This window comes from Bombina bombina, chromosome 2, assembly GCF_027579735.1.
Source record: "Bombina bombina isolate aBomBom1 chromosome 2, aBomBom1.pri, whole genome shotgun sequence".
Classification (NCBI taxonomy): Eukaryota; Metazoa; Chordata; class Amphibia; order Anura; family Bombinatoridae; genus Bombina; species Bombina bombina.
Window position 1 is genome coordinate 432,773,833 of NC_069500.1, and position 288,358 is coordinate 433,062,190.

General features: G+C 39.9%; 3 protein-coding genes across 7 annotated transcripts; 1 reads left to right on the forward strand and 2 right to left on the reverse strand.

Annotated features, from left to right (window-relative positions):
* Nucleotides 1-3,408: 3,408 nt before the first annotated feature.
* RNF185 (ring finger protein 185) lies at nucleotides 3,409-13,114 on the reverse strand. Of its 2 annotated transcripts, none has more exons than XM_053702032.1 (7): nucleotides 13,071-13,114; nucleotides 11,203-11,403; nucleotides 11,024-11,042; nucleotides 10,185-10,297; nucleotides 5,544-5,598; nucleotides 5,092-5,209; nucleotides 3,409-4,373 (listed from the first exon to the last, which is right to left on the reverse strand). In XM_053702032.1, the coding sequence occupies exons 2-7, from the start codon at nucleotides 11,370-11,372 to the stop codon at nucleotides 4,276-4,278; spliced, it is 573 nt and encodes a 190-aa protein (XP_053558007.1). In that variant the 5' UTR covers nucleotides 11,373-11,403; nucleotides 13,071-13,114; the 3' UTR covers nucleotides 3,409-4,275. The 2 variants fall into 2 exon arrangements, with proteins under 2 accessions (XP_053558007.1, XP_053558005.1); XM_053702030.1 differs by having other exon boundaries at nucleotides 12,976-13,091.
* A 70-nt stretch (nucleotides 13,115-13,184) lies between these two features.
* C2H12orf43 (chromosome 2 C12orf43 homolog) lies at nucleotides 13,185-43,415 on the forward strand. Of its 2 annotated transcripts, none has more exons than XM_053702036.1 (6): nucleotides 13,185-13,288; nucleotides 19,920-19,974; nucleotides 20,049-20,147; nucleotides 41,172-41,239; nucleotides 41,630-41,723; nucleotides 42,500-43,415. In XM_053702036.1, the coding sequence occupies exons 1-6, from the start codon at nucleotides 13,192-13,194 to the stop codon at nucleotides 42,798-42,800; spliced, it is 714 nt and encodes a 237-aa protein (XP_053558011.1). In that variant the 5' UTR covers nucleotides 13,185-13,191; the 3' UTR covers nucleotides 42,801-43,415. The 2 variants fall into 2 exon arrangements, with proteins under 2 accessions (XP_053558011.1, XP_053558012.1); XM_053702037.1 differs by having other exon boundaries at nucleotides 41,633-41,723.
* On the reverse strand, nucleotides 43,146-221,139 carry HNF1A (HNF1 homeobox A). Of its 3 annotated transcripts, none has more exons than XM_053702034.1 (9): nucleotides 219,843-221,139; nucleotides 155,359-155,558; nucleotides 154,853-155,039; nucleotides 133,864-134,072; nucleotides 133,453-133,764; nucleotides 115,387-115,575; nucleotides 115,184-115,305; nucleotides 89,594-89,687; nucleotides 43,146-43,273 (listed from the first exon to the last, which is right to left on the reverse strand). In XM_053702034.1, the coding sequence occupies exons 1-9, from the start codon at nucleotides 220,175-220,177 to the stop codon at nucleotides 43,146-43,148; spliced, it is 1,776 nt and encodes a 591-aa protein (XP_053558009.1). In that variant the 5' UTR covers nucleotides 220,178-221,139. The 3 variants fall into 3 exon arrangements, with proteins under 3 accessions (XP_053558009.1, XP_053558008.1, XP_053558010.1); XM_053702033.1 differs by having other exon boundaries at nucleotides 89,561-89,687; XM_053702035.1 differs by lacking the exons at nucleotides 43,146-43,273; nucleotides 89,594-89,687 and adding an exon at nucleotides 90,927-91,625.
* Nucleotides 221,140-288,358: the final 67,219 nt, after the last annotated feature.

Genomic DNA, 288,358 nt, shown 5'->3' on the forward strand with positions numbered 1-288,358 from the left:
ATTTCTCATTTTAATCCTAGTATCTGTCCATGTTTGTGAGGTGTATTCTTATGAGAATTGAAATTAGTTCATATCTGCAGCGCTGCAGTCCTAGTTTGGCTACTCTTAGTATTACAGTGTTTATACAGACCGTTCTACCTGATGACGTGTGTGCGTGCGCATATATAGCTTAAGGGGACACTGCTTTTATGTGTTTTAAAGTATCTGTTTTTCTTATCCCTCCCAACACTCCTGGGGACTTTTTGGGATGGGGGAGTTAAAGAGACAGTATACTCAAATGTTCTTGTCTTTAATGTGATCCTAATGACCCACTTTATCCGCTGGAGTGTATTAAATTGTTAACAAGTAGCTACTTTACTTTTATTTTGTCATTTTAAATTGTGAATGTTGCCTGTTGCACCCCCACCTATACTGAATATTTAAATACTTAAAGGGACATGACACCCACATTTTTTCTTTCATGATTTAGAAAGAGAATGCAATTTTAAACATCTTTCTAATTTACTTATATTATCGAATTTGTTTTAATCTCTTGATATTCTTTGCTGAAAAGCATATCTAGATATGCTCAGCAGCTGCTGATTGGTTGATGCACATAGAAGCCTCGTGTGATTGGCTCACCATGTGCATTGCTTTTTCTTCAACTAAGGATATCTAAAAAATGAAGCAAAATAAATAATAGAAGTAAATTGTAATATTGTTTAAATTTCTATTCTCTATCTGAACCATGAAAGAAAGATTTTGGGTTTAGTGGCCCTTTAAGTATTGCCTATTAACAAGTTATGTAAACACAACCAGCAGAATAAATTACACTCCCAGTGGGGTGTGGGAGAGAGAATGTTCTAAAATGTTAATTTTCAATTGTTTTTTTCTCAGTATTGTATAGAGACAGAGATATGAAAGAGAAACATTTGAGTGATAAGGATGCCTAATCTCTCTGCAAACTTAACCTATTTGATGGGGCAGTGGTTTCAAAGAGCAAATTCAGCTATTTAATTTACAAAAATAAATATAAAGGATCAAGTTATCATACAATTTATACTCTGGAGCTGGTCATTGGGAACACATTAAAGGAAAAACAATTTTAGAGTGCACTGTCCGTTTAAGTAACTTGTGGGTGGTGCTGTGATATGAGGGACAGATGTGTGTGGTTAGGTGTGTCACATTTGGAAAAGAGCATGTTATGGTCAGAGCAGAGGAAGTTTAAAAAAAAAAAAGTGACAATCACAACCTGTGACAACTGCGCATGATGTGGGACGGTTGAGAGATAGGATTTTACCTGCTGGAGTGTATTATACTGTTTACAAATATCTAATTTACCTTTATTTTGTCATATAAAATATAATTTTTTTTGCAGTTTAAGCCACCACCTACCCTGAAAAATATGGATACTGCAGTATTCTTAATAGCAAAACTATGATAATGAGAGGCAGCAACAGAAATCAACCTCCTAGTAGGAGATTAGAGGAGCATAACCAGGCCCATTTGAAAGGGTATATTCTTATCTGCTTTCCTGAGTATATTGTCCCTGTAAGTAGCTAGGAAAGTTGTTTTTTTGTAATTAGGTATGCATACACTAATCTTTTTTTAAATAAAACGTCTGTTTATAAACACTTTAATCTTATTTCTGTAACTGAACGAGTATTTTACAAAAAAAAAAAATATTTAAAAAAAAAACAAAAACTTTTTAAAAAACAAAACAAAAAAAAACCTCTCCACCAATCAACAACCTTAAAGGGACATTCTGGTCAAAATTTATAAGCACATCATAGATTAATTACATCTTTGAATAGAAACCTATTTGCAATATACATATATTGGCATAAAATATTCTAGTAAAAGTTATCACTGATTTAGTGTTAACATTTTTCTTTGCACATGCATGTGAAGTATAACTTGATATTCTCAGTGCACCAGCATTTGAAATGCCGCTGCTGCTCAGAGCACCAGTGGGGATTGTATCATGTCAGCAATTAACAAATTAAGTCATTGCCAGATGGTACAAGCTGTGTTTATATTGCTGGTGCACGGTGCATACTTAAATACACTTTTGAAACAGCTATAGCATTTATAAGAAGCATTTTTGCTAATACAAGTATATTACAAATATTCTTCTATTCAAAACTGAAATACATCCATGTGGATAACAATTCTGTCTGGAATGTCCCTTAAACTACAACAGAGTAATTACAATAGAACATGATTTTAGTTTGAATGGTAGCAAATTTGCAAAAGAAGTATCTATGGGAAAAGGCAGTTGCTGTATGTAATGGAATCGTCTACCACCATAGAGGGTGGGGGAAAAAAGTAAATGAATGTAGGAATACCAAAAATGTCAGGGATGATTTTAGAGCCATTATCTGGAGAGTAACACTGGCAGACAAGCTGGGTCATGTTCTGCCATCAAAATATACAAGAGGAAACTACAGAAATGTTATAGTGTATAGAATTTATAAGTATAGTTTTTTATGCAAATATATTTTGGCAGGTCAACTGGAGATATGCAGTAAAAGAGCCCATTAAAGGGTTTCCCAATGATCCATTTTACCTGTTGGAGTGTATCAAATAGTGTTGTTACCCTTTACCTTCTTAACTGAAATAACTATTTGAATGTTGAAACCACTACCCATACTGAGAATGTAAATTCTGCTAAATTTGCTGTAGAAAAGCTAGGTAAACAAAAGGCAACAGCATCAGAAATTAACCTCACAATTGGGAGAAAACAAGAGACACTTTAAAGTGATCCTTTAGCAGCTTTGAATACAGTTAAGTATTACCGGCTTTTTGCTAGAATAGTCAATTTAAAAGGGACAGTAAACACCTTGAAATTTAAAAATGTATATAAAATGTTTAGTTCTGCAACATATTTTCATTATTTATTTTGCTCAATTTTCATGTAGTTTAGTACTAAAAATGTACCAATTTCTAAATCTCAGAGCATAAAATATACCCCACTAAATTCTCAAGACTAACTCTGATACATATCTGTTCCTAGTTGGCTTTATCAGATAGCAACTGCAAAACAATTCATTTTATACTAACTTTTGGACACTGGCTTCTCCAAATAAGGCAAATGGTTGGAGGAGTTTGGCTATTGAAATATAATTGCAGTAAAAAGGGTGTTAAAGGGACAGTCTAGTCAAAAATAAACGTTTTCACCTCTTAGCCAATAGCCGCGCGGTAAATCCGGCTTGGCGCCCATGGGAATAGTAAAAGTAATTTCAATCTCTAGAAAATCAAATAATAAAAATGGCAATTATCCACTAGATTTATAATTAAAAGGCAAGGGCATTGAAAATTTGTATTAGACGCCTACTGCTAAAAGTAAAATGACACTCTAGAAGTCACATGGAAAAAGAATGATATACACACACTCTTCATAACTCTGAAGCTTGGACTGAGACCAAATTAGACTTATTAAAAGTAATATTTAATTATCTCAATATAATTAATAAAATCTCATAAAATAGAGGAATCATTTTTCTGCTACCCCTCCATTCCAATCCAGCCCTTTACCCACAGTAATACACGGGTTATACCCATGATGCACTGGATACACCACTCCCAAGTAAACAAACACTCGGGCTTAAGAGTCTGGAAAGTCACTGTTTGTAGTGTATACTGGACTGAAGCTCCAGGTAGTAATAATTACAAAATCTTCAATATGTATTTATATGCAGATATCCATTTTTCAGCTGAATCTTGTAGATTACACAGCCCCATGTTCCTGTATTTTTCCATTCCAATGCTTACAAGGCCTCCTCCACATAACACAATGAGATACAGACAAGCACCACCCCCACTGTGTTGTACCCTGTATTCTGCTTTGTTCTTCCCACAAGTTATTTTGTCTTTCTAGTCTTTATCTCCGCACCCCCCTCCCTTTCTGTGGTCTCTGGTGCTTCGTCTTTCAGTTTTCCCATTGCCTACCCATATATTCTAATTGATGTAGCTCCCCTCAAATTTAACTCTTACAGTGCACAATATATTAGTTTCCCATCAGTGTACTGTACTGCTGCTCTGCTCATTTAGTACTCATGGCTGCCCCCTATCCTGCGTTTATACTTATGCTTGGCATTAATACTTCTGGCTAGTATTTCACACTCCCATAGGGGACAACCTCTTAGCTTTTAACACACCTTTATGTGTGTGTAAAAAAAAAAGCATTTAAGAGAAAGGGCGTAGGGGGCAGAGACAGGATGAGATGAGGACGTAGGGCAAAGATTACAATCTGAACGATATCCAGTCCTTTGTGTCACCCACTGGGAGGCCAAGTCACGCAATCAGCAGCCAAAACATAATAACCAAGGCAACGAAAAGAAAGAGTCGAGACAGGAACTGCTCATCCACATATGGAGGGGTACCTGGAACAGCTGCAATTAAAATACATAAAATTAGGAGAGAATGTAAAACTATATTATAATAAAACAAGAAAAGTTCAGCATGAAAAATAGAATTTCTGAGTGACAGTACAATGCTGTCAAACACTTAAAGTGATAGTAAATCCTAGCGTTTGTGAAACGCTAGGATTTACTAGTGGAACAAATAAAAGGGACTTTCAGTCATGAATCATAAAATACTTCATGCTGAAAGTTCTTTTATTTGTCTGAAGCAAATTGCCATGCTGAGCACCTCAGGCCGCCCACAGCAGAATGCTATTTATAAGTGAGGTGACGTTTCCACCTCTTAGCAAATAACAGTGCGGGCCAGCTGGCATTATGCCGGATAGCTAGCACAATATTGGCCAAGATCACCTCACTGCAAAATAGCCTTATGCCATGGGCTGCCTGAGGCGATCAGTGCGGCGAACGCTGCAGACAAATAAAGGAACTTTCAGCATTAAGCATTTTATACTTCATGACTGAAAATCCCCTTTATTTGTTGCACTGGTAAATCCTAGCGTTTCAAAAACGCTAGGATTTACTATCACTTTAAGTGTCTGTAGCATGGTGAAATACTTAGAGCCTCCTGTAAGTCTGGGATAGAGACTGAGATTGGTCTATTATAAAAAAAGTAATGTATTTCTACTTATTTGGTTATTGTTATACACAGGAAATCCTTTAGACTAGATGAAGATGGTGGAAGTCCTACCTGGTGGAGGGCGACCATCGTTGATATTAAATGCTGTTGCAAAGATTCCAAAAGGAAATGCTCCGATACCAAAAGACATCTGAAAGCCCCCATCTCCAAAGCCAAAGCCTTGAAAACCCTGCACAGGAGAGAACAAACTCAAATCAGAATGTACAATTCTATGCTACCATGCAAAGTGACCACTGCAAAATTACAAAGAATGCTTGCGATCTCTCATTACAGTAGAAAGGGTTAAATTGTGTATTGCTAATCACAAACTGAATGTGAGGAAATGCTGTGTGGCCTACAACATCTTGTTAACATTAATTAGCAGTTCCCATGGGAAGCTTGTTATGTGACAGGCTAAAATCCCCAAGGGTTCATGCAGAATTACAGCTCAGAGGCAATAATTTCATCATGTGACTAATACACTGCAATTCTCCACGTCCGCTCTCATTCTCTCCTGTACTCACCCCTCGGTTTTCTGGTTCTGGTCTCTGTCCCTGGGGCCGTGGAGGTGTTTTCTCTCTGGCAAGGAAATGATACAGCATATAAATTATATACAGAACTGTAAATTTTTACTAGTCCACAATAAGCAAGAAATTGTAGAGGACAAGTAAAACATTTTGCCTTTTTCTCCATCTTTAGAGGGACAGTCTACTCCAAAAATTTTTTTTTTTTTATAAAGATAGATAACGCCTTTACTATCCATTCCCCAGCTTTTTACAACCAACATTGTTATAAATAATATACTTTAAAACATTGAAACCTCTACATTTTTTCCCCGTTTCTAAACCACTACAAATGGCTGCTTAACTCATACATGCTTTTAGCTTAACACATCTGCTATAAAGATAACACTGTGCTCACTCCCGTGGAGGTGTGCAGGAACCAGCACTGATTGGCTAAAATGCACAGTCTGTAACTAGCCCTGGGATAAGGAGGCTATCTACAGAGGCTTAGATACAGGGTAGTCACAGAGGTAAAAAATACATTTAAATAACCGTGTTGGTTGTGCAAAACTGGTGAATTGGTAATATAGGGATTATTTTTCTTTATAAAAAATAGACTGCCCCTTTAACACTAAAGGACAAGTAACTTTCCCCCCTGACTAGTACACTATATTTCTAATGCTCGCTCCGTCTGTAACAAGCTTACAACTGTTCACGACCTGTTTGTTTCCAATGCTTTCAACTTCTTAGCTATTACTGAAACCTGGCTATCTTCCTCTGACACTGCTTCCATTGCTGCTCTCACACATGGTGGTCTTCACTTTAGCCACACACCTAGGCCAGGTGAGAGACACGGTGGCGGTGTTGGCATCTTACTCTCCCCCTCCTGCTCCTATCAGTACCTATCCCCATTTCCATCTCTCTCCTTTTCTTCCTTTGAAGTGCACTGCATTCGCCTGTTCTCCCCTCTCTCTCTCAGAGTGGCAGTTATCTATCGCCACCCTGGACCAACTTCCCAATTCCTTGACAACTTTGCTGCCTGGCTTCCTTCCTTTCTCTCCACAAATACACCTGCTCTAATTCTAGTGGACTTCAACATCCCCATTGACAACCCATCTGCCCCTGCTGCCTCTAAACTTCTCTCACTCACTAACTCCTTCAGCCTGTCACAATCCACCCTATTCCCTACCCACCGCGAAGGACACTCAATTGATCTGGTATTCTCCTATCTCTGCTCTCTCTCTAATGTTGCATGTCGCCCATTTCCCATCTCAGACCACCATCTGCTCACCTTTAATCCTAATATAGATACTAAACCTACTTCCCCCTCTCGCCCCCGCACCAGCAGAAATCTGCACACTGTGGACGCTCCCCAACTCTCCAATCTTATTCAACTACGCCTCCCCCACACTTCCACGATATCCTGCCCTGACCTTGCTATAACCCACTATAACAATACTCTCTCTGCTGCACTTGACACTCTCGCTCCACCCCAACCTCGCAAAGCCCCACGTCGTCAGCTCCAACCCTGGCACTCCCAACAAACGCGTCACCTACAAAAATGCTCCCGCACTGCTGAGCGTGCCTGGAGGAAATCCTGCTCTGAACATGATTTCATGCACTATAAGTTCATTCTCTACTCTTACACCTCTGCCCTTCGCTTAGCTAAGCAAACCTACTTCTCCTCTCTTATATCCACTCACTCCTCAAACCCTAAAAGACTCTTCTCTATTTTCAACTCTCTCCTCTACCAACCTGCACCACCCCCCTCATCTGCATTCAGTGCTCAAGACCTCGCTGACTATTTTCTCAATAAAACACTTGCAATCCGAGGAAACATCCCAACACAAACCTGCAATCTCCCAACTCCGCTCCCAGTCACCCCCTCTGCCACTCTCTGCACCCTCCTCCCAACCACCGAGTGTGAAGTGGCTTCCCTTTTGTCTTCCTCACACCTCACTACCTGCCCACTTGACCCTATTCCTTCACATCTAATTCCTCCTCTGTCTACCACCCTCACTCCGGCTCTTACTCACATATTTAACCTATCCCTTTCTACCGGCTCATTCCCTGCCTCCTTCAAACATGCGAAGGTCACCCCCATCCTCAAAAAACCCTCCCTCGACCCTAACTCCCCTGCAAACTACCGCCCCATATCACTGCTCCCACTAGCTTCAAAACTCCTCGAAAAAATAGTTTTCAATCGTCTAACCCACTTCCTGTCGTCCAACTCATTGCTTGACCCCCTGCAATCTGGCTTCCGTCCCCAACACTCAACTGAAACTGCTCTCACCAAGGTTACTAACGATCTCCTTTCTGCTAAAAACAAAGGCTACTACTCTATACTCATCTTACTTGACCTATCTGCTGCCTTTGACACTGTTGACCATCCCCTTCTCCTACAGTCTCTCAGTTCTCTTGGTCTCTGTGACACTGCCCTCTCCTGGATTCACTCTTATCTCTCTAACAGATCCTTCTCAGTCTCTTTTGCTGGTGACTCCTCCTCTCTATTGCCCCTGTCTGTTGGAGTACCTCAAGGCTCTGTCCTGGGTCCTCTACTCTTCTCTATTTACACTTCTTCACTGGGTAAACTTGTCAACAGCTATGGCTTCAGCTATCACCTCTATGCTGATGATACCCAGATCTACCTTTCCACCCCTGCACTCTCTCCTCCTGTCAACTCTCACATCAGCGACTGCTTATCTGGCATTTCTTCCTGGATGGCCTCTCACCACCTAAAAATAAATATGTCCAAGACCGAACTACTTCTAATTCCCCCCTCTAGCTCCACTCCCGTCTTTAATTTCTCTATCACTGTTGGCGGCACCACTATCTCCCCATCACCCCAAGTCCGCTGCCTCGGAGTCACGCTTGACTCAAATCTGTTCTTCATTCCCCACATCCAACTGCTCTCTTCATCCTGCCGCAACCACCTACGCAATATCTCCAAAATTCGTCCATTTCGGAGTGCTGAAACTACCAAACAGCTCATCCACTCCCTGGTAATTTCCCGACTTGACTACTGTAACAACTTACTAACTGGCCTCCCTCTCTCCCGCCTCTCTCCCCTCCAATCCGTCCTAAATGCATCCGCCAGACTAATCCACCTCTCTCGACGCTCTGTTTCTGCTGCGCCTCTCTGTGAGTCCCTTCACTGGCTCCCCATTCACAACAGAGTTAAATTCAAAATTCTCACCCTGACCTACAAAGCCCTCACACCAATGCTGCCCCACCCTACCTGTCCTCACTCATCAACAAATATACTCCTGCCCGTCCCCTAAGATCCAACAACGACCTGCTTCTTGCATCCTCTTCCATCACCTCCTCTCATTCTAAACTACAGGACTTCTCTCGTGCGGCACCAACCCTCTGGAACGCACTTCCTCGAGATGTCAGACTTGCCCCTAACCTCTCGTCCTTTAAACGTTCCCTAAAGACCTTTCTGTTCAGGGAAGCTTATCACCCGACTTATTAACAAACTAACCAACTAACTAACAGTTGCCCTCTATCTCCTCACTAATATCATTCTCACCTCTGCAGTCCCCACCTTCTGTTTCCAATCCTCCTACCCATCTAGATTGTAAGTTCCCACGGGAACAGGGCCCTCAACTCCCCCTGTATTTGTCTGTAAAATTTTGTGTCTTATCGTATTGTTTCTCCACTGTACTGTTATCCTTGTACCCATGGGCAGCGCTGCGGAATCTGTTGGCGCTTTATAAATAAAGAATAATAATAATGTGTGTGTTGTGTGTGTGTGTGTACACACATACATATATATATATATATATATATATATATATATATATACACACACATATATCAGTATATACATTGTTTTGTCACCATACATATTACTCGGTATAAACATTTCAATGCGAGTCCTGTGTATAAGTGTTACACACAGTCTCGGAATGGTGGTTTAACACGCTGCAATACAAACAAACAGCTCTAACAAGGTATGAAAAAACTACCGTTATTGATATGCTACATGAGCAATTTGCAATGAAATGTTTATACCGAGTATTATATATGGTGACAAAACAATGTATATAATGATATTTAGAAATAGAAGTGAAATAACCAAACACCTGATATGATGATGTTTTCACCTATTGACATGAATAGAGTGGATTATGCTTTTTTAATGAGGAGTTTTATGGGCACTATGTTAAGATGTAACATACACGTTTGATACTAAACACACAATGTTATATTTGTATTTTAGATGGTCTTGACAAAGGCTTAACATATAAGCCAAAACATCGACTCACCTTCGGATGAATATTGTTTATTAAATAAACACTGCTTGAATTAAAAATAAGACCTGTGAGTGCCCTCATACTTTGACGATTCTATTTATATGACTGGAGGAGACACCCGGCTAATATATACACACAACGGCTAGGAGTGAGTGCATGGAGAAAATTATATATATATATATATATATATATATATATATATATATATATATATATATATATATATATATATATATATACACATATATATATATATATATACACACATACATATACACACATATATATATATACACATATATATACACATATATAAAGACTAATTCAAGTGACAATATAGATGTAAAGTGCATAAAAACTTATTTAAAGAGATAGAACCAATCCATTTATATGAAATTCTTACCTGGGATCTTCCTGACCAGTGCTTCCCCTCCCATATAGGGGAATGACTTTCTCCCGACTTATCCCTGCTTTGCAAACTGGACACACCTGACGATTTGGCCTTGTTTCTAACCACTAAAAAAAAAAAAAAAAAAAAAAAAAAGGAGAGAGAGATGTTTATATGGGTCATATTCCTAGACTAGTTTTATCAAACCTTAAATGAAGACATTTCACTAACATAGTTTAGACATTTTCTTTATAGAAAGACTAGTCCCATTCAACCAATGACATTCTTTATAAAGACCAAGTCTACAGCACTTCATAAAAAGTTTGAGATTATAAAGTCTATAGCTAGCCCCCTAAAAGCAACAGTAAACACCTTGTAATTACAAGAGATGGCTGTTGTCTTTCTTAAAACAATTTAACATCTTGTTTTCAGTAATTGTTTTTCAATAGCCAAACTCACACTCACAACTTTATCTTTTTGAAGAGCATATCTGGGTTTAAGTCTGTAGAACACAAGGCTAGCTATGGTCATTATGTTAGTATAAAGTGCATTGTTTTGCAGTTGCTATCAACTAAATTAAATTAGAGAAAGATATGTAGCAGGCTAGCCTTGCAAAGTCTGCAGTGTGCATTTTCCCATCTGAGAATGAGGAAATCCACAATTTTTTAGAACTACATGAAACGAAGGCAGAATAAAATAATGAAATATTGCAAAGTTGTTAAGTTGTTTTATTACACATAACTAAACGTATTTAGTAATATATATTTAAAGGTGGTTACTTTTAAAGCAAACATCAAATAACAAAAAAAACAAACAATAAAAAAGGATATTCCTGTGAAGGGTGCAAAGCTTACCTGGTGTAAACATGGCCAGCTGAAGATAAGAAAGAAAAAAAAAAGAAAGGATTTAACTTTTAAAAGGTTTTAAAATAATCAGTGTAATACAGAATTAAATGATTATATTAGGAGCAATTACTTATAATAAACATTTAAAACCATAACATCCCCTGTTAATGCTCATTGCCTTTCCATACCAGAAGAGGTGACCACAGAGGCTGATTACTGCATCCTTGGCTGTATCCAAACAAATATTGCACTCAAATGTGCTGTCCTGGTTGCTGCCTTCCCCATTGCTGCTTCCACTTGTTCCTCCGGTGCTTGAGTTCTCTGTAGATGTAGAAGATGTTGGAGCCGCACTTGCCATTGTTACCACAAGATATATCGACACTCAAGTCCTGCCAGATAAAGGAGCTATGTAAGAGTACACTTCACGTATAAAAATTTAGCTAGAAAATAAATTATAACTACATATAATAAATTATTTTGGCGGTAAAGACACATAACTTGACTTCTATAGATTAGTAAAAAATGACCTGCCTTTTATAGACATATATAAATATAGTGCCTTTCAATCCCTCATGGTGAATAAATAAAATATATGTGAGAATGACCATCAGACTCACCTACTGATATTCAGCCAGCTTTTATGTCTAGTAATAATGAATCTACTGTATGGAACTACCAGTAATGATGATTAAGATGCTGATGCTGCAATATATGTATGTCTACTTTTTCACGCTGTTACATCATGTCCCTATAGAGCAGAGCTTTGTGTGACGCATGGAAGGCCATACAACACAAGGGTTAAGACAAAATCTATGACTGATTCTCAGAAATAATTAGTGAAAAACAGAAACCTGAGCAGAGCAAGTATTGATGCTATACAGACAAGCTGTCCCTGTTGTCTCAATAATCTCAGCTAGAGCACTAATCTGTCACCTGTCTGGAACGCCCCACAGTGCCTAAAGATTACCTGCCTGATCCCTTCTATGGAGACCACCCTATAACAGATGTCACGTCTGCTCAATGCCAGGTTTAGAGAATGTAACGTGTTTGGGACGAAAAAAGGGACAAGAGTGCATGTGCAGAGCTCATCTCTGAAGTCAGCTCACTTAGGCTATACCATCTGTCACAATTATGAAAAAACACCAACCAAACTAACCAGTATAACAATATCTCCCTAGGCAGCCATAACACACTATGACAAATGCTAGGGTGAAATAACAAATGCTTAGGGACTCTGACCTAAAAGAAACGAGACACAGACCATATGTTACACACAGGAGACCAAACCATTATAAATGACAAACTGATTAAGTTAAAACTCTATTAACTGTAATACATAATAACCAATGCTCTCATTTTGTTTCAGAACAGATCCCAGTATACAGGGTAATACACTGCTATACAGAGAGTCCGACCAAACTTTACAGCCAAATACAGGAAACTGCCAATATTACGCACAATGCACAATAAAGGGGTTTGACCCAAAACCACAAAATTCAGCATATAAAGGGCACACTCTTATATGCATACAAAATACACGTTTTACAAATAATACATGAACCTGCTGCTGAGATCGCAAACTTGAAGGTCTGACACAAAACAGGACATACGGACACCTGAGTAGAAGTGAGGTGGTCACGATCACTTGTATCACAAGGGCTGTCAGGGTTTACATCTTGAACTTTGCGGCCCATAGAATTAATACTGAGCATCTTTGCTGACTCGATGATGGATACAGAACAGATCTATCTATATACACACACCGTGACACACCGGAGAACACATCTACACACAGAGCACTCTAGTTACGTAAAGACCCGTCTGTAAACAAGAGTTGCCAAACAACTCAGATAAATAGGGCGCGCTATACAAAGACCTCACTGTATACAGGGTCAGACTTAAAAACAAGCACTAATAAAGTGTTGACTGTGTATTAGAACCCGTAAGACAAAAACAATTACCTTTACAGTTATAGCCAGGCATTCCTTCGAAACCGTGTCTCTAGACTTGATTATCTCACTCCCCAAACCCCCGAATCCAATCCCTCTCACCTTACCCGCTTCCTGCTCTAGTCAGCTTACTATTTCTCTCTGACGTCACTACCGGCGCCTTACCGTAGTAGAAACTACACACCCCATCATACATTGTGGTTGAAACGCGTGACGTAACTAGTCAACATGGCTGCGCCCAAGAAGACCACGGTGAATTCCGATTCAGACTCTGACAGCAGCGACAATCGAGAGCGCTTCCGAGAAGCTGCCTGGAATCCTCCGGGTTAGAGATTGCACATCCAGTTTGCAATTTGTTGTTGTTCGAAAATTTCTTCGTATCAGGCAATGAGAACAGCAAACGTCTTTTTTTTCTTTTAGACACTATTTGTGTATTTACATAGATATTAGTGTCGCCTCTGTTCTTTAAGTTATGCTGATAAAAAGACAGTAAGAGGGAGAAAAGAAAATGAATATAAATTAGTTTGTAATGCATGGATGTGCAGCTAGGCCAGGGATTTGTTATTCAGTATGTTTGTGCAGAAATAGGTCAGTAGTAAATCTGATCAGGAGAGCAATGTACCCAGATTGTTGAGTATAACATTTATTAACAATTCTTCCCCCCCCCCCCCATGTTTATAAAAAAAAAAAACTACCAGTAGTTTGTCATTGGACTGTCTCATGCTCTTGCACTCTGCATCCCATGTTCAGGTTAGGTGGACAGTGTCTGATTTATTTAGTGGGCATAGTCAACTCAAGAATACTTTATTAGCATGATGTTATTACATGTATTGCCAAAGTAATATTTTACAGTAAAACAGATAAATAACAATTTATAAAATAGTATACAAGGGTAAATAAGATGTTTATTTAATCTGATTGAGGGTTCTGGACTGGTCATGTGACAGTCTGTTACATATTTTGCTACTATCCTGGTACTCTGGGGGGGGGGGGGGTTCTGCTAAGAGTACACATAGTCTTTCTTGTTCAGACATCTATGGTAGGTCTGTTATTTCTTTTGTTATTTCTAGAAAGTATTTATCCCTTAGGAACAGTACATGTAAAAAAAATGTTACATAACTCTGCACATAGTGCAGAATTATGTGACATTATCTTAGCAACAGCTTTAAAAATCAAAAGATTTGATAGATTTTAGCCCGCAAAGTTGCACTTACCTGGTCTCCTCTCCAGGCTCTTCTGATCATGTCTTTTTTAAAAGCGGTTCGCGGGCTATTGAACTGAATGTAGTGTGCTCCCACTCTGGTCTTGTAGCTGGAGCGTGCTACATTCAGTTCAATAGCGCGATCAATATGTGCAGAATTATGTAACATTATTTTTTACATTTACTGTCCTTTTTAAGAGCTTGTATTTTTTACAGTTCAAGAGATAGTGCACTTCAGTCTCTATGTCCCCGCTGTTACATTGCACGCATTGTCTGGCTGCCCTGGGCCTCCATTTTGATTGATATTTGCCAGTTTCTATTTCCAGCTTAGGTTCAGAGATTTTGTATTTAGTGAGTATTTGTCTGTGTTGGTGACACTTGTGAGATACTCAGCTAGTTTTTACTCTTTTTGTATAGATCTGTAACACTCCAGCTTGTTCTGCTGCCCTATCTGTTCCTTCCAGTGTACCTATCCCACACTATGGCAAATATAAAAATAGATCAAAATATTTAATTTTTAAAATAAAAATGCCTTAAATCTTGATTACGGCAGACTGTCAAGTCTGCTAGTACCTAAGATGGGGGTGACCAGTGGGAGTGAGGTAGGGAAAAGAGCTGTTTGGAAGGGATCAGAGGTGGGAGGTGTCGGGTGGGAGGGTTATCTCTACACTAAAGCTAAAATTAACCTTACAAGCTACCTGATTAACCCCTTCACTACCTTCTAATTACTAAAAAGCATTCACAAAGCCATACATGTCTGCTATTTCTGAACATAGGGGATCCAAGTGAAGCATTTACAACCATTTGTGCCATGATTGCACAAGCATTATGTAAATAATTTCAGTGAGAAACCCAAAGTTTGTAAAAAAGTTAACAATCCTTTTTTATATGATCGCATTTGGCGGTGAAATGGTGGCATGAAATATACCAAAATGGGCCTATTTCAATACCTTGTGTTGTCTACTTAAAAATTATATATAGTTTTGACAGGTAAATAAAAAATAAAACATTGTTCTATTTCTGTTTAAATGGATTGATAGTAAAAATTCTCCAGTATTTTGGCCAAGTTTTTCTCTGAAAGACCTTGAAGTGAACCCCTTAAGGACCACAGCACTTTTCCATTTTCTGACCGTTTGGGGCCAGGGCTATTTTTTTACATTTCTGCAGTGTTTGTGTTTAGCTGTAATTTCCCTCTTACTCATTTACTGTACCCACACATATTATATACCGTTTTTCTCGCCATTAAATTGACTTTCTAAATATACCATTATTTTCATCATATCTTATAATTTACTATAAAAATATTATATGAGGAAAAAATGGAAAAAAACACACTTTTTCTAACTTTGACCCCCAAAATCTGTTACACATCTACAACCACCAAAAAACATCCATGCTAAATAGTTTCTAAATTTTGTCCTGAGTTTAGAAATACCCAATGTTCTTTGCTTTTTTTGAAAGTTATAGGGCAATAAATACAAGTAGCACTTTGCTATTTCAAAACCACTTTTTTTTCAAAATTAGCGATAGTTACATTGGAACACTGATATCTGTCAGGAATCCCTGAATATCCCTTGACATGTATATTTTTTTTTTTTGGAAGACAACCCAAAGTATTGATCTAGGCCCATTTTGGTATATTTCATGCCACCATTTCACCGCCAAATACAATCAAATTAAAAAAAAAAAAATTGTTCACTTTTTCACAAACTTTAGTTTTCTCACTGAAATTAGTTACAAACAGCTTGTGCAATTATGGCACAAATGGTTGTAAATGCTTCTCTGGGACCCCCTTTGTTCAGAAATAGCAGACTTATATGGCTTTGGCGTTGCTTTTTGGTAATTAGAAGGCCGCTAAATGCTGCTGCGCACCACACGTGTATTATGCCCAGCAGTGAAGGGGCTAATTAGAGAGCTTGTAGGGTTAATTTTAGCTTTAGTGTATTGTAGCAGACAACCCTAAGTATTGATCTAAGCCCATTTTGGTATATTTCATGCCACCATTTCACCGCCAAATGCGATCAAATAAAAAAAATTGTTCATTTTTTTACAAACTTTTCCACAAATTTTAAGTTTCTCAATGAAATTATTTACAAACAGCTTGTGTAATTATGGCACAAATGGTTGTAAATGCTTCTCTGGGATCCCCTTTGTTCAGAAATAGCAGACATATATGGCTTTGGCATTGCTTATTGGAAATTAGAAGCCTGCTAAATGCCGCTGCGCAACACACATATATTATGCCCAGCAGTGAAGGGGTTAATTAGGTAGCTTGTAGGGAGCTTGCAAGGTTGATTCTATCTTTAGTCTAGAGATCATCCTCCCATCTGACACATCACACTCCCTGATCCCCCCCCAAACAGCTCTCTTCCCTCCCCCACGCCACAATTGTCCCCACCATCTTAAGTACTGGCAGAAAGTCTGCCAGTACTAAAATAAGTGTTTTGTTTTTAAAATGTATTCTGCTGTGTAGGATCCCCCCTTAGCCCCCAACCTCCCAGATCCCCCCCCCCCAAACAGCTCTCTACCCTCCCCCTCTTCCTTATTGGGAGCCATCTTGGCTCCCAGTTTGCCTAAAAATACCTTTTTATTTTAATAAATTTAAACATTTCTGTATTGTAGCTGCCCCCCCTCAATATCAAACCCCCCATCACCCTTAGCCAAAAATTCCCACCCTCCACAGTCCTTTCCCACACCGTTTGGCATACATGTATTGTTTCATTGTGTTCCCACCCGCCCCCGTGCACGTACGTGCGCCCATGCACACCCCCGGCGGCCCCGCACGCTATCCCGCCCCCCTCTGGCACGTACACTACCATTGATGGCCCCGCCCCACCCACCCGCCTCCCACACCGGCTCCCACCCACCAACGATCGTGGCCATCGATGGCCGATGCAGAGAGGGCCACAGAGTGGCTAAGCACTGTTATTGCAGGATGCCTCGACATCGAGGCATCACTGCAATAACATGGAAGCGATCAGGATCGCTTTCAAACACCAACGACGTACAGGGTACGTCCTTAGTCGTTTAGGACCTTTTTTTGTAGGACGTACCCTGTATGTCGTTGGTCCTTAAGGGGTTAAGGGATATGAAGCCCAAATTTTTTTCTTCCACAATTCAGATAGAGCATGCAATTTTAAGCAACTTTCTAATTTACTCCTTTTATTGATTTTTATTAGTTCTCTTGGTATCTTTATTTGAAAAAGCAAGAATGTAAGCTTAGGAACCGGCCCATTTTTGGTTCAGCATCCTGGGTAGCACTTGCTGATTGGTGGCTACATTTAGCCACCAATCAGCAAGCGCTACCCAGGTTCTGAACCAAACATGGTCTGGCTCCTAACCGATTGTGCTCCGGTTCCATATGCAGGCAGATGCCTGGAGCTCAGGAACTCCAGCTCTAGACTGCTGGAAATTCTTGCATCTCCGATGTGTATATAAACGTCATGCGTTAACGATAGACAAAGTACTGCATGATGTGTATATATGTCCTTGGGTTAAGGGGTTAATCCCTATGTTCAGTACTCTCAGCCTCTCTTTCTTTCACATTCTCCTGTTTTCTGATGTTTGTTTTATGGCTAGATTTATAGTATTTTAGCACTCAGCTTCTTGTGCCCAGTTTCAGTAGTCTATTTTCTTTTCATATATAATATAGGCTTTGGCTGTTAATTTTCTGCACAATTGCGTTTTTGAAAAGCTATGATTTACCAGTACTACAAATAAAAGGGGACTTTTTGTCTGCAGCGTATGCCGCGCTGAACGCCTCAAGCCGCCCACGGCAGAATGTTGTTATTTAGTGAAGTGATCTTAGCTAATAGCGTGCTAGCTATCCTGCATAATGTCAGCTAGGCCGCACAGCTATTGGCTAAGAGGTGGAAACGTCACCTCATTGAAAGAAATTGCGTTCTGCTGCGGGTTCAGCGTGGCATACACTACAGACAAATAAAGGAACTTTCAGCATGAAGTATTTTATACTTTATGACTGAAAGTCCCCTTTATTTGTTGCACTGGTAAATCCTAGTATTTCAAAAACGGTAGGATTTACCATTACTTTAAGATACATTATAATCTAAAAGTTATTCATCCTGAAAAATAGATTTGTCTTTAATTATATAGCATGATGCTGTAATGTTTAATTGTTTTAAGATTATCTTAAAGATATAACATATTGGTTTTGTAGTTCTCAAAACTGTGAATTTGGGTCTGCAGAAATAACATTCTCCTACTTCACAGCAAAACTGTGACAACAAAAAAAGGACATACTTGAAAATGAGAGAAAAGTATTTTTTTATCTGGTAAAACATTTTATAAATAAATAAAATAAACATACAGAGTTGAGGATTAGACCTAATCATGAAAGAAAACTTTTGGGTTTCAGATAGAGCATACAATTTTCAGATTTATTTCTATTCTCATATTTGCTTCATTCACTTGGTATCCTTTATTGAAGGAGAGAAATGCTCTACCAAGGCCTAGCTGAACACGTTGGGTGAGACAGTGACAAGCAAATAGCTCACAGTAGTGCATTGCTTCTGAGCCTACTTATGTATGCTTTTCAACAATGGTTACCAAGAGAACAAAGCAAATTAGGTAAGAGAAGTAAATTGGATTTTTTTTTAAAAATTGCATGTTCTTTCTGAATCATGAAAGTTGAATTTCGACTTTACTGCCCCTTTAATGCCATTGCTCCTCTGCAAATCTATGTACACAGAAGTTTCAAGAAGCAAAATTAGTAGAAGAATAAAGTGGAAAAGATCTGCACAATGACCTAAGTATGAGGAGAGAGGGGCAATCATTAATAATGAAATGTTATTGTTTTAGGTAAATATTATTGTTAATATTTAAATTATTGGAAGGAGAAAAATAATAAATAACAAAGTATAGCTGAAAAGTTGATCAGATATAAATGATTAAACTATTAAACTGGAGATAATTCACCTCCCAATAATTTAATTAAAGGGACAGTCTACACCAGAATTTTTATTGTTTTAAAAGATAGATAATCCCTTTATTACCCATTCCCCAGTTTTGCATAACCAACACAGTTATAACAATATACTTTTAACCTCTGTGATTATCTTGTATCTAAGCCTCTGCAAACTGCCCCTTTATTTCAGTTCTTTTGACAGACTTGCAGTCTAGAAAATCAGTGCCTGCTCCCAGATAACTTCACATGCACGAGCACAGTGTTATCTATATGAAATACGTGAACTAACACCCTCTAGTGGTGAAAAACTGTTAAAATGCATTCTGAAAAGAGGTGGCCTTCAAGGTCTAAGAAATTAGCATATGAACCTCCTAGGTTAAGCTTTCAACTAAGAATACCAAGAGAACATAGAAAAATTGGTGCTAAAAGTAAAATGGAAAATTGTTTAAAATTACATGCTCTATCTGAATCATGAAAGTTTATTTTGGCCTAGACTGTCGCTTTCATTTCAATGATCTATCTATGCATATGTAAGGATATATAACCAAATCCGTAATGGTCTGAAATAACCCGAAAAATAATCTGAAAAGTTATTTTTCTAAAAATGAAAACCATGATTTAAATTGATTTAAATCAGTTTTTCTGAAATCCACCCTGATGCTAAGCATTCCCTGTGATCTTATCCTTTGTAAATATAAATACATCATTAGAGGTTGCTGCTCAGTAGTTTTTTCAATTTGAGGCATAACCTTCAAAAATGTGTTTCTTTCCTTTATTACTTTTGTCTGTTAGGTGATTGCTCACTAGTTTAATATTGTGTGTTTATTGCAGGTGTAACAGCCCTAAATAAGCAAGCTGAAATATCCCCAGCTGTCTCAAGTTCCCGGTATGTTTATAGTGTGTGGGTAAAACAAAGCACTGATATTATATTTCTACTTTATAAATAATTTTCTACTGCAGGGTTAGGCCTGATTGCCATGAACATGATGGGAATGAATTACAGACAACTCCAGAATTCCGCTCACATGTTGCTAAGAAACTTGCTGCCATGTTGGACAGGTAATTCCCTTTGAGTACTATGGTGCATTTCCTGAGTGTAATGTTCTTTATTTGTCACCAGCAGGTTCTGAGAATTCTGCTTTGTTGGCTAGAATCCAGTTCCCTCCAGGTGTACATACCTACTGTTACCTTCATACCTAGGTGGTAGGGTCAGACGACAGGCTCTGAGTGCATCTCCCAAAAGTACCCTAGAAATCCTAATTCTTTGTTCTTGCTCTCACATTCTTGTAGACCAGTTTTCAGTATTGGTAGGTATATAGCACTGTGACCTCGTGGAGTAAGTAGAACCGTCTCTCACATTGCTATATTGTGATACATTGGTAGATATTATGACATTGGGAGCTAAAGGGATACTTAACCCATTTTCTTTCATGATTTAGATAGAGCATGCCATTTTAAGGAACTTTCTAATTTTCTCCTATTATCAAATTTTCTTCGTTTTCCTGCCGTCTTTATTTTAAAATGCAGGAATGTAAAGCTTAGGAGCTAGCCCATTTTAGGTTCAGCACCCTGTATACATTTACATTTACCCACCAATCAGCAAGTGCTACCCAGGAGCTGAACCAAAAATGGGCCGGCTCTTAAGCTTTACATTCCTGCTTTTCAAATAAAGATTGCAGGAGAATGAAGAAAAAAAAATAATACTAGGAGTAAATTAGAAAGTTGCCTAACATTGCATGCTTTATTTGAATCATTAAAGGGACAGTAAACACCAGAATTTTTGTTGTTTAAAAAGGTAGATAATCCCTTTATTACCCATTCCCCAATTTTGCATAACCAACACAGTTATAATAATATATTTTTTACCTCTGTGATTACCTTATATCTATGGCTCTGCAAACTGACCCCTTATTTCAGTTCTTTTGACAGACTTGCATTTTTAGCCAATCAGTGCTTGCTCCTAGGAGCTTCATGTGCCTGAGCTCAAAGTTATCTATATGAAACACATGAACTAATGCCCTCTAGTGGTTAAAACTGTCAAAATGCTTTCAGATTAGAGGTGGCCTTCAAGGTCTAAGAAATTAGCATATGAACCTCCTAGGTTTAGCTTTCAACTAAGTATACCAAGAGAATAAAGCAAAATTGTTAATAAAAGTAAATTGGAAAGTTGTTTAAAATTACATGCCCTATTTAAATCATGAAAGTTTTTTTTTTTTACTTGACTGTCCCTTTAAATATTTAGTATCCCTTTTAACATTTTTTTTTATTTAGTGTCACAGCCATGGCTTAAAGGGACATCATTTTAATGCTAAATAACTTGAAAGTGATACAGCATAACTGTAAAAAACATAATTTATGCTTACCTGATAAATTCCTTTCTCCTGTAGTGTAGTCAGTCCACGGGTCATCATTAACTCCTCCCCAACAGGAAGTGCAAGAGGATCACCCAAGCAGAGCTGCTATATAGCTCCTCCCCTCTACGTCACACCCAGTCATTCGACCGAGAACCAAACGAGAAAGGAGAAACTATAGGGTGCAGTGGTGACTGGAGTATAATTAAAAAATTTAGACCTGCCTTAAAAAACAGGGCGGGCCGTGGACTGACTACACTACAGGAGAAAGGAATTTATCAGGTAAGCATAAATTATGTTTTCTCCTGTTAAGTGTAGTCAGTCCATGGGTCATCATTACTTATGGGATACCAATACCAAAGCTAAGTACACGGATGACGGGAGGGACAGGCAGGATCTCTATACGGAAGGAACCACTGCCTGAAGAACCTTTCTCCCAAAAACAGCCTCCGAAGAAGCAAAAGTGTCAAATTTGTAAAATTTGGAAAAAGTATGAAGAGAAGACCAAGTTGCAGCCTTGCAAATCTGTTCAACAGAGGCCTCGTTCTTAAAGGCCCAAGTGGAAGCCACAGCTCTAGTAGAATGAGCTGTAATCCTTTCAGGAGGTTGCTGTCCGGCAGTCTCATAGGCTAAGCGTATTATGCTACGAAGCCAAAAGGATAGAGAGGTAGCAGATGCTTTTTGACCTCTCCTCTGTCCAGAATAAACGACAAACAGGGAAGAAGTTTGTCGAAAATCTTTAGTTGCCTGTAAATAAAATTTCAGGGCACGGACTACATCTAGATTGTGCAGAAGTCGTTCCTTCTTTGAAGAAGGGTTAGGACACAATGATGGAACAACAATCTCTTGATTGATATTCTTGTTAGTGACTACCTTAGGTAAGAACCCAGGTTTAGTACGCAGAACTACCTTATCAGAATGAAAAATCAGATACGGAGAATCACAATGTAAGGCTGATAATTCAGAGACTCTACGAGCCGAGGAAATAGCCATTAAAAACAGAACTTTCCAAGATAACAGCTTGATATCAATGGAGTGAAGGGGTTCAAACGGAACACCCTGTAAAACGTTAAGAACTAAGTTTAAGCTCCACGGCGGAGCAACAGATTTAAACACAGGCTTAATCCTGGCCAAAGCCTGACAAAAAGCCTGAACGTCTGGAACTTCTGACAGACGCTTGTGTAAAAGGATGGACAGAGCTGAGATCTGTCCCTTTAACGAACTAGCAGATAAACCCTTTTCTAAACCTTCTTGTAGAAAAGACAATATCCTAGGAATCCTAACCTTACTCCATGAGTAACCCTTGGATTCGCACCAGTGTAAGTATTTACGCCATATCTTATGGTAAATTTTCCTGGTAACAGGTTTCCTAGCCTGTATTAAGGTATCAATTACTGGCTCCGAAAATCCACGCTTTGATAAAATTAAGCGTTCAATTTCCATGCAGTCAGCTTCAGAGAAATTAGATTTTGATGTTTGAAAGGACCCTGAATTAGAAGGTCCTGTCTCAGAGGCAGAGACCAAGGTGGACAGGATGACATGTCCACTAGATCTGCATACCAGGTCCTGCGAGGCCACGCAGGCGCTATTAGAATCACCGATGCTTTCTCCTGTTTGATCCTGGCAATCAAACGAGGAAGCATCGGGAAGGGTGGAAACACATAAGCCATCCTGAAGGTCCAAGGTGCTGTCAAGGCATCTATCAGGACCGCTCCCGGGTCCCTGGACCTGGACCCGTAACAAGGAAGCTTGGCGTTCCGGCGAGACGCCATGAGATCCATATCTGGTTTGCCCCAACGTCAAAGTATTTGGGCAAAGACCTCCGGATGAAGTTCCCACTCCCCCGGATGAAAAGTCTGGCGACTTAGGAAATCCGCCTCCCAGTTCTCCACGCCTGGGATGTGGATCGCTGACAGGTGGCAAGAGTGAGACTCTGCCCAGCGAATTATCTTTGATACTTCCATCATCGCTAGGGAACTCCTTGTCCCTCCCTGATGGTTGATGTAAGCCACAGTCGTGATGTTGTCCGACTGAAACCTGATGAACCTCAGAGTTGCTAACTGAGGCCAAGCCAGAAGGGCATTGAGAACTGCTCTCAATTCCAGAATGTTTATTGGAAGGAGACTCTCCTCTTGAGTCCATGATCCCTGAGCCTTCAGGGAATTCCAGACAGCGCCCCAACCTAGAAGGCTGGCGTCTGTAGTTACAATTGTCCAGTCTGGCCTGCTGAAGGGCATCCCCCTGGACAGATGTGGCCGAGAAAGCCACCATAGAAGAGAATCTCTGGTCTCTTGATCCAGATTCAGCGTAGGGGGACAAATCTGAGTAATCCCCATTCCACTGACTTAGCATGCACAATTGCAGCGGTCTGAGGTGCAGGCGTGCAAAAGGAACTATGTCCATTGCCGCTACCATTAAGCCGATTACCTCCATGCATTGAGCCACTGACGGGTGTTGAATGGAATGAAGGGCACGGCAAGCATTTAGAAGCTTTGTTAACCTGTCCTCTGTCAGGTAAATTTTCATTTCTACAGAATCTATAAGAGTCCCCAAGAAGGGAACTCTTGTGAGTGGTAAGAGAGAACTCTTCTCCTCGTTTACTTTCCACCCATGTGATCTTAGAAATGCCAGTACTAACTCTGTATGAGACTTGGCAGTTTGAAAGCTTGACGCTTGTATCAGAATGTCGTCTAGGTACGGGGCTACCGAAATTCCTCGTGGTCTTAGTACCGCCAGAAGAGAGCCCAGAACTTTTGTAAAGATTCTTGGAGCCGTAGCCAACCCGAAGGGAAGAGCTACAAACTGGTAATGCTTGTCTAGGAAGGCAAACCTTAGATACCGGTAATGTTCTCTGTGAATCGGTATGTGAAGGTAAGCATCCTTTAAATCCACTGTGGTCATGTACTGACCTCTTTGGATCATGGGTAAGATTGTCCGAATAGTTTCCATCTTGAATGATGGAACTCTTAGGAATTTGTTTAGGATCTTTAAATCCAATATTGGTCTGAAGGTTCCCTCTTTTTTGGGAACCACAAACAGATTTGAGTAAAACCCCTGTCCGTGTTCCAACCGCGGAACTGGGTGGATCACTCCCATTAGTAAAAGGTCTTGTACACAGCGTAGAAACGCCTCTTTCTTTATCTGGTTTGTTGACAACCTTGAAAGGTGAAATCTCCCTTGTGGAGGAGAAGCTTTGAAGTCCAGAAGATATCCCTGAGATATGATCTCCAACGCCCAGGGATCCTGGACATCTCTTGCCCAAGCCTGGGCGAAGAGAGAGAGTCTGCCCCCCACCAGATCCGTTACCGGATCGGGGGCCCTCACTTCATGCTGTCTTAGGGGCAGCAGCAGGCTTTCTGGCCTGCTTGCCCTTGTTCCAGGCCTGGTTAGGTTTCCAGCCTTGTCTGTAGCGAGCAACAGCTCCTTCCTGTTTTGGAGCAGAGGAAGTTGAAGCTGCTCCTGCCTTGAAATGACGAAAGGCACGAAAATTAGATTGTCTAGCCCTGGGTTTGGCTCTGTCTTGAGGCAGGACATGGCCTTTACCTCCCGTAATATCAGCGATAATTTCTTTCAAACCAAAATGCTGCCGCAGCCGTGACAGGCGCAATGCATGCAAGGGGTTGTAATATAAAACCTTGTTGAACAAACATTTTCTTAAGGTAACCCTCTAACTTTTTATCAATTGGATCTGAAAAGGCACAGCTATCCTCCACCGGGATAGTGGTACGCTTAGCTAAAGTAGAAACTGCTCCCTCCACCTTAGGGACCATTTGCCATAAGTCCCGTGTGGTGGCGTCTATTGGAAACATTTTTCTGAATATAGGAGGGGGTGAGAAAGGCACACCGGGTCTGTCCCACTCCTTAGTAATAATTTCAGTAAGTCTCTTAGGTATAGGAAAAACGTCAGTACTCGTCGGTACCGCAAAATATTTATCCAACCTACACATTTTCTCTGGGATTGCAACTGTGTTACAATCATTCAGAGCCGCTAACACCTCCCCTAGCAATACACGGAGGTTTTCCAGCTTAAACTTAAAATTTGAAATGTCTGAATCCAATTTAATTGGATCAGATCCGTCACCCGCAGAATGAAGCTCTCCGTCCTCATGCTCTGCATATTGTGACGCAGTATCAGACATGGCCCTAGCATTATCAGTATACTCTGTTCTCATCCCAGAGTGATCTCGTTTACCTCTAAGTTCTGGCAATTTAGACAAAACTTCAGTCATAACATTAGCCATGTCTTGTAAAGTGATTTGTAATGGCCGCCCTGATGTACTTGGCGTTACAATATCACGCACCTCCTGAGCGTGAGATGCAGGTACTGACACGTGAGGCAAGTTAGTCGGCATAACCAGGGCCGCCATCAGGGGGTGACAGGGGTGACTCCTGTCAGGGGCCCAATGGGCTAGGGGGGGCCCATGAGGCAAGAACTAAAAAAAAAAAAAAAATTTTTTTTTTTTTGAAATTTTGGCAGCCACCAGTGGGTACTACAGCAGAGTGCTAGTTGAGCATGGGAAACGTTATTACAAGGAGTAAAGTATTAGCATTTGAGAGGATTTCTGAGTGTGCACTAAACCACTATGCACAGCGTGAGACAGACTTGGCACTTTGTTTGTACAGTGTGTGCCTGAGTCAGACGGCTGATCACTTTCATTTGCAGAGGAGGTAGGAATTACTTAGCAAATGTTTTTTATTTCTTTGTGCAATTTAAGATTGTAACTTCAGTGTGGTAGTAGTTGTATGGTGGGGCCAGGTGTCCATAAAAACACATTTTTTTTAGCAGCAGTGTATTTATGATTATTTGACAATGCTGTAGAAATTCTATATTTAAAACCATGCAGAAATGTTTCCTCCTCAATACACAAATGATATATATATTACATTCCAGTTTACTGCCCCTTTATGCAAGGACTTTCCAGATACAAGGAGGCATGTTATACTCTCAGACTAAGATTGCTCAGTGTTGGAAATGAGACAGGTTAACTTAAAACTGTTCAGTTTACACTACAGCTGACTTAATTTTGAAATGCATACCAACAAGCTTAAATCCTGCATTTAACCAGATCTAATGGTATGAGTACCACAGCTTATGGTTCCACCAAGAGTACAGCATTTTCAAAATCCACAAGTACAGCTGACAGATGGGAACATTTGTACACTATATTTGAAGTGATGCTCTTAATGTACAATTTTGAATTCACAGAATTATTTTTGTTTGCACATTTACAAATAAGATTCTTTAAAAAGTGATCTCTTAATTTCTGCATTTTTTTTTATCATGCATGTCACACACTGTTGATTTAGGGGATGCAAGGTGCATAAATGTTTCCTCCTGTGAGTGTTTCTGTGGGTGTCTGTGTTTATGTCTTTGTGCTTTGGTTTGTGTCTCTATGAGTGTGTATGTATTTTGTTTCTGTTGGTATCTCTGTGAGGGTGGGTGTGTATGTCTTTGTGCATTTTCTGTGGATGTCTGTGAGGGTGTGTGCATATGTCTTTGAGCTTTTTCTATGGGTGTCTCTGTGAGGGTGGGCGTGTGTTTGTCTTTGTGTATTTTGTCTGGATGCCTCTGTGAGGGTGGGTGTGTATGTCTGTGTTTTCTGTGGATGTCTCTGTGAGGGTGTGTGTGTGTGTGTATGTATGTCTGTGTTTTCTGTGGATGTCTCTGTGAGGGTGTGTATTTTCTGTGGGTGTCTCTGTGAGGGTGTGTGTATGTCTTTGTGTGTTTTCTGTGGATGTCTCAGTGAGGGTGTGTTTATGTATGTCTTTCTGTGTTTTATGTGGTTGTCTCTCTGTGTGTGTATGTCTTTGTGTGTTTTCTGTGGGTGTCTCTGTGTGTGTGTATGTCTTTGTGTGTTTTCTGAGGCTGTCTCTGTTGGTGTTTCCTTGGGTGTATGTGCAAGTTTGAGTTTGTGTGTGTGTCCATTATCTGTTCCTTTTTAGTACATTTTGACCTTACTACTGATTATTCACATCTTTCTACAGACTTTGAGACTAATGAGACCTTTCCGGAAGTCACCAATCTACCATTTAACCTTTAAATTATTGTTTAGGCAGTTCAGGGCCCTTCCTTTCAGCCACTGCATGCTGGTGTCATCATTTAGTTGGCATCTTCCTTTACAAAAAGATAATCAGAAATCCATATTTTGTTTTCTAAATCTCCTTTTTTTTTACAAAACTGTAGTTTACCTCATTACTTGTCAGGTCAATGTAAACAAGTGCTGAGTGTCTGTTTGGGTGTCTGTGTCTGAGTTTCTTTGCGTGTTTGCTAGAGTGTCTATATGTGAATCCTTATGTGTGAGTGTGTGTGTGAGTGTTTCAGTGTATGTTACTACCTTTACAACATTTCCAAGTTTAAATAGACACTTAAGAATAAAGTGCATATACATTTTAGTCACTTGGTCAAAAATTGCACATGTCAAAGGAGGGGGGGGGGGCCTGATCAATGGGTGAGTCAGGGGCCCCAAAATTTCTAGTGGCGGCCCTGGGCATAACTTCCCCCTCGTTGTCTGGTGAATGTTGCTTAACATGTACAGATTGACTTTTATTTAAAGTAGCATCAATGCAATTAGTACATAAATTTCTATTGGGCTCCACCTTGGCTTTTGAACATATTGCACAAAGAGTTTCCTCTGTGTCAGACATGTTTAAACAAACTAGCAATTAGACTAGCAAGCTTGGAAATACTTTTCAACTAAATTTACAAGCAATATGTAAAAACGTTACTGTGCCTTTAAGAAGCACACAAAAAACTGACACAGTTGAATAAAAATGAACCGGATTAGTTATATAAACCAAATTTAGAAAAGGATTGCACACATTAGCAATGGATGATTAACCCTTAATATCAGAAAAAAAACGTATAACAATTGACAATATAAGCGTTTTTATCACAGTCAAGCACAGTCTCACAGGTCTGCTGTGAGTGATTACCTCCCTCAAAACTAGTTTTGAAGACCCCTGAGCTCTGTGGAGACGTCCTGGATCATGCAGGGAGAAAAAGACAGACTGTGACTGAATTTCTGATGCGTAGTAAAAGCGCCAAAATAGGCCCCTCCCACTCACACTACAACAGTGAGGGAAGCTCAGTAAACTGTTTTAATTTAAAACAACGACAGCCATGTGGAAAATAAAGCCCAAAACAATTTTCACCAAGTACCTCAGATAACTAAACGATTTAACATGCCAGTAAACGTTTAAAATCTAATATATGAAATATCATTAAAAAGCCTGCTGCTAGTCGCTCACACTGCAAGTTAGGCTAAAAGTTATATGCATACAGTATTTTCCCAGTGAAGTGCCATTCCCCAGAAATACTTAAGTGTAAACATATATACATGTCAGCCTGATACCAGTTGCTACTACTGCATTTAAGGCTGTACTTACATTATATCGGTATTAGCAGTATTTTCAAAGTCAATTCCATTCCTTAGAAAATAATATACTGCAACATACCTCTTTGCAGGTGAACCTGCCCGCTGTCCCCTGATCTGAAGTTACCTTACTCCTCAGAATGGCCGAGAACAGCAAACGGATCTTAGTTACGTCCGCTAAGATCATATACAGAAACTCAGGTAGATTCTTCTTCAAATTCTGCCTTAGAAGGAAACAACACACTCCGGTGTCGTTTAAAATAACAAACTTTTGATTGAAGATATAAAAAACTAAGTTTAATCACCACAGTCCTCTCACACATCCTATCTATTAGTTGGGTGCAAGAGAATGACTGGGTGTGACGTAGAGGGGAGGAGCTATATAGCAGCTCTGCTTGGGTGATCCTCTTTCACTTCCTGTTGGGGAGGAGTTAATATCCCATAAGTAATGATGACCCGTGGACTGACTACACTTAACAGGAGAAAGGGAAAATAGTTTGCCTCACAATTTCTTCAGTTCACCAGAGTAAGTGCTCTGTGAATAGTTATACTTCAGTTGCTGTAAAGCTGCAAGTTGGGGGGAGAAACAAAACACACAATAGCCAATCAGCATCAGCAGTGCTGAGGTCATGCATTGCTTTGCTGTGATCTCATGAAATTTCACTTAAATCCCATGAGATTTCACAGTACATTTCCTTAAACTAAATAGGAAATTAATATGACTGTGCCTGCACATTCCAGATGTACGCTACCTTGCAGGTCCTGGGACTAAAGTCTCTTTACAGTGGGGTGTGAATACTTAGGAAATTTTGAGGTAAACTTTGGAGCTGGCCTATTTTTGGTTCAGCACCTGGGTAGCGCTTGCTGATTGGTGGCTACATTTAGCCATATGTTTGTTTGTAGTAGAGACACACCAGGTAAAGGGACATGTCCTCGCGGATTAGAATTTCTACTTCCCAAAGTTCTGAGAACTCCTCAAGATACTGTTTCCTTTTATTGCTGAGCTACAGAAAATGGGAATTCTCATATTCCATCATCTGGAGTCCAGGATTAGGGGAGATGTCACCAGCAGTTAGTAAAAGCAAGAGGGAGAGTGACTTGAGATGAGATACAGATTTGCAGTAATGAGAGTGCTTTTGAGACAAGGTGCAGGGGGGAGAGAGAGTGTTTAGGAATAGGTAAAGTTTGTGAGTACAAAAGTAAGGTGAGTTTAAGAGAGATGGGCTAATGAACAGTGCAGGTGGAGAGGGAGAAGAAGTAATTGAATAATGTAATTTGTTATAGAGACAAAAGGCAGCAAAAAGGAATAAGAAGATATTAGGCATTTTTACAAAAGAGGGAACCAGTTAAAGGGACAGTCTAGGCCAAAATAAACTTTCATGATTCAGATAGAGCATGTCATTTTAAACAATTTTCCAATTTACTTTTATCACCAATTTTGCTTTGTTCTCTTTTCAGATTGCATTTTAACAGTTCTTCACCACTAGAGGGTGTTAGTACACGTATTTCATATAGATAACACTGTGCACATGCACGAGAAGTTATCTGGGAGCAGGCACTGATTGGCTAGACTGCAAGTCTGTCAAAAGAACTGAAAAAAGGGGCAGTTTGCAGAGGCTTAGATACAATATAATCAGAGGTTAAAAGTATATTATTATAACTGTGTTGGTTATGCAAAACTGGGGAATAGGTAATACAGGGATTATCTATCTTTTAAAACTATAAAAATTCTGGTGTAGACTGTCCCTTTAAACACATAAGACACAGTATTACAGTAGCAATTGCATAAGAAAACAGTAAGGTATATAAAACATAATATTACAAAAGTACCTGCCTTGCCCCATCCTTGTTAAATTCTTGTATAATTCTATTGCTAATGCCTCACTTATAAAATGTTCACTTTAAAAATGTGAACATATGTTGTTATAGCAATGCACATCCCAAACTAGTGTGAAATATATGCAGGCAGGGCAGTCAGCTGAGTCCGCTAAATTTAGTTGATTGCTAATCAAAGACAATTGGAAAGGCCAATTGGAAAGTTAGATTCTGTTCTGGTCAGGTTGAGATGTTAAGTGAACAGACAATATAATTTGGGGGAGGTTAAAACTATGGAATAAGACAGCTATAAATTTTAGAATAATAGCAAGTATTGATAAGGATTGAACATCACATGGCAATTAACTAAACATTAGAAATAAGACATTGGATAACAGTACAACAAATGTAGGACTAAGTTAACAACCTAAAATCATCTGCTCTATGTGCCTATACGCATACCAGAAGAGAGTTACAGGAGAGGAAAAAAACACACCAGAGTGCAGTGAATAGTTTGCAAAATGACAGGGACTCTATTCACGTACCAGAAGAGAGTTACAGGAGAGGAAAAAAAAACACCAGAGAGCAGTGAATAGTATGCAGATTAACAGGGTCTCTATTCACGTACCTGAATACTTTTTTCTTTGTTTATTGTCCAGCCACTATACTGAATATTTATGAACACTGTTAAAACATAGACTTCTATTTTCGAGCTGGCCAAAGGCATAATGTTGTCAACTGGTTTTCTGACAATTTTTAATACCAAAAAATGTATGATTTATGCTCTGATTCAAAAGATACAGGGCATGATTCAATATTTATACAGATTGTTGCCATATAATGTTTTTGAGTGGCATTGGATTGACCGTCTATGTTGTCAATTGGGCAATAAATGTAAATATTACAGCAGTATTTTGTGCAAAAATGGAAAAGTATGACCCCTAAGTAAAATCTTTCTTTAGTAAGAGAGGTGGTTTGAGTCTCAGCAGAGTACAGAACCAGGTGGAGACACAGATTCCATCAAATTCTTCTGGTAAAAAAAAGGGACAGTAAACCTAGCAAATAATGTTATATAATTCTGCACCCTCATTCAATAGTGATAGATGCCATTATATGTTTTCCTTTTAGTACTGCTGGTACCCCTGCTTCTATGCAGGATCAAGCAAAGAACAACACACAGAGGAGCAGGCACTACTCGGTTGAGAGAAAAATTGAAAACAGTTTATTGCATCAAGTTAAAAAATGGAGTATCCCCAGACAGAGTACAAACACACAAGGCAAGTCTTACGCGTTTCGGGCACCCTGGTGGTGCTTAATCATAGACTAATTAGGTATAACAGAGGAAACCCATTTATACCCAAGGCACAAATTGATTAACCCCTGCCAACCCAGAGAAATTATAAAAAACATACAATGAGAATATTAAAAAGCAAATGAGCTATAAAACTATAATAACAGTGATGTGGTGGCACAAAATAATTCATTATGAATACAAAGAATAAATATATATATATATATATATATATATATATATATATATATATATATATATTGTATCTCACAAAAGTGTATCTCACATTTTTGTAAATATTTTATTATATATTTTACTGCGACAACACTGAAGAAATGACACTTACACTTTGCTACAATGTAAAGTAGTGAGCGTACAGCCTGTGTAACAGTGTAAATTTGCTGTCCCCTCAAAATAACAATAATAACACACAGCCATTAATGTCTAAACCGTTGGGCCGAATTACCCATTTTCCCTCCCCGGTGTCATCTGACTCGTTAGTGTTACAAGGTCTCAGGTGTGAATGGGGGGCAGGTGTGTTACATTTGGTGTTATCGCTCTCACACTCTCTCATACTGGTCATTGGAAGTTCAGCGTGGCACCTCATGGCAAAGAACTCTCTGAGGATCCGAAAAAAAAGAATTGTTGCTCTACAAAAGATGGCCTAGGCTATAAGAAGATTGCCAAGACCCTGAAACTGAGCTGCAGCATGGTGGGAAAGACCATACAGCGATTTCACAGGACAGGCCTCACTCAGAACAGGCCTCGCTATGGTCGACCAAAGAAGTTGAGTGCACATGCTCAGCGTCATATCCAGAGGTTGTCTTTGGGAAATAGACGTATGAGTGCTGCCAGGTTGAAGGGGTGGTGGGTCAGCATGTCAGTGCTCAGACTATACGCCGCACACTGCATCAAATTGGTCTGCATGGCTGTCGTCCCAGAAGGAAGCTTCTTCTAAAGATGATGCACAAGAAAGCGCGCAAACAGTTTGCTGAAGACAAGCAGACTAAAGACATGGATTACTGGAACCATGTCCTGTGGTCCGATGAAACCACTTATTTGGTTTAGATGGTGTCAAGCGTGTGTGGCGGCAACCAGGTGAGGAGTACAAAGACAAGTGTGTCTTGCCTACAGTCAAGCATGGTGGTGTGAGTGTCATGGTCTGGGCCTGCATGAGGGCTGCCGGCACTGGGGAGCTACAGTTCATTGAGGGAACCATGAATGCCAACATGTACTGTGACATACTGAAGCAGAGAATGATTCCCTCCCTTCGGAGACTGGGTTGCAGGGCAGTATTCCAATATAACAATCCTAAACACACCTCCAAGACGACCACTGCCTTGCTAAAGAAGCTGAGGGTAAAGGTGATGGACTGGCCAAGCATGTCTCCAGACCTAAACCCTATTGAGCATCTGTGGGGCATCCTCAAACGGAAGGTGGGGGAGCGCAAGGTCTCTAGCTCTGTGAACTAAATGCTCAAGAGGGTTAAGGCAGTGCTGGAAAATAATGGTGGCCACACAAAATATTGAAACTTTAGGCACAATTTGGACATTTCCATTTAGGGGTGTACTCACTTTTGTTGCCAACGGTTTAGACATTAATGGCTGTATGTTGAGTTATTTTGAGGGGACAGCAAATTTACACTGTTATACAGGCTGTACACTCAATACTTTACATTGTAGCAAAGTGTCATTTCTTCAGTGTTGTCACATGAAAAGATATAATAAAATATTTACAAAAATGTGAGGGGTGTACTCACTTTTGTGAGATACTGTATATGTGTGTGTGTATATGTATGTGTATATATATATGTGTATGTGTGTGTGTATATATATATATATATATATATATATATATATATATATATATATATATATATATATATATATATATATATATATATATATATATATATAGCAATGTAGAAAAGAAGCACTCACTGAACTTTCTCCAACAGTGACAAAAATGATTTAATGACGTTTTAGTGACGTTTCGGGACAGCAACAGTCCCTTCCTCTGACCAATTAACAATGTGTGAAAACAGCCTTTAAATAGGCTCCAGAAAACACTCCCCTCAAGATTGACCAATCACGGCCAAATAATAAACACACCCCTCATTGTGACCAATCAACATCAGTGATAGATACATGTACATTTGTGTAGTGAACAAATCGATGACAAAAACTACATAGAATTTAATTAAAATAAAATAAAATTAAACCCTGAATAGTCACTTCAATGGGGCAGACCATTGGATCCAAGTGTAAGCATTCTTGTATTAGGTATATGATCACGAAGCGGGTGTTGATGTCACGCTGAACGTCAAGATGATATTGCCATGAGTTCACTTGATATTCAAACTCTTTCATTTGTTTTGCGATCGCACTGGGCGTCCCTAGTGATAGGGGGCGTTAGCCACAGTTACGTTTGGATGACGCATTAGTTGTGAATGAAAGAAGGAAGTTGATTGGTGGAATGACGATAACCAACTCTGTTAGTTTGTTTGTTTATTGAGTACCTGCCTGCTATGCACCTGACTGGAGCGGGATTGCCCCATTGAAGTGACTATTCAGAGTTTAATTTTATTGTATTTTAATTAAATTCTATGTAGTTTTTGTCATCGATTTGTTCACTACACAAATGTACATGTATCTATCACTGATGTTGATTGGTCACAATGAGGGGTGTGTTTATTATTTGGCCGTGATTGGTCAATCTTGAGGGGAGTGTTTTCTGGAGCCTATTTAAAGGCTGTTTTCACACATTAATTGGTCAGAGGAATGGACTGTTGCTGTCCCGAAACGTCACTAAAACTTCATTAAATCGTTTTTGTCACTGTTGGAGAACGTTCAGTGAGTGCTTCTCTTCTACATTCCTACAAATTACCTTCATAGCACCCTGACAAGTTGCAAGTGTTGGTGAGAGTGCATTTACACCATTTTCAGTTAATTATATATATATATATATATATATATATATATATATATATATATATATATATATATATATATATATATATATATATGTGTATGTATGTGTATATATATATGTATGTGTGTATATATATATATATATATATATATATATATATGTATATATATACCACACAGAGAAAGCGCTGCACTCACTAGCAAGCTCTCAGCTAAGATTAAAAGTAAAAATGGAAAGGTTAGTTACAGCATCTGGCTAAATGGGACTAGCCCAGGTACCACGTCAAGGTCCTTTCCAAAAACCTGGGACCCTAAAACAGCCACACAATGCAAGCTCTTAATCCAAACAAACTGGGAACAAGTGAAGGGTTCACTGGCTTATGTAATCACCCCAGTCATATACAACACACGGAAGGGGACTGCACTCCTAGACTGGACCAGGTACACATCCCATGACCCTGCAACATGCTCAGCCCTGGGTGCTCACTGGCACTCATAAGAAGCTGTGCTGTCCCCAGAGTCACAGCCAGTTAACCCCAGACAGGTCTGGGTGCAAGAACCATAGGGAAAATTACAAAACAAATTAATACAACACACAGAGAAAGCCCTGCACTCACTAGCAAGCTCTCAGCTCCCCTCCAGGGAGTTTAGAAAAAGAGTGGGGGAACACATTAGAGATGTCAAAAACTATGTAAAAGAATCAGCAGTAGCAAGCCATTATAATGGCATACACGTTACTGATAAAGCTGACATATCTGCCCAAGTCATAGATCTAGCCAGAGTACCTATGAGGGGAGGGAACAAAGGCAAAATACTAGACAAGAAAGAATTATTCTGGATCCTTAAATTGAAAACAAGAATGCCCCTGGGAATGAATAGGGAATTTTATATCTGCTATTTTATAGATAACTGAGATCTGTCATCTGTAATGCATAATTAAGCATGTTTCACAAAAATATATTTCCTATATGCACAGTCTGTTTTTTCATTATTTATATGAATGGGTCCTTAAAGGGATAGGAAAGTCAAAATTAATCTTGCATGATTCACATAGAGCATTTCATTTTTAGACACTTTTTAAATTCACTTATATTTTCAATTGTACTTCGTTCTCTTGGTATCCCTTGTTGAGAAAAAAAAAGCACATATCCTACACTAGTGGGAACTATTTGCTGATTGGTGCCTGCACACATTTGTCTCTTGTGATTGGATAACTAGATCTGTTCAGCTAGCTGCCAGTAGTGCAATGCTGTTCTTTCAGCAAAGGATAGCAAGATATTGAAGCACATTTGTTAATAGAAGTGCATTGGAAAGTTGTTTAAAATTGTATGTTCTATCAAAATTATGAATGAGCATTTTGGGGTTTCATGTCCCTTTTAATGCTGAAATACCAAAGTTTTCCTGCCTGTTTAGTACAAACATACTGAGTCATCTGTCCTATCCTTCTGAGTATTGCATACTGAGTATCTTCATCTAGAAGTGAAAACACACACCTAATTGGTCAATTAATCTAGTATTAAGTTTGTACTCCATCTAGAATGTTGTCATAAAGTTTTAGCGAGTTTAAGGAAGTTATAACTCGCATATATATATGTATATATTCTTTGTATTCATAATGAATTGTTTTGTGCCTCTACATCACTGTTATAATTTTGTAGCTTATTTGCTTTTTAATATTCACATTGTATGTTTTTTTTATAATTTCTCTAGGTTGGCAGGGGTTAATCAATTTGTGCCTTGGGTATAAATGGATTTCCTCTGCTGTACCTAATTAGTCTATGATTAAGTGCCACCAGGGGGCGCGAACCACGTAAGACTTGCCTTGTGTGTTTGTACTCTGTCTAGGGATACCCCATTTTTTAACTTGATGCAATAAACTGATGTTTTAAATTTTTCTCTCAACCGAGTAGTGCCTGCTCCTCCGTGTGTTCTTCTTTGGATCTCCACCACCTGATCTGCCGTCCCTACGGCACTCCAGCACTCCAGGTCCAACTGGGAAGCAGGTTTTATTTTTAGAACTTTCTTGCACTGACCTGTAGTCTGGCCATGTTCCGGATACCCCTTTTGCTTGCTTAAAGATCAAGCAAAGTTTATGCAATTCTTCCACTTTTTACCCATGCCTCAATTAGCAATACAACGACCAGGCCTGGTTCCTTTATCTCTTTATTAGAATCACCTTTCAAGCCTTGATGCGTTGTCTCTCTTGATTTTTTTTTTCAAATTTATATTTTGTTGCTATTACTTTTTTGAGAAGGGTTTCAGAACTACTAGCACTATCAATAGAAGAGCTGTATTTAGTATTCCATATTAGCTAACATTGGCTAATAATATATTTTTTAATGTTTATTGCCCAAATTATCATTAAATTAATTCATGTCAAATTATGCAATTAATTTGGTTAGCAGAAAATGTAATAATATTACAAATTATTAAACTGCCCCACCCCGGATACTTTATAAAGCCACCTGGCTGACAACAGTTTCTGTGGAGAACACTGGATAGTGTTGTGCACAATATTACTAATATGCAAGGTTTTTTCAGACTTTTACACTTCAATTTATATAATCTTACTTCCCTACTGTCCAGATAACAAGATGAAGAATGACGAGCCTTTTCATAGATTGTATGTTGTCACATGTCTATATGGGGGGTCCTTCTCCAGCCAAGACTACCATTTTGAACTGGATAGAACAGCGCATCATCAATGCATATAAGCAAAAAGGAACTACTTATAAGTTTAGTGTTCATCATATACAGGCAGTTCTAAACGCATGGGCATTTGTATTCAAATTGAATGCAGATGCGTTACCTTCTTACATAGCAGTATGGCAGACACATGACATTTTTTCCCCCTGCTTTGTCATATAAGAAACAGCAATGGAATAATTTGTTAGGAAAATACAGAATTCATTCATAATGCCACAGTAAGCATCTTTTTTGTAGTATATTTCTATTTTGTCCTTCATTAGGAGGTGGAATCTCATTGGTGAGTATTGTTAAGGGATATGACCTGAGACATAGAAATTCGTACACTTTGGATTTTGAATTTGTCTTTCTTCCATGCATACTTTTACAAAGTTCTTACCGTTTGATTTGTTTGCTTCAACACAATATTTCTGGGTAATTTCTTCCAGATCATACTTACTTCCTCAGACATAAGCCGAGGTGTGTGTATGTATATGTATATGTGTGTGTGTATATGTAATATATATATATATATATATATATATATATATATATATATATATATATATATATATATTATAGAGACGCACATGTATGATCTGGAAGAACTTGCCCAGAAATATTGTGCCGATGAAAGTTCTTCCAGATCATACTTTCTTCCTCAGACATAAGCCAAGATGTGTGTGTGTATTTAAATCCAGATCTTAGTGTGGGGATCATTCACTAGAATCAGTCAGGTTACAAAAAGATCAGAGCGGATGTCTACTTCTTCACATACACACACACACACACTCATACACATACACACACACACTCACTCACTCACACACACACACACACACACACACACACACATACATACATACACACACTCACACACACTCACACTCACACACACATACATACACACTCACACACACACACATATATATGTGCGTATATATAATTTTTTTAATGAACCCATCTCTGTTAACTATATAAAACAATAATCTTAAAATATATATACATTTTTTATTTAAAATAGATTTTTATTGAAGAATAAAAATTACATGAAAATGCACCATGCAGATACACATAAACAGAATTCCAAACTGTAAAAGGAAGGCATGACATAACAATTGTACTACAACTAACATTAGTATTTGATGTCATATAACGGAAATGAGATGTACCTAAAAAGACCTCATTTTTTTTTTTTTTTTTTTTTTTTTTTTTTGTATTTAGAAGCTTGGTAATAAATGATAACCCCCTAATGAAAGAAAACGACCACTTTTGGGTCGCTGGGAACCAGGTAGGATTGGGGCGGGGGATGTAAGGGAAAAGGCACTACCTGGCCTCTTAGAAAATAGTGTAATGCACATAAATGATGCATATAATGACAAACTTTAGAACACATAAACCATCCAGGCATTAAAATTACAGCCATTACGGCATATCTCAGAGACCTCGATTTTGTGTTATAGAAAAACATTAACATATGGATAGCTACCTTACTAGTTGCTCATGGACCCCCTGAAAAGTTTTATAGCGTATATGGTAGTTGCCCTGGAGTTCACTCTTGGACCATTAGTTATATACAGTTTATATTAGGCTTATTGTCCATAATAGCAAAGTGAGAGGTGTTTGACAAACTGTAACATCTGCCAACCCCAGGAGCAAATATTAAAAGTGGGACTGCATGTAAGGGAGCATAACAGGCTTACAATCCTCATGAGGGAGATGGGGGCATAAATTAGAAATTTGAACAACAGTACTTCGTCTCCTATGTATAGGGCAATGACAGTTATGGCAAGTTCAAAGAATTTAAAGCACAAGTTAAGTAGAGGGGGGAACATTTCACCCTGTAAATAATCTTACAACAGTACAATGAGGCACTGACAGGGTTGGTAATTTATAGCTCTCTTAAGACACTAATCAGTCCAAAGTTCAGGCGTACATGCCATCATAAAGGAGGAACCGTGCCTTAGAAAGAAGCGATCCGGAGAGTGCTTAGAAAGAATCAGGGCACAGTGACATTAGCCTATACCTTGTTTAGCAGACCTAGTATGTTGGTGTGCGCACCTCCAGAGATGCATTGCTGAAGATCGATCCGTGACAAGCCTGCTATTCCCGGCAGCCCCATCCTGGATCGCATTGCCCCAGAAGTGCTCACGAGTGACCAGGCTCTCCAGGGTCCGTTGCGGGTAAGATATTTGTGACAGCCAGACGTCCCCCCGATGACAGAGTACCTCTAAATAATCCTCCTCTCTGAGAAAAGTAAGAGTCAGGTCGCAGGCTGAAAAAGGCCTCTGTATACCATGAGCGTGCAAGTATTCAGAAATCTCTGCAGTTGCATGGCGTGGTCTGGAGCGGTTTGCTAGCGTGGGGGTGTTGCAATAGGTGCCTGTTCCCAGACCGCCTGGCTGTATAGGAGGTAAACTAGCCTTGCTATGAGACTCGAATTTCTCACCACCTTTACTTGGCCTCAGCACGAAGCATCCTCCTTTCTCACAGTGCATGGTGTGTGTAGGATCCAGAGCTGTCTTAGTAGCATTGGCATGCGGCATGGTCCGCCAGGGTCCCAAGGTATCTCCGCCGCCGATACATGCACTATCAGAACCGACTGGATCTTCTTGTCTCGGGGTAGGCAGAGAACTTTGCCGATCTACTAGAAATGCAGCTTGATTGCTTTGTATTGGCTGCTGGGGCACAGAAGCTGCATCTCTCTCCACATCTATAGAGACGCGGTCTCCCCACATGGCTTCATCCCGGTCAGTAGCTGTGGACGGGTAGATCCCAGTTTGCAGGGTTTTTTCAAAAGCAACTTGATAGGCATCTAGAAGGTTGCTGAGCTTCAATAACAAAAAGGTAGCTGAATCCATATTAAGATTGGATTTGTACTGCGCACTCAGGGCACAGCTAGTTTTGGGGACAGGCTGAGGCTTCTATGATAGGGGAAGGCCTCAAAGTGCAAAGTCCGGTACTGAGGGCTATAGAGCCTAGTCACTATTCAAAAACCCTATATCTTGAATTCGGACTTCTTCAGTCCAGCCTCTCCACTGTTTTGAGCAAGGTGTTGCTAGAAATACACTGCTAAATCAGGTTTCAATGAAGATAGCTTGAGGAGCTGAAGCTCAGTGCGACCTGTAAGATGGCCGCCGCCCGGGTGTCCCCCTATATATACATTTTTTATTTTTAAAATAACTACACATACATTTAAAATAATTTTTATGTAGAACACTGGTTTGAAAGTAAAAATACAATTTTGTTTATATTGGTAAAGGTATTTCCCCACCCCACCCCCTCTCATTTTGTATTCAATCTTTAGGTCCAGGTGTGTAGTAGCTACTATAGACACTGTTGGTAGGTAGTTGTTTACATGTGATGACCATCGTTTGGCAGATTATGGGTATGTTGTCAGTTATTCTATATTACCACCATTGTTTTAGATTTTGTTTTTTGACACATACCAAGAACAATGCCTCATATGAATACAAGTGGTGGATTATAATGAGAAATCTGTTAATTTTTCCTGATATGTTTTCTGTTCTACATAGGTTCGCAGATGTGTTCTTATATTCTCAGTTGCCACACATATGACATTTTCTAGTTTGATCAACCTCCCTTGTTATGTTACAGAATCTGTTGTTTTCTTACAGCTGCATAAAGGAAACACCTGGACATGAAACCTTGCTGACAAAACCTGACAGCGCTGATGAGGATGATGGTTCGTATTATTTGTACAGTTGGGGGTTTGCATAAGGAGGGTGCCAATACTACTGTTCATTATACCTCACACCCTAAATAAATAACATCTATAAGTTGGGCGTGCAGTCTTTGGTAAAGTGTTTTCATTTTAATTGAAGAGCCATGTACCTTATTTTTTTACCTTTTATTTATATTATTGTAAAAAAGGCACTGATGTGGTCTTAAGTATGGGATATTTAATAGAAGTAAGGTGTCCATGCTACACAGGCCTACTGTTGCTTTAAACCAATGGTTTTCAAACCTGTCCTCAGGACTCCCTAACAGGCCAGGTTTTGAGGATATCTGAACTGGAGCACAGGTGAAATAATCAGCTGCTTAGTAAACGTGGTTATTTTTCCTGCTTTATTAGCAGGTTTTCGCCTCTTCGTCACGTCAGTTCCTGGGAACTGTGGGACAGTTACCTCATCTGTTTGCACCAGACGCAAGGTGGCTTCTTCGTGCAGGTAATGACATCACAATACATTATTATAAGCTCTCTGTTTCATTGGATTTTGTATTTATTTAGTTAAAACATTAAAGAAATACTGTTAAATTGTAATTGAAACTTACAGAAAACATATGTGTTTATTGGCTTCCACAGTGCTTAATTTACTTCTATTATAAAATTGTCTTTGTGTTTTTTTATCCTTTGTTAAAAAGCAAGAAGGTAAGCTCAGGAGTGTGCACGTGTCTGCAGTACTATATGGCAGCAGTTTTGCATCGTTGTTACAGATTAGCATGCTCCAGACATGTGCACGCTACCTATCTAGATATCTCTTCAACAAAGAATGAAATGAGTACAAAGCAGATTTGATAATAGAAGTAAATTGGAAACTTTTTTTTTAAAACTGTATTCTCTGTCTGAATCATGAAAGAAAAAAATTTGGGTTTCATGTCCCTTTAATGGATAAGCCATATGCTGAGAATATAAATATATGTTTATACAGCACTTAAAGTTTCCAATTTACTTTTATCTATAATCAAATTTGCTTTGTTTTCTTGTTATTCTATGTTGAAGAGGCATCTAGATAGGCAGCGTGAGCAAATGCTGTGTTTAAAATGCTAGTGCACGGTGCATACTTTAATACATTTTTGAGACATTATTATTAGATTATTAGAAGTATTTTTGCTAAGTCATGTATATTACAAAAATGCTTCTATTCAAAACTGAAATACATCCATGTCAATTCCAATTTTGGTTGGAATGTCCCTTTAATTGACCTCACTTTCTTTGTCACAGTGAAGACAGCGAGGAGGAAAAGCTGAGATTCCAGGAGGCAGCAGTGTCAGCTGCTGACATCCTTAAACATAGTGCAATAATACCTGAGCAAAAGGACAAATGTGAAACCCAAGCCATTCAAAAGAAACGTAAGAAGAAGAAAAAGAAACAGAAGAGGGAGGCAGAGGAGGGTGATGAAGAGGGATTAAGTGAGGTTTTAACTTCTGAGTCTGGTAAGAATGGACTGAGTGAGAAAAAGAAAAAGCGGAAGAAGCATAAAGTGGATTTGGAGCCATGTGACCGATCTGAGGAAGATGAATGACTCTCCTGGTACTGTGCAGTGAGACAACAATGATAGTATAAATCTCATTATGTTTTTTTATATGGAAACGGTCAAAACCGTTGCAAGTCTTAGTGGTGTCCTCTGCTACAAAAAATGTCATTTTCTTGCATGGCTGCTTTGTGTGACCTGTGGCAACCATGTCCGGCACCTTTCTGTCCATGTGCAACTGTCCTCTCCCACCAAAGAGTCCAAGCTCAACCAAGAGCCTCCAGTTCTTGACTTAAACGCTCACAGGGTTCTCCCACCATATGAGGTTAGGCAGGAAACATCCATGGACCTGGAGTCTATGGAACTATCAATGATAAAATTGCACAGACATTTGTGTCACTGTGAGGAAGGTGCCATCTGGGTGGAGATATAACTGTCAATGGTGCTGTGTGCGGGGGACAGGAGGTGATTGTGATTTTCTGGGGTGCTGGAATTGTGGTAATGTACCAAGCTGGCTGAGGACACTGTGGGAATAAAATAAAAATGGTCAGGTTCTTTTTTTTTTTTTTTTTTCTGTTGCCCTTCTGCCACTCTGAGCTTTATCATGCAAACATCCAACACCACAAACTGTTATTTTGTTTATTAAAAAGCTTGCATATCCTTTTATACTATCTGTATTCATTTACTCTTTACAAATTATGAAAATTAATGTATGACCTACCCTGTTCTATAATTAGGGCTGCCACCTTGGCCATGTTTTTCTGGACACTTATGAGTTACACAAGTGGCAGGGTGTGCAGGGAGAAATATAAATAGCGTTGTCCATATTGCCCTCTGTACACCCTGCAGCATATGTAACTCAGAAGTGTCCAGGAAAACATGGCCGAAGTGACAACCTTGGTCATAATGTGGCTGCTAAAATAGTAAAAAAAAAAAAAAAAGGTGAATGAGTTCTGCACATCTTAGAGAAAAAAAACTAAAAAAGAATATTCTTTGTCCATTATCTCTTAAGCACAAGTTTTTAGGATATGCTCCTTGTTGTATGAGAAGGGGCAGTGCAAGAGTAGAGCTAGTGCTTTGATGCGCATGTATTTAATAGCCCATGGGTTACATGCCGGGCATATGCGATCTAATTTATATTTTCCACTTACTAATATGCCTCTTGTAAAAGTTTCTACCAAAGTTTTAGTTCATTACCTTATAATCATCAGTGTACACTACTATTACCAGCTGTTATAAAACGTTACTTGTAGACCCTCTTACACCGTTCTCAGCTGCCGCTTCAGTTTGAAAAAACCTGCTTTGTATTCACATCATTTAAAAAATCTAAGTTAAAAACCTTGCACTGACATACAAATCGCTCCTTACACTTCTGCCCGTTTTGCTATTGAATTAACATGTACCAGTATTTTATATGGGCAGCCCAAGCATACAAATTGAGAAGCACTTTTCAGTTTAAAGTGTGTTTTTAAAAAAAAAAAAAAAAAGGATAGAAATGCATTGGCTTTTTTTTTCTTTTTCTTCAAAAGTCATTGACACCTAGTGCACATCTGTGAGCACTGATTGGTAGGTTCAAAATGCACAGTGACTTAAAAGGACATGTAACCCAGATTTGTTTCTTTGTGGTTTGGATAAAGCATAACATTTTAAACAACTTTCCAATTTATTTCTACTATCTAATTTTGTTTAGTTCTCTTGATATTATTTGTTAAAATGCATACCTAGGTAGGCTAAGGAGCTGGAGGTAGATGCTGATTGGTGGCTGCACATATATGCCTCATTTCATTGGTTTACTGATATGTTCAACCTACCCCCAGTAGTGCATTGCTGCTCCTTCAACAAAGGATACCAAGAGAATGATGCACATTTGATAATAGAAGGAAAGTTGTTTAAAATGGTATGGTCTGTCTTAATCCTGAAATAAATATTTTGGGTTTCACGTTCCTTTAAGCATATGTACCAATCTTTAATAATGAGATAGCACCAGGAAGCAGAAGACTGGAAGGGAGCAGGTTTTAGAGGATAACGGCAAGCACTGTACTTTTAATATACAGTAAATGAAAGGAAAAAGGCACATCCCATAAGCACAATTATGAAAAGACCATACTCGTAAGGTACTGATCACCAATCCCAACCAAACTATGGGTAGTCAGCAGCCCCCAATAAAACTTACATTTGAATGTAATAATTAAAAATTAAAAAAAACAAAACAAAAAAAATTTATGCTTACCTGATAAATTACTTTCTCCAACGGTGTGTCCGGTCCACGGCGTCATCCTTACTTGTGGGATATTCTCTTCCCCAACAGGAAATGGCAAAGAGTCCCAGCAAAGCTGGTCACATGATCCCTCCTAGGCTCCGCCCACCCCAGTCATTCGACCGACGGACAGGAGGAAATATATATAGGAGAAACCATATGATACCGTGGTGACTGTAGTTAGAGAAAATAATTCATCAGACCTGATTAAAAAACCAGGGCGGGCCGTGGACCGGACACACCGTTGGAGAAAGTAATTTATCAGGTAAGCATAAATTCTGTTTTCTCCAACATTGGTGTGTCCGGTCCACGGCGTCATCCTTACTTGTGGGAACCAATACCAAAGCTTTAGGACACGGATGAAGGGAGGGAGCAAATCAGGTCACCTAAACGGAAGGAACCACAGCTTGCAAAACCTTTCTCCCAAAAATAGCCTCCTAAGAAGCAAAAGTATCAAATTTGGCAAAAGTGTGCAGTGAAGACCAAGTCGCTGCCTTACATATCTGGTCAACAGAAGACTCGTTCTTGAAGGCCCATGTGGAAGCCACAGCCCTAGTGGAGTGAGCTGTGATTCTTTCGGGAGGCTGCCGTCCGGCAGTCTCATAAGCCAATCGGATAATGCTTTTAAGCCAAAAGGAAAGAGAGGTAGAAGTCGCTTTTTGACCTCTCCTTTTACCAGAATAAACAACAAACAAGGAAGATGTTTGTCTGAAATCTTTAGTAGCCTCTAAATAGAATTTTAGAGCACGGACTACGTCCAAATTGTGTAACAAACGTTCCTTCTTTGAAACTGGATTCGGACACAAAGAAGGTACAACTATCTCCTGGTTAATATTTTTGTTAGAAACAACTTTCGGAAGAAAACCAGGCTTAGTACGCAAAACCACCTTATCTGCATGGAACACCAGATAGGGCGGAGAACACTGCAGAGCAGATAACTCTGAAACTCTTCTAGCAGAAGAAATTGCAACTAAAAACAAAACTTTCCAAGATAGTAACTTAATATCTATGGAATGTAAAGGTTCAAACGGAACCCCTTGAAGAACTGAAAGAACTAGATTTAGACTCCAGGGAGGAGTCAAAGGTCTGTAAACAGGCTTGATCCTAATCAGAGCCTGAACAAATGCTTGAACATCTGGCACGGCTGCCAGTCTTTTGTGAAGTAAAACAGATAAAGCAGAGATCTGTCCCTTTAGAGAACTTGCAGATAATCCTTTCTCCAAACCTTCAGATATATTTTTTCCATATTTTATGGTAAATTTTTCTAGTTACAGGCTTTCTAGCCTGAATCAGAGTATCTATTACAGAATTTGAAAACCCACGCTTTGATAAAATAAAGCGTTCAATCTCCAAGCCGTCAGTTGGAGGGAAACCAGATTCGGATGTTCGAATGGACCCTGAACAAGAAGGTCCTGTCTCAAAGGTAGCTTCCATGGTGGAGCCGATGACATATTCACCAGGTCTGCATACCAAGTCCTGCGTGGCCACGCAGGAGCTATCAAGATCACCGAGGCCCTCTCCTGATTGATCCTGGCTACCAGCCTGGGAATGAGAGGAAACGGTGGGAATACATAAGCTAGGTTGAAGGTCCAAGGTGCTACTAGTGCATCTACTAGAGTCGCCTTGGGATCCCTGGATCTGGACCCGTAGCAAGGAACCTTGAAGTTCTGACGAGACGCCATCAGATCCATGTCTGGAATGCCCCATAATTGAGTTATTTGGGCAAAGATTTCCGGATGGAGTTCCCACTCCCCCGGATGGAATGTCTGATGACTCAGAAAATCCGCTTCCCAATTTTCGACTCCTGGGATGTGTATCGCAGACAAGTGGCAGGAGTGATCCTCCGCCCATTGAATTATCTTGGTCACTTCTTTCATCGCCAGGGAACTCCTTGTTCCCCCCTGATGATTGATATATGCAACAGTCGTCATGTTGTCTGATTGAAACCTTATGAATTTGGCCTTTGCTAGTTGAGGCCAAGCTCTGAGAGCATTGAATATCGCTCTCAGTTCCAGAATGTTTATCGGGAGAAGAGACTCTTCCCGAGACCATAGACCCTGAGCTTTCAGGGATTCCCAGACCGCTCCCCAGCCCACTAGACTGGCGTCGGTAGTGACAATGACCCACTCTGGTCTGCGGAAGCTCATTCCCTGTGACAGATTGTCCAGGGTCAGCCACCAACGGAGTGAATCTCTGGTCTTTAGATCTACTTGAATCATCGGAGACAAGTCTGTATAATCCCCATTCCACTGTCTGAGCATGCACAGTTGTAATGGTCTTAGATGAATTTGTGCAAAAGGAACTATGTCCATTGTTGCAACCATCAATCCTATTACTTCCATGCACTGCGCTATGGAAGGACGAGGAACAGAATGAAGTACTTGACAAGAGCTTAGAAGTTTTGATTTTCTGACCTCTGTCAGAAAAATCCTCATTTCTAAGGAATCTATTATTGTTCCCAAGAAGGGAACTCTTGTTGACGGGGACAGAGAACTTTTTTCTTTGTTCACCTTCCATCCGTGAGATCTGAGAAAGGCTAGGACGAAGTCCGTATGAGCCTTTTGTTTTTGACAGGGACGACGCTTGAATTAGGATGTCGTCCAAGTAAGGTACTACTGCAATGCCCCTTGGTCTTAGAACCGCTAGAAGGGACCCTAGTACCTTTGTGAAAATCCTTGGAGCAGTGGCTAATCCGAATGGAAGTGCCACAAACTGGTAATGCTTGTCCAGAAAAGCAAACCTTAGGAACTGATGATGTTCCTTGTGGATAGGAATATGTAGGTACGCATCCTTTAAATCCACGGTAGTCATAAATTGACTTTCCTGGATGGTGGGTAGGATCGTTCGAATAGTTTCCATTTTGAACGATGGTACCCTGAGAAATTTGTTTAGGATCTTCAGATCCAAAATTGGTCTGAATGTTCCCTCTTTTTTGGGAACTATGAACAGATTGGAATAAAATCCCATTCCTTGTTCTCTTATTGGAACTGGATGTATCACTCCCATTTTTAACAGGTCTTCTACACAATGTAAGAATGCCTGTCTCTTTATTTGGTTTGAAGATAAGTGAGACCTGTGGAACCTTCCCCTTGGGGGTAGTTCCTTGAATTCCAGGAGATAACCTTGAGAAACTATTTCAAGCGCCCAAGGATCCTGAACATCTCTTGCCCAAGCCTGAGCAAAGAGAGAGAGTCTGCCCCCCACTAGATCCGGTCCCGGATCGGGGGCTATCCCTTCATGCTGTTTTGGTAGCAGTGGTAGGCTTCTTGGCCTGCTTACCCTTGTTCCAGCCTTGCATTGGTTTCCAGGCTGGTTTGGGTTGTGAAGTATTACCCTCTTGCTTAGAGGATGCAGAATTAGAGGCTGGTCCGTTTCTGCGAAAGGGACGAAAATTAGGCTTATTTTTAGCCTTAAAAGACCTATCCTGTGGGAGGGCGTGGCCCTTTCCCCCAGTGATGTCTGAAATAATCTCTTAATAATCTCTTAATAATGCTTTACCTTTGAAAGGAATGTTAAGCAATTTTGTCTTGGAAGACACATCCGCTGACCAAGACTTTAGCCAAAGCGCTCTGCGCGCCACGATAGCAAACCCTGAATTTTTCGCCGCTAATCTAGCTAATTGCAAAGCGGCATCTAAAACAAAAGAGTTAGCCAATTTAAGTGCTTGAACTCTGTCCATAACCTCCTCATACGAAGATTCTTTACTGAGCGACTTTTCTAGTTCCTCGAACCAGAAACACGCTGCCGTAGTGACAGGAACAATGCATGAAATTGGTTGTAGAAGGTAACCTTGCTGTACAAAAATCTTTTTAAGCAAACCCTCTAATTTTTTATCCATAGGATCTTTGAAAGCACAACTATCTTCGATAGGAATAGTAGTGCGTTTGTTTAGAGTAGAAACCGCCCCCTCGACCTTGGGGACTGTCTGCCATAAGTCCTTTCTGGGGTCGACTATAGGAAATAATTTCTTAAATATAGGGGGGGAAACAAAAGGTATGCCGGGCTTTTCCCACTCTTTATTTACTATGTCCGCCACCCGCTTGGGTATAGGAAAAGCGTCGGGGGGCACCGGAACCTCTAGGAACTTGTCCATCTTACATAATTTCTCTGGAATGACCAAATTGTCACAATCATCCAGAGTAGATAACACCTCCTTAAGCAGTGCGCGGAGATGTTCTAATTTAAATCAGGTTCAGCTTGATGAGAAATTTTTCCTGAATCTGAGATTTCTCCATCAGACAAAACCTCCCTCATGGCCCCTTAAGATTGGTGTGAGGGTATGTCAGAACAGTTATCATCAGCGCCCTCTTGCTCTTCAGTGTTTAAAACAGAGCAATCGCGCTTTCTCTGATAAGTAGGCATTTTGGATAAAAGATTTGCTATGGAGTTATCCATTACAGCCGTTAATTGTTGCATGGTAATAAGTATTGGCGCACTAGATGTACTAGGGGCCTCCTGTGTGGGCAAAACTGGTGTAGATACAGTAGGGGATGATGTAGTATCATGTTTACTCCCCTCATTTGAGGAATCATCTTGGGCAATATCATTATCTGTGGCATTACTGTCCTTACTTTGTTTGGACACTATGGCACAATTATCACATAAATTTAAATGGGGAGACACATTGGCTTTCATACATATAGAACATAGCTTATCTGATGGTACAGACATGTTAAACAGGCTTAAACTTGTCAACAAAGCACAAAAAACGTTTTAAAATAAAACCGTTACTGTCTCTTTAAATTTCAAACTGAAAACACTTTATTACTGAATATGTGAAAAAGTATGAAGGAATTGTTCAAAAATTACCAAATTTCACCACAGTCTCTTAAGGCATTAAAAGTATTGCACACCAAATTTCAGAGCTTTAACCCTTAAAATAACGGAACCGGAGCAGTTTTTAAATTTAACCCCTATACAGTCCCAGCTATATGCTTTGCTGAGACCCAACCAAGCCCAGAGGGGAATACGATACCAAATGACGCCTTCTAGAAGCTTTTTTAGTGATTCTTAGATCCTCACACATGCATCTGCATGCCTTGCTCTCCAAAAACAACTGCGCAGTAATGGCGCGAAAATGAGGCTCAGTCTATAACTAGAAAGGCCCCCAGACTAAAAAAGGTGTCCAACACAGTGCCTGCCGTTTTTTAAACGTTCCCCAAGATTATAATGCCAATTATTAGCTAGAATCTGCATAATATGCCCCAATAAAGTAATCGTTTTAGCCCATAAAAATGTCTACCAGTTTTTAAGCCCTTTTTTAAGCCCTTTATTCTTTTATGTTTGACTAAGAAAATGGCTTACCGGTCCCCATGAGGGGAAATGACAGCCTTCCAGCATTACATGGTCTTGTTAGAAATATGGCTAGTCATACCTTAAGCAGATAAGTCTGCTAACTGTTTCCCCCAACTGAAGTTACTTCATCTCAACAGTCCTATGTGGAAACAGCAACCAATTTTAGTTACTGTCTGCTAAAATCATCTTCCTCTTACAAACAGAAATCTTCATCCTTTTCTGTTTCAGAGTAAATAGTACATACCAGCACTATTTTAAAATAACAAACACTTGATAGAAGAATAAAAACTACATTTAAACACCAAAAAACTCTTAACCATCTCCGTGGAGATGTTGCCTGTGCAACGGCAAAGAGAATGACTGGGGTGGGCGGAGCCTAGGAGGGATCATGTGACTAGCTTTGCTGGGACTCTTTGCCATTTCCTGTTGGGGAAGAGAATATCCCACAAGTAAGGATGACGCCGTGGACCGGACACACCAATGTTGGAGAAACAGGGCCAAAAATAAAACACAAGTAAAAACAGAAATTATACTAACCAATACATTTATTAAGTTTTGGAATGAAGAGAGTCCATGGGTGCCCATAACATGTGGGATATACTTCCTGCCAGCAGGTAGAGGTTAAGAACCCTACCGAGCTTTCAATCCCTACCAACTCTACTTTCCAGTTGAAGTATAGACGATCAGAAGGGAGAGGTAGATAAAATTGAAGGAAAGACTGAAAGCAGGATTAAGAAGTGCAAATAAGAACAGGCGCCCTAAGGTTCTAGAAAAATAGGACAGGTCCCATGGACTCTCCTCATTCCAAAAGAAAGAAATTAATTGATAAGTATAAATTCTGTTTTCTTTCTTATAATTAGGACAGTCCATGGGTGTCCATAACTTGGGATAGAATACCAAAGCTGAGAGTCTATGTTAAGGACGAGTGGGACAAATAAAGGGCAGTTCCTATTTGTTGGACACTGCGGCTTGAAGGACTTTCCTGCCAAAAGCAGCTTTCTAAGAAGCATAAACATCAAAATGGAAACATTTGGAAAAAGTATGAGGAGAAGACCAATTTGTCACTTTCCAAATCTGTTACTTGGAGGCCTTTTTTTTTTGAAGGCCCAAGAAGTAAATACAGATCAAGTTGAATTCAAAGTAACTCGTTTTGGAAGAGGTTTTCCCACAAACAAGTAAGCTTTACGTATTCTTTGTTTCTGCCATGAAGGAATTGCAGTGGCCTTTTGACCTTTTCTATTACCTGAAAAATGGGCAAATAAGCTAGAGGTTTGTCTTAACATCTTTAGTAGCCTGAAGATAATATTTTAACGCTCTAACCACATTCAAATTGTGTAGAATAAGTTCCTTAGAATTAGAATGATTTGGGCACAGAGAAGGAACAACAATTTGCTGGTTAATGTTTTCAGAAGACAAAATCTTTCAGAAAAAAATCATATGTAGTTCTAAGAACTGCTTTATCCTGGTGAAAAGCCAAAAAGGGGATTCAGAAGAGCTGAGCGTTCAGAAACACGTCTAGCTGAAGAGATGGCTAGAAGAAGAACTTTTCAAGGCAAAAATTCTAGGTCCAAATTATGCATAGGTTCAAAGGACCTTGCAAAACAGATAAAACAAGTTTAAGATCCCAAGGAGGAGATATAGGCCTAATAACAGGATGAATTCTCATCAAGGCCTGACCAAAAGTTTGAACATCAGGCAACTTAGCCATTTTTTTTTTATAAAAACTATGAGAACTAGCTGATAACCCTCTCTCCAGACAATCCTGAAAAACTGAAGAATGATTGGAATTCTAAATAATTTACAATATAAACCTTATGAAGAACACCAGAGAAAATAAGATTTCCAAATGTTATGATAAATGTTCTGAGTAAACGGTTTCTTGGCTTGCAGAAGAGTAGAGATTACAGAATCTGAGAAGCCACTACTCTTGAGAACGAATGACATAGGAGGTGGGATGATGGACGCAGCAATTTTAGCTGTTGACGCGGAGAAAGCATTTGACTACATTAGCTGGGACCACCTATTTACAACCTTAGAGAAATTCGGATTCAAAGATAATATTATAAATGTTATAAAAATCTTATATAACAATCCGATGTCAGCGGTAGTAGTCAATGGTTTAACTTCTGAAAAGTTTAGGTTACAGAGAGGGACGCGTCAGGGTTGCCCCCTATCCCCCCTGTTATTTAATTTATCGATCGAACCTTTTGCAATTCGTTTAAGAGAATGCCTGTCAGGAATTATTATTGGCGATCAAAAAATGGTGCTTTCGCTCTACGCTGATGATCTACTAGTGTACCTAAGTAATATTGAAAAAACTTTACCATTATTATTAGAAGAAACACAGTTATTTAGCGAGATATCAGGCTACACGATTAATTATGGGAAATCAGAATTGTTATGGTTAAAGAAGCCTCCGAAGTTGAAAGGACCATTACCTTTTAAAGAAAAAAGCATATTAAGTATTTAGGTATTATGCTCTCTAATAGCATGACGGAGTGCTATGAATTAAACTACCCTAGGGTATTTAGGGAATGTCAAGGAAAATTATCAATATGGTCCAATCTTCCTATTTCTATAACAGCTAGAATAATGCTAATTAAATCTGTTATATTTCCTAAAATTCTATATCTGTGCCAGAATATCCCTATACTACTACACAAAAAGGATATTAGAGATTTCAACAAATATTGTACACAATTTATATGGGCTGGGAAAAGGGCAAGGATCGGACTAGATAAATTACAACTTAACAAACTAGCGGCAGGGCTAGATTTTCCGAATTTAGAGATATACAATTTAGTTACCACATCAAAATATGCAATGGACTGGATAACGTCCCAAGAATATGGAACAATTGGCAATATAGAAAATTATATGGCTGAACCATTTAGGTTGGGAACACTGTTACACTGCCCTATAAATAGAATACCCAAGAAAATTGCAAAAATTACAATTATCATTAATACTATAAAGGCGTGGCAAAAGGTATGTTCCAGAGTACAGGTTAACCCATTCTGTACAAATGTGCTCAGCATTGGTGGCAACCCGGAATTTCAGCCGGGTCTGTCACAAACAGTATTCCATAGATGGAAAAGGAAAGGCTTAATGTTTGTTAGACAATTACTGACGGAAGAACTGTTAGTTAACTCATTCACAAATCTAGCTAAAATTTACGATCTGCCGAAGAAAGATTTCTTTGCTTTTTTACAAGTACGCCACTTCATTAATAGCTTACAAACCAAATATAATCCCAATTGGTCTTTGGGGGTGTTAGAGAATGTCATTAAGCTATATGAAAATGGCAAGACATCAATCTCAATAACGTACAATGTAATTAACTCATTTAATAATGAAGGGCATTTACGGGTGATAAAAGATAAATGGCATAGAGAGTTCCCAAATTTAACCCTAAAAGATATTGAGCAATCTTTGAAGTTAAACTATAAATTTTGGGTTCCAACTAATTGGCGAGAATCACACTTGAAGCTAATTAGGAAAGTCTATATAACTAATAGAAATTTATCCAGATGGTACGGGACTACTGTAATGTGCCCGAAGTGTAGTGCAGAGGAAGCGGATATCACTCATTATTTTTGGAGTTGCCCTAAAGTAAATCAACTATGGAGACAAATTAATTATTGGATCAAGAAGAAGCTCGATATAGAATTTGAGATACAAATTTTTCATGTTTTTTTTCTAGTAAAATATTCAGACAGAGCTAAAGAGAATGACTTAATTAATACTATAATTTTTATAACTAGAAATCTAATTTTGAAGGATTGGAAAGGGACAAAGGCTCCCAAACTGGTGGCATGTAAAAATGGAGTAGTTAAACAGTGTATGTTAGAACAATATGACTCACGAGAACCATCTAGTCAGTTAGAAGAATTCTTTTTTAAGAAATGGAAAAAGTTAATCCTATCATTACCTCTGAATATACAAATTCAATTGACAGCCGCGTTTAGGAACACAGAATACGTAATGATTAATATCATAGCAGGAGTATTTCCGCAGAGTTGGGGTGGATGGTAGAGGAGTCAGAGAGAGGGAAGAAATGGAGAGGGGGGTCCTTATAAATATAAAAAAAAATTTTTTTTTTTCTTTCTCCTTTCCCCCTCCGCTCTCCCCCCCCCAGTATCATGATATTCTATAATTAATATATTTGGAATCTTTTACTTTTTTTCTTCTTTCTGTTTCAAATATAAGAAGAAGGTTATGTTTAAGATATTAGATGATAAGATTATTGGGTGTTTGTTGTCAGGGGAATTATGTGAACTCTAGCTATAAGAGTTAACTCTGTATTAGTTAGTTCGTAACTATAGATGGTACTATAAGTAGTTTATTTTGTAAACATGAATAATGAAGAATGTATTTTTATTTTTGTAACTTGGAGAATTAGTATCAATAAAGCTTTTGGAAAAAAAAAAAAAAAAAGATTTCCAAATGTTATGATAAATGTTCTGAGTAAACGGTTTCTTGGCTTGCAGAAGAGTAGAGATTACAGAATCTGAGAAGCCACTACTCTTGAGAACTAGGCATAACCCTCCACGCCGTCAAATTCAGAGATCAAAAGTCCTAATGATAAAAAGGACCTTGGGACAGTGGATTTTACCTGAGAGGAAGAGTCCAAGTAGGGGAGGATGAGATCCACATACCAAGTTCTGTGTGGCGATGCCGGAGCTATGAGGATTACTGACGCTAGTTCCTATTTGATTTTTGCAATGATTTTTGGAAGACGAACAAACTGGGGAAAAAGGCCAGATGAAAGTTCCAAGGACAAACTAACTCCAGTCCTCAGGACCCTTAACAGGCCACATATTCATTATATCATGTGAAATAATAAGCTGATCAGTAATCATGGTTGCTAACTTGCTCTCACCCTTCATATAGTTATTTTACCTCTGCGTTAGTTAAGATATAATGAATATATAAGGCCTATTAAGGGTCCTGAGGACTGGAGTTGAGAAACACTGAACTAGAGCATCGATCATTTAAGCTCTTGGATCTCTTGACCTTGTGCAATAAACCGGAAGTTTGTGGTTCAGCTTGGATGCCATAAGGTCTATTTCTGGAAGACCCCATTTTAGGACTAGCTGATAGAACATGTCCAGATGAAGAGACCATTCTCCTGGATGTACTGACTGACGGCTTAAAGGGACACTGAAAGCAAACATTTTCTTTCGTGATTCAGATAGAGCATGCAATTTTAAGCAACTTTCTAATTTACTCCTATTATCAATGTTTCTTCGTTCTCTTGTTATCTTTATATGAAAAAGAAGGCATCTAAGCTTTTTTCTTGGTTCAGACCTATGGACAGCAGTTTTTGATTGGTGGATGAAGTTATCCACCAATCAGCAAGGATTTACACCATAGGCTTACCATATTCCAAGAAGAACTAGATCTGTATTCCTAAAGGGAAATATAATAATGTATTGTTATTTGGACAAAGGATGGATTTGTAGTTCAAAATTAGTATCTGTATCTCTCTGTTCTATAATACATTGTTTTTTAATTAATCAAATTATTTCTGCAAATTTGGGTACTAGTTTATCTTTCCATTTATGAAAAATAAGACTCCTTATAGATAAAATAAGAAGGTTAAAGGGATAGTAAACCCAAAAACGTTTTTAATACTTTTTGAAATTTCATTATATATATTAAATATTTCAAATAAGTACCTGTTAAACGTTTTCACTTGTTTTCTAGTTATTCCTCATTTAAAAAATCTTTATTTTGCCAAACCATTTTGTATCTCCTGATGTGGACCCTATAATGATGTTCTACCTAGATAGAATCATGTTGACCCGCATGCACATATAATTATTTTAAACATAACGCAGGCGCATCTTGGCCTCTCATACCTAGCTAATGCGGCATGTCACTATACTGACATGGGAAGCAGGGCGGACTTCATAATAGTGACGTCAACGTTGGTGGGAGTGGCGCACCCGAGCACTGAAGATTCACTGAGCGCATGGGGAAATATCTGTGTTAGGCTGCTTGAGGTAAGTATAATAAGTACACCTAGGCTAACGAGCAATTCAATTTGATCTTAGCAAAAAGAAATAAACCCATAGACTAACGAGCATTTTTTTAACCACTAGAAAAATGAGCATGTTTTTTTTTTTAAAGTAGACAACCCGCAGAGTGAACAGCAATTATTTTTAACCCCTAGACTAACGAGCAAGTTTTTTTCTTCTTACAACAGATTAATCGCAGGCGCTGCAAAGATTAAAAGCATCAGCAATTTAGGATGTGACTAAAGTTAATTATTAACATCCTAAGTTGCTGTTGCTTTCAATCTTTGCAGCTCCTACAATTAATCTGTTTTTATGAACAAAACAAATTGCTTGTTAGTCTAGGGTTTAAAAATAATTGCTGGTCACTCTGGGGGTCGTCTACTTTAAGAAATAAAAACCAACATGCTTGTTTTTCTAGGGGTTAAAAAAATACTCATTAGTCTAGGAGTTGACTTCCTTTTACTAAAATCAAATTAACTTGCTCGTACTTACTTATACTTACCTAAAGTATAAGCCCCTTTAGTATGTGGACACTATTGACATTTGCAACCTTGCGCATGCAAGGTTTCAATAAAGAGCGTCCTTTTAATATTTAAATAAGATGGGCAGAAACAATTGCCTATTGGATGTTGATGATCAATTAATTTTGCATAATCTCAGTCTTTTTTATAGGCGGTCCTTACTGTTTGTTGCACGTAAATTTTAAAGTTTAAAGATATTTAAAAGCTTCTTTTCAGGAAAAAAGTAAGTTGATTTTATTGCATATATCTCTAATTATGTATTTTGTTTTGCTAATACTTGGCAAAGATTTCTAAGCTACAGAAAAAAATGTATAACAGGAGCACCAGGTATAAGGATAAAACATTAAACTTTATTAGAACATAAAGAGTATCATAACCCCTGGGTAAGAACATACATGTATAATAGTTAAACAGATGAAAAAAAGGCTGACCGGTTTCGGCTGTTGCCTTACTCCTAGCCTGCTTAAAACTGTCTAGCAGTTCCCTGATTTAAAAACCATCATCTGAAATCCTATTGGTTCAGGAACTCACACCCCTGATTAGTATTCCCTTCAGCTTTAATCAATCAACCCTCATTCAAATACGGCTGAAATTTTCCTATTGTTATTGATTTTCCTATACATATGTAATTACTAACATTCTACTTCTAACTTTCTACTAATCACCAATATTAAGAAAGAGGAAAAAATCTAATCAGTATACACTCTACACTAATGTATAGGACATCTATCTTTAACCGCTTTTATATTAAGAATATTTGTGTTTATATATTCCTGGTAGTTACTTTGTCATTTAACCAGATCACATTGCAAAATGCCGTTTGTTACGGCAGACCTTATCACATTGATATGTTTTTATTTGTTTTTGTTTTTTATTGTATTGTACTCCTACCTAATAGCGGTTCCAATTTCGGTGTGTTCATTTTAAACCGCCTTGAGCCATTGTAGAATAAATGTGCTGTGCTTTCAAATCTGCATTCGATCGGTGTTTACAATGAACTGCTGGATTCTATTTACTAAATCCTTATTGGACGGATAGCGTGTGTATCAGCCAATCTACTGCGGCCTAACAAACCCCAGCACAATGCGTGTAGTCTTACAGAGAACTACTGGTCTCTATTTACTTGATCCTAATTGGACGGATATTGTGTGTATACGCCAATCAACTGTAGCCTGTCAAAACACAACATTGTGTGTATAGTTTACCCTTCCGTTATTTGTTCATTCCCTGTACTGTGGGCATTAACATAAATTGGGTGTACTAACAAATTAGGTAATAGGCTCCAACCTATACTGTGGATTGTGTGAGCCAATTTGAATTGTGTTACCCTAGCTAGAAAGTTTAGTTACACTGAATGTGCCAATTGGAAAAAATCCAAAGTTTGCTCGTACTGTACTCCTATCTTAACTTAGCGTATACACATATCTGTTCCCAAAGGGGGGAGGTTTTCCCACACTTTCATTTAACACATATTAACATTCAGATAATAAATGGGCTGCTTATTACCATAGAATTGAGGTGTTTGTACTTTATCTATGTGCTTATTTTGGGGCAGATTATCTTCAATAGGTTGGTAAAAAATGTGTTACATTCTAAGTGTATTATGCCCTAAATGTCCCTCTGATACAATAAATAAGTGAGTTTATATTATTCTAAGTGAAAATTACCAAAAATTAATAAGATCGAATTCTGAGTTGAGGCCGTCTGGAATCCTTGTTTTTAAACGAAAAATCCAGAAGGCCTCTCTTTCTCCCAATTTTCGGGTCCTGTCACCCCCTTTTGTCTGGACTGGTACTTTCTCTATAATGGTCCACGAAAAGAAAGAATTATCTTTGTTATGTGTAATTGAAAAATGATTGATAAGTGGCGTTGTGAGAACCCCAGCCTTGATGTCCGCCTGGTGTTCCTTTATCCTTACCCTAGCTTCCCTTGTCGTGAGGCCTACATATTGGAGGGCACAATGTGTGCATGAAATCAAATACACTACAAAAGTAGACCTACAGTTGAGGCATAATTTCTTCTGAAAAAGTTCTCCCGTAGCCAGAGAACTAAAGGAGTCCCCTACAGTTACTTTCTCACAAGCTCTGCAGGATAAATGGTTGCACCTATAGGTTCCATTCAATCTCAACCAGGAGGACCCATCTGTCTGTTCCTTCCTTAATCTCGTGGGTGCAATCATATTGCCTATTGTTCTGTTTCTTTTGTAAGTGCACCTAATGCCCTCAGTTACTGTCTCTTTAAGAGCATCATCAGCTGACAGTAGATGGTAATTATTTCTAATAATCTGGCATATTTGTGTGTACTGCTGAGAATATTCTGTCGTGAATGTGATTTTCCTGTCCACAATCTCTTTTGTCCCTTCTTTATACTTTGTGTTTTTCTGTTTCAAAAGATCAACTCTGTTGATTTTAGTAACAGAGTTCCTCTCTTTTGTAATTATTGACCTAGGATAGCCTCTCTCCACGAGTCTATCAGACAGTTCATCGGCCTGTTTCTCATATGTACTATAATTAGTACAGTTCCTTTTTTAGGCGAATGAACTGTCCTCTAGCTACACCCCTAAACACCCTCCTTGGGTGACAACTTGAGGCGTGCAGCAGAGAGTTCCCTATGATCGGCTTCCGATAGGTTTCTGTAGTGATCTTCTGACCTGTTTTTCCCTTTAGTGTGATGTCCAAAAAATTTACTGTGTGTTCTTGTATCTCGGAGGTAAAGCTAATGCCTACAGTGTTATTATTTAGTCCCTCTACAAATCTCTCTAGATCATTATGGGAGCCTTGCCAAATGAAAAGGAGGTCGTCAATAAAGCGCCTGTACCACACTATCTCCTGTTTGAACAGGTTTCGTTCCCCAAAGACGTGGGAGAGCTCCCACCAACCCATGAAAAGGTTGGCGTAGGAGGGGGCAAATTTGGCCCCCATCGCTGTCCCACACCTCTGGAGAAAGAACTCCCCCTCAAACAGGAAATAGTTATGGGTTAGGAGAAATCTGATCACCCTCAATATGTATTCTGTAAAATCCTGGTCATTTGCATATTTTTTAGATAGAAAAAATTCTAGAGCTTCCAGGCTCTTTTCGTGTGGTATGGTGGAATACAGGGATCTTACATCCACTGTCAACCATTTGAAGTTACTCTGCCAAATCATTCCAGAAAGTAAATTCAATACGTGCTTGGTATCAGACAGGTGACTCCAAAGGGTACTCACCAAGGGTTGCAGAATGCCATCCAACCATTCCGACAGGTGTTCCAGTAGGGAGCCGATTCCACTAACAATTGGTCTCCCTTGGACATTTTCTACAGACTTGTGAATTTTAGGTAGATGATTAAACACAGGAATGGCTGGGTTTTGCACCAGAAGATAGTCCTTAGTTTCTTGGTCAATATATATATCTCTACCCCATCGTCCACAAGGGAGACCAACTGTCTCTGGAATTGGCGTGTTGGATCTTGTAACAACACCTCATAATCCTGTTCTATTCTCAACTGTCTTAAAGCCTCCTGAATGAAGTCCTCCTTATCAAGGACCACAATTGCTCCGCCCTTGTCCGCTGATCTAATTACTAAATTGTTGTTATTTCTTAGACCTTCTTAGGCTATTTTTTGTTTTCGTGTGACATTAGACTTTTTGCCCCTTTGTGTAACATATTGAAGTTTAATTAAATCACTTTCAACCCGTTTCTGGAATTTCTCCAATAGAGGACCCCTACTTTGAATTGGATAGAACAAAGATTTGTTCTTTAGTAGTTGAATTGTCACCCGCCTACTTTCTTCCATTACTTCCTCTCCTTGGAGAGATTCCAGAGTCCTTACATCACATAATTCTTGAAAATTCAGATCAGTAATAAAGTGATGTTCAAGATCAGATCCATCAACAGAACTTGGATTCTCATTAAATTGACGTTGGTCCTGGGTCTTGAAAAATTTTCTCAACGTTAGATTGCGAATCATTTTGTTAACGTCCAAAAGAGTTCTGAACAGATTGAAATCTGCAGATGGAACAAACGTTAAACCTAAACTCAGCACTTCAAGTTCAGATTTATTTAGAACATAACTTGATAGGTTTAAAACATTCAATCCCTGTAGTTTCCCCTCCTTTGGCCTCTCCTTTGGGGGTATCGTCTCTGCTCTCTCTGTTGTTGCTGTTGTTCTACGTTTCTTCTTCCCCCCCCCCCTCTAGTGCTTTTGGGGGTACCTGAAAAACCTGTTCCAACTGGGATTTTTCAGTTTCTCCTATGTATCTTCGTGCCCCTCCTGCCTGAGGGGGCTCCTCTCTATAGTGTGAAGAGGTGGATACTGTTTCAAAGTCTTTGTTCTTCAGAATTGGGGGTAATCTATTTGGTCCCTCCTTTGGTCTCACCGTGGTTTCGTAAGCCCCCAATTCCTCTCCTCCTGAGGATGAACCTTCGTCCCAGGATTCTCCTTCACTCTCCTGGAAGTTTACACGTCTGCCTCTGTTTCCTCGAGATCTGTTTCCTCCTCTTCTTCTGTTGTAATAAGGAACTGATTTGTTCTGTTCCTTCCGTAGGGCAAAACGATCTCTCCTATTCCATATGTAAACTCTGTTCAAATTGTAATCCTGTAAGTCTCTTAAGTATTTTGTACGTTTGGTCTCCAATAGCAATGTTTTTGCTTCTGCCAACACTCTCTGTAGGGTGGCGTCAAATTTTAGAAAGCTGGGTTCTTCACTTCTTTTGTTCAATTCGTCCTGTAATTCCTTTATTTTTACAGCTAGATCATCAATTGCTTTCAACTTGAATTCACAGATTAGTTTAATCAATTTAAGTGAACATTGTGTAAGATGATTATTCCACTGTTCAATAAAAGACTTATCATCCGTCACAAAGGTTGGAAACTTGTTTAGTCTGAGGCCCCTGGGTATAAGGCCTAACTCCAAATATTTATTGAGTGTATTGACATCCCATTTTAATTGGTCCTCTCTAAGTAGAAGGTTCTCTACTTCTTCAAAAAGAGCTATCAAGCTGTAATTGGTTTTATTGAGGGAGAAAATTTGGTTGCAATCCCAAGCTGCCGCCTCTCTCTCTTTGGCTGTCCTTAGGGAAAATAAAACTGGTGTATTTATAGTATTGCTCTCACCCTGCATATTTTTATATATAACTGCGGTGGTTGGCTCAAAACCAGTGCATACACCTTGAGCTAGGCCACAGCTCTTAGCAAAAATGCTTACTTATAACATACAATTAGGGGAATGGTTAAGGTGTGTGCACTGTTATTCATAAAAATGTAAAGAGTCTTGGTTGTTAAAGGTAACTTGTAAGTAAGTCTTTATAAGGCCACTGCAAAAATTAGGCTGTTTGTAGAGATAGAAATGTGGCGGTGTTCCCCAAACAACCCCCACAATATTGTTCACAAGAAATCACTCCCAGACATCCGTATATTAAATAAATAAATTGACTCACCACTATTCAGTCTCTTGGTGAAATGCTTCCTCAGATTCGGATGCTGTATCCAGTGTTTATGTGAACAGTTAAGCCATGTAATCCAGGTATCCTTATTTTCTGCCTGCCAGTTTTATTTTTGGGGCCATAAAAACGTTCACATGAATCCCTTGGAAGAAAAACAGTCTGATGCAGTGTGCCGCCAGCTCACCAACCGCAGTTAGTATCCATATCCTGTGACAGGACCCGAAAATTGGGAGAAAGAGAGGTCTTCTGGATTTTTCGTTTAAAAACAAGGATTCCAGACGGCCTCAACTCAGAATTCGATCTTATTAATTTTTGGTAATTTTCACTTATACAATAATATAAACTGACTTATTTATTGTATCAGAGGGACATTTAGGGCATAATACACTTAGAATGTAACATATTTTTTACCAACCTATTGAAGATAATCTGCCCCAAAATAAGCACATAGATAAAGTACAAACACCTCAGTTCTATGGTAATAAGCAGCCCATTTATTATCTGAATGTTAATATGTGTTAAATGAAAGTGTGGGAAAACCTCCCCCCTTTGGGAACAGATATGTGTATACGCTAAGTTAAGATAGGAGTACAGTACGAGCAAACTTTGGATTTTTTCCAATTGGCACATTCAGTGTAACTAAACTTTCTAGCTAGGGTAACACGATTCAAATTGGCTCACACAATCCACAGTACAGGTTGGAGCCTATTACCTAATTTGTTAGTACACCCAATTTATGTTAATGCCCACAGTACAGGGAATGAACAAATAACACACAGACCTATAGAATTGTGCTTACGAGCAGATAGCACTAACAGTGGGAGTTACTATGGCCCAAACAGCTGATAGCTACGGAAGGGTAAACTATACACACGATGTTGTGTTTTGACAGGCTACAGTTGATTGTCGTATACACACGATATCCGTCCAATTAGGATCAAGTAAATAGAGACCAGTAGTTCTCTGTAAGACTACACGCATTATGCTGGGGTTTGTTAGGCCGCAGTAGATTGGCTGATACACACGCTATCCGTCCAATAAGGATTTAGTAAATAGAATCCAGCAGTTCATTGTAAACACCGATCGAATGCAGATTTGTAAGCACAGCACATTTATTCTACAATGGCTCAAGGCGGTTTAAAATGAACACACCGAAATTGGAACCGCTATTAGGTAGGAGTACAATACAATAAAAAACAAAAACAAATAAAAACATATCAATGTGATAAGGTCTGCCGTAACAAACGGCATTTTGCAATGTGATCTGGTTAAATGACAAAGTAACTACCAGGAATATATAAACACAAATATTCTTAATATAAAAGCGGTTAAAGATAGATGTCCTATACATTAGTGTAGAGTGTATACTGATTAGATTTTTTCCTCTTTCTTAATATTGGTGATAAGTAGAAAGTTAGAAGTAGAATTTTAGTAATTACATATGTATAAGAAAATCAATAACAATAGGAAAATTTCAGCCGTATTTGAATGAGGGTTGATTGATTAAAGCTGAAGGGAATACTAATCAGGGGTGTGAGTTCCTGAACCAATAGGATTTCAGATGATGGTTTTTAAATCAGGGAACTGCTAGACAGTTTTAAGCAGGCTAGGAGTAAGGCAACAGCCGAAACCGGTCAGCCTTTTTTTCATCTGTTTGACTATTATACATGTATGTTCTTACCCAGGGGTTATGATACCCTTTATGTTCTAATAAAGTTTAATGTTTTATCCTTATACCTGGTGCTCCTGTTATACATTTTTTCTGTAGCTTAGCTTATCACTTGGCCAAACAGTGAGCACAGGATATGGCTACTAACTGTGGTTGGTGTGCTGGCGGCACACTGCATCAGACTGTTTTTCTTCCAAGGGATTCATGTGAACGTTTTTATGGCCCCAAAAATAAAACTGGCAGGCAGAAAATAAGGATACCTGGATTACATGGCTTAACTGTTCACATAAACACTGGATACAGCATCCGAATCTGAGGAAGCATTTCACCAAGAGACTGAATAGTGGTGAGTCAATTTATTTATTTAATATACGGATGTCTGGGAGTGATTCCTTGTGAACAATATTGTGGGGGTTGTTTGGGGAACACTGCTACATTTCTATCTCTACAAACAGCCTAATTTTTGCAGTGGCCTTATAAAGACTTACTTACAAGTTACCTTCAACAACCAAGACTCTTTACATTTTTATGAATAACAGTGCACACACCTTAACCATTCCCCTAATTGTATGTTCAAAGATTTCTAACCCTTTAACAAATTTATTAGTGCCTGGATCTGAGACATGTGGAGAGAGAGACTATTTTGTGCAAATTAAAGGACGTTATTTTTAAAACATTGTTAATCCAATATTCTACTTGTATCCAAAGTTTTATTTTTGGAAAATCCCAGAGCATGTGCATTAAATCTGCTTCTAAATACTGACATTTAGGGCATTTATTAAAATTTAAGTTATGCCATTTATATCCTTTCTTTGGAGTGTAATATGTCATATACAATAGTTATAAATGTGATTCTCTCCAGGACGCAGATAATGTAGAGGCAAAGATGCTATTAATAGATTTCTTAATGTCCTGAGTATCTAAGTTCTCAAACAAAGGTTGTCATTTAGATGCAATATAATGTAAATTTTCCTCTCCTTTCAACTGAGACAAGATTTTGTACAAGGGAGAAATTGAGGCAAAGCCATTTCTTGCCATCGTGATCCATGAATCTAGTCTATCCCAGGCCCAATTCCAGCCATATAGTGCAATAATACTAAGGATTTAATGCCTTATCTGGAGATAAGCAAAGAAATCTTTATTATCCAAAAAATATTCTTCCTTTAGGTCTGAAAAAGATTTAACAATTTTCAGTCAGCAGGTCCTATTTGTGGCAATAAATACATTATTGTAATTCTTATTATCAAGACTGGTGGGTGTTTTTTTTTAATTAGCTGACCACGTCACTTGGAATAAAATTAGAGGTAGCCTTTGCCTTACAAAAGTCTGCCCACCCCTGATGTAGGAGGTTATATCACCAATTAAAACTGCCTTGGCAGTTTGCCAGAACAAAAACTAAATAAAATGACAGCGCTGCTAAGCGTAGGTCAGGATTATATTAATAAAACCATAATAGATAATCATATAAAAATCAATGAGAGGCTGAGGCTGGAATACATAAAGGAATAAACTAATACAACCTTTAATAGGGTGATAACTAGAGTAATTAATATAAAAAAGGGGACATCTCCCCCGTAAAGATAATCAAAAATATTATCAACATAAAATCTAAAATCATAGAAATTACTTAATAATCATAAAATGTCCAAAATGAAAACAAGGTAAGACACTAATAAGTGCTGTGATATATCGGTGCCTCCTTAAGTATAGGATAAGTATATTCAAAAATCAAAGTACCTAATATAGATAGTATTTCTAATTGTGATCCTCTTGGCAGATTGCCCTGCATATCCAAGAAAGGCTGGATGGAAACAAACAGGTTAAGGTGAATACCTTCTAGTAAGTGTGGAGCAGTTCGTCTGTGCTTGTCGGCAAAGCTGTGAACACTGCATCCGGGCGGGTTATACTTTAGACTATACTCCTCGGCAGAGCTGTTTATCGGTTGGTACACCTTGTGAGTGTGGGTGAAGCTGTTAGCTGTCCTCAGCTCCATCTGAGTTCCGTAATTTGCAGTAAGGTGTCCAGGTCAAAGGTCACCAGGTGTGCGTAGATGGCGACAATAGCGCTATTGTGATGATTACCCCTTGCAGTGGTTAGTAGGTAACCAAATTCCTTTGTGAATGGATAAGGTGCTGGTTAAAAATAAAAAAGTTCTGTCCACATACACTTCCCTCTGTTCAATACTTGGAACTCATCAGGGTGGGTGTACTTACGAACAGTGTAGCAAAGCAAAACAAGGTCCTGGTCAACGCGTTTCACCCAGGGTTCTTTTTATGAGCTTGATTAAAAAGACAGTAATCCTCCCATTTTTTAGTAAGATAATCCTTAAACTTGAAATCTTTAAGCCAGTAGGTTGGAAAGTGAAAACAACGAAAGAAGCAGTTAAAAGTAAAAAAATAAATTTCCAGAATGATAGGTGCATGATCCGAAAGGCAGAATGATGAAATCAATGTGTTAACTCCCATGTTTATTAAACTATTACTGATAAGAAATATATCAATTATTGACAAGGAATTATATTTTTTAGATATACACGTATAATTTTTAATGTCAGGATTCTGCTCCCTCCAGATGTCTCTAATCCCCAGATTGCTAAATAATTTCCTAAATTGTCTATTTTCTTGTTTATCTCTCTTAGTTTTGGCATGACTCTTACTGTGTCTTAATCTATCTAACAGGTATTGAAGAATCATATTGAAGTCCCCTCCTACAATAAAGTGGCCCTCTACTATTTTTAAGATCTTGGTTTGGAGGAGATTCCAAAAAGTTGGATTAAAATAATTTGGAGCATAAACATTACATAAAGTAAAAATGCCTTTTACAGTTTTTAATTTTAGTATAATATACCTTCCATAAGGATCAATATAGGAATCTATGATCTCATATTTAAATAATTTGGCAAGCAAGATAGCCACTCCTCTCTTCCTGGCAGATGAGAGCGAAACTATCACCTCTCTAACCCATTGGGTCCTAAGTTTCAGTCCTTCAGTTCCTGAAGGAAGGCTATTTCAGTATGTAATTTTATTAATGTCAATGAATGGCCTTCCTTTTAATTGGGGAAGTAACACCTCCTATATTCTAGGATGTGATTATCAGATTCTTATCCCTGTTCATTTGTTAGACCAAAAATGGAAACAAAGGGCCAAGAGGGAGGGGAGAGAAGAAAAAAAAAATACCACACAAAAACACCAACCTGGGGGCCAAATTCAACATCGCAAATTGCAAAGTCAAACATGGCCTTCACAAGAATATACAAAAAAACAACATTTGATACCAGATGAATCCTGTTGGAGTATGAGAGAAATAAAGAACTGTTAACTAAGTGTCGCTTTTGCTTTAAAACATTGTTCAGCTTCTATGGCATTATCAAAAAAGTGTACTGTGTTGCCTTCATAGACTTTTAACTTAGCAGGATATATAACTGTAGCCTTAATACCTTCTTTTAACATCCTAGTACAAATAGGGGTAAGCTCTTTTCTCTTGTTAAGTGTTTTATATGAAAAATCTTGAAATATTTTAATCTGAGCATTCTCTATTTGAACAATTAGTTTTTTTGCAAAAATATTGTAAAAAAATGGTCTTATCCTGAAAATTCTGGATTTTAGCAATATCTGCTGTAGGTCTGTTAGTACCATCTCTGTTGGAATTTTTTTGACCCAATCTATGTGCTCTTTCCACAGTGATTGGAGTGTGGGAGGGGGGATTTCCAATAAAGAAGGAAGTGTTAGAAAAAAATAAAATACATCTTCGTATTCCTTTATTTCAGGAATTCCCACTATCCTAATATTATTCCTTCTACTGCAATTTTCAAGCTCTTCTAATTTCACTTGAAGTTTTAGGTTCATAGTCTGATTCTTTGCTTTTTGTGTTTTATGTGTAACAATAATATATTCAAAGTCAGACACTCGTTGCTCCAACTCAGACACTCTGTTGGTGTATTCTCTGACCTCCTGTCTCAGGGAGGACATTTCTGTTTTAAATTCAACTTTAAGTAACTCAAAATGGGGGGGTTAAAGAATCAATAATGTTCTTAACTAGGAGTTGTCTTTCCGGAAAGTTAATCATTAAAGGGGGGTAAGTGTCAGAGTGTCTGCTAATGTTTTAAGGGAATGTTTATTTTTCCTCTCTCTGTTTTTGGTTGTCATGCTAGGGGATTTAACCTTGGACTGCAAAGTAGGAGATACAAATTTCTCTATAAAAGTGAATTAGTGAGAAAAAAATAAAAAAAAATAGTGAAGGTGAGTGGGTCTAAGCTAAAAACAAAAACAAAGATGGTTGTGATCTGTGTCTTAAGTGTAAGTGATTAAAAGTGAGGAGAAAAAAAAGGAATTAAAATAAGATTAGTGAATAAATTTTGTGTGAAGTAAAGCAGAACAAGGATATAAATCTAAATGCTGTAGGAGCTGTCTAAGACAACCACATTAATGTAAGCAAAATGTAAACCAGAATGAATTTTCATAGGGAAAACAGGAAACTGTTTTATGCAGTAAATTAGAAGTATTCTTTTAACACCTAAACCCTAAAAAAGGCAGCTTTTATTGTTTTTGTATCACCTTAGAATTTAAGGACAAATAAAACAATTATCAGGACTCAGAGGGGCCGATTTATCAAGCTCTGTATGAAACTTGATGCCCCTCGTTTCCAGCGAGCCTTCAGTCAGATAGACTAAGATTTCAACATAGAATATTGAAATTTAATTTTACCAATGATCCTTTAAAGTGATACAGGGGCCGAATTATCTAGCTCCGAATGGATGCCGTGATTGAAGGATGACACATCCATCATTTCTGATGTCAGAAATGGCTTCACCGGGGGGGAAGCCGTGATTGGAGGATGACCCATCCATCATTTCTGACATCAGAAATGACTTGCAACGACCGGGGGAAGCTGGAGTGGTTGTCAAGTTTAAAAGGTAAGTATTTTTTCGCAACAAGTGAAATGTAAATTTTAATGAATTAAAGTGCCCCTGTTTTTATTACATTTTTTTTAAAACCGGGCACTTTAGCATCAAAATGTACATTCACTTTAAGATGTTGTCCAAATAAAGAGCAATGCAGGTCACCTGTGTTCTAATCACTGCCAATAGAACCCCTAAAACCTTTGTAAAGATGTGAGGGGGCAGTGGCTAAACCAAAGGGTAGAGCCACAAACTGGTAATGCTTCTTGAGAAAAGCAAACCTTAGAAACTGGAAAAAGTGTGAATTAGGATGTGTAGATAAGCCTCCTTCAAATCTATTGGCTATATTACGAGTCTTGCGTTAGGGTTAAAAAGCAGCGTTGAGAGGTCCCAACGCTGCTTTTTAACGCCCGCTGGTATTACGAGTCTTGAAATGACAGGCTCACCGCTCACTTTTTTGGCCAGACTCAGAAATACCGCAAATCAACTTACGTCAATTGCTTATCCTATATTTTCAATGGGACTTGCATAACTCCGGTATTACGAGTCTGACCAAAAGTGAGCGGTACAGCCTCTCCTGTCAAGACTGGTACCGCATTTTAAAGTCGGTAGTTAAGAGTTTTACACTACAATGCCGTTGCATAAAACTGTTAACTAAAGTGCTAAAAAGTACACAAACACCCATAAACTACCTATTAACCCCTAAACCGAGGCCCCCCCACATCGCAAACACTAAAATAATTTTTTAACCCCTAATCTGCTGAACCGGACATCGCTGCCACTATAATAAATATATTAACCCCTAAACCGCCGCACTCCCGCATCGCAAACACTAGTTAAATATAATTAACCCCTAATCTGCCGGCCCTAACATCGCCGACACCTACCTACATTTATTAACCCCTAATCTGCCGACCCCAACGTCGCAGCCACTATATAAAATGTATTAACCCCTAAATCTAAGTCTAACACTAACCCTAACCCCCCCTAACTTAAATATAATTTAAATAAATATAAATAAAATTACTATAATTAGCTAAATTATTCCTATTTAAAACTAAATACTTACCTATAAAATAAACCATAAGCTAGCTACAATATAACTAATAGTTACATTGTAGCTAGCTTAGGGTTTATTTTTATTTTACAGGCAACTTTGTATTTATTTTAACTAGGTACAATAGTTATTAAATAGTTATTTAACTATTTAATAACTTATTTAACTATTTAATAACTTCTTAGTTAAAATAAAGACAAATTTGCCTGTAAAATAAAACCTAACCTAAGTTACAATTACACCTAACACTACACTATAATTAAATTAATTACCTAAACTAAATACAATTAATCACAATTTGAAAAAAAATATCTAAAGTACGAAACCCCCCACTAAATTACAGAAAATAATAAAATAATTACAAGATTTTTAAACTAATTACACCTACTCTAAACCCCCTAACAAAATAAAAAAGCCCCCCAAAATTAAAAAAAAGCCCTACCCTACACTAAATTACAAATAGCCCTTAAAAGGGCCTTTTGCGGGGCATTGGCCCAAAGTAATCAGCTCTTTTACCTGTAAAAAAAAAGTACAATGTCTTGAAGATGGACCCGCTCCGGGCCAGATGGATGAAGATAGAAGATACTGTCTGGATGAAGACTTCTGCCCGTCTGGAGGACCTCTTTTTTCCGGCTTGGATGAAGACTTCTGCCCGTCTGGAGGACCACTTCTGCCCGGTTGGGTGAAAACGTCTCACGGTAGGGTGATCTTCAAGGGGTTAGTGTTAGGTTTTTTTAAGGGGGGATTGGGTGGGTTTTAGAGTAGGGTTGGTTGTGTGGGTGGTGGGTTTTAATGTTGGGGGGTATTTGTAATTTTTTTTTACAGGTAAAAGAGCTGATTACTTTGGGGCAATGCCCCGCAAAAGGCCCTTTTAAGGGCTATTTGTAATTTAGTGTAGGGTAGGGCTTTTTTTATTTTGGGGGGCTTTTTTATTTTGTTAGGGGGATTAGAGTAGGTGTAATTAGTTTAAAAATCTTGTAATTATTTTATTATTTTCTGTAATTTAGTGGGGGGTTTTTGTACTTTAGATAATTTTATTTAATTGTAATTAATTGTATTTAGTTTAGGTAATTTATTTAATTATAGTGTAGTGTTAGGTGTAATTGTAACTTAGGTTAGGTTTTATTTTACAGGTAAATTTGTCTTTATTTTAACTAGGAAGTTATTAAATAGTTAATAACTATTTAATAACTATTGTACCTAGTTAAAATAAATACAAAGGTGCCTGTAAAATAAAAATAAACCCTAAGGTAGCTACCATGTAACTATTAGTTATATTGTAGCTATCTTAGGGTTTATTTTATAGGTAGGTATTTAGTTTTAAATAGGAATAATTTAGTTTATTTAGATTTATTTAAATTAAATTTAAGTTGGGTGGGGGGTTAGGGTTAGACTTAGATTTAGGGGTTAATAACTTTATTATAGTGGTGGCGACGTTGGGGGCGGCAGATTAGGGGTTAATAAATGTAGTTAGGTTGCAGTGACATTGGGGGCAGCAGATTAGGGGTTAATAAATATAATGTAGGGTTCAGCGATGTTGGGGGTAGCAGATTAGGGGTTCATAAGTATAATGTAGGTGGCGACAGTGTCCGGAGCGGCAGATTAAGGTGTCGGCGATGTCAGGGGCAGCAGATTAGGTGTTAATAAGTGTAAGATTAGGGGTGTTTAAACGCGGGGTTCATGTTAGGGTGTTAGGTGTAGACATAAAAAGTATTTCCCCATAGGAATCAATGGGGCTGCGTTAGAAGCTGAACGCTGCTTTTTTGCAGGTGTAAGGTTTTTTTTCAGCCGTCTCTCCCCCATTGATTCCTATGGGGAAATTGTGCACAAGCACGCTTTAGCAGCTCACCGCTACCGCAAGCAGCGCTGGTATTGAGGTGAGATGTGGAGCTAAATTTTGCTCTTCGGCAACTCTGAGAAATAATGTTGAGAACCCAGGGATCCTGAGCTGATTTGCACCATACTTCCTGAAATCTAATCAATCTGCCCCCTACCAGATAATTCTCTGGAAAGGGGGACGTCCCTTCATGTTGACTTCTGTTTAGAGAGTTTTTTTGGACTATTTACTTTTGGCCAGGAGGATCCTTGTTTCCAGGAAGTTTTGGAGGCGTCAGACCTTTGGTTGGAAGAGGTACAATAACTGTTTGTTTAAATCTTCCCTTAGACTTCTTGTCCTGAGGAAGGAAAACTCCTTTACTGCCAGTAACAGTAAATGATAGAGTCAAAAAGCAATTTACTCTCAAAGGGAATTGATAAAAGTCCATTCTTAGAGACCATATCAGCAGACCAGGATTTAAGACATAAAGCTCTCCTTAACAGGATACCAATGAACATATTTTTTTACATCAATTTTAATCATGTCAAAAGCAAAAAAGACATTTTAAGTACTTTTATGCAGTTACAGACATCTTCAGATGACTGTTTAGGAAGCATCTGAGTAAGAGAATCACACCAAAAGGAAGCTGCAGCGGCTACTGCTGGTCTAAGTTGCAGAGCTGATTGAGAAAATAATTTTCTTAGTAAAGACTCTGATTTTCGGTCCATTGGATCCTTAAACAACTCCATGGGAATAGTTGTACGTTTTGCTAGAGTCGAAATAGAACTGTCTACTTTAGGAACCACCTCCCAGACAGATTATTTTCAAAATAGGAAAGAGTGCTAGTTAACCCCTTCTTGTCCCCCTTCTCCCCCTACCCTACCCTTATATTGTACTATTCATCTTAAAGGGGCAGCACCAAGGATTATTATATCCTTTTTGTTTCCTAAGTGACACTTTATCACAGTGCCAATATTTTTTACCAGCTTGCTATGTCTCCATAGTAAAAAATAAAATAGAAAAGAAAAACATAGAATAGGGAAGGAGACTGTTTGCAATATGTAACTATATAATGCACTGAGTTTTAGCCTTTGGAAATTGTGAGAGTTACAATTTATATTAGTACTGGGATTTTCACACTAGCAAATCCACAAAGCACTAAAATCTAATATAAAAAATATCTGCACCGCTGCTCAAACTCACCTTAAATGCCACCCACACTAAATTATCTCTAAGATGCTACCACTTAAGATTTATTATATGGGAAATCGTAAGGAAACCCAGACTTACAAATTAAATCCCAGAATACAATTTAGGGAAAAAAAATCTAAAACCACAATCTTAATACTACCTCTCTTTCAGTAACGTGGTTACAATATTAGACAAAGCAAACACATAATAAGTAAATATTTGTGAAAAATGATGCACAGTGCATTATTAATAAAAAGATGTTAACAAATAGAATTATACACAAGCAAACAGTTTTAAAATAAAAAGGAGAAATAACAGACCTAATACTTTCCTAGCTTATAAGTCTGCCCCAGGGAGATGGGCAAGAAAAGATGGTCACTCTGTTGGTATACAGCCTCCCATGTAGAAATAACAACTTGTATTGTTAGACACAAAATGTAATACCTGTTTCTCTAATATCAAAATGCTTGACCCAACCTTCTTACAGAGGGGCCAGAAATATCCACTCCCCTCCTTTGCCAGAAATATCAACTCCCCTGTTTTTACAAAATGTCATAAAGTTCAGAGTCTTTGGCTGAAATTATATAAACTTTAATAACTTCTGATATGTATATCTATTTCATATACACAGATAGGCAATCACAAAAGTTATGTTGTGAGGAGTATTTTGATACCAAACACCATATATTTTACATTCATTATGTTTCTGAGGCATTATAAAAACAGAATTTATGCTTACCTGATAAATTACTTTCTCCAACGGTGTGTCCGGTCCACTGCGTCATCCTTACTTGTGGGATATCTCTTCCCCAACAGGAAATGGCAAAGAGTCCCAGCAAAGCTGGCCATATAGTCCCTCCTAGGCTCCGCCCACCCCAGTCATTCGACCGACGGACAGGAGGAAATATATAGGAGAAACCATATGGTACCGTGGTGACTGTAGTTAGAGAAAATAATTCATCAGACCTGATTAAAAAACCAGGGCGGGCCGTGGACCGGACACACCGTTGGAGAAAGTAATTTATCAGGTAAGCATAAATTCTGTTTTCTCCAACATTGGTGTGTCCGGTCCACGGCGTCATCCTTACTTGTGGGAACCAATACCAAAGCTTTAGGACACGGATGAAGGGAGGGAGCAAATCAGGTTACCTAAACGGAAGGCACCACGGCTTGCAAAACCTTTCTCCCAAAAATAGCCTCCGAAGAAGCAAAAGTATCAAATTTGTAAAATTTGGCAAAAGTGTGCAGTGAAGACACAGGGGGGTAGTTATCAAGCCGTCAACCTCAAATACGCTGGAATTCCGCAGCGTATTTGTGGCGAGGCTGATTCGCCTTAGTTATCAAAGGCTCGAGACCGGCAAAAGTAGAATTTTGTGACGTAAGCATCGATCCGCCGGACTCAGTCCGACACAGATCGATTCTTACGTCACTCCAGATGTTCCGCACACAAGTGCGGCACATTCTCACTACTTTTGCTAGCTATCATAAAACTAGCAGGTACGCTCGGCACTTTTACGGCCCAGCGTACCTGGTTTTCAATCCGCCACCCCTGGAGGCGGCGGATCCCATAGGAATCAATGGGAGTCTGACCATAGCGAAAGTACAAGTTCGCTGCTGACAGACATCCCATTGATTTCTATGGGAGCTGTCTGCACCTAACACCCTAACATGTACCCCGAGTCTAAACACCACTAATCTAACCCCCCCTACACCGCCGCAACTAAATAAAGTTATTACCCCCTAAACCGCCGCTCCCGGAGCCCACCGCAAGCTACTCTATACATATTAACCCCTAAACCGCAGCTCCCGGAGCCCAGCACAACTATAATAAATGCATTAACCCCTAAACCGCCGCTCCCTGAACCCGCCGCAACCTATATTAAATGTATTAACCCCTATCCTGCCCCCCCTACACCGTCGCCACCTATAATAAATTTATTAACCCCTAATCTGCCCCCCCTACACCGTCGCCACCTATAATAAATTTATTAACCCCTATCCTGCCCCCCACTACGCCGCCGCCACTGTAATAAAATTATTCACCCCTAAACCTAAGTCTAACCCTAACCCTAACGCCCCCCTAACTTAAATATTAATTAAATAAATCTAAATAAATTAACTCTTATTAACTAAATGAATCCTATTTAAAACTAAATACTTACCTTTAAAATAAACCCTAATATAGCTACAATATAAATAATAATTATATTCTAGCTATCTTAGGATTTATATTTATTTTACAGGTAACTTTCAATTTATTTTAACCATGTACAATAACTATTAAATAGTTATTAACTATTTAATAGCTTACCTAGCTAAAATAAAGAGAAATGTACCTGTGAAATAAATCCTAACCTAAGTTACAATTACACCTAACACTACACTATACTTTAATAAATTATTCCTATTTAAAAATAAATACTTACCTGTAAAATAAACCCTAAGGCCTAGATTTGGAGTTCGGCGGTAGCCGTCAAAACCAGCGTTAGAGGCTCCTAACGCTGGTTTTAGGCTACCGCCGGTATTTGGAGTCAGTGATTAAAGGGTCTAACGCTCACTTTTCAGCCGCGACTTTTCCATACCGCAGATCCCCCTACGCCATTTGCGTAGCCTATCTTTTCAATGGGATCTTTCTAACGCTGGTATTTAGAGTCGTTTCTGAAGTGAGCGTTAGAGCTCTAACGACAAGATTCCAGCCGCCTGAAAATAGCAGGAGTTAAGAGCTTTCTGGCTAACGCCGGTTCATAAAGCTCTTAACTACTGTACCCTAAAGTACACTAACACCCATAAACTACCTATGTACCCCTAAACCGAGGTCCCCCCACATCGCCGCCACTCGATTTAAATTTTTAACCCCTAATCTGCCGACCGCCACCTACGTTATACTTATGTACCCCTAATCTGCTGCCCCTAACCCCGCCGACCCCTATATTATATTTCTTAACCCCTAACTTGCCCCCCACAACGTCGCCGCCAGCTACTTAAAATAATTAACCCCTAATCTTCCGACCGCAAATCGCCGCCACCTACGTTATCCCTATGTACCCCTAATCTGCTGCCCCTAACATCGCCGACCCCTATATTATATTTATTAACCCCTAATCTGCCCCCCTCGACGTCGCCGACACCTGCCTACACTTATTAACCCCTAATCTGCCGAGCGGACCTGAGCGCTACTATAATAAAGTTATGAACCCCTAACCCGCCTCACTAACCCTATCATAAATAGTATTAACCCCTAATCTGCCCTCCCTAACATCGCCGACACCTAACTTCAATTATTAACCCCTAATCTGCCGACCGGAGCTCACCGCTATTCTAATAAATGTATTAACCCCTAAAGCTAAGTCTAACCCTAACACTAACACCCCCCTAAGTTAAATATAATTTTTATCTAACGAAATAAATTAACTCTTATTAAATAAATGATTCCTATTTAAAGCTAAATACTTACCTGTAAAATACATCCTAATATAGCTACAATATAAATTATAATTATATTATAGCTATTTTAGGATTAATATTTATTTTACAGGCAACTTTGTAATTATTTTAACCAGGTACAATAGCTATTAAATAGTTAAGAACTATTTAATAGTTACCTAGTTAAAATAATAACAAATTTACCTGTAAAATAAATCCTAACCTAAGATATAATTAAACCTAACACTACCCTATCAATAAAATAATTAAATAAACTACCTACAATTACCTACAATTAACCTAACACTACACTATCAATAAATTAATTAAACACAATTCCTACAAATAAATACAATTAAATAAACTAGCTAAAGTACAAAAAATAAAAAAGAACTAAGTTACAGAAAATAAAAAAATATTTACAAACATAATAAAAATATTACAACAATTTTAAACTAATTACACCTACTCTAAGCCCCCTAGTAAGATAACAAAGCCCCCCAAAATAAAAAATTCCCTACCCTATTCTAAATTAAAAAAGTTACAAGCTCTTTTACCTTACCAGCCCTGAACAGGGCCCTTTGCGGGGCATGCCCCAAGAATTTCAGCTCTTTTGCCTGTAAAAGAATAAATACAATACCCCCCCCCCCAACATTACAACCCACCACCCACATACCCCTAATCTAACCCAAACCCCCCTTAAATAAACCTAACACTAAGCCCCTGAAGATCTTCCTACCTTGTCTTCACCATACCAGGTTCACCGATCCGTCCTGAAGAGCTCCTCCGATGTCCTGATCCAAGCCCAAGCGGGGGCTGAAGAGGTCCATGATCCGGTCAAAGTCTTCATCCAAGCGGGGCAGAAGAGGATCTTCCATCCGATTGAAGTCATCATCCAGGCGGCATCTTCTATGGTCTTCCATCCGGAGCGAAGCGGCAGGATCCTGAAGACCTCCAGCGCGGAACATCCATCCGGACCGACGACTGAACGACGAATGACTGTTCCTTTAAGGGACGTCATCCAAGATGGCGTCCCTCGAATTCCGATTGGCTGATAGGATTCTATCAGCCAATCGGAATTAAGGATTCTATCAGCCAATCGGAATTAAGGTAGGAATTTTCTGATTGGCTGATGGAATCAGCCAATCAGAATCAAGTTCAATCCGATTGGCTGATCCAATCAGCCAATCAGATTGAGCTCGCATTCTATTGGCTGTTCCGATCAGCCAATAGAATGCGAGCTCAATCTGATTGGCTGATTGGATCGGCCAATCGGATTGAACTAGATTCTGATTGGCTGATTCCATCAGCCAATCAGAAAATTCCTACCTTAATTCCGATTGGCTGATAGAATCCTATCAGCCAATCGGAATTCGAGGGACGCCATCTTGGATGACGTCCCTTAAAGGAACAGTCATTCGTCGTTCAGTCGTCGGTCCGGATGGATGTTCCGCGCTGGAGGTCTTCAGGATCCTGCCGCTTCGCTCCGGATGGAAGAAGATCGAAGATGCCGCTTGGAGAAGATGTTTGCCGGTCCGGATGTCCTCTTCTTGCCGGATAGGAGGAAGACTTTGGAGCACCGGATTATGGATCGCCAACCCCCGCTTGGGTTGGATGAAGATGTTGGAGCCAGGACGGATCAGTGATACCTGGATGGTGAAGACAAGGTAGGAAGATCTTCAGGGGCTTAGTGTTAGGTTTATTTAAGGGGGGTTTGGGTTAGATTAGGGGTATGTGGGTGGTGGGTTGTAATGTTGGGGGGGGGTATTGTATTTATTCTTTTACAGGCAAAAGAGCTGAAATTCTTGGGGCATGCCCCGCAAAGGGCCCTGTTCAGGGCTGGTAAGGTAAAAGAGCTTGTAACTTTTTTAATTTAGAATAGGGTAGGGAATTTTTTATTTTGGGGGGCTTTGTTATTTTATTAGGGGGCTTAGAGTAGGTGTAATTAGTTTAAAATTGTTGTAATATTTTTCTTATGTTTGTAAATATTTTTTTATTTTTTGTAACTTAGTTCTTTTTTATTTTTTGTACTTTAGATAGTTTATTTAATTGTATTTATTTGTAGCAATTGTGTTTAATTTATTTATTGATAGTGTAGTGTTAGGTTAATTGTAGGTAATTGTAGGTAGTTTATTTAATTATTTTATTGATAGGGTAGTGTTAAGTTTAATTATATCTTAGGTTAGGATTTATTTTACAGGTAAATTTGTTATTATTTTAACTAGGTAACTATTAAATAGTTCTTAACTATTTAATATTTATTGTACCTGGTTAAAATAATTACAAAGTTGCCTGTAAAATAAATATTAATCCTAAAATAGCTATAATATAATTATAATTTATATTTTAGCTATATTAGGATTTATTTTACAGGTAAGTATTTAGCTTTAAATAGGAATAATTTATTTAATAAGAGTTAATTTATTTCGTTAGATGTAAATTATATTTAAGTTAGGGGGGTGTTAGTGTTAGGGTTAGACTTAGCTTTAGGGGTTAATCAATTTATTAGAATAGCGGTGATCTCCGCTCGGAAGATTAGGGGTTAATAATTGAAGGTAGGTGTCGGCGATGTTAGGGAGGGCAGATTAGGGGTTAATACTATTTATGATAGGGTTAGTGAGGCGGATTAGGGGTTAATAACTTTATTATAGTAGCGCTCAGGTCCGCTCGGCAGATTAGGGGTTAATAAGTGTAGGCAGGTGTCGACGACGTTGAGGGGGGCAGATTAGGGGTTAATAAATATAATATAGGGGTCGGCGATGTTAGGGCAGCAGATTAGGGGTACATAGGGAGAACGTAGGTTGCGGCGGTTTACGGAGCGGCAGATTAGGGGTTAAAAAAAATATGCAGGGGTCAGCGATAGCGGGGGCGGCAGATTAGGGGTTAATAAGTGTAAGGTTAGGGGTGTTTAGACTCGGGGTACATGTTAGAGTGTTAGGTGCAGACGTAGGAAGTGTTTCCCCATAGGAAACAATGGGGCTGCGTTAGGAGCTGAACGCTGCTTTTTTGCAGGTGTTAGGTTTTTTTTCAGCTCAAACAGCCCCATTGTTTCCTATGGGAGAATCGTGCACGAGCACGTTTTTGAGGCCGTCCGCGTCCGTAAGCAACTCTGGTATCGAGAGTTGCATTTGCGGTAAAAATGCTCTACGCTCCTTTTTTGGAGCCTAACGCAGCATTTGTTTGAACTCTCGATACCAGAGTTAATTTTATGGTGCGGCCAGAAAAAAGCCCGCGGAGCGTTAACAGCCCTTTTACCGCCGAACTCCAAATCTAGGCCTAAGATAGCTACAATGTAATTAATAATTATATTATAGCTATTTTAGGATTTATATTTATTTTACAGGTAACTTTGTATTTATTTTAGCTAGTTAGAATAGTTATTAAATAGTTATTAACTATTTAATAACTACCTAGCTAAAAGAAATACAAAATTACCTGTAAAATAAATCCTAACCTAAGTTACAATTAAACCTAATACTACACTATCATTAAATTAACTAAATAAACTACCTACAAATAACTACAATTAAATACAATTACATAAACTAACTAAAGTACAAAAAATAAAAAAAGCTAAGTTACAAAAAATAAAAAAGTAAGTTACAAACATGTTAAAAATATTACAACAATTTTAAGCTACTTAAACCTAATCTAAGCCCCCTAATAAAATAACAAACCCCCCAAAATAAAAAAAATCTCTATCCTATTCTAAATTAAATAAATTTCAAAGCTCTTTTACCTTACCAGCCCTTAAAAGGGCCATTTGTGGGGGCATGCCCCAAAAAGTTCAGCTCTTTTGCCTGTAAAAGAAAAATACAACCCCCCCCCAACATTAAAACCCACCACCCACATACCCCTAATCTAACCCAAACCCCCCTTACAAAAACCTAACACTAATCCCCTGAAGATCATCCTACCTTGAGTCGTCTTCACTCAGCCGAGCCACCGATGGAACTGAAGAGGACATCCGGAGTGGAAGAAGTTAATCCTCCAAGCGGCGCTGAAGAAATCTTCCATCTGATGAAGTCATCATCCAGGCGGCGCTGAAGAAGTCTTCGATCCGGCCGATGTCATCTTCAAAGAGGCGCTGAAGAGGTCTTCTATCCGGGCGAAGTCATCTTCCAAGCCGGGTCTTGAATCTTCCTTCCGCCGACGCGGAACCACCTTCTTCACCGACGGACTACGACGAATGACGGCTCCTTTAAGGGACGTCATCCAAGATGGCGTCCCCTCAATTCCGATTGGCTGATAGGATTCTATCAGCCAATCGGAATTAAGGTAGGAAAATCTGATTGGCTGATGGAATCAGCCAATCAGATTCAAGTTCAATCCGATTGGCTGATCCAATCAGCCAATCAGATTGAGCTCGCATTCTATTGGCTGATCGGAACAGCCAATAGAATGCGAGCTCAATCTGATTGGCTGATTCCATCAGCCAATCAGATTTTTCCTACCTTAATTCCGATTGGCTGATAGAATCCTATCAGCCAATCGGAATTGAGGGGACGCCATCTTGGATGACGTCCCTTAAAGGAGCCGTCATTCGTCGTAGTCCGTCGGTGAAGAAGGTGGTTCCGCGTCGGCGGAAGGAAGATTCAAGACCCGGCTTGGAAGATGACTTCGCCCGGATAGAAGACCTCTTCAGCGCCTCTTTGAAGATGACATCGGCCGGATCGAAGACTTTTCTTCAGCGCCGCCTGGATGATGACTTCATCGGATGGAAGATTTCTTCAGCGCCGCTTGGAGGATTAACTTCTTCCGCTCCGGATGTCCTCTTCAGTTCCATCGGTGGCTCGGCTGAGTGAAGACGACTCAAGGTAGGATGATCTTCAGGGGATTAGTGTTAGGTTTTTGTAAGGGGGGTTTGGGTTAGATTAGGGGTATGTGGGTGGTGGGTTTTAATGTTGGGGGGGGTTGTATTTTTCTTTTACAGGCAAAAGAGCTGAACTTTTTGGGGCATGCCCCCACAAATGGCCCTTTTAAGGGCTGGTAAGGTAAAAGAGCTTTGAAATTTATTTAATTTAGAATAGGGTAGGGATTTTTTTTATTTTGGGGGGGTTTGTTATTTTATTAGGGGGCTTAGATTAGGTGTAAGTAGCTTAAAATTGTTGTAATATTTTTAACATGTTTGTAACTTACTTTTTTATTTTTTGTAACTTAGCTTTTTTTATTTTTTGTACTTTAGTTAGTTTATGTAATTGTATTTAATTGTAGTTATTTGTAGGTAGTTTATTTAGTTAATTTAATGATAGTGTAGTATTAGGTTTAATTGTAACTTAGGTTAGGATTTATTTTACAGGTAATTTTGTATTTCTTTTAGCTAGGTAGTTATTAAATAGTTAATAACTATTTAATAACTATTCTAACTAGCTAAAATAAATACAAAGTTACCTGTAAAATAAATATAAATCCTAAGATAGCTATAATATAATTATTAATTACATTGTAGCTATCTTAGGGTTTATTTTACAGGTAAGTATTTATTTTTAAATAGGAATAATTTATTAAAGTATAGTGTAGTGTTAGGTGTAATTGTAACTTAGGTTAGGATTTATTTCACAGGTACATTTCTCTTTATTTTAGCTAGGTAAGCTATTAAATAGTTAATAACTATTTAATAGTTATTGTACATGGTTAAAATAAATTGAAAGTTACCTGTAAAATAAATATAAATCCTAAGATAGCTAGAATATAATTATTATTTATATTGTAGCTATATTAGGGATTATTTTAAAGGTAAGTATTTAGTTTTAAATAGGATTCATTTAGTTAATAAGAGTTAATTTATTTAGATTTATTTAATTAATATTTAAGTTAGGGGGGCGTTAGGGTTAGGGTTAGACTTAGGTTTAGGGGTTAATCATTTTATTACAGTGGCGGCGGCGTAGTGGGGGGCAGGATAGGGGTTAATAAATTTATTATAGGTGGCGACGGTGTAGGGGGGGCAGATTAGGGGTTAATAAATTTATTATAGGTGGCGACGGTGTAGGGGGGCAGGATAGGGGTTAATAGGTTTAATATAGGTTGCGGCGGGTTCATGGAGCGGCGGTTTAGGGGTTAAACTATTTATTTAGTTGCGGAGAGGTGCGGGATCAGCAGGATAGGGGTTAATAATTTTATAATAGAGGGCGACGGTATAGGGGGGCAGGATAGGGGTTACTAGGTATAATGTAGGTGGCAGCGGTGTCCGGGAGCGGCGGTTTAGGGGTTAATACATTTATAAGAGTTGCGGCAGGGTCTAGGAGCGGCGGTTTAGGGGTTAATACATTTATAAGAGTTGCGGCAGGGTCTAGGAGCGGCGGTTTAGGGGTTAGTAACTTTATTTAGTTGCGGGGGGCTCCGGGGCGCCGGTATAGGGGGTAGAACAGTGCAGTTTAGTGTGAGTGCTTAGTGACAGGCTAGCAATAAAGCTGGGAAAAAGCCGAAGGGCAGCGAGATCGGATGAGTGATAACTGTCACAGTCCGCTGCTCATCGCCCCGCAGCTTTTTGACAGCTTTATTTGATAACTTAGGCGAACGTATTCAAGGTCCGCGGCGGCGAAGGTAGGCGAGCTTAGGCGGACGTATTGGGCCGGCGAAGCCAGAAAAGTAGACGGCTTGATAACTACCCCCCCAAGTCGCTGCCTTACATATCTGGTCAACAGAAGCCTCGTTCTTGAAGGCCCATGTGGAAGCCACAGCCCTAGTGGAGTGAGCTGTGATTCTTTCAGGAGGCTGCCGTCCGGCAGACTCATAAGCCAATCGGATGATGCTTTTAAGCCAAAAGAAAAGAGAGGTAGAAGTCGCTTTTTGACCTCTCCTTTTACCAGAATAAACAACAAACAAAGAAGATGTTTGTCTGAAATCTTTTGTAGCCTCTAAATAGAATTTTAGAGCACGGACTACGTCCAAATTGTGTAACAAACGTTCCTTCTTTGAAACTGGATTCGGACATAAAGAAGGTACAACTATCTCCTGGTTAATATTTTTGTTAGAAACAACCTTAGGAAGAAAACCAGGCTTAGTACGCAAAACCACCTTATCTGCATGGAACACCAGATAGGGCGGAGAACACTGCAGAGCAGATAACTCTGAAACTCTTCTAGCAGAAGAAATTGCAACCAAAAACAAAACTTTCCAAGATAGTAACTTAATATCTATGGAATGTAAAGGTTCAAACGGAACCCCTTGAAGAACTGAAAGAACTAGATTTAGACTCCAGGGAGGAGTCAAAGGTCTGTAAACAGGCTTGATCCTAACCAGAGCCTGAACAAATGCTTGAACATCTGGCACAGCTGCCAGTCTTTTGTGTAGTAAGACAGATAAAGCAGAGATCTGTCCCTTTAGAGAACTTGCAGATAATCCTTTCTCCAAACCTTCTTGTAGAAAGGAGAGAATCTTAGGAATTTTTATCTTATTCCATGGGAATCCTTTGGATTCACACCAACAGATATATCTTTTCCATATTTTATGGTAAATCTTTCTAGTTACCGGTTTTCTGGCCTGAACCAGAGTATCTATCACAGAATCTGAAAACCCACGCTTCGATAGAATCAAGCGTTCAATCTCCAAGCCGTCAGCTGGAGGGAGACCAGATTTGGATGTTCGAATGGACCCTGAACAAGAAGGTCCTGTCTCAAAGGTAGCTTCCATGGTGGAACCGATGACATATTCACCAGGTCTGCATACCAAGTCCTGCGTGGCCACGCAGGAGCTATCAAGATCACCGAGGCCCTCTCCTGATTGATCCTGGCTACCAGCCTGGGAATGAGAGGAAACGGTGGAAATACATAAGCTAGGTTGAAGGTCCAAGGTGCTACTAGTGCATCTACTAGAGTCGCCTTGGGATCCCTGGATCTGGACCCGTAGCAAGGAACCTTGAAGTTCTGACGAGATGCCATCAGATCCATGTCTGGAATGCCCCATAATTGAGTTATTTGGGCAAAGATCTCCGGATGGAGTTCCCACTCCCCCGGATGGAATGTCTGACGACTCAGAAAATCCGCCTCCCAGTTTTCCACACCTGGAATGTGGATCGCAGACAGGTGGCAGGAGTGATCCTCCGCCCATTGAATTATTTTGGTCACTTCTTTCATCGCCAGGGAACTCCTTGTTCCCCCCTGATGATTGATATACGCAATGGTCATCATGTTGTCTGATTGGAACCTTATGAATCTGGCCTTTGCTAGTTGAGGCCAAGCCCTGAGAGCATTGAATATCGCTCTCAGTTCCAGAATGTTTATCGGGAGAAGAGACTCTTCCCGAGACCATAGACCCTGAGCTTTCAGGGATTCCCAGACCGCGCCCCAGCCCACTAGACTGGCGTCGGTCGTGACAATGACCCACTCTGGTCTGCGGAAGCTCATTCCCTGGGACAGATGGTCCAGGGTCAGCCACCAACGGAGTGAATCTCTGGTCTTCTGATCTACTTGAATCATTGGAGACAAGTCTGTATAGTCCCCATTCCACTGTTTGAGCATGCACAGTTGTAATGGTCTTAGATGAATTCATGCAAAAGGAACTATGTCCATTGCTGCAACCATCAACCCTACTACTTCCATGCACTGCGCTATGGAAGGACGTGGAACAGAATGAAGAACTTGACAAGTGCTTAGAAGTTTTGACTTTCTGACCTCTGTCAGAAAAATCCTCATTTCTAAGGAATCTATTATTGTTCCCAAGAAGGGAACTCTTGTTGACGGAGACAGAGAACTCTTTTCTATGTTCACCTTCCATCCGTGCGATCTGAGAAAGGCCAGAACGATGTCTGTATGAGCCTTTGCCTTTGATAGGGACGACGCTTGTATTAGAATGTCGTCCAAGTAAGGTACTACTGCAATTCCCCTCGGTCTTAGAACCGCTAGAAGGGAACCTAGTACCTTTGTGAAAATCCTTGGAGCAGTGGCTAACCCGAATGGGAGGGCCACAAACTGGTAATGTTTGTCCAGAAAGGCGAACCTTAGGAACTGATGATGTTCTTTGTGGATAGGAATATGTAGGTACGCATCCTTTAGATCCACGGTAGTCATAAATTGACCTTCCTGGATAGTGGGTAGAATCGTTCGAATGGTTTCCATCTTGAACGATGGTACCCTGAGAAATTTGTTTAGGATCTTCAAATCCAAAATTGGTCTGAAAGTTCCCTCTTTTTTGGGAACTACGAACAGATTGGAATAAAATCCCATTCCCTGTTCCTTTATTGGAACTGGGTGTATCACTCCCATCTTTAACAGGTCTTCTACACAATGTAAGAACGCCTGTCTCTTTATTTGGTTTGAGGATAAGTGAGATATGTGGAACCTTCCCCTTGGGGGTAGTTCCCTGAATTCCAGGAGATAACCCTGAGAAACTATTTCTAGCGCCCAGGGATCCTGAACATCTCTTGCCCAAGCCTGAGCAAAGAGAGAGAGTCTGCCCCCTACTAGATCCGGCCCCGGATCGGGGGCTACTCCTTCATGCTGTTTTGTTAGCAGCAGCAGGCTTCTTGGCCTGCTTACCCTTGTTCCAGCCTTGCATCGGTTTCCAGGCTGGTTTGGGTTGTGAGGCATTACCCTCTTGCTTAGAGGATGCAGAATTGGAGGCCGGTCCGTTCCTGAAATTGCAAAAGGAACGAAAATTAGACTTATTCTTGGCCTTGAAAGGCCTATCTTGTGGAAAGGGATGTTAAGCAATTTTGTCTTGGATGACACATCCGCTGACCAAGACTTTAGCCAAAGCGCTCTGCGCGCCACGATTGCAAACCCTGAATTTTTCGCCGCTAATCTAGCTAATTGCAAAGCGGCATCTAAAATAAAAGAGTTAGCCAACTTAAGTGCGTGAACTCTGTCCATAACCTCCTCATATGGAGTCTCTCTACTAAGCGAGTTTTCTAGTTCCTCGAACCAGAACCACGCTGCTGTAGTGACAGGAACAATGCACGAAATGGGTTGTAGAAGGTAACCTTGCTGTACAAAAATCTTTTTAAGCAAACCCTCCAATTTTTTATCCATAGGATCTTTGAAAGCACAACTATCCTCGATAGGAATAGTAGTGCGTTTGTTTAGAGTAGAAACTGCCCCCTCGACCTTAGGGACTGTCTGCCATAAGTCCTTTCTGGGGTCGACCATAGGAAATAATTTCTTAAATATAGGGGGGGGAACAAAAGGTATGCCGGGCTTATCCCACTCCTTATTCACTATGTCCGCCACCCGCTTGGGTATAGGAAAAGCGTCGGGGTGCACCGGAACCTCTAGGAACTTGTCCATCTTGCATAATTTCTCTGGAATGACCAAGTTGTCACAATCATCCAGAGTAGATAACACCTCCTTAAGCAGTGCGCGGAGATGTTCTAATTTAAATTTAAATGTCACAACATCAGGTTCAGCTTGTTGAGAAATTTTTCCTGAATCTGAAATTTCCCCATCTGACAAAACCTCCCTCATGGCCACTTCAGATTGGTGTGAGGGTATGACAGAACAATTATCATCAGCGCCCTGCTCTTCAGTGTTTAAAACAGAGCAATCACGCTTTCTCTGATATGTAGGAATTTTGGATAAAATATTTGCTATGGAGTTATCCATTACAGCCGTTAATTGTTGCATGGTAATAAGCATTGGCGCGCTAGATGTACTAGGGGCCTCCTGCGTGGGCAAAACTGGTGTAGACACAGTAGGGGATGATGTAGTATCATGTTTACTCCCCTCATCTGAGGAATCATCTTGGGCAATTTCATTATCTGTGGCAGTACTGTCCTTACTTTGTTTGGACGCTATGGCACAATTATCACACAAATTTAAATGGGGAGACACATTGGCTTTCATACATATAGAGCATAGCTTATCTGAAGGCACAGACATGTTAAACAGTCTTAAACTTGTCAATAAAGCACAAAAAACGTTTTAAAACAAAACCGTTACTGTCTCTTTAAATTTTAAACAGAAAACACTTTATTACTGAATATGTGAAAAAGTATGAAGGAATTGTTCAAAAATTACCAAAATTTCACCACAGTGTCTTAAAGCATTAAGAGTATTGCACACCAAATTTCAGAGCTTTAACCCGTTTTCAAATTTAACCCCTATACAGTCCCAGCTATAGCCTTTGCTGAGACCCAACCAAGCCCAGAGGGGAATACGATACCAAGTGACGCCTTCTAGAAACTTTTCCAGCAACTTTCAGATCCTCACACATGCATCTGCATGTCCTGCTCTCAAAAAACAACTGCGCAGTAATGGCGCGAAAATGAGGCTCTGCCTACAACTAGGAAGGCCCCCTGACTGGAAAAGGTGTCTAACATAGTGCCTGCCGTTTAATAAACGTTCCCCAAGTTTATAAATGTGAAATATCATCCTAAACATGAATAAAATGCCCAAATAAAGCAATCGATTTAGCCCATAAAAGTGTCTACCAGTTTTATAGCCCATATTAAGCCCTTTATTCTGTTTATTTGACTAAGAAAATGGCTTACCGGTCCCCATGAGGGGAAATGACAGCCTTCCAGCATTACATGGTCTTGTTAGAAATATGGCTAGTCATACCTTAAGCAGAAAAGTCTGCTAACTGTTTCCCCCAACTGAAGTTACTTCATCTCAACAGTCCTATGTGGAAGCAGCAATCGATTTTAGTTACTGTCTGCTAAAATCATCTTCCTCTCACAAACAGAAATCTTCATCCTTTTCTGTTTCAGAGTAAATAGTACATACCAGCACTATTTTAAAATAACAAACACTTGATAGAAGAATAAAAAACTACATTTAAACACCAAAAAACTCTTAACCATCTCCGTGGAGATGTTGCCTGTGCAACGGCAAAGAGAATGACTGGGGTGGGCGGAGCCTAGGAGGGACTATATGGCCAGCTTTGCTGGGACACTTTGACATTTCCTGTTGGGGAAGAAATATCCCACAAGTAAGGATGACGCCGTGGACCGGACACACCAATGTTGGAGAAATATAAACTAATATTTATTTGCAAGTCTGGTTGTCCTGTCAATGACCTCAGGCTAATTCCTGGATAGAGGCACTGTGTTCCATCATTCTCTGCGCTGAAACATTGGGGGCAATTACTGACCAATTAGACCATAAAGTTCTCTCTTGCTGATCTTATAAACTATTTATGAGGATCTGGGAAAACACAGCAACAATTTTTTTCTGAAAAAACAAATGCTTTAAGCACAGAAGCTAAATAGAATTAACCTATTAGCATCTAAATCATGAGATATTCATGAAAATCCCTATAAAACAAAAACAAATAGAACAGGTGCAATTATAAGATGGATACTGCCTTTTCTCTCATTTTTACTCCAAAACAATTACTTAAAAAAGCTAAGTATTCCTGTGCTTAGCCCCCTATAAACAAATAATAGCAATTCAATATATACATAACAGCTATTACTATAAACAGGACACAACCTCCATAGAGAACCATTAAGAGAGGAGCAAAGGCACCAGTGTAAGTTACAGAGTACAGCTTTCCAATTTAGTTCTCTTATCAAACTTGCTTCATTCTCTTTGTATCATTTGTTGAAGGAGTACCAATGCACTACTGGTTTTTGGCATTGCTGCTCCTGAGCATACCTAGGTATATGTTAAAACAAAGGATACCAAAAGAAGGAAGTAAATTAGATAACAGAAGTAAATAGGAAAGTTGTTTGGGTTTCATATCCATTTAAAAAGCACCAGTGAGTGTTGCTTTTCAGTCTGTTTCCTCATTGGCTATGTCCCCCTCATCTGCAATCTGGTACTGCAATCCCCTTAGTAAAGGAACCAATTAGGTATGTGCATTTGGATCCTTCGTGAGGATCCAAATGTGGAAATAGGAAGCCGTTACTCTTAGATCTTAGTGTGTTGATCTTTCAAAAGAATAAAAAGCCAACTAGCACAAGGGCCACTACTTCCACATTCCGATCCTCACAAAGGATCCACATACAAATATCTAGAACTTATTTCTGTTGTGAAAGAGGTGCAGTTATTTAAATATCAGCTTTCTAAACAGCAACTGTTACTGCATGTTGACAATTTGTAGATTGCTTAATTTTAAGCTAAGTTGTAAAAACAAGACCTTGTGTGTTTATCATTATTATTGAATTCAGTCTTTTTTTATTTATTTACTTTTTTATTTTTCCTCTATTAGCTAAAAAACAAAACCTACTTTCCCTTCCTGATCTGATTTCTTAAATGATAAGTCTCTGATTGTATTACTTGAATTCACTGTATGCAGTTTGTCATTTTGTTCATTGTGATTACAAATGTGGCTTCAAAGAAAACTTTACAAATTTTTACCCAAATATTTCTCATGCCATGTTCCCGTCTTACCCGCGGGGCTGGAGGAAAGCCGGTGACTGGAGGAAAGCTGCATTATGCCAGAATCTTGGGAGTCTCCCTGTGAGACTGAATGCAAGTTAAGGACCTGGGGAGCAAATACATTTGTCACGTTATTATGGAATAGATTATACTAGTCGTTTTTTTCTGCACTGAAAATATCAATACAATGGCCAGTTGGTTTTAGCTTTACTATTTGTTTTATGCCTTTTTGGTGATTATTGGGAGAATTTGACAACCATGTGGTGAGTGTGTGGAAGTCTTGAAAGTTGACACCACATGCTAAACAAAATAATGATGAGCCTCTATGTCAGGTAACATCTACACATCTTCTCTTCCCAACTTAACATGTTCTGGTCCTCAATTTTCCCTTTATATATATAACTGACTGCTTAAAGACCTGAAAAATATTGGAGTAGGAGTATGGAGTGAATTAGTTCCAGCTGGGAACATTATTGAATTACAGCAGATAATCATTTTTGTTTACATACAAAGAGAAATGAAATGCTGGGCAAAGAGGTTAACTAGAGGTGCAAGGTGAGGGCAGTGATAGATGGAATTGCATACCATATGTGGCTCATAACAGGGCCAAGTGCTATTAGGACATCTGTGTAGTCTGATTAACTATTTGTTTCTGGGTATTATGTGGAGGCACATTTTTATGTTAAGTGAGGTAGAGAAGGCTAATATACACCGAAAACAGACTTTGCACCTAACTATATGCAATACGTAGTGCAATAAAAAATACTTTAATGCAAGGGCCATCAATTGTGGCTCTCCAAAGGTTTTGGAACTACATTTACCATAATGCTCAGCCAGCTGAAATGCTGGCTGAGCATCATGGGAAATGTATTTCCAAAACCTCTGGAGGTCCACAATTGATGACCCCTGCAAGTTTAATACATTGGAGCATTTTGTTATTTTGTCTTTATGCCCCTTTAATTAAATGTATATATACAGTTGAATTCAAAAGTTTAGGCACCCTGACAATTTCCATGATTTTCATTTATAAATAATTGTGTGTTTGGATCAGCAATTTAATTCTGATCTATCAAATAACTAAAGGACACAGTAATATTTCAGTAGTGAAATGAGGTTTATTGGATTAACAGAAAATGTGCAATATGCATCAAAACAAAATTAGACAGGTGCATACATTTGGGCACCCTTGTCATTTTGTTGATTTGAATACCTGTAACTACCTAGCACTGATTAATTGGAACACACAATTGCTTTAGTGAGCCCTTTAAGCCTTGAACTTCATAGACAGGTGCATCCAATCATGAGAAAAGGTATTTAAGGTGGCCAATTGCAAGTTGTTGTTCTCTTTGACTCTCCTCTGAAGAGTGACAACATGGAGGCCTCAAAACAACTCTCAAATGACCTGAAAACAAAGATTGTTCAACATTATGGTTTAGGGGAAGGCTACAAAAAGCTATTGCTAAGATTTAAGTTGCCAGTATCCACTGTGAGGAACATAGTGAGGAAATGGAAGACCACAGGCACAGTTCTTGTTAAGGCCAGAAGTGACAGTCCAAGTAAAATATCGGAGAGGCAAAGGCAAAGGATGGCGAGAACGGTCAAAAACTGCCCACAGACCACCTCCAAAGGCTTACAACATCATCTTGCTGTAGATAGTGTCACTGTGCACCGTTCAACAATTCAGCGCACTTTGCACAAGGAGAAGCTGTATGGGAGAGTGATGCGGAAGAAGCCTTTTCTGTACACACGCCACAAACATAGTCGCTTGAGGTATGCAACCACACATTTGGACAAGCCAGCTTCATTTTGGAAGAAGGTGCTGTGGACTGATGAAACAAAGATTGAGCTATTTGGTCATAACAAGGGGCATTATGCATGGCAGCAAAAGAACACAGCATTCCAAGACAAAGACTTGCTAGCCATAGTAAAATTTGGTGGATTTTCCATCATGCTGTGGGGCTGTGGGGCTGTGTGGCCAGTGCCGGTACGGGGAATCTTGTTAAAGTTGAGGGTCACATGGATTCCACTCAATATCAGCAGATACCTGTGAATAATGTTGAGGAATTAGTCACAAAGTTGAATATTTCAACAAGACAAGACCCAAAACACTGCTCTAAAATCTACTCTGGCATTTATGCAGAGGAACAAGTACAATTTTCTGGAATGGCCATCCCAGTCCCCAGACCTGAATGTCCATGCTCGGCAACCATCAAACCTAACTGAACTGGAAATGTTTTGCAAAGAGGAATGGTCCAAAATACCTTCATCCAGAATCCGGACACTCATTACAGGCTATAGGAAGCATCTAGAGGCTGTTATTTCTGCTAATGGAGGCTCTACTAAATATTGATGCAATATTTCTGTTGGGGTGCCCAAATTTATGCACCTGTCTAATTTCGTTTTGATGCATATTGCACATTTTCTGTTAGTCCTTCATTTATTTGATAGATCAAAATGAAATTTCTGATCCAAACACCCAATTATTTATAAAGGAAAATCATGGAAATTGTCAGGGGTGCCTAAACTTTTACATACAACTGTGTATATATATATATATATATATATATATATATATATATATATATATATATATATATATATATAAAAATAAAAGTAGTGGTCTAGATTCTAACCATGCAAAGTAAAAAAATTATGCGTTCATGGTGCAATCAGGGGAAAAAAGGATGGCATAATGGTCAATATGATAGTGTGGTTTAGGGGGGAAAGGATTTAGTAGTATAAAAAAAGCTAAGGTTTATGAATTTCGTTCTTAAAGGGACGTGAAAGTTTCTTTTTTTATCATGATTCGGATAGAGCATGCAATTTTAACTAATTTACCTGTATTATCAAATTTTATTCTCTTCATATTTTTGTTAAAAAGCAGGGACATAAGCTCAAGAGATTTCCAGCAAGCTGAATGATACAAGGACATAGGAATACCCTGTAATGTGCGCAGTATCTCCCTAGGGAATTCAGCAATAATTACTCTCAGGCATCACTGGGACATAGGGTTGCCACCCGTCCCTTAAAATACAGAACACTTATAAGTTACACATGTTGCAGGGTGGGCAGGGAGGAATATGAATAGTGCTGTCCAGAAACACAATACATGTTCCACCCTGCAGCATGTGTAACTCATAAGTGTCCAGGAAAACATGGCTGAGGTGGCAACCCTACTGGGACATGTCCATTAGCCTCCCCCTGTGGGGTAACAGTATTTCCTCATAAATCCTCTTTTGTACTTGTACAAGTACCGGACAAGCTTTTTACTGGATACTGCTGCAGTTTGGTGACTGGTATGTGCTACTTTAGGTAAGGCACTTACCACAGCACAGATAGCCCACAGGCTATTAGAAGGAACAGCATAGCCAGGAGACATAGCCTGCTTTCCCACTGTCAGGATCCCTGACTTACCCAGCCACAGTCGTGGCTAACGCTGAGTTTCTAGCTGCCGTTGCGGTGAAGACAGGCCCCAGTGATCGTCTCGGCATCCCACGTGGAGAGATGCGGAGACCAGTCTGTTAGCAGCAGCAGCTATGAGTCCCTAGGCACGCGTGGCTGTGCACTGCCCAGATTTAAAGGGACAGTAGTTAATTACAGGAACTCCCACCTGAAAGGTACAGGTGTGGGAGTTCCTACAAAAGGCTACTCAGTGCTTCATTCTGCACTGAGTTATTGCCTTGGAAGGTGCTTTCCCAGTTCCTGCTCCACTGTTGAGATCAAAGACCTTTGCTTGTCATACTGATGTAGTGGCGGTTCTAGACAAATTTTACTGGGGGGGCCAAGGTGGGGCCAGTGTTTAATCAGGGGGGCACATTAAAAAACAGAAACAAATTATATATATATATATATATATATATATATATATATATATATATATATATATATATATATATATATATATGTGTGTGTGTGTGTGTGTGTATAAATGTGTATATATATATATATATATATATATATACACACACACATACATACACACACACACATATATACACACATCCATTCACACACACACACACACACACACACAAATATACATACACTCACACCATACATACACATATACATACACACACATCCATACACATATATACACACATACATACAGTATATATTCACACGTACATACATACACAAACACATATACACACACATACATACATGCACACACACATATACACATACATACACACACATATATATATATATATATATACACACACACACAACCATACACATATATATATATATATACACACACACATACATACACACACACATACACACACACACACACACACACATATATATATATATATATATACATACACACACACACACACACATACATACACACACACACACACACACACATATATATATATATATATATATACACACAAATCCATACACATAAATACACACACATACATATACAGTATATATTTACTTCACTTTGTTAACCCCACACTTTGACTAGACAGCGTTTCAGGGACAGGGAAGCAGATAAATAGCCTTGATCTTGTCCGGTATTTTTCAGTCAGCTCAGTGGCCAGCTCAGGGGGGCCACAGGGGGGGCCAGGGACATTTTTACAGGGGCACTGGCCCCTGTGGGCCCCTGTGTAGAACCGCCCCTGGTATGCTTCTGTTACTACTGTGACCAAAAACCTCTGCTGAAAATTCTGATGTATGCTTCTGCTGAGACGAAAGACCTCTGCTGAAATACTTGGGTATTCATATACTACTGCTGAGACCAAAGACCTCTGCTGAAATACTTGGGCATGCATATACTACTGCTGAGACCAAAGACCTCTGCCTGTAATACTGATGTATGTTTACACTACTGCTGAGACCAAAGACTTCTGCCTGTAATACTGACGTATGCTTCTGCGGAAATACTTGGGTATGCATATACTACTGCTGAGACCAAATACCTCTGTTTGTAATACTGATGTATGTTTATACTACTGCTGAGACCAAAGACCTCTGCTTGCAAAACCGACATCTGCTTCTGCCAAGACCAAAGACCTCTGCTGAAATACTTGGGTATGCATATACTGTTGCTGAGATCAAAGACCTCTGCTTGTAATACTGATGTATACTTCTACTACTGCTAAAATCAAAGACTTATGTTGTGATACATATGTATACTAAGTTCTGAGTTCGTTGAGAGTCTTGTGCCTACCTGCATATGGTTACTTGTTTCTGGACATTTCTCAATATACCTCACCAACAGTACTCGCTGAGTTCTGTGCTTGTTGAGAGACTTATACCTACTTGCATATGCTATCTTGTTGCTGGACATTTCATAAAATCCCTTTCCAACAGTTCTCGCTGAGTTCTGTGCTTGTTAAGAGACTTGTGCTTTATCTGTTTCTGCTTATCTTTTCTTCAGTAAATACACTGTGTGCAGAATTATTAGGCAAATGAGTATTTTGACCACATCATCCTCTTTATGCATGTTGTCTTACTCCAAGCTGTATAGGCTCGAAAGCCTACTACCAATTAAGCATATTAGGTGATGTGCATCTCTGTAATGAGAAGGGGTGTGGTCTAATGACATCAACACCCTATATCAGGTGTGCATAATTATTAGGCAACTTCCTTTCCTTTGGCAAAATGGGTCAAAAGAAGGACTTGACAGGCTCAGAAAAGTCAAAAATAGTGAGATATCTTGCAGAGGGATGCAGCACTCTTAAAATTGCAAAGCTTCTGAATCGTGATCATCGAACAATCAAGCGTTTCATTCAAAATAGTCAACAGGGTCGCAAGAAGCGTGTGGAAAAACAAAGGCGCAAAATAACTGCCCATGAACTGAGAAAAGTCAAGCGTGCAGCTGCCAAGATGCCACTTGCCACCAGTTTGGCCATATTTCAGAGCTGCAACATTACTGAAGTGCCCAAAAGCACAAGGTGTGCAATACTCAGAGACATGGCCAAGGTAAGAAAGGCTGAAAGACGACCACCACTGAACAAGACACACAAGCTGAAACGTCAAGACTGGGCCAAGAAATATCTCAAGACTGATTTTTCTAAGGTTTTATGGACTGATGAAATGAGAGTGAGTCTTGATGGGCCAGATGGATGGGCCCGTGGCTGGATTGGTAAAGGGCAGAGAGCTCCAGTCCGACTCAGACTCCAGCAAGGTGGAGGTGGAGTACTGGTTTGGGCTGGTATCATCAAAGATGAGCTTGTGGGGCCTTTTCGGGTTGAGGATGGAGTCAAGCTCAACTCCCAGTCCTACTGCCAGTTTCTGGAAGACACCTTCTTCAAGCAGTGGTACAGGAAGAAGTCTGCATCCTTCAAGAAAAACATGATTTTCATGCAGGACAATGCTCCATCACACGTGTCCAAGTACTCCACAGCGTGGCTTGCTAGAAAGGGTATAAAAGAAGAAAATCTAATGACATGGCCTCCTTGTTCACCTGATCTGAACCCCATTGAGAACCTGTGGTCCATCATCAAATGTGAGATTTACAAGGAGGGAAAACAGTACACCTCTCTGAACAGTGTCTGGGAGGCTGTGGTTGCTGCTGCACGCAATGTTGATGGTGAACAGATCAAAACACTGACAGAATCCATGGATGGCAGGCTTTTGAGTGTCCTTGCAAAGAAAGGTGGCTATATTGGTCACTGATTTGTTTTTGTTTTGTTTTTGAATGTCAGAAATGTATATTTGTGAATGTTGAGATGTTATATTGGTTTCACTGGTAAAAATAAATAATTGAAATGGGTATATATTTGTTTTTTGTTAAGTTGCCTAATAATTATGCACAGTAATAGTCACCTGCACACACAGATATCCCCCTAAAATAGCTATAACTAAAAACAAACTAAAAACTACTTCCAAAACTATTCAGCTTTGATATTAATGAGTTTTTTGGGTTCATTGAGAACATGGTTGTTGTTCAATAATAAAATTAATCCTCAAAAATACAACTTGCCTAATAATTCTGCACTCCCTGTATTACTTTAGAAATACTTTTCTTGTTTTGAGTTATTATTCCTGCATACTGAGTTCCAGACATCTCCCCTACCTTACACCCACTGACACACTTTTTTGTCCAAAAAAGGAATAGACCTGCATTCTCAGACCACTGACACCCTTTTTGGACCCTTTGGGGGCCCTGGGACCCTCTTTGTAACACTTTTTTAAAATAGGGCAATTACCCTTTAATAAAACAGCTGATTGCTCTGTGCAATCAGCGGTTCTCTCACTAGGCATCCCGTTAGCCTATACAGTGTGCTTTTATACTAAAACTTTATTAAAGGATTTTTATACTGATTTTAGCATCTCTGCAGCACTGGCAGTGTTCCAGGTAGTAGCCCCGCCCCCATAGATTTGCAGTCTTTTTCTCTAACTCCAGAGCTGCAAATTGGGAGGAAAAGACCTTCAAAGCAGCTGTCTGTCTTTTTTCTTTTGAAGTCGGCTTTCACTGGAGGGGGTGAGTACCAACACAGGAGCTGCCAGAGGTTCACTTGGGGGCATTCTGTCAGTTTATTTATTATAAGGCCAAGGTATTACCTTACCCTTTATATACTTTGCAGGTGTCAGGAGGTAAATTGGCAAGTGTAGAGGGCTCTCTACCATTACCTTTTATCAGTGTATGTTTGTTGTTCATTCTCTGCTATACTTGTGAGTTTTGTACATAATGGAACACAGTGAATCTGTCCCCACTGAAACTTTGTTGAACACTTTGGAAGAGTGTCCAACTGATACCTCTCCCTGTACATTTTTGTGTCTGTTTTGCAAATCTGTTCCAGTGTGCCAGGTCAATCAACTTTGCAATAGTTTTGCAATAATTTTTGCATGCAAATCAGCCGCATCCTTATATTTCATCTAATGACTTATGTTCTGTTCCTGTATATATTACTCAGGGAGCCTTTACTGACTTTACTCCTGAGTTTAAAGATAATTTACACAGGGCTATGGCAGAAAATTTAGCAGCTATCCCCAAGCCAAGAAAGCGTAAATGGAAATCTGAGGATTTAAGTCACTCCCTTGATTTGAACATGCAAACTCCTTCCCCTCAACCTCAAATTCCTGTCCTGCTTCAGAGCTCTGACTCTGAGGACTCAAAATCATCCAGTTCAGATGGGGAAGTGTCATCTAATGAACAGGACCCTGTTCCTGACCCTGAATTTGACAATGCTTTCAGATATGAAGTGAAGCATATCCGCACCTTGGTTCCTGATTTGGTTTCTGACTATATAGCCAAACATAGAAAAAAACTGGTATTCCATTTGCTCCTTCTTCCAGTTTTAAGAGAATGTACACGGTTTCAGAACAGAACGTGGAATTATGGGAAACCATACCCAAGGTTGATGCAGCTATTTACACTCTTGCCAAAGGCACTACCATCCCCATGGAGCATAGCACATCTTTCAGGAATCCAATGGACTGCAAAATGGAGTCTTTCCTGAGAAAGATCTTTCTTCAGACAGGTCATCTGTTTAAACTAGCAGTGTCTATCACCTGTGTGGCTATGGCAGGGGCCTTCTGGTGCGATTCTCTATACAACATGGTTTCTGAACAAGCCTCTGCTGAGGACTTTCCTAATTGCATTAGGGACCTTAAAATGGCTAACGCCTTTATATCTGATGCAGTAATGGATATCATCAAGATCGATATTAAGAACATCTATGGCATTTATTGCAAGATGGGCCTTATGGTTAAAATCATGGTCAGCAGACATGGTTTAAAAAATATGTTAATGTTTCTAAGGGAAGATTGTATTTGGTTCTGATTTGGACTTAATTATTAAGACTGTTACTGGTGGGAAAGGAGCTTTTCTCCCTCAGGACAAAAAATGAATGAACAGACCAAATAATAGGTTTTGTTCTTTTCTTTCCTCAGGAGATCAGAAGTCCTCCTCTTCTCAAAAGCCTGACCCCTCCAAGCCAGCCTGGAAGCCTGCTTCTTCATGGGCAAAGAACAAGCAGTCCAAGAAGTCCAACGCCAATACAAAATAAGCATGCAGCCCCCAGTCCAGAGTCTGTCCTGGTAGGGGGCAGACAGTCTTTTTCAAAAGGCCTGGTTCCAGTTAGTTCAATACCCCAGAGTTCAAAATATATTCCAGGGCTATGGGATAGGCTTTTGATCCAGGCCTCCTCAAGGATGATTCCATCTGCCTCATGTCCCCAAAAATCCTGCAAAGGCTGCTGCCTTAATGCAATGTGTTCAGGATTCAAAGGATATGGAAAGGGACTTTCAGACCCATTTTAAACTTGAAAAGCCAAAACAAGTTTGTCAGGGTCCCAGCTCTGAAGATGGAAACAATTTGCACAATTTTAAATTTAACCCAACAGTGTCAATTCATGTATACTATAGACCTCAAGAATTTATGTCCCTGCAACATGCTTCATTTTCATCAGTAGCTCAATGCATGGAGGTAGTGGGTCTTATGGTTGCAGCTTCAAATGCTGTTTCCTTTGCCTGCCTCTACTTGCAACCCCTTCAACTGTCTATGCAATCAGTGGTCAAAGAATTATCTGCGATTGGAACAGCAGATTTCTTTGGATTTGTCCCTCAGACAATCTCACTTGGTGGATACTGTGCACATTTATGCGGATGACACTATAATATATATACAACAAAACCAAACATATTACAACTTGAAGCTGTGTTGCAGCAGGATTCTTTAGAGGTCAAAAGATGGATCTGTAAAAAAAAACTGTTTTTAAACACGGACAAAACAGTAACCATGGTTTTTGGGACATATAAAAATTTTTTAAAAATCAAATATCGCAGAGTTAAACATAATTACATTATCAAATTGTAGGTTGCTCCAGTCAACTGCTATAAGTATCTCGGTATTTGGCTTGATCATAACCTGTCATTTGGACCTCATATTGACAAACTATTCTCCAAACTGTATCCTAAAATTGAAGCCCTTTTTAGAAATAAATCCTGTCTAAGTCTTGAGTTTAGTAAACGTATTGTACAACAAATGCTGACCCCGGCAATTGATTACGGGGATGTTGTGTATGCATCAGCACCTTAGATCCATCTCAGTAAACTTGCAAGTCTCTAAAACTCGTTATGCTGATTTGTCCTGCAGCGTGACTACAAAACTCATTATTGTGATATGTTAAAAGAACTAAACTGGATCTCACTTGACTCTAGATGCTTTCTTCACCTGTCTTGACTTGTCTATAACTTTTCTGAGAAACTCCCTCACTACCTGAGCAGTATGTACCACCCTTTTAACTTAAGTTCCTTTTCTTCCACTCTACTCTCCATTCCCCATTACAACAAGGAAGCTGGTCGGTTGGTGTTCTCATTCAGAGTTCCTCAACTGTGGAATAACATCCCGGAAACCATCAAATCCTCCAGCAATCTGTGACCCTTGAAAATAAAAATTTCTCTATCTTTACAAACAAATCAATCTTGCAAAGACTGTAAATTATAAGAAAACCTACCTTGTGTATAGATATGTAAAAATGTAACTATTTGTACAATATGTAATATATTGCTGGCATATCCCAGGACATACTTGAAAACAAGATAAATCTTTGCGTATTTTATCTGGTAAAACATTTTATAAATAAAAATAAATACAAGGTCCTGCTTTGACCATTGGGATGTCATTTCTTCGGCTTTCTTGGGCTATTGTGATATTGGATCTGGAATTCTCTAAGAGTGCAAGGAGTTTCATCCCCTCTTGAGGTGAGGTTACCAATCAACATTATGGAACTCTCAATGATTCTTCTGGCTCTTCAGTCCTGCCCCCTTTTAAAATTATATCAATTAGTGATCAAATGGGGTGTACCAGACATAGATCTGATGACCTCCCATTTAATTCACAAACTTCCAATGTATTGGGCAAGATCAAGAGATCCAAAGCCTCAAATGATAAATGCCTTGGTGTGTCCATAAAATTTTCATCTAGCATACCTGTTTCCTCCGCTTGTTCTACTTCCAAGAGTAATTGCTTAAATCAAACAGGAGGCAGCTTTGTTAATCTTGATTGCTCCAGCTTGGCCCTGCAGAATATGGTATGTGAATCTAGTGCAGAAGTCCTATTCTCTTCCATGGCTCTTCCTCTAAGATCTATTGTCTCAAGGGCTTCTTTTCCATCAGGATCTCAAATCTCTAAGTTTAACAGTGTGGAGGTTGAACGTCTAGTTTTAAAACATAGAGGGTTCTCTGATTCAGTTATTGACACTGATTCAATCCAGGAAGCCCAATGCTCAAAAAAATGTATCCCAAAATTTGGAGGGCATATTTTAATGGTGTTCTTCCAGAGGATTTTCCTTTTGTCCATGCGCTAGTAAGAATAAGGCCAGTTATGAAGCCTATTTGAATTGATGCATTCCATTGATATCAAACTGTTATCTTGGAAATTGCTTTTCTTGGTAGCAATTTCCTCAGCTTGGAGTTTTTGAGTTATCGGCTTTATCCTGTGATTCTCCATTTTTAGTTTTTCACGAAGATAAAGCTGTATTTGTACTAAATATAATTTTCTTCCTGAGGTAGTTTCTTCGGAAAATATCAATAAGGAGATTGTTGTTCCTTCTTTATGTCCAGATCCTACTAATTCTAAGAAAAGACTTTTACATAAGCTTGATGTAGTCAGAGCATTGAAGTTTTATCTTCATGCTACTAAGGAGTTCAGACACTCTTCCAACTTGTTTGTTCATTTTATCTGGGACCCATAAAGGGCAGAAGGCTACTACTGTTGCTTTAGTCTCTTGGCTCAAACAGGTAATTCACAAGGCTTACTTGGTAGCGGAAAAATTCACCCCTCAATGTATCACAGCCTATTCTACAAGATCAGTTGCAACTTAATGGGCTTTCAAAAATGATGCATCTTTGGAGCAGATTTACAAAGATGCAACATGGTCTTCTCTGCATACCTTTTCAAATTGTTACCGCTTTGATGATTTTGCCTCTTCAAAGCAGCTTTTGGCAGGAAAGTTCTTCAGGCAGCAGTTCCTGATATATAGGAACTGCTAGAAAAATGTCCCACCCTCTCCATAACATGGACTATCTGCTTGGGTATAAATCCCACATGCTAAGGAACCCTATGGACTATCATCATTATAAGAAAAAAAAATTATGCTTACTGGATACATTTTCTAAAGATGATAGTCTATAGGCCCCATCCGTTTCATTGTTTTGGGTGCCTCTAATTTTCACCTCTAAAGACTTTGTCTATCCATTTACTATTCTCTGTTCAGCTATGCATTAAACTTAGGAGCGATAGGAGGTGGTAGGGAATTTAAACTCTTGTGTGGGTGGGTTCTTTGCTTCCTCATAGTGACTGGAATTATATCCCACATGTTATGGAGTCCTATGGACTATCATCATTTTGGGTTTCATGTTCCTTTAAGGACTGGAAGTGGAGGGGGGCAAAATGAAATGCAGTTTAAAGGGACATAAAACAGGTTGAGATCTTGTGCATATCCTAAAAGGGCTAATTAATTAAAAAAAGTTTGCATAAAACATTGTTTAAAAATTGCTGGCAAGTATTTTAAAATAATTTGCTAAAATAAGCAAAATGAATTACATAGCTGAGCTGCCTGGAGCAACCAACTCCACCCACCCTTATCAGTGTTTAGACACATGCATTGTATTTCAACTGACTTCACTGCTTCTAGGCATGCTCCAGCAGATAATCCCTATGCATTTTTGTATTCTACCAAAGCAACAATAGATATAGATACAACCATAAAAGGAATTGTGTGGGTGGAGTTAGAGGTTTACAATTCAGAAACTAAAAAACAGAATGTATGCTTACCTGATAAATTACTTTCTCCAACGGTGTGTCCGGTCCACGGCGTCATCCTTACTTGTGGGATATTCTCTTCCCCAACAGGAAATGGCAAAGAGTCCCAGCAAAGCTGGTCACATGATCCCTCCTAGGCTCCGCCCACCCCAGTCATTCGACCGACGGACAGGAGGAAATATATATAGGAGAAACCATATGATACCGTGGTGACTGTAGTTAGAGAAAATAATTCATCAGACCTGATTAAAAAACCCGGGCGGGCCGTGGACCGGACACACCGTTGGAGAAAGTAATTTATCAGGTAAGCATAAATTCTGTTTTCTCCAACATTGGTGTGTCCGGTCCACGGCGTCATCCTTACTTGTGGGAACCAATACCAAAGCTTTAGGACACGGATGAAGGGAGGGAGCAAATCAGGTCACCTAAACGGAAGGAACCACAGCTTGCAAAACCTTTCTCCCAAAAATAGCCTCCGAAGAAGCAAAAGTATCAAATTTGTAAAATTTGGTAAAAGTGTGCAGTGAAGACCAAGTCGCTGCCTTACATATCTGGTCAACAGAAGCCTCGTTCTTGAAGGCCCATGTGGAAGCCACAGCCCTAGTGGAGTGAGCTGTGATTCTTTCGGGAGGCTGCCGTCCGGCAGTCTCATAAGCCAATCGGATAATGCTTTTAAGCCAAAAGGAAAGAGAGGTAGAAGTCGCTTTTTGACCTCTCCTTTTACCAGAATAAACAACAAACAAGGAAGATGTTTGTCTGAAATCTTTAGTAGCCTCTAAATAGAATTTTAGAGCACGGACTACGTCCAAATTGTGTAACAAACGTTCCTTCTTTGAAACTGGATTCGGACACAAAGAAGGTACAACTATCTCCTGGTTAATATTTTTGTTAGAAACAACTTTCGGAAGAAAACCAGGCTTAGTACGCAAAACCACCTTATCTGCATGGAACACCAGATAGGGCGGAGAACACTGCAGAGCAGATAACTCTGAAACTCTTCTAGCAGAAGAAATTGCAACTAAAAACAAAACTTTCCAAGATAGTAACTTAATATCTATGGAATGTAAAGGTTCAAACGGAACCCCTTGAAGAACTGAAAGAACTAGATTTAGACTCCAGGGAGGAGTCAAAGGTCTGTAAACAGGCTTGATCCTAACCAGAGCCTGAACAAATGCTTGAACATCTGGCACGGCTGCCAGTCTTTTGTGAAGTAAAACAGATAAAGCAGAGATCTGTCCCTTTAGAGAACTTGCAGATAATCCTTTCTCCAAACCTTCTTGTAGAAAGGATAGAATCTTAGGAATTTTTATCTTGTTCCATGGGAATCCTTTGGATTCACACCAACAGATATATTTTTTCCATATTTTATGGTAAATTTTTCTAGTTACAGGCTTTCTAGCCTGAATCAGAGTATCTATTACAGAATCTGAAAACCCACGCTTTGATAAAATCAAGAGTTCAATCTCCAAGCCGTCAGTTGGAGGGAAACCAGATTCGGATGTTCGAATGGACCCTGAACAAGAAGGTCCTGTCTCAAAGGTAGCTTCCATGGTGGAGCCGATGACATATTCACCAGGTCTGCATACCAAGTCCTGCGTGGCCACGCAGGAGCTATCAAGATCACCGAGGCCCTCTCCTGATTGATCCTGGCTACTAGCCTGGGAATGAGAGGAAACGGTGGGAATACATAAGCTAGGTTGAAGGTCCAAGGTGCTACTAGTGCATCTACTAGAGTCGCCTTGGGATCCCTGGAACTGGACCCGTAGCAAGGAACCTTGAAGTTCTGACGAGACGCCATCAGATCCATGTCTGGAATGCCCCATAATTGAGTTATTTGGGCAAAGATTTCCGGATGGAGTTCCCACTCCCCCGGATGGAATGTCTGACGACTCAGAAAATCCGCTTCCCAATTTTCCACTCCTGGGATGTGGATCGCAGACAAGTGGCAGGAGTGATCCTCCGCCCATTGAATTATCTTGGTCACTTCTTTCATCGCCAGGGAACTCCTTGTTCCCCCCTGATGATTGATATATGCAACGGTCGTCATGTTGTCTGATTGGAACCTTATGAATTTGGCCTTTGCTAGTTGAGGCCAAGCTCTGAGAGCATTGAATATCGCTCTCAGTTCCAGAATGTTTATCGGGAGAAGAGACTCTTCCCGAGACCATAGACCCTGAGCTTTCAGGGATTCCCAGACCGCGCCCCAGCCCACTAGACTGGCGTCGGTCGTGACAATGACCCACTCTGGTCTGCGGAAGCTCATTCCCTGTGACAGATTGTCCAGGGTCAGCCACCAACGGAGTAAATCTCTGGTCTTTTGATCTACTTGAATCATCTGAGACAAGTCTGTATAATCCCCATTCCACTGTCTGAGCATGCACAGTTGTAATGGTCTTAGATGAATTTGTGCAAAAGGAACTATGTCCATTGTTGCAACCATCAATCCTATTACTTCCATGCACTGCGCTATGGAAGGACGAGGAACAGAATGAAGTACTTGACAAGAGCTTAGAAGTTTTGATTTTCTGACCTCTGTCAGAAAAATCCTCATTTCTAAGGAATCTATTATTGTTCCCAAGAAGGGAACTCTTGTTGACGGGGACAGAGAACTTTTTTCTTTGTTCACCTTCCATCCGTGAGATCTGAGAAAGGCTAGGACGATGTCCGTATGAGCCTTTGCTTTTTGACAGGGACGACGCTTGAATTAGGATGTCGTCCAAGTAAGGTACTACTGCAATGCCCCTTGGTCTTAGAACCGCTAGAAGGGACCCTAGTACCTTTGTGAAAATCCTTGGAGCAGTGGCTAATCCGAATGGAAGTGCCACAAACTGGTAATGCTTGTCCAGAAAAGCGAACCTTAGGAACTGATGATGTTCCTTGTGGATAGGAATATGTAGGTACGCATCCTTTAAATCCACGGTAGTCATAAATTGACTTTCCTGGATGGTGGGTAGGATCGTTCGAATAGTTTCCATTTTGAACGATGGTACCCTGAGAAATTTGTTTAGGATCTTCAGATCCAAAATTGGTCTGAATGTTCCCTCTTTTTTGGGAACTATGAACAGATTGGAATAAAATCCCATTCCTTGTTCTCTTATTGGAACTGGATGTATCACTCCCATTTTTAACAGGTCTTCTACACAATGTAAGAATGCCTGTCTCTTTATTTGGTTTGAAGATAAGTGAGACCTGTGGAACCTTCCCCTTGGGGGTAGTTCCTTGAATTCCAGGAGATAACCTTGAGAAACTATTTCTAGCGCCCAAGGATCCTGAACATCTCTTGCCCAAGCCTGAGCAAAGAGAGAGAGTCTGCCCCCCACTAGATCCGGTCCCGGATCGGGGGCTATCCCTTCATGCTGTTTTGGTAGCAGTGGTAAGCTTCTTGGCCTGCTTACCCTTGTTCCAGCCTTGCATTGGTTTCCAGGCTGGTTTGGGTTGTGAAGTATTACCCTCTTGCTTAGAGGATGCAGAATTAGAGGCTGGTCCGTTTCTGCGAAAAGGACGAAAATTAGGCTTATTTTTAGCCTTAAAAGACCTATCCTGTGGGAGGGCGTGGCCCTTTCCCCCAGTGATGTCTGAAATAATCTCTTTCAAATCTGGTCCAAATAATGTTTTACCTTTGAAAGGAATGTTAAGCAATTTTGTCTTGGAAGACACATCCGCTGACCAAGACTTTAGCCAAAGCGCTCTGCGCGCCACGATAGCAAACCCTGAATTTTTCGCCGCTAATCTAGCTAATTGCAAAGCGGCATCTAAAACAAAAGAGTTAGCCAATTTAAGTGCTTGAACTCTGTCCATAACCTCCTCATACGAAGATTCTTTACTGAGCGACTTTTCTAGTTCCTCGAACCAGAAACACGCTGCCGTAGTGACAGGAACAATGCATGAAATTGGTTGTAGAAGGTAACCTTGCTGTACAAAAATCTTTTTAAGCAAACCCTCTAATTTTTTATCCATAGGATCTTTGAAAGCACAACTATCTTCGATAGGAATAGTAGTGCGTTTGTTTAGAGTAGAAACCGCCCCCTCGACCTTGGGGACTGTCTGCCATAAGTCCTTTCTGGGGTCGACTATAGGAAATAATTTCTTAAATATAGGGGGGGGGGGGGAACAAAAGGTATGCCGGGCTTTTCCCACTCTTTATTTACTATGTCCGCCACCCGCTTGGGTATAGGAAAAGCGTCGGGGGGGCACCGGAACCTCTAGGAACTTGTCCATCTTACATAATTTCTCTGGAATGACCAAATTGTCACAATCATCCAGAGTAGATAACACCTCCTTAAGCAGTGCGCGGAGATGTTCTAATTTAAATTTAAATGTCACAACATCAGGTTCAGCTTGATGAGAAATTTTTCCTGAATCTGAGATTTCTCCATCAGACAAAACCTCCCTCATGGCCCCTTGAGATTGGTGTGAGGGTATGTCAGAACAGTTATCTTCAGTGTTTAAGACAGAGCAATCGCGCTTTCTCTGATAAGTAGGCATTTTGGATAAAAGATTTGCTATGGAGTTATCCATTACAGCCGTTAATTGTTGCATGGTAATAAGTATTGGCGCACTAGATGTACTAGGGGCCTCCTGTGTGGGCAAAACTGGTGTAGACACAGTAGGGGATGATGTAGTATCATGTTTACTCCCCTCATTTGAGGAATCATCTTGGGCAATATCATTATCTGTGGCATTACTGTCCTTACTTTGTTTGGACACTATGGCACAATTATCACATAAATTTAAATGGGGAGACACATTGGCTTTCATACATATAGAACATAGCTTATCTGATGGTACAGACATGTTAAACAGGCTTAAACTTGTCAACAAAGCACAAAAAACGTTTTAAAATAAAACCGTTACTGTCTCTTTAAATTTCAAACTGAAAACACTTTATTACTGAATATGTGAAAAAGTATGAAGGAATTGTTCAAAAATTACCAAAATTTCACCACAGTGTCTTAAAGGGCCATGATACCCACATTTTTTCTTTCATGATTTAGAAAGAGAATGCATTTTTAAACATATTTCTAATTTACTTCTATTATCTAACTTTGTTTTATTCTCTTGATATTCTTTGCTGAAAAGCATATCTAGATATGCTCAGTAGCTGCTGATTGGTTGCTGCACATAGAAGTCTCATGTGATTGGCTAACCCATGTGCATTGCTTTTTCTTCAAATAAGGATATCTCAAAAATGAAGCAAAATAAATAATAGAAGTAAATTGTAATGTTGTTTAAATTTGTATGTTCTATCTGAATCATGAAAGAAAGATTTTGGGTTTAGTGGCCCTTTAAAGTATTGCACACCAAATTTCAGAGCTTTAACCCTTAAAATAACGGAACCGGAGCCGTTTTTAAATTTAACCCCTATACAGTCCCAGCTATATGCTTTGCTGAGACCCAACCAAGCCCAGAGGGGAATACGATACCAAATGACGCCTTCTAGAAGCTTTTTTAGCGATTCTTAGATCCTCACACATGCATCTGCATGCCTTGCTCTCCAAAAACAACTGCACAGTAATGGCGCGAAAATGAGGCTCAGTCTATAACTAGAAAGGCCCCCTGACTAAAAAAGGTGTCCAACACAGTGCCTGCCGTTTTTTAAACGTTCCCCAAGATTATAATGCCAATTATTAGCTAGAATCTGCATAATATGCCCCAATAAAGCAATCGTTTTAGCCCATAAAAATGTCTACCAGTTTTTAAGCCCTTTTTTAAGCCCTTTATTCTTTTATGTTTGACTAAGAAAATGGCTTACCGGTCCCCATGAGGGGAAATGACAGCCTTCCAGCATTACATGGTCTTGTTAGAAATATGACTAGTCATACTTTAAGCAGAAAAGTCTGCTAACTGTTTCCCCCAACTGAAGTTACTTCATCTCAACAGTCCTGTGTGGAAACAGCAATCGATTTTAGTTACTGTCTGCTAAAATCATCTTCCTCTTACAAACAGAAATCTTCATCCCTTTCTGTTTCAGAGTAAATAGTACATACCAGCACTATTTTAAAATAACAAACACTTGATAGAAGAATAAAAACTACATTTAAACACCAAAAATCTCTTAACCATCTCCGTGGAGATGTTGCCTGTGCAACGGCAAAGAGAATGACTGGGGTGGGCGGAGCCTAGGAGGGATCATGTGACCAGCTTTGCTGGGACTCTTTGCCATTTCCTGTTGGGGAAGAGAATATCCCACAAGTAAGGATGACGCCGTGGACCGGACACACCAATGTTGGAGAAAGAAAGGGTTAATGGCGAGGCACTGCAGTATAAATTTGCAGGTAATGTAATTAAAGTACATATTATTATATTTTGTCTCTATCCCAACTTGTTTTATGTCCGTTTAAGATTATTGAGGGGTTATGTGCTTTAACTGTGTTGGAGAGTTAGTCCATTGTGATATTTAAAATGAACAGGTTCAGATACATTTAGAAACTTTTTTAATGGCTTTTGTAAAGTCTGTCTGGATAAGAAAATATTTAAATTATTAACAGAAATGTTAGACAATATTAGGGGCCTGATGATATAAAGTTCTCCGCTGAGGTGAGATGATAATAAATTATCCTCACGAGATTCTAAAAAGGCACATTTTGCTATACTTCTCAAAGAGGCATTTCTGTATATGAAGGAGAGACAAGCCCAGTGCAATATAGCACTGCATGCCATGGAAGTTCTGCTGCATTTAGCCTTTGTGCTTTGTAATATATATTACTTTACACTTCGGATTACATTTTATTACATTTAAACTTTGCATGCTTTGCTTAATGTATATAGATTATGTAGACTGCAGTGTATTAAAGTGAAGGTCAATTTGGATGAATTAGTGCCCGGTTTTTAATAAACCTATTAAAAACAAGGGCACTTTATTCATAAAAATTTACATTTCACTCTATTTCTTCAAAAACTTACCTTTTAATCCTGAAAGCCGCTCCAGCAATTCCCCCGGCCATCGGAAGCCTCTTCTTACGTCAGAAATGATGAATCGGCTTCCTCCAATCACGGCTTTCCCCTCGGAGGGATCATGGCCTGATGCAACGCCGTGATTGGAGGAAACCGGATTCGTCATTTTGGTTCCGCGAAGAGGGCTTGCGACGGATGGCAGAAGCGCTGCAGCAGCTGTCAGGATTAAAAGGTAAGTTTTTGAAGAAAAGGAGTGAAATGTCAATTTTGAAGAATTAAAGTGCCTTGTTTTTAATAGGTTTATTAAAAACAGGTCACTAATTCATCCAAATTGACCCTCTCTTTAAGGATTGTGATTTTACAAATTCTGATTATGCTTTGACAGTTTCGGTGTAACTTTAAAGAGACATAAAACCCTTTTTTCGTGACTCCGATAGAGCATGTGATTTTAAACAACTTTCGAATTTACTTCTATTATCTAATTTGTTTTATTCTCTTGATATCCTTTGTTGAAAGGGATACCTATGTAGTCTCAGGAACAGCTGATTGGTGGCTGCACATATATGCCTCATGTTATTGGTTCTAGCTCCCAGTATAGAGAAGTATAGCAATATTTGCATGTCTAGAATCTTGTGAGAGATCTCGCAGAGTCGCAGTGCTGGAAGTTCATTTTAGAGCATCTTATGTGAGTGGAGAGCTTTATGGGAGGCATCTTTAATCTCTCTGAGACTTCCAGTCTGCACTAATTTATGATTGGTCCCTAGAAGAAGAATGCAATAAGGGTAATCATATAATAGTTAGCTTGTGGTAATAGAGAAGGTTTTAGAGGTAATTGCTTTAGTGGATGCTAAATAAACAAAACTACTATTAACACAACCATCCAAGAGCACATAGACTTATTATTCTATAGCAGGCAACAAAAATGTCTTGAAATTACAAGAAATCAGGGGAGTAACTATAGGAGTCTCAGAGGTCTAAATTGAGACTGAACCACAAATCTAGGGGGCCCTTTTAAAATAGGCATTGTTAGAGCAGGGCTTGTTAAGCTTAGGCTCCACCTGTATCCTGTCTGGCCCCCCTGTGTGTGTCCACTAGAGATGTGCATTTGTTCATTCCCAAATGCGGAAGTTGGCGGCTGCTTTTGGTATTCTGCCCTTCACAGTACAAATCCAGATTTTAGTGTTTCATTTGCACAAGAGGATATTCAACTCCGAAAAGAGCTAAATACGGAAAGCAGCCTCCTAGTTCCAAATTAGGCAGTGAATGAAAATGCCGAAATGCACATCTCTAGCGTCCACTCCTGCAAAACAGGGTTCACAGTGTAAGGAAAGTGTATAGATTTACCTTTACAGCACTGCTATTATGTGTTAGTTGAACTTTATTTCTGTGTAAGACCTATAATTGCATATTGCATGTTCATTCCTTTTTGCCCTCTAGGAGATACAAATCACTAAAGCTGGCTAGTCACTCTACTGTTGTATACTGGAGTGTATAGTTTCAGCAGTTACCCACTGGTAGCAATGGGAATTATATTATTATTATTTTTTTACAGGTGGGGGCAATTCTCAAGCACAATTTTGTGCTGTAGCTTCCTCTAGCAGTTAAGGGACAGTAAACACGTTATCATTACAGGATATTTCTGTTGTGTTGCTATAGGATGACATACAGAGGGATATTTATCAAGCCGTCAACCACAAATACGCTCGAATTCCACAATGTAATTGTGGCGAGCCTGATTTGACCCATTTATCAAAGCCTACAGACCGGCAAAAGTTGAAATTTGTGACTTAACATATGATCCGCCGGTCTCCATCCGACACAGATCGATGCTTACGTCATTGCAGATGTTCCGAATACAGATTCGGCACTATCTGACAACTTTTGCAAGTTATCAAACTTCTAATCGGTACGCTCGCCACTATTCCGGGCCAGCGTACCTGGTTTTCAATCCGCCACCCTGGAGACCGCGGATGCCATAGAAATAAATGGGAGTCTGAAAGCACCGAAAGCTTATGTTCGCTGCTGCCATTGATTTCTATGGTAGAAAACAAATTACGTTTACATTTACACCTAACACCCTAACATAAACCCCGAGTCTAAACACTCCTAATCTGCCGCCCCGACATCGCTGCCACCTACATAATGTTATTAACCCCTATCCCGCCGCTACCTGACAGTGCCGCAACTAAATAAATGTATTAACCCCTATCCCACCGCTCCCAGACCCCACTGCAACTAAATAAATGTATTAACCCCTAAACCCCTGGCCTCCCACATCACTACCACTTACTAAACCTATTTACCCCTAAACCGCCAGCCCCCCACATCGCCATAAACTAAATTAAGCTATTAACCCCTAAACCTAACAACCCGCTAACTTTACATTATAATTACCTCATCCCTATCTTATAATAAATTTAAACTTACCTTTAGAATTAAATTAAACTATATTAAACTACTAATTAACCTACCCTAACTATTATACTACAATTACATTAAACTATATTAAACTAATAATTAATCTACCCTAACTATTATACTAAAATTACATTAAACTATATTAAACTATTAATTAACCTACCCTAACTATTATACTACAATTACATTAAACTATATTAAACTAATAATTAATCTACCCTATTATACTAAAATTACATTAAACTATATTAAACTAATAATTAATCTACCCTAACTATTATACTAAAATTACATTAAACTAACAATTAAATTAACTATATTGCATATTTAAAAACCTAACCCTACTCAAGTTATTTAAATCTACTATAAAGAATCACTAAGTTACAAAAAATAACTAAGTTACACAAAATAAAAAACACTAAGTTACACAAAATAAAAGATAAATTATCAAATATTTAAACTAATTACACCTAATCTAAAAGCCCCCCCAAAATAAAAAAACCCTAGCCTACAATAAACTACCAATGGCCCTTAAAAGGGCCTTTTTCGGGGCATTGCCCCAAATAAATCAGCTCTTTTACCTGTAAAATAAAATACAAACACCCAGTAAAACCCACCCCCACACAACCAAACCCCCCAAATAAAAACCTATCTAAAAAACCTAAGCTCCCCATTGCCCTGAAAAGGGCATTTGTATCGGCATTGCCCACCCACCCAATAAACCCTTAAAAAACCTAACACTAAACCCTGAAGATCCACTAACAGTTTTCTAAGACCGGACATCCATCCTCAACCAAGCGGCAGAAGTCCTCAGCGAAGCCGTAAGAAGTCTTCATCTAAGCGGGCCGACGTCTTCCTCCAAGCGGACAGAAGTCTTCATCCAGACGGCATCTTCTATCTTCATCCATCCGGCGTGGAGCGGTTCCATCTTCAAGACATCCGGCTCGGAGCATCCTCTTCTTCCGACGTCTCTTGCAGAATGAAGTTTCCCTTTAAATGACGTCATCCAAGATGGCGTCCCTTACATTTCGATTGGCTAATAGAATTCTATCAGCCAATAGGAATTAAGGTGGAAAAAATCCTATTGGCTGTTGCAATCAGCCAATAGGATTGAGCTTTCATCCTATTGGCTGATCCAATCAGCCAATAGGATTGAGCTCACATTCTATTGGCTATTCCAATCAAGTGGATCTTCAGGGGTTAGTGTTAGGTTTCCACTTTAATTCCTATTGGCTGATAGAATTCTATCAGCCAATCGGAATGTATGGGGCGCTATCTTGGATGACGTCATTTAAAGGGAAACTTCATTCTGCAAGACACTTCGGAAGAAGAGGATGCCCCGCGCGGGATGTCTTGAAGATGGAGCCGCTCCGCGCCGGATGGATGAAGATAGAAGATGCCGTCTGGATGAAGACTTCTGCCCGCTTGGAGGAAGACTTTTGGCCCGCTTGGATGAAGACTTCTGCCGCTTGGATGAGGATGGATATCCGGCCTTCGAAAACTGTAAGTGGATCTTTGGGTGTTAGAGTTAGTTTTTTTTAAGGGTTTATTGGGTGGGTTTTAATTTTAGGTTAGGGACTTTGGGCTAAAAAGAGCTAAATGCCCTTTTAAGGGCAATGCCCATACAAATGCCATTTTCAGGGCAATGAGGAGCTTAGGTTTTTTAGATAGGTTTTAATTTGGGGGGTTTGGTTGTGTGGGTGGTGGGTTTTACTGTTGGGGGGGTGTTTGTATTTTATTTTACAGGTAAAAGAGCTGATTTCTTTGGGGCAATGCCCAGCAAATGGCCCTTTTAAGGGCCATTGGTAGTTTATTGTAGACTAGGGTTTTTTATTTTAGGGGGGCTTTTTTATTTTGATAGGGCTATTAGATTAGGCGTAATTAGTTTAAATATTTGATAATTTATTTTTTATTTTGTGTAACTTAGTTGTTATTTTTTTGTAACTTAGTAATTCTTTATAGTAGATTTAAATAACTTGAGTAGGGTTAGGTTTTTAAATATGTAATATAGTTAATTTAATTGTTAGTTTAATGTAATTTTAGAATAATAGTTAGGGTAGATTAATTATTAGTTTAATATAGTTTAATGTAATTTTAGTATAATAGTTAGGGTAGATTAATTATTAGTTTAATATAGTTTAATGTAATTTGAGTATAATAGTTAGGGTAGGTTAATTAATAGTTTAATATAGTTTATTTTAATTCTAAAGGTAAGTTTAAATTTATTATAAGATAGGGATGAGGTAATTATAATGTAAAGTTAGCGGGTTGTTAGGTTTAGGGGTTAATAGTTTAATTTAGTTTATGGCGATGTGGGGGGCTGGCGGTTTATGGGATACTAGGTTTAGTAAGTGGTAGTGATGTGGGAGGCCAGGGGTTTAGGGGTTAATACATTTATTTAGTTGGGGAGGGGTCCGGGAGCGGGGGCATAGGGGTTAATAACTTTATTAGCGTTGCAGTGGGCTCCAGGAGCAGCGGGATGGGGGTTAATAATAACTTTATTTAGTTGCGGCGGGATAGGGGTTAAACATTTTAGTTTAGTGGCGGTGTTTAGTGACAGGATATAAATGAAGTTGGGAATAAGCCGAATAGCAGCGAGATCGATGACTGTTAGTTAACAACAGTCCGCTGCTCATCGCCCCGTACTTGGTGCGCAGCTTTTTGACAGCTTTTTTATAAATAAGGAGAGCGTATTCAGGTCCGCGGCCGCGATTTTAGGCGATGTTAGGCGAGCGTATTGGTGCCATCGAATGCAGCACAGTTGACGGCTTGATAGATAGGCCTCACAGTATCTGCCAAGTCTAAATGTTTTTAAAGCTTATTAAAGGGCCATTATATTATTAGAACATGTTATTTTAACATTAGCAATGCTATGTGTTTAAGTCCCGAGACTTTAACTATGTGATTAACCCCTTTATAGGGGTTAGACATATCACATTACAGAATCGCTAGAGTTAAAATGGCATGCCCAAATGAATAAGAGCATGTAATTTATCATGGTAATGGCCCTTTAACATAATTTTTACTGCAATTGTTTTTTCAATATCCAAACTCCGCCATTTGCTTTATTTGGAGCCAATCTGTTCTTTAGTCTGCAGAGAAAGCCAGCCATGGTCATAATGTTAGTATAAAGTACATTGTTTTGTAGTTGTTGTCAGTTAAAGCAAATTAGGAAAAGATATATAGTTGGTTAGCTTAGGAAGCCAGTAGGGTGCAATTTTAAGTTCTGAGAATTAGAGAATTTTCTATTTTCAAAACAAAATTACAAGGAAAGGAGGCAAACTAAATAAAAGAAGTATATTGCAAAGTTGTTTAATTATTTCTAACTAATACATTTTTATAAAAAAAATTCTGAAGGTGTTTACTGCCCTTTAAACCATCTCACCAAAGTAGACACATGTAGTTTTTCTTCAATTCAGAGGCAAAATAATTACATGTTATGGTTTGTGCAAGATTCTCTATAGTGTCCCATGCCAGGTGTATTTTATATTATAATTCATGCACACTAGGGCACCAATTGTTACAAATGTCTTCACCTAAGTCAAGCTCGCTCTCACCTGTTTGCTAGGTGTCAGGCTTGTCAGTGTTCCAAGGTTTGTAGTGTCTGTAATGACCATGGTCTGTGGAAAGAACCCAGCAGAAGCATACTGAGCAACCTCTGGCTTATGACTGTAGAGAGCTAAGGGAAGACAAAATATAGGTCAGTAATCTCAGTGGAAGACTCCATGAAGGTGTCATTCTGTCAGATGCATGTTCTTACCATGTTGATTCTGTAGCTGTGCCATGGCAGCCATGAAAGGGCTTTGTGCCATGTGACCCTGGACCTGCTGCACAATTGGCTGCTGATGTGTAGGATGTAGCTGCTGGGAGAACTGTACAGGCTGAAGGGTTGTCAGACTGCTCCCAACAGTGTTAATTACTGGAACACTTTGAGCTTGTGATGTGAGACCTGAAAAATAAAGAATGAAATGGGAAAGTATAAGGTTATTTACTAAATACTTAAACTTAGACATTGGTAAGATCTATTCATGCTATGGCAAAAAAAAGTTATAAGTAACTGTGGGTCCAATTATAAAAAACTCACTGTCAAGGAAAGAAATCATGACAAATATTTTTTGAGCATTATATTCAAATGCAGCTGTTTCTTCTTCACTTCTAGAACCACACTTAGGGCCAACGATCTAAAGCTCTCTGCTCAGACGAGATTATCTAAGAAGTCTGGTCAGTAGGGGGAGGTCCTTCAAAGAAAATTAGAAATGTAGAACCATAACTTTTACATTGAGAGAGGTTTATCTCTCTATGCAGGGTTCTGTATGTAAATGAGAGACTCCTGTATATAAGGTCTAAAAAAATCCCAAAGATTTTGTGTGATTTCTCTCCATGGCAGCAAGTTTTTGATCAGTAGGACTTTATTAGATGAGCAAATCTCAAGATAAAATTTGCCTTTTTAAATTCTTTGAGGAACCTTGCAGTACTGACAAAACTTCTTAGATAATCTGGTCAGAGCAGAAAGAATTGGGTCCCACGTCTGACAAGTGTTTCAACGGTAGCTTTCCCGGGCTGCTGCCTGATTGCCTGAGAGGCCGTGCACTGCTGTACGCTGTAGGCAATCCTAAATGTTAAAGAACTGTGCCAATTGCTCCAAGTTCCAATATATAGGTTATCCTGTTGTCAAACCTCATGGTGCTGGAAATAGTAACAAGGGTACTGAGCTATGGCTTGAACTTTGTGCCATCAGAGAATTTTAATCTTTCCCAGACACTCATAGACGTTAATAGGTTAATAAGGAATTTAACGCTTAAAAAGCATTTTAAATAGGCTAATGTGAGAGATGTTTTAGGTAGCACCAATCCACAGAGCAAGTGTAACATTCCAGGAAGTATGTGATGTGGAGACATTGGAGGCACTGTCTTTGGAGGGAGCAAGCGCATTCGAAATCTCAGAGGCACTGTCTGAAACCAAGGGTCCCTCATTTAAAAGTGCTTAAAGTTGTATCCCATCCACTCTGGAGGGAATATATTGGAAACATTCCAAAAAAGAGTTGAGCATGATCTCACTATCTTAGCTTATGGAATTAATGAAAAACAATATGGCAACCTGAGTATTGATGAAAAGTCGACATTGAAGAATTTGGGTGCCAATAAAGACTTGGTTATAAGAGCTGATAAGGGGGGGGGGGGGTCTGTGGTTGTAATGGACAGACAGTTTTTTGTCAATGAGGCCATGTGACAACTAACAGACCCCACACAGTATTTGACCCTTAAAACCAACCCTGTCAATAAGTTTAAGGAGGAATTACACCAACTTATTTATGATGGTAGAGAGGAAGGGTTCTTAGATGAAAAACTAGTGTTTTTCTGTATGTTGAACACCCAGTCACACCTATTTTCAACTTTTTACTGAAAGTTCATAACTCCCTCACGATGTTAAAGGCCACCCTAATGTTAGTGGCATAGGCTCTTTATTTGAACCCCTTTCCCAGTGGCTGGATGCCATACTCCAGCCGCTGGTCAGAAATTTGGCCAGCTATTTGAAGGATACAAATCAACTACTTGTGGAATTGGAGTCCATATCGTGGAATGAGGACCTTAATTGGTTGACAAAGGATGTGGTTGGATTGTATTCCTCAATACCTCATTATAAGGGTCTTGAGGCCCTGGGTTTCTTTTTAGATATAATGAACAACTATGATCAGAGGTTTCGTCAATATGTTCTTCAGGTGGCAAAAGTGTTGCTAACCCATAATTATTTTGTTTTCGAGGGTGTTCATTACCTCCAGAGAAGTGGGACAGCTATGGGTGTGGTGGGCACTTGAGAAACAAAATTATATACTATAAAGGATATATTGACGATCTTATGATCATCTGGAAAGGCAGCATAGAGGAAGCCGAAGTGTTTGTGAATAAACTTAACCAGAACACGGTTGGCATTCAACTTACTTCAGAATTTACAGGTACACAAATGAATTATCTAGATGTCACACTTCAGGGAACATTGGATAATAGGGTTATAACTGAAGTATATAGAAAGCCCATCTCTGGCAACACCCTTCTCCATGCCCGTAGCTGCCATCCCAAAAGAGTCTTCAATTCTGTCATTAAAGGACAATTCATCAGACTACAAAGAAATTGTACTCAGGATGAGGAGTTTAATACTCATGCTAAGGAGCTGGAGGAGAGGTTGTGCAGTAGAGGGAAGAAACATCCAAAAAACAAATATCAGCAATGAAAAGAGAAAAATACTTTGGATCAAGGGTTTCTGAAAAAGAAAAAGAGAGTTTCAAAGACGTTTCATTTATCACACAATATAGCAACCAGTTTCACCAGGTTTGCAATATAGTACGCAAGCATTTTCAGATGGACGTGGTTGCTAAAGTATGCAGATTTATCTTTAAAAAACATAATTTATGCTTACCTGATAAATTTATTTCTCTTGTGGTGTATCCAGTCCACGGATAATCCATTACTTGTGGGATATTCTCCTTCCCAACAGGAAGTTGCAAGAGGATCACCCACAGCAGAGCTGCTATATAGCTCCTCCCCTAACTGCCATATCCAGTCATTCGATCGAAACTAGCCGAGAAAGGAGAAACCATAGGGTGCAGTGGTGACTGTAGTTTAAAATTTAGACCTGCCTTAAAAGGACAGGGCGGGCCGTGGACTGGATACACCACAAGAGAAATAAATTTATCAGGTAAGCATAAATTATGTTTTCTCTTGTTAGGTGTATCCAGTCCACGGATCATCCATTACTTGTGGGATACCAATACCAAAGCTAAAGTACACAGATGAAGGGAGGGACAAGGCAGGTATTTAAACGGAAGGGACCACTGCCTGTAGAACCTTTCTCCCAAAAATAGCCTCCGAAGAAGCAAAAGTATCAAATTTGTAAAATTTTGAAAAGGTATGAAGCGAAGACCAAGTCGCCGCTTTGCAAATCTGTTCAACAGAAGCCTCATTTTTAAAGGCCCAGGTGGAAGCCACAGCTCTAGTAGAATGAGCTGTGATCCTTTCAGGGGGCTGCTGTCCAGCAGTCTCATAGGCTAAGCGTATTACGCTCCGAAGCCAAAAAGAAAGAGAGGTTGCTGAAGCCTTTTGACCTCTCCTCTGTCCAGAGTAAACAACAAACAGGGAAGATGTTTGACGAAAATCTTTAGTCGCTTGTAAGTAAAACTTTAAAGCACGGACTACGTCCAAATTATGTAAAAGACGTTCTTTCTTTGAAGAAGGATTAGGACACAATGATGGAACAACAATCTCTTGATTGATATTCTTGTTGGAAACTATCTTAGGTAAAAACCCAGGTTTTGTACGCAGAACTACTTTATCTGTATGGAAAATCAGATAAGGAGAATCACATTGTTGTCAGGATAGGTAAAGTCCAGAGTTAGACCCAAATGCTAGAAATGCTAGAATGAGGTTAATAACACCCTAGCACAGTGAGTATATACCAGGACCTGACCCTGCGACAGCTGTAGTATAATATACTCACAGTAATAGACTGGAAGATGACACAGCAGGGTCAGGAGAAGAAACTTTGTGTAGAAAGGGTTAACCAATAGAGTAATCAGGCAGGCAATGTCCAGCAACTGGGTAATCAGGCAGGTAAGGGTTAACCAATAGAAGAATAGTCAGGCAAGCAATATCCAGTAACGTGTAATCAGGCAGATAGGAGTTAACCAATAGAGTAGTCAGGTAAGCAATGTCCAGCAATGTGTAATCAGGCAGGTAAGGGTTAACCAATAGAGTAGTCAGGTAAGCAGTGTCCAGCAACGTGTTATCAGGCAGGTAGGGGTTAACCAATAGAGTAGTCAGGTAAGCAGTGTCCAGCAACATGTTATCAGGCAGGTAGGGGTTAACCAATAGAGTAGTCAGGTAAGCAGTGTCCAGGAACGTGTTATCAGGCAGGTAGGGGTTAACCAATAGAGTAGTCAGGTAAGCAGTGCCAGCAACGTATTATCAGGCAGGCAGGGGTTAACCAATAGAATAGTCAGGTAAGCAATGTCCAGCAACGTGTAATCAGGCAGGTAAGGGTTAACCAATAGAGTAGTCAGGTAAGCAGTGTCCAGCAACGTGTTATCAGGCAGGTAGGGGTTAACCAATAGAGTAGTCAGGTAAGCAGTGTCCAGCAACGTGTTATCAGGCAGGTAGGGGTTAACCAATAGAGTAGTCAGGTAAGCAGTGTCCAGCAACGTGTTATCAGGCAGGTAAGGGTTAACCAATAGAGTAGTCAGGTAAGCAGTGTCCAGCAACGATATCAGGCAGGTAGGGGTTAGAATAAGCAGGCACAAATTCAGGAAACACAAGAATAAATTTGTACTCACATAGCCCACGAGTAACAACAAACAGGCACCGATGAGAGGAGACGCCGGAATAAGAAGGCCTCCTGACGTCATTGGAAGAGCCGACAGGAACAGGGTTGCTAAGCAACCAATGAAAGCGCTACCGCGCTGAGACAGAGGAAGCGATCAGCAGCTGAGCGATCGTGACAATTGTAAAGCTGATAACTCAGAGACTCTACGAGCCGAGGAAACAGCCATCAAAAACAGAACTTTCCAAGATAAAAGTTTGATATCAATGGAATGAAGGGGTTCAAACGGAACTCCTTGAAGAACCTTAAGAACCAAGTTTAAGCTCCATGGAGGAGCAACAAGTTTAAACACAGGCTTAATTCTAACCAAAGCCTGACAAAATGCCTGGACGTCTGGAACCTCTGCCAGACGCTTGTGCAAAAGGATAGACAGAGCAGACATCTGTCCCTTTAAAGAACTAGCTGATAATCCTTTATCCAAACCCTCTTGGAGAAAGGACAATATCCTAGGAATCCTAACCTTACTCCATGAGTAATTCTTGGATTCACACCAATGAAGATATTTGCGCCATATCTTATGGTAGATTTTCCTGGTTACAGGCTTTCGTGCCTGTATTAAGGTATCAATGACTGACTCGGAGAAGCCACGCCTTGATAAATTCAAGCGTTCAATCTCCAGGCAGTCAGTCTCAGAGAAATTAGATTTGGATGATTGAAAGGACCTTGTAGTAGAAGGTCTTGTTTCAGAGGCAGAGGCCAAGGTGGAAAGGATGACATGTCCACCAGGTCTGCATACCAGGTCCTGCGTGGCCACGCAGGCGCGATCAAGATCACTGATGCTCTCTCCTGTTTGATATTGGCAATCAGTCAAGGGAGCAGAGGAAATGGTGGAAACACTTAAGCCAGGTTGAAGAACCACGGTGCTGCTAGAGCATCTATCAGCGTCGCTTCTGGGTCCCTGGACCTGGATCCGTAACAAGGAAGCTTGGCGTTCTGGCGAGACGCCATGAGATCCAATTCTGGTGTGCCCCAACGATGAACCAATTGAGCAAACACCTCCGGATGGAGTTCCCACTCCCCCGGATGAAAAGTCTGACGACTTAGAAAATCCGCCTCCCAGTTCTCTACACCTGGGATATGGATCGCTGATAGATGGCAAGAGTGAGTCTCTGCCCAGCAAATTATCTTGGAGACTTCTAACATCGCTAGGGAGCTCCTGGTCACCCCTTGATGGTTGATGTAAGCCACAGTCGTGATGTTGTCCGACTGAAATCTGATGAATCTCAGGGTTGCTAACTGAGGCCAAGCTAGAAGAGCATTGAATATTGCTCTTAACTCCAGAATATTTATTGGGAGGAGTTTCTCCTCCTGAGTCCACGATCCCTGAGCCTTCAGGGAATTCCAGACTGCACCCCAACCTAGAAGGCTGGCATCTGTTGTTACAATTGTCCAATCTGGCCTGCGAAAGGTCATACTTTTGGACAGATGGACCCGAGATAGCCACCAGAGAAGAGAATCTCTGGTCTCTTGATCCAGATTTAGCAGAGGGGACAAATCTGTGTAATCCCCATTCCACTGACTGAGCATGCATAATTGCAGCGGTCTGAGATGTAGGCGCACAAATGGCACTATGTCCATCGCCGCTACCATTAAGCCGATCACTTCCATGCACTGAGCCACCGAAGGGCGCGGAATGTAGTGAAGAACACGGCAGGAATTTAGAAGCTTTGATAACCTGGACTCCGTCAGGTAAATTTTCATTTCTACATAATCTATCAGAGTTCCTAGGAAGGAAACCCTTGTGAGGGGTGATAGAGAACTCTTTCCCTCGTTCACTTTCCACCCATGCGACCTCAGAAATGCCAACACTATGTCCGTATGAGATTTGGCAATTTGGAAGTTTGACGCCTGTATCAGGATGTCGTCTAGATAAGGGGCCACTGCTATGCCCCGTGGTCTTAGGACCGCCAGAAGAGACCCCAGAACCTTTGTAAAAATTCTTGGGGCTGTAGCTAACCCGAAGGGAAGAGCCACAAACTGGTAATGCCTGTCTAGAAAGGCAAACCTTAGGAACCGATGATGATCTTTGTGAATCGGTATGTGAAGGTAAGCATCCTTCAAATCCACTGTGGTCATGTACTGACCCTCCTGGATCATAGGTAGGATTGTCCGAATAGTTTCCATTTTGAACGATGGAACTCTGAGGAATTAGTTTAAGATCTTTAGATCCAAAATTGGTCTGAAGGTTCCCTCTTTATTGGGAACCACAAACAGATTTGAATAAAATCCCTGTCTTTGTTCCATCTGTGGAACTGGATGGATCACTCCCATTATTAGGAGGTCTTGCACACAGCGTAAGAATGCCTCTTTCTTTATCTGGTTTACAGATAATCTTGAAAGGTGAAATCTCCCTTGTGGGGGGGGGAAGCTTTGAAGTCCAGAAGATATCCCTGAGATATGATCTCCAATGCCCAGGAATCCTGAACATCTCTTGCCCACGCCTGGGCGAAGAGAGAAAGTCTGCCCCCTACTAGATCCGTTGCCGGATAGGGGGCCGTTCCTTCATGCTGTCTTAGAGGCAGCAGCAGGCTTTCTAGCCTGCTTGCCTTTGCTCCAGGCCTGGTTAGATTTCCAGGCCGGCTTGGATTGCGCAAAAGTTCCCTCTTGTTTTGTAGCAGAGGAAGTTGATGCTGCACCTGCCTTGAAGTTTCGAAAGGCACGAAAATTAGACTGTTTGGCCCTTGATTTGGCCCTGTCCTGAGGAAGGGTATGACCCTTACCGCCAGTAATGTCAGCAATAATTTCCTTCAAACCAGGCCCGAATAGGGTCTGCCCCTTGAAGGGAATGTTAAGTAATTTAGACTTTGAAGTCACGTCAGCTGACCAAGATTTAAGCCATAGCGCCCTAAGCGCCTGGATGGCGAATCCAGAATTCTTAGCCGTTAGTTTAGTCAAATGAACAATGGTATCAGAACAAAAGAATTAGCTAGCTTAAGTGTTCTAAGCTTGTCAAGTATTTCAGTCAATGGAGTAGCTGTCTGAAAGGCCTCTTCCAGAGACTCAAACCAGAACGCCGCAGCAGCAGTGACAGGAGCAATGCATGCAAGGGGCTGCAGGATAAAACCTTGTTGAATAAACATTTTCTTAAGGTAACCTTCTAATTTTTATCCATTGGATCTGAAAAAGCACAACTGTCCTCGACAGGGATAGTGGTACGCTTTGCTAAAGTAGAAACTGCTCCCTCCACCTTAGGGACCGTCTGCCATAAGTCCCGTGTGGTGGCGTCTATTGGAAACATTTTTCTAAAAATAGGAGCGGGGGAAAACGGCACACCGGGTCTGCCCCACTCCTTAGTAATAATTTCTGTAAACCTTTTAGGTATTGGAAAAAACGTCAGTACTTTTACACCGGCACCGCGTAGTATTCATCCAGTCTACACAATTTCTCTGGCACTGCAATTGTGTCACAGTCATTCAGAGCAGCTAAAACCTCTCCAAGCAACACCCGGAGGCTCTCAAGCTTAAATTTAAAAGTAGACATATCTGAATCAGGTTTCCCCGATCAGAGACGTCACCCACAGACTGAAGCTCTTCCTCAGCTTCTGCATATTGTGACGCAGTATCAGACATGGACCTTAAAACATCTGCGCGTTCTGTATTACGTCTAACCCCAGAGCTATCGCGCTTTCCTCTGAATTCAGACAGGGTATTATCCATGATTGCCGCCATGTCCTGCAAAGTAATCGCTATGGGCGTCTTTGATGTACTTGGCGCCATTTTAGCGTGAGTCCCTTGAGCGGGAGTCAAAGGGTCCGACACGTGGGGAGAGTTAGTCGGCATAACTTCCCCCTCGTCAGAATCCTCTGGTGATAATTCTTTTAAAGATAACAGCTGATCTTTATTGTTTAAAGTGAAATCAATACATTTAGTACACATTCTCCTATGGGGGTTCCACCATGGCTTTTAAACATAATGAACAAGGAGTTTCCTCTATGTCAGACATGTTTATACAGACTAGCAATGAGACTAGCAAGCTTGGAAAACACTTTAAATCAAGTTAACAAGCAATATAAAAAAAAAAAGTTACTGTGCCTTTAAGAGAAACAAATTTTGCCAAAATTTGAAATAACAGTGAAAAAAGGCAGTTAAACTAACGAAATTTTTACAGTGTATGTAACATGTTAGCAGAGCATTGCACCCACTTGCAAGTGGATGATTAACCCCTTAAAGGGACAGTTTACTCAAATATTTTCTCCCCTTTAATTTGTTCCCAATGATCCACTTTACCTGCTGGAGTGTATTAAATTGTTTACAAGTAGCTCCTTTACCCTTATATTGGCATTTGAAATTGTTGATTTAGCATGTGGTATCCCCACCTATTCTGAAAGTTTGTGACCGCGCGTACCAGCTATAGATAAGCTTTGTAAACACAGCCAGCAGAAGAAATTACACTCCCAGTCGGATATAGCAGAGATAAGGTAATACAATGTTGATTTTCCATTGTGCTCTCAAAGTACTGGTGATTGTTTTAAGGACAGATATAAGATAAAGAAGCAGGTATATGTGCACAATGTGATACAGTAATGAGATCTGATTATACCTACAAGCTCAACCCATTTTATTAGGTTGTGGCTTCAAAACATAAAATCAGAGCTTTAATATACACAAATAAAAAAGCTAATTTTCATACATTTTTTACTCTGCAGTTGGTAAAAAAAGCAATTGTAAACACATAAAGGGAAAAACTATTTTACAGTATACTGTCCCTTTAATACAAAAAACAGATTAACAAAACGAAAAATATGTTTTTTAAACAGTCATAACAACTGCCACAGCTCCTACTTTTGAAGCCTTTTGAGCCCTTCAGAGATGTCCTATAGCATGCAGGGGACTGCTGAGGGAAGCTGAATGTCACAGTTTGTAATTTTAACTGCACCAACTGTAACTTTTATACTATAACAGTGGAAAGCCTCAGGAAACTGTTTCTAGGCAAAAATAAAGCCAGCCATGTGGAAAAAAACTAGGCCCCAATAAGTTTTATCACCAAAGCATATATAAAAACGATTAAACATGCCAGCAAACGTTTTATATTGCACATTAATCAGAGTATATACCTCTGATAGCAAGCCTGATACTAGTCGCTATTAAATCACTGTATTTAGGCTTTAACTTACATTAATCCGGTATCAGCAGCATTTTCTAGCAAATTCCATCCCTAGAAAAACTTAACTGCACATACCTTATTGCAGGATACCCTGCACGCCATTCTCCCTCTGAAGTTACCTCACTCCTCAGACATATGTGAGAATAGCAGTGGATCTTAGTTACTTCTGCTAAGATCATAGAAAAACGCAGGCAGATTCTTCTTCTAAATGCTGCCTGAGATAAAATAGTACACTCCGGTACCATTTAAAAACAATAAACTTTTGATTGAAGAAAAAACTAACTATATTTTTACCACTTTCCTCTTACTACCTCCAGCTATGTTGAGAGCTTGCAAGAGAATGACTGGATATGGCAGTTAGGGGAGGAGCTATATAGCAGCTCTGCTGTGGGTGATCCTCTTGCAACTTCCTGTTGGGAAGGAGAATATCCCACAAGTAATGGTTGATCCGTGGACTGGATACACCTAACAAGAGAAAAGGGTAAATCCATAGGTAACACAGTGGCTCCTACACAGTTAAAGCCAATTATGACACAGGATTAATCTTGGCTGCATTTTAAAGGCACCTATAGATGTAGCTATTAACAATGTGTGGCCTGTGATTACCTGCAAGTCAGTGAGGGTTTTAGGAGCTCGGTTACAGGGGAAGAATTTAAGCATTTCTCCTGTTTAAACTGTAGGCCTCTTATGTTGTGTATCTCCTTACATGCACCCAATGTGGGAAGCAATATGTGGGGCTCACGAGTAGAGAGATAAGAAAAAGAATACGCGAGCACCTTTCCAGTATAAAACAGGGTAAATTAACTACCCCATTGGTGCAGCATTTTAGGGAGGTACACAACAAGAATGCAAACATGTTGTGGTGGACCATCATAGAGGTTGTGAAGTGCAAAGAGAGGGGAGGTGATAAACGTTTGGGCAAGAGAGAGGTCTTTTGGATACACAGACTCAGGACCAGGGTCCCAGATGGATTTAATAGGACCAGGGTCCCAGATGGATTTAATAAAGACTATGATGTCATCAATTTCTGGGAATAATTGGCCTGGGCCTGTGTATACAATTGTAACCTCTTGGCGTCACAGCATTATTATTATTGTTATAATCAAGTCCTGCACGATTCTATCTGCACTCCCCATAAATGTCACATTCTGGCTTTTTACATTCTATATGTTGAGCCTTTCCTAAGAGATTGACATTTTAAAATGCAATAGTTTATAATTACATATGCAGAGAAATTTTTAAATTCAAATATATATAGAGTTAAAACCGCTAAGAGATTTACTGAGTAATATGTGCCATAATAAGTGAATAAAAAGCAAATATGGATAAGGCGCATTTGGAATTTATGTATTAACGTTGTACTGCTTTTCTGGTGAAATGTAACCTTACAATAGTATTGAAACATAATGTTACTGTGGTTACATTTGTTATTTTGAGGAATTCAAGACCCCACAGTTCAGGGGTGGAGACTTAGGAGCCAACTCCTAGCTTTGTTTTTAGCAAATCATAACAGGTATATGGGCTTAAAAGGGTAGTATTTACCCCAGACTGTAGCTACGACTACGGCATTGATAGCCGAAATGCGTCAGCAACCGTCAGTTGAGGAGTAGGCTCCTCTCTCCATCTGCACAGACGCTGTGTGGGTCTGCAAAGAAAATTTGATTTTATTCTACTTTGAAATAAAGGCTATATTTTACCTTACTATCCATTGTTGTGAGTATGCTCCTCTATGCTTTTGGAATCCTGTTGCTGGTAGTAGTAAATCATAGGCACCGAGCATTTCTCAAGGGTATCCCCTTTCCATATTTAACCATACCATACACCAATACAATGCCTGATTTATTTTTCATGGAATGCAAATATGAAAATATAATTTTTGGATGTCATACCTTCAGAAAGTAGTCTTAAATTGGACACATCTGGCCCATTGTACTACTGGAATAATTGAGGACAATACTATCCATCATTTCCAAGTAAAGACTAATGGAATATATAGAGAAGTAAGGATCTAGCTGATTTAAGGTAACTAATTTCTTTTCTAAATTGTCTCATTTTCAAATGTGTTCAAATTCTGCTCCCTAAAAGACGCAAATTTTAATGATTATAAGTTGACCTTTTTGAAAACTGAAAATCCAGCTATTCCTGACCAGAAGAGACATGATAAAGTCCCTGCTTTTCAAAAGGAGTCACATAATGTATTTGGATACCTTCTTTCCTGGGCATTGCAGTAAGCATAACTAGAATATTTTCTAATATAGACACAGATACCCTACTACCTAACCTCCAATACATTAATACAGCCTGTCTCTGCCAGGAAAATGTAGAGTCTTAACCCACCCCCCAAAACCCCCCCAATAATTTATGCTTAGCAAATAAATTCCTTTCCTTCCGGATAGGGAGAGTCCACGGCTTAATTCCTTACTGTTGGGAAATACAACACCTGGCCACCAGGAGGAGGCAAAGACACCCAAGCCAAAGGCTTAAATATCCCTCCCACTTCCTCATCCCAGTCATTTTGCAGAGGGAACAAGAAAAAGTAGGAGAAATATTAGGGTATAAATGGTGCCAGAAGAATAAAATAAATAATAGGGGACTGCCCATAGACAAGAAAAAACTGATGGGGACAGTGGACTTTCCCTATCCAGAAGGAAAGGAATTTATCTGGTAAGCATAAATTATGTTTTCCTTCCTAAGATAGGGAGAGTCTACGGCTTCATTCCTTACTGTTGGAAAAACTATACCCAAGCTCCAGAGGACACTGAATAAATAACGGGAGGGAACAGAAAAAGAGGCAGAACCTAATTCTGAGGGCACCACAGCCTGCCAAACTTTTCTCCCGAAAGCTGCTTCAGCCGAAGCAAAAACATCAAACTTGTACAATTTTGAAAAAGTATGTAAGGAGGACCAGGTAGCCGCCTTACAAATCTGATCCATAGAGGCCTCGTTCTTAAAGGCCCATGAGGAAGCCACTGCTCTAGTGGAATGAGCCGTTATCCTCTCAGGAGGACGATGTCCCACTGTCTCAAAAGCTAAGTGGATGACACGCCTTAACCAAAAAAATAGGGAAGTCGAAGTAGCCTTCTGCCCCTTACGCTTCCCTAAATAGACAACAAACAAAGAGGAAAATTGTCTAAACTCCATAGTAGCCTAAAGATAGAACTGTTCCTTCGAACAGAAGGATTAGAACACAAGGAAGGAACCACAATATCCTGATTGATGTTGTGATCTGACACAACCTTAGTAAGAAAACCTAATTTAGTATGTAAAACTGCCTTATATGCATGAAAAATCACATTGCAAAACAGAGATATCAGAAACTCTGCGTGCAGAGGCAATAGCCAATAAAAAGAGAACCTTCCAAGATAATAAGCGGTAATGGAGGAAAAAGATATATGAGTTTGAACCTCCAGGGCACTGCTGTGCTGTGTCCCCCACTTGCTGCATATCTCTGCAAACACCTTGGGATGGAGAGATCATTCCCCTGGACGAAAGGATTGCCTGCTGACAAAATCCGCCTCCCAGTTGTCCACACCCAGAATGTGGATTGCTGACAGCGAACAGCTGTGGGCCTCCGCCCACTACAGAATCTGAGATACTTCCTTTATCGCCAAGGATCTTCTCGTTCCTCCCTGATGGTTGATGTAAGCCACCGAGGTTATATTGTCTGATTGGAATCTGATAAAATGGGACAAATCCAGAAGTGGCCAAGCCTTCAAGGCCTTGAAGATTGCCCGTAGTTCCAAAATATTGATTGGGAGGGAGGACTCCTCCTGAGTCCACAACCCCTGTGTCTTCCTGGCACCCCAAACAGCTCCCCATCCGGATAGGCTTGTTTCCATAGTCACAATCTCCCAGGATGGTCTAAAGAAGCATGTCCCTTGGGACAGATGATCTGGACAGAGCCACCAAGAGAGCGTTTCTCTCGACCGACTGTCTAATACAATCTTTTGAGACAGATCTAAATGATCGCTGTTCATGCAGGACACCATGAGACCAATCACCTCCATACACTGAGCCACAGAGGGACTTAAGGAGGTTTCGGAGGGCAAAATATGCCAAAGTTAGCTTGCAACGTCTCTGGTCTGCTAGACTCCATATACATGAGGATATTTCTATTATAGCACTTAGGAATTCCACCCTGGAACTTGGGATAAGAGAACTCTTTTCCAAGTTTATCTTCCATCCATGTGATCGAAAAAGACTGAGAAGGGACTTCAAGAAATAAAGACGAAAGGATGGTGCTTGCACAAGAATATCATCCAAGTATGGGGCTACTGCAATTCCCTGAGTTCTGGCAACGGCTAGAAGAGCCCACAGAACCTTCATAAAGATTCTTGGAGCAGTAGCTAGGTCAAACGGATTGGCAATGAACTGGAAGTGCTGGTCTAGGAATGCAAACCTCAGGAACTGAAAGTGTTTTTTCTGGTCTGGTAGACAGATTCGAGAGAAGGAATCTGCCCCTTGGCGGATGAGATTTGAAGCCTATCTTGTATCCCTGAGATACCACCTCCAGGACCCACGGATCCTGTACGTCCTTGAACCAGGCGTCTGAAAAAAGAGACAGTCTGCCCCCTACACCATCCGATCCCTGATCGGGGGCCACCCCTTCATGCTGATTTGTTTTCGGCAAGTTTCTTATTCTGCTTGGATTTATTCCAGGACTGAGCCGGCTTCCAAGTACTCTTGGGTTGCTCGGGCTTGGAGGAGGATTGTTGTTGTTGGGATTTGTCAGAATGAAAGGAACAAAAATTAGAAGATTGTCGTCCCTTAGACTTGTTCTTCTTATCTTGCGGTAGGAAGGCACCCTTGCCTCCGGTAATCGTAGAAAGGCCTGGACAAAATACAATCTTTCCCTTGAAGGGAAGAGAAAGGAGTCTGGACTTAGAAGTAATATCTGTAGACCAAGACTTCAACCAGAGCGCCTGTGGGCTAGGACCACAAAGCCAGAGGCCTTTGCATTTAGGGGAATAATTTGCATGTTCACATCACAGATAAAAGAATTAGCAATTCTCAGAGCTTTAATTCTGTCTTGAATATCCTTGAGGGGAGACACCACCTCAATGAGTTGCGACAAAGAGTCGCACCAGTAGGTAGCCGCTCCGGGAACTGCAGCAACTGCAGTCGCCGGTTGAAACAAAAATCCCCTATGTTGAAACATCTTTCTCAGAAAGGTTTCCATTTTCTTATCCATCGGCTCTCTGAACAAAGAACTATCCTCAAGAGGTATAGTAGTACGTTTAGCAAGCGTAGAGATAGCACCATCCACCTTAGGAATAAAGCCCTACAAATTCAGTTGAGAGTCCGGGACCGGGATTAACTTTTTAAAAGTAGACGAGGGGGAAAAGGAAGAACCAAATCTTTTTCCCATTTGTTCTTAATAATGTTCGCCATCTTAAACGGCACAGGAAAAGTCAAAGAAACTTTCCTGTCTTTGTAAACTCTGTCTAATCTAGGTAACATAGGTTCTTCAGGCAGCGCGGCCTCTGGAACCTCTAACGTAGACAGAACCTACTTTAATAAAAAACGCAAGTGATCAATTTTAAATCTAAAGGACGGTTCCTCCGCAGCAGGAGGCTTAGACGCTAAGGTCTCCGACCCAAAAAGTTCACCCTCTGAAACTACAGAGGTTAACTCATCATCGGATAACTGGGACATAATAGCTAAATCCGATAAACATTTAGATGACTCCGGGTCAGGAGAGCTATGTTTAACCTTTCGCTTGTGTTTGTTAGAGCGAGGTAATGCACTGAGGGCCGCAGACACCGCCGTTTGTAACTGCGTGGCAAAAGAAGGCCCCCTCGGGATGGAGGATTAGATGTGCTATGGGGAACTGCATGTGGAGTGGATAATGTAGCAAGGCTAGTAATCACACAGGACGCCGAGTCCTGAGAGGTAGATGGCTCAGAGGGACTAAGAGCCTTAGCAGGCTTGTCTCCCTTCTTAGACTTTATAATGATGTTAAGGCATGTGGAACATAATTGAGTGGGCAGAAAAACCACGGCCTCCTCACAATATAAACAGGTATGATTTAGTACAGAAGGAGTACCTTCTAACATAAGATAAAACAGAATGGAGGGGCGCCTCATGTGTGGTATCATCTATTAATTAACAACGAGTCACAGATCTATTGCCAAATGGGTACTCACAAATTTGGAGAGCACACTTATGTGCTGGTAGGGGCGGGCTGCAGAATTAGAAAGGTGTGACAGGTGTGATTATGATTTTTTATGCCTGATGAAACGGTCTGTGAACCGTGAAACGCGTTGCATGATTGGGTGATTATTGGACACCCTGTTATCCACTCTCATCAGCAATCATTGTGCTGTTGTTTTTAAACTTTTATGCTTTTTTAAATAAATTTGGATATATCTTTTATCCTTTGAGTGGATTCATTTCTACCCACCATCTGCCATTGTTCACCTATGAGAGACCAGCCCAGCACCTGAGGGAACACATTATCATACAAATATCAAGATACCTAGAGTTTGAGTGAGCTGCCACACCTCTACCAATCCGCAGCCTGCTTCTACAAGCACATTGGTGTGCTCTGGGAATATGTGAGTACCCTCCACATTAAGGAATCTGTTGTGGTTGTACCATTAATAGTCTGCACATGTGGTGCCCGTATTTCTTGTCTCCCTTATAGCACCACCATCTTACGCCAAGAGCGCCTTCAAGTGGGTGAGCTGTCACACCTTTCTAATTCTGCAGCCCGCCCCTACCAGCACATAAGTGTGCTCTCCAAATTTGTGAGTACCCATTTGGCAATAGATCTGTGACTCATTGTTAATTAATAGATGATACCACACATGAGGCGCCCCTCCATTCTGTTTTATCTTATATAGTACCACCTGGACCATCCAGTGAGGAAGAGGCAGCCGCTACAGCAATCGTTATCCTTTGAAGAACGTATAAAGGACTGTCTAATTTTTCACAATTGCAAGTGTATTTTCACTACAGTATCTAAGAATTTACTGTTTTCTGCCTTTATTGTTTATTGTGTATATACTCATCTATGATAGCTTAACATTGCCCCATCAAATATACTTTTGTTCTAGATTATTGATTATACTACATCTTGAGCGCCCCCTTCAGTGATTAGGTTTTACAGTACCTTCTAACATGTCAGAGTCCTCCATAGCTCAGGTTATAGCCACAAAAGCACACAAATAAAAACGTTTTTTATTATAGAAAACTGCACCTTTATACTCCCACTGGCTGGGGCACCAGACAGTTAACAGAGGAAACTCCTCAGGTTCAAGTCTCAGCCGGAAAGGAGGAAATGAACATAGACCACACCCGGTCACATGGAGTGCAAGACAAGACTTCCCTTGTTATTACAAGTACAGCAAGTAAAAGGAGCTGTGCAACACCTTCAAAAACTAAAGTGAAACGTAAAAGTGAAACCTGTTTGTTCCAGCCAAAAACACACAGTCTATCAGCCCAGGAAAAAATCACACAAAGCAGCATGTAAATAATGAATACACTGATTAAATAACCCCAACTGTTTAATAAATCCCCTTCAGAGGATATTAACCCTGGATCCTATCAAGGTATAAAGGAGCCACACTTGTGACCCTGTTATAGCTTTTTATGTGTAAAAATTGAAACAATCTTACCTCCAGGATCCATGCTGTGGAACAGAACCTCTCAAGTGTGACAGTCTTAAAGCAGCGCTCCTGGACTTGAGAGAGAAAGCAGGTAGTTAAACTCATCAACACTGATTGCTTAGGAGCTGTTAGCAGAAAAACTTTCCCTGCATCTCCAGACTCTAACTTTCATCAATACTCTCACTGAGAGATTGTATGACTACTTAAAACTCCAGTCCTATCTCGAAAGGGCAGATAACCTTTTTCAGGACTCTCCGAATCTTCTGACACTTCTCTGCCACCTCCTAACGTGACGAAAGGCAAATAATGACTGTGGTAATGAGGAAGTGGGAGGAATATTTAAGCCTTTGGCTGGGGTGTCTTTGCCTCCCCCTGGTGGCCAGGTGTTGTATTTCTCAACAGTAAGGAATGAAGCTGTGTACTCTCCCTATCTATCGATTGGTTTCTCTCTGCCCCTAAAAGGTGTGATATATTAATTTCTGAGTGCTACCAAGGTGGACCAAGACAGCACAACTTTTAGAGCTAGAGAAATTATTTAAAAAATACAGAAGCTCTTGTGATATTTGAAATGAAGCCCAAACTTCCAATGGGCTAATAGGTGCTAATAGTCAGCTGCAGCAATTAATAAAACGATTTGCATAATAAGATTTGGTGTGTCATGGTATAACCATGAAGTAATCTAAGCCTATGTAGGTAGCCATGTTATGTCAAGGTTGCTCTAAATCCCATCCCCTCTTTATTACCAATCACCAGAGTGGAAGAGCCACCACTGCTGAACGCTGGTCCAAGTGCTGCTTCTGTGCCAATAGTCATAACACTGGGGAGGGATGCCATGATCAGGTTCTGTGTCTGGCTTAGTTGGTGCTGCCCATGGTCCAGGCTGTGTAGAGCAGTCAGTGTGCTGACTGGGGGAAGGGAACCACCTGCAGTGACCAACTTGCTGTCACTGTTCATTAGACTGTGGCTTGGCTCCAGACCAGGTGATGTTATGCCGCTCTGACTTGTCAACATGGAAGCACCTCTCTCATTTGAGTTGTCCTGTGTGTACTGGCTCCCTGTAGGCAGTAAATATAAAAATAATATATCACGTGAGTGCCAAAGAGTAAGAATTTAGTGAGAGGACATTAAAAGTGACAGTTATAGATCAAACTTACCATGCCCTTTGACACTGGGAAGATCATGCTGTTGGAGAGAAGGTGCTGAGCTCTGCTGACCACTATATGTGTCCATTGCCAGTTTGTGTCGAAATGCCTCCTCCTTACGCCTGTTAGCAAACCAGTTATAGACCCGCACTTCTGTTACCAAATTGGAGCCCAACCCCTGAGCCTGTGATGGGGAAACTCCCCTCTGCAAACACTCAGCTCTGTGATCAAACACAAAAAAAAAATCAGGACAATAACATTATTATGGGTGGGATCTACACACAGAAGGCCCCACCCTGTTGAATACATCTGTCATATTGAAATAAGACACAAAGCCCTTAAAATGTTCTTTATCTTCCATTTTCCCCTTGTCTTTACCAGCAGTAAATTACACAAATTCTTAAAAGTTATCACAGATATAATAAAAGCCATGCTTTAAATTTCCACCTTTAGTAAGTAACTAACACTCGGCTAGATTACGAGTTTTGCGCTATTCCTGGGTGCGTAAATAACGCAATAAAATGAGCCGTACTGCACTTTCCATAGCGTTGCCATTACAAGTTACTGAAAAACCTCCTTGTGCTGTGCGTTATGGTGCGCTAAGCTCCATACCGCACAAAAGCCAAGAGATGAGTTTACGTGCTCGTGCATGCTTTCCCCTATAGACATCAATGGGGAGAGAGTGTTAGAAAAAAACTAAACTGTGATCGCGGAATGGCAAATCACCGTAATGCAACCCCATTGATGTCTATGGGGGAAAGAAAATTACGTTTAAACCTAACACCCTAACATAAACCCCTATTCTAAATACCCCTAATCCGCCACCCCTGACATAAAATAAAGTGATTAACCCCTAAACCACCAGCCCCTAGCATTGCTAACACCTAAATAAACCTATTAACCCCTATACCGCTGCCCCTGAAATCGCCAACCCATAAATAAAGGTATTAACCCCTAATCCGCCGCTCCCTGACATCGCTGACACTAAATAAACCTATTAACCCCTAAACCGCCGGCCCCCCACATCGCAACTAATAAATAAACCTATTAACCCTAAACCGCCAGCGCCCCCACATTGTTACTAATAAACTAAACCTATTAACCCATAAACCCCCAAATCACAAAACACTAAATTAAACTATTAACCCCTAAACCTAACACATCCTAACTTTAAATTAAAAGTTACACTATAACTATCTTTAAATAAATAAAAAACTTACCTGTGAAATAAAAACAAACTTACATTAAACTATAAATTAACCTAACATTACTATTCTAATAAAATTATTAGCAATTTTATGCAACTTTCTAATTTACTCCTATTATAATTTTTTCTTCGTTCCCTTGCTTTCTTTATTTAAAAAGCAGGAATGTGATGCATAGGAGCCGGCCCATTTTTGATGGGGAACCTGGGTTATGCTTGCTTATTGGTGGGTAAATGTAGGCCTCCAATAAGCAAGCGCTATCCATGGTGCTGAACCTAAAATGGACTGGCTACTAAGATTTACATTCCTGCTAAAGATAGCAAGAGAACAAAGAAAAATTGATAATAGGAGTAAATTAGAAAGTTGATTAAAATTTCATGCTCTATCTGAATCACGAAAGAAAAAAATTGGGTTCAGTGTCCCTTTAAATAAACCTAACACTACCAAAAAAATAAAAAAAATCTAACATTACAAAAAATAATAAACACTAAAAATACAAAAAATAAAAAACGCTAAGATTACAAAAAATATTAAATTAAATTATCAAAAATAAAAACAATTACACCTAATTTAAAAGCCCTATAAAAATAAAAAGCCCCCCCAAAGTAAAAACACCCTCTAACCTAACAAACTATAAACTACAAATAGCCCTTAAAAGGGCCTTTTATAGGGCATTGCCCTAAGTTAAACAGCTCTTTTACATTAAAATATTACAAAGTTACCCCTAAAAGTAAACCCCCCCACCCAACCAACCCCCCAAAATAAAAAAACTAACTCTAAAAAAATCCTAAGCTACCCATTGCCCCTATAGGTGCATTTGTATGGGCATTACCCTTAAAAGGGCATTCAGCTCTTTTACTGCCCTTAAAGGGACACTCAAGTCAAAATTAAACTTCATGATTCAGATAGAGCATGTAATTTTAAACAACTTTCCAATTAACTTCCATTAACAAAATGTGCACAGTCTTTTTATATTTGCACTTTTTGAGTCACCAGCTCCTACTGAGCATGTGCAAGAATTCACAGCATATACGTATATGCATTTGTGATTGGCTGATGGCTGTCACATGGTACAGGGGGAGTGGAAATAGACATAACCTTGCAATTTATTTAACAAAAATTTACTACTCATTTGAAGTTCAGACTAAGTGCTATTGCATTGTCTTCTTATCATGCATTTGTTAATTATGTAAATCTACAATGTTGACTGGTCCTTTAAAAGGGCATTCAGCAAAAGGGCAGACATTACAGTGCCCATACCTAATCTAAAAAAACCCACCCAAAATTAAAAATAATAATAAATAACACTAACCCCATAAAATCTAGCCACGGTTCCTGAAGTCTGGACATCCATCTTCATCCAGGCAGCGAGAAGTCTTTTTCCAGGTGGCGATATCTTCATCCATCGCAGGGCCACCTTCTTTCTTCATCCCGGTTTTGCGGAGCTGTTAAGGCGCGGAGCATCGTCACGGACATCTAGTGTGGAGAATCCTCTTCATACGGTCACTGCTGTACACTGAAGCTTAAATGTAAGGTACCCGTTTAAATATGGTGTACCTTGCATTCCTATTGGCTGATATTTTCAAATCAGCCAATAGGATGAGAGGTACTGAAATCCTATTGGCTGATTTGAACAGCCAATAGGATATCAGTAGCTCTCATCCTATTGGCTGATTTGAAAATGTCAGCCAACAGGAATGCAAGGTACCCCATTTTTAAACAGGTACCTTGCATTCAAGCTTTAGTGTACGGCGGTAACCCTTTGAAGAGGATCCTCCACACTGGATTTCTGCGCCACCAGCAAAGAAGCTCCGTGCCTCCACAGCTCCGCGACACCGGGATGAAGAAAGAAGATGGCCCCGCGATGGATGAAGATGTCGTCGACTGGATGAAGACTTCTCGCCGCCAGGATTAAGATGGATGTCTGGACTTTAGGAACCGTGAGTAGATTTTATGGGAATAGTGTTAGGCTTTTTTTAATTTCTTTGGGTGGTTTATTTTTTTTAGACTAGGGATGGGCACTATAATGTCCTTTTAAGGGCAGTAAAAGAGCTGAATGCCCTTTTAAGGGCAATGCCCATACAAATGCCCCTTTAGGGGCAATGGGTAGCTTAGGTTTTATGTAGACTTAGGTTTTTTATTTTGGGGGGTTGGTTGGGTGGAGGGTTTTACTGTTGGGGGGACTTTGTAATTTTTTGTCGGTAAAAGAGCTGTTTAACTTAGGGCAATGCCCTACAAAAGGCCCTTTTTAAGGGCTATTGGTAGTTTATTGTAGGTTAGGGGGTGTTTTTATTTTGAGGGGGCTTTTTTTAATAGGGCTATTAAATTAAGTGTAATTGTTTTTATTTTTGATAATTTTGTTTATTATTTTTGTAATCTTAGTTTTTTTATTTTTCGTAATTTTAGTCTTTATTATTTTTTGTAATGTTAGATTTTGTAATTTTTTTCGTAGTATTAGGTTTTTTTAAATTTGTAATTTAGGTTTTTATTTTTTCCTAGTGTTAGGTTTTTTTAATCATGTAATTTAGGTTTTTTAATTGGTAGTTTTTTTTTAATTTTATTAGAATAGTTATGTTAGGTTAATTTATAGTTTAATCTTAGTTTTTTTTTATTTCACAGGCAAGTTTTTATTTATTTTAAGATAGTTATATTGTAATTTTTAATTTAAAGTTTGTGGGGTGTTAGGTTTAGGGGTTAATAGTTTAATTTAGTGTTTTGCGATGTGGGGGTCTGGCAGTTTCGGGGTTAATAGGTTTAGTTTATTAGTTGCGATGTGGGGGGCTGGCGGTTTAGGGGTTAATAGCTTTATTTAGTGTTGGTGATGTCAGGGAACGGCGGTTTTGGGGTTAATAGGTCTATTTTAGTGTCAGCGATGTGGGTGGGCGGCAGATTAGAGGTTAATAGGTTTAATATAGTGTTTGCGATGCGGGAGGGTGGCGGTTTAGGGGTTAATAGGTCGTTTATGGGTGTTAGTGTATTTTGTAACATTTTAGTTATGAGCTTTGTGAAACATTTTTGTTTAGCAAAATCCATAACTACTGGAATGGATCGTGTATAGGCTATAACGCAAGCATTTTAGCCAGACCGCACAATCTGTAATACAGCGCTATGGAAAATCCTGCACTCAAATGTCATTTTATGAGTGCAGAATGGAGGGTTGCGTTAAGGCTAAAATGCTTGCGTTACAGCCTATACCGGCGCAACTCGTAATATGCGTTACTGGCCATTCCATGCGCAATGGCCAATTTTTCAGCGGTATAGCCGTACCGCAAAACTCATAATCTAGGTGATTGTGAGGTGGAATAAATTTACAGCCTATTCTTTACACATACCCAAGATAGCTAACATAAATCCTTTACTAACAACCCTTATTCACAAAAAGTTGGGACAGTATGGAAGATGCAAAAAAACAAAAAGAGTCATTTGAAAATTCAATTCACCCTGTACTACTGTACTATATTGAAAACACATTCTGCTAGATTACGAGTCTTGCGTCAGCCTTAAAAAGCAGCGTTGAGAGGTCCCAACGCTGCTTTTTAACGCCCGCTGGTATTACGAGTCTGGCAGGTACAGGTGTACCGCTCACTTTTCTTCCACGACTCGAGCTTACCGCAAATCCCCTTACGTAAATTGCGTATCCTATCTTGTTAATGGGATTTGCCTAACGCCGGTATTACGAATCTTGGAAGAAGTGAGCGGTACACCCTCCTGTCAAGACTCCTACCGCATTTAAAAGTCAGTAGTTAAGTGTTTTATGGGCTAACGCCGTAACATAAAACTCTTAACTAAAGTGCTAAAAAGTACACTAACACCCATAAACTACCTATTATCCCCTAAACCGAGCCCCCCCCCCCATCGGAAACACTTAAATAAAGTTTTTAACCCCTAAGCTGCCGACCGGACATCACCGCCACTTTAATAAATATATTAACCCCTAAACCGCCGCACTCCCGCCTCGCAAACACTAGTTAAATTTTATTAACCCCTAATCTGCTGTCCCTAACATCGCCGACACCTACCTACATTTATTAACCCCTAATCTGCCGCCCCCAACATTGCCGCTACTATATTAAATTTATAAACCCCTAAACCTAAGTCTAGAACTAAGTCTAACACCCCCCCTAACTTAAATATAATTTAAATAAAACAAAATTAAATTACTACAATTAAATGAATTATTCCTATTTAAAACTAAATACTTACCTGTAAAATAAACCATAAGATAGCTACAATATAACTAATAGTTAGTTAATAAATATAATGTAGGGTCCAGCGATGTTGGGGGCATCAGATTAAGGGTTCATAAGTATAATGTAGGTGGCAGCGGTGTCCGGAGCGGCAGATTAGGGGTTAATAATATAATGTAGGTGGCGACGATGTCGGGGGCGGCAGATAAGTGTAAGATTAGGGGTGTTTAGACTCGGGGTTCATGTTAGGGTGTTAGGTGTAGACATAAAAAGTATTTCCCTATAGGAATCAATGGGGCTGCATTAGAAGCTGAACGCTGCTTTTTTGCAGGTAGTGTTAGGTTTTATTAAGGGGGGATTGGGTGGGTTTTAGAGTAGGGTTGGGTGTGTGGGTGGTGGTTTTTTAATGATAGTGTAGTGTTAGGTATAATTGTAACTTAAGTTAGGGTTTATTTTACAGGTATATTTGTCTTTATTTTAACTAGGAAGTTATTAAATAGTTAATAACTATTTAATAACTATTGTACCTAGTTAAAATAAATACAAAGTTGCCTGTAAAATAAATATAAATCCTCAGCTAGCTACAATGTAACTATTAGTTATATTGTAGTTAGCTTAGGGTTTATTTTATTGGTAAGTATTTAGTTTTAAATAGGATTAATTTATTTAATTGTAGTTATTTTCTTTACATTTATTTAAATTATATTTAAGTTAGGGGGTGTTAGGGTTAGACTTAGGTTTAGGGGTTAATAAATTTAATATAGTAGCGGCGACGATGGGGCGGCAGATTAGGGGTTAATAATTGTAGGTAGGTTGGGGCGACGTTGGGGGGGCAGATTAGGGGTTAATAAATATAATGTAGGGTTCGGTGATGTTGGGGGCATCAGATTAGGGGTTCATAAGTATAATGTAGGTGGCGGCGGTGTCCGGAGCGGGAGATTAGGGTTTAATAATATAATGTAGGTGGCGACGATGTCGGGGGCGGCAGATTAGGGGTTAATAAGTGTAAGATTAGGGGTGTTCAGACTCTGGGTTCATGTTTGGGTGTTAGGTGTAGACATAAAAAGTATTTCCCCATAGGAATCAATGGGGCTGCGTTAGAAGCTGAACGCTGCTTTTTTGCAGGGTTTTTTTCAGCCCGATCTGCCCCATTGATTCCTATGGGGAAATCGTGCACGAGCATGTTTTGCCAGCTCACTGCTACCGTAAGCAGCACTGGTATTGAGGTTAGATGTGGAGCTAAATTTTGCTCTACGCTCACCTTTTTGAGGCTAACGCCGGGTTTAAAAAAAAACGTAATACCAGCGTTGTCTTAAGGGAGCGTTGAAAAAAATGCTCGTTAGCAACGCACCCCTGTTACCGCAAAACTCGTAATCTCGGTTATTATTAACACATTATTTGATTTGCCTAAAGCCGGTATTACGAGTCTTGGAAGAAGTGAGCGGTACACCCTCTCCTGTCAAGACTCCTACCGCATTTAAAAGTCAGTAGTTAAGTGTTTTATGGGCTAACGCCGTAACATAAAACTCTTACCTAAAGTGCTAAAAAGTACACTAACACCCATAAACTACCTATTAACCCCTAAACCGAGCCCCCCCCCCCCACATCGGAAACACTTAAATAAAGTTTTTAACCCCTAAGCTGCCAACCGGACATCGCCGCCACTTTAATAAATATATTAACCCCTAAACCAACGCACCCCCACTTCGCAAACACTAGTTAAATTTTATTAACCCCAAATCTGCCATCCCTAACATCGCCGACACCTACCTACATTTATTAACCCCTAATCTGCCGCCCCCAATGTTGCCGCTACTATATTAAATTTATTAACCCCTAAACCTAAGTCTAAACCTAAGTCTAACACCCCCCTAACTTAAATATAATTTAAATAAAGCAAAATTAAATTACTACAATTAAATGAATTATTTCTATTTAAAACTAAATACTTACCTGTAAAATAAACCATAAGATAGCTACAATATAACTAATAGTTAGTTAATAAATATAATGTAGGGTCCGGCGATGTTGGGGGCATCAGATTAGGGGTTCATAAGTATAATGTAGGTGGCAGCGGTGTCCGGAGCAGCAGATTAGGGGTTAATAATATAATGTAGGTGGCAACGATGTCGGGGGCGGCAGAGAAGTGTAAGATTAGGGGTGTTTAGACTCGGGGTTCATGTTAGGGTGTTAGGTGTAGACATAAAAAGTATTTCCCCATAGGAATCAATGGGGCTGCGTTAGAAGATGAACGCTGCTTTTTTGCAGGTGTTAGGCTTTTTTTCAGCCCGATCTGCCCCATTGACTCCTATGGGGAAATCGTGCACGAGCATGTTTTGCCAGCTCACCGCTACCGTAAGCAGCGCTGGTATTGAGGTGAGATGTGGAGTTAAATTTTGCTCTACGCTCACCTTTTTGTGGCTAACGCCGGGTTTAAAAAAACCGTAATACCAGCGTTGTCTTAAGGGAGCGTTGAAAAAAAAAATGCTCGTTAGCAACGCACCCCTGTTACCGCAAACTCGTAATCTCGGTGATTATTAACACATTCCACTAGATTTAGAGTTCTGCGGCCAAAGGGGTGCGTTAGCTACGCATGTTTTTTTTCCCCCCGCACCTTTTAAATACCGCTGGTATTTAGAGTTCACAGAAGGGCTGCGTTAGGCTCCAAAAAGGGAGCGTAGAGCTAAATTTACCGCCACTGCAACTCTAAATACCAGCGGTGCTTACGGACGCGGCCAGCTTCAAAAACGTGCTTGTGCACTATTCCCCCATAGGAAACAATGGGGCCGTTTGAGCTTGAAAAAAATCTAACACCTGCAAAAAAGCAGCGTTCAGCTCCTAACGCAGCCCCATTGTTTCCTATGGGGAAACACTTCCTAAGTCTGCACCTAACACCCTAACATGTACCCCGAGTCTAAACACCCCTAATCTTACACTTATTAACCCCTAATCTGCCACCCCCGCTATCGCTGACCCCTGCATATTATTATTAACCCCTAATCTGCCGCTCCGTACACCGCCGCAACCTACATTATCCCTATGTACTCCTAATCTGCTGCCCCTAACACCGCCGACCCCTATATTATATTTATTAACCCCTAATCTGCCGCCCCCAACGTCGCAGCCACCTACCTACAATTATTAACCCCTAATCTGCCGACCGGACCTCACCGCTACTATAATAAAGTTATTAACCCCTAATCCGCCTCACTCCCGCCTCAATAACCCTATAATAAATATTATTAACCCCTAATTTGCCCTCCCTAACATCACCGACACCTAACTTCAAGTATTAACCCCTAATCTGCCGACCGGACCTCATCGCTACTCTAATAAATGTATTAACCCCTAAAGCTAAGTCTAACACTAATACCCCCCTAAGTTAAATATAATTTTTATCTAACGAAATAAATTAACTCTTATTAAATAAATTATTCCTATTTAAAGCTAAATACTTACCTGTAAAATAAACCCTAATATAGCTACAATATAAATTATAATTATATTGTAGCTATTTTAGGATTAATATTTATTTTACAGGTAACTTTGTATTTATTTTAACCAGGTACAATAGCTATTAAATAGTTAATAACTATTTAATAGCTACCTAGTTAAAATAATTACAAAATTACCTGTAAAATAAATCCTAACCTAAGTTACAATTAAACCTAACACTACACTATCAATAAATTAATTAAATAAAATACCTACAATTATCTACAATTAAACCTAACACTACACTATCAATAAATGAATTAAATAAAATACCTACAATTATCTACAATTAAACCTAACACTACACAATCAATAAATTAATTACATACAAATACCTACAAATAAATACAATTAAATAAACTAACTAAAGTACAAAAAATAAAAAAAGAACTAAGTTACAAAAAATAAAAAAATAATTTACAAACATTATAAAAATATTACAACAATTTTAAGCTAATTACACCTACTCTAAGCCCCCTAATAAAATAACAAAGCCCCTCAAAATAAAAAAATGCCCTACCCTATTCTAAAATAAAAATAGAAAAGCTCTTTTACCTTACCAGCCCTTAAAAGGGCCTTTTGCAGGGCATGCCCCAAAGAATTCTGCTCTTTTGCCTGTAAAAAAAAACATACAATACCCCCCCAACATTACAACCCACCACCCACATACCCCTAATCTAACCCAAACCCCCCTTAAATAAACCTAACAATAAGCCCCTGAAGATCTCCCTACCTTATCTTCACCACGCCGGGTATCACCGATCCGTCCAGAAGAGGCTCTGAAATCTTCATCCAAGCCCAAGCGGGGGCTGAAGAGGTCCATCATCGGGCTGAAGTGGTCCATCATCCGGCTGAAGTCTTGATCCAAGCGGGGGCTGAAGAGATCCATCATCCGGCTGAAGTCTTGATCCAAGCGGGGGCTGAAGAGATCCATCATCCGGCTAAAGTCTTCTATCAAGCAGCATCTTCAATCTTCTTTCTTCCGGATCCATCTTCATCCCGCCAACGCGGAACATCCATCCTGGCCGACGACTTCCCGATGAATGACGGTTCCTTTAAAGCAGGGCTGTCCAAACTTTGCTCTCCAGAGGTTTTGGAACTACATTTCCCATGATGCTCAGCTAGATAAAATGCTGGCTGAGCATCATCGGAAATGTAGTTCCAAAACCTCTGGAGAGCAAAGTTTGGACACCCCTGCTTTAAGGGACATCATCCAAGATGGCGTCCCTCGAATTCTGATTGGCTGATGGAATCAGCCAATCAGATTCAAGTTCAATCTGATTGGCTGATCCAATCAGCCAATCAGATTGAGCTCGCATTCTATTGGCTGTTCTGATCAGCCAATAGAATGCAAGCTCAATATGATCGGCTGATTGGATCAGTCAATCGGATTGAACTTGAATCTGATTGGCTGATTCCATCAGCCAATCAGAATTTTCCTACCTTAATTCCGATTGGCTGATAGAATCCTATCAGCCAATCGGAATTCGAGGTACGCCATCTTGGATGACGTCCCTTAAAGGAACCGTCATTCGTCGTGAAATCGTCGGCCAGGATGAATGTTCCGCGTCGGCGGGATGAAGATGGATCCGGAAGAAAGAAGATTGAAGATGCCGCTTGATAGAAGACTTCAGCCGGATGATGGATCTCTTCAGCCCCCGCTTGGATCAAGACTTCAGCCGGATGATGGATCTCTTCAGCCCCCGCTTGGATCAAGACTTAAGTCGAATGATGGACCTCTTCAGCCCGATGATGGACCTCTTCAGCCCCCGCTTGGGCTTGGATGAAGATTTCGGAGCCTCTTCAGGACGGATTGGTGATACCCAGCGTGGTGAAGATAAGGTAGGGAGATCTTCAGGGGCTTAGTGTTAGGTTTATTTAAGGGGGGTTTGGGTTCAATTAGGGGTATGTGGGTGGTGGGTTGTAATGTTGGGGGGGTATTGTATGGTTTTTTTTACAGGCAAAAGAGCAGAATTCTTTGGGGCATGCCCCGCAAAAGGCCCTTTTAAGGGCTGGTAAGGTAAAAGAGCTTTTCTATTTTTATTTTAGAATAGGGTAGGGCATTTTTTTATTTTGGGGGGCTTTGTTATTTTATTAGGGGGCTTAGAGTAGTTGTATTAGCTTAAAATTGTTGTAATATTTTTATAATGTTTGTAAATTATTTTTTTATTTTTTGTAACAGTTCTTTTTTTATTTTTTGTACTTTAGTTAGTTTATTTAATTCTATTTATTTGTAGGTATTTGTATGTAATTAATTTATTGATTGTAGTGTTAGGTTTAATTGTAGATAATTGTAGGTATTTTATTTAATTAATTTATTGATAGTGTAGTGTTAGGTTTAATTGTAGATAATTGTAGGTATTTTATTTAATTAATTTATTGATAGTGTTAGGTTTAATTGTAACTTAGGTTAGGATTTATTTTACAGGTAATTTTGTAATTATTTTAACTAGGTAGCTATTAAATAGTTATTAACTATTTAATAGCTATTGTACCTGGTTAAAATAAATACAAAGTTACCTGTAAAATAAATATTAATCCTAAAATAGCTACAATATAATTATAATTTATATTGTAGCTATATTAGGGTTTATTTTACAGGTAAGTATTTAGCTTTAAATAGGAATAATTTATTTAATAAGAGTTAATTTATTTTGTTAGATAAAAATTATATTTAATTTAGGGGGGTGTTAGTGTTAGGGTTAGACTTAGCTTTAGGGGTTAATAAATTTATTAGAGTAGCGGTGAGGTTCGGTCGGCAGATTAGGGGTTAATACTTGAAGTTAGGTGTTGGTGATGTTAGGGAGGGCAGATTAGGGGTTAATACTATTTATTATAGGGTTATTGAGGCGGGAGTGAGGCGGATTAGGGGTTAATAACTTTATTATAGTAGCGGTGAGGTCCGGTCGGCAGATTAGGGGTTAAAAATTGTAGGTAGGTGGCGGCGACGTTGGGGGCGGCAGATTAGGGGTTAATAAATATAATATAGGGGTCGGCGGTGTTAGGGGCAGCAGATTAGGGGTACATAGGGATAATGTAGGTTGTGGCGGTGTGCGGTCGGCAGATTAAGGGTTACATTTCTCTTGTTAAGTGTATCCAGTCCACGGATCATCCATTACTTGTGGGATATTCTCATTTCCAACAGGAAGTTGCAAGAGGACACCCACAGCAGAGCTGTAATATAGCTCCTCCCCTAACTGTCATAGCCAGTCATTCTCTTGCAACTCTCAACAAGCTAGGATGTTGTAGGAGAGAGTGGTTAAATATAGTTAGTTTATTTTCTTCAATCAAAAGTTTGTTATTTTTAAATAGTACCGGAGTTGTGCTATTTTATCTCAGGCAGTAAATAGAAGAAGAATCTGCCTGAGGTTTCTATGATCTTAGCAGGTTGTAACTAAGATCCATTGCTATTCTCACATATGTCTGAGGGGATTACACAGATGAGGTAACTTCAGCGAGAGAATGGCGTGCAGTTTATTCTGCTATCAGGTATGTGCAGTTATAATTTTTTCTAGAGATGGAAAACACTAGAAAATGCTGCTGATACCGGATTAATGTAAGTTAAGCCTGAATACAGTGATTTAATAACGACTGGTATCATGCTTACTCCCAGGGGTAATACCCTTATGATATTGCAATATAAACGTTTGCTGGCATGTTTAATCGTTTTTATATATGCATTGGTGATAAAACTTTATTGGGGCCTAGTTTTTTCCACATGGCTGGCTTAAATTTTGACTAGAAACAGTTTTACTGAGGCTTTCCACTGTTATAGTATAAAAGTTACAGTTGGTGCAGTTAAAATTACAAACTGTGACATCCAGCTTCCCTCAGGAGTCCCCTGTATGTGATATAGGACATCTCTAAATGGCTCAAAGGCTTTCCAAAGTCGTTTATTGGGGAAGGTAGGACCACAGCTTGCTGTGGCAGTTGGTTGTGACTGTTAAAAAAACAAAAAAAAAAACAAAAAAACCCCAAAAAAAACAAAACAAAAACGTCTATTTCGTTTTTTTGATCCGTTTTTTAAACTAAGGGGTTAATCATCCATTTGCAAGTGGATGCAATGCTCTGCTAGCCTATTACATACACTGTAAAAATTTCGTTTGATTTACTGCATTTTTTCACTGTTTTTCAAATTCTGACAACATTTGTTTCTCTTAAAGGCACAGTACCGTTTTTTTATATTTGCTTGTTAACTTGATTTAAAGTGTTTTCCAAGCTTGCTAGTCTCATTGCTAGTCTGTATAAACATGTCTGACATAGAAGAAACTCCTTGTTCATTATGTTTAAAAGCCATGGTGGAACCCCCTCTTAGAATGTGTACCAAATGTACTGATTTCATTTTATGCAATAAAGATCATATTCTGTTTTTAAAAAAAATTATCACCAGAGGAATCTGACGAGGGGAAAGTTATGCCGACTAACTCTCCCCACGTGTCAGACCCTTTGACTCCCGCCCAAGGGACTCCTGCTCAAATGGCGCCAAGTACATCTAGGGAACCCATAGCGTTTACTTTACAAGACATGGCGGCAGTCATGGATAATACACTGTCAGCGGTATTAGCCAGACTACCTGAACTTAGAGGTTAGCGAGATAGCTCTGTGGTGAGACAAAATGCAGAGCATACTGACGCTTTTAAGAACCATGTCTGATACTGCCTCACAATATGCAGAAGCTGAGGAGGGAGAGCTTCAGTCAGTGGGTGATGTTAATGACTCAGGAAAGATACCTGATTCTAATATTTCTACATTTAAATTTAAGCTTGAACACCTCCGCGTGTTACTTAGGGAGGTTTTAGCAGCTCTGAATGACTGTGATACCATTGCAGTGCCAGAGAAATTTTGTAGACGGGATAAATGCTTTGCAGTGCCGGTGTGTACTGATGTTTTTCCAATACCTAAAAGGTTTACAGAAATTATTAATAAGGAATGGGATAGACCAGGTGTGCCGTTCTCTTCCCCTCCTATTTTTAGAAAAATGTTTTCCAATAGACGCCACCACACAGGACTTATGGCAGACAGTCCCTAAGGTGGAGGGAGCAGTTTCTACTCTAGCAAAGCGTACTACTATCCCTGTCGAGGACAGTTGTGCTTTTTTAGATCCAATGGATAAAAAATTAGAAGGTTAACTTAAGAAAATATTTATTCAACAAGGTTTTATCCTACAGCCCATTGCATGCATTGCCCCTGTCACTGCTTCTGCGGCGTACTGGTTTGAGTCTCTGGAAGAGGCTTTACAGGTAGAGACTCCATTGGATGACATACTTGGCAAACTTAGAGCACTTAAGCTAGCCAATTATTTTATTTCTGATGCCATTGTTCATTTGAATAAACTAACGGCTAAGAATTCTGGTTTTGCTATACAGGCGCGCAGAGCGCTATGGCTTAAATCATGGTCAGCTGACGTGACTTTAAAATCTAAGCTACTTAACATTCCCTTCAGGCGTGGGCAAGAGATGTTCAGGATCCCTGGGCGTTGGAAATTATATCCCAGGGATATATCCCAGGGATATCTTCTGGACTTCAAAGCTTCCCCCCCAAAAGGGAGATTTCACCTTTCACGATTATCTGCAAACCAGATAAAGAGTGAGGCATTCTTACAATGTGTACGAGACCTCCTAGTTATGGGAGTGATCCATCCAGTTCCAAAGGAGGAATAGGAACAGGGTTTTTACTCAAATCTGTTTGTGGTTCCCAAAAAAGAGGGAACCTTCAGACCGATTTTGGATCTAAAGATCTTAAACAAATTCCTCAAAGTTCTGTCCAAGATGGAAACTATTCGTACCATCCTACCACTGATCCAGGAGGGTCAATATATGACTACAGTGGATCTAAAGGATGCTTATCTTCACATTCCGATACACAAAGATCATCATCGGTTTCTCAGGTTTGCCTTTCAAGACAGGCATTACCAGTTGTAGCTCTTCCCTTTGGATTAGCTACAGCCCCAAGAATCTTTACAAAGGTTCTAGGGTCGCTTTTGGCGGTCCTAAGGCCGCGGGGCATAGCAGTAGCCCCTTATTTAGACGACATCCTGATACAGGCGTCAAACTTCCAAATTGCCAAGTCTCATACGGACGTAGTACTGGCATTTCTGAGGTCGCATGGGTGGAAAGTGAACGAGGAAAAGTGTTCTCTATCCCCACTCACAAGAGTTTCCTTTCTAGGGACTCTGATAGATTCTGTAGAAATGAAAATTTACCTTGACGGAGTCCAGGTTATCAAAGCTTCTAAATTCCTGTCGGGTTCTTCATTCCATTCCGCGCCCTTTGGTGGCTCAGTGTATGGAAGTAATCGGCTTAATGGTAGCGGCAATGGACATAGTGCCGTTTGCACGCTTACATCTCAGACCGCTGCAACTATGTAGGCTCAGTCAGTGGAGCGGGGATTACACAGATTTGGCCCCTCAACTGAATCTGGACCAAGAGACCAGGGATCCTCTTCCCTGGTGGCTATCTCGGGTCCATCTGTCCAAAGGTATGACCTTCGCAGGCCAGATTGGACTATTGTAACAACAAATGCCAGCCTTCTAGGTTGGGGTGCAGTCTGGAACTCCCTGAAGGCTCAGGGATCGTGGACTCAGGAGGAGTCTCTCCTTCCAATAAATATTCAGGAACTAAGAGTGATATTCAAGGCTCTTCAGGTTTGGCCTCAGTTAGCAACTCTGAGGTACATCAGATTTCAGTCGGTCAACATCACGACTGTAGCTTACATCAACCATCGAGGGGGAACAAGAAGTTCCCTAGAGATGTTAGAAGTTTCAAAAATAATTCACTGGGCAGAGATTCACTCTTGCCACCTATCAGCTATCCATATCCCAGGTGTAGAGCACTGGGAGGCGGATTTTCTAAGTCGTCAGACTTTTCATCCGGGAGAGTGGGAACTCCATCCGTAGGTATTTGCACAACTTATTCTCCGTTGGGGCAAACCAGAACTGGATCTCATGGCGTCTCGCCAGAATGCCAAGCTTCCGTGTTACGGATCCAGGTCCAGGGATCCCAAGGCGACACTGATAGATACTCTAGCAGCGCCCTGGTCTTTCAACCTGGCTTTTGTGTTTCCACCGTTTCCTCTGCTCCCTCGACTGATTGCCAAGATCAAGCAGGAGAGAGCATCAGTGATTCTGATAGCACCTGCGTGGCCACGCAGGACCTGGTATGCAGATCTAGTGGACATGTCATCCTTTCCACCATGGTCTCTGCCTCTGAGACAGGACCTTCTACTTCAGGGTCCTTTCAACCATCCAAATCTAATTTCTCTGAGGCTGACTGCCTGGAGATTGAATGCTTGATTTTATCAAAATGTGGCTTCTCCGAGTCAGTTATTGATACCTTAATACAGGCACGAAAGCCTGTCACCAGGAAAATTTACCATAAGGTATGGTGTAGATATCTTTATTGGTGTGAATCCAAGGGTTACTCATGGAGTAAGGTCAGGATTCCTAGGATTTTATCTTTTCTCCAAGAAGGTTTGGAAAAAGGATTGTCAGCTAGTTTCTTAAAGGGACAGATTTTTGCTCTGTCTATTCTTTTGCACTAGCGTCTGGCAGATGTTCCAGACGTTCAGGCATTTTCTCAGGCTTTAGTTTGAATCAAGCCTGTGTTTAAACCTGTTGCTCCACCATGGAGCTTAAACTTGGTTCTTAAGGTTCTTCAAGGAGTTCCGTTTGAACCTCTTCATTCCATAGATAAACCTTTATCTTGGAAAGTTCTTTTTGGTAGCTATTTCCTCGGCTCGTAGAGTCTCTGAGCTATCTGCCTTACAATGTGATTCTCCTTATCTGATTTTTCATATGGATAAGGTAGTCCTGCGTACCAAACCTGGGTTCTTACCTAAGGTGGTATCTAACAAGAATATCAATCAAGAGATTGTGGTTCCATCCTTGTGTTATACAATCTGGACGTGGTCTGTGCTTTAAAGTTTTACTTACAAGCTACTAAAGATTTTCGTCAAACATCTGCTTTGTTTGTTGTCTACTCTGGACAGAGGAGAGGTCAAAAGGCTTTGGCAACCTCTTTTTCTTTTTGGCTAAGAAGCTTAATCCGCTTAGCCTATGAGACTGCTGGACAGCAGCCTCTTGAAAGGATTACAGCTCATTCCACTAGAGCTGTGGCTTCCACTTGGGCCTTTAAAAATGAGGCTTCTGTTGAACAGATTTGCAAGGCGGCAACTTGGTCTTCGCTTCATACTTTTTCAAAATTTTACAAATTTGATACTTTTGCTTCTTCGGAGGGTATATTTGGGAGAAAGGTTTTACAGGCAGTGGTTCCTTCCATTTAAGTTCCTGCCTTGTCCCTCCCTTCATCCGTGTACTTTAGCTTTGGTATTGGTATCTCACAAGTAATGGATGATCCGTGGACTGGATACACTTAACAAGAGAAAATATAATTTATGCTTACCTGATAAATTTATTTCTCTTGTAGTGTATCCAGTCCACGGCCCGCCCTGTCATTTTAAGGCAGGTAATTTTTAAATTTAAACTACAGTAACCACTACACCCTATGGTTCCTCCTTTCTCGGCTTGTTTTCGGTCGAATGACTGGCTATGACAGTTAGGGGAGGAGCTATATTACAGCTCTGCTGTGGGTGTCCTCTTGCAACTTCCTGTTGGGAATGAGAATATCCCTCAAGTAATGGATGATCCGTGGACTGGATACACTACAAGAGAAATAAATTTATCAGGTAAGCATAAATTATGTTTTTTTTTATTAGAGTGGCGGCGATGTGGGGGGGCCTCGGTTTAGGGGTACATAGGTAGTTTATGGGTGTTAGTGTACTTTAGAGCACAGTAGTTAAGAGCTTTATGAACCGGCGTTAGCCCAGAAAGCTCTTAACTCCTGGCTTTTCTCTGCGGCTGGAGTTTTGTCGTTAGATTTCTAACGCTCACTTTAGCCAAGACTCTAAATACCGGCGTTAGGAAGATCCCATTGAAAAGATAGGATACGCAAATGGCGTAGGGGGATCTGCGGTATGGAAAAGTCGCAGCTGCAAAGTGAGCGTTAGACCCTTTCCTGACTGACTCTAAATACCAGCGGGCGACCAAAACCAGCGTTAGGAGCCCCTAATGCTGGTTTTGACGGCTAACGCAGAACTCTAAATCTAGGCGTAAATTTGATGTATTACTTTGTGAATTTAATGTATTTTTAAAAAAAAACAAACTAATTTCAAATCTGATGACTGCAACACACTCCAAAACAGTTAGGACAGTCGACTGTTTAACACTGTGTAACATCACTTTTTCTTTTAATAACACTTATTAAGCGTTTGGGCACTGAAGACATAAGTTGGTTAAGTTTAGCAAGCAGAATTTTCTCCATTCATCCATTATGCATTCTTCAGCTGTGCAACTGTATGGGGCCTTCGTTGCCTTATTTTGCGCTTCATAATGCGCCACACATTCTCAATCGGAGACAAGTCAGGACTGCAAGGAGGCCATGCTAGCACCCGCACTCTCTGCTTACGCAACCATGCGCTTGTAATCCAGTAAGAATGTGGTTTGCTGTTGCTTGAAAAAGCAGGGACGTCCCTGGAAAAGATAACATCTGGATTGTAGTATATGTTGCTCCAAAATAAATACACATCTTTCGCATTAATGGTGCCCTCATAGATGTGCAAGTTACCCATGCCATGGGCACTGACACCCCCATACCATGAAGAACGCTGGCTTTTAGACCTGACGCTGATAACAGCTTGAATGGTCCTTTTCCTCTTTGGCCCGGAGAACATGACGGCTCTTTTTCCAAAAACTATTTGAAATGTTGACTCGTCGTACCACAAAACACGATTCCATTGTGCTACTGTCTATCTCAGATGAGACCAAGCCTAGAGAGGTCGGCATCGCTTCTGGACAGTGTGGATGCAGCGGCTAATGATGTTGACTGACAAAGGTTTACCAAAGTATTCCTGAGCCCATGTCAGACTATCCATTATGGACTCATGACAGTTTTTGAGACAGTGATATCTGAAGGATCGGTGATCATACACTGTGTGCAGAATTATTAGGCAAATGAGTATTTTGACCACATCATCCTCTTTATGCATGTTGTCTTACTCCAAGCTGTATAGGCTCGAAAGCCTACTACCAATTAAGCATATTAGGTGATGTGCATCTCTGTAATGAGAAGGGGTGTGGTCTAATGACATCAACACCCTATATCAGGTGTGCATAATTATTAGGCAACTTCCTTTCCTTTGGCAAAATTGGTCAAAAGAAGGACTTGACAGGCTCAGAAAAGTCAAAAATAGTGAGATATCTTGCAGAGGGATACAAAGCTTCTGATGCGTGATCATCGAACAATCAAGCGTTTCATTCAAAATAGTCAACAGGGTCGCAAGAAGCGTGTGGAAAAACCAAGGCGCAAAATAACTGCCCATGAACTGAGAAAAGTCAAGCGTGCAGCTGCCAAGATGCCACTTGCCACCAGTTTGGTCATATTTCAGAGCTGCAACATCACTGGAGTGCCCAAAAGCACAATACTCAGAGACATGGCCAAGGTAAGAAAGGCTGAAAGACGACCACCACTGAACAAGACACACAAGCTGAAACGTCAAGACTGGGCCAAGAAATATCTCAAGACTGATTTTTCTAAGGTTTTCTGGACTGATGAAATGAGAGTGAGTCTTGATGGGCCAGATGGATGGGCCCGTGGCTGGATTGGTAAAGGGCAGAGAACTCCAGTCCGACTCAGACGCCAGCAAGGTGGAGGTGGAGTACTGGTTTGGGCTGGTATCATCAAAGATGAGCTTGTGGGGCCTTTTCGGGTTGAGGATGGAGTCAAGCTCAACTCCCAGTCCTACTGCCAGTTTCTGGAAGACACCTTCAAGCAGTGGTACAGGAAGAAGTCTGCATCCTTCAAGAAAAACATGATTTTCATGCAGGACAATGCTCCATCACACTCGTCCAAGTACTCCACAGCGTGGCTGGCAAGAAAGGGTATAAAAGAAGAAAATCTAATGACATGGCCTCCTTGTTCACCTGATCTGAACCCCATTGAGAACCTGTGGTCCATCATCAAATGTGAGATTTACAAGGAGGGAAAACAGTACACCTCTCTGAACAGTGTCTGGGAGGCTGTGGTTGCTGCTGCACTCAATGTTGATGGTGAACAGATCAAAACACTGACAGAATCCATGGATGGCAGGCTTTTGAGTGTCCTTGCAAAGAAAGGTGGCTATATTGGTCACTGATTTGTTTTTGTTTTGTTTTTGAATCTCAGAAATGTATATTTGTGAATGTTGAGATGTTATATTGGTTTCACTAGTAAAAATAAATAATTGAAATGGGTATATATTTGTTTTTTGTTAAGTTGCCTAATAATTATGCACAGTAATAGTCACCTGCACACACAGATATCCCCCTAAAATAGCTATAACTAAAAACAAACTAAAAACTACTTCCAAAACTATTCAGTTTTGATATTAATGAGTTTTTTTGGTTCATTGAGAACATGGTTCTTGCTCAATAATAAAATTAATCCTCAAAAATACAACTTGCCTAATAATTCTGCACTCCCTGTACGCATTCAGAAGTGGTTTCCGGCCTTGCCCTTTACGCACCGAGATTTGACCAGATTCCTTGAATATTTTAATTATATTGTGCAGTGTAGATGGTGAAATGGCTTTGGGCAATATTGTTCTCAAAGTGTTGGATTATTCACTGACGCATCTGTTGGCAGATTGGCGAGCCTCAACCCATCCTTGCTCTTGAAGGACTAGGCCTTTTTTGGAGACTCCTTATATACTATGATTACACGGTTGCCTTACCTGTTTCACATCACCTTCTTATGTCACATCACTATTAGTCCTAAATTGCCTCTGTCCCAACTTTTTTGGAACATGTTGCATTCATCATATTTAAAATGAATGTATATTTTCAAAAATACATTAAATTAAAAAACTAAAACATCAAATAAATGTGTTAACAATATGTTTTCAATATAGTATAGGGTGAATTGAATTTTCAAATGACTCTTTTTGTTTGTTTTTTTGCATTTTCCATACTGTCTCAACTTTTTTGGAATTGGAGTTGTACATTAAATCCTCCTTATTTATCCCTTTGTAATAACCCTTTACTTGTAACACCATGTGTTCCTGTTATCCATCTGACTATATTACCTGTTGCATTCCTCTACCAGGGCTTCACGCTCCTCCTTGCTAGGATTCTTCTGCCTCTCATAGGCCTGGAATAAGATGTGCTGTGAAGCAGGACCCCATTTAAAGCGGTTCCTTCTCATCTTTTTGCATGGTGTCTCTTCACAGGATAGGTCATCAGACAGCATACCTTGCCCTGCATGTGTGAACTCTAAACCCATGGAAACAGACAGGTGTTAGGGAAAGAGGATATCAGTATGCCAATTACTAGTTAGAAATCCAAACCACGAGATTTCAGAGCTTTGTTCCATCTCCCACTTGATCTGTAGTGTGGAGAGGACAAAAAGGTGACCATATTTCTAAACTCTAATAACTTATCAAAATATATTAATAAAAAATAAACCTTTTAACAAAGTATTTTGTTTTTATTACTATTTTTTGCTTAATGTCATTGATAATTTAGGTGTATTTAACCCGTCATAGACAAATCTGTACTCTGTTTCATAACACTTCTTGTCCCTCATACTTACGTTTAGCAATGTCTCTTTGCTTGCCCACATACCAAGCGTAGAGAGCTGCTCGTTTTTGGGTCTTCATGGGTGTGCCCTTGTTAAGGTGTTGAGAGAGGTGAGATTGGTTAAGCCCAGTGGAGTCAACAACTTCCCGCTGTGGAATGTTGTGCTGTTGAAGATACGATTTCACCAGCTTGGCTACATGCCAGGGATCTTCCCTATAAAACAAGATTTTTAGGGTAAGCCTGGGTGCAGTTAGAAACAGGAATAATTATATGAATACATAAACAATGGTAGCACTTCAATAGAGGTAACCAACTATAAATGGAGAATCCAAAAAAGTGATTGTAAAAAAAAAATTGGAGCAAGGTAAGATTTTAATTGGGCAGTTACGTGGAGGAAGAATAAGAGCTCTTCAGAGAAAGCTATATAAGAAAAGCTCTAACAAAGTAGCACATGAGAAGTGGTTATATAAATAAGAGTGAAACACACAGAGAAGTAGCTGTATGGAGCAAGGATATAACTTGAGAGCAGTAAACAGTGCAAGAGTGGCAACTAGACAAGTGGTTATAAAATGCAAGAGGTGAACACTAGATAAGGGATTATATGAAAAAAGTAGAAAAAAATAAAGAAAATCTCTTGTAAGATGCATTTATAGGGTTTAAAGGGCAATAAATCCCACACTTTTTATTTCATGATTCAGGCAGAGCATAGAATTTGAAACAACTTTCCATTTTACTTCTGTTATCAAATTTGCTTCATTCACTTGGTATCCTTTGTTTAAGGAGCAGTAATGCACTACAGTCTGGAACCAAATTGTTTTGTTTTTATTATTTTAAATGCATATTTTATCACCATTATGTCTGACCATTATGTTAAAAGTTAGTTTAACCAGCTAAGGTCCATATATCTTTTTTGTACTTTGTTTAACCCCTTAATGACCACAGCACTTTTCCATTTTCTGTCCGTTTGGGACCAAGGCTATTTTTACATTTCTGCAGTGTTTGTGTTTAGCTGTAATTTTCCTCTTACTCATTTACTGTACCCACACATATTATATACCGTTTTTCTCGCCATTAAATGGACTTTCTAAAGATACCATTATTTTCATCATATCTTATAATTTACTATAAAAAAATTATAAAATATGAGGAAAAATTAAAAAAAATAAACACTTTTTCTAACTTTGACCCCCAAAATCTGTTACATATCTACAACCACCAAAAAACACCTATGCTAAATAGTTTCTAAATTTTGTCCTGAGTTTTGAAATACCCAATGTTTACATGTTCTTTGCTTTTTTTTGCAAGTTATAGGGCCATAAATACAAGTAGCACTTTGCTATTTCCAAACCATTTTTTTTTTTCAAAATTAGCGCTAGTTACATTAGAACACTGATATCTTTTAGGAATCTCTGAATATTCATTGACATGTATATATTTTTTTTTAGTAGACAACCCAAAGTATTGATCTAGGCCCATTTTGGTATATTTCATGCCACCATTTCACCGCCAAATGCGATCAAATAAAAAAAATCGTTCACTTTTTCACAAATTTTTTCACAAACTTTAGGTTTCTCACTGACATTATTTACAAACAGCTTGTGCAATTATGGCACAAATGGTTGTAAATTCTTCTCTGGGATCCCCTTTGTTCATAAATAGCAGACTTATATGGCTTTGGTGTTGCTTTTTGGTAATTAGAATGCCACTAAATGCCACTGCGCACCACACGTGTATTATGCCCAGCAGTGTAGGGGTTAATTAGGGAGCATGTAGGGAGCTTTTTGGGGTAATTTTAGCTTTAGTGTAGTGTAGTAGACAACCCCAAGTATTGATCTAGGCCCATTTTGGTATATTTCATGCCACCATTTCACCGCCAAATGCGATCAAATAAAAAAAAAAGTTACATTTTTCACAATTTTAGGTTTCTCACTGAAATCATTTACAAACAGCTTGTGCAGTTATGGCACAAATGGTTGTAAATGCTTCTCTGGGATCCCCTTTGTTCAGAAATAGCAGACATATATGGCTTTGGCATTGCTTTTTGGTATTTAGAAGGCCGCTAAATGCCGCTGCGCATCACACGTGTATTATGGCTAGCAGTGAAGGGGTTAATTAGGTAGCTTGTAGGGAGCTTGCAGGGTTAATATTAGATTTAGTGTAGAGCTCAGCCTCCCACCTGAAACATCAGACCCCCTGATCCCTCCCAAACAGCTCTCTTCCCTCCCCCACCCCACAATTGTCCCCGCCATCTTAAGTACTGGCAGAAACTCTGCCAGTACTAAAATAAAAGGTATTTGGCCCTTTTTTTTTTTTTTTAAAAAAAGAAGCATATTTACATATGCTGATGTGTACGATCCTCCCTTAGACCCCAACCTCACTGATCCCCCCTAAACAGCTCTATAACCCTCCCACTCTAACTTAATGGGCGCCATCTTGGGTACTGGCAGCTGTCTGCCAGTACCCAGTTTAGAAGAAAAAATTGTTTTTTTTTTTACATTTATTAAAACGTTTCTGTAGTGTAGCTTCCCCCCACACAAAACCAACCCCCCACCCCTCCATGATCACTTTTTGTGCTTTTGCACAAACAAGATTAGGCCACATTTATTAAAACATTTTCCGTAGTGTAGCGGTTCCCACCCGCTCCCGCCCCGTGCACGTGCAGAGTGGCTCTCTCTGCATCGGATGGCCATGTGAGGTTATTGCAGGATGCCTCCATATCGAGGCATCACTGCAATAACCGGAAAGCAGCTGGAAGCGAGCAGGATCGCTTCCAGCTGCTTTCCACACCGAGGACGTGCAGGGTACGTCCTCAGGCGTTAACTGCCTTTTTTTTTAGGACGTACCCTGCACGTCCTCGGTCATTAAGGGGTTAATGGTTTTATTCCCCTACATGAATACCTTTGTCTTATCTCCCTTAGCTCAAATGTCCATAGATATTCCCTCCCCATTCCTTTAATTTTTTTACAGGCCAATCTGATGCCAATATATCTCTTTCCTTTAGCCTGATTTTAGAGTATATCTGCCCCAGTCTTGCAAGAAAATACACAGACCTTCATTTCAGCTGTCCCACTGCTATGCAAACAGGTAGCCTCTGGAAGATTGTTTCCCTCCCACCCTGCCACTCAACCCACCCACCCCAGGCTAATGTCTTCATTTATAGATAGTCTCCCACACTACGTTTCATTCTCCTTAAATGACAGCTGCAAACACTGATCAACACATCCTTCCTTTTACTTAACCCTATAGAATACATACCCTCTCTTCCTACAAATAGATATATATCACACATCAATAGTATATACATTTATTTATTTATTTTTTATTTGTTTGTTTTTGTTTTATTTTCATCTACACACCTCATACCACTAACATGAATCCAAATATGACCATACTGTTATTCGCGATAACCCTTTTCTCACTCCAATTTTGTTCACATCACTACCGTCATAAGCACGCACTTCTAACTGGGAAACAAATTATCATACACCATGGCCTGCTCTGTTGCTGTAACTTATCTGCTGAGTGATGGAGGGTTATAAAAAAATAACCCTCCTACCCCCACCTCACAAAATTATAAAGTATCACATTCACTAAATGGCCAAACAAAAATTATTTCCAAATTCCTATTCCTTATGTTGCTTGCCTCAATACAACAAGAAAGCAACTCGATCCTCCTTTTGCTACAGAGCACCACAATTATGAAACGACCTCCCGCACACTTTCAAACTTTCCCCAAGCCTAATATCCTTTAAAGGGACATAATACTCATATGCTAAGTCACTTGAAACTGATGCAGTATAACTGTAAAAAGCTGACAGGAAAATATCACCTGAGCATCTCTATGTAAAAAAGGAAGATATTTTACCTCACAATATCCTCAGCTCAGCAGAGTAAGTTCTATGTAAAAAGTTATACTCAGCTGCAGCCCACTGAAGAGACTGATTTGGTCTAGGCTAAACCCCAAAACAAAGTACTGTAGTACACAGTGGCACCACTTTTAAAAATAATAGACACTTGATTTAAGAATCTATAACTAACACCTCACTCTGCCTCTTCCTATCACTAACGCAGGCAAAGAGAATGACTGGGATGGGAGGGAAGGGAGGAGCTATATATACAGCTCTGCTTTGTTGATCTTTGCCTCCTCCTGCTGACCAGGAGGCGATATCCCATAAGTAAGGATGAAATCTGTGGACTCGTCATATCTTGTAAAAGAAAAGGGGTTCAACACAATGTGCAACAATGAGATAAAGCCCTCTTGTAGTTTTGAAAATATTAGTACACAGTGGCACCACTTTTAAAAATAATAAACACTTGATTGAAGAATCTATAACTAACACCTCACTCTGCCTCTTCCTGGCAAAGAGAATGACTGGGATGAGAGGGAAGGGAGGAGCTATATATATACAGCTCTGCTGTGGTGCTCTTTGCCTCCTCCTGCTGACCAGGAGGTGATATCCCATAAGTAAGGATGAAATCTGTGGACTCGTCATATCTTGTAAAAGAAAAGGGGTTCAACACAATGTGCAACAATGAGATAAAGCCCTCTTGTAGTTTTGAAAATATTAATCAGGTCACATGTGGGCTGTATTGTATTTTTATATGAATATAATTATCACTGTAAAACTGCGGACTCCAAAAAGTTTGCTGTAGACCAAAGGAACACCAGTGACCTTTCTACTGTCCATGTATTATTATTATTATTATTAGGTATTTGTAAAGCGCCAACAGATTCTGCAGCACTATAATCATAGGGGTATACAAGATAACATTTATAGGGATCAAATGGGTAGAGGGCCCTGCCGAGAGTTGCACTGTTGTAGTCGGCTCTTATAAAGGCGATCTACAAAAAGCTGGGCTTATAGGCTTACATGCTAAGGGGTTCAAGGGGAAAGCAATGGGGTTAGGAAAGGTTAGTGTAGGTTGTATGCATACCTGAATAGTAGAGTCTTTAGGGAGCGCTTGAAGCTTTTAATACTAGGGGAGAGTCTTGTGGAGCGAGGCAGAGAGTTCCACAAGATGGGAGCCAGTCTGGAGAAGTCCTGTAAATGGGAATGTGAGGAAAAAACAAGAGAGGAGGAGATTGTGAGCAGAGCAAATGGGACTGGAGGGAGTGTATCTGGAGACAAGGTCTGAAATGTAGGGGGGAGCAGTGCAGTTGAGGGCTTTGTATGTCAGAGTGAGGATTTTGCGTTTAATCCTGGAGGCAAGAGGAAGCCAGTGAAAGGATTGGCTGAGAGGTGTAGTGCAGCCAGATGCATAACTAGAAACCCCAGGGCCCAGTGCAAGAATCCATGAAGGGCCCCCCTCACCGGTATAGTGTGAGGCTGGCGTTAGTTACCATGCATTACTACACACACACCCATATATATCATACATGTAGCTGTGGTATTAGTACAGTCCATACATACAGTATATGGACACAAACTCACTCACACACATATATATACATACACACACAAATGATATATATATAGTATCTCACAAAAGTGAGTACACCCTTCACATTTATGTAAATATATTATTATATATTTTCATGTGACAACACTGAAGAAATTACACTTTGCTACAATGTAAAGTAGTGAGCGTACAGCCTGTATAACAGTGTACATTTGCTGTCCCCTCAAGATAACTCAACACACAGCCATTAATATCTAAACTGTTGGCAACAAAAGTGAGTACACCCCTAAGTGGAAATGTCCAAATTGGGCCCAATTAGCCATTTTCCCTCCCTGGTGTCATATGACTCGTTAGGTTACAAGGTCTCAGGTGTGAATGGGGAGCAGGTGTGTTAAATTTGATGTTATTGCTCTCACACTTTCTCATACTGGTCACTGGAAGTCCAACATGGCACCTCATGGCAAAGAACTCTCTGTCTTGGGTCCCTTGCTTTTCTCTCTCTATACATCCTCCCTTGGAAAACTTATAGCCTCCTTTGGATTCCAGTACCACTTATTTGCTGATGATACCCAAATATATCTTTCCTCTCCAGCTATCTCACCCTCTTTACTCAACCAGATTTCCAACTGCCTCTCTGCAATTTCCTCTTGGTTGTCTTCACACTACCTCCAACTCAATCTGTACAAAACTGAGCTGCTTCTTATTCCCCCCTCTTCCAGACATCCAACACCTGCCATTTCTCTGACGGTTGGAGACTCTATTCTCAACACCTCACCCCAGGTCCGCTGTCTTGGGGTTACACTTAAAGGGACACTGTACCCAACATTTTTCTTTTGTGATTCAGATTGAGCATGAAATTTTAAGCAACATTCTAATTTACTCCTATTATCAAATTTTCTTAATTCTCTTGGTATCTTTATTTGAAATGCACAAATGTAAGTTTAGATGCTGGCCCATTTTTGGTGAACAACCTGGGTTGTCCTTGCTGATTGGTGGATACATTCATCCACCAATAAAAAATTGCTGTCCAGAGTACTGAAACCAAAAAAAGCTTAGATGCCTTCTTTATCAAATAAAGATAGCAAGAGAATTAAGAAAAATTGATAATAGGAGCAAATTAGAAAGTTGCTTAAAATTGCATGCTCTTTCTAAATTACAAAAGAAATAAATTGGGTTCAGTGTCCTTTTAACTCAGAACTCAGATTCAACCAACATATACAAGCATTTATTAAATCAACTATATTTCCTCTCTTATTGTGAAATATTCCCCATCCCGTCCTCTTCCATCAACCTCTGATCTACGTCTCTCCACTCCTGTTATCTCTACGTCCCACTCCCGTCTCCAAGACTTCGCATGTGCAGCTCCTGTCCTCTGGAACTCTCTACCCCGCTCCATAAGACTGTCTCCAACCTTGTATAGCTTCAGACGCTCCTTGAAAACTCACCTATTCAGAGAGGCTTACCATCTCTCCTCCATCTCTCATCCTAACCAAACTAATAGATGAACTGCCTGACTCACTGCTGCAACTACAACCGATGTGACAAGCTACCCCCAACCTTATGTCTCTGCAGCCTAAACTTGTAGACTGTGAGCTCTCCGGAGTAGGGCCCTCTTCCTCCTCTACTTTATATATATATATATTTTAGTTTTGTTATGTTTTGTATTTTATCACAAATCCTTGTCATTGTATACCCCATCACTGTACCCAGCGCTACGGAATTTGGCGGTGCTATACAAATAAATGATAATAATAATAATAGGTCTGGTGCAGAGAGGTAGATTTGGGTGTCATCGGCATGTACCATTTTATGGTTGTATTAGGAAAGAGTGGATTGTTACATGCTCATTGCATTTCTTCTCCGTAAACTGACTACTGCTCTTCATTAATAGTATGCTAGCAAATTGGAGCAAGGTGATTCCTTTTAATTATATGGATATAAAAACATGACTAATTATACTGAATACACTGATTACACACTCAGTGATATTAAAATAGCTGCAATGTTTATGAATAACTTTGCTGCACAGATATGTTTCAGGTTTTAAAGTGTGTGCCATTTTCAGTATTACATTATAAATATGTTTTACATTTGCTGTATTGTGTGCAGGGAATGTTCGGGTTTCGCCTGAACTAAAAGCGGCTATACTAATAGAGATTCAATACAGACATAAACTTTATTGTCTCTAGGGTGTGTCATGTAAAAGGTGAGATATCATTGGAAGCTATGGGCACAAATATCATATTAATTAATCCATTCATATAGGAAGCTTTATTACTGCATGAATTGGCTGCATTGTGAACAAACGCTGGAATGGGTGATATCAACCCCCCTTTGTTCTGAAACACAGATTTGTAGAACAAAGAAATGGACACATAAACTTAGCATGTCTCAATTATCCACTTGAAAGAAAACCTGTGTAAGGAGTTTTCCTATCTGAAGTGATCTTTGAAGATAGCTGAATCTCAGAGGATGTAGCTCTTATCATATGATGGGTCCGCGGTGGAGGTCTTCAAGATGGAGCCGGTCCTCATCGGATGAAGATAGAAGATGCCGCTTGAAAGAAGATGGTTGCCGGTCCGGATCTACTCTTCTTCCCGGATAGGATGAAGACTTTGGACCCTCTTCTGGACTTCTTCAGCCGTCGGATGATGGATGTCTAGCCCCCGCTTGGGCTTGGATGAAGATTTTGAAGCCAAGATGGATCGGTGTGATACCCGGCGAGGTGAAGATAAGGTAGGAAGATCTTCAGGGGCTTAGTGTTAGGTTTATTTAAGGGGGGTTTGGGTTAGATTAGGGGTATGTGGGTGGTGGGTTGTAATGTTGGGGGGGGGTATTGTATGTGTTTTTTTACAGGCAAAAGAGCTGAATTCTTTGGGGCATGCCCCACAAAAGGTCCTTTTAAGGGCTGGTAAGGTAAAAGAGCTTTGAACTTTTGTAATTTAGAATAGGGTAGGGCATTTTTTTTATTTTGGGGGTCTTTGTTATTTTATTAGGGGGCTTAGAGTAGGTGTAATTAGTTTAAAATTGTTGTAATTTTTTTCTAATGTTTGTAAATATTTTTTTATTTTTTGTAACTTAGTTCTTTTTTATTTTTTGTACTTTAGTTAGTTTATTTAATTGTATTTATTTGTAGGAATTGTATTTAATTTATTTATTGATAGTGTAGTGTTAGGTTTAATTGTAACTTAGGTTAGGATTTATTTTACAGGTAATTTTGTAATTATTTGAACTATTTTAGCTATTAAATAGTTCTTAACTATTTAATAGCTATTGTACCTGGTTAAAATAAATACAAAGTTACCTGTAAAATAAATATAAATCCTAAAATAGCTATAATATAATTATAATTTATATTGTAGCTATATTAGGGTTTATTTTACAGGTAAGTATTTAGCTTTAAATAGGAATAATTTATTTAATAAGAGTTAATTTATTTTGTTAGATTTAAATTATATTTAATTTAGGGGGTGTTAGGGTTAAAGTTAGACTTAGCTTTAGGGGTTAATAAATTTATTAGAGTAGCGGTGAGCTCCTGTCGGCAGATTAGGGGTTAATACTTGAAGTTAGGTGTCGGCAATGTTAGGGAGGGCAGATTAGAGGTTAATACTATTTATTATAGGGTTATTGAGGCGGGAGTGAGGCGGATTAGGGGTTAATACATTTATTATAGTAGCGCTCAGGTCCGGTCGGCAGATTAGGGGTTAATAAGTGTAGTTAGGTGGAGGCGCCGTTGGGGGCGGCAGATTAGGGGTTAATAAATATAATATATAGGGGTCGGCGATGTTAGGGCAGCAGATTAGGGGTACATAGGGATAATGTAGGTGGCGGGGGTGTACGGAGTGGCACATTAGGGGTTAATAATAATATGCAGGTGTCAGCGATAGCGGGGGCGGCAGATTAGGGGTTAATAAGTGTAAGGTTAGGGGTGTTTAGACTCGGGGTACATGTTAGAGTGTTAGGTGCAGACGTAGGAAGTGTTTCCCCATAGAAAACAATGGGGCTGCGTTAGGAGCTGAACGCGGCTTTTTTGCAGGTGTTAGGTTTTTTTTCAGCTCAAACACCCCCGTTGTTTTCTATGGGGGAATCGTGCACGAGCACGTTTTTTAAGATGGCCGCGTCCGTAAGCACCGCTGGTATCGAGAGTTGAAGTTGCGGTAAATATGCTATACGCTCCTTTTTTGGAGCCTAACGCAGCCATTCTGTGAACTCTAAATACCAGCGGTATTTAAAAGGTGCTGCCAGAAAAAAGCACGCGTAGCTAATGCACCCCTTTGGCCGCAGAACTCTAAATCTAGGCGTTAGTGTCTACATTGAAAATGATCCATCTTAGATGCAGCAATGCAATAAACAAATAATAGTGTAAACGATATTAAAACTAATTCTAAATATCGATAAGCAATACTATATTTGTGAATATTTATATTCTTTACTAGATATTTGTGTAATGAAACAAATGTGATATACATGTTTGTAAATAACCTAAACCAAAGCTAGATGTAAGAAAACTGCATATTGTGAAAACTATTAAGACACTCCTAATGAAGTGAAAGCCTAAAAATAAAAAAACGTATGAAGGACTTATAGAATAATAATGTGAACGACCTATATTAAATATAGGTAACTAAGATAAAGTGTATGTGTTGGAATATGTGAGAAGCCTAAACTAAGTGTGATGAAAAATAGTGAGTGTATTACTAAATATATAAAAACCAATAAATGTGATGCAATAAACTAGGATAACAATCCATGGAAAAATATTGAAAAATGTTCTATATGTGTTTCCTAAATACATCTGATGTGTGGTTTCTGATTCCAGGAGGAGCTGCCATTGCACTGGTGCACAGTCTACTGGGACACTGCTGAGTTCCCAGTTCGTCTACCTAGGCATTATCTTTGCCTTGACAATCTGTGAGTATGATTTTATCACGTTTATTTTCTGTGAGTTATTGGCTACACTAGGAGGCGCCCTTTCTCTTCTTTTGAATAGCAAATAAATCTACTTTAAAACATGTGTACTTTGAAAGAATAAGAACCTTGAAGATTTAAAGTTTAGACAATTTATCTATATAGTTTTCAAATATTCAATATGTGCCTCAGACTGTCCAAATAATATGTATAAATAAATGGATATGAGATTGCTTTTGGTAAATATATTATAGTGGATAAGTATCTATGGTGAATTTGGAATGTTCTAAATTATTTCAAAATAAATACATTTTACCTTGTTTTCCAGAAATCTAATAAGCCTTAAAGGGAGGAACCTGATGTGAAGATGAGGTTTCTAAATAAGATACTATAAGTTAACATACAAATGCATCATAGATTTTGAGTCCATGGCCTCTAGTTATGAAGCTCCGTACTAACCTGCCTTCGCCGGCCCCAATCCGCTCGCCTAAGCTCGCCTCACATCGCTGCCGCGGACCTGAATACGCTCGCCAAAGTTATCAAGAAATCTGACAAAAAAACGCGCACCAAGTACGGGGCGATGAGCAGCGGACTGTGATAGTTATCAATCTCGCTGCTCTTCGGCTTTTTTACAGCTTTATTGATACCCCTGTCACTAAGCACTCACACTATACTATACTGTTTTACCCCCTATACCAGCGCCCCCGGAGCCCCCCGCAACTAAATAAAGTTATTAACCCCTAAACCGCCGCTCCTAGACCCCGCCGCAACTATAATAAATATATTAACCCCTAAACCGCCGCTCCCGGACCCCGCTGCAACTATAATAAATATATTAACCCCTAAACCGCCGCTCCCGGACCTCGCCGCAATTATAATAAATATATTAACCCCTAAACCGCCGCTCCTGGACCCCGCCGCAACGATAATAAATATGTTAACCCCTAAACCGCCGATCCTGGACCCCGCCGCAACTATAATAAATATATTAACCCCTATCCTGCCCCCCCCCCTACACCGCCGCCACTGAAGTTCAATCCGATTGGCTCATTGGATCAGCCAATCAGATTTTTCCTACTTTAATTTCCGATTGGTTGATAGAGTCCTATCAGCCAATCGGAATTCGAGGGACGCCATCTTGGATGAACTAATTTAAAGGACCAGCCATTCGTCGGGTAGTCGTCGGCCAGGAAGGATGCTACGCGCCGGAGGTCTTGAAGATGGAGCCGCTTCTCGTTGGATGGATGAAGATAGAAGATGCCGCTTGGATGAAGATGTCTGCCGGTCCGGATGTCCTCTTCTGCCCGGATAGGATGAAGACTTCTGCCGGTCTGGATGTCCTCTTCTGCCCCATCGGATGAAGACTTCGGCCCTGCTGGGTGAAGACGACTCAAGGTAGGGAGATCTTCAGGGGGTTAGCGATAGGTTTATTTAAGGGGGGTTTGGGTGGGTTAGAGTAGGGGTATGTGGGTGGTGGGTTTTAATGTTGGGGGGGGTTGGACTGGTAAAAGAGCTGGTTACTTGGTAATGTAGAATAGGGTAAATAGGGTAAAATTGTTGTAATATTTTTATAATGTTTGTAAATTATTTTTTTATTTTTTGTAACTTAGTTCTTTTTTTATTTTTTGTACTTTAGTTAGTTTATTTAATTGTATGTATTTGTAGGTATTTGTATGAAATTAATTTATTGATAGTGTAGTGTTAGGTTTAATTGTAGATCATTATAGGTAGTTTATTAAATGTATTTATTGATAGTGTAGTGTTAGGTTTAATTGTAACTTAGGTTAGGATTTATTTTACAGGTAATTTTGTAATTATTTTAAATAGGTAGCTATTAAATAGTTATTAACTATTTAATAGCTATTGTACCTGGTTAAAATAAATACAAAGTTGACTGTAAAATAAATATTAATCCTAAAATAGCTACAATATAATTATTATTTATATTGTAGCTATATTAGGGTTTATTTTACAGGTAAGTATTTAGCTTTAAATAGGAATAATTTATTTAATAAAAAATTATTTATTTAGTTAGATAAAAATTATATTTAATTTAGGGGGGTGTTAGTGTTAGGGTTAGACTTAGCTTTAGGGGTTAATACATTTATTAGAGTAGCGGCGAGGTCTGGTCGGCAGATTAGGGGTTAATACTTGAAGTTAGGTGTTGGTGATGTTAGGGAGGGCAGATTAGGGGTTAATACTATTTATTATAGGGTTTTTGAGGCGGGAATGAGGCGGATTAGGGGTTAATAACTTTATTATAGTAGCGGTGAGGTCCGGTCGGCAGATTAGGGGTTAATAATTGTAGGTAGGTGGCAGTGACGTTGGGGGCGGCAGATTAGGGGTTAATAAATATAATATAGGGGTCGGCGGTGTTAGGGGCAGCAGATTAGGGGTACATAGGGATAATGTAGGTTGCGGCGGTGTGCGGTCGGCAGATTAGGGGTTAATAATAATATGCAGGGATCAGCGATAGCGGGGTCGGCAGATTAGGGGTTAATAAGTGTAAGGCTAGGTGTGTTTAGACTCGGGGTACATGTTAGAGTGTTAGGTGCAGACTTAGGGAGTGTTTCCCCATAGGAAACAATGGGGCTGCGTTAGGAGCTGAACGCTGCTTTTTTGCAGGTGTTAGGGTTTTTTTCAGCTCAAATGGCCCCATTGTTTCCTATCGGGGAATCGTGCACGAGCACGTTTTTGAAGCTGGCCGCATCCGTAAGCATCGCTGGTATTTAGAGTTGCAGTGGTGGTAAATTATGCTATACGCTCCCTTTTTGGAGCCTAACGCAGCCCTTCTGTGAACTCTAAATATCAGCGGTATTTAAAAGATGCGGGGGAAAAAAAGCACGCGTAGCTAACGCACCCCTTTGGCCGCAGAACTCTAAATCTAGGCGAAAGATAGCTACAATGTAATTATTAATTACATTGTAGCTATCTTAGGGTTTATTTTACAGGTAAGTATTTAGTTTTAAATAGGAATAATTTATTTAATGATAGTGTAGTGTTAGGTGTAATTGTAACTTAGGTTAGTTTTTATTTTACAGGTAAATTTGTCTTTATTTTAACTAGGTAGCTATTAAATAGTTAATAACTATTTAATAGCTATTGTACCTAGTTAAAATAAATACTAACTTGCCTGTAAAATAAAAATAAATCCTAAAATAGTTACAATGTAACTATTAGTTATATTGTAGCTATCTTAGGGTTTATTTTATAGGTAAGTATTTAGTTTTAAATAGGATTAATTTAGTTAATAAGAGTAATATTATTTAGATTTATTTAATTAATATTTAAGTTAGGGGGGTGTTAGGGTTAGTGTTAGACTTAGGTTTAGGGGTTAATAATGTTATTATAGTGGCGGCGGTGTAGGGGGGGCAGGATAGGGGTTAATACATTTATTATAGGTGGCGGCGGTATAGGGGGGGCAGGATAGGGGTTAATAGGTATTATGTAGGTGGCGGCGGGGTCCGGGAGCGGCGGTTTAGGGGTTAACATATTTATCATAGTTGCGGCGGGGTCCGGGAGCGGCGGTTTAGGGGTTAAACAATTTATTTAGTTGCGGCGGGGTCCGGGATCCGCAGGATAGGGGTTAATTAGTTTATGTAGGTGGCGGCGGTATAGGGGGCGGCAGATTAGGGGTTAATATGTATAATGTAGGTTGCAGCAGGATCCGTGAGCGGTGGTTTAGAGGGTAAATTTATTTAGTTGCAGCGGTGTAGGGGGGGACAGATTAGGGGTGTTTAGACTCGGGGTACATGTTAGGGTGTTAGGTGCAGACATTTCCCATAGGAATCAATGGAATATCGGGCTGCAGCGAACATGAACTTTCGCTATGGTCAGACTCCCATTGATTCCTATGGGATCCCCAGGTACGCTGGCCCGGAATAGTGGCGAGCGTACCTGCTAGTAGTTTGATAACTACCAAAAGTAGTCAGATTGTGCCGAACTTGCGTTCGGAACATCTGGAGTGACGTAAGCATCGATCTGTGTCGGACTGAGTCCGGCGGATCGAAGCTTACGTCACTAGATTCTACTTTTGCCAGGCAGTAGGTTTGATAACTAAGGCAAATCAGCCTCGCCACAAATACGCTGTGGAATTCCAGGGTATTTGCGGTTGACGGTTTGATAACTAGAGGCCCATGTCTTAAACACTGTTGAGACATGTATTAATAAATAACTATAATGCTCATCTATATATGATATAAGATGGTGACTAGGAAATTAAATGTGTACCAGTATATCAAATGAATTGATATACAAAATAAGTCAGATAAACATATATATTTTATTGATTCATACTACTAGTCCACTCATGAAAATGTGATTTTTAAATGCAGTTTCTTCAAACACTTCATGTTTAGTTTGACAATACTCAGATGAAATAGTATTAATTAGTCTTATATATGTGGACCAGATGAATTTATTAATATAAAAAATAGGGATTTGATAAAAATATATATATAAGAACCTATATTTTCTGTAACACTTTGATAATGAAACTATTTTTCTTTGTCTGCTGCCCATGATGGAATAAAAATGGTATTGCAACCAAAATGTATTTGGCTGCTCAGGAAAGCATTTCCCAAATAACCTATGAGGGACAAGCTTTCGGTCAGGGAGTATCCAATATTCTGTGGGAATGATTAAAGAAAAGGAGTGGTTTATCATTGGATACATTTTGCCACACACACTAGACAAGGAGACAGACAGAGACTCATATAGGGAGAATCACTTTGACTGAGAGAGAAAACACACACTTGTGCGAAGTATCTTCTCTGCAACTTTGGGACGCTTTCTTAGAATAAGAAAGAGAATAATTTGAGGCCTGTATCCTTGCAATAGTGGATTAAATCCTTCTTATATGACCAACAAGAAACTCTGGAAGCTGAACACTCATCTGGTTATTTGGTGAAGTATACGCGATTGTTAAGTATATATAATATTTAAATCAAAGGTATTCTATAGCTATAAAAAATAAAGAGTTGCGGGAGTCGCAGTGGTAAAGTTAATCTTTTCAGCTTTATTATCCAATAAAACAGGTAAACGATAGAACAGCCCTTCAGTAGTGTACAAGCTTACGCGTTTCGGCTTTATGCCGTAATCATAGCTCACAAACTCCCTCATTGCTATGGGTTTTAAAAAGGGTGTAAAAACATACTATTGGCTGAAAGGCTGTGACCAGTTTAATTCCTTCTTAACCGGTTAAGTTAACATATACATGTAATAAGTAAATAAAACCCATTACCATCTCCATTACCTGTAATACTTATAGACTATGATATTATGTGAAATAATAATATTGTTGATGACCACTGTATTAGGGAATCATAGAGTAAATATAGCCATAATGCTTTTTGCAGCTTCCGCTGCCTATTGCTAATAACTCAAATTCCAGACTGGCTGTAGTCAATCCCTCACTTACGATCTGCACTGTGATATCCTAGATATATAATGTTCAAACTTGTTTTGTTTTATTTAATATTGATAATTTGTTCAATATATCATTTGTTACATTTATCCCTTGGATCATGGACATTAGGATTGTTCAGAAAACTAAATTGAACTGAATATATCTGTCCATATATATTTGAACTGAATATATCTGTCCATCCTGTACAGAATACACTTCCCATAAAATTGATAGAACTTACTTCACTTAGTTGTATTTCTATTTAGTCACTATTGTGTACTGTATAAGGATGAACAGGTGTCAGGGATATGCTATACTAGATCCAGTGGTTAATAAGGTCATAAGCTGAATTTAATCCTGTGGGATACCTTGTTCTCAATTTGAATATCCAGAAAACGTATTTTTTTCAAGTTCAGACTCCCTGACCCCCCCCCCCCCCGCTTCGCCCAGCATCCACTGTTTCTATTATGGTCCATTTAAAGTGTGTACTATCCTTGTTGTGGATCAATTTAAAATGCTGGACGAGAGGGGTGGTCAGAGAGCCCGCCTTGATGTCCAAAAGATGTTCCCTGATGCGCACCCATGTCTCTCTTGTAGTCATACCTACATACTGTAGGTTACACTTAAAGCAGCCTGCTAGGTATATCGAGAAACTGCTCCTGCAATTCATGCACTTTTTGTTGTTGTATGTTACATTTGTAACACTGCATTTAAACCCTTCTCCTATTAAATGATGCTCACATGCTTTGCATGTTTGATTGCTACACCTAAATACTCCCTTAAATCTGAGCCAGGAGCTAGATTGCTCCCTTCGTGTACCTTTAAGTTGAGTGGGGGACAATAAATTGCCCATAGCGACTCCCTTCCTGAATGAGCATTTACAACCTTTTTCCACCGTACCAGCTAACGCATTGTCAGCTGCCAGCAATTTGAAATGCTTTCTTATTATTTTACATATTTTGTTATATTGGATACTGTAATCAGTTACAAAATACGTACTTCCACTCTTGGCTGGTTTTGATTCGGCTTTCTCCAGCAATTTATTTCTATTGGAGGAAGTCACTTCCTCCCTTACTTTCCTTATGTCGGATGGTTGGTAACCTCTCACTTTCAAGCGTTCTGTCAATTGATCAGCGTGTATCTCAAACTGCTTTGAGTTGCTGCAATTGCGCTTGAGTCTGGTAAATTGGCCCTTTGCGACCGATTTAAACACCTGTTTCGGATGACTGCTCCTGGCGTGGAGTAGTGTGTTACCTGTTATTGGTTTTCTGTAGACCTCGGTTTCAACCCCGACCTTGGGAATCCCTCTCAATGTGAGATCCAAAAAATTAATCTGATTCGTATTTAGTTCAAAAGTGAACTCCAACCCAAAGTCGTTGTTGTTTAACCACTTCACAAAGGTCTCAGCTTCTTCCACTGTGCCCCTCCATACCACTATAGCTATAGTTTAATTGAAGCTGGTAATTTAAAAAGGTATATTTTTTGTTTAAGTTTATATTCATAGTCCTGTGCAGTTTAGAACTAGTCATATTAATGCTAAATAATTTTATTTCCTAGAAAAGAATTTGTACTTTTATAGTTATAAGTCAATCTTACTTATTGTGAAATCTCTTAGAAATTGCATATAAATTGGTTATTGTGTTAATAATATACAATTTCTCTGATGGTTATAAGTTCAGCGTTAGAATTATTGGGTAATTATAGACTACTTGTCCTCAGGGCCATCTTTAATATTCGTGATAGGCATATGGAGCATGAGGTAACTGAATTGAAAGTGAACACCAAATGGTTAGAGAGGTCTCATTAGAATTAATAAAACATAACTTTTATTATATACACATAAAATCAGAGTTAAAATTTAGGGATGTGCAGATTAAAAACAAAAAACTCATAGTAGGGTAATGAGATACGCAAGTTCTTTCCCAAATGTGGAATTAAATAGCAAAATGAAGATATACTAGTTATGACGATATCTGGGTATTCAATATTCCATGTTCTGAATGGATATGAGCACACAGTCATTGGGGTAATTTCCACTACTAGAGATTAATTATTAGCCCTCAAATAGAAGCAATAATATTATACCTATATGAGGTTACGCTAGTATTGTAGTATCTAGTAACACATGGATTTAAAGAATCAGCATAATAAGTTCCATTTTAATTTGGTGCTGAATTTGTGATTATTTATTTGACCCGGTACCAATCTTAAAGATCTACAATTATTTATTATGTATTCCAGAAGTGGTAATATGTCATTACCAAGTATAGATGCGTTCGCACCTTCTGAATTTAGAGGTAGTTGTAAAATAACATAACTAATTTACCAGTCAGTGTGTTTGGTGCATACTTAGGTATCTTAACATCAAATATTTGAGTAGAATCTCATAGGGTTAGTAACAGTTTGGAATATGTATCTAATTCATCAACCGAATTGATTTATAGTTTCCAAATGTTTTTGTATGCGTTGTGGTTGAAACCACCTTTCTCTCCAAATCAAGCACAATGTTTTTACAAGTCTGCTGTTAGCTATTTATTAAGGAACCATTACAATGTCTATCATAGGATTGGTCACTGGAGGGGGACAAAAACCAGTTGCTATTTAACTTAAATCTATAGTCGTGTGGTTGGATTATATCAGATGAATTTGTGAGTAAAACAGGCTATAATATGACACCCTGTAGGGTATGTCTGTAGTAGTACTGCCACAGTCTGTTTAATTTTCTACACATTAACCACCAGCAGCTGCATCGAGGTTAGCCTCACAAAACCGTGTGAGAGGCAGCTTATGCCTTGGTTATTCAAAGTAGCCACATATGTTGTGACACCTGGGTTATTAGAATTATATAACCAACCTAAAAGTTAAATAGATACAATAATAAGCGTTGGTATATATGTAGTGAGTCAATAACACTAGGTAAAAACTGGTAACAAGGGGGGCACCCGGGCGGCGGCCATCTTACAGGTCGCACTGAGCTTCAGTTCCTCAAGCTTTCTCCATTGTTAGCCTGTTCAGCATCGCATTTTCCTTAATACCCTGCTTAAAATAGTGGGGGAGCTTGTCTGAAGAGGTCGACATTCAGGATATAGGGTTTTGGATGACGACTGGGCCTCACAGCCCTCAGTACCGGACTTTTCATTTGAGGCCTTCCCCTACAATAGAAGCCTCAGCCTGCCCCCACAACTAGCTGTGCCGTGAGTGCGCAGTTTCCAGATTGAAGAACACTTCAGACTTTGAGATATCCACACAAGTCAACTTACTTTGGAGCCTTTATCTATTAGGCATTACACACTATTCTCTGAGCATGGAGGATATCTATCTGATCTCACAGCTGCAAGTACTACTCCAGGAACATGCACAGAGGCTGGAGGAGAGATTTGCAGCTCCCTTTTCCGCTGCTCAGCAGGACCAGCGGAAAGCGGGCACTTTGGTTCCTGATATTAATCGAGACTCAGCTGACAAATATGATCCTCCTACAACATTGAAAGAAGCTAGCCGGGTCGTTGGCGGATTTGACGTCCTGCACATGGAAGCAGTTACTTCCCCTGAACGGCAAGGCCCCGGCAACCTAACCTGTATTGTGGGTGAAGCAGCTAAGTGCCGAAATACCATGATCCAGCACTACCCTATCCTAAACTCTGATGCCGGAATGGCTGAACCAGGCGCAGAGCTGTGGCAACTGCAGGGCAAAAGCTGCGCAAGTGTGAGTCAGAACCATCAGGCCTATAGCGCAGCAGTTGAGAGATCCGGACTTACCTTTGAGGGACAACTGTTGCCGGTGTCTGCTTCTCTGCTGCCGGACGCAGTATGCCTGGACCCTGCAGCGAGCATCTCCCGGCTGGGACGCTCAATTGAGCTTGAAGAGAAAGTGCTCAGAATGCAGCTATACCGGTTGGTAGTGGACTCATTAACACCACTTGGTGCTGACCCCCCTCTCAGCTGTGGGATCCGGACTGGCTCACGGGGCAGTGTAAAAGACTATAGGACTGGCGTGGGCTAAACCGTGAGATGGTATTGTTGTTTACATGCGGGGTATATGATTACTCATTTTTATATAGCAGGTTCTGATTATCTCTGTCGCAATGCCTTGTTTAAGCACTAACAGTCATATTTTCTTATAGTTCTAAATTTAATTGTTTTGGCTCAAGCATGTTCGCATGAGTTCATAGACAGCGATATTTGTTCCATAGAGATTGTATATGTGTATTTACTCCTATCTGCCATACTATTGCCCATTATATGCTGGGGGAAACAGGAGATTAATTTTTGCCCAAATATTGCTTAAAATCAGCTACATAACCTTGTGCAGCATGAACCGATGGACATATAAGCCCCTCTTAAAAACTGTTTTAGTGGATACTTACTCTCACATAATAGAAATACTGAGGTGTGTAGTTATTTAATTGTATGGTATATCTAACATTTTAGTATGATAGCATTGTTCATTATATTTTGGGTCCAAAAGTGGCCCAGTTTGTTATTTTATTTCTTCCCCAAAGTCCCCCAGTATGTCACAAACGTACTCCAGGGGGTCTAAGAGAGGCCTCTATGTATTTTAGGGGGATATTATTCCATCTAATGTCTCACTACATTATAAGGGGAAACGCCTTAATAGAAAATATGAGGTTTACTTTTTTTTTCTTTTTTTACTTGTCTTCTTAGGCATCATTTGTACAACTGACTTGACACATTATCTGGGTTCCACGTTTATGTCAGTATTTTTTTTTTTGCTACTTTATACGTCTGGAATTATGTGATGTAACATTGCCTGTTATATATGTTATATAACCTCAATAAAAAATGATTTAAAAAAAAAAAAAAAAAACTGGTAACAAGTTGTAACCTATTGTAGCGCCAAACACTAACGCTTGCTTGCACCGATACCAAAATTCAATTTGCTCCATATGTAATACCTGTTTAAATTTAATGTCAAGTTAAATATGAGCAATTATAGGTTTGTTTGCTGAATCGCAACTTGGACAAGAGTTGTGTGTTAATGTTACTAGTATACCCTAATAGCTGACACTAACTCTGTGGTTGTCCGTTGCCCCAACAGCTGACACTATCCGTGTGGTTGTCCGTTACCCCATTGCTAATAGCATTAAGAAGGCTTAAAATTATTAATAGCTACTTGCATGATATTTTCGGTTCTGAACCGAAGTAAGTAAGTTGAAAGGGGAAATTACCAACACAATACCCCTACATAGAGTTTAAGCCCTAACAAACACAGGAGCTCCCTGACTCCTCACCAGTTCCCTAACATGTTTTGCCGTTCTCACGGCTTTCTCAAAGGGGGGTGTGTGCGCGCGTCGCGCTGGCATTGGCTATTTATGTGTAGAGAAGGCTGATACCCCTCCCGCATGGGTGACATCACTCTGACGTATGTAGTGAGCGGGTCCGATATAAGTGGAAGCAATGCTCACGTCCGATCTTTAATATTGACTGGACCCTGGGCAAAAATGTTCTTGCCCCCCCCCCCACGCAATTTCACTCTTCACCCCAACATCCCAAAAAACAACTAAATCATTTTTATTTTTTTTTAATTATTAGCCCAGCGGTGGATCAGCCACTGCTGGGCTAATCATTTAAAAAAAAAAGAAATACATTGCAATATGTGAAACTGGACCTAAGCAGTACTAATAAGTAAATAAATATATAAATTCCTCCACTGTGGATTCAATATTCTTTTGAATGTGATTCTGGTGTGAGGTTAGCTGGTTAAAGAGATTTAGGGCAGCCAACAGGAGCAAAGCAAGGTAAAGACTGAGGAAGAAGCATGGAGGTGCAGACAAATATAAGTTTACTGACTGGAACAGCAGAACTACTATGGGAAGCTGTGCAATCTGAGACAGAGAGAAAATAAAAACTATAAAAATAAACCTTACATTAATGTGTGAAGTATCAGCATGACACTATACATCAGCCACAGCAGCACATGTCTCTTCTTTGCTAGGAACAAGTTCCATCTCACCCTGCACTAGACAATGCTGCATGGGGAGGGGCGTGTGTGCACTCACTTATTCTTCCCACTGACACCTTTCTACAAAGCACTGTTCCCCTAGCAAACTTCAGTTAGTTGATCTTAGGGCCACAGCAGAAAGAGCAGGGCTAAGGGGACCAGTAGACTGTATGCTGTCTGTCCAAGACTGCATGGATACAGTGCGAGATGAGTCACACAGCCTCAAGACTGAAGAGAGCAGTGTATGCAGCTGCACAGATGCTCAAATCCTCACGTGCCTGCCGCTCCAGATTTCTGCTGCATGCGCCTACAGTCAGCCCTACCCAGAAACAATCCTCACAACCAGAGCAGTTACCTGGTAACAGTGGTAACCCCAGTAGGACCTTTTCTGATGCAATGGAAATGGCTGGATGCCGAGTTAGGGCTTTGCATTAAGTGCTGCACAGTGCACATCTAAAACAGCACATGGCAATAGCTTGGCATGTCACATGACACTGGCACAGGCTGGCACATTTAAAAAATTATATATAAGCAGAGTACTTTTGACTGTGACAGTATTAAGACTGAATGTTTGTGTTCCCCATGTCACATCAGCAGTCTGGTATGAACCATAAAAAAAATAAAATATTTTTTTTAGGACTCTTGGGCCCCTCAACAGAGACTGGGCCCTGGGCAGCTGCCCCTTTTGCCCTGTGTTAAAGACGGCCCTGCTTGTCCTAAAGCCCGTTCACACGGGCCATTTTTTGCAGTACAGCGGTCCCACCCCTTGCTCTCTCTCCCCCCCTCTCTTATGCTCTCTCTCTCTCTGCCCCTCTCTTTTGCTCTCTCTCCCCCCTCTCTTTTGCGCTCTCTTCCTCTCTCTTTTGCGCTCTCTCTTGCTCTCTCTCTCCCCCCTCTCTTTTGCTCTCTCCCTCCCCTCTCTCTTTTACTCTCTCCCCTTTCTTTTGCTGTCTCTCCCCCTCTCTTTTGCTCTCTCTCTCTCTCTCTCTCTCCCCTCTCTCTTTTGCTGTATCTCTCCCTCTCTTTTGCTGTCTCTCTCCATCTCTTTTGCTCACTTTCCCCTCTCCCCTTTCTTTTGCTCTCTCTCCCCCTCTCTTTTGCTCTCTCTATCCCCCCTCTTTTGCTCTCTATCTCCCCTCTCTTTTGCTCTCTCTCTGCCCCTCTCTTTTGATCTCTATTCTTTTTCACTAATACACTTGCTGCTGGATTTTATCTAGGAATCCATCTACAGTATACTCCTGCATCAGTTTTGGTGAATTTGCTGAAAACTTTGAAACAGTTAGCTGGGCGGCTGAGAAGTCACAGCCTGTGTATATTGCACACTTACAACGTAAGTGTGCATATTCCCTGGATACACATATATTTGTACAAACTGTACTGGGCTATGTTGGCTCTATATCCTCCCCTTTAGGAACCAGGAGGACCTCACTGGTGAAGAAGTACTACAGAATTATCTCTGCGTCTGTTCAGTTTGCTGGGCAACTGTGAGGTTCCAGTCTGCTTCCTTGCACTTTTTGGTGCTATTCGTTTGTGAGTATTAGTCTTACATATTTCGCTTGTCCCTTGGTATTGTGGTATTAGGCCATTGGGCGCCTCTGTGTTTCTTTTTTCAGACCATCTGTTATCATCAGGATTTTGAACCCCCTACGACAGAGAGTTGACCTTTGCAATCATCTAGAGCTATTGTGACTTACAGGATATTATTTAGTTATTGGACATTTATTGTGTTTCCAGTCACAAGGTTATATATTTTTTTATTTTATTTTCCCTCTGGTATTCTGCTGTTTATTTTTAGAGTGTTGTTGTATACATTATTATTGTTCTTATTACATTGTGTTACATTTATTTTGATTGAGAGCGCCCCCTTGAGGATTGGTGTGCTGTTACGTATATATATTTTATGGGTTGGCAACTGCTGAGATAATATATACAACATTTTATTGGAGGTTACTGCTAAGATAATAATAAATAATAATTTTGTAACCTAGTCATATACTAACAGGTGGGGCACTGCATAATGACTGTTATTCTCCACCTTGTACCCAACACGGCAGTGATATATACAGCAATGTCATATACAGTTGCATTGCAAACACTGTTGCCAAGAGTGCTAAATACACATACACACTACTGAGCTCCTGGGCCTACCTAGGTTTACTGTTCAACAAAGGATACCACGAGAACAAAGCACATTTGATTGAGGTAAATTGTAATTCTTTTAAAAAATATATTTTTATTTCAAGCTCTTTTTAAACCCCTACTTTACTGTACCTTTAAATTCAAAATGAAATCCTTCATAAAATATTTTACTAAACAAATTAAAAAAAATACAATACAGTCACTAGTCATTTATCCTGTAGTGCAAGCAACAAATATGAGTTATTTATATTCAAAGCTCCTGCTGTCAAATGAGTTAGGCTCTCTCCACGCCATCTATTTCAAATGTACAAATAAAGGAAACGGCACTATTTTGTAAACAATTTAAAATATATCATTTGTAACACATTAAAGCAGAGAACATTTTACAATACATAATACTTTAAAGGGACATGAAACCCAAAATGTTTCTTTCATGATTCATACAGAGCATGACATTTTAAACAGCTTTCTAATTTACTTCTATTAGCAATGTTTCTTCATTCTCTCTGTATCTTTTGTTGAAAAGCAGGGACATATGCTTAGGAGCCAGCCCATTTCTGAAGCACTGTAATGGCAGCAGATTTGCAAGGATGTTATCCATTTGCAAGAACACTAGATGGCAACACTATTTCCTGCCACGTAGTACCCCGAATACCTACCTAGAAACATTTTTAAAATAGTATACTGAGTTTCATATCCTTTTAAGTATGGTGCATCAACCTATCTGCAGAGTTCTGAGGAATGTACAGCAGAACACTGTAAAGTCAAATTGAACTTTCATGGTTCAGATAGAGCATGCAATTTTGAAAAATGTTGATATATATTTTGCTTTGTTCTCTTGGTATTGTTTATTGAAAAACATAGCTAGGTACAGAGGCATAAATAGAAACCTCAGGGCTAGTGAGGCAGTCCAGTGATGAACAAAAAAAGTGTCCCATGGTCATGTGATCACTGTGACAGCGAGTCACAGTGAGCACATGTCAAAAATGACACCCAATTGTTTGTTAGCAATGGCCTGTCTTGGTCCCTCTTTATCTGTCCCAGTGATTAATAACTATCGGCTAGATTACGAGTCTTGCGTTATGAGTAAAAAAGCAGCGTTTAAATCTCATAACGCTGCTTATTTGCGTATAGTCTATTTTCAATGGGACTTCCATAGCGCAGGTATTACAAGCTTTTTTTTTTTAGGCCAGAAAGTGAGCGGTACAGATTATCCCGCAAGATTCGTAACGCATTCTAAAGTCAGTAGTTATGAGTTTTACAGCTGTAGCATAAAACTCATAACTAAAGTGCTAAAAAGTACACTAACACCCATAAACTACATATTAACCCCTAAACCGAGGCCCTCCCGCATCCCAACATTAAAATAAAATTATTAACCCCTAATCTGCCGCCACTATAATAAACATATTAACCCCTAAACCGCCGCACTCCAGCCTCACAAACGGTAGTTAAATATTATTAACCCCTAATCTGCTCTCCCTCACATCGCCGCCACCTATCTACATTTATTAACCCCTAACCTGCCGCCCCCAAAGTCGCCGCCACTATACTATATTTATTAACCCCTAAACCTAAGTCTAACCCTAACCCTAACACCCCCTAACGTAAATATAATTAAAATAAATCTAAATAAAACCTACTATCATTACCTAAATAATTCCTATTTAAAACTAAATACTTACCTGTAAAATAAAACCTAAGCTAGCTACAATATAATTAATACTTACATTGTATCTATCTTAAGTTTTATTTTTATTTCACAGGCAAGTTTGTATTTATTTTAACTAGGTAGAATAGTTACTAAATAGTTATTAACTATTTACTAACTACCTAGCTAAAATAAATACAAATTTACCTGTAAAATAAAAGGGCATTTGGATGGGCATTGCCCTTAAAAGGGCATTTAGCTCTATTGCAGCCCAAAGTCCTAACCTAAAAATAAAACCCACCCAATAAACCCTTAAAAAAACCTAACACTAACCCCTGAAGAGCCACTTACAGTTTTGAAGATCCGACATCCATCCTCAACGAAGCTGGGAGAAGTCCTCATCAAAGCGGCAAGAGGTCCTCAACAAAGCCGGGAGAAGTCTTCATCCAAGCGGGGAGAAGTGGTCCTCCAGATGGGCAGAAGTCTTCATCCAGACGGCATCTTCTATGTTCATCCATCCGGCGCAGAGCAGCTCCATCGTCAAGACATCCGACGAAGAGCATCCTCTTCTTTCCGATGACTAACGACGAATGAAGGTTCCTTTAAATGACGTCAACCAAGATGGCATCGCTTAGATTCCGATTGGCTGATAGAATTCTATCAGCCAATTGGAATTAAGGTTAAAAAAATCCTATTGGCTGATGCAATCAGCCAATAGGATTGAGCTGGCATTCTATTGGCTGATTGGAACAGCCAATAGAATGCGAGCTTAATCCTATTGGCTGATTGGATCAGTCAATAGGATTGAAGTTCAATCCTATTGGCTGATTGCATCAGCCAATAGGATTTTTTCAACCTTAATTCCGATTGGCTGATAGAATCCTATCAGCCAATCGGAATTAAGGTTGAAAAAATCCTATTGGCTGATGCAATCCGATTGGCTGATAGAATTCTATCAGCCAATCGGAATCTAAGGGATGCCATCTTGGTTGACGTCATTTAAAGGAACCTTCATTCGTCGTTAGTCGTCGGAAAGAAGAGGATGCTCCGCGTCAGATGTCTGAAGATGGAGCCACTCTGCGCCGGATGGAAGAAGATAGAAGATGCCGTCTGGATGAAGACTTCTGTCCGTCTGGAGGACCACTTCTCCCAGCTTGGATGAAGACTTCTCCCGGCTTCGTTGAGGACTTCTTGCCGCTTCGATGAGGACTTCTCCCGGGTTCGTTGAGGATGGATGTCGGATCTTCAAAACTGTAAGTGGATCTTCAGGGGTTAGTGTTAGTTGTTTTTTAAGGGTTTATTGGGTGGGTTTTATTTTTAGGTGAGGGCTTTGGGCTACAATAGAGCTAAATGCCCTTTTAAGGGCAATGCCCACCCAAATGCCCTTTTCAGGGCAATGGGGAGCTTAGGTAAAATTTGTTTTTAATTTTGTGTAATTTAGTGTTTGTTTTTTTTGTAATTTAGGTAATTGTATTTAATTTATTTAATTGTATTTAATTTAGGTAATTTATTTAATTGTAGTGTAGTGTTAGGTGTTAGTGTAACTTAGGTTTTATTTTACAGGTAAATTTGTATTTATTTTAGCTAGGTAGTTAGTAAATAGTTAATAACTATTTAGTAATTATTCTACCTAGTTAAAATAAATACAAACTTGCCTGTAAAATAAAAATAAACTCTAAGCTAGATACAATGTAACTATTAGTTATATTGTAGCTAGCTTAGGGTTTATTTTATAGGTAAGTATTTATTTTTAAATAGGAATGATTTAGTTATTAATAGTAGGTTTGATTTAGATTTAATTTAATAATATATTCAAGTTAGGGGGTGTTAGGGTTAGACTTAGGTTTAGGGGTTAATAAATTTAGTATAGTGGAGGCGACGCTGGGGGCGGCAGATTAAAGGTTAATAAATGTAGGTAGGTGGCAGCGATGTTAGGGACGGCAGATTAGGGATTACTTAGTGTAAGATTAGGGGTGTTTAGACTCGGGGTTCATGTTAGGGTGTTAGGTGTAAACATAAATTTTGTTTCCCCATAGGAATCAATGGGGCTGCGTTACTGAGCTTTACGCTGCATTATTGCAGGTGTTAGACTTTTCCTCAGCCGGCTCTCCCCATTGATGTCTATGGGGAAATTGTGCCCGAGCACGTACAACAAGCTCACCGCTGACTTAAGCAGCGCTGGTATTGGAATGCGGTATGGAGCACAATTTTGTTCTACGCTCACTTCTTGCCTTTTAACGCTGAGTTTATAAAAACCTGTAATACCAGCGCTGTAAGTAAGTGAGCGGTGACAATAACTTGCAAGTTAGTACCGCACCCCTCATAACGCAAAACTCATAATCTGGCCGAATGTTAACTGTGCCTTTAACAAGAGAGCGGATAATTAAGGTGAAACCAATAGTGAGCAAAAATGCAAAATTGCCTGTGTCATTTAAGAATGGAAACTGGGAAAACAAACACTATCCTTAATGGGTTAAAAGGGAGGGGAAACAATGTCTCTTTAAGTAAATTACAAAATATATATTTTTATATTAAAGAAAATACAAATTTGTAGACAGACAAAAAAATGGGAGAACTGGGTGAGTGTAAACACAGGTAAAATGTTGGTGTTGGTGGGAGGAAGAAGTGCAAATCTTGTGACCACATTTCTGTGACTGAAACTTTTAAATCAGCTATTACTAATGACATATATGAAACTAAGGGCTGCATTAATTGCACTAGTGCCTATGTGATCTATGTCATTGAATGTTCACTTTGTTGCCGCAAACAGAACGACCAGGGCCTCCATTACATATGCAGCGTCGCCCGCAAAAGCCGGAGACGCCAGATAATACACGATTTTGGAATTACATATTATGCGCGTATATTTCACCCGTCGCTCGCGATTTTTACTCCCATAAGCTTACATGGGACCGCGTCGTAAATCGGTATCCAATATCCAGCGCAAGGCCTCACGTTGCGAAAAGGGAGAAATCTTACTCCATTTTTCCCTCGCCATAAAAGGCAGCCGTAGCAGGCCTTGCGCTGAGTATGGGAGCACCGTAACTCCCGAATATGCCTGCAAAAATAAACTAACACCTAACGCATGCGCAATGTCTATCTACCTGTCAACTGCAATCCCGCACCACAATAACTAATAAAGTCTATTAACCCCTAAACCGCCATCAAACCAACACCGCAAGTAATAACTAACTTATTAACCCCTAAACCGCCATAGCCCACAACGCAATAAACCTATTCAAGTATTAACCCCTAAACCGCCATAGCCCACAATGCAATAAACCTATTCAAGTATTAATCCCTAAACCGCCATAGCCCACATAGCCTATTAAATGTATTAACCCCTAATCTGCCGCAGCCAACGTCGCCGCCACTATAATAAAGTTATTAACCCCTAAACCTAAATCTAACCCTAACCCCCCTAACTGAAATATTATTTAAATAAATCTAAATAAATTTACTATTATTAACTAAATTATTCCTATTTAAAACTAAATACTTACCTATAAAATAAACCCTAAGATAGCTAGAATATAATTAATAATTACATTATAGCTATTTTAGAATTTATTTTTATTTTACAGGCAACTTTGTGTTTATTTTAACTAGGTAGAATAGTTATTAAATAGTTATTAACTCTTTAATAGCTACCTAGTTAAAATAAATACAAATGTACCTGTAAAATAAATCCTAACCTAAGTTACACTAACACCTAACACTACACTATCATTAAATAAATTAAATTAATTAACTACAATTACCTAAAATTAAATACAATAAAATAAAATAAACTAAAGTACAAAACAAAACAAAACACTAAATTACAGAAAATAAAAAAAAATTACAAGAAGTTTAAACTAATTACACCTAATCTAAGCCCCCTAATAAAATAAAAAAGCCCCCCAAAATAATACAATTCCCTACCCTATAATAAATTACAAATAGCCCTTAAAAGGGCTTTTTTTGCGGGGCATTGCCCCAAAGTAATCAGCTCTTTTACCTGTAAAAAAGATATAAAACCCCCCCAACATTAAAACCCACCACCCACACACCCAACCCTAATCTAAAACCCACCCAATCCCCCCTTAAAAAGACCTAACACTACCCCCTTGAAGATCTCCCTACCTTGAGCCGTCTTCAATCAGTCGGGCACAAGTGGACCTCCAGAGGGGCAGAAGTCTTCATCCGATCCGGCCAGAAGAGGACATCCAGACCGGCAGATGGCGACTGAAGAATGAATGTTCCTTTAAATGACGTCATCCAAGATTGCGTCCCTTCAATTCCGATTGGCTGATAGAATTCTATCAGCCAATCGGAATTAAGGTAGGAAAAATCCTATTGGCTGATGCAATCAGACAAACGGATTGAAGTTCAATCCGATTGGCTGATCCAATCAGCCAATTGGATTGACCTCGCATTCTATTGGCTGTTCCAATCAGCCAATAGAATGCGAGCTCAATCCTATTGGCTGATTGCATCAGCCAATAGGATTTGTCCTACCTTAATTCCGATTGGCTGATAGAATTCTATCAGCCAATCGGAATTGAAGGGACGTCATCTTGGATCCTTTTAGATAGCAGGCTATTGAGCAGGTGCTCCGCCCATCGAGAGGGGGTGACAAATAGAGATCACTTTGCCGCCAGGAAATCTATTGGATCTCAAATTGGACAGTTTAATTCCGAAAAGATTTCAACACTGAATTTGATTTGATCAATTATTGGGAGTAATCTAATTTAATTTACTTTAATTTAATTTAACTTAAAGGGACATTATACACTCATTTTTTTCTTTGCATAAATGTTTTGTAGATGATCTATTTATATAGCCCATAAAGGTTTTTTTTCCAAAAAATGTATAGTTTTGTTTATTTTAATTTATATTACACAAGTCTCATGATGTTTTAAGCAACTCCCATTCCTGCTCCTGCCCACCACATATAACACTTATCTGCTGGAGCATGCCTAGAAGCAAATAAGCTGCTGTGAATTTGAAAAACAAGGCATCTAAGCTATTTTTTGGTTCAGAACCATGGAAAGCACTTGTTTATTGGTAGGTGAATTTACCCACCAACCAGCAAGAACAACACAGTGGCCCCAATTTATCAAAGGTCTTGCGGACCTGATCCGACAGTGCGGATCAGGTCCGCAAGACCTTGCTGAATGCGGAGAGCAGTACGCTCTCCACATTTAACATTGTACCAGCAGCTCACAAGAGCTGCTGGTGCAACGCCGCCCCCTGCTGACTCGCGGCCAATCGGCCACCAGCAGGGAGGTGTCAATCAACCCGATCGTATTTGATCGGGTTGATTTCCGGCGATTCCTGTCCGCCTGCTCAGAGCAGGCGGACAGGGTTATGGAGCAGCGGTCTTTAGACCGCTGCTTCATAAGTTGTGTTTCTGGCGAGTCTGAAGACTCGCCAGAAACACGGCCCTTCAAGCTTCATACAGAGCTTGATAAATGGGCCTGAGTGTGTTCACCAAAAATGGGCCGGCATCTAAACTTACATTCTTGCATTTCAAATAAAGATACCAAGAGAATGAAAAGAATTTGATAATAGGAGTAAATTAGAAAGTTGCTTAAAATTGCATGCTTTATAGGAATCATGATAGAAAAAAAAGAATTTATGCTTACCTGATAAATTTCTTTCTCTTGTGATGTATCGAGTTCACTGATTCATCCATACTTGTGGGATATTCTCCTTCCCTACAGGAAGTGGCAGAGAGAGCACCCAAAGCAGAGTTGTCTATATAGCTCCTCCCTTAGCTCCACCCCCCAGTCATTCGACCGAAGGCTAAAAAGAAAAAGGAGAAACTATAGAGTGCAGTGGTGACTGAAGTTTTTTAAATAAAAATATACTACCTGTCTTAAATAGACAGGGCGGGCCGTGGACTCGATACATCACAAGAGAAAGAAATTTATCAGGTAAGCATAAATTCTGTTTTCTCTTGTAAGATGTATCGAGTCCCCGGATTCATCCATACTTGTGGGATACCAATACCAAAGCTTTAGGACACGGATGAAGGAAGGGACAAGACAGGTTCCTTAAACGGAAGGCACCACTGTTTGTAGAACCTTTCTCCCAAAAATAGCCGAAGAAGCAAAAGAATCAAATTTGTAAAATTTGGAAAAAGTATGAAGCGAAGACCAAGTCGCCGCCTTACAAATCTGTTCAACAGAAGCCTCATTTTTAAAAGCCCATGTGGAAGCCACTGCTCTAGTAGAATGAGCAGTAATTCTTTCAGGAGGCTGCTGGTCAGCAGTTTCATAAGCCATACGGATGATGCTTTGCAGCCAAAAAGAAAGAGAGGTAGCCGTAGCCTTTTGACCTCTTTGCTTACCAGAATAGACAACAACAATGAAGATGTTTGACGGAAATATTTGGTTGCTTGTAAGTAGAACTTTAAAGAACGAACCACATCAAGATTGTGCAACAGACGTTCCTTCTTTGAAGAAGGATTAGGACACAGCAAAGGAACAACAATTTCCTGATTGATATTCCTATTAGAAACAACCTTAGGAAGGAATCCAGGTTTGGTACGTAAAACCACCTTATCTGCATGGAAAACAAGATAAGGTGAGTCACACTGTAAAGCAGATAATTTAGAAACTCTTTGAGCCGAAGAGATAGCTACTAAAAACAAAACTTTCCAAGATAGAAGCTTAATATCTATGGAATGCACAGGTTCAAACGGAATCCCTTGAAGAACTTTAAGAACCAAGTTTAGGCTCCATGGCGGAGCAACAGGTTAAATACAGGCTTGATCCTGACCAAGACCTGACTAAACGCTTGAACGTCTGGGACATCTGCCAGACGTTTGTGTAAAAGAATAGACAAAGCAGATATTTGTCCCTTTAAGGAACTAGCTGATAATCCCTTCTCCAATCCTTCTTGGAGAAAAGACAAAATTCTAGGAATCCTAATCTTACTCCATGAGTAACCCTTGGATTCACACCAACAAAGATATTTGCGCCAAATCTTATGATAGATTTTCCTGGTGACAGGCTTCCTAGCCTGAATCAGGGTATCAATGACCAACTCAGAGAAACCACGCTTTGATAGAATCAGGCATTCAATCTCCAAGCAGTCAGACGCAGAGAAATTAGATTTGGATGCTTGAATGGACCTTGGATTAGAAGGTCCTGCCTCATTGGCAGAGTCCACGGTGGAACAGATGACATGTCCACCAGGTCTGCATACCAAGTCCTGCGTGGCCACGCAGGCGCTATCAGAATCACCGAAGCTCTCTCCTGCTTGATTCTGGCAACCAGACGTGGGAGGAGAGGAAACGGTGGAAATACATAAGCCAGATTGAAGGACCAGGGCACTGCTAGAGCATATATCAGTACCGACTGGGGATCCTGGGACCTGGATCCGTAACGCGGAAGTTTGGTGTTCTGTCGGGATGCCATCAGATCCAATTCTGGTGTGCCACATAGCTGAGTCAGCTGGGCAAATACCTCCGGAGGGAGCTCCCACTCCCCGGATGAAAAGTCTGACGACTTAGGAACTGCGCCTCCCAGTTCTCTACCCCTGGGATATGGATTCCTGAGAGATGGCAAGAGTGATCCTCCGCCCATCGGATAATTTTGGTTACCTCCATCATCGCCAGAGAACTCTGTTTTACTCCTTGATGATTGATATAGGCTACAGTCGTGATGTTGTCCGACTGAAATCTGATGAATTTGGCCGCAGCTAGCTGAGGCCACACCTGAAGCGCATTGAATATCGCTCTCAGTACTAGAATGTTTATCGGGAGGAGAGATTCCTCCCGAGACCATAAGCCCTGTGCTTTCAGGGATTTCCAGACTGCACCCCAGCCTAGCAGGCTGGCATCTGTCGTTACTATGAGCCACTCTGGCCTGCGGAAACATATTCCCTGAGACAGGTGGTCCTGAGACAACCACCAGAGAAGAGAATCTCTGGTCTCTTGGTCCAGATGCAGTTGAGGAGATAAATCTGCATAATCCCCATTCCACTGTTTGAGCATGCATAGTTGCAGTGGTCTGAGGTGTAGGCGGGCATAAGGAACTATGTCCATTGCCTCTACCATAAGTCCGATTACCTCCATACACTGAGCCACTGATGGCCGAGGAATGGAATGAAGAGCTCGGCAAGTGATTAAAAGTTTTGATTATCTGACCTCCGTCAGAAATATTTTAATTTCTACCGAGTCTATCAGAGTCCCTAGGAAGGAAACTCTTGTGAGAGGGACGAGAGAACTCTTTTTTATGTTCACCTTCCACCCGTGAGATCTCAGAAAAGCCAATATGATGTCTGTGAGACTTGGCTAGCTGGAAAGTCGACGCCTGAATTAAGATGTCGTCTAGATAAGGCACCACTGTTATACCCCGCGGTCTTAGAACCGCCAAAAGGGACCCTAGCACCTTTGTGAAAATTCTGGGAGCTGTGGCCAACCCGAAGGGAAGGGCCACAAACTGGTAATGCCTGTCCAGAAAGGCGAATCTGAGGAATTGATGATGATCTCTAAGCATCCTTTAAGTCCACGGTAGTCATATATTGACCCTCCTGGATCAGAGGAAGAATAGTCCGAATAGTCTCCATCTTGAAAGATGGTACTCTGAGGAATTTGTTTAGAATTTTGAGATCCAAGATTGGTCTGAAAGTTCCCTCTTTTTTGGGAACCACAAACAGGTTGGAGTAAAAACCTAGCCCTTGTTCCTCTCTTGGAACTGAGCGAATCACTCCCATGGTATGTAGGTCTTCTACATAGCGTAAGAACGCCTCTCTCTTTGTCTGGTTTGCAGACAATTGAGAAATGTGAAATCTCCCCCTTGGGGGGGAGTCTTTGAAGTCCAGAAGATATCCTTGGGACACAATTTCTAAAGCCCAGGAATCGTGAACATCTCTTGCCCAAGCCTGAGCAAAGAGAGAAAGTCTTCCCCCTACTAGATCCGGTCCCGGATCGGGGGCTACCCCTTAATGCTGTCTTAGAGGCAGCTGCAGGCTTCTTGGCCTGTTTACCTTTGTTCCAAGCCTGGTTAGGTCTCCAGACTGACTTGGATTGGACAGAATTCCCCTCTTGTGCTGTAGGGGAAGCTGAAGCGGGACCACCCTTGAAGTTCTGAAAGGAACGAAAATTATTTTGTTTGGTCCTCATCTTATTTGTTTTATCCTGAGGGAGGGCATGGCCTTTCCCTCCAGTGATCTCTGAAATAATTTCTTTCAGTGCAGGCCCGAATAGGGTCTTTCCTTTGAAAGGGATGTTCAACAATTTAGATTTTGATGACACATCAGCAGACCAGGACTTAAGCCATAACGCCCTGCGTGCTAAAATGGCAAAACCTGAATTCTTTGCCGCTAATTTAGCCATTTGGAAAGCGGCATCTGTAATGAAAGAATTAGCCAACTTAAGGGCCTTAATTCTATCCATAATATCCTCTAATGGAGTCTCCACCTGGAGAGCCTCTTCTAGAGCCTCAAACCAGAAAGCAGCTGCAGTAGTTTCAGGAACAATGCATGCAATAGGTTGGAGAAGAAAACCTTGATGAACAAAAATTTTCTTTAGGAGACTCTCTAATTTTTTATCCATAGGATCTTTGAAAGCACAACTGTCTTCGATAGGTATAGTTGTACGCTTAGCAATAGTAGAAATAGCTCCCTCCACCTTAGGAACAGTCTGCCACGAGTCCTGTATGGTGTCAGATATGGGAAACATTTTTTTAAAAACAGGAGGGGGATCGAACGGAATACCTGGTCTATCCCACTCCTTAGTAACAATAGTCACAATCCTCTTAGGGACTGGAAAAACATCAGTGTAAACAGGAACCTCTAAGTATCTGTCCATTTTACACATTTTCTCTGGGACCACTATAGGGTCACAATCGTCTAGAGTAGCTAATACCTCCTTGAGCAATAAGCGGAGGTGTTCAAGCTTAAATTTAAAGGCCGTTATATAAGAATCTGTCTGAGGGAGCGTCTTTCCTGAATCAGAAATCTCTCCCTCAGATAACAAATCCCTTACCCCTACTTCAGAACATTGTGAGGGTATATCGGATACGGCTACTAAAGCGTCAGGCGGCTCAGCATTTGTTCTTAACCCAGAGCTGACACGCTTTCCTTGTAAACCAGACAGTTTAGAGAAAACCTCTGTAAGGGTTTTATTCATAACTGTGGCCATGTCTTGTAAAGTAAATGAATTAGACGCACTAGTGGTACTTGGCGTCACTTGTGCGGGCGTTACTTGTTGTGACACTTGGAGAGAGCTAGATGCTAAGCCCTCATTTGCTTCTAACTGAGAATCATCTATTGTAATATTTTTAAGTGCTAAAATATGCTCTTTATAATTTATAGACATATCAGTGCAAGTGGGACACATTCTAAGAGGGGGTTCCACAATGGCTTCTAAACACATAGAACAAGGATTCTTCTTGGTGTCAGACATGTTAAACAGGCTAGTAATGTAACAAGCAAGCTTGGAAAAACTTTAATCAAAGTAAACAACACTTTAAACAAAAACTGTACTGTGCCTTTAAGAGAAAAAAAGCTGCACAAACTCTGCAAAACAGTGTAAAAAAGCAGTAAACACAACACAATTTTTACAGTAGCATCATAAAGCCTTAGTAACTTTGTACAACTATGCAAATAAACAATAAACCCCTTAATGTAAAAACCGGATTGAAAAAACTTCAAAACCGGTAAAATAACGTTCAGCACCTTGCCACAGCTCTGCTGTGGCGCCTACCTGCCCTTTAGGAACGATTTGTGGGGGAAAAAACCTCTTTACAGCCCTCAAATATAGCAGGAATCTCTGGAGAAGTAGCTGGATGCTTCTGAGGTAAATAAACTGTGCAACTGAAAATAGGCCCCTCCCACCTCACTCAAAGTTATGGGGCCAAAAAACACCACAGAGTGTTTCTTAAACTAGCCATGTGGGTTAATAACCCTTAAACAAGCCACAAAGACCCCTTAAAGTCCCTCAAAAAATGTTTTATTTGTAATTAAACCAAAACGTTTTTTTCTATTAGTGTCACCAGTAACTATGAGACCTTTATGCAAGCTTGGATTCCTCTTTTACTGAATACATCTTACCTTTCCCTCATGGGGATATTGCCAGCCTTTTCTAGAAATAACACAGTCTGTCTAGAAAAAAATAGACTGAACATGCCTTAATGCAGTTTAGCCTGCAAACTGTTCCCCCAACTGAAGTTTTCCTGTACTCTTCAGACCTTGTGAGAACAGCAGTGGATCTTAGTTACAAAATGCTAAGATCATCATCCTCCTTGCAGAAATCTTCATCCCTTTTCTGCCAGAGAGTAAATAGTACACACCGGTAACATTTAAAATACCAAACTTTTGCTTGAGAAAATAAAAACTAACATTTTTGCCACCACACTCCTCTTTGCCCTTCCTAGCAGTTAAGCAGGCAGAGAGAATGACTGGGGGTGGAGCTAAGGGAGGAGCTATATAGACAGCTCTGCTGTGGGTGCTCTCTCTGCCACTTCCTGTAGGGAATGAGAATATCCCACAAGTATGGATGAATCCGTGGACTCGATACATCTTACAAGAGAAATTGTGTTTAGTGTCCCTTTAATTAACCGCTAATCCGCCATTAAACCACATAGCAACAAACCTAATAAATCTATTAACCCCTAAACCGCCAAACCCCCACAATGAAAATAACAAATTAAATTGCTAAGCCCCTAACCTAACACCCCCTAACCTAACACCCCCTAAATTAACCCCTATTACCTAAATTAAAAAATACTAAGTTACAATTAAAATAAAAAAGATAGTACTAAAAAATAAAAAAATTAAAAAATTAAAATAATCTAAGATTTCAAAAAATAAAAAAGGCTAACATTACATAAAATAATAAACCAAATGATCAAAAATAAAAAAATTAAACTTAATCCCTATGAAAATAAAAAAGCCCCCCCAAAAAAAACCCTTAATCTAATGCTAAACTGCCAATAGCCCTTAAAATGGCCTTTTGTAGGGCATTGCCCTAAGTTAAACAGCTCTTTTACCTTAAAAAATACAAAAAAAAACACCCACCAAACCCTCCAAAATAAAAAATCCTAAACTACCCATTGCCCCAAAAGGGGCATTTGTATGGGCATTGTCCTTAAAAATGTAATTCAGCTCTTTTACTGCCCTTAAAAGGGCATCCAGCTCTTTTTCAAAGGTCCATTAAATCCCTAATCTAAAATACAAACAACCCCCCCTCTTTGTACGATCACCGCCGCACATCACATCCTGAGAACTTAACTTGCATGCTGCCTCTTCTGAGCATGGGCAATAAACTTCCTGTTTCTCTAGCATTCGCTGAACAGTAAACCAGCTAGATTTATGACATCAAGCTACTAGTCCCTTGGGGGACTATGACAGCAATGAAGTAAAAAAAAAAAAGAAAGAATAAATAAAATCCTTTTAAAATTATAGATCATACATAGTGCAGTGATTCTATCAAGTATAACCCACTACTTAGTGTTTTTTTTATTACAACAATGAAACAAACACTACAAAGTGACTGCTCAGGACAGTTAAGTAGCTTGTTAATGTGATCACAGCAAAGCAGACCCAGTAAACATACTCAGGAGGGTCTTTAAGAGGATTATTTCTGATTTGCTAATGCACCAACATTTATCTTGGTATGCAGATATTTTGAAATGTTGTTGTCCCCCTTGACCCTTGAACTTTGCTAAAGCAAAGTTATGAGATTGTGTTCTGCTTTTTTTCAAGGGTTTGGATAATAAAACTTCTGATTAGCCACCAATAGCATTACCAGAAAAATAAATACTGGGGGTCGGGGGGAGCGATTTATCAAGGGCCCCTGTTTCCGTGTGAGCCTTCAGGCTCGGCGTAAACAGCAGTTATGAAGCAGCGGTCTTAAGACCGCTGTTCCTTGGAGACGGCGGACATCAATCCGCACGATCCTATACGATCGGGCTGATTGACACCCCCTGCTAGCGGATGATTGGTCGCGAATCTGCAGGGGACAACATTGCAAAAGCAGTTCACTAGAACTGCTTGTGCAATGTTAATTGCCGACAGTGTATGCTGTTGGCATTCAGCGATGTCTGGCGGACATGATACGCTACATCGTATAATGTCCGCCAGACAATGATAATTCGTCCCCTTGCAGTGGTTCGATTGTGTTAATAATAATGATGTATAACCTTTTTTTAAAAAAAAAACAAATAGCGTAATAATATATACGTACTGACAAAGCAGAAGCGCAAATAAGGAAAGTGACAATTTTGCTATACATTTTTATATATAGTGGTGTAACTACTATTGGTGCAGCAGGTGCCAACTGCTGGGGGGGGGGACATAGCAGCCAGTCTATACACAGGTGTGTGCCTATGTGGTCATTATCTGTGTATATATATATATATATATATATATATATACTCATCATCATTATACTGCGCAGCATACTCATCAGTGTATAGATGCTCATCATTATACTGTGCAGCATACTCATCAGTGTATAGATGCTCATCATTATACTGCGCAGCATACTCATCATTATACTGAGCAGCATACTCATCAGTGTAAAGATGCTCATCATCATTATACTGCACAGCATACTCATCAGTGTATGGATACTCATAATCTTTATACTGCACAGCATACTCAGTGTATAGAGACTCATCATTATACTGCGCAGCATACTCATCAGTGTATAGATACTCATAATCATTATACTGCACAGCATACTCAGTGTATAGATACTCATAATCATTATACTGCACAGCATACTCAGTGTATAGAGACTCATCATTATACTGCGCAGCATACTCATTAGTGTATAGATACTCATCATTTTACTGCGCAGCATACTCATCAGTGTATAGATGCTCATCATTATACCACGCAGCATACTCATCAGTGTAAGATGCTCATCATCATTATACTGCACATTATAGTCATAAGTGTATAGATAATCATAATCATTATACTGTGCAGCATAATTATCAGTGTAACATGCTCATCGTCATTATACTGTACAGCATTCTCATCAGTGCATAGATACTCATAACCATTATACTGCACAGCATACTCATCAGTGTAAGATGTTTATCATCATTATACTGCACAGCATACTCATCAGTGCATAGATACTCATAATCATTATACCATGCAGCATACTCATCAGTGTATAGATACTCATCATTATACTGCGCAGCATACTCATCAGTGCATAGATACTCATTATTATACTGCGCAGCATACTCATCAGTGTAAGATGCTCATCATCAATATACTTTGCAGCATACACATCAGTGTATAGAGACTCATCATTATACTGTGCAGCATACTCATCAGTGTATTGAGACTCATCATCATTATACTGTGTAGCATACACATCAGTGTATAGATACTCATCATTATACTGTGCAGCATACTCATCATTGTATTGAGACTCATCATCATTATACTGCGCAGCATACACATCAGTGTATAGATACTGATCATCATTATACTCAGTAGTATTTCATCAGTGTATAGATACTCATCATTATACTGAGCAGCATACACATCAGTGTATAAAGACTCATCATAATACTGAGCAGCATACTCATCAGTGTATAGATACTCATCATAATACTGAGCAGCATACACATCAGTGAATAGATACTCATCATTATACTGCGCAGCATACTCATCATTATACTGTGCATCATACGCATCAGTGTATAGATACTCATCATAATACTGAGCAGCATACTCATCAGTGTATAGATACTCATCATCATTATACTGTGCAACATACACATCAGTGTATAGATACTCATCATTATACTGCGCAGCATACTCATTAGTGTATAGATAGTCATCATTATACTGAGCAGCATACTCATCATTATACTGAGCAGCATGTGCATCAGTGTATAGATACTCATCATTATACTGCACATTATAGTCATAAGTGTATAGATACTCATCATCTTTATACTGCACATTATAGTCATAAGTGTATAGATACTCATAATCATTATACTGCAAAGCATACTCATCAGTGTAACATGCTCATCATCGTTATACTTCACAGCATACTCATTAGTGTAAGATGCTCACCATCATACTGCGCAGCATACTCATCAGTGTATAGATACTCATAATCATCATACTACGCAGCATACTCATCAGTGTATAGATACTCACCATTATACTGAGCAGCATACTCATCAGTGTATAGAGACTCATCATCATTATACTGAGCAGCATACTCATCAGTGTATAGAGACTCATCATCATTATACTGGGCAGCATACTCATCAGTGTATAGAGACTCATCATCATTATACTGGGCAGCATACTCATCATTGTCTAGATACTGATCATCATTATACTGCGCAGCATACATATCAGTGTACAGATAGTCACATAATTATACAGCATACTCATCAGTGTATAGAGACCCACTCACATCATTAAACTGTGCAGCATACTCATCAGTGTATAGAGACTCACATAATTATACTGTAAAGCATACTCATTAATGTACAGTATTCTCCCTAGGACCTTTATAGCAGCTGACCACCCTGTTACAATTTTAGTCACTATTAATTAAAGGTACATGAAACCCAAATGTTTTCTTTTATGATTTAGAAAGACCATGCAATTTTAAAAAATTTTCCAATTTACTTCTGTTATCTAATTTGCTTCATTCTCTTGATATCCTTTGTTGAAAAGCATGTATAAATAGGCTCAGTATCTGCTGATTAGTGGCCACACACTTTATTCAACAAAGGATACCTAAGGAATGAAGCAACTTAGATAATAGAAATAAATTGGAATGTTGTTAAAAATGGTATTCTCTATCTGAATCATGAAAGAAAAATTTGGGGTTTCATGTCCCGTTAAGCTAAAATTAGCTAATAATAAAAATGTTCATTTTTTATTGCACAAATTATCATTAAATACATTTATGTTAATTATGCACTACATTTGTGCTTTGGATAGCAGAAAATGAAATAATATCAGAAAATATTATACTGCCCCCACCCGGCTACTTCATAGGGGTAGATTTATTATATGCCAGACGGACATAATTTGTTGTAGCGAATCGTGTCCGCCCGACATTGCTAAATTTAACATTGCACAAGCATTTCTTGTGAAATGCTTGTGCAATGCCGCCTTCTGCACATTTACAGCCAATCGGCCACTAGCAGGGGATGATTGCAGTCCGCTACTTCAGAGGTGGCGGACGAGTTAAGGAGCAGCGGTCTTACGACCACTGCTTCTTAACTTAAGTTTGCGGCGAGCCAGAAACTTCAGGGGTAGATTGCAGCATCCGCTGCTTGGTAAATCTACCCCATAATGTCTCCCAGCTACTTCATAATGCCAACCAGCTGCCAACATTTTCTGTGGAGAACACTGAGTGTATATATACTCATCATCATTATACTGAGCAGCATATTCATCAGTGTATAGATATTTATAATCATTATACTGCGCAGCATACTCATCAGTGTATAGATACTCATCATCATTATACTGGGCAGCATACTCATCAGTGTATAGATACTCATCATTATACTGCGCAGCATACTCATCAGTGTATAGATACTCATCATCATTATACTTGGCAGCATACTCATCAGTGTATAGATACTCATCATTATACTGCGCAGCATACTCATCAGTGTATAGAGACTCATCATCATTATACTGGGCAGCATACTCATCAGTGTATAGAAACTCATCATCATTATACTGCACAGCATACTCATCAGTGTATAGAGACTCGTCATCATTATTATACTGCACAGCATACACACCAGTGTATATACTCATCATCATCAGTGTATATATACTCATCATCATTATACTGCAGAGCATACTCATCAGTGTATAGATACTCATAATCATTATACTGTGCAGCATACACATCAGTGTATAGATACTCATCATCATTAGAGTATAGATACTCATCATCATTATACTGCACAGCATACACATCAGTGTATAGATACTCATCATTATACTGAGCAGAATACACATCAGTGTATAGATATTTATCATTATTATACTGCACAGCATACACATCAGTGTATAGAGACTCGTCATCATTATACTGAGCAGAATACACATCAGTGTATAGATATTTATCATTATTATACTGCACAGCATACTCATCAGTGTATAGAGACTCATCATCATTATTATACTGCACAGCATACACACCAGTGTATATACTCATCATCATCAGTGTATATATACTCATCATCATTATACTGCACAGCATACTCATCAGTGTATAGATATTCGTAATCATTATATGGTGCAGCATACACATCAGTGTATATACTCATCATCATCATTGTATAGATACTCATCATCATTATACTGCACAGCATACTCATCAGTGTATAGATACTCACAATCATTATACTGCACAGCATACTCATCAGTGTATAGATACTCATCATCATCATCAGTGTATAGATACTCATAATCATTATACTGCGCAGCATACACATCAGTGTATAGGTACTCATCATCATCATCAGTATATAGATACTCATCATCATTATACTGCACAGCATACTCATCAGTGTATAGATACTCATCATCATCATCAGTGTATAGATACTCATAATCATTATACTGCGCAGCATACACATCAGTGTATAGGTACTCATCATCATCATCAGTATATAGATACTCATCATCATTATACTGCACAGCATACTCATGAGTGTATAGATACTCATAATCATTATACTGCGCAGCATACACATGAGTGTATAGGTACTCATCATCATCATCATCAGTGTATAGATACTCATAATCATTATACTGTGCAGCATACACATCAGTGTATAGGTACTCATCATCATCATCAGTGTATAGATACTCATAATCATTATATTGCGCAGCATACACATCAGTGTATAGGTACTCATCATCATCATCAGTGTATAGATACTCATAATCATTATACTGCGCAGCATACACATCAGTGTATAGATACTCATCATCATTATACTGCACAGCATACTCATCAGTGTATAGAAACTCACATCATTAAAAAAAAATGGGCCTGCTCCTAAGCTTACATTCCAGTTTTTGGAAATCAAGATACCAAGAGAACGAAGAAAAATTGATAATAGGACTAAATTAGAAAGTTGCTTAAAATTGCATGATCTATCTGAATCATGAAATAAAAAAAGGGGTTTCATATCCTTTTAATTTAATACATGTGACATTTCAGGGATACTCTCCCCTTCCTCAGACAGAGAGTATCCCCAAAACGTCACATTACATTACCACTGAAAAGAACCAGAGTGCTTCCTTTTGTGCTTTCTATATTAAAGGGACATTTTGGTCAAAATTTAAATGCACATAGATTAATGACATCTTTGACTAGAAAAACATTTGCAATATACATGTATTGGCAAATAATGCTTCTAGTAAAACTTATAATTATTTTAGTGTAAAGATTTGTCTCTGCACGTGCATGTGAAGCATAGCTAGATATTCTCAGTCTACCAGCATTTTATATTCTGCAGCTGCTCATAGCGCCAGTGGGGCTTATATCATGTCAGAAATGAACAAATTGAGTCATTACCAGATAGTACAAACACTTTAAGCTCTCCAAGCAAGTGCTGTGTTTATAATGCTGGTGCACGGTGCATACTTAAATACACATTTGAAACAGCTATAGCTTTTATTAGAAGCATTTTTTGCTAATACATGTATATTACAAAAATACTTCTCTTCAAAACTGAAATGCATTTATGCTGATTCCAATGTAGGCTGGAACGTCACTTTAACCTGTTGGCACCCTGGCAGATGATATACAATTGGTGAGAGTGTACTTATCTTGGACTAATACAAAGGTAGACTCTCACTCTTAGGGGCCAATTTATTAATGTGCGAGCGGACATGATACGATGTAGCGTGTCATGTCCGCCGCACATCGATAAATGCCGACAGCAAGCAGTTCTTGTAAACTGCTTGTGCAATACTGCCCCCTGCAGATTTGCCGTCAATTGTCCGCTAGCAGGGGGTGTCAATTAGCCTGATCGTATAGGACAGGGCGGATTGATGTCAATTTCTGTTTCCGGAAGCTCCATTCGGAGCTTGATAATTCGGCCCCTTAGTGTTGCTGAGTGAAATGCTGCACTTTGCTATTATATGGCACATTTCTAAGCACCTTGGTTTATGGCTTTTGGCACTATATTGTGTCTGATAGGTAAATAGAAGTTCTCTGATTTTATTCAGGCTAATATATTTATATACATGAAACAGGATATGCAGAGGAAAATGATATGGTACAGTGAAATATAGACATATGCTAAATGATGCCATATGGGACAATTACTGCCATCTGTACAGGAGAAGGTGACAGTGGTCCTAAAGCTGTTATGTACTTCACCTTACACACCTGTAGACGCACCAGGAGCCCAACCCCCCCCCTCCTGCCAATAGCTGATTCAGTCAGCTTCAGATAGCAGCTTATCTAAGCACAAAGTCCAGGTAGCTGGCAAACAATCATGTACACACAGTCCTTGGAGGAGGGGAAGCAAATGTAAGCCTATAGGGACAGCTGGGGTCTTGGGAAAAATAAACTGTTTTGAAATAAAATAAAGGGGCATGAAATGTATCTATTTTTTTATTTTTTTGGGGTGGTGGGGTGGTCAGATAGAGCAGGGTTCTTCAAACCATGGGTGGGGACCCATTACTGGGTCGCAGCACCATGTTTACTGGGTCGCGTCTTGTGTGTGTATTGTAGGAGAGAGTGTGCTGTGTGTGTATTGTAGGAGAGATTGTGCTGTGTGTGTATTGTAGGAGAGATTGTGCTGTGTGTGTATTGTAGGAGAGAGTGTGCTGTGTGTGTATTGTAGGAGAGAGTGTGCTGTGTGTGTATTGTAGGAGAGATTGTGCTGTGTGTGTATTGTAGGAGAGATTGTGCTGTGTGTGTATTGTAGGAGAGATTGTGCTGTGTGTGTATTGTAGGAGAGAGTGTGCTGTGTGTGTATTGTAGGAGCGAGTGTGCTGTGTGTGTATTGTAGGAAAGAGTGTGCTGTGTGTGTATTGTAGGAAAGAGTGTGCTGTGTGTGTATTGTAGGAAAGAGTGTGCTGTGTGTGTATTGTAGGAAAGAGTGTGCTGTGTGTGTATTGTAGGAGCGAGTGTGCTGTGTGTGTATTGTAGGAGAGAGTGTGCTGTGTGTGTATTGTAGGAGAGATTGTGCTGTGTGTGTATTGTAGGAGAGAGTGTGCTGTGTGTGTATTGTAGGAGAGATTGTGCTGTGTGTGTATTGTAGGAGAGATTGTGCTGTGTGTGTATTGTAGGAAAGAGTGTGCTGTGTGTGTATTGTAGGAGAGATTGTGCTGTGTGTGTATTGTAGGAGAGAGTGTGCTGTGTGTGTATTGTAGGAGAGATTGTGCTGTGTGTGTATTGTAGGAGAGATTGTGCTGTGTGTGTATTGTAGGAGAGATTGTGCTGTGTGTGTATTGTAGGAAAGAGTGTGCTGTGTGTGTATTGTAGGAAAGAATGTGCTGTGTGTGTATTGTAGGAAAGAGTGTGCTGTGTGTGTATTGTAGGAGAGATTGTGCTGTGTGTGTATTGTAGGAGAGAGTGTGCTGTGTGTGTATTGTAGGAGAGATTGTGCTGTGTGTGTATTGTAGGAAAGAGTGTGCTGTGTGTGTATTGTAGGAAAGAGTGTGCTGTGTGTGTATTGTAGGAAAGAGTGTGCTGTGTGTGTATTGTAGGAGAGATTGTGCTGTGTGTGTATTGTAGGAGAGATTGTGCTGTGTGTGTATTGTAGGAAAGAGTGTTGTGTGTGTGTGTATTGTAGGAAAGAGTGTGCTGTGTGTGTATTGTAGGAAAGAGTGTGCTGTGTGTATTGTAGGAAAGAGTGTGCTGTGTGTGTATTGTAGGAAAGAGTGTGCTGTGTGTGTATTGTAGGAGAGAGTGTGCTGTGTGTGTATTGTAGGAGAGAGTGTGCTGTGTGTGTATTGTAGGAGCGAGTGTGGTGTGTGTGCTGTGTGTGTATTGTAGGAGCGAGTGTGGTGTGTGTGCTGTGTGTGTATTGTAGGAAAGAGTGTGCTGTGTTTGTATTGTAGGAGAGAGTGTGCTGTGTGTGTATTGTAGGAAAGAGTGTGCTGTGTGTGTATTGTAGGAAAGAGTGTGCTGTGTGTGTATTGTAGGAGAGATTGTGCTGTGTGTGTATTGTAGGAGAGATTGTGCTGTGTGTGTATTGTAGGAAAGAGTGTTGTGTGTGTGTGTATTGTAGGAAAGAGTGTGCTGTGTGTGTATTGTAGGAAAGAGTGTGCTGTGTGTATTGTAGGAAAGAGTGTGCTGTGTGTGTATTGTAGGAGAGAGTGTGCTGTGTGTGTATTGTAGGAGAGAGTGTGCTGTGTGTGTATTGTAGGAGCGAGTGTGGTGTGTGTGTATTTTAGGAAAGAGTGTGCTGTGTGTGTATTGTAGGAGAGATTGTGCTGTGTGTGTATTGTAGGAGAGAGTGTGCTGTGTGTGTATTTTAGGAGAGAGTGTGCTGTGTGTGTATTGTAGGAGAGAGTGTGCTGTGTGTGTATTGTAGGAGCGAGTGTGGTGTGTGTGTATTGTAGGAAAGAGTGTGCTGTGTGTGTATTGTAGGAGAGATTGTGCTGTGTGTGTATTGTAGGAGAGAGTGTGCTGTGTGTGTATTGTAGGAAAGAGTGTGCTGTGTGTGTATTGTAGGAGAGATTGTGCTGTGTGTGTATTGTAGGAGAGAGTGTGCTGTGTGTGTATTGTAGGAGCGAGTGTGGTGTGTGTATTGTAGGAAAGAGTGTGCTGTGTGTGTATTGTAGGAGAGATTGTGCTGTGTGTGTATTGTAGGAAAGAGTGTGCTGTGTGTATTGTAGGAAAGAGTGTTGTGTGTGTGTGTATTGTAGGAAAGAGTGTGCTGTGTGTGTATTGTAGGAGCGAGTGTGGTGTGTGTGCTGTGTGTGTATTGTAGGAGCGAGTGTGGTGTGTGTGCTGTGTGTGTATTGTAGGAAAGAGTGTGCTGTGTGTGTATTGTAGGAAAGAGTGTGCTGTGTGTGTATTGTAGGAAAGAGTGTGCTGTGTGTGTATTGTAGGAGAGATTGTGCTGTGTGTGTATTGTAGGAAAGAGTGTGCTGTGTGTATTGTAGGAAAGAGTGTTGTGTGTGTGTATTGTAGGAGAGATTGTGCTGTGTGTGTATTGTAGGAAAGAGTGTGCTGTGTGTATTGTAGGAAAGAGTGTTGTGTGTGTGTGTATTGTAGGAGAGAGTGTGCTGTGTGTGTATTGTAGGAAAGAGTGTGCTGTGTGTGTATTGTAGGAGCGAGTGTGGTGTGTGTGCTGTGTGTGTATTGTAGGAAAGAGTGTGCTGTGTGTGTATTGTAGGAGCGAGTGTGGTGTGTGTGCGTGTGTTTTTTATGAGTTTGCTTGGTGTGTGTGCGTGTGTTTTATATGAGTTTGTGTGGTGTGTGTGCGTGTGTTTTATATGAGTTTGTGTGGTGTGTGTGCGTGTATTTTATATGAGTCTGTGTGGTGTGTGTGCGTGTGTTTTATGTGAGTCTGTGTGGTGTGTGTGCGTGTGTTTTATATGAGTTTGTGTGGTGTGTGTGCGTGTGTTTTATATGAGTTTGTGTGGTGTGTGTGCGTGTATTTTATATGAGTCTGTGTGGTGTGTGTGCGTGTGTTTTATGTGAGTCTGTGTGGTGTGTGTGCGTGTGTTTTATATGAGTTTGTGTGGTGTGTGTGCGTGTATTTTATATGAGTCTGTGTGGTGTGTGTGCGTGTGTTTTATGTGAGTCTGTGTGGTGTGTGTGCGTGTGTTTTATATGAGTCTGTGTGGTGTGTGTGCGTGTGTTTTATATGAGTTTGTGTGGTGTGTGTGCGTGTGTTTTATATGAGTCTGTGTGGTGTGTGTGCGTGTATTTTATATAAGTTTGTGTGGTGTGTGTGCGTGTGTTTTATATGAGTTTGTGTGGTGTGTGTGCGTGTGTTTTATATGAGTTTGCGTGGTGTGTGTGCGTGTGTTTTATATAAGTTTGCGTGGTGTGTGTGCGTGTGTTTTATATGAGTTTGTGTGGTGTTTGTGCGTGTGTTTTATATGAGTTTGCTTGGTGTGTGTGCGTGTGTTTTATATGAGTTTGTGTGGTGTGTGTGTTGTATGAGAGTGTGTGTGTGTGTGGTGTATGAGAGTGTGTGTGTGTGTGTGTTGTATGAGAGTGTGTGTGTGTGGTGTATGAGAGTGTGTGTGTGTGTTGTATGAGTGTGTGTGGTGTGTGTGTTGTATGAGAGTGTGTGTGTGTGTGTGGTGTGTGTGTATTCTAGGAGAGAGTGTGCTGTGTGTGTTTTATATGAGCTTGTGTGGTGTGTGCGCGTGTGTTTTATATGAGTTTGTGGTGTGTGTGTTGTATGAATGTGTGTGTTGTATGAGTATGTGTGTGTGTTGTTTGAAAGTGTGTGTGTGTTGTATGAAAGTGTGTGTGTTGTATGAGTTTGTGTGTTGTTGTATGAGTGTGTGTGTGTGTTGTATGAGTGTGTGTTGTATGAGAGTGTGTGTGTGTGGTGTGTGTGTGTGTTGTATGAGTGTGTGTGTGTGGGTTGTATGAGAGTGTGTGTGTTGTATGAGTGTGTGTGTGCTGTATGAGTGTGTGTGTGTGTGGTGTGTGTGTGTGTGTTGTATGAGAATGTATGTGTGTGTTGTATGAGTGTGTGTGTGTGGGTTGTATGAGAGTGTGTGTGTGTGTTGTATGAGAGTGTGTGTGTGTGTTGTATGAGTGTGTGTGTGCTGTATGAGTGTGTGTGTGTGTGGTGTATGTGTGTGTGTTGTATGAGAATGTATGTGTGTGTTGTATGAGTGTGTGTGTGTTGTATGAGAGTGTGTGTGTGTGTGTGTGTGTGTGTTGTATGAGTGTGTGTGTGTCCTTGTGTCTGTGTGGTACTGTTGTATATTACTAATTAATTAATAAATCTTCAGACCAAGTATAAAATAGGGTCGCAAAGGTATGTGGTATCATAGCACTGGGTCTTGGGGAAAAAAAGTTTGAAGAACCCTGAGATAGAGCATACAATTTTAAACAACTTTCTAATTATGAGATTTTCTTCATTTAAAGGGACATGAAACCCAAAAATGTTCTTTCATGATTCAGATAGAGAAAACAACTTTCCAATTTACTTCTATTATTTAATTTGCTTTCTTCTCTTGTTATCATTTGCTGAAAGGTTTATCTAGGCAAGTTCATGAGCAGCAGAGAACCTAGGTTCTAGCTGTTGATTGGTGGCTGCATATATACGTATATTGAATGTGATTGGCTCACCCATGTGTTCAATTAGAAACTAGTAGTGCATTGCCGCTCCTTCAACAAATGATACCAAGAGAATGAAACAGATTAGATAATAGAAGTAAATTAGAAAGTTGTTTAAAATTGTATTTTCTGTCTGAATCATGAAAGAAGATTTTTGGGTTTCATGTCCCTTTAACCTGGATTCTTTTGTTGAAAAAAAGCTCAGGAGTGTGCACATGTCTGGAGCACTATATGGCAGCAGAATGTTATCCATTTTGAAGAGCACTAGATGGCAGAACTGTTCCCTGCCATGTAGTGCTACAGATGCCTACCTAGGTATCTCTTCAATGCAGAATATCATGAGAACAAAGCACATTTGATAATAGAAGTAATGTGGATTTTTTTTAATTGTCTGCTCTGTCTGAATCACAAAAGAAAATGTTTGGGCTTCATATCCCTTTAACCCCTTAACGACGCATGCCGTACAGGGTACGTCGCATACAACCTGGTCTCAAAAGACCAGCGACGTACCCTGTACGACATTAGGGGTTTAAAGCGGCTGGAAGCGATCCTGCTCGCTTCCAGCCGCTTTCCGGTTATTACAGTGATGCCTCGATATTGAGGCATCCTGCAATAACACCCCTTGGCCATCCGATGCAGAAAGAGCCACTCTGTGGCCCTCTCTAAACCGGACATCGATGGCAGGTATCGTTGGTGGGTGGGAGCCTGTGTGGGAGGCGGGTGGCGGCCATCGATGATGATCGGTGATGTGGAGGGGGGCGGGATCGTGGGCGGGGATGTCCAGGGCGGCGCACGGACGCACGCGCGTGCACGGGAGGGAGCGGGTGGGAACCGCTACAGTACACAAAAAGTTGGAATACAAATTTAAAAAAAAAGTATAAACAAGTAAAAAAAAAAAAAAAAAAGATCAGGCAGGTGGTGGGGGTTGGTCTGTGTGTGTGTGGGGGGAAGCTACACTACAGTAAAAATAAAAAAAAACAAAAAAAACTTTTTTTGCAAACTGGGTACTGGCAGACAGCAGTACCCAAGATGGCCCCCAATAAGGCAGATGGGGAGGGTTAGAGAGCTGTTTTGGGGGGGATCAGGGAGGTTGGGGGCTAAGGGGGGATGCTACACCACAGCATATGTAAATATGCTAAAAAAAAATAATTAAAAAACCTTTTATTTTAGTACTGGCAGACTTTCTGCCAGTACTTAAAGGGACAGTATACACTCATTTTCATATAACTGCATGTAATAGACACTACTATAAAGCATAAGATGCACAGATACTGATATAAAAATCCAGTATAAAACTGTTTAAAAACTTACTTAGAAGCTTTAAGTTTAGCTCTGTTGAAAAGGCAGTTGGAAAGCCCACTGCAAGTGGGAAATAAGACACTCCCCCCTCCCCCTTCTTTTGCATATGAAAAGACCCTTTACACAAACAGAAGCAAGCTGGAGAAGGTAGCTGGCGGTATTCAAATAAAACTTTGGGGCTTGGTTAGGAGTCTAAAAATCAGAGCAATGTTCTTTAAAAATAAGCAAAATTATACTTTAAAAAAAAAAAAAAAACTTTATGGGCTTTATAAATAGATCATCTACAAAACATACAAAAGAAAAAAATGAGTGTATAATGGCCCTTTAAGATGGCGGGGACAATTGTGGGGTGGGGGAGGGAAGGGAGCTGTTTGGGAGGGATCAGGGGGTCTGATGTGTCAGGTGGGAGGCTGATCTCTACACTAAAGGTAAAATTAACCCTGCAAGCTCCCTACAAACTACCTAATTAACCCCTTCACCATAATACACGTGTGATGCGCAGCAGCATTTAGCGGCCTTCTAATTACCAGAAAGCAACTCCAAAGCCATATATGTCTGCTATTTCTGAACAAAGGGGATCCCAGAGAAGCATTTACAACCATTTGTGCCATAATTGCACAAGCTGTTTGTAAATCATTTCAGTGAGAAACCTAAAATTGCGAAAAAAATTGTTTTTTTTTAAATTTGATCGCATTTGGCGGTGAAATGGTGGCATTAAATATAGCAAAATGGGCCTAGATCAATACTTTTGGTTGTCTACTACACTACACTTAAGCTAAAATTAACTCTACAAGCTCCCTACATGCTCCCTAATTAACCCCTTCACTGCTGGGCATAAAACACGTGTTTAGATACAAGATAATCACAGAGGTTAAAAGTATATTATTATAACTGTGTTGGTTATGCAAAACTGGGAAATGGGTAATAAAGGTATTATCTATCTTTTAAAACAATAAAAAATTCTGGTGTAGACTGTCCCTTTAAGGGAAAGAAATTGAAAAATGGCCTTGGTCCTTAATGAGTTAAGGCTATTTTGACAGTCAGCAATGAACAGCACTAAAGCATTCAGAATTCACACCTTTTTATAATCGGACATTTGTAAAATAAATTATTTTCTCAACATAATTAAATGGAAGAGCAATAACTGATGATCTCTCTGGTGCCGATAGCAAAATTGTTGTTGGTGTTAATAATAATAATAATAATGATAATAACTATCTCAACAACAAGAATAGCATTTTTTTCAGATGTGCTTAAGAAGGTTAGAAAACAGAATTTATGTTTACCTGATAAATTACTTTCTCCAACGGTGTGTCCGGTCCACGGCGTCATCCTTACTTGTGGGATATTCTCTTCCCCAACAGGAAATGGCAAAGAGCCCAGCAAAGCTGGTCACATGATCCCTCCTAGGCTCCGCCTACCCCAGTCATTCGACCGACGTTAAGGAGGAATATTTGCATAGGAGAAACCATATGTTACCGTGGTGACTGTAGTTAAAGAAAATAAATTATCAGACCTGATTAAAAAAACCAGGGCGGGCCGTGGACCGGACACACCGTTGGAGAAAGTAATTTATCAGGTAAACATAAATTCTGTTTTCTCCAACATAGGTGTGTCCGGTCCACGGCGTCATCCTTACTTGTGGGAACCAATACCAAAGCTTTAGGACACGGATGAAGGGAGGGAGCAAATCAGGTCACCTAAATGGAAGGCACCACGGCTTGCAAAACCTTTCTCCCAAAAATAGCCTCAGAAGAAGCAAAAGTATCAAATTTGTAAAATTTAGAAAAAGTGTGCAGTGAAGACCAAGTCGCTGCCTTACATATCTGATCAACAGAAGCCTCGTTCTTGAAGGCCCATGTGGAAGCCACAGCCCTAGTGGAGTGAGCTGTGATTCTTTCAGGAGGCTGCCGTCCGGCAGTCTCATAAGCCAATCGGATAATGCTTTTAATCCAGAAGGAGAGAGAGGTAGAAGTTGCTTTTTGACCTCTCCGTTTACCAGAATAAACAACAAACAAAGACAAAGTTTGTCTGAAATCCTTAGTAGCTGCTAAGTAAAATTTGAGAGCACGAACTACATCCAAGTTGTGCAACAAACGTTCCTTCTTTGAAACTGGATTAGGACACAAAGAAGGCACAACTATCTCCTGGTTAATGTTTTTGTTAGAAACAACTTTTGGAAGAAAACCAGGTTTAGTACGCAAAACCACCTTATCTGCATGGAACACCAGATAAGGAGAAGAACACTGCAGAGCAGATAATTCTGAAACTCTTCTAGCAGAAGAAATTGCAACCAAAAACAAAACTTTCCAAGATAATAACTTAATATCAACGGAATGTAAGGGTTCAAACGGAACCCCCTGAAGAACTGAAAGAACTAGGTTGAGACTCCAAGGAGGAGTCAAAATTTTGTAAACAGGCTTGATTCTAACCAGAGCCTGAACAAAGGCTAGAACATCTGGCACAGCTGCCAGCTTTTTGTGAAGTAACACAGACAAGGCAGAAATCTGTCCCATCAAGGAACTTGCAGATAATCCTTTTTCCAATCCTTCTCGAAGGAAGGATAGACTCTTAGGAATCTTAACCTTGTCCCAAGGGAATCCTGCAGATTCACACCAACAGATATACCAAATTATGTGGTAATTTTTCTGGTTACAGGCTTTCAGGCCTGAACAAGAGTATTAATAACAGAATCTGAGAACCCTCGCTTTGATAAGATCAAGCGTTCAATCTCCAAGCAGTCAGCTGGAGTGGGTCGAACGGACCTAGAACAAGAAGGTCTCGTCTCAAAGGTAGCTTCCATGGTGGAGCCGATGACATATTCACCAGATCTGCATACCAAGTCCTGCGTGGCCACGCAGGAGCTATCAAAATCACCGACGCCCTCTCCTGATTGATCCTGGCTACCAGCCTGGGGATGAGAGGAAACGGCGGGAACACATAAGCTAGTTTGAAGGTCCAAGGTGCTACTAGTGCATCCACTAGAGCCGCCTTGGGATCCCTGGATCTGTACCCGTAGTAAGGAACTCTGAAGTTCTGACGAGAGGCCATCAGATCCATGTCTGGAATGCCCCACGGTTGAGTGACTTGGGCAAAGATTTCCGGATGGAGTTCCCACTCCCCCGGATGCAATGTCTGACGACTCAGAAAATCCGCTTCCCAATTTTCCACTCCTGGGATGTGGATAGCAGACAGGTGGCAGGAGTGAGACTCCGCCCATAGAATGATTTTGGTCACTTCTTCCATCGCTAGGGAACTCCTTGTTCCCCCCTGATGGTTGATGTATGAACTTGGCCCTCGCTAGCTGAGGCCAAGCTTTGAGAGCATTGAATATCGCTCTCAGTTCCAGAATATTTATCGGTAGAAGAGATTCTACCCGAGACCAAAGACCCTGAGCTTTCAGGGATCCCCAGACCGCGCCCCAGCCCATCAGACTGGCGTCGGTCGTGACAATGACCCACTCTGGTCTGCGGAAGGTCATCCCTTGTGACAGGTTGTCCAGGGACAGCCACCAACGGAATGAGTCTCTGGTCCTCTGATTTACTTGTATCTTCGGAGACAAGTCTGAATAGTCCCCATTCCACTGACTGAGCATGAACAGTTGTAATGGTCTTAGATGAATGCGCACAAAAGGAACTATGTCCATTGCCGCTACCATCAAACCTATCACTTCCATGCACTGCGCTATGGAAGGAAGAGGAACGGAATGAAGTATCCGACAAGAGTCTAGAAGTTTTGTTTTTCTGGCTTCTGTCAGAAAAATCCTCATTTCTAAGGAGTCTATTATAGTTCCCAAGAAGGGAACCCTCGTTGACGGAGATAGAGAACTCTTTTCCACGTTCACTTTCCATCCGTGAGATCTGAGAAAGGCCAGGACAATGTCCGTGTGAGCCTTTACTTGAGGAAGGGACGACGCTCGAATCAGAATGTCGTCCAAGTAAGGTACTACAGCAATGCCCCTTGGTCTTAGCACCGCCAGAAGGGACCCTAGTACCTATGAGAAAATCCTAGGAGCAGTGGCTAATCCGAAAGAAAACGCCACGAACTGGAAATGCTTGTCCAGGAATGCAAACCTTAGGAACCGATGATGTTCCTTGTGGATAGGAATATGTAGATACGCATCCTTGAAATCCACCTTGGTCATGAATTGACCTTCCTGGATGGAAGGAAGAAGTGTTCGAATGGTTTCCATCTTGAACGATGGAACCTTGAGAAACTTGTTCAAGATCTTGAGATCTAAGATTGGTCTGAACGTTCCCTCTTTTTTGGGAACTATGAACAGATTGGAGTAGAACCCCATCCCTTGTTCTCCTAATGGAACAGGATGAATCACTCCCATTTTTAGCAGGTCTTCTACCCAATGTAAGAATGCTTGTCTTCTTATGTGGTCTGAAGACAACTGAGACCTGTGGAACCTCCCCCTTGGAGGAAGCCCCTTGAACTCCAGAGAATAACCTTGGGAGACTATTTCTAGCGCCCAAGGATCCAGAACATCTCTTGCCCCAGCCTGAGCGAAGAGAGAGAGTCTGCCCCCCACCAGATCCGGTCCCGGATCGGGGGCCCGCATTTCATGCTGTCTTGGTAGCAGTGGCAGGTTTCCTGGCCTGCTTTCCTTTGTTCCAGCCTTGCATAGGTCTCCAGGCTGGATTGGCTTGAGAAGTATTACCTTCCTGCTTAGAGGACGTAGCCCTTGGGGCTGATCCGTTTCTGCGAAAGGGACGAAACTTAGGTTTATTTTTGGTCTTGAAAAGACCTATCCTGAGGAAGGGCGTGGCCCTTGCCCCCAGTGATATCAGAGATAATCTCTTTCAAGTCAGGGCCAAAGAGTGTTTTCCCCTTGAAAGGAATGTCAAGCAATTTGTTCTTGGAAGACGCATCCGCTGCCCAAGATTTTAACCAAAGCGCTCTGCGCCACAATAGCAAACCCAGAATTTTTTCGCCGCTAACCTAGCCAATTGCAAGGTGGCGTCTAGGGTGAAAGAATTAGCCAATTTAAGAGCACGAATTCTGTCCATAATCTCCTCATAAGAAGAAGAATTACTAATAATCGCCTTTCCTAGCTCATCAAACTAGAAACACGCGGCTGCAGTGACAGGGACAATGCATGCAATTGGTTGTAGAAGGGAACCTTGCTGAACAAACATCTTTAGCAGACCTTCTAATTTTTTATCCATAGGATCTTGGAAAGCACAACTATCTTCTATGGGTATAGTGGCGCGCTTGTGTAGAGTAGAAACCGCCCCCTCGACCTTGGGGACTGTCTGCCATCAGTCCTTTCTGGGGTCGACTATAGGAAAACAATTTTATAAATATGGGGGGAGGTACTAAAGGTATACCGGGCCTGTCCCATTCTTTACTAACAATGTACGCCACCCGCTTGGATATAGGAAAAGCTTCGGGGGGCCCCGGGGCCTCTAAGAACTTTTCCATTTTACATAGTGGTTCTGGAATGACCAGATAATCACAATCATCCAAATTGGATAACACCTCCTTAAGCAGAGCGCGGAGATGTTCCAACTTAAATTTAAAAGTAATCACATCAGGTTCAGCTTGTTGAGAAATGTTTCCTGAATCTGAAATTTCTCCCTCAGACAAAACCTCCCTGGCCCCCTCAGACTGGTGTAGGGGCCCTTCAGAAACCATATCATCAGCGTTCTCATGCTCTACAGAATTTTCTAAAACAGAGCAGTCGCGCTTTCGCTGATAAGTGGGCATATTGGCTAAAATGTTTTTGATAGAATTATCCATTACAGCCGTTAAATGTTGCATAGTAAGGAGTATTGGCGCACTAGATGTACTAGGGGCCTCCTGTATGGGCAAGACTGGTGTAGACGAAGGAGGGGATGATGCAGTACCATGCTTACTCCCCTCACTTGAGGAATCATCTTGGGCATCATTTTTACTAAATTTTTTTATGACATAAAATACATATAGTTAAATGAGAAGGAACCTTGGTTTCCCCACAGTCAGAACACAATCTATCTGGTAGTTCAGACATGTTAAACAGGCATAAACTTGATAACAAAGCACAAAAAACGTTTTAAAATAAAACCGTTACTGTCACTTTAAATTTTAAACTAAACACACTTTATTACTGCAATTGCGAAAAAGTATGAAGGAATTGTTCAAAATTCACCAAAATTTCACCACAGTGTCTTAAAGCCTTAAAAGTATTGCACACCAAATTTGGAAGCTTTAACCCTTAAAATAACGGAACCGGAGCCGTTTTTATATTTAACCCCTTTACAGTCCCTGGAATCTGCTTTGCTGAGACCCAACCAAGCCCAAAGGGGAATACGATACCAAATGATGCCTTCAGAAAGACTTTTCTATGTATCAGAGCTCCACACACATGCAGCTGCATGCCATTGTTCTCAAAAACAAGTGCGCCATACCGGCGCGAAAATGAGGCTCTGACAATGATTAGGGAAAGTCCCTAAAGAATAAGGTGTCTAAAACAGTGCCTGCCGATATAATCTTATCAAAATACCCAGATTAAATGATTCCTCAAGGCTAAATATGTGTTAATAATGAATCGATTTAGCCCAGAAAAAGTCTACAGTCTTAATAAGCCCTTGTGAAGCCCTTATTTACTATCTTAATAAACATGGCTTACCGGATCCCATAGGGAAAATGACAGCTTCCAGCATTACATCGTCTTGTTAGAATGTGTCATACCTCAAGCAGTAAGAGACTGCACCCTGTTCCCCCAACTGAAGTTAATTGCTCTCAACAGTCCTGTGTGGAACAGCCATGGATTTTAGTTACGGTGCTAAAATCATTTTCCTCATACAAACAGAAATCTTCATCTCTTTTCTGTTTCTGAGTAAATAGTACATACCAGCACTATTTTAAAATAACAAACTCTTGATTGAATAATAAAAACTACAGTTAAACACTAAAAAACTCTAAGCCATCTCCGTGGAGATGTTGCCTGTACAACGGCAAAGAGAATGACTGGGGTAGGCGGAGCCTAGGAGGGATCATGTGACCAGCTTTGCTGGGCTCTTTGCCATTTCCTGTTGGGGAAGAGAATATCCCACAAGTAAGGATGACGCCGTGGACCGGACACACCTATGTTGGAGAAATAAACTGCTATTTTGCTAACATTTAAACAAAGCAACACAAAAAGCCAATATGTTTTTTGGTTTTAAGAAATAGCTCTTAGCACTAAACACACACTAATGCCATTTTATGGGTCACTAATCAGACCTATAATATTGGATACAGTTATGGAAGCTATGGTTCCAAACCACACACACACACACATATATATATATATATATATATATATATATATATATATATATATATAAATACACAGTATATATATATACACACACACAGAGGCATCTACTTATCAAGCAGTCAACTTACTTGCATTCAACGGCACCAATACGCTCGCCTAAGATTGCCTAACATCGCGGCCGCGGACCTCTCCAAAGTTACCAAAAAAGGGGCAATGAGCAGCGGACTGTTGTTAACTAACAGTCATCGATCTCGCTGCTATTCGGCTTTTTCCCAGCTTTATTGTATACTGTCAGTCACTAAACACCCACACTATACTATATTGTTTACCCCCTATACCGCCGCTCCCGGAGCCCACTGCAACTCTAATAAATGTATTAACCCCTAAACCGCCGCTCACGGACCCTGCCGCAACTAAATAAAGTGTTTAACCCCCTAAACCGCCGCTCCCGGAGCCCACCGCCACCTACATTATACTTATTAACCCCTAATCTCCTGCCCCCTACACCGCCGCTACCTACATTATATTTATTAACCCCTAATCTGCCCCCCCTACACCGCCGCCACTATATTAAATTTATTAACCCCTAAACCTAAGTCTAACCCTAACCCTAAAACCCCCTAACTTAAATATAATTTAAATAAATCTAAATAAATATTCCTATCATTAACTAAATTATTCCTATTTAAAACTAAATACTTACCTATAAAATAAACCCTAAGCTAGCTACAATATAACTAATAGTTACATTGTATCTAGCTTAGGGTTTATTTTTATTTTACAGTCAAGTTTGTATTTATTTTAATTAGGTAGAATAGTTACTAAATAGTTATTAACTATTCAATAACTACCTAGCTAAAATAAATACAAATTGACCTGTAAAATAAAACCTTACCTAAGTTACAATAACACCTAACACTACACTATAATTAAATAAATTCCCTAAATTAAATACAATTAAATAAAATTATCTAAAGTACAACAAAAACAAACACTAAATTACAGAAAATAATAAACAAATTACAAGATTTTTAAACTAATTACACCTAATCTATTCCCCCTAACAAAATAAAAAAGCCCCCCCAAAATAAAAAAAAGCCCTACCCTACACTAAATTACAAATAGCCCTTAAAAGGGCCTTTTGCGGGGTCATTGCCCCAAAGTAATCAGCTCTTTTACCTGTAAAAAAAATTACAACCCCGCCCAACAACATTAAAACCCACCACGCACACAACCAACCCTACTCTAAAACCCACCCAATACCCCTTAAAAAAATCTAACACTAACCCCTTGAAGATCACCTTACCAGGAGAAGTCTTCACCCAACCGGGCCGAAGTCCTCAACGAATCCGGAAGAAGTCAATAGGATTTAAGTTCAATCCTATTGGCTGATCCAATCAGCCAATAGGATTGAGCTTGCATTCTATTGGCTGTTCGGAACATCTGTAATGACGTAAGCATCGATCTGTGTCGGACTTTGCCCGGCAGATCGTATGTTACGTCACAAAATTCTACTTTTGCCGGTCTGTAGGGTTTGATAACTAAGGGGAATCAGGCTTGCCACAAATATGCTGTGGAATTCCAGCGTATTTGCGGTTGACGGCTTAATAAGTAGATGCCACAGTATCTCACAAAACTGAGTACACCCCTCACATGTTTGTAAATATTTTATTATACCTTTTCATGTGACAACACTGAAGAAATTACACTTTGCTACAATGTTAAGTAGTGAGTGTACAGCCTGTATAACAGTGTACATTTGCTGTCCCCTCAAAATAACTCAACACACAGCCATTAATCTCTAAACCATTTGCAACAAAAGTGAGTACACCCCTAAGTGGAAATGTCCAAATTGGGCCCAATTAGCCATTTTCCCTCCCTGGTGTCATGTGACTCGTTTGTGTGCAGGTGTGTTAAATTTGGTGTTATCGCTCTCACACTCTCTAATACTGGTCACTGGAAGTTCAACATGGCACCTCAAGTCAAAGAAATCTCTGAGGATCTGAAAAAAAGAATTGTTGCTCTACATAAAGATGACCTAGGCTATAAGAAGATTGCCATGGCCCTGAAACTGAGCTGCATCACGGTGGGCAAGACCATACAGCGGTTTCACAGGACAGATTCCACTCCACAAAGAAGTTGAGTGCACATACTCAGTGTCATATCCAGAGGTTGTCTTTGGGAAATATATGTATGAGGGCTGCCAGCATTGCTGCAGAGGTTGAAGGGGTGGGGGGGTCAGCCTGTCAGTGTTCAGATCATACGCCGCACACTGCATCAAATTGGTCTGCATGGCTGTCGTCCCAGAAGGAAGCCTCTTCTAAAGATAAAGCACAAGAAAGTCTGCAAACAGTTTGCTGAAGACAAACAGACTAAGGACATGGATTACTGGAACCATGTCCTGTGGTCCGATGAGACCAAGATAAACTTATATGGTTCAAATGGTGTCAAGCGTGTGTGGCGGCAACCAGGTGAGGAGTACAAAGACAAGTGTGTCTTGCCTACAGTCAAGCATGGTGGTGGGAGTCTCATGGTCTGGGCCTGCATGAGTGCTGCCGGCACTGGGGAGCTACAGTTCATTGAGGGAACCATGAATGCCAACATGTACTGTGACATACTGAAGCAGAGCATAATCCCCTCCCTTAGGAGACTGGCCCGCAGGGCAGTATTCCAACACGATAACGACCCCAAACACACCTCCAAGACGACCACTGCCTTGCTAAAGAAGCTAAGGGTAAAGGTAATGGACTGGCCAAGCATGTCTCCAGACCTAAACCCTATTGAGCATCTGTGAGGCATCCTCAAACGGAAGGTAGGGAAGCGCAAGGTCTCTAACATCCACCAGCTCTGTGATGTCGTCATGGAGGAGTGGAAGAGGACTCCAGTGGCAACCTGTGAAGCTCTGGTGAACTCCATGCCCAAGAGGGTTAAGGCAATGCTGGAAAATAATGGTGGCCATACAAAATATTGACACTTTGGGCCAAATTTGGACATTTCCACTTAGAGGTGTACTCACTTTTGTTGCCAACGGTTTAGACATTAATGGCTGTGTGTTGAGTTATTTTGAGGGGACAGCAAATTTACACTGTTATACAGGCTGTATACTCACTATTTTACATTGTAGCAAAGTGTCATTTCTTCAGTGTTGTCACATGAAAAGATATAATAAAATATTGACAAAAATGTGGGGGGTTTAATCATTTTTGTGAGATACTGCATATACACACACAAACATATATATATATATATATATATATATATATATATATATATATATATATATATATATATATATATATATATATATATTTATACACACACACACAAACATATGCATACAGTGAAAGAAAACCTTCACTATACTGAAAGGAATCAATTTATTGAAGAGCACACAGAGTGACCAGTATTATGCAGATTATGAAGGTAGATGATTTAAAAAAAACAATATAACTTAATTATTTATTTATTACGTAGTTTAGGGAAGAGAACACATTTGGTAATATAACAGAAGTGATAGGATCATTCTGATGTATTAATAGACAATGTGCTCAAACTTTGTCACTGTTCCATCTAAAAGAGGACATTTTACAGTGCATTACAGTTCACTTCTTTTTCCTTTTTATCTTTATTAGAAAATGGATGTTCATATGAAGAATAAACCATCCTTCAGGCTTGTGGAGTGCCTCTCTACACCTAGAGATTTTTTGGTTGTTGTTGGCATAAGCCAGTGAACACTAATACAGTAGTATTAGTTTTGCACTAACATTTTCTGGAATTTTCAGTAGTAATTTAAAAGGCTTTTACTTAAAGGGACAGTCAAGTCAAAATTAAACTTTCATGATTCAGAAAGGGCATGCAGTTTTAAACACCTTTCCAATTTACTTTTAACATAAAATTTGCTTTGTTCTCTTGGTATTCTTTGTTGAATGCTAAACCTCGGTAGACTCATAAATTGATTTCAAAGCTGTTGAAGGCCGCCTCTTATCAGTGCATTTTAACAGTTTTTCACAGTTAGACACTGTTGTGCTCACTCCCGTGGAGTCAGTACTGATTGGCTAAAATGCATGTCTGTTAAAAGAACTGAGATAAGGGGGCAGTCTGCAATTGCTTAGATACAAGGTAATCACAGAGGTAAAAAGTGTATTAATATAACAGTGTTGGTTATGCAAAACTGGAGAATGGGTAATAAAGGGATTATCTATCTTTTTAAACAATATCAATTTTAAGTAGTCTATCCCTTTTTTTTATGGAAAAATACAAAAATGTCAAACTGCTCTTTCATATCCATAATGAAACAGTACAATGTCCTTTAAGGTTGTCCTAAGGATTTATTCATATTTTAGGCAGGTAGATAAATGTAACAATTATATAGGCTTTTTTGGGTCATTATTATTATTACTATTTTTATCTTAATATAAATAAGTAATACAGCACTTATCAATGTGAATGCAAACAAGTTACAATATATATATTATATTATAGAAATCAACTGAGGAGGCAGATGTATATGAATATAATTAGGGTCCTACCAAGTTTCTCCAATATTTTGCTACTATCCATTTTATGCATACGTCTCCTTGGCTAGCAGTGTCACTTGTGTGCTCCACGCAAATGGTGATAAATTCATACTACGCTGATGCCCCTCAATCCCTTATTCCATCCACAGAGGTCATTTATAAGGGCGTATTCACCTCCCTTTTGTTCTGTGAACAATAAGTAACCCAGTTAGTTAGTTATCAACTCAGAGGAAACAAGAGGCTGGTTGATAATTTATAGCACCTCGACCAATTTAAATGAAAAGTTCATAGTGATTTCTATCCCAGGAGATCCAATTCAGAGAGACACAGTCTCTGTGCTTATTGAGTCCTGATGACAACATAGGGCCTAAAGCTCCACAGTTTTGCTGATAAACTGAACAAAGAGGTCCAAATCTGAACGGAATCTAAAATCTGGCTATATGCAGCTCGCTATGAGCAGGTAAGAGCAGCACCAGGGTGTAATTTGTGAAGGCTTTGTCAGCAACCTGTCTCTATTGCTTTCTTCCAAATCTCTGCAACTGCTGACTTTTACAATGGACAATATATTCTAAATGAGTAGTGGGACCTCTCCTCTTAGTAACAATGTCTCAGTTCAGCTAAATGGACATGGGTGCTATGCACCTATTTAGAAAGATGGCAAATTATAGTTCTGCTATAGGTTGCACCATTATCTTACATATCTTCATGTTGATGCAGCAGTGTATTGGTTAATTATCAGAAGTTAATCATCACAAGCAGGCAGCGGTCATTTGGTTTATAAATCTACAAATTATGGAGAACTTGGATAATTAGTAACCAGAAATTCCCATCTGAAACATACTGATTATCAGCACCCACTACACCCTGGGGAGTGAGAAGCTACAGCACTCTAAGGAGACAAACAGCCCACTGCACTGGGAAGATTTAGAAGAGAAAACACTAACAGCACCTAATTGAAACAGAAAATAGTGCAAAAAAGAAGAGAAATAATCCACTGCACTCGGATCCCTGAGAAGCTTCAGACTAATAACCCACTGTATATGCAGAGAAAAAAACAGGTCCCAGTGGACACAAAGAGACTATAGAGCGATAAAAGATAAATATTCTATCTGTATATAAAGAGAAGAGAAAAAAAAACAGCTTTGTAACGAGACAAATATCTCACCACAGCAGAAGAAAACAAATAATGCAGGATTGGGAGAGAAAATACACAGCACCCATAGAATTTTGAGGAGACATAAATCTGTAAGCGTTCTAAATAGACAACCCATAGCATAGTATGGAGAGAGAAAGGACCCATAGCACCCTAAGGAAACTTGATGTCTTATAACAATCTGGGGAAGGATGAAATCCACTAATGGTGAGAGAAGAAGCTGGTAGACATCACACTTCTGCTACATGAATTAACACAGTTGTATTAACAGTTACCATTAGTACGCTTGGATCAGTATTTAATTACAAATGTGGTGGATTCATGGTGATAAATGTCAAACCCTCTACTTACACAAGACATTAATGGACATGTACAAACCCAATCATATGCACCTTGGACTAAACAGAGGTATAACTGTTGTACCTTTTTAGTGAGAAGGTGAAAAATGGTAACAGTAGATTACAGTAGAAACTGAGGGAAGAGAAAACACAGGATATGGGAAAATAGAGAAAAACTAAAGTACTAAAGAGAGGTTAGTAGTATATGTCACATAGAGTGAATATGTAGGCCTTACTGCAGCAGACGCTCTACCACAGCTTTCTGGTGAGCAGCTTCCTCTGGGCTCAGCCTCTCTAGCTCCTTCATTATAGGAGGTGTAAATTCCCCTCCATCATCCGAACTGTCATCCCCAGAAATGTGGGGCTCCCCTAATCCATTAGGCAATGGTACACAATGACCTCCCTCTTCCAAGGTACTCATGTTATCCAATGGGTCCCTATGGTATGTGTAGTCATCTCCATCAGTCAATGCCTTTGTCAAAGTTTCTTTTGTGACCCCAGACTCAAGTAGAGCCTTCAGGAGTTCACGCTGCAAATAACTGAGCTGGGACGCCATCCTCACAGCTATCATCTATGGCTTCACCATCCTGCAGCTGTAACAGGAATCAGCGGGCGGGAGTCCATGCTCTACCCACCTGTTGTCTCCTCCTCCCCCCCAAAAAAACACCTTCTGCGACCACAACCTGCAAGCTGGGTCACCCCCCGGTCTGGATTCTCTGAGACATAGTAGATAAGGGATCCTTGTCCTCTCTGTTTACATTACAGCAGAGTAAATCCTCTAAGGTTCATATTTATTTCACTGCTTCACAAGTTACTGAACTTTGGACCCCAACTCTGCACAAAGTGCATGAGTGAGAGAGGAGGGAGAGCAGTGGAAAACAGAAAAATAGAAAAGAAGGGGATAGGAAAATGTGAGAGGGAAGAGAATGATAGAGTGACACACAAGAGAGTGACAGTTTAACAAAAGGTGTGACAGCCTGGGAACAGAAAAATAGGCGAAAAAACACAGAACAATTACAAACACAAGTTTAGAGCCACACACACTAAAGTAAAAAGCAGCCCTGATTAACTAAACACACACAGGCCACTGCAATAAAAAGTGTACAATTCATACATTAATCTAAGTGGCATATTCAGTGAAATGTGAATTGTCACAAGAGACAGGAAGTTATTTTTCTCACTGGATATGCTTCTCCTCCCTTATATTCAGCACATTAACTTTTTTTAACCCTCTCTGTTGTATTTATTAAACTTCATATTTCACAGGGTGCCAAGAGGCTGTCATTTTGTTAAACACATTAATGCCAACGGGGATGAACCTTTGTAGTAAGTAAAACTGATTTCTATTGATTGCTGCCTCCTACTCACATGTACAGATAAGATTTTTAGTTTTAAAGGTTTCTTTTATTACATGTAATTGTTCTTACAGATATTAACAATACAGGTAACCTCACAATTCTCTTCTTCGTATGTACATATAACAATCCTTACCACCCTGTCTCTGCCTCACATGTCTCTTCTTCATATAAATATAAAAATATTCATAGGAGTTCGCAATTTTTATATTTTATATATATATATATATATAAACTTTTTTTTTTTTGGGGGGGGGGGGGTAAATAAAATTCCCTGAACAATTTAATACCAGTGGCAATATGTGCAGCAGAAGAGAGTTGTTTGTTGTACACATGAGTTGCACATAATTTAAAAACTGGTGCTTTATTGGAATCAAGTGAGTGGTTATAGTTAGATAGAAAATGTAAAATTCCAGGGGGGCAATTACCTTCTCTTGTCCCCCTCTGGACAGAAATGATAACATTCCTAATCATTCTCCTATCACTCAGGTTCCATCCTCAAAAGTACATATAGTGTTATAGCTACACCCCCTCACATGTAAAAAGATCATTTCTCAACATCATATGTCTCCTCTCACATACACACACACAACATTTTAACCTCATTCTGTTTTTATGTATAAGATAAAGGGACCTTTGGATTTAGCGCTTTACTAGGGACTGAGAAATCCTCTGCCCCTTCAAACTCACAACAACCACAATTTTAGCTAATATTTTGCCAACTATAATGTATCTCATTTGAGAGCATGGGAGCTGCAAGGCATCATCAAACCAATATGGTCTGTAAGATTTGCTTCCTCAAATAAAATCCTGCTGCACAAGGCACATGCCTACCTTGCCTAGGCCAAAATACATACATCTCCATCTAACATATAAATATTACATTCCTAAGTCTCCTCTTCCTGCATTCCCTCCTACTCACATTGGTAACCTACCTAATGCTACAACACTTTATATGTCCATACTGCATACCATTTGCCTGTCAGTGCTGGTCTCCTCTTATAAAGAAGAAGTCTTATTAGCCTTACAGGTATTCTCCTCACTAATAAACAATTTCTCAATATAGTATTTGATGTATGTGGATGTCATAATAACTCAAAAAACTTGACAGCAAAACACTTATTTATAAAAAAAATATATATATGATACATTGGACTAGATTCACTGACAATCTCTCCAGTTTTTATTATCTTCAATGTAACCCATTCACTAAAATTCACATCTCTGCATTATTTAATGAATGGTTGTCATCAGGTAACATAGGAACTGCTAAGAGACAGCTGGTAAACAGGATTTGGAAGGTTACAGTACAGTACAATGCATCTAAGGCCTGGAGTTTTCATTGAGAAATTACATGGCAATACTAATTTCTGCCTCCCGAGGGCACTGTCTGCACCTCGGTTATATATAAAACTATGTGACAGATACATAGACAACAGTCACCTATGTGAATGTCCTGAGTGTCGCATGAAGGGTCAGGATGACTAAACCAGCTGTTTCACATTTTGCAGGGAAAGATAAGGAACCATATAAGTGTGACACACTGTGGCAGAGGTGGTTCTACAACATAACATTAGGGGCTGGAAAAAGGTGACCATTGTGCTAAATATCAGTGGTCTGGTGCCATGGGTAGTTGGGCCTTATCTTGTACTAACTTTACCTTTCCTTTTTAATTATTGTAATTATTATTACTTTTTATTTCATTTTCCCCCCCTCATCACAGAGCGCTGGCAACTTTGTGGTTTGAAGGTTGTTACAGTTATGAGGTAGTGTAAATAACATAAGGGATTTAGAAGCAATTTGAGAGGCAAGAGGAGTACAAAACAGAGGTATATACATTCAAATATCAATTAGACCAATTCCTGCGGCTGACTATAAAAACATTTGTCCACAATAAAAGAAAGGATGACAAATAATTTCAAATAAAAATCTAGCACCTTACAAAAATAAACTTCCTAATAAACAAACTATATTAGATTATTGGTGTGTGTGTGTATAATGTGTATGCATCTGTATGTGTGTTTATGTGTGAATGTATGTATACACACGTGTTTGTATATGGTGTGCATGAGTGTGTCTATGCGTGTGTATATTTGTGCATGTTTACATTTGCATATACATATGTGGATGTGTGTGCAAGCATGTGTATGTATGTGTGTTGTGCTCTTGTGTGTATGTGTATGCATGCGTGTGCCAGCATTTATCTTTGTGTATGTACAGGTATGCATATGCATATGTGTTTATATATGTATGCATGTGTGTACATATGTATGTTTGTGTTTATGTGTGTGTGCATGTGCATGCGTAGGTATGTGTATAGGTGTGCATGTTTGTGTACGCATATGTATGTGTATGGGTGTGTGTGCGAATGTTCTTGTGTATGTATGTGTATGTGCTTATGTTTATATGCATTTAAGTGTGTGTATGTGTGCATGTTTACATTTGCATATACATATGTGGATGTGTGTGCAAGCATGTGTATGTATGTGTGTTGTGCTCTTGTGTGTATGTGTATGCATGCGTGTGCCAGCATTTATCTTTGTGTATGTACAGGTATGCATATGCATATGTGTTTATATATGTATGCATGTGTGTACATATGTATGTTTGTGTTTATGTGTGTGTGCATGTGCATGCGTAGGTATGTGTATAGGTGTGCATGTTTGTGTACGCATATGTATGTGTATGGGTGTGTGTGCGAATGTTCTTGTGTATGTATGTGTATGTGCTTATGTTTATATGCATTTAAGTGTGTGTATGTGTGAATGCATTTGTATGTATGTGTGTATGCATTTGAGTGTATGTGTATTTGGTGTGAATGTTTGTGAAAGTGGTGCATGTGTGTTTATGTGTACGGTACAGTGTTAATTTTGACGGCAAATTTTTATTTAGTCTTAGTCATAAGGGCCGATTTATCAATGTCTGGCGGACATCGCTGAATGCCGACAGCATATGCTGTTGGCATTTAACATTGCACAAGCAGTTCTGGTGAACTGCTTGTGCAATGCCGCCCCCTGGGTGTCAATCAACTCGATCGTATAGGATCGGGCAGATTAATGTCCGCAGCCTCAGAGGCAGCGGACAAGTTAAGGAGCAGCGGACTTAAGACTGCTGCTTTTTAACTCCTGTTTCCGGCAGGCCTGAAGGCTCGCACGGAAACAGCTGTATTCAGGGCAATTCAGGCTCTGATAAATCGGCACCAAAGTTTTTTGACTAAAATATCATTTTACTAGTATTATAGTCATCTAAATTGTTTTATTTTTAGGGGCCAATTTATCACTATCTGTCTGACATGATACGCTGTAGCGTATCATGTCCGGCAGACATTGTTGAATGTTGGCAACATACGCTGTCGGCATTTAACATTGCACAAGCAGTTCTGGTGAAATGCTTGTGCAATGCTGCCCCCTGCAGATTCACGGCCAACCGACCGCTAGCAGGGGTGTCAATCAACATTATCGTATAGGATCGGGCGGATTGATGTCCGAAGCCTCAGAGGCAGCGGACCAGTTAAGGAGCGGCGGTCTTAAGACTGCTGCTTCCTAACTGCTGTTTCTGGCGAGCCCAAAGGCCCCATAGTCTCGTTTTAGTCAGCTTAATCTCCAGTAGATTTTAGTCAACTAAAACGTAAGGGGTTTAGTTAAAGTGCAATGCATTATTTAAGCATTATTATATACAGTAATTACCAAACTCATATACTCAAGGAGTAAACATCTAATAACCTGTTATTATTTAAGGTATTAAGGTTTAAACATGCAATACATAAACAGATTTAGCCGTTGTGATATATAACATCTTTATTAAACTTAAAGGGCCACTGTAAGTAAATATTTTCTATGCCTGTTACTAATTAACTACCCCAAATACGCTTTTTATCAATAGCATTTCATTAACATATCTCTACCGTATATGAGAAATCTTATCTGCAAATTTAATTGTTTTCCAAACCCACTCCGTGGGTATCCTTTGCTCTGTACCAATCCGTTTACAATACCTAGGTTTCAAAATGGCGCTTTAAACACAAAGTTATTGGTTCAGGTATTTTGAACATGCAGTCCTGAAAATAGTGGGCAGGATAACGTGACATCATTGGCGAATAAAAGATATAACTTTTAGAACGTTATGAAACTTCGTTTTGGAGAAAATATAGGTCAGTAGGTTTTAATTCATGTTTATTAACTTTAATATGTTAGTTGTTTAGCTTAAAAATTATAACAGAAACCCTTTACAACAACCCACAGGCCAAAATCAAATTAAATGATTCTATCTCACCTCCCTTTAAAATAAATAATGGCACCAGACAGGGCTGCCCGCTCTCGCCTCTTCTATTTATATTGGCAATGGAGGTGCTCGCCATACATGTTAGACACAACACTGACGTTCACGGAATAGAAATTGGACCCGTAACATACAAAATAACTTTATATGCAGATGATATCTTCTTAACGTTAACAGATATCGAGATGTCGCTACCCCCTTTGATCAAAACATTACAAACATACGGTAAATATTCCAACTTCAAAATTAACAACACAAAATCCGAACTATTGGCCATTCATGTACACCCAGAGGTAATAAACAACATAGAGCAACAACACCACTTCCATATACAGCCCAAGGCTATCAAATACCTAGGGGTTTACATCTCACCATCCGTTGATACCATAATATCTTTAAATTATAAGACCCTTAATTCGACAATTCAAACCACTTTCAGGGCATGGAACCGCAAACCCCTTTCCTGGTTAGGGAAAATCAACGCAGTTAAAATGATTATCTTACCAAAAATTTTATACTTTTTACAGACTCTCCCAATTCCCATCCCAGATCATATCCTATTCTCCTTACAAAAACAAATCAACTGTTTTATCTGGACACACAAAAGACCCCGCATTGCCACTTCCACTCTATATCGCCCGAGGGAAATGGGGGGGATTGGAGCCCCAAATCTAACACGGTACAGACAGGCAATTTTCCTCACACGAGTCGTAGACTGGTGCAAACATAGCGCGAACAAAGAATGGATCCAATTAGAACAGATACTTTCAGATACACACTGTCTGTGCGGGAACTGTTGGATTCCCAAAGCACAGCGCAAACTACTACACACAACTCCTAGACTAGTGCATGAAACCTTTAGGCAATGGGACAAAATACTCCAGAAACACCCCAAAATTTCCACTATATGCTCTCCCTTGACACCAGTCAGCAAAAATACACCATTCTCATCCAAAATAAAAATAGAGGCCGCAACCCATTCCACCCCCCCTTTACAAAGCTCAATCCCGCACCATCTTCTATACAAGGACAGAGAGATCCAACCACAACAGGCAATTTGCGACATCCTGGGGACACACTTTCAAAATTGGTTCACCTATATACAACTGAAACACTATCTAACCACACACCCCCTCAAACTCCAGCTACAAAGGCCCCTCTCTCAATTCGAGGCAATATGCTTCCATTCCCATCCACAAAAGGGAATATTATCCTTAACGTACAAAATGTTATCACAGGTAGCTCATCTGACACCCCCTACATACGTAGCTAAATGGGAGACGGATCTAGAAGATACCCTAGACCCATCTGAGTGGACAACCATTTTCCAACAGATGACGAAAGCTTCTTCGTCCATCTCGACCTTAGAGATGAACATCAAACTATTGAGTCGATGGTACTACACACCAGTTAGACTGCACCACTTATTTCCCAACACAACAAATACATGCTGGAGGGAGTGCGGGGAAACAGCAACTTTCGCACACATATGGTGGACATGCCCGAAAGCAACCTCCTATTGGGGCTCTCTCAAACCAGAAATTGAAAAAGCTCTAGGCACCCCCGCTCCCATTCACGCCCTGGGTTTTTCTTTTCAACAAATATCCTAAAATCCCCTGCAAATTGAAACAAGCACTCCTCACTGTTATGATAAACTCTGCAAAAAGGCTTATCCCACTCAATTGGAAAAAAACAGATTTACCACCTCCAGCCGTCTGGAAAACCAAAGTCACTCACTACCTCCAACTGGAGAAATACCATTACACCTGCACCAAGCGAATAGAAGAATTCCAAAATATAATCTTCTTGTGGGAAGAATATGTAAACAGCCCATAGAAATCCATCCCCCCCCTCCCCCCCCCCCACACCTTCAAAGACCAGACTACATAACGTGACCTACACCCTCGATACCCATAGACCCAACCATCTTAGGCGACATATATGTACAGCAGGGCCAGTCCATAGCAACAGAGAGGGCGCCAGCGCCATTCTACTTCTAGCCATCTCATACTCTCAGGCATCGGCAGATTGGTACTCCAGACCTAATCCACTTATAATAACTGATCTCGAGCTCTATCAACATGAATACAATCACTGTAAACATAACCGTATAACTGTAACAAAGCTCTATTTTTATTTTTCTTGTAACAAAAGATGTTAATTTGAACGTTTTCCTTCTGTTTTACCTATGTATACCATGGAAAATTCTTAATAAAGCATTTGAAAATTGAAAAAAAAAAAAAAAAAAAAAAAAAATTATAACAGAAAGTAATCCTTTAAAATTAAATAAAACCAAGTTTCATAAACAAACAGAAGTAGAACTTTAAAATATATAAAAAAAAACCCTGTAAACTGTATTGGCTGTAACGCCATTGCACATATTACCCAATATAAAAACTATAACAGTTCTCTGTTACTAATTAAAACAAGTATCAAGTAACTCAACACAACAAAAAATTTCTGCAGCTAGCACAGGCACAGCATAACTTAAACTCATACTCCTGGGTTAGGCTTATTTCTATAGGAAGAATCAACTTATTGTTCACAGATAATTATTTCAACAGTTCTCCTCTCAAATACATGCAAAGAAAAAGTGCATAGGCTACAATGCCATTAGTGTGTGAAACCGGCTCCTAAGCTTCACATTCCTGCTTTTTAAATAAAGATAGCAAGAGAATGAAGAAAAATTGATAATAGGAGTAAATTAGAAAGTTGCTTAAAACTGCATGCTCTGAGGCCTATTTATCAAAGATCTTGCGGACCTGATCCGACAGTGCGGATCAGGTCCGCAAGACCTCGCTGAATTTGGAGAGCAATACGTTCTCCGTATTCAGCATTGCACCAGTAGCTCACAAGAGCTGCTGGTGCAACGCCGCCTGCTGCAGATTCGCGGCCAAAGGGCCGCCAGCAGGGGGGTGTCAATCAACCCGATCGTACTCGATCGGGTTGAATTGTGGTGATTCCTGTCCGTCTGTTCAGAGCAGGTGAACAGGGTTATGGAGCAGCGGTCTTTAGAACGCTGCTTCATAACTGCTGTTTCTGGCGAGTCTGAAGACTCGCCAGAAACACGGGCTCACAAGCTCCATACGGAGTTTGATAAATGGGCCTCTCTATCTGAATCATTAAAGAAAAAAATTGGGTTTAGTATCCCTTTAAGTGTTCCTGTGCAAAGGAAACTTTATTGAGACTAATTATGGCAGGCAGGAAGAAAATTGTGCCAGGACATCACTACAAAACCCAAAATTTAAAGCTTTCTAATATATTCTAATATTTGTTTACAGCTTCTGGGGCAAATTATGTAGGACAGGCAAGGTATAAGGGATTTTAAAAGCAATTTGAGAGGCAAACGTTGCACAAAATGCAGCAGAGGTATTTACATTCAAATATCAATTAGACCAATTTCTGGAAAAAAATGTCAGCTGTACTAATGCTTGAAGTTAGAAAGCTTGACAGGCCGTAGCTCTTTCTGTCACAAAGGTTTGTGCTCACCTCCAAGCTTTCTGATCACACTTTATGCCTTGACCTCCCACCCCCAATACCAGCAACATTGCAGTGTTTCTCTCAAGTCTGTCTCATCTCAGCTCATACTGTGAGAAGTTATCACCCTGATTATCTTCAAGCAAATGCCAATAAGTGTTGTATTCCAAACGTGCTGCACTGGCTCAGTCCTCTCATTCAAATGTTCCCGTTCCTGTCAGCAAGCGCATAGTACAGCGCATATGGAACAAGGATTGGCATTGTCACGCCGGTCAAGTCTGGGTATTATAGTTTCCCAAAGATGATTGAGGGCCAGGTGGGTGCTGGGCAGGCAGCATTAGCGCTTTACTTTGCTGCCTAGCAACACCCTGCATAGTGACAGTGCATACAGGATAGTACAGGTGCGGGTGGTACACGAAGTACTGGCAGTTAGCGACTTTGCAATGGCAGCCACAGCCCACCCTTCCTGCTTCCTTACAGTACAGGGAACGTTGTAAAATGGGTCTGGTGCTGAAGTTACTGCATGCACACTGGATTCATTTTAAAACAGTTTACTGTGAAGCAATTTATCACAGCAACAGTACATTTCCTTCTTAGCTCTCGGAGGGGGGAGGGGAATCCGGCACTAACTGCAATAGTCCCTCCCTAACATTTTCGTCTCGTTTTTGTTCGTTGACGAAAATTGCAATGGATTTCCCTCATAGTTTGCATCCTATTACCTTAGTTTTTATTTAGTTAAATCGTTTAGTTTTCGTCACTGAAAACATGCAGCTGTCGAAAACTATGCCGAAAAAATTTTGGCAACGAAATTAACACTGCTCTCGAACTTCCAAACTCATTATATACTCCTGGAGTAAAGGTTTATTAACCTGTTTTTATTTATAGTATTAAAGGGACAGTCAACAACCGGCAGAACTTAATACCTTCATTTAGATACTTAGAATAAGATGAGCCTGCACCACCTCCCATGTTAAATACCTCTAACGATATGGAGTAATCGTCCACAGCACGTCCACAGCACATACGTTTTTCAGCTGTAGACATGGCCGCCAAACTCCACCCAACGTAACGTAATATGTTTCTTTTTAAAATAAACAGCCAATCAGAATAGAATCCTCGGTCGGATTCTTTACCCTCGGTCTTGGCGGTTCCCAACAGTTCAAATTTCTGCTTGCGAGTGGACAGGAATTTCTAATGCTCATGCACATTAGCAAGAACACGAACGAGCATTGAGTTCTATAGAGAAGGGGGGCGAAGAAAGAGGGGGAGGATTTTGGCGGCCATGTCTACAGCTGAAAAACGTATGTGCTGTGGACGATTACTCCATATCGTTAGGGGTATTTAACATGGGAGGTGGTGCAGGTGCATCTTATTCTGAGCATCTAAATGATGGCATTAAGTTCTGCCGGGTGTTGACTGTCCCTTTAAGGTTTGAACATGCAATACAGATTTAACAGATTTAACTGTTGTGGTATATAACATGTCTTTATTTATCTTCAAATTAAATAAAACCAAGTTTAGAAAATAAACAAGAAGATAAGCCTTGGTTTTTTTTTTTTACAAAAGAGCATTAAAGGGACAGTCAACACCAACGCCTAGAGTTAGAGTTTTGTCGGTAAAGACCCGTGTAGCTAACGCAGCTTTTTTTCCCAACGCATCCTTAAGACAACGCTGGTATTGAGAGTTGTCTGAAGGGCTGCGTTAGGCTCCAAAAAGGGAGCGTTGAACATAGTTTACCGCCACTTCAACCCTCAATACCAGCGTTGCTTACAGTAGCGGTAAGCTGGAAAAACGTGCTCGTGCACGATATGCCCATAGGAAACAATGGGGCTGTTTGGGCTGAAAAAATACCTAACACCTGCAAAAAAGCAGCGTTAAGCTCCCAACGCAGCCCCATTGTTTCCTATGGGGAAACACTTTCTAAGTCTGCACCTAACACCCTAACATGAACCCCGAGTCTAAACACCCCTAACCATACACTTATTAACCCCTAATCTGCCGCACCCGCTATCGCTGACACCTGCATTTTATTATTAACCCCTAATCTGCCGCTCCGTAAACCGCCGCAACCTACATTATCCCTATGAACCCCTAATCTGCTGCCCCTAACACCGCCGACCCCTATATTATATTTATTAACCCCTAATCTGCCCCCCTCCCACGTCGCCGCTACCTTACCTACACTTGTTAACCCCTAATCTGCCGACCGGACCTCGCCGCTACTCTAATAAATGTATTAACCCCTAAAGCTAAGTCTAACCCGAACCCGAACACCCCCCTAAGTTAAATATAATTTTAATCTAACGAAATAAATTAAATCTTATTAACTAAAGTGTTCCTATTTAAAACTAAATACTTACCTGTAAAATAAACCCTAATATAGCTACAATATAATGAATAATTATATTGTAGCTATTTTAGGGTTTATATTTATTTTACAGGCAACTTTGTATTTATTGTAACTAGGTACAATAGCTATTAAATAGTTATTTACTATTTAATAGCTACCTAGTTAAAATAAGTACAAAATTACCTGTAAATTAAATCCTAACCTAAGTTACAATTAAACCTAACACTACACTATCAATAAATTAATTAAATAAAATACCTACAATTAAATAAACTAAACTAAATTACAAAAACAAACAAACACTAAATTACAAAAAAATAAAAAAAGATTACAAGAATATTAGGCTAATTACACCTACTCTAAGCCCCCCTAATAAAATAAAAAAGCCCCCCAAAATAATAAAGGTCCCTACCCTATTCTAAATTAAAAAGTAACCAGCTTTTTTACCAGCCCTTAAAAGGGCTTTTTGCGGGGCATGCCCCAAAGTTATCAGCTCTTTTGCCTGTAAAATAAAATACAACCCCCCAACATTAAAACCCACCACCCACATACCCCTACTCTAACCCACCCAAAGCCCCCTTAAATAAACCTAACACTACCCCCCTGAAGATCTCCCTACCTTGAGTCGTGTTCACCCAGCCGGGCTGAAGTCTTCATCCGATGGGGCAGAAGAGGACATCCAGACCGGCAAAAGTCTTCATCCTATCCGGGCAGAAGAGGACATCCGGACCGGCAGATATCTTCATCCAAGCAGCATCTTCTATCTTCATCCATCCTGAGCGGAGCGGAGCCATCTTCTTTCCAGCCAACGCGGATCCATCCTATTTCACCGACGCCAACTCGCCGAATGAAGGTTCCTTTAAATGACGTCATCCAAGATGGCATCCCTCGAATTCCGATTGGCTGATAGGATTCTATCAGCTAATCGGAATTAAGGTAGGAAAAATCTGATTGGCTGATTGAATCAGCCAATCAGATTCAAGTTCAATCCGATTGGATGATCCAATCAGCCAATCAGATTGAGCTAGCATTCTATTGACTGATCGGAACAGCCAATAGAATGCAAGCTCAATCTGAATGGCTGATTGGATCAGCCAATCGGATTGAACTTGAATCTGATTGGCTGATTCAATCAGCCAATCAGATTTTTCCTACCTTAATTCCGATTGGCTGATAGAATCCTATCAGCCAATCGGAATTCGAGGGACACCATCTTGGATGACGTCATTTAAAGGAACCTTCATTCGGCGAGTAGGCGTCGGTGAAGAAGGATGGATCCACGTCGCCTGGAAAGAAGATGGCTCCGCTCCGGATGGATGAAGATAGAAGATGCCGCTTGGATGAAGATGTCTGCCGGTCCGGATGTCCTCTTCTGCCCGGATCGGATGAAGACTTCTGCCGGTCTGGATGTCCTCTTCTGCCCCATTGGATGAAGACTTCAACCCAGCTGGGTGAACACGACTCAAGGTAGGGAGATCTTCAGGGGGGTAGTGTTAGGTTTATTTAAGGGGGGTTTGGGTGGGTTAGAGTAGGGGTATGTGGGTGGTGGGTTTTAATGTTGAGGGGGGGTTGTATTTTTTTTTACAAGCAAAAGAGCTGATTACTTTGGGGCATGCCCCGTAAAAAGCCCTTTTAAGGGCTGGTAAAAGAGCTGGTTACTTTTTAATTTAGAATAGGGTAGGGACCTTTATTTTGGGAGGCTTTTTAATTTTATTAGGGGGCTTAGTGTAGGTGTAATTAGCCTAATATTCTTGTAATCTTTTTTTATTTTTTGTAATTTAGTTTAGTTTATTTAATTGTAGGTAATTGTAGGTAATTTATTTAATTAATTTATTGATAGTGTAGTGTTAGTTTTAATTGTAACTTAGGTTAGGATTTATTTTACAGGTAATTTTGTACTTATTTTAACTAGGTAGCTATTAAATAGTAAATAACTATTTAATAGCTATTGTACCTAGTTAAAATAAATACAAAGTTGCGTGTAAAATAAATATAAATCCTAAAATAGTTACAATATAATTATTCGTTATATTGTAGCTATATTAGGGTTTATTTTACAGGTAAGTATTTAGTTTTAAATAGGAAAACTTTAGTTAATAAGATTTAATTTATTTTGTTAGATTAAAATTATATTTAATTTAGGGGGGTGTTAGGGTTAGACTTAGCTTTAGGGGTTAATACATTTATTATAGTGGCGGCGAGGTCCGGTCGGCAGATTAGGGGTTAATAAATGTAGTTAGGTAGCGGCGACGTTGGGGGGGGGGCAGATTAGGGGTTAATAAATATTATGTAGGTGTTGGCGATGTAAGGGGCAGCAGATTAGGGGTTCATAGGGATAATGTAGTTGGCGGCGGTGTGCGGTCGGCAGATTAGGGGTTAAAAATATTTATTATATATTATAGTGGCAGCGATGTGGGGGGACCTCGGTTTAGGGGTACATAGGTAGTTTATGGGTCTTAGTGTAGTTTAGAGCACAACAGTTAAGAGCTTTATAAACTGGCGTTAGCCCATAAAGCTCTTAACTACTGACTTTTTTTGGCGTTAGGAGTCTTGTTGGTAGAGGGTGTACCGCTCACTTCAGCCAAGACTCTAAATGTCAGCGTTAGGAAGATCCCATTGAAAAGATAGGATACGCAATTGGCGTAAGGGGATCTGCGGTATGGAAAAGTCGCGGCTTGGAAGTGAGCGTTAGACCCTTTCCTGCCTGACTCTAAATACCAGCGGGCGGACAAAAGCAGCGTTAGGACCCCTTAACGCTGCTTTTGACGGCTAACGCAGAACTCTAAATCTAGGTGCAATTTTTTTGTTGCTTAAAATAGGAGGTACCCTTGGTCTACCGTTTACAATCAATTCAAAGCTGAAAGATGTGCTATATAACTAGATACAGCATATATCAATAAAAATAACAATATAATATTAATGTATACAACAGTTTAGCAGTGATGTATCTTAACTAAATGCTAGATACCATGTATGTCACAATGATAGCCAGAAGTGATGTATCTTTATATAGATACCTTTGTAAAAGACAAAAACAAAAAATACTGTAATATTAGCTATTTCTCAATAGCTAAAACAATGATATTGTCCCGTAAAAGGAGGCGATGTCACCAGTAGGTGGTAGTAGGTGCAGGTCAAGGCAGCTATCTGTAAAAAGATCAAGGCCACAATCCTGGATCACAGTTATAATAATACACGTTTTATCTCTGTAATTACCTTGTATCTAAGCCTCTGCAAACTGCCCCCTTATTTCAGTTCTTTTGACAGACTTGCATTGTAGCTAATCATTGCTCACTCCTAGGTAATTTCACGTATGTGAGCTCAATGTTATCTATATGACACACATGAACTAACACCCTTTATTGGTGAAAAACTGTCAAAATGCTTTCAGATTAGAGGCGGCCTTTCATGTCTAAGAAATTAGCATATGAGCCTACCTAGGTTTAGATTTCAACTAAGAATATCAAGAGAACAAAGCAAAATTAGTGATAAAAGTAAATTGGAAAGTTGTTTAAAATGACATGCCCTTTTTTTTGGACTTGACTGTCCCTTTAACCCCTTAACGACCAAGGACGTGCCAGGCACATCCTACAAAAAGTGTCAGTTAATGACCAAGGACGTGCCTGACACGTCCTCTGGGGTTTCAATCGGTGGAAGCGATCGTGATCCCTTCCAGACGCTTTCAAGGTATTGCAGTGATGAGGCATCACTGCAATACCTTTTTTAAGCATCCAATGCAGAGAGAGACACTCTGTGGCCCTCTCTGCATCGGCCAGTGATGTGCGCTACTTAGTATATTAGTCAATCCTTGAATGCAATAGGAATGATGCAGAGGGAGAGGGAGAGGGGGTAAGACTTGGGGAAAAGGGATCAGAGGGGGACAGCTACACTACAGAAAAATGAAGATAAAAAATAAAAATAAATAAAACCTAATTTTATTTAACAAGATGGCGGCAAATAGGTAAAGGCGAAGGGTTAGAGAGCTGTTTAGGGGGGGTCAGGGAAGTTGGGGGCTAAGGGGCTATCCTACAATGAAGTTTATATTTAAAAAAAAAAAAAAAAAAAAAACTTAAAGCCTTTTATTTTAGTACTGGCAGATTTTCTGCCAGTACTTAAGATGGCGGCGACAAAAAAAGAACCAAAAAAACTTAAAGCCTTTTATTCTAGTACTAGAAGATTTTTTGCCAGTACTTAAGATGGCGGTGACAATTGTGGGGTGGGAGAGGGAAGAGAGCTGTTTGAGAGGGGTCAGGGAGGGATCAGGGGGTGGGATGTGTCAGGTGATTAACCCTACAAGCTACCTAATTAACCCCTTCACTGCTGGGCACCCTCTGCATCGGCCAGCGATGGTGCCGATCATTGGAGATGTGGGAGGGATACAAGGAAGGTGAGTGGGTGGCCCATCGCTGCAGAGAAGTTCCGGATCTGGGAGTGCCAGCAGAGGGAGCGTGCGTGCACGCGGTGTTTGAGCCCGCGCACAAATGGGCGGGGGTGTGTACGTGTGCACCCGCCCACTAATGTGATGGAGCCTCAAGGAGGGTGAGGGGAAATAAGTGTTGGGGAAAGGGATCTGGGAGGGGAAGGTGGGGAGTGTATTGAGCGGGGCAACTACACTACAGATAAATGGGGGGTTTATTTTTTTTTTCATAAACAAACTGGGTACTGGCAGACAGCTGCCAGTACCCAAGATGGCAACAAATAGGTAGAGGGGAGAGGGTTAGAGAGCTGTTTGGGGGGGATCAGGGAGGTTGGTGGGGGGGATCAGGGAGGTTCGGTATCCTACACTGCAGAATATATATGAAAAAAAGTATTTTTTTTAGTACTGGCAGACTTTCTGCCAGTACTTAAGATGGCAGGGACAATTGGTGGGGTGGGGGTGGGAAGGGAGCTGTTTGAGAGGGGTCAGGGAGGGAACGGGCGGTGGGATGTGTCAGGTGGGAGGCTGATCTCTACACTTAAAGGGACAGTCTAGTCCAAAAAAAACTTTCATGATTCATGTAATTTTAAACAATTTTCCAATTTACTTTTATCATCAATTTTTCTTTGTTCTCTTGGTATTCTTAGTTGAAAGCTTAATGTAGGAGGTTCATATGCTAATTTCTTAGACCTTGAGGGCTGCCTCTTAAGAATGCATTTTAACAGGTTTTTCACCACTAGAGGGTGTTAGTTCATGTTTTTCATATAGATAACACTGTGCTCATGCACGTGAAGTTACCAGGGAGCCTGTCAAAAATCTGTCAAAAGAACTGAAATAAAGGGGCAGTTTGCAGAGGCTTAGATACAAGATAATCACAGAGGTAAAAAATATATAAATATAACTGTGTTGGTTATGCAAAACTGGGGAATGGGTAAAAAAGGGATTATCTTTCTTTTTAAACAATAACAATTCTGGTGTAGACTGTCCCTTTAAGCTAAAATTAACCATACAAGCTACCTAATTAACCCCTTCACTGCTGGGCATAATATAAGAGTGGTGCGCAGCGGCATATAGCGGCCTTCTAATTACCAAAAATCAATGGCAAAGCCATATTTGGCTGCTATTTCTGAACAAAGGGAATCCCAGAGAAGCATTTACAACTAGGGTTGCATCTATACCATTTTTTTAAGACCGAGTACAAGTACCGATACTTTTTTTAAAATACTCACTGATACCAACTACTGATACTTTTTTATGTCATGTGACAGTGTCCCAAGCACAATACAGACTAATTATTTAAGATAGCTTCTTTATAATTATGAAGAACTGTAACTCAAAAGACATTATGAAATAATAAAAACGTTTTATTTGCATATAAATAGCAAATGTAATATCACAACCAACCAAAAGTGCAATACATTAAAAAATATAACAGTGGACTGTTTAAACATGGACCACAACACTATGGGCTAGATTACATTTGACTGGTAAGCTTTACCAATGCTCTCATTGCATGTCCAACTCCATTAAAGTCTATGGAGTTGGAAATGTAAACAGAGCATTGGTAAAGCTTACATATCGAATGTCATCTAAATCTAGTCCTATTATTGTAAGATGTGTGTTCATAGGAATGAACTTAATTTTTTCTATGAACACTCTTCCTGCAATTATATAAGCTAAGGATGTTCCTCAGAGTACAGTATGTTTTGAGAATAATTGTGCAAGATAATAACTAGTAGTATAACAGGCAATCTAGCAATTATAATAATTTTTCAAAAGTTAGTGGCAAGCTCTTTTTAAGGAACAGAAGCATCTCTGTATGTTCAGCTATAAGTCTGTTTCTGCTATCAGTAAGGACGTTTTACGCTAAGCTGAACAGTCTTTCACTTTCAGCACTACTGTATGGGGCAGAAAGATAATTTTGGGCCATTTTAGCCAGAGCTGGAAATCTCAGTTTATTAACTGACCAGTACTTCAGGGGTTTGCCTGAACAAGGTACAGTGGTCTCTCCTACAGTAATACAAATAACAACAATTTGTATTGGCAGAACAGAAATGAATAATTGTTAGTTAAGTCTCCACTACAGCTTAAAATGAAATTGGAACATGCAGTTTGAAAAAACTCCACAAGATGGTGTATGGGTAGGAAGTGGAGGTATCGGTTTAAGTATCGGTGCATTTGCACGAGTACTCATGCAAATACTTGATATCGGCACTATTGGTGCAACCCTATTTACAACCATTTGCGCCATGATTGCACTAACTGTAAATAATTTCAGCGAGAAACCTAAAATTGTGAAAAAGTTAACATTTTTTTTTATTTGAACGCATTTGCTGGTGAAATGGTGGCATGAAATATACCAAAATTGGCCTAGATCAATAAATTGTGTTGTCTACTACCTTACACTAAAGCTAAAATTAACCCTACAAGCTCACTTCAAGCTACCTAATTAACCCCTTCACTGCTGGGCATAATACCAGTGTGGTGCGCAGCAGCATTTAGCGGCCTTTTCATTACCAAAAAGCAATGCCAAAGCCGTATATGTCTGCTATTTATGAACTAAAGTCCCAGAAAAGTACATGCCATGTCTGGAAACAGGTGCTTACAGGTGCATTTCGCATTTAGCGTTGAAATGGTGGCATGAAATATACCAAAATTGTCCTAAATCAATACTTTGGGTTGTCTACTAAAAAAATATATATACATGAATATATACACGTCAAGGGTTATTCAGGGATTCCTGACAGATATCAGTGTTACAATGTAACTCGCTAATTTTGGTTTGGTTTGGAAATAGCAAAGTGCTACTTGTACTTATTGCCCTATAACTTGCAAATAAAGCAAAGAACATGTAAACATTGAGTATTTCTAAACTCAGGACAACATTTAGAAACTATTTAGCATGAGTGTTTTTTGGTGGTTGTAGATGTGTAACAGATTTTGGGGGTCAAAGTTAGAAAAAGAGTGTTGTTTTTTTTCCATCATATTTTATAATATTTTTTTTAGTAAATTATTAGATATGATGAAAATAATGGTATCTTTATAAAGTCCATTTAATGGCGAGAAAAACGGTATATAATATGTGTGGGTACAGTAAATGAGTAAGAGGAAAATTACAGCTAAACACAAACACAGCAGAAAGTAAAAATAGCCCTGGTCCCAAACGGTAAAAAAATTGAAAAGTGCTGTGGTCACTAAGGGGTTAAAGGGACATGAAACCCAAATTTTTTCTTCCGTGATTTAGAAAGAGCATGCAATTTTAAACAACTTTCTCATTTACTTCTATTATCTAATTTGCTTCATTCTCTTAATATTCTTTGCTGAAAAGCATATCTAGATAGGCTCAGTAGCTACTGATTGGTGGCTGCACATAGATGCCTCGTGTGATTGGCTCACCCATGTGCATTGCTATTTCTTTAACAAAGGATATCTAAAAAAATTAAGCAAATATTATAATAGAAGTAAATTGGAATGTTGTTTAAAATTGTATTCTCTACCTGATCCGTTCAACTTGGGAAAGCGCTCAGACTGTAGCTGTGTCTGTTCACACTCACGTGACACTCTTCACGCTCTTCACGTAGTGAACACACACTAGACGTCCGATGACGTATCCTGTTTCACTCACAATGCTCCGGTGCAAGGGAAGCTGAGCGCTCCATCAACGCTCAAAGGAAAATACAATAAGCAAAATCTTCCAGCGCACCCGGCAGCAGTGAGACTTAGTCACAAAAAACACCAAGCAATTGAAATAAATGAATACCTGTTTATTAGGAAAGTCCTTCACATATACAATGATGCACAATGTTGTCCCACAGGTAGGATAGCAAAACAGCAAAAGACAGGCAGCAAGGTAGAAAAATATATATAGACTGGTCAGACGCGTTTCCTTGTATTACATCCTCAGTGACCATACTTACTACCCATGATACACTGCCTTAAATACAGGTGAGCTGTTAACTCACAGCAATCAATTAGTCAATTAAAGTGAACTTAATACTATAAGGCAGGTAAGCATGAGCAAAGTATGTGTTTTAAACTACAAATTTATTTGTCCTGTCATAAATACTCAAATGAACAATAAAATAAAAGACATAATAAACATTCTAAATGTAAAGATATGACATGTTTAATTAAATACCAATGTAAGTATTAAACTGAGTGATAACAGTAATAAAAATAAAATTAATTATTAAATAATGTCTTTTAATCTGAAAAAGTTGTCAAAAATCACTAAAAATGTATTTCAACAATTATGTCGAAATAAGTGAACATTGTAAAAATAAACTAAATTATACTATTGATCTACAAAAAGTTTTACATCCCAATCAAAGTTTAGACCTGCTGGCACCCTAGTGCCCAACTGAAAAATCCAGTAAACTTCTCTTTTACTGAGAGCAATACCTCTATTGCCACCTCTTGGGTGCCTAGGAATCAGTTGGATCGCTCACTGCTGACATTCCAGGCGATCCAACTGATTCCTAGGCACCCAAGAGGTGGCAATAGAGGTATTGCTCTCAGTAAAAGAGAAGTTTACTGGATTTTTCAGTTGGGCACTAGGGTGCCAGCAGGTCTAAACTTTGATTGGGATGTAAAACTTTTTGTAGATCAATAGTATAATTTAGTTTATTTTTACAATGTTCACTTATTTCGACATAATTGTTGAAATACATTTTTAGTGATTTTTGACAACTTTTTCAGATTAAAAGACATTATTTAATAATTAATTTTATTTTTATTACTGTTATCACTCAGTTTAATACTTACATTGGTATTTAATTAAACATGTCATATCTTTACATTTAGAATGTTTATTATGTCTTTTATTTTATTGTTCATTTGAGTATTTATGACAGGACAAATAAATTTGTAGTTTAAAACACATACTTTGCTCATGCTTACCTGCCTTATAGTATTAAGTTCACTTTAATTGACTAATTGATTGCTGTGAGTTAACAGCTCACCTGTATTTAAGGCAGTGTATCATGGGTAGTAAGTATGGTCACTGAGGATGTAATACAAGGAAACGCGTCTGACCAGTCTATATATATTTTTCTACCTTGCTGCCTGTCTTTTGCTGTTTTGCTATCCTACCTGTGGGACAACATTGTGCATCATTGTATATGTGAAGGACTTTCCTAATAAACAGGTATTCATTTATTTCAATTGCTTGGTGTTTTTTGTGACTAAGTCTCACTGCTGCCGGGTGCGCTGGAAGATTTTGCTTATTGTATTCTCTACCTGAATCATGAAAGAAAAATTTTGGGTTTAGTGTCCCTTTAACTATGTATTTACTGTAAAGATTTCACATTCCAATCTTCTTCACATAGGGGAATATGTTCAAGTATATGTGCATATATATATATATATATATATATATATATATATATATATATATATATATATATATATATATATATATATATATATATATATATATATATATATATATATATATATATATGTGTGTGTGTGTGTGTGTGTGTGTGTGTGTGTATACACACATACATACATACAGTTCCAATGCCGGTTCACTCTCACCATCTGTCTACAACTGCCAGGGTGCTGTAAAATGATTTCATAAATACCTTCACCAATAAGCACTCACTAGACTTCAGCCATCTTCACAAATATTATGGTTTTGAGGAAGGAACACTGTGTGTTCCTGAAACCTCACTTTTTTTGATTAATAATGATATTTGTGATGATGGCTGAAGTCCAGTGAGTGCTTACTGTTACTGTTGAAGGTATTTATACATATATATCTGGTTAACGTGCGTCGGGTTTCGCTTGCGCGCAAACGTTTTACTTTCAACGCGTAATACAAGCACTACCCAACGCACACAAAAAATTCTGTCTAGCGAAGTTTACGCCTGAGTACTTCAACCCTTAGTAATCTATAGAACTACTGATAGATCACAGTCTATCCTTCGGCTAAAGCTGGTATACAGGCTATATTTCACTACAAACCATTTGACTACGTAATAATATAATTAAATATCTCCGAATAAATGGAAATCCGTGAGTGCCCCTCCAGCCATTCTAGTGAAATCAGATATTCAGTAAAATTATAATTACAAATGACATGAGAAAACACAGTAATGCTGTCCATATGAGGATACACACCTGTAAGTACCTGTTTCCAGACACAGCATGTAATGATAAATCCAGCCCATGACTGCAATATTCCTGCTATCCCCAGCAGTAAATGAGAAGTGTGGCATCTGCTGCCTCTGGCTCCTTTGACTGGGTCTCAGAGGAGAAATCCAGGTGCACACACTACGAAATATGTACAAGACATGCTCATTACTTTAATTATTATATACACATTGTCTATTATAAAACTATGCTTACAGTAAATATGCATCAGTAAATAAATAACTGGGTTCCTGTAGACAACACACCATATGCCTTGTCCAATGAAATTCGGGCCTTAGAATTAAAGGGATATTACAATAAAAACGTCAATAAATATATATATATTTATATATATATAACAAAGTATTGCAGTATGCAGTAATACCTTTTTTTATTGGACTACCATTAAATAATAAAAGATAAGCTTTCAAGATTTCTCTGTTCCTCAGGTGTGAAGCAGTATGAATTTGTCCAATGATATCTTGGGAAGAAGGGGGGCTATGGGGACAGGACAAGGAGTGGGAGAGATCATAGAGTGTCGTAAAAAAACAGATCAGTCTGATGCAAAAAAATGGTTAGGGTGGGGGGGAACACACTGGCACGATAAGTGCTGAATAATCTTAAAACAGAGAATTGCATTCTGAGATATACTGTATGTATATAACATATTCACACATAATGCACAGACAGTAACTCATGTTAACATATGTATACAGGACAGAAGTAAGGTGACTTATTATATAACGTTTTTGTAATGAGACAAAAAGCTGGAATCTACATTCACCATTATCATTTCAAATGCTCTCCATTCCTGGGAGCTTTTAAAATTCCCTTTCAGTATTTAAATAGCAAGGCTTCCAATGGAGTGGCCAGTCTGTGTGAAATGGTGTCCAACTGGATACAGTATTTATTTTCTTTCACCTAGATTACAAGTTTTGCGTTCCGGTTTTAACTGTGAAAAAATGGCCATTTTAGCGTAAAGGCCGTAACGCAGCCATTACGAGACTTGTCGGTATAGCTGTACCGCAAGCATTTTAGCCTCTAATGCAACGTCAGCGCCGCACACAAAAAAACTGACGTTTTTTGCATGGGATTTCCATAGCGCTGGAATTACAGGTTGTGCAGTGAGGCTAAAATGCTTGCGTTCCAGCATATACCGACACAATCCGTTCCGTTATCTGAGACCAGTAGTTATGAGTTTTGCACAACAAAACTGTTACACAAAACTCATAACTAAAATGTTACAAAGTACACTAACACCCATAAACTACCTATTAACCCCTATTCCGCCGCCCTCCCACATTGCAAATACTATATTAAACTTATTAACCCCTAATCTGCCGCTCCCAACATCGCCACCACTAATAAAAGTTATTAACCCCTATTCCCCCGCACCCCAACATCGCCCACACTATAATAAAGCTATTAAAACCTATTCCGCCGCTCCCCAACATTGCCACCACTAAATAAAGTTATTAACCCCTATCACCGCCACTAAATAAACATATTAATCCCTAAACAGCCAGCCCCCCACATCGCAAAAAAATAAATTAAACTATTAACCCCTAAACCTAACAACCCCCTAACTTTAAATTAAAATTACAATATCCCTATCTTAAAATAAATAAAAACTTACCTGTAAAATTAAAAAAAACTAAGTTTAAACTAACAATTAACCTAACATAACTATTAGACTAAAATTAAAATAACTACCATATAAATTAACTAAATTACACATTAAAAAAACCTAACGCTACTAAAAAAAATTAAATCTAAAATAACAAAAAATACTAAATTACAAAATATAACAAACACTAAATTACGAAAAATAACACAAAATTATCCAAAATAAAAACAATTACACCTAATCTAATATCCCTGTAAAAATAAAAAAGCCCCCCCAAAATAAAAAAAAACCCTAGCCTACAATAAACTACAAAACCCCTTAAAACGGCCTTTTGTAGGGCATTGCTCTAAAGAAATCAGCTCTTTTCCCTGAAAAAAAATACAAAGACCCTCCCAACAGTAAAACCCACCACCCAACCAACCCCCCAAAATAAAAAACTAACATGAAAAGGGCATTTGTATGGGCATTTAGATCTTTTAACCCCTTAAGGACAAGACCATTTTTCAATTTCTTTCCCTTAAGGACCAGGGCTATTTTTACATGTCTGCAATGTTTGTGTTTAGCTGTAATTTTCCTCTTACTCATTTACTGTACCCACACATATTATATACCGTTTTTATCGCCATTAAATGGACTTTCTAAAGATACCATTATTTTCATCATATCTTATAATTTACCATAATTTTTTTTATAAAATATGATAAAAAAAATGGAAAAAAACACACTTTGACTTTGACCCCCAAAATCTGGTACACATCTACAACCACCAAAAACACCCATGCTAAATAGTTTCTAAATTTTGTCCTGAGTTTAGAAATACCCGATATGTTCTTTGCTTTTTTTTGCAAGTTATAGGGCAATAAATACAAAGTAGCACTTTGCTATTTCCAAACCATTTTTTTTTTTCAAAATTAGCGCTAGTTACATTGGAACCCTGATATCTGTCAGGAATCCCTAAATATCCCTTGACATGTATATATGTATTTTTTTTAGTAGACAACCCAAAGTATTGATCTAGGCCCATTTTGGTATATTTCCTGCCACCATTTCACCGCCAAATGCGATCAAATAAAAAAAATCATTCACATTTTCACAAACTTTTTCACAAACTTTAGGTTTCTCACTGAAATTATTTACAAACAACTTGTGCAATTATGGCACAAATGGTTGTAAACGCTTCTCTGGGATCCCCTTTGTTCAGAAAAAGCAGACATTTATGGCTGTGGCATTACTTTTTGGTAATTAGAAGGCCGCTAAATGCTGCTGTGCACCACACTTGTATTAGGCCCAGCAGTGAAGGGGTTAATTAGGTAGCTGGTAGGGTTAATTTTAGCTTTAGGGTAGTGTAGTAGACAACCCAAAGTATTGATCTAGGCCCATTTTTATATATTTTATGCCACCATTTCACTGCGAAATTCCATCAAATAAAAAAAAATCGTTCACTTTTTCACTAACTTTGGGTTTCTCACTGAAATTATTTACAAACAGCTTGTGCAATTATGGCACAAATGGTTGTAAATGCTTCTCTGGGATTCCCTTTTTTTTTGTTCAGAAATAGCAGACATATATGGCTTTGGCATTGCTTTTTGGTAATTAGAAGCCCGCTAAATGCTGCTGCGCACCACACTTGTATTATGCCCAGCAGTGACAGGGTTAATTATGTAGCTTGTAGGGAGCTTGAAGGGTTAATTTTAGCTTTAGTGTAGAGATCAGCCTCCCACCTGACACATCCCACCTCCTGATCCCTCCCAAACATCTCTCTTCCCTCCCCAACCCACAATTGTCCCCGCCATCTTAAGTACTGGCAAAAAGTCTGCCAGTACTAAAATAAAAAGCTTTTTTTTAAAAAATATCTGCTCAGCTGTGATGGACCCCTTCTTAGCCCCAACATCCCTGATCCCCCCCAAACAGCTCTCTAACCCTCCCCCTGTTACCTATTTGCTGCCATCTTGGGTACTGGCAGCTGTCTGCAAGTACCCAGTTTGCCTCCCCAAAAAAAGTTTTTTTATTTTTTTTATACAATTTTATTTTTTCTGTAGTGTAGCTGCCCCCCTCAATACCCCCCTCCCTCTCCACCTCCCAGATCCTTTGATCATTATTTCCCCCCCCCCTCCCTCTCCCTCCTTCCCATTCAATAACATTGGTGGCAGTGGTTGCTACGTGCAAGAGTGCGCCCCTGCAGGCCCCCCGCACACTCCCGACACCCAGCGTGCACATTGCACATACAGGAATCGGATGCCGGGTAGCGATGGGCCGCCCACCCGCCTCCCTGCAGCTGCTCCCACCTGCCAACGATCGGCACCATCACTACCGGTGCAGAGAGGGCCACAGAGTGGCTCTCTCTGCATCGGTCTTGGAAAAAAGGTATTGCAGTGATGCCTTAATATCGAGGCATCACAGCAATACCTTCAAAGCAGGGTACAGGGTAAGTTGCTGGTCTTTTAAAACCAGTTTTTGTGTGACGTACCCTGTACGACTTGTGTCGTTAAGGGGTTAAGAAAGCCCAAACCCTAATCAAATAAAAACAAAACACCCAAAAAAAGTTAAAAAAACACTTACAAGACTTCCGGTGGGCGGCTCTACAAGATGGCTGCAAGCTTCAGCAACTCTGAAGAAAATCTACTCTAATTTCAACATTGCAGCCTTCAATTTATGCCATCTGCTTCTCCCTTGACAAGCAAGTTGTCCGGGAACAGAAGGATCACCAGCTCTTCTACCCCGGAAAGTCATCTTGAGTAAATACAAAGTTTGAGTGACTCAGCTCAAAGTTAACTGCCCACGAGGTAATGGATTCAGACAGGGAGATATTTGTGGCACTGTCTGCAATTTTTTTACCAAAATTTGAGAACTTGCTCTACAGCTGCGACAACCTGTGTACAATGATGCAGAACAAGGGACGCCGTGGTGTGGCAGAAACGGCTCGAAACATCGAGTAATGCGGTTTCTTGACAGCTAGTGAAAGCGCCGTGCTGTTGCTCCCAGACGCACATGATAGCGAGACAACTAATATGGAAGACCGTTCTCCATACATAGACAAATCTGACAACACTTTATCCCCAAAGGCTAACTGGACTATGTTTGAAGGCTCCCTTGCAAATCCCCCGCTGGCTGTGCCTATACATGCAGACATCTCATTAACATTATATCCAGTGCAGGCTGCAACCCCTATCTCGGACAATGTATCCGCAACTTACATTTTGGAAATCTGCTTGTTGTCTGTAGCAGGGATCACCAAACTGACATCTCTGTGTAGTGTACATGCAGACGCCTTCCCCGATGGCGGGACAGTAGTGATGAAGCACAGCAGCATAACATGGGAACTTCTCGTGCAGCTGTGGACTGCTGTAATGTTTGAGCCTGTGTCGACCTCCCCGTTGTTGGTCTATGAGACGCCTAAATCACCTTCATCAACAGAAGCCTGGTGACGGACAGGAATCACCATGAGGCAGTTTGGAGAAAGAGTTCTTTGTACTGTGTATTGTGCAAAGGGAACTATATATTCTATCAGGCTCGGCTCGCTTGTCTACTGCAGTTGGCTGAATCATAATACACGTCCCTGAGCCGCTAATTGCTATCCACCTTTTTTCTTTTAACATAAAATGCGGGTATAGCAGACCCCTATAATAACAATTTCTATGTGAATTTGAATTTGTATTAGCGCCTGACTTTGGCTCGGTTGGCCACTTGTTTTGTTTAAAATTGTTTAAACCTGTCGTTAGCTTGTTAACGTATTTATTTAAGGTTTATTTTTTTTTCTCTGTTTTTCTTGTCATAACTCTCCATATACCTTAACCGATGTTCCCTTAGTAATGTTGTGGACTCTGAAACAAGCAACACGTTCATCTCATGGTGTATACTGAGGGACACTAGAACATTGCAGCGGTTCATTTTATATTTTCAATTCATATAAGATTACCCTGTTAATAGCTAAAGAAAACATTTCTATGGTAGTGGTTTGCTGATTACCGAGATATCTATATAGGTAATGTCACATTTCCAATGTTCAGTCTAGGTATCGCTAGGGACTTCACGACAGGGAATATATCTACAAATACTCAGTGAATGACATACTTTAAAAGTGAGGACTGTATGTTGATAATAATACCCCACTTCCTAGATCAGTATCTATTATTGAGGCACATGATATGCTAAATGGATTTCTCACATCCCTCCATGTAAAAATTGATGAGCCGCAGATTGCCTAAGTTACAAGCTATTATTTAGAGCGGCACCTCACACTTCCCTTCCTGCAACACTATAAGGAGACAGACATGGTAACCTGCCTATGCTTGCTTTTGATCAAAATTAAATACAGTTCGACAACCGTCTGTCTGATGTGTTAAGATAACTGCCTCATCCAACTTGACATGCTTTGGGCAGACATACTGCATGAAGATAATAGTGCTCCACTTACTAGAGCATTGCTTGGTGTGGTGGTGTGTAGTTTACAAAATGGCTTCCTCACAGTCCTCCATATATAAAAATAGAAATAAATTACTATACTCTTTATTTAGGAACATTGCACAGGGAGCTCCTGCTCTCTTAATATGTTCAGCGACAGGAATCATATTTTAAAATAGTTGTTTGGAAAATCATGCTGATGTGGTTAGTTTAGTCAAGCTCATTTTGACCATTTCATTTTAAGGATTTCTTATCACAATTCTTTGTGTACCCCAACCAATGCTCCCTTGACTCTACATTACTCCCATGGGGTGGTGCTTGTGGAGGCAATGGTATGGAAATAGTGCTTTGAAATACTATATTGAGGCAGACATAATAGTCGGTATCTACCCTCCTTTCACTAAAAATTAGTACACAGTCCCATAGCAGTCTGTCTGCGGTCTCAGGATAATGAAACCTTTGCTCAATGCAGCATGTGCTTACTCCTAAAAATATACATACTATATGGATCAACTTGTATTCTTTAACTAAGAGCCTTGCACAAGGAGCATCTACTCTCTTAACATTTGCAGCAACGCATGGAAGGAATCACACTTTTAAACTGTTGTCTGGGTTTCGGGTTTGGGGCTGTTTTGGTTACAAGTAACTACTAGACTACACTACAGTTATGAATATCAGCTTTCTCTTGTAAGATGTATCGAGTCCACGGATTCATCCATACTTGTGGGATATTCTCCTTCCAAACAGGAAGTGGCAAAGAGAGCACCCACAGCAGAGCTGTCTATATAGCTCCTCCCTTAGCTCCACCCCCCAGTCATTCTCTTTGCCTGCTTAACTGCTAGGAAGGGTAAAGTGAATGTGGTGACAAAAATGTTAGTTTTTATTTTCTCAAGCAAAAGTTTGTTATTTTAAATGGTACCGGTGTGTACTATTCACTATCTGGCAGATAAGGGATGAAGATTTCTGCAAGGAGGATAATGATCTTAGCACTTTATAACTAAGATCCACTGCTGTTCTCACAAGGGCTGAAGAGTACAGGAAAACTTCAGTTGGGGGAACGGTTTGCATGCTAAGCTGCATTGAGGTATGTTCAGTCTATTTTTTTCTAGACAGACTGTGATAATTCTAGAAAAGGCTGGCAATATCCCCATGGGGGAAGGGTAAGCTGTATTCAGACACTTAGTAAGAATCCCAGCTTGCATAAAGGGCTCATTGGTTACTGGTGACACTGATAGATGCCTGAGGAAACAGCAACCTGGCTGAGAAACTAGTTGCATTTAATACACAGTGATATTTGTATACACTGTCCTTTTAAAGACCATTGTTTTAATAAAAGTGATTGTAAAACTTATCACTTGACTGAGAGCCTGTCCATGTTTGTTTGCGGTTGGAGACTACAGCCTAGACTGAGACCTGTGGGAAAAGAACAGTGAGCTGGGACACTGTGAGATTCCAGCATGCACTACTAAGCACGAGTGAGTGCTGCCACACATACCTTTAGGGAAGAGACAATCTAATTGGTAATCCGACTGCTTGATAGGCTGAATGGGCAGACACGTGACGAGAATACGTCAGTGGATTGTCAACGGCTGCCTGAACGCCAACTGCACGCTGCAGGAGAGCAGATCGGAGAAAGCGGCTAGAAAGGTACCTGCTTTCGTATTATGGTGAGTAAACTCCTCCGGTCCCAGTGAAAATACTTGCACGCAAATACCTTTTATACAGTGAACTGGTAAAACTTATAATCCTTGCGGGAAGCAAATCTGCAATTTTGTCTATCGATGACAGTTGTGCTTTCAAAGATCCTATGGATAAAAAATGAGAGGGTCTCCTGAAGAAAATTTTTGTTCATCAAGGTTTTCTTCACCAACCTATTGCGTGCATTGTTCCGGTAACTACTGTAGCTGCTTTCTCGTTCGAGGCTCTAGAAGAGGCTCTTCAGATGGAGACTCCATTAGAGGATATTATGGATAGAATTAAGGCCCTTAAGTTGGCTAATTCTTTCATTACAGATGCCGCTTTCCAACTGGCTAAATTAGCGGCAAAGAATTCAGGTTTTGCCATTTTAGCACGCAGGGCATTATGGCTTAAGTCCTGGTCTGCTGATTTATCATCAAAATCTGAACTTTGAACATCCCTTTCAAAGGAAAGACCCTATTCGGGCCTGAACTGAAAGAGATTATTTCAGACATCACTGGAGGGAAAGGCTATGCCCTCCCTCAGGATAAAACAAATAAAATGAGGACCAAACAAAATAATTTTCGTTCCTTTCGGAACTTCAAGGGTGGTCCCGCTTCAGCTTCCCCTGCTGCAAAGCAAGAGGGGAATTTTGTCCAATCCAAGTCAGTGCTTGTAACAAGGGTAAACAGGCCAAGAAGCCTGCAGCTGCCTCTAAGACAGCATGAAGGGGTAGCCCCCGATCCGGGACCGGATCTAGTAGGGGGCAGACTCTCTCTCTTCGCTCAGGCTTGGGCAAGAGATGTCCATGATTCCTGGGCTTTAGAAATTGTGTCCCAGGGATATCTTCTGGACTTCAAAGACTCCCGCCCAAGGGGGAGATTTCACATTTCTCAATTGTCTGCAAACCAGACAAAGAGAGAGGCGTTCTTACGCTGTGTAGAAGACCTACATACCATGGGAGTGATCCGCTCAGTTCCAAAAGCGGAACAAGGGCTAGGGTTTTACTCAAACCTGTTTGTGGTTCCCGAAAAAGAGGGAACTTTCAGACCAATATTGGATCTCAAAATTCTAAGCAATTTCCTCAGAGTACCATCATTCAAGATGGAGACTATTCGGACTATTCTACCTCTGATCCAGGAGGGTCAATATATGACTACCGTGGACTTAAAGGATGCGTATCTACACATCCCTATTCACAGAGATCATCATCAATTCCTCAGATTCGCCTTTCTGGACAGGCATTACCAGTTTGTGGCCCTTCCCTTCGGGTTGGCCACGGCTCCCAGAATTTTCACAAAGGTGCTAGGGTCCCTTTTGGCGGTTCTAAGACCGTGGGGCATAGCAGTGGTGCCTTATCAAGACGACATCTTAATTCAGGCGTCGACTTTCCAGCTAGCCAAGTCTCACACGGACATCGTGTTGGCTTTTCTGAGATCTCACGGGTGGAAGGTGAACATAAAAAAGAGTTCTCTCTTCCCTCTCACAAAAGTTTCCTTCCTAGGGACTCTGATAGACTCGGTAGAAATGAAAATATTTCTGATGGAGGTCAGAAAATCAAAACTCTTAACCACTTGCCGAGCTCTTCATTCCATTCCTCGGCCATCAGTGGCTCAGTGTATGGAGGTAATCGGACTCATGGTAGTGGCAATGGACATAGTTCCTTTTGCCCGTCTACATCTCAGACCACTGCAACTATGCCTGCTCAAACAGTGGAATGGGGATTATGCAGATTTATCTCCTCAACTGCATCTGGACCAGGAGACCAGAGACTATCTTCTCTGGTGGTTGTCTCAGGACCACCTGTCTCAGGGAATGTGTTTCCGCAGGCCAGTGTGGCTCATAGTAATGACAGATGCCAGCCTGCTAGGCTGGGGTGCAGTCTGGAACTCCCTAAAAGCACAAGGCTTATGGTCTCGGGAGGAAACTCTCCTCCCGATAAACATTCTAGAACTGAGAGCGATATTCAATGCGCTTCAGGTGTGGCCTCAGCTAGCTGCTGCCAAATTCATCAGATTTCAGTCGGACAACATCACGACTGTAGCTTATATCAATCATCAAGGAGGAACACAGAGTTCTCTAGCGATGATGTAGGTAACTAAAATAATCCGATTGGCGGAGGATCACTGTTGCCATCTCTCAGCAATCCATATCCCAGGGGTAGAGAACTGGGAGGCGGATTTCCTAAGTCGTCAGACTTTTCATTCGGGGGAGTGGGAGCTCCATCCGGAGGTATTTGCCCAGCTGACTCAGCTATGGGGCACACCAGAATTGGATCTGATGGCATCCCGGCAGAACGCCAAACTTCCTCGTTACGGGTCCAGGTCCCGGGATCCCCAGGCGGTACTGATAGATGCTCTAGCAGTGCCCTGGTCCTTCAATCTGGCTTATGTATTTCCACCGTTTCCTCTCCTCCCACGTCTGGTTTCCAGAATCAAGCAGGAGAGAGCTTCGGTGATTCTGATAGCACCTGCGTGGCCACGCAGGACTTGGTATGCAGACCTAGTGGATTCCACCGTGGACTCTGCCAATGAGGCAGGACCTTCTAATCCAAGGTCCTTTCAAGCATCCAAATCTAATTTATCTGCGTCTGACTGCTTGGAGATCTAACGCCTGTCATTGATACCCTGATTCAAGCTAGAAAGCCTGTCACCAGGAAAATCTATCATAAGATTTGGCGCAAATATTTTTATTGGTGTGAATCCAAGGGTTACTCATGGAGTAAGATTAGGATTCCTAGAATATTGTCTTTTCTCCAAGAAGGATTGGAGAAGGGATTATCAGCTAGCTCCTTAAAAGGACATATTTCTGCATTGTCTATTCTTTTACACAAGCGTCTGGCAGATGTCCCAGACGTTCAAGCGTTTAGTCAGGCTTTAGTCAGAATCAAACCTGTATTCAAACCTGTTGCTCCGTCATGGAGCCTAAACTTAGTTCTTAAAGTTCTTCAAGGGGTTCCGTTTGAACCTATGCATTCCATAGATATTAAGCTTCTATCTTGGAAAGTTCTGTTTTTAGTAGCTATCTCTTCGGCTCGAAGAGTTTCTGAGTTATCTGCTTTACAGTGTGACTCACCTTATCTTGTTTTCCATGCAGATAAGGTGGTTTTACGTACCAAACCTGGATTCCCTCCTAAGGTTGTTTCTAATAGGAATATCAATCAGGAAATTGTTGTTCCTTCGCTGTGTCCTAATCCTTCTTCAAAGAAGGAACGTCTGTTGCACAATTTTGATGTGGTTTGTGCTTTAAAGTTCTACTTACAAGCAACCAAAGATTTCCGTCAAACATCTTCATTGTTTGTTGTCTATTCTGGTAAGCGGAGAGGTCAAAAGGCTACGGCTACCTCTCTTTCTTTTTGGCTGAAAAGCATCATCCGTTTGGCTTATGAGACTGCTGGCCAGCAGCCTCCTGAAAGAATTACTGCTCATTCTACTAGAGCAGTGGCTTCCACATGGGCTTTTAAAAATGAGGCTTCTGTTGAACAGATTTGTAAGTCGGCGACTTGGTCTTCGCTTCATACTTTTTCCAAATTTGACAAATTCCATACTTTTGCTTCTTCGGAGGCTATTTTTGGGAGAAAGGTTCTACAAGCAGTGGTGCCTTCCGTTTAAGGTACCTGTCTTGTCCCTCCCTTCATCCGTGTCCTAAAGCTTTGGTATTGGTATCCCACAAGTATGGATGAATCCGTGGACTCGATACATCTTACAAGAGAAAAGAGAATTTATGCTTACCTGATAAATTTCTTTCTCTTGTGATGTATCGAGTCCATGGCCCGCCCTGTCTGTTTAAGACAGGTAGTATATTTTTATTTGAAAAACTTCAGTCACCTCTGCACCCTACAGTTTCTCCTTTTTCTTCCTAGCCTTCGGTCGAATGACTGGGGGGGTGGAGCTAAGGGAGGAGCTATATAGACAGCTCTGCTGTGGGTGCTCTCTTTGCCACTTCCTGTTAGGAAGGAGAATATCCCACAAGTATGGATGAATCCGTGGACTCGATACATCACAAGAGAAAGAAATTTATCAGGTAAGCATAAATTCTGTTTTTCCAGTGCTCTTCCTTCAACACAACCCATATAGATTCCCTCAGTTTAATTAGATTGGACACTCACACATACCATCCAAATTAATAGCACTTCAATACAATACATTTCAACAGTTCAATCAGATTTGCCTCTTTAATACTACTTCTCTCAGTTATACTTCAGCAGATTTATTGCTTAATGGAATGCTTAGGCTTGTTTGTCTTATAATACTGAATAACGTATATTGATATTTCTCCTACATATCTGGGGGGGGGGGGGGGGCTGTATACCTCTGTAATCATTGGATTTGTTTGGGAGTTAGTGTTTTTTTGTTTTTGTTTTTTGTTTAGTTTGGTTTAGTTTAATAAAGGTAAAATTAAGAGAATTCGTGTAACAGGCAATGAGAAAACCCGGGTAAATGTGAATAAATATAGGTTTTATCTGTATTGAATGTACTATCATATATCTCTAAACCCTAACCCAACCTAACATGTGTCGGGGAAATTTACCTCTGCCCGTATACATATCTATACATATCTATACATCAAATCAGTAGTGTGGATTATGTTATATTCTAGTAAGTCATAGCTTCTATTGTAAATTCATTGAATGTGACACTGTACAATTTTGAATTATCTTTATGTAATTGTTTACATGTTGTATGCCTGAATTCTCTTCAATAAAAAGAAAGTTAAAAAAAACAAAAAAAACACTTACACTAACCCCCGACGATCCACTTACAGTTTTTGAAGTCCAGACATCCAAGCGGTGAGAAGTCTTCATCCAGACGACGAGAAGTCTTCATCCAGGCGGCGTCTTCTATTTTTATCCCAGCGGCGTCTTCTATCTTCATTCCAGTGGAGCAGGTCCATCTTCGAAGATATCCGGCGCGGAGTGTCCTCTTCATACGGTCGCCGCCGTACACTGAATCTTCAATGCAAGGGAGCCTTTTCAAAATGGCGTCCGTTGCATTCCTATTGGCTGATTTGATTTTTGAAATTCAAATCAGACAATAGGATGAGAGCTACTAAAATCCTATTGGCTTTTCAAATAAGCCAATAGGATGAGAGCTACTGAAATTCTATTGGCTGATTTAAATAGCCAATAGAATTTCAGTAGCTCTCATCCTATTGGCTGATTGAATTTCAAAAATCAAATCAGCCAATAGAAATACAAGGGATGCCATTTTGAAAAGGCTCCCTTGCATTGAAGATTCAGTGTACAGCGGCGACTGTATGAAGAGAACGCTCCGCACCGGATGTCTTGAATGATGATAGAAGATACCGCCTGGATGAAGATAGAAGATGCTGCCTGGATGGATAAGGACCTGTATGAAGACTTCTCACCGCTTGGATGTCTGGACTTCAATAACTGTAAGTGGATCGTCGGGGGTTAGCGTTAGTTTTTTTTTAAACTTTTTTTGGGTGGTTTTATTTTTAGATTACGGTTTTGGCTATCTTAAAAGAGCTAAATGCCCTTTTAAGTGCAATGCAAAAGAGCTAAATGCTAAATGATCGCAAAGGGTAGCTTAGGTTTTTGTTAAAGTTAGGTTTTTTATTTTGGGGGGTTGGCTGGTGGGTGTTACTGTTGGGGGGTCTTTGTATTTGTTTACAGGGAAAAGAGCTGATTTCTTTAGGGCAATGCCCTAGAAAAGGCCCTTTTAAGGGCTAATGGTAGTTTATTGTAAGCTAGGTTTTTTTTTATTTTGGTGGGCTTTTTTATTTTTGTAGGGCTATTAGATTAGGTGTTATTGTTTTAATTTTGGATAATTTCTTAATTTAGTGTTTGTTATTTTTTGTAATTTAATGTTTGTTATTTTTTGTAATTTAGTATTTTTTTGTTTGTAATTTTAGATTTAAATTTTTGTAGCAGTGTTAGGGTTTTTTAATGTGTAATTAAGTTTATTTAATTTGTAGTTATTTTAATTTTAGTCTAATAATTATGTTAGGTTAATTGTTAGTTTAAACTTACTTTTTTTTAATTTCACAGGTAAGTTTTTATTTATTTTAAGATAGGGATATTGTAATGTTAATTTAAAGTTAGGGGTTTGTTAGGTTTAGGGGTTAATAGTTTAATTTTTTTTTTGTTTAGGGATTAATATGTTTATTTAGTGGTGGTGATGTGGGAGGCCAGAGGTTTAGGGGTTAATAACTTTATTTAGTGGCGGCGATGTCGGGGAGAGGCGGAATAGGGGTTAATAGCTTTATTATAGTGTGGGCGATGTTGGGGTGCGGGGGAATAGGGGTTAATAACTTTTATTAGCGATTTCGGGAGCGGCAGATTAGGGGTTAATACATTTATTTCGGTGTCGGCAATGTCGGAGCAGCAGATTAGGGGTATTTAGACATTCTGTGTTTCAGGTGTTATTATTTTTCTAACACGCTCTCCCCATTGATGTCTATGGGGAAAGCGTGCCTGACCACGTAAACTCAGCCCTTGGATTTTGCGCGGTATGGAGCCAAACGCCACCATATTGCACGCACAAGGTGGCTTTTCAAAAACTTGTAATGGCAGCGCTATGGAGGGTGAAATAACACAACTTTTGTTGCGTTCGTTTTGGACCCTCTATAGCGCAAAACTTGTAATCTAGGGCCTAGATTTGGAGTTCGGCGGTAAAAGGGCTGTTAACGCTCCGCTGGCTTTTTTCTGGCCGCACCATAAATTTAACTCTGGTATCGAGAGTTTAAACAAATGCTGCGTTAGGCTCCAAAAAAGGAGCGTAGAGCATTTTTACCGCAAATGCAACTCTCGATACCAGAGTTGCTTACGGACGCGGCCGGCCTCAAAAACGTGCTCGTGCACGATTCTCCCATAGGAAACAATGGGGCTGTTTGAGCTGAAAAAAAACCTAACACCTGCAAAAAAGCAGCGTTCAGCTCCTAACGCAGCCCCATTGTTTCCTATGGGGAAACACTTCCTACGTCTGCACCTAACACTCTAACATGTACCCCGAGTCTAAACACCCCTAACCTTACACTTATTAACCCCTAATCTGCCGCCCCCGCTATCGCTGACACCTGCATATTTTTTTTAACCCCTAATCTGCCGCTCCGTAAACCGCCGCAACCTACGTTATCCCTATGTACCCCTAATCTGCTGCCCCTAACATCGCCGACCCCTATATTATATTTATTAACCCCTAATCTGCCCCCCTTAACGTCGCCGACACCTGCCTACACTTATTAACTCCTAATCTGCCGAGTGGACCTGAGCGCTACTATAATAAAGTTATTAACCCCTAATCCGCCTCACTAACCCTATCATAAATAGTATTAACCCCTAATCTGCCCTCCCTAACATCGCCGACACCTACCTTCAATTATTAACCCCTAATCTGCCGAGCGGACCTCACCGCTACTATAATAAATGTATTAACCCCTAAAGCTAAGTCTAACCCTAACACTAACACCCCCCTAAATTAAATATAATTTTAATCTAACGAAATAAATTAACTCTTATTAAATAACTTATTCCTATTTAAAGCTAAATACTTACCTGTAAAATAAATACTAATATAGCTACAATATAAATTATAATTATATTATAGCTATTTTAGGATTAATATTTATTTTACAGGCAACTTTTTAATTATTTTAACCAGGTACAATAGCTATTAAATAGTTAAGAACTATTTAATAGTTACCTAGTTAAAATAATAACAAATTTACCTGTAAAATAAATCCTAACCTAAGATATAATTAAACCTAACACTACCCTATCAATAAATTAATTAAATAAACTACCTACAATTACCTACAATTAACCTAACACTACACTATCAATAAATTAATTAAACACAATTCCTACAAATAAATACAATTAACTAAACTAGCTAAAGTACAAAAAATAAAAAAGAACTAAGTTACAAAAAATAATAAAATATTTACAAACATAAGAAAAATATTACAACAATTTTAAACTAATTACACCTACTCTAAGCCCCCTAATAAAATAACAAAGCCCCCCAAAATAAAAAATTCCCTACCCTATTCTAAATTAAAAAAGTTACAAGCTCTTTTACCTTACCAGCCCTGAACAGGGCCCTTTGCGGGGCATGCCCCAAGGATTTCAGCTCTTTTGCCTGTAAAAAAAAACATACCATACCCCCCCCCCCAACATTACAACCCACCACCCACATACCCCTAATCTAACCCAAACCCCCCTTAAATAAACCTAACACTAAGCCCCTGAAGATCTTCCTACCTTGTCTTCACCATACCAGGTTCACCGATCCGTCCTGGCTCCAACATCTTCATCCAACCCAAGCGGGGGTTGGCGATCCATCATCCGGTGCTGAAGAGGTCCAGAAGAGGCTCCAAAGTCTTCCTCCTATCCGGCAAGAAGAGGACATCCGGACCGGCAAACATCTTCTCCAAGCGGCATCTTCAATCTTCTTCCATCCGGTGCGGAGCGGGTCCATCTTGAAGCAGGCGACGCGGATCCATCCTCTTCTTCCGTTGTCTCCCGACGAATGACGGTTCCTTTAAGGGACGTCATCCAAGATGGCGTCCCTCGAATTCCGATTGGCTGATAGGATTCTATCAGCCAATCGGAATTAAGGTAGGAATTTTCTGATTGGCTGATGGAATCAGCCAATCAGAATCAAGTTCAATCCGATTGGCTGATCCAATCAGCCAATCAGATTGAGCTCGCATTCTATTGGCTGATCGGAACAGCCAATAGAATGCGAGCTCAATCTGATTGGCTGATTGGATCAGCCAATCGGATTGAACTTGATTCTGATTGGCTGATTCCATCAGCCAATCAGAATATTCCTACCTTAATTCCGATTGGCTGATAGAATCCTATCAGCCAATCGGAATTCGAGGGACGCCATCTTGGATGACGTCCCTTAAAGGAACCGTCATTCGTCGGGAGACAACGGAAGAAGAGGATGGATCCGCGTCGCCTGCTTCAAGATGGACCCGCTCCGCACCGGATGGAAGAAGATTGAAGATGCCGCTTGGAGAAGATGTTTGCCGGTCCGGATGTCCTCTTCTTGCCGGATAGGAGGAAGACTTTGGAGCCTCTTCTGGACCTCTTTAGCACCGGATGATGGATCGCCAACCCCCGCTTGGGTTGGATGAAGATGTTGGAGCCAGGACGGATCGGTGAACCTGGTATGGTGAAGACAAGGTAGGAAGATCTTCAGGGGCTTAGTGTTAGGTTTATTTAAGGGGGGTTTGGGTTAGATTAGGGGTATGTGGGTGGTGGGTTGTAATGTTGGGGGGGGGGGGTATGGTATGTTTTTTTTTACAGGCAAAAGAGCTGAAATCCTTGGGGCATGCCCCGCAAAGGGCCCTGTTCAGGGCTGGTAAGGTAAAAGAGCTTGTAACTTTTTTAATTTAGAATAGGGTAGGGAATTTTTTTATTTTGGGGGGCTTTGTTATTTTATTAGGGGGCTTAGAGTAGGTGTAATTAGTTTAAAATTGTTGTAATATTTTTCTTATGTTTGTAAATATTTTATTATTTTTTGTAACTTAGTTCTTTTTTATTTTTTGTACTTTAGCTAGTTTAGTTAATTGTATTTATTTGTAGGAATTGTGTTTAATTAATTTATTGATAGTGTAGTGTTAGGTTAATTGTAGGTAATTGTAGGTAGTTTATTTAATTAATTTATTGATAGGGTAGTGTTAGGTTTAATTATATCTTAGGTTAGGATTTATTTTACAGGTAAATTTGTTATTATTTTAACTAGGTAACTATTAAATAGTTCTTAACTATTTAATAGCTATTGTACCTGGTTAAAATAATTAAAAAGTTGCCTGTAAAATAAATATTAATCCTAAAATAGCTATAATATAATTATAATTTATATTGTAGCTATATTAGGATTTATTTTACAGGTAAGTATTTAGCTTTAAATAGGAATAAGTTATTTAATAAGAGTTAATTAATTTCGTTAGATGTAAATTATATTTAAGTTAGGGGGGTGTTAGTGTTAGGGTTAGACTTAGCTTTAGGGGTTAATCAATTTATTAGAATAGCGGTGAGCTCCGGTCGTCAGATTAGGGGTTAATAATTGAAGGTAGGTGTCGGCGATGTTAGGGAGGGCAGATTAGGGGTTAATACTATTTATGATAGGGTTAGTGAGGCGGGTTAGGGGTTAATAACTTTATTATAGTAGCGCTCAGGTCCGCTCGGCAGATTAGGGGTTAATAAGTGTAGGCAGGTGTCGGCGACGTTGAGGGGGGCAGATTAGGGGTTAATAAATATAATATAGGGGTCGGCGGTGTTAGGGGTAGCAGATTAGGGGTACATAGGGATAACGTAGGTGGCGGCGCTTTGCGGTCGGAAGATTAGGGGTTAATTATTTTAAGTAGCTGGCGGCGACGTTGTGGGGGGCAGGTTAGGGGTTAATAAATGTAATACAGGGGTCGGCGGGGTTAGGGGCAGCAGATTAGGGGTACATAAGTATAACGTAGGTGGCGGTCGGCAGATTAGGGGTTAAAAATTTTAATCGAGTGGCGGCGATGTGGAGGGAGCTCGGTTTAGGGGTACATAGGTAGTTTATGGGTGTTAGTGTACTTTAGGGTACAGTAGTTAAGAGCTTTATGAACCGGCGTTAGCCAGAAAGCTCTTAACTCCTGCTATTTTCAGGCGGCTGGAATTTTGTCGTTAGAGCTCTAACGCTCACTTCAGAAACGACTCTAAATACCAGCGTTAGAAAGATCCCATTGAAAAGATAGGCTACGCAAATGGCGTAGGGGGATCTGCGGTATGGAAAAGTCGCGGCTGAAAAGTGAGCGTTAGACCCTTTAATCACTGACTCCAAATACCAGCCGGCGGCCAAAACCAGCGTTAGGAGCCTCTAACGCTGGTTTTGACGGCTACCGCCGAACTCCAAATCTAGGCCTAGGTGTTTGTGATTTTTAATAGAGTGCCTATGCAGATTCATCCTTTGGTGCAGTTTTTGTTTTTTGTCCAGTGTCTCCTTTGTAGCTTTCCCTGTCACATGCTGTGCACTGTATCACATTTGCAAACATACATGAGAACTCTCCATTAAAGGGACAGTATACACCAACTTTTGTTTAAATGCATGTAATAGACACTAATATAAAGAATAATATGCACATATACTGATCTAAAAATCCAGTATAAAACCGTTTAAAAACTTACTTAGAAGCTCCCAGTTTAGCATTGTTAAAAAGGTTAGCTGGAACACCCACTGAAACTCCCCCTTCCTCTGCATATGAAAAGACTCTTTACACAAACAGGAGCAAGCTGGAGAAGGTATACATCAGTATTGTTCTAAAACGTTGGGGTTTGGTTAGGAGTCTGAAAATCAGTGCAATGTTAATTAAAAATAAGCAAAATATACTGGATAGAGAGTTGGCACCAGGGCCGGGAATAGGATTTTTGGCCACACAGCCAATTTTTTTCTATCATGATTCAAATAGAGCATGACATTTTAAGCAACTTTTTAATGAACTCCTATTATCACTTTTTCTTCGTTCTCTTAGTATCTGTATTTAAAAAAGCAGGAATGTAAGCTTAGAAGCTGGCCCTTTTTTGGTTTAGCACCTGGTTAGCGCTTGCTGATTGGTGGCTAACTTCAAATCAAACAGTGGTAGTGCAGCATAGCAAATTAAACAGTGGTAGTGCAGCATAGAAAATCAGACAGTGGTAGTGAAGCATAGCCAATCAGACAGTGGTACTGCAGCATAGTAAATCAGACAGTGTTACTGCAGCATAGCAAATCAGACAGTGGTAGTGCAGCATAGCAAATCAAACAGTGGTAGTGCTGCATAGCAAATAAGACAATGGTTGTGCTGCTTAACAAATCAGACAGTGGTTGTGCTGCATAGTTGTTTAAAATTACATGCCCTATTTGAAACATGAAAGTTTTTTTTGGACTTGACTGTCCCTTTAATGATCCCACCATCGCTTACTAGCCACCATACAATAGAAACGTGGGCAATTCTGCATTACAGATTATATTATATAGTTTTCAGTGTATGAATGAAATTTGACTGCCATCCTACCTCTCACTTCCTGAAAACTTCAGTACTACCAGTCTGGCCATCTGGGTGGGCGTCACTTAAGTTGCTTAAAAAAATAATTTTCACCCTGTCTGTGCAGTGTCAGTCATGACTCACGAGGCACCAGCATCCGATCCAATGCACATTTCCCTCTCACTGACTCGGCTCCACCTCTTCAACGTCACTGACTGACTGTCTCTCAGATAGGTGCGTGGTACGCTGCGCAAGTCAGTGAGCTTTCACACACGCCCTCCCCTGCCCAGCCATGATGCTGCGGCGCGCTGCCCACACATAGCATTATAGCAAAATAAAATTAACAAGTAGTACAACTACCGCCCTCCCCTGCCCAGCCATGATGCTGCGGCGCGCTTCCCACACATAGCATTATAGCAAAATAAAATTAGCAAGTAGTACCACTACCGCTATTATCATGATGTAGACTAGGAAGTAAAATTGCAGGGTCAGCTCAACCAGGGGCGTCGGCGCACAATAAAGATTAATACTGAGAGCTCAGCAGCACCAGCTGTGTCTATGTCCTGACAGTCAGTGTGTGCCGTGCGTACATAAATAATTTTGTATTCACGCTGCTTCAATGTCGGCAGCCAGGCAGAGGGCGCCATAAGACTGCCTTACACAAGCTTCGGCCCTGGTTGGCACAGATGAAGGGGAACCTCCCCTCGGTTAGTGACCTCCCCATCTCAGTTCATTTCTTTCTTAGTGACTTTGTTTTTATAGCATCCAGATAATAGAAGGAAAGTGCTATCTCTGTTTCGACATATAGACTAGATCAACTTACAAATAGTTAAGCTCCTAATAGATACTGAGTATAAAACAGGAACCACATGTTTGTTCTATATTGTTGGTATTCATTATTGTTTATGTGTTAACATTTAAAAAAAAATGCTGGAATTATGTATATTTATGTTTTAGGGTCGTGCAATGGATCGGAGCTTTCTAAGTTGGGCAATGGACTTTAATCAGAGAGCATGCAACAGACATTTACTAGAACTCTTTGTCTGGACTTTATTGTATCCTGGTCTTGCAACTCTCACTCTTTACTAATTGTAAATTTGAAGATATGGGGAAATATGATTGTGAGGGGTTTAAATGCTCTGCCATTGTAATGATCATTATAGCTCAATAAAAAATATTTCAACTAAAAATAAGCAAAACTATACTTAAAAAAAAAAAAAGCTGTATAGGCTATATAAATGGATCATCTACAAAACATTTATGCAAAGAAAAATCTAGTGTAAAATGTCCTTTTAATGTTGTAAGTTGTGTGATTGTGACTGGCTGTGCTTCTACTACATACAGTTGTGCTCAACAGTCTGCATACCCATAGTTTTTAATACTCTGTATTGTCCCTTTTAGCATAATAGTTGTCTATGAGACCACAAATTCTTGCAGGTGGTATAGCTGCCCATTCGTCTTGGCAAAATGCCTCAAGTTCATGCAGAGTCTTTGGTCGTCTTGCATGAACTGCACGTTTTCTTTCTATCCTGAACAATTCTTCTGGTAGTTGTGGCTGTAATCTTTCTTGGTCTACCTGGCCTTGGCTTGGTATGAAGACATCCCCGAATTTTCCACTTCTTAATAAGTGATTGAACAGTACTGACTGGCATTTTCAAGGCTTTGGATATCTTTTTATATCCTTTTCCATCTTTATAAAGTTCCATTACCTTGTAACGCAGGTCTTTTGACAGTTCTTTTCTGCTCCCCATGGCTCAGTATCTAGCCTGCTCAGTACATCCATGTGAGAGCTAACAAACTCATTGACTATTTATACAGACACTAATTGCAATTTAACCCCTTAAGGACCATAGCACTTTTCCATTTTCTGACCGTTTGGGACCAGGGCTATTTTTACGGTGTTTGTGTTTAGCTGTAATTTTCTTCTTACTCATTTACTGTACCCACACATATTATATACCGTTTTTCTCGCCATTAAATCGACTTTCTAAAGATACCATTATTTTCATCATATCTTATAATTTACTATATAAAATATAAAATATGATGAAAAAATGGAAACAAAAGGAGGACTTCCGGGCAGCGGCCATCTTGCTGGTCGCACTGAGCTTCAGCTCCTGAGTTATTCACCACTTTTGCTTAGAATCTCATTGAAATTGTGGTAACAGACCATTTAACGAGGTGGAGAAGCTCGGCTGAAGGCACTCTGATCCAAAAGAGGGGTTTGGAATCTGATGTGGCCTGCGTGCCCTCAGTACCGGACTTTGTACTTTGAGGCCTTCCCTTACTACTGAGGCCTCATCTGTCCTCACAATTGCCGCGCCATTGTTGCACGGCCAGTGCCCTACTTTAGTGGGAGAAAGCAATACACATATCGGCACAGAATGGACACAAGAGAAAAGTCATTAACAGCTACTTTTGCCAGATTACTGGATGCTCAACTTAAAAGCATTTCTGATCATCTTACTAGTGAATGGGGTAATGTCTGCACGCCTAAGCCTCCAACATGCTCCTCTAAGTTGCCAGAAACCATACCCAACACTGGCCCGCAGATACTTTGGGATAAACATAACTCGCTAGAAGTGGCAACTGCTGCACATATCAACTCCGAGTTCCGGATCCCACAAGGTGCCGTCACAGAAAATGGAGATCGGAACGAGAGTCTTGACATAAAGGAGATCCCTCCTAAACTTACAAGCAAGAGCCTCTTAATCCTATCGACCACACAAAGGCTTTCATCACAGGGTGAGAGAGCGAGTGATACACCAACTTGCTATACCTACATTGGAAGTGGTAGTGTATTTTATGGAATTAGGCCGCCAGGAGTGGATGTTGGAGTGTCTGTCATGACCCTGTGCAGGAGGGGTAGCTGTGTTCACCCAGATCGACAGGAGAGTCACTCTTCAACAGAAGCGGTTGCGTTTTTCAGATCCTAGCCTTGTTCAGGTTATGAACGAAAACACCTTCAAACGGCTACGTAAGATGTTTGGAGATGTTCTGAAGGGGGGTGAATGGCTCATTCCGTGTGACACTCGGGAACTCTGCAATATTATGCAGCTTTATTTTTTACCTAAAGAGTGCCCCTCGACATATGAGACAAGGCGTGGGTTAGATGAGACGTGGAGACATGGACTGATCTCCTGGGTATTTGGCTTATGCAGTTATGCTTGAAAGGAACTATAGAGAAGTATTGTTTGTATGAACCCTGCATTAGACAGTGTGCCCTTTGGTTTACGAAGATTATATATCCAAGACTTTACTAACAGGTATTTTACTAATGAGACTTATAATCTTCAAATGTTTGTTTATATTATTATATTACACTCCTGGATTGCTTAAAGTTAATTTGCTTTATGTCTTTTCGTCTAACCAAAGCTAGGTCTGTCCGAAGAATAGATATGGCAATATCCACTCAGTCATAGTTATATATAAATTGCACTCTGCAATTACTACGTATGTGCTCAAGTCTGCTCTTGACTGTTATATATAAGTATTAATTATCATTACCCTTTTGATCCCTAGGTAGATGGTATGGTAATCAAGCTATCTTGCATAGTTCCCAAGTCTCCCCATCAGATGTAAGTAAAGTTCCATTTATAGGACACCCACTCAGCTTTACTATTATAAAGGTTCCATTAGGTTCTAACTAGACCCTCTTTCATTTCCCCTGCTTAGTACTTAAATATTGCAGCTGCATAACATACTTATACATCGAAGATAGACCCCTTGAAAGTTCTCTCCCTCTACCTTATGCATAGAGTATACTGATTAATTTGTGTTCATTCAGGTTCTCATTGTGTATCAAATTTACACCATAAACTACTTGCCACCAATTGGGGTCCAAAAGTGGCCCATTTTGTTATTTTATTTTCTTCCCCCAAAATTCCCTACCCTGATTACATTCTTTCCCAAGAGGTACAAAAGAGACCTCTATGCTTCAGTAAGGGAAATTATTGTTTCTGACTTTTCCTTATGTTGTAAGGGGATATTTATCTGTTTATTTATTAATAGAAAATTTTGAGGTTAACTTGTATTTGCATGATAGGGCGATTAATTGTTTACTCAGTATGACATCCGACATGTAAATGGTACAGTGACTCTCCTTTGTCGTTGAGATTGTGATGTTTTTTTTTTCTTTTTGCCTGTATTACTTTTGCAACCTCAAATAAAATATGTAAAAAAAAAAAAAAAAAAAAATTGGAAACAAAAACACACTTTTTCTAACTTTGACCCCCAAAATCTGTTAAACATCAACAACCACCAAAAAACAACCAAAATAAATAGTTTCTACATTTTGTCCTGAGTTTAGAAATACCCAATGTTTACATGTTCTTTGTTTTTTTTTTGCAAGTTATAGGGCAATAAATACAAGTAGCACTTTGCTATTTCCAAACCATTTTTTTTTTTCAAAATTAGCGATAACAGAATTTATGCTTACCTGATAAATTACTTTCTCCAACGGTGTGTCCGGTCCACGGCGTCATCCATTACTTGTGGGAATATTCTCTTCCCTAACAGGAAATGGCAAAGAGCACAGCAAAAGCTGCCCATATAGCCCCTCCTCAGGCTCCGCCCTCCAGTCATTCGACCGACGGTTAGGAGAAAAAAAAAAAAAAAAAAAAGGAGAAACTATAGGGTGCCGTGGTGACTGTAGTGTATAGAGAAAGAAATTTTTCAAACCTGATTAAAAAACCAGGGCGGGCCGTGGACCGGACACACCGTTGGAGAAAGTAATTTATCAGGTAAGCATAAATTCTGTTTTCTCCAACATTGGTGTGTCCGGTCCACGGCGTCATCCATTACTTGTGGGAACCAATACCAAAGCTTTAGGACACGGATGAAGGGAGGGAGCAAATCAGGTTACCTAAACGGAATGCACCACGACTTGCAAAACCTTTCTCCCAAAAATAGCCTCCGAAGAAGCATAAGTATCAAATTTGTAGAATTTGGCAAAAGTGTGCAGAGAAGACCAAGTCGCTGCCTTACATATCTGATCAACAGAAGCCTCGTTCTTGAAGGCCCATGTGGAAGCCACAGCCCTAGTAGAGTGAGCTGTGATTCGTTCAGGAGGCTGCCGTCCGGCAGTCTCATAAGCCAAACGGAAAATGCTTTTCAGCCAGAAAGAAAGAGAGGTAGCAGTAGCTTTTTGTCCTCTCCTCTTACCAGAGTAAACGACAAACAAAGATGAGGTTTGTCTAAAATCCTTTGTTGCTTCTAAATAGAACTTTAAAGCACGAACTACATCTAAATTGTGTAACAAACGTTCCTTCTTTGAAACTGGATTCGGACACAGAGAAGGAACAACTATTTCCTGGTTAATATTCTTGTTGGAAACAACTTTCGGAAGAAAACCAGGCTTAGTACGCAAAACGACATTATCTGAATGGAACACCAGATAGGGTGGATCACACTGCAAAGCAGATAATTCAGAAACTCTTCTAGCAGAAGAAATAGCAACCAAAAACAGAACTTTCCAAGATAGTAACTTGATATCTATGGAATGTAAAGGTTCAAACGGAACCCCTTGAAGAACTGAAAGAACTAAATTTAGACTCCAAGGAGGAGTCATGGGTCTGTAAACAGGCTTGATTCTGACCAAAGCCTGTACAAAAGCTTGTACATCTGGCACAGCTGCCAGTCGTTTGTGTAACAAGACAGATAAAGCAGAAATCTGTCCTTTTAGAGAACTCGCTGACAACCCTTTATCCAAACCTTCTTGGAGAAAGGAGAGAATCTTAGGAATTTTAATCTTACTCCAGGAGAATCCCTTGGATTCACACCAACAGATATATTTTTTCCATATTTTATGGTAAATCTTTCTAGTCACAGGTTTTCTGGCTTGAACCAGAGTATCTATCACTGAATTTGAAAACCCACGCTTGGATAAAATCAAGCGTTCAATTTCCAAGCAGTCAGCTGCAGAGAAACTAGATTTGGATGTTCGAATGGACCTTGTACTAGAAGATCCTGTCTCAAAGGTTGCTTCCATGGTGGAGCCGATGACATATTCACCAGGAGCTATCAGAATCACCGAGGCCTTCTCCTGTTTGATCCTGGCTATGAGCCTGGGAAGGAGAGGAAACGGTGGGAACACATAAGCTAGGTTGAACTACCAAGGCGCCACTAATGCATCCACTAGAGTCGCCTTGGGATCCCTGGATCTGGACCCGTAGCAAGGAACCTTGAAGTTCTGACGAGACGCCATCAGATCCATGTCTGGAATGCCCCATAATTGGGTTAACTGGGCAAAGACCTCCGGGTGGAGTTCCCACTCCCCCGGATGGAAAGTCTGACGACTCAGATAATCCGCCTCCCAGTTGTCTACTCCTGGAATGTGAATTGCAGATAGATGGTAGGAGTGATCCTCCGCCCATTTGATGATCTTGGATACCTCTCTCATCGCCAAGGAACTCTTTGTTCCTCCCTGATGGTTGATGTAAGCTACAGTCGTCATGTTGTCTGACTGGAATCTTATGAATCCGGCCTTCGCTAGTTGAGGCCAAGCCCGGAGAGCATTTAATATCGCTCTCAGTTCCAGGATGTTTATCGGGAGAAGAGACTCTTCCCGAGACCATAGACCCTGAGCTTTCAGGGAGCCCCAGACCGGCCCCAGCCTAATAGACTGGCGACGGTCGTGACAATGACCCACTCTGGTCTGCGGAAACTCATTCCCTGAGACAGGTGATCCTGGGTCAACCACCAACGGAGTGAGTCTCTGGTCATCTGGTCTACTTGAATATGTGGAGACAAGTCTGCATAGTCCCCATTCCACTGATTGAGCATGCACAGTTGTAATGGTCTTAGATGAATTTGAGCAAAAGGAACTATGTCCATTGCTACAACCATCAATCCTACTACTTCCATGCACTGAGCTATGGAAGGCTGCAGAATAGAGTGAAGAACTTGACAAGTGTTTAGAAGCTTTGACTTTCTGACTTCTGTCAGGAAGATCTTCATTTCTAAAGAATCTATTATTGTTCCCAAAAAGGGAACTCTTGTTGACGGAGACAGGGAACTCTTTTCTACGTTCACCTTCCACCCGTGAGATCTGAGAAAGGCTAGAACAATGTCTGTATGAGCCTTTGCCTTGGAAAGAGACGACGCTTGAATTAGAATGTCGTCTAGATAAGGTGCCACTGCAATGCCCCTTGGTCTTAGAACCGCCAGAAGGGACCCTAGCACCTTTGTGAAAATTCTGGGAGCAGTGGCTAACCCGAATGGAAGAGCCACGAACTGATAATGTTTGTCCAGAAAGGCGAACCTTAGGAACTGATGATGATCTTTGTGGATAGGAATATGTAGGTACACATCCTTTAAATCCACGGTAGTCATATATTGTAGGTAAAATTGTTCGAATGGTTTCCATCTTGAACGATGGAACTCTGAGAAATTTGTTTAGAATCTTTAAATCCAGAATTGGTCTGAAAGTTCCCTCTTTTTTGGGAACTACAAACAGGTTTGAGTAAAAACCCTGACCTTGTTCCACAGTTGGAACTGAGTGTATTACTCCCATCTTTAACAGGTCTTCTACACAATGTAAGAATGCCTGTCTCTTTATTTGGTCTGAAGATAAGCGAGACATGTGGAACCTTCCCCTTGGGGGCAGTTCCTTGAATTCTAGAAGATAACCCTGAGAGACTATTTCTAGTGCCCAGGGATCCGGAATATCTCTTTCCCAAGCCTGAGCAAAGAGAGAGAGTCTGCCCCCTACAAGATCCGGTCCTGGATCGGGGGCTACCCCTTCATGCTGTCTTGGTAGCAGCAGCAGGCTTCTTGGCCTGTTTACCCTTGTTCCAGCCTTGCATTGGTTTCCAAGCTGGTTTAGCCTGAAAAGCGTTACCCTCTTGTCTAGAGGCTGCAGAGTTAGAAGCCGGTCCGTTCCTGAAATTGCGAAAGGAACGAAAATTGGACTTATTCTTAACCTTGAAAGGCCTATCCTGTGGGAGGGCATGGCCCTTCCCCCCAGTGATGTCTGAAATAATTTCTTTCAATTCTGGCCCAAAAAGGGTCTTACCTTTGAAAGGTATATTAAGCAATTTTGTCTTGGAAGATACATCCGCCGACCAAGACTTTAGCCAGAGCACTCTGCGCGCCACAATCGCAAACCCTGAATATTTTGCCGCTAATCTCGCTAATTGCAAAGCGGCATCTAAAATAAAGAAATTAGCTAACTTAAGTGCGTGAATTCTGTCCATGACTTCCTCATATGGAGTCTCCATATTAAGCGACTTTTCTAGTTCATCGAACCAGAAACACGCCGCCGTAGTGACAAGAATAATGCACGAAATTGGTTGGAGGAGGTAACCTTGCTGAACAAAAATCTTTTTAAGCAAACCCTCCAATTTTTTATCCATAGGATCTTTGAAAGCACAATTGTCCTCAATGGGAATAGTCGTGCGTTTGGCTAGGGTAGAAACTGCCCCCTCAACCTTAGGGACTGTTTGCCATGTGTCTTACCTTGGGTCGATCATGGGGAACAATTTCTTAAATATAGGAGGTGGGACAAAGGGTATGCCTGGTTTCTCCCACTCCTTATTCACTATGTCCGCCACCCTTTTAGGGATCGGAAAGGCATCAGGGTGCACCGGGACCTCTAAGAATTTGTCCATCTTGCACAATTTTTCTGGAATGACCAAAGAGTCACAATCATCCAGAGTAGATAGCACCTCCTTAAGTAATGCGCGGAGATGCTCTAACTTAAATTTAAACGTCACAACATCAGGTTCTGCCTGTTGAGAAATTCTTCCTGAATCTGAAAGTTCTCCCTCCGACAAACCCTCCCTCACTGCCACTTCTGACTGGTGTGAGGGTAAACTATCGTCAGCGCCTTCTTGCTCCACTGTATTTAAAACTGAGCAATCACGCTTTCTCTGAAATGCTGGCATTTTGGATAAAATATTAGCTATGGAATTATCCATTACTGCCGTTAATTGTTGCATTGGCGCGCTAGATGTACTAGGTGTCGCCTGCGCGGGCATAACTGGTGTTCACACAGAAGGAGAGGATGATGAACTATCCCCACTACCTTCATTTGAGGAATCATCTTGGGCAACCTTATTAAATGTGACAGTACTGTCCTTACTTTGGCTGGACGCTATGGCACAATTATCACATACATTTGAAGGGGGGACCACCTTGGCCTCCATACATACAGAACATGTTCTATCTGAAGGTACAGACATGTTAGACAGGCTTAAACAGGCTAATATTGCAAACAAACCGTTTTTAAACAAAACCGTTACTGTCTCTTTAAATGTTAAACAGAGCACACTTTATTTCTGAATGTGTAAAAAACTATGAAGGAAATATCCAATCTTTACCAAATTTTCACCACAGTGTCTTAATGTATTGCACCCCAATTTTCAAGCTTTTAACCCCTTAAATGAGGAAAAAGGAGCCGTTTAATCAAATAACAATTTTTAACCCCACTACAGTCCCAGCCACAGCGTTTGCTGCGACTTCACCTGTCCTTAGGAGTTATACGATACCAAATTAAGCCTTCCAGGAACGTTTTCAATGATCACCTGACCCTCTCACATGCAGCTGCATGCACTGCATCCAAAAGAAACTGCGCAATTATGGCGCGAAAATGAGGCTCTGCCTACTATAGTGAAAGGCCCTTCCTGACTGGAAAGGTGTCTAAACAACTGCCTGGCGCCTAAAAACGTTCCCCCACAATAAAAGTTTTATAAATCACCTCAGATTTCATAAAAAACTTAAATAAAGCAATCGATTTAGCCCACAAGAGTGTCAACCAGTGTATAGCCCATAATAAGCCTTCATTCTGTTAAGAGTCTAACGGCAAGATTTAGAGTTTTGTCGGTAACAACCCGCGTAGCTAACGCTGGCTTTTTTCTGGCCGCACCTTTAAAATAACTCTGGTATTGAGAGTCCACAGAATGGCTGTGTTAGGCTCCAAAAAAGGAGCGTAGAGCATATTTAACGCAACTTCAACTCTCGATACCAGAGTTGCTTACGGACGCTGCCAGCCTCAAAAACGTGCTCATGCACGATTCCCCCATAGAAAACAATGGGGCTGTTTGAGCTGAAAAAAAAACCTAACACCTGCAAAAAAGCCGTGTTCAGCTCCTAACGCAGCCCCATTGTTGTCTATGGGGAAACACTTCCTACGTCTGCACCTAACACTCTAACATGTACCCCGAGTCTAAACACCCCTAACCTTACACTTATTAACCCCTAATCTGCCGCCCCCGCTATCACTGACCCCTGCATATTATTATTAACCCCTAATCTGCCGCTCCGTAAACCGCTGCTACTTACATTATCCCTATGTACCCCTAATCTGCTGCCCCTAACACCGCCGACCCCTATATTATATTTATTAACCCCTAATCTGCCCCCCACAACGTCGCCTCCACCTGCCTACACTTATTAACCCCTAATCTGCCGAGCGGACCGCACCGCTATTATAATAAAGTTATTAACCCCTAATCCGCCTCACTAACCCTATAATAAATAGTATTAACCCCTAATCTGCCCTCCCTAACATCGCCGACACCTAACTTCAAACATTAACCCCTAATCTGCCGACTGGAGCTCACCGCTATTCTAATAAATGTATTAACCCCTAAAGCTAAGTCTAACCCTAACACTAACACCCCCTAAGTTAAATATAATTTAAATCTAACGAAATTAATTAACTCTTATTAAATAAATTATTCCTATTTAAAGCTAAATACTTACCTGTAAAATAAATCCTAATATAGCTACAATATAAATTATAATTATAGTATAGCTATTTTAGGATTTATATTTATTTTACAGGTAACTTTGTATTTATTTTAACCAGGTACAATAGCTATTAAATAGTTAAGAACTATTTAATAGCTAAAATAGTTAAAATAATTACAAAATTACCTGTAAAATAAATCCTAACCTAAGTTACAATTAAACCTATCAGCCAATAGACTGCAAGCTCAATCTGATTGGCTGATCGGATCAGCCAATCGGATTGAACTTGATTCTGATTGGCTGATTCCATCAGCCAATCAGAATTTTCCTACCTTAATTCCGATTGGCTGATAGAATCCTATCAGCCAATCGGAATTCGAGGGACGCCATCTTGGATGACGTCCCTTAAAGGAACCGTCATTCGTCGGGAAGTCGTCATCGAAAGAAGATGGGTCCGCGCTGGAGGTCTTCACGATGGAGCCGGTCCTCATCGGATGAAGATAGAAGATGCCGCTTGGAAGAAGATGGTTGCCGGTCCGGATCTACTCTTCTTCCCGGATAGGATGAAGACTTTGGACCCTCTTCTGGACTTCTTCAGCCGTCGGATGATGGATTTCTAGCCCCCGCTTGGGTTGGATGAAGATATCGGAGCCAGGACGGATCGGTGTGATACCCGGTGAGGTGAAGACAAGGTAGGAAGATCTTCAGGGGCTTAGTGTTAGGTTTATTTAAGGGGGGTTTGGGTTAGATTAGGGGTATGTGGGTTGTAATGTTGGGGGGGGTATTGTATGTGTTTTTTTACAGGAAAAAGAGCTGAATTTCTTGGGGCATGCCCCGCAAAGGGCCCTGTTCAGGGCTGGTAAGGTAAAAGAGCTTTGAACTTTTGTAATTTAGAATAGGGTAGGGCATTTTTTATTTTGGGGGGGCTTTGTTATTTTATTAGGGGGCTTAGAGTAGGTGTAATTAGTTTAAAATTGTTGTAATATTTTTCTTATGTTTGTAAATATTTTTTTATTTTTTGTAACTTAGTTCTTTTTTATTTTTTGTACTTTAGTTAGTTTATTTAATTGTAGTTATTTGTAGATATTGTATTTAAATCATTTATTGATAGTGTAGTGTTAGGTTTAATTGTAGGTAATTGTAGGTATTTTATTTAATTAATTTATTGATAGTGTAGTGTTTTAAGTTTAATTGTAACTTAGGTTAGGATTTATTTTACAGGTAAATTTGTAATTATTTTAACTATTTTAGCTATTAAATAGTTCTTAACTATTTAATAGCTATTGTACCTGGTTAAAATGAATACAAAGTTACCTGTAAAATAAATATTAATCCTAAAATAGGTATAATATAAATATAATTTATATTGTAGCTATATTAGGATTTATTTTACAGGTAAGTATTTAGCTTTAAATAGGAATAATTTATTTAATAAGAGTTAATTAATTTCGTTAGATTTAAATTATATTTAACTTAGGGGGGTGTTAGTGTTAGGGTTAGACTTAGCTTTAGGGGTTAATACATTTATTAGAATAGCGGTGAGCTCCAGTCGGCAGATTAGGGGTTAATGTTTGAAGTTAGGTGTCGGCAATGTTAGGGAGGGCAGATTAGGGGTTAATACTATTTATTATAGGGTTAGTGAGGCGGATTAGGGGTTAATAACTTTATTATAATAGCTGTGCGGTCCGCTCGGCAGATTAGGGGTTAATAAGTGTAGGCAGGTGGAGGCGACGTTGTGGGGGGCAGATTAGGGGTTAATAAATATAATATAGGGGTCAGCGGTGTTAGGGGCAGCAGATTAGGGGTACATAGCTATAATGTAGCTGGCGGCGGCGTGCGGACGGCAGATTAGGGGTTAATAAGTGTAGGTAGCTGGCGGTGACGTTGTGGGGGGCAGATTAGGGGTTAATAAATATAATATAGGGGTCGGCGGTGTTAGGGGCAGCAGATTATGGGTACATAAGGATAACGTAGGTGGCGGTCGGCAGATTAGGGGTTAAAATAATTTAATTGAGTGTCGGCGATGTGGGGGGGGCCTCGGTTTAGGGGTACATAGGTAGTTTATGGGTGTTAGTGTACTTTAGGGCACAGTAGTTAAGAGCTTTATAAACCGGCGTTAGCCCAGAAAGCTCTTAACTACTGACTTCTTTCTGCTGCTGGAGTCTTGTCGTTAGATTTCTAACGCTCACTTCAGACACGACTCTAAATACCGGAGTTAGAAAGATCCCATCGAAAAGATAGGATACGCAATTGATGTAAGGGTATCTGTGGTATGGAAAAGTCGCGGCTGAAAAGTGAGCGTTAGACCCTTTCTTGACTGACTCCAAATACCGGCGGTAGCCTAAAACCAGCGTTAGGAGCCTCTAACGCTGGTTTTCACGGCTACCGCCAAACTCTAAATCTAGGCCTAAGAAAATGGCTTACCGATCCCCAAGAGGGAAAATGACAGTCTTCTAGCATTACACAGTCTTGTTAGAAAATGGACTAGTCATACCTTGAGCAGAAAAGTCTGCTAACTGTTCCCCCCAACTGAAGTTCTCTGGGCTCAACAGTCCTGCGTGGGAACAGCAATTGATTTTAGTTACTGCTGCTAAAATCATACTCCTCTTTTAGACAGAACTCTTCATCCCTTTCTGTTTTAGAGTAAATAGTACAAACCGGCACTATTTTAAAATAACAAACTCTTGATAGCAGAATAAAAAACTACAACTAAACACCACATACTCTTCACCATCTCCGTGGAGATGCTACTTGTTCAGAGCGGCAAAAAGAATGACTGGGGGGCGGAGCCTGAGGAGGGGCTATATGGGCAGCTTTTGCTGTGCTCTTTGCCATTTCCTGTTAGGGAAGAGAATATTCCCACAAGTAATGGATGACGCCGTGGACCGGACACACCAATGTTGGAGAAAGTTACATTAGAACACTGATATCTTTCAGGAATCTCTGAATATCCATTGACATGTATATATTTTTTTTTAGTAGACAACCCAAAGTATTGATCTAGGCCCATTTTGGTATATTTCAAGCCACCATTTCACCGCCAAATGCGATCAAATAAAAAAAATTGTTCACTTTTTCACAAACTTTAGGTTTCTCACTGAAATTATTTACAAACAGCTTGTGCAATTATGGCACAAATGTTTGTAAATGCTTCTCTAGGATCCCCTTTGTTCAGAAATAGCAGACATTTATGGCTTTGGCGTTGCTTTTTGGTAATAAGAAGGCCGCTAAATGCTGCTGCACACCACACTTGTAATATGCCCAGCAGTTAAAGGGTTAATTAGGTAGCTTGTAGGGTTAATTTTAGCTTTAGTGTAGAGATCAGCCTCTCACCTGACACATCCCACCCCCTGATCCCTCCCTGACCCCCCTTAAACAGCTCTCTTTCCTCCCCCACCTCACAATTGTCACCACCGCTATCTTAAATACTGGCAGAAAGTCTGCCAGTACATTCAGTCTGCAGTGATGGATCCCCCCTTAGCCCGCAACCTCCCTGATCCCCCCCATACATCTCTCTAGCCCTCCCCCCTCTACCTATTTGCCGCCATCTTGGGTACTTGGGTACCAGTTTGCCCCCAAAAAAGTTTATTTTTTATGGGTTTTTTTTTTCCAAACAATTGTTTTCTGTAGTGTAGCTGCCCCCCCTCGATATTCTACCTCCCTCCCCCTCCCAGATCCCTTGTAAAACATCCAAGATCCCCCCTCCATCTGCATCCATCATATACATATTTTTTTTAATAGTGCATATTTGGCGCGCATGCCCCCACCAGCCCCCCCGGACGCTGCCGCCGACTACCGCGCTCATTTCAGCCAAAACGGATCAGGAAGCATACATCGATGTAACGCCCACCCGCCTCCCTGAAGCAGCTCCCCCCCACCAACGAACGGTACCATCGATGGCCGATGCAGAGAGGGCCACTCTGCACTGGTGGGTAAAAAAGGGGATTGCAGTGATGCCTCAATATCGAGGCATCCCTACAATACCCTGATCACTTCCAGCGCTTCAAACCCCAGAGGACATGCCAGGCACGTCCTTGGTCATTAAGGGTAGTTTTTTGGAGGAAGTACCTGGCACGTCCTTGGTCGTTAAGGGGTTAAAAAGCCACAGATGTGGTAAATTAACCTTTAATTGCCATTTTAACCTGCGTGTGTCACCTTGTGTGTTTGTAGCAAGGCCAAACATTCAAGGGTATGTAAACTTTGTATCAGGGCCATTTGAGTGATTCCTGTTATCATTAGGATTTAAAAAGGAGCCAAACAACTATGTGATAATAATTGGCTTCATATGATCACTATCCTTAAATAAGATGTTTTTTTGGCATGATCAGTCATATTTTCAAAATCAATGCCAAAATGTCACGATTTCTACCAGGTAATGCAAACTTTTGTTCACAACTGTATGTGTTGACACAGTTTGCAAAGTGCTTTATTGCAACGTTTGGTGCCATTCTGTATGTTCTAAGCTCAGTTTACTGTATATATTTAAAGAATATATATATATATTACTCACAGACCAGCACTCCCAATATGTTTGCAGCTTCTAGGTTGCTCTTAAACATCCAAATGCAGTTTATCAAATAGAAAGGCACTCACCGGTATTGAAGAGAAAGTTTTGTTTATTAGTGACATTTCAGGGAGTTTAACCCCTTCCTCAGATCATAAAAAACATGTTACATGTTATAGACTTACTCCATATTTATACCCCACACCGTGCAGTGATCATCCCAAGCAAGAATGCACACCGGCGTTCCAATGGCGCAACTGCGCAGGCGCCAACGGTCAGTGATGGCACTTCACCAGGGACAAACTAAAAAGCAAAGTAAAATGTGTTACAAAATAACTTAGCGTCTCCTAGCAACCTTATACATGTCAATACTAAACTGAACCAGACTGTAACTAAATCCTCCTTATTAAGATCGTGTATGTAGTATGTGCAAGCAACAGAAACTAACAGAGATATAGCCTACGTGTATTGTTGTTAATAAAGATAAGACAATCCTCCCAATGTTAGTATTATTGGACCGGGTGACAAACCAATCGTTCAATGGGAAAGGATGTGTTACCTGTATCACATTTTAGAGGCTAAACAGTACACATGCTATTCAACATCCTAATGTGTGCGGATCTCATTGTGGTACTACGCACACAGCGCTCAACGCCCTTAATAAGACTACATAAGTGAAGCAACAAACAATTTTAAAGAGTAGGCAGAGAATATCATAGGCAAACAGGGTCCATAGGAAAACAAGTGTGGAAATATGAACTATATCATATGTAATTGTTAAAGTGAAGGTAAAGTGAATCAGTCTGCTATGAAAAAATCAATTTAGCATTCAAAATTAATAGGATGTTCATTCATCATTTCTTATATTTTTGTATTGTACCTTAGTTATCTTGCTTAATGTGCTGCGATTTCGCTTAGAACAAAACAACCCGTCTTTTTTTTTCTTCTTCTAAACAACGATCACGTTGTTTATACAGCCAACTGATTTTCTGGCCGTTAGGCGTCCGTCAATTGACGTCAGAAGGTGATGCTTAATGGTGCGCATGCGCAAATATTTATACTTCCTCCTTGAAAGCGAGCGCGTCCTCGTGTAAATCTCCACCGCATAGGATCGCATACTGCAACATGTTTGTTACATTTTGTGCGCATGCGCGGTTAAAAGAGGATCGATGTGCACAAGCGTAGTTCTGAAGTATAGAGCGGGTGGGACCGCTCTATACGTCTATGTATAGCAAACACGGAAATGCTGGATGGGAGGAGATTAGGATAGCAAGCAATAGTAACATAAAGGTTGGTAAATACGGTCAAATTAAAGTTTAATTAAAAAATAAACATAGCGACTACGTTGTACGTTAGAAAAGCAAAATACAGATCAATTTGTATGTGAAAAAGTTTACCTTCACTTTAATACATCTAAACCACCAATTTAATTCATGTGTTTACACACTAATTAAGCCAAATTTTCATCCCAGAGAGCAAATATGTGCATAGGGTCACCAATATTATATATACATGTGCCTAACATTATTAAATCTAACTAGATCATTAAGTTCAGTTAGGGCATATAAGCACATAGGTAAAACAACTTTAATGAGCAAAACCATATACTCATAAATATATTGTGTACATAATTAGATGTCCTACTGTACATAAACACATAGGTAAAGCAAGCCAAATGAGCTAGATAATATATTTATAACTACATTTGGAAATATAAACACACCTGATTTTCATATAAGTATATAGTTAAATATCCTGCTATTCATTTTTAACCTTATGAAAGCAATAAAGAGGTGAGCACATACAGTTACAATAATGTTTATAATAACACTTATGTTTAAAGAGAAACAGAATTAATCACAGAAGGAATAGGGCCCTCTGGTCCCTAGCAGTCCAGGTAGATCTTATATCATCTCCTACATACTGTATATCAAATAGATCCACCTTATAGAAAGCATTGTAGATCCATGTTAGTGTTAAGTCCCCTAGGCACTAGGGTCTGCAGGGTAAATATCCACCTGCTTTCCTTCTGCAGCAATATCTTTCTTTGAAAACCCCCCTAGATAGAGGGGAAACACGATCAATGATCATGTTCTTGAGTTCTGAAGTGTTTGGCCACAAGGAAATGCTTGGCCACGGGTAGGTCAGTCTTACCAGTTGTGCATTCCTGATACCACATCTGTGATTGGCCATACGCGTTCTGAGATCGTCGTTGGTTTTACCAACATAATACCATCCACAGCTACAGTGTAACAAATACACCACGTATCTAGTGGTGCATGTCAGTCGGTACCTGATGTTGAACTTTTGGTTTGTTCATGGATGTGTGAAAAACTTTCCTTGTGTCAGACCATTGCATGTTGTACACCCGCTGCATTTATAGCGTCCGTTCTTAGGGGCTCCCAGCCATGTCCCAGGGTTGTAGCTCGCTTTGAATTAAGGGCGCATCAGGATGTCTTGTAAAGATCTACCCCTCTTATACCCCACTCTTGGTACTTCATATTTGATCAATGGTAGTTGTGGGTCACTTTTCACGGTATCCCAATTACTCTTGAGAATAGACGGGATTTGCCATTTATCTGGCATATAGGTAGTCACAAAAGTTAATCTTTTCTCTTCTGTTCCATCTTTGATATTTTTCTGTAGTGCCTCCTCTTGGGTGAGTGCCATTAGCTCATTTACAGTCGAGCCAAGATTCTTACCATGGTAGCCTCTATCCTTGAATTTATTTTTCATGTCCACTAGTTGTTGGACTTTCAATATGTCAAGAGAGTTGTTCCTAATGACTCTCTTGAGTTGGGATTTTGGGAATGCTTGTTTGAGTGCTGGTGGGTGGCAGCTGTCATCCCTGAGCAGAGAGTTTCTGTCCGTCTCCTTACTAAAGAGAGTAGTCTCCAAATGTTGTTCCTTTTTAAAGATCCTTAGATCCAAGAAGTCAATGCTTGTCTTGGAGTGTGTCATCTTGAATTCTATCAGCCAATCGGAATGTAAGGGCTGACGTACCTTAAAGGGAAACTTCATTCTACAGTGACCATAGGAAGAAGAGGAGGCTCCACGCCGGATGTCTTGAAGATGGATCTGCTCCGCGCCGGATGGTAGAAGATAGAAGATGCCGTCTGGATGAAGACTTCTGCCGGCTTCTATGAGGACTTCGGCCCGCTTGGATGAAGACTTCTGCCGGCTTCAATGAGGTGTTGGTTGTGTGGGTGGTGGGTTTTACTGTTGGGGGGGTGTTTGTATTTTTTTTTTACAGGTAAAAGAGCTGATTTATTTTGGGCAATGCCCCGCAAAAGGCCCTTTTAAGGGCCATTGGTAGTTTATTGTAGGCTAGGGTTTTTTTTATTTTGGGGTGACTTTTTTATTTTGATAGGGCTATTAGATTAGGTGTAATTGATTTTTTATTAGACAATGAGTTTTTAAAAACTTGGGAAGCATGGATAGTGTGGGAAGACACAGTTAGAATGCAGTCGAGATTAAGTGTTAGGAAGCAGGACTGTTAGGATATGAATAAAATAATAGATAGGCATTGTGAGTGTTCACCACAACCTTTTCTGCTTCTCCATCTCTTTTTCCTTTTCTTCTCTGTCCACCTCTGGACCTTCTTTCCCCATTATCCCCTATACTACTACTAATCCTATTGTTAAATTTAAAAAAAAAAACAGGAGGTCACCACTGCCTTAAGTTATTGGACCACATTTGATAGCCTGTTATATCATATCAAGGTCCTTTTGTTATTTTTCTTGATGCATTGTTTGTATAATTGTGGAAACCTTCCATAAAAAATATTTAAATTTAAATTTAAAAGTTAAAAAATATATTTTTTCAAGTTACATTAAAACCAATAGTGAATCAAAAGCAGCATGTAGGACATCACCAAGTGTACACATTTATTTCACACATTATGAGTTTATTTTCTTCTTCTTGTTTCATGAAACAGTTAACAAGAGCTCTGAGGACTCGCTATCCCCACAAGCATTAAGTCAATTGTGCTCAAGTGATTGAGTTTACTTTCAACTTGTAATACTAGCTAAAAACCCAATGGGGCATATTTATCAAGCTCCGTATGGAGCTTGATGCCCCGTGTTTATGGCGAGCCTTTGGGCTAGCCGGAAACACAAGTTATGAAGCAGCAGTCTAAAGACCACTGTTCCATAACCTGTCCTCCAGCTCTGAGGTGGCAGACAGACATTGCCAGAAATCAACCCGATCGAATACGATCGGGCTGATTGACATCCCCTGCTAGCGGCCGATTGGCTGCAAATCTCCATGGGGCTGGCATTGCACCAGCAATTCACAAGAACTGCTGGTGCAATGATAAATGCCGACAGCTTATGCTGTCAGCATTTGTCGATGTGCAGCGGACATGATCCGCAATATCGGATTATGTCTGCTCGCACAATGATAATTCAACCCGCAATAAATTACTTTTCGCTAGCACGTAACTGTTAGCGCTCCACTCGTAATCTGGCACTAAATGGGGTTATCTACGAAATTACTTGAGAACCCTTTTCCACCTAGAATACTCTAATAAGTACACAGCTGTGAATTGATAAAAGGGTCTATTCCAATACTTCTGAATTAGGAAGCAAAATAACCACTATACTCTACATGGGAGGGATATGAAAGTGCAAAAATAGGTTAGAGCATTTTATTATTGTACTTCTGGTTGTATATAAATGTGTTTAACCCCCCGCAAAGGAATTAAGTGCATAGTTAAAGTCAGCTCCAGGGCAACAATGCACTACTGGGAGCTAATTGATCACATCTGGTGATTCAATGACAACATACAAATGTGTAGTCACTAATCACCAGCTAGCTCCCACTAGAGTAGGATATGTACATATTCCATTTCAACAAAGGACACCAAGCGGACAAAGTAAATTTGAAAATAGAAGTAATTTTAAATTTATCTTAAATCTAAAATGATCTGAATCATGCAAGTTTAATTTTGACTTTATGATTTGTTTAAACCCAGCATACTAACAGAAAATACCTTTCCATTAGGATATTGCATGATTTTTGAACTTTTCAAATTCAACAGTCTCCATTACATATTTTGCTGTGTTTTAAATAATATTTTGTTGGAAACCAAGGACCCAGAGTATGGAGGAAGAATGGAGAGGCACACACTGCAAGATGCTTGAAGTCCAGTGTGAAGTTTCCATAGTCTGTGTTGATTTGGGGAGCCATGTCATCTGCTGGTGTTGGTCCACTGTGCTTCATTAAGTCCAGGGTCAACGCAGCCGTCTACCAGGAGATTTTGGAGCACTTCATGCTTCCTTCCGCAGACGAGCTCTATGGGGATGCTGACTTCATTTTCCAGCAGGACTTGGCACCTGCCTACACTGCCAAAAGCACCAAAACCTGGTTCAATGACCGTGGGATTACTGTGCTTGATTGGCCAGCAAACTCGCCTGACCTGAACCCCATAGAGAATATATGGGGCATTGCCAAGAGAGAGATGAGAGACATGAGTCCGAACAATGCAGAATAGCTGAAGGCCGCTATTAAAGCATCCTGGTCTTCCATAACACCTCAGCAGTGCCATAGGCTGATAGCTTCCATGCCATGCTGCTTTGAGGCAGTAATTGCTGCAAAAGGGGCCCAAACCAAGTACTAAGTACATACAGTATGCATGCTTATACTTTTCAGAGGTCCGGTATTGTTCAATGTACAATCCGTGTTTTATTGATTGCATGTAATATTCTAATTTTCTGAGATTGTGGATTTGGGGTTTTCATGAGCTGTAAGCCATAATCATCACAATTATGACAAATCACGACTTGAACTATCTTGCTTTGCATGTAATGAGTCTATCTCATATATTAGTTTCACCTTTAAGTTCCATTAGTGAAATAAATTAACTTTTGCACGCTATTCTAATTTTAAATCCAAATTACCTAAACTAATACATTATAAAGTTAAAAAAACTAAAAAAAACTAAGTTTACAAAAAACATTACAGAAAATAAAAAATCAAATTACCAAATTTAACATAATTAAACCTAATCCCTATTAACCCCTTAATGACCGCAGCACATTTCCATTTTCTGTCCGTTTGGGACCAAGGCTATTTTTACATTTTTGCAGTGTTTGTGTTTAGCTGTAATTTTCCCCTTACTCATTTACTGTACCCACACATATTATATACCGTTTTTCTCGCCATTAAATGGACTTTCAAAAGATACCATTATTTTCATCATATCTTATAATTTAATATAAAAAAAAATATAAAATATGAGGAAAAAATGGAAAAAACACAGTTTTTCTAACTTTGACCCCCAAAATCTGTTACACATCTACAACCACCAAAAAACACCCATGATAAATAGTTTCTAAATTTTATCCTGAGTTTAGAAATACCTAATGTTTACATGTTCTTTGCTTTTTTTGTAAGTTATAGGGCCATAAATACAAGTAGCACTTTGCTATTTCCAAACCACTTTTTTTCAAAATGAGCGCTAGTTACATTGGGACACTGATATCTTTCAGGAATCCCTGAATATCCATTGACATGTATATATTTTTTTTTTTTAAGACATCCCAAAGTATTGATCTAGGCCCATTTTGGTATATTTCATGCCACCATTTCACAGCCAAATGCGATCAAATAAAAAAAATTGTTCACTTTTTCACAAATTTTTTCACAAACTTTAGGTTTCTCACTGAAATTATTTACAAACAACTTATGTAATTATAGCATAAATGGTTGTAAATGCTTCTCTGAGATCCCCTTTGTTCAGAAATAGCAGACATATATGGCTTTGGCTTTGCTTTTTGGTAATTAGAAGGCTGCTAAATGCCACTGCGCACAATACGTGTATTATGCCCAGCAGTGAAGGGGTTAATTAGGGAGCATGTAGGGAGCTTCTAGGATTAATTTTAGCTTTAGTATAGTGTAGTAGACAACCCCAAGCATTGATCTAGGCCCATTTTGGTATATTTAATGCCACCATTTCACCGCCAAATGTGATCAAATTAAAAAAAACGTAAATTTTTTCACAATTTTAGGTTTCTCACTGAAATTATTTACAAACAGCTTGTGCAATTATGGCATACATGGTTGTAAATGCTTCTCTGGGATGCCCTTTGTTCAGAAATAGCAGACATATATGACTTTGGCGTTACTTTTTGGTAATTAGAAAGTTGCTAAATGCTGCTGCGCATCACACGTGTATTATGGCTAGCAGTGAAGGGGTTAATTAGGTAGTTTGTAGGGAGCTTGCAGGGTTAATTTTAGCTTTAGTGTAGAGATCAGCCTCCCACCTGACACATCCCACCCCCTGATCCCTCCCAAACAGCTCCCTTCCCTCCCCTCCCCCACCACACAATTGTCCCCGCCATCTTAAGTACTGGCAGAAAGTCTGCCAGTACTAAAATATAAGTTTTTGGGTTTAAAGAAAAAAAACAAAAGCATATTTACATATGCTGTGTTTAGGATCCCCCCTTAACCCCCAACCTCCCTGATCCCCCCAAAACAGCTCTCTAAGCCTCCCCCTCAGCCTTATTGGGGGCCATCTTGGGTACTGGCAGCTGTCTGCCAGTACCCTATTTGCACAATCAAATGTTTTTTTTTAAAAAAAATTCTGTAGTGTAGCTCCCCCCCCCACGGACCAACCCCCACCACCTAAATGACACCTAAGGGTTTTTTTTTTTTACATTATAGGTCCCACTTTTATTTTGTTTTGGGACACATTTTTTCTGTAGTGTAGCGGTTCCCACCCGCTCCCTTCCCGTGCACGCGCCCGCCCCCTCGTGCACGTGCGCGCGCCCGCGCGCTCCCCCGGACTTCCCCGCCCACGATCCCGCCCCCCTCCACATAACCAGGGCCATCGATGGCCGCCACCCACCTCCCACACTGGCTCCCACCAATGATACCGGCCATCGATGTCCGGTGCAGAGAGGGCCACAGAGTGGCTCTCTCTGCATCGGATGGTCGTAAAAGGTTATTGCAGGATGCCTCCATATCGAGGTATCACTGCAATAACCGGAAAGCAGCTGGAAGCGAGCAGGATTGCTTCCAGCTGCTTTCCACACCGAGGACGTGCAGGGTACGTCCTCAGGCGTTAACTGCCTTTTTTCTGAGGACGTACCCTGCACGTCCTCGGTCATTAAGGGGTTAAAATAAAAAAGACCCCCAAAATAAAAACACCCCCTACTCTAATAATAAACTACCAGTAGCCCTTAAAAGGGCTTTTTGCAGGGCATTGCCCCAAGATAATCATCTATTTTACAAAAAATATACAAACTCCCACCTCACATTAAACCCCCCCACCCCCCAAAATAAAAGAACCTAACAATAAAAAACCTAAACTACCCATTGCCCTGAAAAGAGCATTTGTTTGGGCATTGCCCTGAAAAGGGCATTTAGCTCTTTTTCTGCCCATCCCTAATCTAAATAAAACAAATCCCCCCCAAAAAAACCTTTAAAAATCCTAAGTCTAACCCCCAGGTTGGTACTGACGGTTCCTGAAATCCGGCGGAGAAGGTCCTGTTCCAGGCGGTGAAGTCTTCTTCCAAGCGCAACCTCTTCTTCTTCCAGGAACATCCTGCGTGGAGCGGAGCTGAAGATGGCAGAGCTGAAGACCGGCGACCCTGGAACTGAAGACTGGCGACTGCGGAGCCATGGAGCGTGGAGGATCCTCTTTGTACGATCTCCGCCGTACACTGAATAGTGAATTCAAGGTGTGCAATTAAAGATAGAGTCCCTTGAACTCCTATTGGCTGATTTGATTCTTCCAATTCAAATCAGCCAATAGGATGAGAGCAAGTGAAATTCTATTGGCTGATTTGAATAGCCAATAAAATTTGACCTGCTCTCATCCTATTGGCTAATTTAAACAGCCAATAGGATTTGAGTAGCTTTCATCCTATTGACTGATTTGAATTGGAAGAATCAAATCAGCCAATAGGAATTCAAGGGACGCCATCTTTAATCGCGTACCTTGAATTCACTATTCAGTGTACGGTGGCGATCGTACGAAGAGGATCCTCCACGCTCCATGGCTTCGTGGTCGCAGGTCTTCAGCTCTGTGGTCTTCAGCTCCGCTCCGCGCAGGATGTTCCTGGAAGAAGAAGAGGTTGCGCTTGGAAGAAGACTTCACCGCCTGGAACAGGACCTTCTCCGCCGGATTTCAGGAACCATGAGTACCAACCTGGGGGCTAGACTTAGGATTTTTTAAGGTTTTTTGGGGGTGATTCGTTTTATTTAGATTAGGGATGGGCAGAAAAAGAGCTAAATGCCCTTTTAAGGGCAATGCCCAAACAAATGCCCTTTTCAGGGCAATGTGTAGTTTAGGTTTTTTTAGTGTTAGGTTCTTTTATTTTGGGGGGTGGGGAGTTTAATGTTAAGTGGGACTTTGTATATTTTTTGTAAAAGAGCTGATTATCTTGGGGCAATGCGCTGCAAAAAGTCCTTTTAAGGGTTACTGGTAGTTTATTATTAGAGTAGGGGGTGTTTTTATTTTGGGGGGGGGGTCTTTTTTACTTTAATAGGGATTAGGTTTAATTATGTTAAATTTGGTCATTTGATTTTTTAAATTTTCTGTAATGTTAGCTTTTTTTATTTTTTTGTAAACCTATTTTTTGTTGTTGTAACTTTAGAATGTATTAGTTTAGGTAATTTGGGTTTATTTAATGGAGTGTTAGGTTAAGGGTTGTTAGGTTAGGGGGTGTTAGGTTAGTGTACTGTACTTAGCTATTTAAATAGTGATTTGCGTTGTGGGTTTTGGCGGTTTAAAGGGTTAATAAGTTAAATAGGTTTATTGCAGTGTAAAGGTTTTGCGGTTTAGGGGTTAATAGGGTAAATAGGTTTTTTGCGATGTAGGGGTTTAGTGGTTTAGGGGTTAATAGTGTAAATAGGTTTATTGCGATGTGGGGGTTTTGCGGTTTAGGGGTTAATAAGTTAAATAGGTTTATTGCGATATAGGCATTTTGCTGTTTGTGTAGGATTTTTTTTTGTTATATTTCGTGCAGGCGGTGTGGATTTTTTTAATACTTGATGCGGGCGGTTAGTTTTTTTTTTAATACTTGATGCGGGCGGTTAGTTTTTTTTTGTAATACTTGATGCGGGGGGTTAGTTTTTTTTTAACACTTGATGCAGGTGTTTTTTTTTTTTTTTTTAAATACTTTAATGTGGATTCCGAAAATGGCAGGGTGGTGAAAGAATCCACCGAAGTACCATCCTGCCATTTTTGGAATTCACCTGGATGCAGCGAAGGCAAACGGAGCATTACAAAAGCAACACCTAATCGCCCACATTAAAGTATTAAAGTGAATTATTTTGTCCTCGCGCTGCCAACATTCAATTGAGGATGCGTGCGCAACTGCCGACGGCGACGGATATTACAACGCAATTATAGTATAGATATCACAATGTTCATTCAGAAAATGTCAATTATAAGATGATTCAGGATTATGTGAAATTATTATTTACACATGTCATGAACTGATGTCATTATTGTTGGTAAATAAATTCAAAGACAAGAAATATTGAGGAGATGCAAGCTGCTCTTTTCTTCTGTGAAACCTGCCTTCTTTCACCTCCAAAATAAAAAGTTCACAATGGTGTAGCACGTTTCAAACAAAATGGTAGGCGCACAAACAAGTCATACTGTACCAAACACAACATAAATACATTCAAATAAATTGTTACACTCATATATACACTATCTGATAAAAATTTGTCATAAAAATATTAATAAAGGTATATGGTATTGGGCCATGTATTTTACTGCAAAGGACTATTTTATATATATATATATATATATATATATATATATATATATATATATATATATATGCATATGTGTGTGTCTAAATAATAATTCTATAATAATATTTTATAATGTGTTTTACTATGTATTTACTGTAAATATTTAACATTCCAATGTTCTTTATATAGGGGTAAATGTTCTTTATATTTTAAAACTGATATTCCTATATATACTGTATATATATGTATATACAGTATTCACATAGATATATAGATATATATGTGTAGATAAATATTTTACATTAACATTGTCAAATATATAGAAATATATATATTTATAAAATAAAAGAAACCTTTTTTCTATGTGAAGAACATGTAAAATATGCATAACGCGCTTTGGGTTTCTCAATTTCGTTCTAACGAGGTTTCAGGTTAACACACATGAAGAATTGGTTATCTTAATTTGTGTTATGTAAATATTAAATATAAAATATTGAAAATATATTAATAATAATTAATAATAATTATTATAGTTACTGTAATATATATATAATTAGTTACATTCATTATTAGGATTTTTCAGTATTTTATATTTAATTAATACATAATGCACCTTAATATAAAATATTGGGTTAGCGCTTATGAAGACCTAGTGTACTCCTGTTTGGTTTGAGCACATAAGCCTGACAGGAGTACACTTATTCTTCATGTGCATTTAGCTGACATGAGTTATATTAAGGTGCACTATGTATTTATTAAATATAAAATATTGAAAATATTAAAAATTTACGTAAATAATTATTATAGATGTACTAAAATATTCTAAAAAATCAACAGAATATATATATATATATATATATATATATATATATTACAGTAACTATAATAAATATAAATACTTTATATTTAATATTTACATAACATTCCTTAAGATAACTAATTCTTCATGTGCACTAACCCAACACTGCGTTAGTCCTACATTGTGAAACCCGAAGCATGTTACATATATTTTACATTCCAGTGTTTTTCACATGGAAAAAAAAAATGTTTTTATTTTTAAATATATATTTCTATATATATCTGATAATATGTAAAAACATAATTTATACTTACCTGATAAATTATTTTCTTTCCTGGCATGGAGAGTCCA

Coding starts and splice junctions, on each gene's coding strand:
- RNF185 (XM_053702032.1), bottom strand. CDS start 11,372: ATGGCAAGTGCGGCTCCAACATCTTCTACATCTACAGAGAACTCAAGC. Junction 5,210..5,543: donor CAGAACCAGAAAACCGAGGG/GTGAGTACAGGA, acceptor TCTCCTGTGCAG/GGTTTTCAAGGCTTTGGCTT. Junction 4,374..5,091: donor CGATGGTCGCCCTCCACCAG/GTAGGACTTCCA, acceptor TTTTAATTGCAG/CTGTTCCAGGTACCCCTCCA.
- C2H12orf43 (XM_053702036.1), top strand. CDS start 13,192: ATGGCTGCGCCCAAGAAGACCACGGTGAATTCCGATTCAGACTCTGAC. Junction 13,289..19,919: donor AGCTGCCTGGAATCCTCCGG/GTTAGAGATTGC, acceptor TGTTTATTGCAG/GTGTAACAGCCCTAAATAAG. Junction 41,724..42,499: donor AAGGTGGCTTCTTCGTGCAG/GTAATGACATCA, acceptor TCTTTGTCACAG/TGAAGACAGCGAGGAGGAAA.
- HNF1A (XM_053702033.1), bottom strand. CDS start 220,177: ATGATAGCTGTGAGGATGGCGTCCCAGCTCAGTTATTTGCAGCGTGAA. Junction 155,040..155,358: donor GCAAAGAGACATTGCTAAAC/GTAAGTATGAGG, acceptor CCATGGGTTTAG/AGTTCACACATGCAGGGCAA. Junction 115,576..133,452: donor CTCTTCCACTCTGGTGATTG/GTAATAAAGAGG, acceptor TTTATTTTTCAG/GTCTCACATCACAAGCTCAA.